This window comes from Tyto alba, unplaced genomic scaffold, assembly GCF_018691265.1.
Source record: "Tyto alba isolate M040663 unplaced genomic scaffold, T.alba_DEE_v4.0 Super-Scaffold_38, whole genome shotgun sequence".
Classification (NCBI taxonomy): domain Eukaryota; kingdom Metazoa; phylum Chordata; class Aves; order Strigiformes; family Tytonidae; genus Tyto; species Tyto alba.
The window spans coordinates 17,498,704-17,787,061 of NW_024881313.1; the positions used below are offsets into that span (position 1 = coordinate 17,498,704).

At 38.2% G+C, this 288,358-nt stretch overlaps 1 protein-coding gene across 2 annotated transcripts; it reads right to left on the reverse strand.

Moving 5' to 3' along the window:
• Window positions 1-2,068: 2,068 nt before the first annotated feature.
• On the reverse strand, window positions 2,069-242,940 carry ZNF804B (zinc finger protein 804B). Of its 2 annotated transcripts, XM_032991697.2 has the most exons (4): window positions 75,816-75,891; window positions 37,423-37,566; window positions 12,069-12,199; window positions 2,069-9,385 (listed from the first exon to the last, which is right to left on the reverse strand). In XM_032991697.2, exons 1-4 carry the CDS (start codon window positions 75,822-75,824, stop codon window positions 5,713-5,715), a joined length of 3,957 nt encoding a protein of 1,318 aa, XP_032847588.1. In that variant the 5' UTR covers window positions 75,825-75,891; the 3' UTR covers window positions 2,069-5,712. The 2 variants fall into 2 exon arrangements, with proteins under 2 accessions (XP_032847588.1, XP_042658017.1); XM_042802083.1 differs by lacking the exons at window positions 37,423-37,566; window positions 75,816-75,891 and adding an exon at window positions 242,221-242,940.
• Between the last annotated feature and the right edge of the window lie 45,418 nt (window positions 242,941-288,358).

Here is a 288,358-nt window from a genome sequence, read left to right on the forward strand (position 1 = left end):
CTCGGTTAAAAACCCACTGGAACAGGCTTCCTAGAGAGTTGGTCGATGCCACAAGACTATCAGTGTTTAAGAGGCATTTGGACAACAGTCTTAATGCCATACTTTAACTTGGTTTACTTTGAACTGCTCAGGCCATTGGACTAGATGATCGTTGTAGGTCTCTTCAGACCAAAACGGTCTAGTTTAGTCTATTTTCCAATCATATTAGTTTTGTATTCTGGCTGGCTTGGTGACAAAGCTGCGTAGCCTGTGCCCAAATGCCAGATATATTTTAGCTTCAGTACTCAGCATTGTGAGGGAAGAAGCCCTAAGAGCTCACCTCAGACTTCCAAGAAGCCTTCAGAGGGCAGGGAGGTTTCCTACGTGAGCAGACACAGGGGGAAACATGATCTCTAAGAACAACCCGGTTCCCCAGTTGAGAACCTGTGGAGTGGAGGAAATGTCTGGGTCTTCCTAAGTCTGGACATTGCATTAAGACAGTATTTGAACTGAGGGAAGCAAAAAGAGTGTCTTGAAGCTAAACTTAGGCAAAAGTAGCTACAAATACATTTTTCTTTTCTTTTAAACTATCTCTAAATATCTGCTTTATTGGACTTTCCATTTTTAATTTAAATAAAATGTATACTTGTTTCCTCCAAAAAGTCTCTCCATCTGGTGATAAGAGACATTTCAAGTCTGGCAAAACATTTGGTTTTCATTCTCAAGGAAGTTATAGTCCTAAATGTAGGTTTGGCCTGAACAGATGAATTGTGGTATAGAAAAAAAAAAAAAAAAATCAGCTTAGATTCAAGTGTTAAACAGATCTGGGATTCAAACTTTAAGAAAAGGTAATTAGTACCTTGCTTTAGCAGGAATAGGAAAGTGTGGACAAGTTAATTTCTTCACTTATTACATCTTAGTCAAAACAGTATCACTGTTTGTTCAGCAACAAACAGGTGAGATCTGATCTCAACTGAATGCCTACTATAATTAACAGTTAATGGTATAGATAATTCACAGGGGATTTCCTTCAGACACATCACACTTTTTATTTAAGTTTGTACAATTATGAATTTTGGTTTTACTATGAAACAATTTGATGAAGAAACACAGTTAAATGGAATTAGATACACTGTGTTGATTATGTCTCTGTCGATTTGCTGTGATTTCAAGATTTTATAGAATGCCGGAGTCAAGAGATGTCACTGCATGGTAGATTAATTTAGTCCCAGAGATTGGCCAAAATATTTCCAGCTGTGCAAACATATCTAATAGAATATGACCAGTGTTACACCAGGCCTCAAAAGATGGAGTTTTATTTATTACCTGCACCTATGTAGACACTTGATTTTTACATTACTTCAGTCTTTGTGATTACCTGGAGACATGAAATTTCAGATACTGTCTACTGAAGGCTATAGCTAGCCTTACAATTACTATTAGTGTAGTAGCAGTGCCTTGGACCTCCAAAGCTGAGTACCTATATGACAAAACCCAAAGCCTTCTGTCAGAAAGCTTACAATATAAATGAAAGATAGATGGAGACGGATACAGTGAACAAACTGGAAAAATAAAAGGTAAAAGGGAAAATATGGGATAAAGAGATTCTTACCATGACTAAGGTAAGTTTTAAAGGATAGTTAAAAAGTGAGTAAATAATACATTTGTGGATCCTACTGTTAGCTTCTTTATCAAAGGAACTTCTACAGAAGCATTAGGAATCATATCTCAGAGACATTTTTTGGGGAATCTGACAAGCAAGTTATAATTCTAAATAAACTGATTAGTTCATAAAAATATCCAGGGGGATGTTGATTCACTAAAAGTACTTGCAAAAACCACATAGATAGGATATTTTTTTTAAGGAATATTTATTTTCAGTTCCATTTAAACAACCCACTTTTGTAACACATACTAAAATCTTTAGGAAACATTCTAAGAAATTTCAGTATTATAGCCACAGGGATGAATTAAATGTATTTCAGTTCTGCAGATTAAAATACAGAATATGTTTGCATCATTCTGCATTTTATTATGTTGCTGCCTTTTGGTATACTTTACATTAAAAATACATGACTGACACTCTTTATACCGGTAAGCCTTTTTATTGAAAAAAAATATTATTGCATTAAACTACATTCCCAGGAATTCCTTGAATAACCTAAAAAAAAAAAGCCGCGCTGCATGTACAATAGTGCAATTCACTTAGCTACTGTATAATATAAAACACTTTATACAGGGAATACAAAACAAAATTACTACTTTACATATTATATTAGCCAGAGTATTATCCAGTTTTAAATACAAACTTAACACTTTTAAAATCAATCTGGACAAATGGTATTTTTATGCAAATCTGCACAACAAATATACATGTTAAATATATTCCAGAAGTGCCTCAGTCACCAAAAAAACCCAAACAAAGAAAAAAAAAATGTATCATTGTGTAACTCAGGAAACTTTTGTTATTGGAATTTTACAGTGTGGGTGACCTGTTTCCTTGGATTATGTATCAGGAATATACTATTAAGGTAAAATAGATTATTAACTTGGAGTGTATATATTGCTGCCACCGAGATACTGTAACTCTTTTAAAAATCATTTTAAATAAAATCAAAATTGTAGCACGGCTCCATATATCAGGCTCAATTATGATTTTAATATTAGTAATAATACATATTTAAAATACATTACTGATGAAAAACAAATATGGCAGCAAGTAGAGCAAGGATTTTATCTCAGATGTGCTCGTAATTTTATTACATTTCTCCAAGAAAATTCCTTCTGCGTGCTAAGAACATCATTGGATATTCCCTTTGTTGGTAGTCAATGATTGCTGTTTTGCTATTGTGCTGTTTCTGTTCCTTCTTAACCTCTTATTTTTCCATCAATACCTATCAAAATCCTAATTCTCATTGTTCCAAGAATTAAATTTAATCTTTATTGTCTACTTATTCCCCTTACCAGATCATCCTTGTTGGTATATACAATGGTGCATGGACATCCTATGATTTGGTTCCTTCTCAAAACCCCATTGTGTTGTGCATGCATTAAGGGAAACATATATAATTGTTTTCCATAAATGATCTATGTAGTAGGATACTGTTAAATTTCAATTGGTCAGGATTCTTGCCATAGGAATTTCTACAATATTAACACTGCCTGTAAGAAGCAGGGATCGAAAATGTGTGTGTACACATTAAAGATGAGATTAACCTGTCATTTCTTCTGTTCCAATTTTTTCTCTTGGTGTTATCTACTTAGGATTCAGAGGAACTTTTATACACAGTGAGAACAGTTGGCTTTTCTTGAATAGGAAGAACTGGGACCATAAATTTAAAAGTTTGTAGGTCTGGAAATGCATCTTTGAGGCTGGTATTAGCCCTGAAGTGGTGGTGATGGCTGTGCAGATCAGTGAGCCTCTTGTAGGGCACAGGTTGACCTGCTCCTTTAAAATATCCAATTCAGAGTGTTTCTACAGAATTATAACTAATGTTTCCAAGTCATCCACTATGTGAGGGATCTCCTTCCAAGCAAGCAAGTATTAATTTTCAGAGGTGTTAAGTCACATTCAGTGAAATATGTTTGATTCTCAGAAAATAAAGTTTCAGAAGCATAGAAATTATATGTAAATTCAGATCTTATTTTGGTAGTATTTTCAGTCAGAAATGAAAGGAAAGTTCCCTACAATTAAAATGAGAAAATTAAATCATAAAGATAAGTAACCTCAAAATGGCACGAATCCATTTTGTTAATGAAATTAATAAATCAGCTGGGAATCCAACCAAAAGATATCCAAGGGTGCTGGCTTCACTAATCTTTTTCAATACAAAAATGTTTCACTTCTGCTCAGTCTCCAGATGTTTTTTTTACAGCTTTTATTTGATGGCTAAAATGTTAAGTATCCAAAACAACTTTAACTTTGAAAACACAAAACATGCAGTCACAACTTATAACGTTGTTTGAAAAGTTTAGCATAATATCAGTTTATGCTGAAGCAGCTGCTTTTAAAAATTGAAATAATTCCATTCTATTGCAATGGATCAATCTGGTTTGATTAAAACTAAGTTAGAAAATTGGCCCTAAGTTCTATTTTAAATGCTCAACTTAATTGCAATTAGATTTCTCAGCTTCTTCAGATAGCCAAATATAATGGAATAAAATCCTCCAAAAGTTTTTTAATATGTTTTACATCGATTCTGAAAGATACATTATTAATTGTGCACTACCGTATTGTAAATTAATTGAAATTATTTCAAATGTTTCTTATCCAAACAAACAGGTAGTGTCTGTTGGACGCTTCACTGTCCAATTATATTGGGAAGCATGCCTTCACTCTAACCACAATTATGAACTTAATTCCATGCTTAATATCCCATGTTGAGTTAGAAACATTATAAAAATAGTCAAAATGTGCCATTCAAAAAGATGCTGAAGCCCTCACCTTTTCCCAGATACACAGTTATTACTAGAAATTTCAACCACGCACTACTCTGAAGGTTGGATACATGCATTCAAACATTGCAGATTCAGAACTTCAATTTGTATGTTGAGAGTTTGGGAAGCCATGCAAGAATCTTGACACATTTGTTTAGATTTGATATACCATGAAATGCTGAGAATTGTGACATGGTTTTCTATGAAACTTGACCTAGAGAGGCAGTTTCGGCGCAGAATTTTACTTCTGCATTTCTATGAATATCAGTTTGATTTTACAGGACCAGCCAATTTTTCGTGAAAGGGATGACACATATTTACACATTCTTTGGGCAAGACTCTCCCACATGGCAGAGCACTGGTAGGAAAGAAATCTTGCAGTCTTTGCCAAGGACCTCAGAGGTTCAAAGCCAGCACTAGCTGCTTGGCAGCTCCGGGATGCTGCAGCCCACCCCTGTCATAGCCCGTGCTACAGCCACAGGCAGGCAATGCCAAAGAACTTGTCTTTATTCCCTTCTTTCCCTTGCCTTCTGGGATGCTTAGCTCAGGGAGAAAAGTAGCAGCCTGCTTGTGCCAGCACAGTGTTCCCTTACACTATGGGCATTTTTTGTTAGGTACCTGTGGCCAGACAGCAGTCCCTTTACAGTGTCCAAGCAACACATCCCAAGGATAAATTCAATAAGGTATCTTTGAGATGTTGCTGTGACCCTATTTTTCCAGTGTTAACTCATCACCCCTCACTCTTAGGCTCACCAGTTTATTTTGGCCAGGAGACAGAACCAGGGACTTGTAGTCCCATGTACCTTCTTTTTTGCTCAGTCTGAAATACCTTAACCACACCAAGTACTATCCTGTTGCATATACACTCTCAGAAAAGCAAACTTCTGAGGTGTGTCAAGATTGCTCTACCTTAAATTGTGCTACTTTAAGTCGCTCGTCAGTGTTGATATTCTTGGTCCTGTTGTGCCTGGGTGCTGTGGTCCCAGTCCTACTGACAGTCACACACTTCACTTCAGGCTGTTCTTTTCAAACCTTCTGTCAAATGACACTAGCTGGACTCCATCCTCCTTGTGATAGTATGATAAAAGGCTTTAAACCAGTTTTTACTCAGTGGTATGAGAACTAAATCAACATTCATATGCTGTCAGCCAGAATGTGGACTTTGAAATATTTGCCATTGTGCTCTCAGCAAAACATTACATTTCCCCTCAGACATGTGATTGAACACTGAATAATTTATTTTATTCAAATTTGGGTTTGGAGCCATGGTGTAATTTTTGGGGCTAGTTTAAATAGCTAGATACACTGAAAACCTCTTTTATTGTAGGTAACTTGAGTCTGGCTAGAGCAAGAATGGTGATGGGGCTCTTGCCCTTGCAATAATGGATGAACTAAGGGATTTGGATATATAGCAGATTGTGTGGCTGCATTCAGGTGTGGTGTAAATAAGGCTGGGATATATGCAGTGTGTGGCACTACAGGGAAGGTCAGTGGGGAAGGCTGGAGGGGGGTGGTGGAGACCAAGTGCAATGGGTGTCCTGTCAGCAAAGCAGGGTGGGTGGGAATGAGGGCAGGCGCTAATGGGGAAAGTGATATGGGGGCAAAATGTGCCTGAGAGAGGGGGTGGAGGTGTGCCAGGGAGAGATGGCTGCCATGGGGATGTATGGATGCCGAGACAGCAAAATGTTGCAGCAGTGTGTGGTGGATGGTGGTGACAGTAGCATGCTGCTGGACAGGGAGGGCAGGAACTGCTGGTGTTGCAGAGAAGGCAGCTGGTCCTGGGGCAGGCAAAACTTTCAGGTGTTTTGCCAGAAGTTGTTTCTGCATATGCTGCTGGGCTTGCAGCTGCAGCAACCTGTATTTGTCTACTTCCTCCGGTGAAAACGTGATAGGCTGCTGCGTTAAAGAAGGGGAGGTGGATTTACTGTACACTTCTAGGTCATTTACTGTGTCATCATACTTCTGCATAGCATTGTCACAAAGAGAGTCTGAACTGCCTTCTGCCCGGTTTGAGTCCACGTTTACATCATGTAGTTCTTCTTTGGTCTCTGTTGAATTAGCAACAACAGAATATCTGTTAGATGGAAAAGCACCAGGGAAATCATTTGGTACTGGGTCACAGCTTTGTATAAAGGGTTGTACTTCACTAAGGAAGAGATTGGACTGTTCCTTTATTGCTGTGTTCCTTTTCATGCTTGGGCTCTGATAGTCTGTTCCTATTTGAATGATGTCTTTAAAAAGACAATGATCATAATCAGTGCCTGTTGAAAGAGCAACATTAGTTATCTCTGATGCTTCAAAGTTGGTTTTCTTCACACTGGTTTCCAACGAACTCCTTTCATTATGGCCTGTGTCATTTTCACCTATGCTTAGCAGTTTCTCTTGCAAAGGTAACACTGCAGTGTCATCTACTGATGATGAAAACTGAAGGGCAAAGTGACTTTGTGAGTGATCCTTTAATTCTACCCCACAACTGTTTGAAAATCTCTCTGAATTGTGAATTTGTTCCTTGGTTTTCTTTGACTGTACTCTTTCTAAAAGTAACTTGGCTGTCAGTGACTTTCTTTTTCCACATATGTCTTTTTCCATGGTTTCAGAAGAGCAGGTGAAAAAGTTTTTTGACTGACCATTCACATTCAGAGAGTCATAACGTGCAGTTTCAGCTTTTCCCGATTCAGTGTTAGAACCTCTTTCTGCATCCTCTTTTGTTTTGTCACAGTTGTCAGTCTCTTTTGAGAAGGATCCTGAGCTGCTACTTCTTGACATTCTGCTACCAGATGATGTTTCACAGCTCCTTGAATCTCTGGTGTAACAACTTTTGGAGCTATGGTAACTTCTATTTCTACTATGCACTTTGGCAAAATGCTGGTGTCTACATCTGCTCTGTTTAGATCTGTCTCTGTGTTGTAAAACTTTATGTCTTGAACATCTTCGGTATTTAATTGCTCCCCTCTGTGTACAGTTTCTAGTTCTGTGACTTCTACTATGGCAAAGATAATCCTTGTCTGTATCATCAGAAGTGAATACACACTTGTGCTTTCTGTGCTTACATTTGTGTTTTTCAGCTGTCTTGCTTTTTCCTTTACAGTAAAAAAGCAAATGATTTCTGCTGTGATTGTTTGATGTGGGACTCACGTAGCTCATGTAACTACTCGTACCGCTAACTGAAGTGTCAGAGTAGATGGAATGTCTGTCAGAGGAGGACTTTTGAGGAGATGGGAATCTCCAGCATCTCGTTAAACTTCCACATCCTTCATTTTCTGAATACGTGCTGTTTGAACTTGATTTATAACTAAGGAAACTTCCACTAGAGTCTTTTCCACTGTCACTTACGTCACTGCTGCAGCTGGCCACATCTCGAATGGATCTGCAGTCATTTTGGTTTTCACATTTTTCCTCAGAATAAACTAAATGATATTTTGCAGCTTTAGACTTTTTAATCCTAGACATAAAAGCAGAAAAGGAAATGCTTTCATTTCTAATGTTCTGTTTTTTTCTTTCACAGCTATGAAAATTATGTTTTAAAGGTCTTCTGAGTGATGTTGTATGAAGACTTCTTTCTCTCACATAATCCTTTTGTGAGACATCAAGGTAAGCAGGCACTTTGGGTATATTTTCATTCAAATAATCTGCAATATATTTCTGACCATTTTCATTCATTTCATTGCCTATGTCTGACTCAGCTTCTTGCTTGGCCTTTCTTGGATTTAGGGAACCTTTCATCTTCTTTGGTTTCAACAACTGATTATCTTGTTCATTTGACATTTGCTTGTGTTTTATTAAACCTGAGGCTTCATTTTCATCTGCAGTCTTATTTATAGAGTGCTCTTTACAGCTTTCTTTGTTTGTTTCGTGCTGTTTACCATCTCTGTGATTTAAAGAGAGTCTGAAGTCAAAATACAATGGATTACAGCCATATGAAATACAGGGCTCAGTTTTTGTAAACAAAAGCAATTCTGTGGGCCACTGCAGAGCAGTGGTGCCATCTTTGCTCACTACATGGAGGAAAGGCAATGCCTGGGATTTAACCTCTTTAACAGTGGTCTCCCCTGGAAGTGTTTCCACATTTCTATTTGTGGTTTCTGAACTCTCCAAAGATCTTTCTCTTTTTACCACCCCAGAACTGTCATTAATGTTGCTTGCGCACGCCAGCTCAGGCACTGGCTGTTGTGGGAGCTGAGGTAACTGGTCAGGCAGGTGGGCACTGCTGTGCTTGTAGGTGTTTGGCTGTGTACAAAAACTGCTAGCTTGACATGAAGGTGAAATGAAAGTTTCTAACAGTTGCTCAGACTCATTCAATTTGTTCTCTTGCTCTGTTTCTCTAAGTGAACCAGAAAAATCTAAATTTGAAAGCTGTATTTTGACTTTGGAAAATGAAGGATGAGCAGTGACCTTTTCTTCTAATTCTCTATCACTACTTTTATCATTTTCCTTTAACATTTTAGCTTTCGCAGCTACATGACTTGATGCACTGTTATCCAAATCCATTTGGTCTTGTGTAATAGGTGGCCCTTTATCCAAGTTTGCTTTCACATCCTCTTCCAAAAGCGTGCCAGAACGACAGCCCTCAGGAGCTTGCTTTGTTTTATGGTTGGGGGACTCACTACAATCATTTCCTTCTTCAGATGTCTCACTGAAGACTGATGCTGAGGACTCGAGCTTCAAAAGGGCTTTTTTAGAAAATGAGAAAGACACTCCTGCCCGTTGAGAATTATTGGTGCTATCTGGGAACACTTGTGAGATCTGATTTCCAAGTGCATGGGGTATTTCAGTAGGGGACTGGTGCCTGCTTATGATAAGTTGACGTTTCTCTAGTACACTGCTGGAGAAACCTTGTCCTTCACTTGGGGTGGTTCTTTGAGAATTGGTTGTGAACTTGCTGCCCCTGTACAGAAAAATGCCATCTGGTGATTCCCGCTTTTCCATGACTAATCTGGGGGCTTTAAGCAATGGTCCACTCCCATTGATACTGTAAGGTAATAAATAAAAAAAAAAAAAAAGGAAAGTTGTGTTAAGTAACCAACTTAAGACAGAACTTGCATTTGATGATGTCTATCTGGTAAAGGGCGTCACTCCTGTTGTTGCAAAGGAAAACTAAGTTTCTGAAGTTTCTAAAGTGTAAGTGTGCAGTCTAGCCCTGAGCTTGGGCTTCTATATGGGCAAGACAGTCTTTACATACAGGAAATTATATGATTTGAAGTCAGCACATGAATGCTTTTTTTTTCAGAGTTACAACCATGTACATCCTGAATAAACAATATTTTCTTTATTCTGAATTTACATCAAGGAGGATCTGTCTGTGGTAAGTCTTAGTTTTCTGAGAGGCCACTTCAAATGAAATTGTGCCTTGTTCAAAATGAGACACTTCCATCTGGAGTATCTGTAGAATCAAACTCTATAAGGGGAAAGAGAGCATTCTTCTTGCTCGTGTGTGTAGGTGGTGTATGAATGATTTTTTTTAAGAGTAGATTTTAATTTTACCTTTATATTATTCTACAATAAATGACTTTTTGAAATATTCAAAGAGATATTAATGCTAAAACTATCACCAATCATTGGTGTGGAAAAGGACACAAGGTGGATTTCCATCAATATTAATGTCAAATTCAGTACTCCCATTATCAACCGCCATTTGACTGACTTTCCCATATTTTCTCTTTCTGTATTCTACTTCATTTGTTACATTTTTCCTCTTCCCCAAACCTGTCATATTTTAAATGTGTGGTTTAGTTTTCTTGTACTTAAAAAAAAAAAATCAATGTATTATAAGAAGGCTTCAACATACATGTTAAATCACTGAGTTTTGCAATAGAGAATTAACTTAGATTGGAATGACTGTTGCCATTTTCCATTAGAGATGAGACATATATAACCACCATACAAATGTTATTACAAGTAATAGTTTAAATATGCATTTCATTAGACCAATTATCTACATTTGCTATCAACGCAGTACTGCAGTATATTTACATGAAAAAAATTTGGAACCAGCTTCAGTTCAGAGTTTGATTAAAAATTAGAAAATATTTTAATTAAATATAAGTAAATTACAACTGCCAGATCTGCATAAGAGCTATCTATAAATAGGCTAGCATGTTTTCTAAATGCTATAAAAATGCATTGATCTTCAGCAGTGGGAACAACATAAAGACTCCCTGGAGTAGGGTCAAATTGGAGTATGATAATATGTATGTATTTCTGAGAATATATTTGCATTTGCCACAAATTTGGTATCAGGAGATACAAATTCACCCTTATTTGTATATCAAGAAGCTGTTATCTCTTGGAGTAGGCATATAAAGAGATCCTCTTCAAAGTCTCCTTCGAACAGCAAAATAAAGCTGCGTTTTCAGTTTTTCTGTGCATGGGATTTAAAGTAATTTTGTTGTCAAATTGTACTAGCCTGTTGTAAGGAACTCTGCTGGAACCTGAGACACAGTACTCAGGGACAATAACAAGTATGTGTGTGTGTGTCGACTTTTGCTTAGAAAGGCCGACTTTCTGTCTTGCCTGAGCAACTGGGAATGCTGCTCCTCCACCAAGATCATGACTTTCAGCCACCCCTGAATATATTAGTCATTACAAACAGGAATAACAAGCACTGTCTTTCCAGGATCTCTGTAAAGGGTTACGGACTCCTGTCTCTTTCAAAAAGCAAACCCGTTTTCTCCCTCCCAGTATCATTCCGGCTTTGCTATTATCACTGACCTTATTGGTCTATCTATCTGAGACTACATCTTCAAGTGTGTGGGCATAAAGGCATCTTCCCACAGGCGCTTACATTTCTTTCAGTAGATTTGTATGAAAATGGAGTTGTAACCATAAAAGTGATACATTAGCACTAAAATGTTATATTTCAGCAGATTACTCAAAAGCAATTACATAGGCCAAAATGAGTGTATAAGAAACTCCAAATGTTATTATTTCTAGGCTACAGTAAGCTTGATACAAATTTTAAAGAATGCCAGTTTAATTATCTACTTAACTCATTATGGTCATAGATTAACATAAACAATTGGTCTGGTGACAGTCTATTCTAGTGAAGCATTAAGTGTCATTAAACAAAGAAGATTTCTCAAATGTAAAGGTTTATTAGTGTAAACTTTGTACTGTATCTTGATATTCATCAATAGAGCTAACAGTATTGGATAAACTTAACTCAGTTAATCACTTGTTTTTCATTCACATAACTCTGCTTCCATTAGTCTACAGAGAAAGTATGAGAATAATCTCAGTATACTAAAAGTAGTGAAAATGATTCACAGACTAAGTACAGATGCTTTAAAAGGTGTTTTTCCTCTCCCGTTCACTTACAATCAAATGATAAGGCAGTTATACTAATCTATCCAGGTTAGTTTGAATACCCAAAAATGGTGATATTATAAAAACATCTTCAGACCATTCAGTTCAGAAGTGATGAGATTAACTAGCTACAGGGAGAAAAACACAGACCTTCAAATAGCAAGTAATTAATTCAGGGGCTTTCAATTTTATGGTTTGCAGAACAGGAACATTTGGAGTTGGGGACAGCTGAAAACTGGCTACAGTATACACAATCTCTGTACATTACAGAGTGTAGGAGTAAAAATATGGAATTTCTTCTGGGACTGAGGAGATGGAATTAAAGAGTAATATAAATTTTAAATACTTGCCATTCTGACTGCTTCCGTAACTCTGCAAGCTGGTGGAGACGCTTGAGTGCTTTTTCCTGTTTCTTCTCATCTTTCCATGACTTTGAAGCCACATTTCGAGCAAATTCCCTTTGTTTTAAATCTTTCAATCTCTGTGTGAAAGGAACAAAAAGAGAAGGGATTAAATATGTACACAGCAGATGCATTTCCTCTTACTCAATTTATTTCCTTTTAGTGAAGTTAGTATGTAAATGGAGAGCAAAAATATACTTAAAATGCTATCATCCTAAGAAGAGATTGAAAATGCTATTTTTGCCTAACAAAACAACATGATTAGGCCATCATTATTTAGCTGATATATACCTACATATGAATGATAGCTTTTTAGTTTCTTATGAATACATGAATCTTCTGTCATGTACAAATGCATACACAAAACTAGACTCCATTTAATGTAGTTGAAATTTTTCTATTTAATTCAGTCAGTTGGAATTTAATTCATAAGTATATACTGGAATAAAGCTGAGTTTGTATGTGTAATATATTTTATAGTTCTCTATATTTGCACATGTATGCATGGATGTATGTGTGCTTCTGTGTTGGTTTTGTAGCTTTTTAAGACTGCATTTCTTTTTCAGAGAACTACTGTCTGAAATATTTGATCAGGAAACTCTTTTATGGTTACTTTCACAATTTTTTTTATCTTCTCAAACATCTATAAATCAGGTAATTCCTGTTGGAGAGAGCAAAATGCTTTGCATTTACTACATCTTTTATTATCTGGTTTTGCAGCGCTGATAGTACAAGGAAAAGTGAAAGAGAAGACGACACAACCCAGAAAGTATCAAAAAATCCTGTGCAAAAAACCTGCTGCTATCTTGTCTTTGAGTTCACTATCCTCTATAGGACTCAGCAGATCATGTCCAACCTTACAACTTCCCAGTTTAGGTCCATGCTTCCACACTCCGTGGCAGAGATGTCCTCCTCCCTTCAGCACCTCTCCAGTGCTGTGGTGTTTGGGGAATGTAGGTTTAGAAGCCAGAGTGGAGCTCTGGTGCATTCAGCCAGATGCCCAGACTAGAAGCCTTGGGGACCAGGACTGAGAACTAAACCGTTGCATTCACTTGCACCTTGGTCTGGAGGTGGCCCAGTGCTCTTCCATGAAATTCAGAAGTATAGGAGATGTTACATTTTTCATGGACCCCAGAGAGCTGGTTTTGCAAGCTAGACTTGAAGAAAGGTTTTGGTATCACAGTCATTTTTAAATAGCTGCTCAGCTGCCATCATCTATGTCTGCTTGCCTGTCCGCCAGCACCTAAAGATCAACATCCTAATCATGGCCATCTTCTCATGCTGTTGTTTCCCTAAAGCATGGCAAAAAGTGCAGCATGCATCAATAGCATAAGTTGGAGGTTGGCCCAGCATTGCAGCAGCAAATATTGCTTTCTGCAGCTCAGGTATGTGGAGCAGTCTAGCCATGGCACAGAGCTCTGCACAGGCCGACAGGCATCTGTGTTTGAAAAACAGGGCTGAGGCAGAGAGTCCTCAACTTTGTGGAGTCAAGAGAATGATGAATGCATGAGAGAAAACTGCTTTCTGGAGAGAGGTCTAGCTTTTCTCAGTAGATGAAGACAAAGCAAATAGATGAAAAGCACTGTGTCATTGTTTTATACAATCTGAAGAGATGACAGATTCTCTTTTCTCCAGCTAAAATTAAGTCATCCAGTTAGTGACAATGACATAATTTGACAGAGAGGCATCTAGGAACCCTTGATGGAAACGGGTCATACAGGGCCCATGATTATGTTCTGTGAAGAGTGCTGGAAAACTGTAGTGGGTATTTCCCACCACTGTCACATCAACTGCCCTTCAAGTATGGAATTTTTTAAAAAGCCAGATAACATCTGTGAGAGAAAAATAACTACATGTTGGGAGACTAAGAGCAGAAGTTTCTTCTTTGGTCTCAGCCTTGTGGACACCAAGACATGTACCTCTGAGCACTCTCCACTACTGGAGGGAGGGAGAGCTGAGCTGTCCACACATCATCTGCTCAGGGACCTTAAGAACTGGCTCTCAACCACCTAATGCCTCTGCACAGGCAAACTCCCTTGGATGAGGATGAGAAGGCAAGAAAGGCAGTTGCTCAGGGAACTGGTGCACCACCAACCATCAAGAACCATCCTGCTGCCTGGTGGCTGTTGAAAGCTTAACTATATTAATCAGAAATATTTGCAGTCTGTCAAATGTGTATGTTTCTCCAGAAGCTGTCAGCACCAACATCTGGTATTTCACCGAACAATATCCTGAAACAGGACAGCTGTAAAGTCCTCTTTAAAGCTCTTAGGCTTCAGTTCATTGGAAATTAGTGGTTGCCCCACCACATTTTTAGTTTTTTTCCTGTCCCCCTATATGTCCTCCCTCAATGTTTACATGCCCCTTGCCAGGACAATCATATAGCGCTCCATTCCCTCTACCTCATGCCCTGCAATTTAGAATAAAATGGATGAATATGTAAGACAACGTTACTTTTGGTCCAAGAAATAAGCTTTTTAAATAACATGTTAAAGCCAAAGTTGTGAAAGAAATCAGACACTCTTCCCAGAATGAATCCACACTTTCTGTCACCTAAGTAATATTTACAAGAGTGTGGAGATATTTAAGCAGTAAAAATCCTATCCTCCATAGAAAAACATAGGTAGTCCTGAGTTTTATTAACATCTTCAATGTGAAGAAAGGGCAAAGAAACACATTTGAGGAATGTCCTTTAGTGCCTCGCTACATTTTAGCTGTCACCATGTGCTGTTCCATATCACACATAAAGCATTCATGAGGAAAAACAGAAACAGTTTCTACCTGTCAAGGAAACAAAGAACAATGTGAAAGCTAGTACTATGGAGCACAGGTACTGCAAAGCAATGCCATTTCACTTCTTTGACAGTTAGGATGATAATCAACAAAGCAAATGGACCAACACTAAAAATAGAAGTTCTAGCAGTATTTTTTGCTCTCTAATGGCATACAACATGTGTCAAGGAAGTAGAAAAAAGAATAAAAAAAACCTTAGGTAAGCATAGTGGAGGACTCATCAACTGGAGATGAAATCCAAGAAAACAAAAGCATCTACAGTCTGAGCAGTGAAAGGGCTGTCCCTGTACACCCTCTCATCAAAACAAAAAAAAGCTGCACTGCCAGAGCTCCAGTTAGGAATTGTAATGAAATTTGTCAGCTATGTTGGATAGACCATGGGACTGCCTTCTGAATCTGCAAAGCAATGGTTTTCTTCACTAATAACCTGTACCAGACTCCTGACAGGCACATAAGTATTTTCTGCAGGTGGTACACAACAGCATGCAACTAAGCAGGTACCTGAATGACAACCCAAAGCTCAGCAGGTGTGTCTGAAAATTAACATCGCTTTACATGGCAATTGCATTTTTCATGTAATTAGGTACTTAACTGGGCATCCAAATACAGGCACATGTAATAAATTATGATTTATTTAATAGCAATCTTGTGTTCTGTCCTTCACTTGCTACAAATATCATTGCCATGGAGTTATATTTAATTTTTAAACTCACGTTCTATTCTTTCTCGGGTTTTTGTGCACATGTGTGTGTGGACATTGCCATATCTGAAAGTAACTCATCCCTTTTTTATAAGCACACACACAGAATATTAAAAGACTAAAAAATTATATTCATTGTTATGGAAAGATTTATTTGTACAACCAGGTCTAACTCATGTTGGCTCCTCTGTCTAAGACCTACTCAAATATTGATGAATCTATTCTTTTCCTCCTGAACTCTGGTATGAATCACCAGAAGATCCAAATGAGTTAATGGAGCTGCATCTTCACTACCTATTTTTGCTGGATTTGAAATATCAGTGACAAATACCTATACTTTAGCAATTTCTGCCCATTCTTAATGTTGTGTTTATTTTTTTTTTTTTTTGTTTAAGTTGCCAATTTATTGTGGCCAGTACTTGTTTTTTACTGACCTATGAGCACCTGTAGGTGCACTAGCTGCATGTGCAGTCCTGAGCATACTTTCTTACCAGAGTTATGATCCTGATTTCTATTACTCCCTGTGCAGGTGAATGTTCCTCTGGATTGCTATTCATCTGATCAAACTTAGATGCCTATAGTAGCTGCCTAGATTGTCGTTACAACCACTGGAAATAAATAAGCACTTTTAGGGACCTAATCAACTCTTAAAGCAGCTGTCTAAAACAAGAGGGATAAAACGAGATGGAAAAGTACCTCTTTCTTTTCATTATGTGCAGAGGGTGTTAAGGGTGGCTATCTTAATTACTAGAGGGGTGTTTCTCTAAGAAGGTGACATGGTCAACAGCCCAGCTGAAGTGCCTCTACACTAAAGCACACAGCATGGGTAATAAACAGGAGGATCTGGAAGCCACCGTGCTGCTAGAAAGCTATGACCTAGTTGCCATTACTGAAACTTGGTGGGACAAATCTTATGACTGGAGTGTGGCTATCGATAGCTACAGGCTGTTCAGATGGGACAAGCAAGGAAAGGGGGATGAAGGGGTTGCCCTCTACATCAGAAAACAGATGGAGCGTGAAGAGCTGTCTCTGAAGAATAGTCACAAGCAGGTAAGAAATAGGGACTGAGACAACAAAGGGAACTTTGTGGTTGGTGTCTACTACAGGCTGCCTGATCAAGATGAGCCTATTGATGAAGCCTTCTTACTCCAGCTACAGGAGGAATCATGCTCGCAGGCTCTCATCCTGCTGGAGGATGTCAACCACCCCAAAATCTCCTGGAAAAGTAGCACAGCAAGCTATAGGCAATTCAGAAGGGATGCAATACTCAACCTCTTGGTCACCAACACAAGTGAGCTAATTAGTGATGTCAAGATTGGAGGCAGCCTGGGCTGCAGTGATCATGCACTGGTGGAGTTTGCAGTCCTGAGGGATATGGGTCAGGCAAAGAGTAAAGTCAGGACCCTGAATTTTAGGAAAGCAAACTTCCAGCTCTTCAAGGAGTAAGTTGACAGGACCCCCTGGGAAACCGCTCTCAGGGACAAGGGAGCAGAACAGAGCTGACAGATCTTTAAGGACACTTTCCAAAGAGTACAAAAGCTCTTGATCCCCAGATGTAAGAAATCAGGAAAGAAAAGCAAGAGATTAACATGACTGTGTTGATACCTGCTGGGCAAACTAAACGCACAAGGAAATGCATGGGCAGTAGAAGCAGGGACAGGTGTCCTGGGAAGAGTATAGGGATGATGCCCAGTTATGTAAGGAAAGGCAAATTGCAGATGGAGCTGAACTTGTCAAGGGATGCAAAGAATAATAAGGGCTTCTTACAGGTACGTCAGACAGAAAAGTAAGGTCAAAGAAAACATGCCCCCCTGATGAACAAGACTGGAAAACTGGTAACAAAGAACAAGAAGGCAGATGGGGTACTCAACAACATTTTTGTCTCAGTCTTCACTGACAACATCTCTTCCCACACCTCTCATGTGGATGGACCACAAGACGGGGACTGGGGAGCAAAGTCCTTCCCAGTATAAGAGAAGATCAGGTTCATGACCACCTGAGGAACCTGAACATACATATGTCTATGGTACCTGACAAGATACATTTCAGAGTCCTGAGGGAATTGGCTGATGTAGTTGCCAAGCCTCTGTCCATATTTGAAAAGTCATGGCAGTCAGGTGAAGCCCCTGGGGACTGGAAAAAGGGAAACATTGCACCCATTTTTAAAAAGGGTAGAAAGGAGGACCCTGGGAACTACCAATCTGTCAGCCTTGCCTCTGTGCCTGGTAAGATCATGGAACAGATCATCCCAGGAGCTGTGCTAAGGCACGTGGAAGACAGGGAGGCGAGTCGAAACAGCCAGCATGGCTTCACCAAAAGCAAATCCTGCCTGACCAACCTAGTGGCCTTCTATGATGGAGTGACTACATCGGTGAAAAAGAGAAGAGCTATGGATGTTGTCTATCTGGGTGTTGTGGTTTAAGCCTACTCAGCAGCTAAATGCCACACAGTCGCTCACCCACCCTGCCCCCACTTGGGAACGGGGAGGGAATTGGAGGGGCAAAGGGAGACTTGTGGGTTGAGATAAAAACAGTTTAATAACAGTAACAGAATACTACACTGACAGCAGTATCAACAGGTAATGTACCATACAGCTGCTCACCACCCACCAACTGACCGATACCCACCTGCTCCCGGCTGGTGATCCCCAACACAAAGGCCCCACAACCACACTCCCAGAAGTGGCAGCCTCACCCAGCCCACTCCTGCCTTGATATAGTGAGCACAGTGTCACATGACATGGACTATCAGCCAATCCAGGCCCAGCCCTCCAGCTGTGCTCCCCCCGCCCCCATGCACAGGTGAGGGCACTGGGACCTGGGGATCCCCTGGGGTCTCAGGGTGCTGCAGCACTCCTCCAGCTGCCGAACCAACGGGAACTCTAGTCCAGCCTCAACCAGGACACTGGGCTTCTGTAAGGTCTTTGACACGGTCCCCTACAACATCCTTCTCTCTAAATTGGAGAGGTACGAATTTGATGGGTGGACTTTTGGTGGATGAGGAATTGGTTGGACATTCACATCCAGAGGGTGGTGAACAGCTCACTGTCCAGATGGAGACTGGTGACAAATGGTGTTCCTCAGAGGTCTTTACTGGGACCAGTGCTGTTTAATGTCTTCATCAATGACATAGACAGTGATATTGAGTACACCCTCAACAAGTTTGCAGATGACACCAAGCTAAGTGGTGTGGTTGACACACCTGAGGGATGGGATAACATCCAGAGGGACCTGGACAAGCTCAAGATGTGGGCTTGTGTGAACCTCATGAGGTTTAACAAGGCCAAATGCAATGTCCTGCACATGGTTTGGGGTAACCCCTGGTATCAAAACAGGCTGGGGGATGAAGGGATTGAGAGCAGTCCTACAGAGAAGGACTTGGGGATACTGGTGGATGAAAAGCTGGACATGAGCTGACTGTGTGCACTTGCAGCCCAGAAAGCCAACCATGTTCTGGGCTGAATCAAGAACAGTGTGGTTGAGGGAGGTGATTTTCCCCATCTACTCTGCTCTGGTGAGACTCCACCTGGAGTGCTGTGTCCAGCTGTGGAGTCCTCCATACAAGAAGGACATGGACTTGCTGGAGCGGGTCCAGAGGAGGCCACAAAGATGGTCAGGGGGCTGGAGCACTTCTATGAAGACAGGCTGAGAAAGTTGGGATTGTTCAGCCTAGAGAAGAGAAGGGTCTGGGGAGAACTTACTGCAGCCTTTCAGTACTTAAGAGGTGCTTATAAGAAAGATGAGGGCAAACTTTTTAGCAGCACCTGTTGCAATAGGACAAGGGGTAACAGTTTTAATCTAAAAGAGGGTAGATTTAGACGAGATATAAGGAAGAAATTTTTTATGATGAGGGTGGTGAAGCACTGAAACTGGTTCCCCAGAAAAGTTGTAGATTCATCATCCCTGGAAACATTCAAGGTCAGGTTGGACAGGGCTCTGAGCAACCTGGTCTAGTTGAAGATGTCCCTGTTCATTGCAGGGGGTGTCGGACTAGATGGCCTTTAAAGGTCTCTTCCAACCCAAACTATTCTATGATTCTATCTCAGACATAGACTTTTGATAGACAGAGGAAATTGGTGCTGTTGGTACATTTTCATTCCTACAGATAATATTCATGTCTACAGGTTCCATAAAGGTGTACTTCTGGCACATGCAAAAGAAAGTTGGGGAAGACATTTGGGCTTTTGTTATAAATCATTGACAAGAACACAGAGAAGGTTTTCATAATCTGCATTTCCCTGCCAGATTTGCCACCCTTCATTCTCCAGGTGATCTCTAGCTTCAGGAACCCTGTCCTTCTATATTGCTCTCTCATTCACAGTCTCTCAATTTAAGGACTGTAGGAATACTGAACTGGGGGACAGCATTATTTCTTCTTTGGGGCATTTTGCCAGGGGCCATGTTTGTCCCATTATATAGCTCTAACAGATCTAACAGGAGTTCTTGGTATAACTACTTCAGATGCTGGGGCAAATAACTGTTGCTGCAAGTATACCAAGAAGCAAATCCTCTTCTTATTCACAGTGTTGTAACTGCACTGATGTAATAGTAGGCAGCTTCAGGAAAAAAAAAAAATCCATGTATTAAGTTAGAAAATGGTAGGTTTGTATGAATTCATTTACTTTTTCCACTTATTTTTTTTTTCCATAATATCATTCACTATGCATCCACCAAAATATTCATCAATCTGTAATGCATTGCAGCCTCAAATAAAAATGTAGTATATATCACTGCTTTCTTCAGTCAGCATAAGGTATATGTCTCACATCATATTTAGAGCGCCATCTCGGAATCTAAGTCCATGAACTACTGTCAGTCTTTGAGAGCCTGATGGGCTTTAAAGATTGATTTCTACTCTGCTGAAAAGCTCCTTAATTAAGTTCTAAACAAATTCTCCATGTAAGGGTTAAATGAGGAAAAAAATGAACATGGACTTCAGTAATTATTCTCTTGCCTGTAACCCTAACATTGGAACCAATTTTATTATTTGTAAAATGAAGACACACTGCAAACCATCAAATGAGAATGATATTTAGTAGAGAACATAATTAGACTTCGTGTCTGAGGCTTACGGATTTAGCTCTCTAAGTGAAAGGGAGGAAACAGCAACAAAGGAATTTACTTATACCATGGTAAATAAAATCCTAAAAATAAACTGGAAGGGCTATTACATACAGGAATTAACCATGAGATACAAAGTTCAAAAACTAGCTCAAAAATATTCCTTTGTTTTACTCATAAATAGCTACAGATCACTTTGAAGTGTGTGATTATAATACTTTTTGGGAGTAGCACATATTATAGAAAATAACAGATTCAATATTGTTAGTGGGAATGAAAGAAAATGTCCTAGTATGACTGTGTTAGGGAATGAGATGATAGCAGGAGGGGGGAAAAGTCAGTCCTCAGACATGCCCTTGAGAATCCATCTATCAGTGAATGAGATCTTTATCACAGATCCAGCTGGAAGGATAAATTATAGATGGCTGTTTGGAGGGCTTGTTTTCACATGTCTTCACAGAAACTATTGTTAAGTCTATATAGAAAGATGGTCTGATCTAGTGCAATGGGTCTTCATGCCAGAAAGCATCGAGACCTATTAGTGCTTACCTGTGATTTTTCAGTGGGAGCTTCTTACTGTTCAATATGATCTGCAAATATTCCTGCTAATTAAACTGATTTTATCCATTGCTGGATGAAAGTATGTCCATTTTTACTACTCACAAGAATCCCCCAAGTAAAGTTAAAACAGATGGGTTTCATGGGGGCCATCTCCATAAGGAAGAGGACAGAACAGGCACTTTGTGATAGCAACTCACTTGTCTGAAGATGGGAGCTGTTTGTGGATTCATCATATGCTCCACTTGACCACCTATTTATATCAGTTCCAATGAACTTATTGTCAACAAGCTGGCTGCACACTGTATAATTCGATTAGACACATTTTGTGCCACTTCAGAATGCAGAGTAATTTACCTAGTAAAAGCAACATATTTGAATGATAAGAAACTTGGGGCAGGGATGTATTTTCACTGCATGTCCATATACTTCCTTGCTTGTTGGGGTGTCAGGCTCTCTTTCTTAGCCAGAGCAAAAACATCATCTCATATATTTTATGTCTTTTTCCTTCTCATTTAAGCAGTTTAAAGTGAAGAAACTGGTATTACAGACCCTGTGCATGACTAGTACCTTTCAAAATTTTCAGTACTTCCTGTAATCTTATTTTAAAAATATTTAAGCCCTTTACACACCTTTTTGAAGCCTGTCTCACTACTTTGTCTTAATTTGTTCTAACTGTAGCAGGAAGAATACAGAATCACCTACATTTTAAGGAAAAAAAGCAGGAGTCTGAATTATCCAAGAATTCAACAGGTGAGACCAAATTCTGGCCTCAAACTTTCTTCAGTGTGGTTATCAGACTTTCAGAGTAAGAAAAATGATACTTGAAATGATTGTACATATATTTTACATAGCACTTTCCATAGACATATCTCAGGCTTCTTATGAAACAGGTATTGTTACCATGATACCATTTTACAAATAAAGAAATGAAAGCAAAGAGAGATGGAGTGACTTCTGAAAAGGGCAAGGGGGAATCTTAATCAACAGTTACAGATACACGTTTAATTACCACGTCTATTTGTAAGCCCATTGAAAGAAGAAAGATGCCGGACATCTGAATTAAGTCGGAATTTGATTTACCTGTATAATCAGTTGATTCTTGATAACTATGGTAGTGCTGAGGGAACAACAATAAAGCATAAAGTATAAACATATTACAAACTGTTGTGCTACATACACAGGTTTACATAAAGGAAAGGTGAGTCAGCAGACCACTACATAGAGCATTTGAAATGCTGTACCAGAGAAAAAGTTCATCAATAAACTCTGTCATTTTAATATGTATTTGAGATAAATATAGTGTTGTTCATAGGTACCACACACTGCACTTTAGATGAAAAGGTATGGTCAGGGCAAATAATGATAACCAATATGTTCATGAAGGATATTAAAGGCAGCTATAAGCAGAAACCTCATCAAATATCTCAAAGAAGTAAAATAATGCTTTTTCTAATAGGATGCAATTTCTATCCATAAAAAAAAAACATTTTAGGTTGGTTTATTTTGTTTTTGTTTTGTTTTGTTTTGTTTTTTTTTTTTTTTGGTTTGGTTTGGTTTGGTTTTTTGTTTGTTTGGTTTTGGTTTTGTTTGTTTGTTTTGTTTTTTATTCAGTCAAACCCAAAATATTCTTTCTTTTGTATTTGCTTAAAGTAGACTGATTTCTTCTGGAGAAGGAGACTTAAAGGTAACCATGAATCTATCAGCAATACTATAACAAAATGCCTGCTCAAAGTAAAGGAGGTTTAATAAATGATATTTCCTTCCATTTTTTGTCAATATGAAAAGGCCACAAAGGACTTTTGAAATCACCTGATCAAAACTTTTCAATAACACAAGACAGGGGACATCCTGATTTGCTATGATTTAACATATAAATTGATAAAATAAAGTTACTTTGAGAAAATCTATTTTGCATAAACCACTTTAAAATAAATTAATTACATTATAATTCTTTAATACTTTATGGAGTCCTGTATCAGTTGTGCCAGTATTTTCCCACTAATGTCAGGATAACAGATTTTCTTGTTTATTCTTTTTAAATCCTAGCATGACATTTATCTGGCTTCTAGCTTGATGTATCTTCCTCTAGTGCTCTGAGACATTAAAAATTAACATTAATGATTAGGAGAGTTTATGGCCTCTTTCCTAATTCTTAAATGTTGGTCACCTGAACCTACTGATACCAAATTATTTAGCCCTAGATTAAGTTGTTTAATATCCATCTTCGCTACTGGTAGAGTAGTACTTCACAATCATCACAAACATCATAGATGTGACTAAATCATCTGGCTTCGCCCCAAGTATAGAATGGAAATCTATGTTGAACAGTCCATTTTTACATCAATGTTGACAAGTAATTCATTTCTATTTGGAGCAGAAAATTCTTTATGTCCTCAATATACTTTCAGAAACCTTGCCCTCACCTCTGATGACTACAGATTTTCCTTTTGCTCTTTTTACTTCCTCCATCACTTTTTTCCAATTTCTTCTTCTGATTTACGATCTTTACCATCCATTTTTCCTTTCTCTCCTTTATTATAAATTTAAGCCACAGAGAATTGACTTTCCTTCTAAATGAGATAAGCTGTTTATAACCTATTTGGTCTTTTTCAGTTGTGGGATTTGGGTTCTTAAACCATCTGCCAAGTGCTCTTTAAAATTTCCTAGGTCTCTCTCACATCTTTCCATTTGAATTCCTCCTCCCAGTCCGTTTGGCAAGCTCACTCACCTTTATGAAACTAGATTCCTTAAAGAAGTGTATGCTACAGTTTGTTATTTATATAAATATATGTAAACATTTTAATTGCATTTACCAAAAGCAATCACTTGGCTTATTAAATTTCCTGTATGCCTGTGTTGATCATCATAATGTTAATAATGTATAGATTAAAGATCATCTTTTTAGAGACCCATAATGCAGATGAAGTATTTCAGTGCTGTTCTTGACAGAAGGGAGGCCCACAGAGGCAGAAAATTCAGAAGGATAATCTGTTAATTTTAATTTCTTCATGCATGGAATGGGATTGGAGTAGCAGTTTATGTTCCAGTCTGTGGTTTATTTATAGGAGGAGATGAACAGATGTCCCATTTTTTTTCCAGAGTAATTCACTCCTGCAAAAGCCCGGTTTAGCCTTAGATTATCTGAGACAATCTTCTGAGAACACATCTCAGTAAATTATACTGATTGAAAAGAGGTTATTTTGATTATATGTTTTTTTCTTTTATTTAATTCTTCCCCAAATTTGTCTCACATTATTATTATGTGTTCTCCTTTAACTTTAATGTCCTTTTCTCCCTCTACTTGACTTATCCATCTCTCTTCCCAGTTCAGCAACATTCCCGTCTGAAATAACAAAAGCAATAAGGTGCTTACTAAGGAAGTTCAGTGTGTCATGGAAAAAGATGACCAAACTGTGCAGAGTGAATCATGTCCTAATTTTCCAGTTTATAAAGGCAAAGATATTTTTGCCTATGTAGCACCCTTTTTATTGCCACGTGCTTAAAATATTATTTATTTGCAATTTGTTCTTTGTATTTGATCCCCTTAAACATACTGGTGTTGCAATCTGCAGTGCCTGAGGCTTTTTGTAAGAGAGGGAGCTAAAAGCAAGCACATGTTCAAGATGTGCAGTTCAGCCCACTGGTATGTTACATATCACAGAGCTGCAACTTGACACCCTTTATTTGTGATTCCATAATTTAAAAATTTTAATACTGTTCTAGAAACTGATCCCTGGAAAGGGGGTGGAAATAAGCATGATGCACTTTTATAACCATAATCCCAAATTACTTCTCTTATCCCCTTGTATGTTGTGGAGCTATGGGAGGTAACATTTAGTGTCCCTCTCCCCCCAACTACCTGTGCTCCACACTATGTCTGTTTGTATTCACTTGTACATCAAATGATGCTATAAACACACATCTAGTTTTTCACGAAGACATGGACATTTTTAATATTATAAAGCTGATCTATCACTCACTCCTTCTGAAATACTTTATGTCACTTCTAAAATCCTTTCCTGTCTGTTGACACAAGCAACCTTTTAAGCAAGCTTTACTCTACTACTCCCTCCCAGGAAACTTTTATTCCTGTAAAACTTGAAGTTGATCTTTTATTTATACCATGGCTTCTTACTTTAGTAATCCATACTTTTCTACACTCCTGAATTTTAATTATTTCTTGTAAAAAAAGAAAGATTGTGAGTTTGTGTACTCAGACAGAACAACAATCCTCTTAAAATATGCACCAACACAGATAAAATATGGTGATAGTGCCTTCAGATTCTTTGGACTATGTGAATTAAAACAATACTTTAAATTATTCTGGACTCAAGGAGAAGTAGGGCAACAGGATCACACGTTATCAATTTAATTTCTGAAAAAATATTCCATTGTTTTTCCAGGTATTATTGGTTTAGCTTTTAGAAAGACCTTGTGTGAAAATAAATAAAGAATTATATAAAAACTTGTGTTAATTTCCTCAAAATAATTGAAAATTGCTGTAACAATTATTGTACATTTCTCACATGCTCCATGTTCAGATTTATTAGGCTATGACTTGCTGCTTTGCAAGGTTCAATTTATAATTATTTTTGAATTGCAGGTGAGATTCTTCACTTTCTTTTTTAACCAAGCAAAGGGACATTATGCTGTGATAAACTGCAAAATGGGAAAGAAATCAGAATATGATATGGGCTATTGAGAGACATAATTACATCAATTATTTGAATGTTTGGTGTAACCCAGGCTCAAAAGTAATGCAGAACTCAGAAAAGATGGTCATTAGGAGCTGATGAGAAGTCTGAATTTTGCTTTGAAGTAAAGAACAAGATGAAGTTAATCTGAATATTCTGTGTTCCTTTTAAAAGTTAAACATTACATTGTACTGTTTAGGCAATATTTTTATAATAAAATATTACTAATTATGTGATATAGTAAATTGTATTGTTTTACCCCTAAACATGATATTACTTTACCCAACAATTTCTCAACTCTGATTTGATATTCACACCATCAGATCCTCAATTAAGACTGGAGATCCAGGGCAGGTTCAGGGTACAAGCAAGAGGTTATACTGCTTCTGCTGGATATGATTTAGTACCTTCCCGAATCCCACAGATCCTAAATGGAAAAAGGTAAATACAGAGCAATGGAATGTGACTGCACTCGCACTTTTAAACATCAGTATTTAAGTGTCTGTTTTGAAGGAAAAAGTGCAAAGAATCTATCAACATGCCAAGGGCTGAAAACAAGCAGAGAAACGTTAACTACAAGCATAAAGTATCCTACAGGGTTCCAGAGGGTTTCTGTCAATTCCTCTGTACTTACAGACTTGTTTAAAGAAACAGATTTTGTGCTCTGCAGGAAATTTTTACGTTTGTGATTTCTTTGCTTTTTAGTCTTACTGTAAGAAGTAAAATTTTGAAAACTTATTAAAAAAATTAAAATCTCAAGTGCTTCCAAGTGACTTGATGTCAATGCATCTAAAGAGCAATGAAACATAATGCCTTACAGTTATAATTTTCATTATTTATTTTTCTCAAGAACAACAAATGGGTGCTTATGTTAGAATGAATATTTTTAAAGTATTTTTAATTTACAAGAAATTTTTTAAAGTAACAATGTTGAAGCAAAATATTTCAATCTTTATGAACCATTTCAGCCTAATTGAAACTAAATGATGTAAACTTTTCAAGTGAAAAATTGTTTTGATCTTCTCACATTCCTGCAAAACTATCGTACTCTAATAATAGCATTTTCTGATAAACAAGTGTTTAGTTGTCAATTTTTTTTGTTCAGGAAACATATGATTTTTATTGTCCTATCACCTGTGATAGTATATTTGTTTGGTGGTATATATGAACATCATCCACATTTCTCTAGGTATTCCCTTGCAATTTAATCTGAGAAGGTGCTTAAAGAGCCCTCATCTTTTTAATGGCTCCTTGTGGAGCCTAATTATTATGAAATTGAAAAAGCTGTGAAATCATAATTAATCTGGGTTACCTCCTTTATTTTCCCCTCAGAGACATGTTAAAAGATGTTAATTAATGCTTTTGACTAAGTAAGGATAGTAAATGTCTAATCTCACCATTTTTATTGTTGTCTGGATGATGCACAGATATGTTTCTGGTTTGCTTTTAAAGATTTGTTTCTGCTATGAATGACCCTTAAAGATGTACAAGCCACCTCATACAGTTCTTCGAACACAAACATAGTTGATTAGCATGACTTTAAAGCTCCACAGGAGTCAATTGCTCAGCTACATTCTTGCACATTAATTACTGCATGGAAGGTGCAGACAGTAAAAAATTAACAGAACTATAACAGATGCAGGTTCTAGAAAGATGTTCATAGGGCCAGATATACTTTGCGGATGTCAGTGGGTCTAGAAGAATTATTTTTCCAGAGGAGAGAAAGATATGAGCAAGAGAGCACTGTTCAAAAGTTATGCAGAATCCAAGAGATATATACCTTTTTCTGTGACCTTTTGAGGATATACCATTTTGCTAACAAAGCTAATTGCCCAGTATTTCCAAAAAGCTGACTATGGCACAGAACTGACCCAGGTAAGATATGTACAGATGTGCTGTAACCTGCACAACAGGTTCCTTAATCTGGCTGAATAGTACCTTATTCTAGAAGTTATTGCACAAATTTAAGTACTTGTGAACAGACAGTAATCAAAGACAATCATATCATCTGGTAGTGCTTTGTCCCTATGACCTCATTATTTGAAGCAAGACGTGTAGACCATGACCTTAAGATGGCACCATTTATTCTAGATCTGCTGATTTAATAAAAAAAATAATGTGCAAAGTACGTGACCTATAAGTAACATTACCTAATGTTTTCCAGTCTTTTGAAGCTGGCACATGAAATATAATATTCATCTGTGTTCAGTCTTGACCAGTTCTTATTGGTTCATGTTAAACAGATATTTTTGCATGAGTGGTAACATTTTACATAAGTAGGTAGAAAACATGCTGTATATTCTGCTTCTTTTGTCATTAATACTGGCATTTAAAAAGTGGAAAAGACATCTGTGTACAGACATTTCAAAAAAGGAAAGCAATGCGCCCATATAATTTACCTTGTTCATTAAACTATACAGGCACAGCTCCAGCCTGAATACCCTAAAGGTTAACTGAAAATGGGAATAATAATTTAAACATAAATATTTAGGTTCTCCATATCTATCCTGTTTTCCTAACTAATATCCTATGTACTTCATGTATTAGCATTTCAGAACTGAGAACCAAAGATGAATATGTTGATTTTAATCCTTTTTACACAGTATGAAAAAGAAGTATTACTGGCTCAAAAACACTTCTTATTTGAATGGAATGTTTCAGAAAATTTTGTTTCAAAATGTATTGAATTTACATTGCAATTGCCATGTTAAATCAATCATAACAGAATGTTTTAATTAATTTCTTTCTGAGAATTTTTTCCTTATCCATACTTGAAATGGAAGCAAAGTTTGAAACAATGAAAAATTATTTGAACCAGAGATGTTGAGTTTCAAACAGATTTATTGCACATATTCTCTAAATATAATTAGATAAGAATATGTTTCTCCACGTTCTGGGTGGGGAATTACTGTACAAAATTAAACCATAAACTGATATTTTGGGGCAGAATTTCATATTTGTCTGGAGTTTGGCATCATAATTTTTTTTTACAAATCTAATCCTTCAGATTCCTTGCTTATTTGAATCCATTACACTGCATCAACAATTCCTCCTGCTTGAAAAATCAGTTGTAAAACTTTAGTAATTAAAAAGTGTACCCTCTGAGAAGAATGGAAAGGACAATAACACAAGCATTAATGAAGAGCACTACCCCTAACTGATATTCTGGTTATTGCTATGTCTTAAATGCCAAAATCTGATAATACACTTCTGTAATACCTTATATAATTAAATGCTTAAGAAATATCTTGCAGTTATTGGACCATCATTAACAACTATGAAATTAGGTGTCTCATGGGTTTTTTTCCAATTTAAAGAGGGTTAAATTGCTAATTTACATGTTAATTAGCATTCATTCTAAAGAACACCAAATGTAATTCCATAGCATCTAGCATTTAACAATTTAGCTTATCAAGACATTAAACTTAAGAGAATCTCTGCATTATTTGCAAGAAGTTTTTCTGAGAGCTAATGATGAAAGGAATCTCATTATTCTAAGCAACATACAATTTAAAAAGGATGAATACAGTCAATTTATTTACTTTATCACTGAATAATAAGAAAGCAGAAAAGCATTGGCAGGACAGCAGGTTCATCAGTTCTTAATAAGGCCCACTGATGTGTACAGACTGGTAAATTTAAAAAAAGAATTGATTCTGGTGACACTTTTTTGAATTTGTTGCCTCAAGTCACGCCCAATCACTGGACCGTGCTCACTAGTATTTGATAATGTTGCTTCTGTTATTCTGGACCTACTCTGGTACATGCATTTGCTGTAGTGTGCAACTGTAGCATCTCTGTGTAGTACAGCTATAAATACAAGCCTCCCCTCATAACATTTAGGAAAATATTGCATAATATTATAAACTAAGCATTCACTTTAAGATCATTTCAAACTCGTAAAATAAAGGTTCTTAGTACAGTGATGTTACAGAAATATTGTATTGTTTACAGCCTGCTTTTGCTCATATGTTGTACACTACTCCTTTGCATAAATGCTGATGTCACCCTGTATTGCTTTATGTTACCTTTATTTACATTAGTTTTTGTGATGTGACACAACCTGATTGTTTCATTTCACTGCTACTTCAGCATTTCAAAGATGCTGGATTGCAGGTACTTTGAAGCACAGCAACTCTGATAAACGTATACTTTTAGAAATGTGGGATTTCTCTATTTCTAAATAACAGAAAGAAGCGTTCAGGCCAAGAAAATTTTGGTCTAACATTATCTATCAGTGGTAAAAGATGGAATTATACATGAGCAACAGCATCACACATTTCATTCTTTGCTTTTTTTCAGACTCCAGCCATTTTTTATGTTGTATAAGTCCTTCATATTATTTTCAATATGACATTTTGTGCCAATATAATATCTGTGTTATTCTTGTTAACAGAATTGAAGTTGTGAAATGTGATTTTCATATAGTTTATCTAGTTGTTCTAGTTGTTCTGTATGCTCAGTTCCTCAGCTTTAAGTGGAATGGCTTAGACACTGGTGGCTCTCAGTGGTTGATATTGACAATCTTCTCCTGTGTTTTATCTTGGCATTTCCCCTTATTTATAGATTATTTATCCACATCCTTCCTCTTGTAACTCCTTTTCTCTGTTTCTTGTACATGCCTTTCATTGTCTTCTAATTTCACAGTGATATTTCATACCATTCTGTTGAAATTTCTGTCTCTGTCCATTACACCTATTCCCATAACTAATTCCTAATCCCAATTCTTATCCTTCTCATTTCACCTTCTTCCTCCTCATTTCACATCATCAGTTCTTTTGTAGCCAACAGCTTCATCCCCTGCACACAATGGATTCATTCCTCAGGTACGCTCCATCTTCAGTACTGAGTCAGGGAGTTTTCCTTAGTGAAAACATGCAACCTGAGAGTAAAGATTTGATTAAAGAGCCCACTCATAAAAGTATCAGATTAGGTTGTCCAAACAGTATTGATTCTGGAGCATTATCACTTCCTTATTCTCTGCAAATACTATTTATTTTCACTGTATTTTATTAAAGCTTGGGATGCAGAATGAAAATTTCAGCCCAATACTTGAAAGCAACAGAAATCCTGGTCTTAAAATACAAAGTGTTTGGAAACCTTAATTATAAGCATCACAGCCAATTCTGTATCTAAAAATCCAGTACAAACCATGGGGTAACCTAGTTTGTAATGAAAAAATAATTTAGACACGAAAGGGATGAATAAAAGGAGTTAATTCACAAGAACAAATTCTGAAAGAATGAGAAAAACTTTTTAGGTTAATTAGGGGAAAGGCAGTGTGAGAAAATGAAAACTATTCAGCAAGGAATTATCAAAAACCTGTTCTTCAGGAACAGTTACAATCAGAGTGGAAGTGATTTTTGGGAGTATGAACAAGAACACACACTGCAAAATCAATGTATGATGAAAACCTAAGAAAGTATGAAGCTATAACAGAAATTAGAGAATGTAATAAATGGCGTAGGTATAAGCAACGATAAGAAAATTACTGGTTTCAGAATGAGCAAGAGAACAGTGTGTCTTTAAAGCAAAAAGATACTGAAATTACAAGATAGACTATAAAAATGTATTCTTTGCTTTCAGCTTTGGTTTTCACATGAAAGAAACCAAGACTTATGCCAGAAATGTGAGAAGTACACTCTTTCCAAGGGAAGAGAAAGATGTGCTGAAAAGGAAAGAGCAAGGAAAATTGAATTGGCATGTATATTGTAGAATAATGAATAAAACAACAGTTAAGAATTCTTCAGCATCAAAACCCCCAAAATTAAAAAGAAAGTAAATATTGTGACGAAGCAGAAGTGTCTAACAAGGGGTATACAGGCACAGATGATCATGCTAAATTATCATCTAATGGTAATAGATAAAACATAAACTGTTAATAGATTTGCCTAAAGCTAAAAATAAGTGGACATTTCATTGAAATTAAATAATAATTTGTGGAAAAATCTGAGAAACTGCCGACTATACTGAATCAGACTTTCAGTATTTATGTGTCAGAAGCATACAATCTGACTAGAGATACTTATGGTAAATGTTCTGAAGATGGAAATAATAAATAATAACCTTCATCTCTAATACCCTCTCTTGTAAAACATCTGAGCATCCTTCATTTTATGCATTTGAATACTTCAATTTATTTTTGTGAAGCTCCTTATAGGCATACATCTTAGGAAGTTCACAATTGTTTTCATGACTGGACCTAATTTTATACACTCCAATTTTTACACACATAACAATTTGTGTATATGATAATTGCTTTTGAGCATAGCAATCTATTGGTAACTAAAAATAGGACAATAACTACCTCACATACAAAATCCCTTTATCATTTCAAGTCCACTTGTAAACCAGCTGTTTGACAGAATCTAACATCATATTACTGTTTCCCCTGCTTGACTCCTTTTCTCTTATCTTTAATACAATTCTGGTTCTGGTTTTCTTACTAGGGATATGATGAATGTGAAAATTTTACTAAAAGTATGCATGTATCTCTTAACAAGCACCAAACCAAAGTGGTTTTTGTGAGGTTACAGGAGCAGAATGCTGATGGCTGCAGACAACACCCCTCACTAACGGAGAGCAAGAAATGCTGAGGTCTTTTTCCATTCCGGTTATTTTCTGAGGAGGCCACAGAGAGTACAGACCTCATGCAAAACCTGACCCTAAAAAAGCATGCCCTTCTGAACAGCCTGTGTCCTGATGCAGAGAAACAGAAGCAGGGGCTGCAGAGAGGGATATTAGCCTTGTCCACGTGGGAGCACAAGAGTAACAGTGGGTCCACCTATATATGAAGGGAAAAAGGCAGAGATTACACAAGTACACATAGTATTGTACCTTCATGCTGGTGTAGCCCTTTCTGTTTGATAAGTGAAGGTTTCTTGGTGTTGCTTTTTTTGCCTAATTTCCTAGATCCCAGTCTCTCAGATATTGCCAAACCAGTTTCCTTTCCTCCAAATGAAAATTATTTTGGTAATAGGAGAGGTGTACTTTAGAGCCAAATACGGGACTTAATTTTCCTCTAATAAACATGCAGATGCTAGAAATAAAAATCCTAAATATGAATGAACAGGATCTCAGCATTACACTCATTCCTGGAGCTTTCTCTGTATTCACTTATCTGTGCAATTTCTAGGTGGTAGAGGCAATGCTAACTAAAATGTAAGCATATTTGCTAGCTTTGATGTGTAACAGGAGCTAAATCTCTGCCTGAATTAGAGTTTAAATCCACAAGCACTGTAAAGGCTTAACAGCAAGTGCCCACAGCTGTACTCACTAAATCAGACTTTCATGAAAAAAATATACCCAAGAGACAGTATGCATGGATTTAAATACTAAGATACAGGTACTTGTATGTGAACTAGTATAGACTGAAAGTTCTGTTCACCTATTTACACAGTGCTGCCTGCTTCAAAAACACTAAAATTGAGATACTTTTTTTTTTTTTTTTAATGTGAGAGAATGTGATGTATTTAACCGTATGGCTAAATTTTAACAACAAAACCAGAAGACCTGTTTTGTCACCAGAAACCCCAAGATGGCAATACAGTCTTGTTTTTCTTTGCTGCTTATTTCTATTATTATTATTATCATCACAATTATTATATTGCAGTACATGGAACAGATTTGTGATTTTCTCCTTTGCTGATATCTAAAAGCCTTGTTGATTGCTAAGGATTATTTATACAAAAACTGAAAGCTCCCACTACTTTGACATTAAGTGAATGGATAAATGCTATGCATGACCTGGAGGTATTAAAAGATTCCATTTAATAATGTTAACCAAATAGACGTCTCTGCTCAAGTTAGGCTTCCTTTTACAGATACACATGACTTAACAACCCTGTTAAAAAAATCTATACTTCCATATTATTTTCAGCTTAGCATGTAACATACATCCACATATATTACATTTTCAGACAGCAGACTATATTGATTTTCTATATACTAGTCACTTTTGAATGAATTCACACCAGGACCCTTATCCTTTTCAGTGTTCAGATAGTTTCGACAGAGCCAAGGTAATCAGTTCTGATGCAGTTAACTTTTGTTGCAGAGAACACGGTGAGCAAGTGATAGCAAACATCATTCACCTTGATGCTTGATGAGAGATACTGCAGATTTATCAAATGTGCTACTGCCTGTGACTGCTGCCCAGGACTTTATAAAGTCATAGATTCCATAGCAAAGGAAAAACACAAAGGAAAAAAGCTGTTGATTTCAAGTGTGCTAGCTGGTATGTGCTGGGCCAGTGAGACATGTATGCACAGGGCTATATGGAGACGAAAGATTAGGTGCTCCCAGGAAAGTCACCCATGCATCAGCCCCATCCTTGTTAAGTATCAGTCTTAACAATAGAGAGCTCAGATAATGCTGGGTTGGGGCACAGCCTTCCACTCAAACAGATTTTCTGAGTTCACTTTATCCAGCCTTGCACTGAAAGAAATTAATTTCCAATAACTGGTAATATCAATGAAAAATTATTATAGAGTTGTGTGTCAGGAGAGGTGTTTGCAACATTAATTAAGACTAATGCTGTCAAGAACACCAAAGAAATAAGAGCTGCTTAATATTCAGACAGTATTACTCAAAAATATATAAATCATATTAGACACCTTCAGGGTCATGACAGTATTGCAAGATAATGAAGATATAGGCAAGGGAGATCTTTGATGTTCTGTCAAAGTTTTCTTTGTATGCTTATGTGTGTATATATGCACACATACATAATATTTTATATATATATAAGTACGAAAGTACGTAGCATGCGTAGAGAGAAAGTCTCTCTGAGTATGCTGCTTTAGAATAACCTAACACAGCAGAAAGACCAGTTATGCAAACAAGGCCAAATTATCATCATAACATTTTTCAGTCCTCTGAGGACAGGGAAGACAGTGACTGGTATGCTGACTGCTAAGTCCAAGACTCAGTACTTTCTGTTTCAACAGTTGGTTGAATTTGTAGATAAGAAAATGGATCACAAAATTAATTTTATAAAACCATAACATTGTGATATTAGAATCATAATTCTTTGAATAAAATCTGTTTCCTCTGGAAGAGAAACAAAAGACATGACAAACACTCAGTGCAATATCCTTTTTTTTGCCTTTATATCTTCTCTAAACAGCATCACCACTTTAATACAAATTTCAAAGTAGTAACATTTAAATGGGGGATCACATGGGAGACTACACTGTATTGTTACTGAGATGTAAAAAGTCCCTCATTTTAATTTACTCTCCATTAGAAGAATGATGCTTAGAACATATCTGTGTGGATGACTAAATGTACCCTCAAATTTCTGTTGGGAAACAGAAAATATACATTAGGAGAAAGAAGCTTTTCTGGTGGCTATTACCCCTCCCAGAACAAACATTTTGAAACTAAGCTTACCAAAACCACAGGAAGCCGTAAATTAACTTGTTTTCTTTGAAGATTACTCTGATAAAAGTAAGAAGAATAAAGGCTTTTCTGTGACCGACTATAAAAGTCAGAGAAAAGGGCGCATACACACTATTCCTAGAGGCAAACTAATGCTGTTCCAAGACCTGGCTGAGCAGTCAAGAAGTGAGAGGGGAGAAAAGACTGAATTACCCTGTCACATCAGGAGGGTAGCTAGCTAATCCTGCTCTAACTGAGCTTCTGAACTACATCTGAAAGGGCAGGATGGGGTGAGTTTGTACTGCCAGTTGATACTCTGTATCTGTCGTGCATTTCCACGCAGACTCTCAGTTCCCACTACTATGTCTGGCAGCTTTTAAAGCACTAAATTTACCTAAAAATTAAAAAGTTTTATTGCTTAAACATTCTCTTCTATAACGAAATGCAGTCAAAACCTCCCCTGCCCAACAACCCAATCATAGGTGGTGCCTCAAGAAGGCTGTTTTATTTTGCATAAGCCACTCTTTGCAGTGCGTGTATGTAAAAAGAGAAGGGCACAAATGGATCCATTTGAGTCCAGATGCATTTCTCTCGAGTTAAAAATTCAGCTGAAGGGTGAAAAAAAATCTTTGTGCAGCAAATGGGGATTTATAGGGATTAGAGTCACATGCTTAGGATCTGGAAAAACATTTGTTTTGTATTATTATAACCATTTTTATGAATTAATTAATGGAACGGTGATGTGAGAAATTGCTTTTGATTTAATACATAAACACATTAGATGAATCTATCTCTGGTTTGGGAGTGATGGGCCAAAAGATACCCATTAATACCAATGGATAGCTGACTCTGTGCTGCTTGAATTCATCAGGATGGTTCAGCATGATGGGTGGACAGATGCTAGGCAGTTTGTTAATGCAGTGTTGTGATAGATGCACACAGAAAATTCCAGGCTGATTTACATCCTCTATAATACAGCAAAAGACAGTAAGATGGCTTGCAGTGAGAGTGACGAGTTCTGCCTTTAGTTTGTTTTACTCAACACTTATTATTTCTAGTCCTCTGTCAGAAATGCCTGTAACTTCTAAATGATCCACGTATTTGTAAGGTATCTCCTGACCCCTGTACACCTAGAAGCCTTATCACCCAGAAGACACAAATACCCTGGCAACTTGAATGCACACAATAAATGAGAACTTGAACTGTATAATGTAAGCACTAGTAGAAACACATGAGAAAATGATACATCTATGGAACCTAATTACATGTTCTAACTTCTTAGACGCTAGATTAGCAGATATGATCTGTCACATCAGAGGTTCAGAAATGTTAATTCTGAAATTTGGAAATAATTTTATTTGAATTCTGAAATGTTTATGTGAATTAATTGCATTTTCATCCCATAATGCCAACTGAAATACAGATTTTGCTAAAATTTGAGGAAAATTAGGGTGCAGGATAGAAGGATAATAGGCATATATGGGTAGTATATACCTACTACATATAGACCTGCTAAAATTGATTCAAAACCAATGACAAAAAATTAGCATTGATTATCTTTTCCTAGGAATCCAATATCTTGTTGTTCAATAGTAGCCATTATTTTATATTATGTTCTGTATGGAAGTCAAAACATATTCTACCCTGAGAAACTTTATGAGACATAGATTTCAACTTCAGGAACATATGCTTTTTAAAAAAACTAAACTGCTTTTCTGTCCTTGACAAAACATCACCAGCTTGAAACAGCATGTTCATATGCCTTCTGCATCCAAAAGAGGGACCTGGATATTTGAGGAAGTGGTCCTTCTCCCTCCTTCTGGTTTATAAGTAATTCCACATTTAAATATATCAAAATAAGTGTGAATATTGGTATTGAGCACCTATTTAAAACTATAGATGGAGATCTTTCAGTCAGAGGGGCTTAAAAGAAATTGTAGTGAAGATTAAAACAATTAATATTTTACATTTTATTTTAATGAAAAATAGCATGTTAAATTTCAAAACATCAAATGATGAATTGTCTTCTACTTGAGCAAATTTAGAAACCTCCCACAGTCAATAAGGAAGGAAGATGGACTGCTGTAGCATGCACAGATATTTGTCAGATATACCTGCTTGTGAGCGTGGTCGTAAGAATTGATGTGGTTGTCAAATTCCTGGTGTTTGTGGTACTGTTTGTCACATAGTTCACAGTAGAAGTTAGCCTTCACATCCTCCAGAGCCTTGGCTGCAGCTTTCTCCTTCTCAGCATAGTCCTGCAAATGCAGAAGCAAAGGGAGACACTTTGCTAGATATCGTGAGCTCATGCTTCAGCATCTGTTTTTGTCATCCACATTAAAAACACTAGACTGACCAGGACTGCTAGATCACCAGGCTCTATCACGTACACACTAAGGAGGTTTTGGTTTTAAATTGGATTTAAAAGAACAGTTGTGTTTCTTGAATAATTATTCTTGCTACTTGTTGTAGGTACTGCAGTAAAAAAAAGTAGAGATGAGTGGGGTGCTAAGGAATACCATCAGGACACTGCCTAGCTCCTGGGCAAGAGAGCAGAGGAGTGAAGAACACATAAACCACCAGGGTTAGCCTGTTAACAGCATTCTCACTTTGCACCAGTCTGCTCTTTCAGGTACTATCCCTCAGAAGAAAGAAACTAGTTTTAGTCTGAAACTAAGGCAGATTTTCTTTTGTGCTCTGCTTTCTACCTTTTATGAAATATTCATTAGGGCCAGGCAGCAGCTTGTCATGGCTGGCTGAGATTTCCCCGGAGCAGAGCCACCTCAGCAAGATCCTTTTCTGTGCCACCCTGTCCCTTCTGCACATCTGCATGAAGGGACACACCATCCAGTCCACCCAAACTGAATGTAACTGTCACCTGCCCAACATAGACCACAACCACTGAGGAGAGCACTAGCTCATGTCCAGGATCAGAAGCATAGCTGAAAACAGGGAAAACACTATTAGTTCCTACATAGTCCTACTTCATGTCTCCCTAGTGACTCAGGTGGGTGCTCAGGAGTCAAGTACTTTGATTTCAATATATAATATTAGGTAAAAAGAGAAAACATAAAACATAGGAGCCAAAAGTTACTGAGCTCCAAATAATGAACTTAAATAAGGGTCCTGATATTCAAAATTGTCAACAGCCTTTGCCAACCTTACTTCTTGCGTAAGTCCTTCATTACATTGTTCTTATTATGACACTTTCTTAAATGTTTTACATTAGAGTTTAAAGAGCAAACTTCTGACATGGAAAACATGAACAAAAAAGTTGGTAAAAGCTTTTCATTTTATACTCATATTGACAAGTTGATATTACTTGAATATATGTAATATATTGTCGGGGATTGCAGTAATTCATCATTTGCTGTAACATTTTACTCACCTAAAGAAATGGGTACTTGCTGCTACTAGGCTTTCCATGCTATGCAGCCAGTGCTGTCTGTCTAAATGCTTTCACCACCCATTGCATGACAAACTCAGAGTACACCAAAACCATGACATGCAGCACATGTGGGACACCCTGCTCTTAGCACATGACACTGCCCAGCAGTGTTCCAGGGACCACACCAGGGTGGAGGCAAGCCTTTGGGCACAGCAGGTCAACAGGAATGCATGTGTTGAGCCTTTCAGGGGGGGAAGCACTTTCTTAATGAGTGTGACGTTTCAAATCTGAGATGACCAACCTGCAGGTGTGCTGGTTGTCAGTGTGACACACTGAGATTTTCACAGCTCTGTGCTGTAAATCTTTCTCCTCTGCCTTGGTCTTTATGCCCTCAGGTCTGTGTGAGCAGATCTTTCTCACACAGCACTTTAGAAACTGTCATTGCTAGTGAGATTGAGTTTACCTAAACTAGGATGTCTAGAAGTTAGATGTATCATCTAAGGCAGTATCCTAAGATTCCTCTGCAAGAAATAGAAAAATGATAGTCACTGCCAAATGGCTATTAATCCCATTTATTTCAAAAACCTATTTTAGGATGAGATGAAAATCTCTGGAGGTGCTTTCTCTCTCTGTCGGCCACTGCAAGGCTCTAAATTACCTGTTTGGTAATGGCCTATATCCTTAATTCTTAGATTGCTGAACTCAGAGATAATGAATTCTATATCATATTTCTTTATATTCAGTCCTAAATCTCTCCATGAAACTTGCATGAACTGACCTGCTTGAGCACAGGAAGTCAAAGAGGAATTTTGTGCCTGGAATTTTGATTTTACATCTTACAGATAATGCCAGTGACCTGTCAGTCCCTCCCACAGGGTAGACATCCAAATAAATATCTTTCCTGCATGCATATGGCTCAGGTGGGTTAGTATACTGTGGTATACTCAGACTGGCCAATTCTGAAAACAAGTAGCCTGTGCTAACATTTCTCTACTTGAGAGGCTGCTCAATAATGGTGGTTAATACTTGATTTTATCAGGGGGATATAATTTTGCAATCAAATCGTTAAATGGCTTTCATTAGTTATTTAAATCTACAAAGTCCATTAAAAAGTGATACTTTTCAGATTATGCTTCAGACCCATTGTTTTGATAGCATTAATTATTCACCAGGTCTTTGGTATAATTAAAATGCATAAATTAGAATGTGGATGCAATAGCATTAATTATGCAGAGATGTCTTCCCTAGAAGTCAAGTGTTGGGGACAACATGTTTTTATTCTAAACTGGTAAAAATATAAATTTTGCACTCACTGGCGGTCAGCCAAAGCATAATTTTTTTTCTGGTAGCTTTTTACGTTTTTCTGGGTCTGAACTGTCAATTAAATGTTTACAGCCTGCTCCATCTTTGCTTCTGCTGAAGGAGAAGCCTCATTGTTTGGTGTGAACACACCACATGACTCCCTGTGAAGCACAACTGAAACTGCTGCTTGTGAGCATACTAAACTGCCAACTTTATCTTTCTCAGCAGAAATTAATACAGTTCCCTTAGAATAAAGATGCTTTAAAATAGCAACAAGGCAGCTCCCAGGTGCATCCTAAGATAATCACAACTACCTCCATTGCCTTATTGCTTAATTATGCTTGTCTACCATGGCAAAAGATATAATTTCCTGCTTGCTTATAGATCAGATGCAGGGAAATTGAATGTTACATCACATATTTTAGAAAGGTCATGGATTTTTCTTTCTCTACAAAGGCATAAGAACTTCTAGCACTACAGTAAATTGTGCATAGTCAAATGAATTTTCACATCCAGACTGCTAATATCACCTCCTTAGGACTATAGAGACTGGTGGTCAGTTCTGGCATAATAAATGTGATCACGTGAAAGAAAATCTGTAGAATTACATCTGTCGAAAACATATGTGATCAGGAATGCCTGACTACACCAGTGCAGAAACAGGAAAGCAGGAAAGATGCACCAATGTATTTTGAATTGGAGACCACCAGTAGTAATAAATCCATGTGTCACAGCCTCATAAACTTTATCATGGATCATATGCCACTTACTAATGACATATAGCCTGGGTAAACATGTGTCTACTTATAACATAACATAAGTTAGCAGTTCTGTCTTTGAGCCATGGAGAACAGTAAGTGCAAGCTGATATCAGGGATGGTGGAGTCAACATAGGTAAAAATAGAAACCATGGGTTAACCACCTTCTATGTTGCTGGATGCAGATAGTATACTGTGTGAGTATAGAATGTACCTAAATGCATTTTTTTTTCCTAGAAGCCTGCAAAATGGTTCCATACTACAGGTTGTAATTACGTTCACATCAGTTTGGCCCACAGAGGCATATAACTGTAATAATTGTCTATATATTGGATTAATTTAAAAAGAATACTTCTATTGCATGTTAAGCTGGAAGTGCTTTCACTTAGCAGCTACTTTTTGCAGCATGCTTCTTATTGTGAAAATGCAATTAATGGTATCTGACATTTCATTTTCTAATATAGGGAAAATCAATGAAAAATCCCATGTAACTGAGTTTTCTAGAATGTTGCCACTGACACCTAGTCAATTAGAAATCATTTATTAAATTCAGAGTCTGTAAGAGATATTTAATAGACTGCATGGCCATTAACGTATGCTGATCTAGACAAAACAATATCACACTGCCTGCCTCAGTAACTGATAGTAAATATATCTGCTATGTTCAAATGGACGAAGGTGAAAAGTAGGTCACTTGATACAGTAAAACTCTCAGAGGCAATTTTCTATAAACCCATGGATTTCTACAAATGTAGTGGAGTAAATGCACAGTGCTTGAAAATAGAACATAAGAAACATATAACATCATTAGCCCCCTTTTGGTCACCTACTTCTAAATTGAAATGAAAAATTAGTGACCGAACAGCTAGCTCTTATTAATGCAGAGCTCAGTAAGTGACAGACTGCTCCCTCTTTGGGGAGGTAAGCAATCAAAGTTGTTAGGGTTTGATAATTTAAAGATAATTCTGTGAACCAGATTAGATATGAGTGCAGTATTAAATACTGATGCAACTACTGAGGTGCCTCTTGGGGATTCTCGAGAGTAGAGGTTAAGGGAATATGACAAATATAGGCACATGAATAAACTACAGAATTATATTCTACATCTAACATTTTTAAGTACATTTTCATTAGTGACCTAGATGACAAACTGAACTGTGATTATGTATGAAATCTATGAATTATACTAATTAACAGCACAGGTCACACAAATACTTTAGGGACCAGGACCAGGATTCCAAATTACTGTAATAATCTTGAGATATGGTCTGCAATCAGCAAGATAAAATTCAATAAGATGTGTATCAAGTGCTGTACTTTGGAGGGGGGAGATCACATACACCAATACTAGATTGTGAATAGCTGAGTAAACACAAATGCAAAGGCAAAGGTCCAGGAGGTTACAGTGGAAAAGAAATTAAATGAAAGTCAACAATGAAAGTCAAAGCAAATCACATTCTGACATGTTAATAGTAGTGTTATATGTAAGATGCTGAGGGTAATGATTCCACTTGATTCAGTATTGGTGAAATGTCAGCTGTAAAATACTATTGGGTGCATCTACACCAGCAAATAACTTGGCTCCTGGAATGTGGCCCTCCATCATCCCCACTCCATGTGTGATAGTGCATTCTCAGGCTTTCATTTCAGAGTAAACTTGCTAGTCCCCTTTGAGATAAAAATGAGTGCAGTTCTAAAATAACATTCAGTTCAGGCACCACACTCTACAGGCAGCAAAGACGAGACTTCACCAGGCTCTCTGTGCCCTGTAGTCTTCCAACAACCATCAAACTTGCATTCCCCCAGGCATCCCCATCTCATGGCCTTCCCGAAGGCAGCAAACACTTGCATACCATAAAAATGCATGCAGCATGCGACAAAAGAAGTATCCAAGTGGTGTTTTAACATAGCCCTCACACTTTTTCAAACTGAAAAAAAAACCCCACATATAACAATTATACCTAAGGGTACCACACAGACCTGAGGAGACTTAAGCCAAGTATGGATATAATGTGTTTGCCCTGGGATGCAGTGTGGCTGACAGTTTTCCTACATCACTAGGGCTGAGAGACTAGGCTTATTTGTTGGGGCAGACCACAATGTAGACGTAGCCTCTGAGGCAGTTTTGGTTCCCATAATTTGAGAAAGATATAGATGTACTTGGGATATTCTTGAGCAGGACAGTAGGGATAAGCATTTTAAAAGTGAGTCACATGCTTAAATTAGGCAAACTAGATTTCAATCTGTTATTCATACTCTTATTGGATCAGTAAATAAAATTTTTTGACCAGCTTTGGCTGGTACTGAACAGGACAGGACCTGCACATGGATGAGTAGAGAGAGAAACTGTACAACTTTCATTTTGAGTGCTCATTCACCACTTCTTCCTCATTCACCAGTTCTTGGGATAACTGCACATAATTTTTATGCCTTTATATCTTTTCTTTTGCGGCTACAGCAAAACATTTTAAAAGATCTCTAAAACTCAGTAGGCAGGTGATAGAATGCAGGAAGTAATCAAACTACTTGTGTGCAGTGTGAAACTTAAGAACCACACAAATGTCCTGATATTAGGATATGCAACTGAATATCAGGATGGTTGAATTAATGAACCTTTCCCTGAATGGTCTCTTTTTTTCTCTGGAGAAGATTCTGCTGTCTTACCCAAAGAATTTTCTAGGGAAGTTTAGCTGTGGAGATAGAATAAAAAGCAAGTAATTTTGCTCAGCTGCAATAGCCAGCAATACAGAACGTTTTCATTTACCTCACACGTATTCTGCCATTCTCCACCTTAAAAACTCTATGCTTAGCTTCCCTTACGGTGACGAATTACAGAGTTATCTATTGCAAAGGAATTTTTTTTTCTTCTTCAAAAGCAGTAAATACTGTCATTCTCAGCTGACTTACAGAGGTCAGCTCCTAACTTCTGCAAATAAATACATCTTCATATTTTTCACACTCAGCCAATTACTGCAACATTTTCAACTATATGCACTTCCATTTGCTACTAGAATGCTGAGACCTGAGAACTGCAATGCTTTTAGCAAGTCCTAAATGCCTTTCAGAGTACAAGCTTGCTGGAACTAATAGGACAGGTAGAGAGCTGTAACTTTAAGGAGTCATAAACCTATTCCTAACTTATTTACTATCAAAATCATAAGTGCTGATTGGAATCAGCCTTATAGAACATATGAGTTCAAAGAAAAACACCAGGAGAGCTATTCAGATCTTCAGAAAATCTTTTATATTCTGACACATTGCTGTTCCTGGTAACTTTATAAGGGACTTGTACTTTGAGATTTTCTAAACACTTTTTCAACTTTATAAATGGAGCATATAACCACTAAAAATCTTTGCTGTGGATATAGAGGGCATTTTTCAAACATCTCAATGTGTTTCAACATTTTTCCCCTCATCTTCAGAAATTAGTGGAATTTAAGCAGCTGCATCTATTAGATTTTCTGAATATGTGATCAAGAGTTAACTTGCAAAGGGAACTGGGTACCTAACTGAATGTTATATACAAAATCGTCTGTGTTCCATTGAATTTTATAAGAAATATATAATAAGGTGAATTTGAGAGCTTAGATCATTTTTCATTGCAAAGGGATATATTTAAAGAGCTTAAAGGAAGTAATTAGCAAAATGTGATTTCTTTAAGTGAACAAAATTGCCTGGACTGACATATAGTAGTGCAGAAACAAGAGTCCTAGGATGAATAACCAGCTCAAAGAAGATATTAGAACTAGAATGAAACTAGCATAAATAGGAAAGAAACCTAATCACAAATTTCATAAAATGAAGGATAAAGGGGAGATCAGTGATAAGTGGTGTCCCTCAGAGGTCTGTACTGGGACCAGTAATGTTTAATATCTTCATCAATGGCAGACTGTGGGAACGAATGCACCCTCAGCAAGTTTGCAGATGACACTAAGCTGAGTGGTGCAGTTGACACACCTGAGGGACAAGATGCCATCCAGAAGGACCCGGGCAAGTTCAAGAAGTGGACTTGTGTGAACCTCGTGAAGTTCAACAAGGCCACGCGCAATGTCCTGCACATGGGTTGGGGTAACCCTCAGCTGAAACAGAAGATGATGAAGTATCTGCTGCCATGTACTAACCAAGTGAGATGCACATGGAAAAAACCTATATATAATATTTGAATGCAGCAAATGAGGAATTTCCACAAGAAACAGGGAAATACACTCAAGCATAAAGACCAAATGGTACATAAAGCCTTCATTATATTTAGGCTGGAATCCAGAGGGTTTCTCATCATCAGCAGAACAGACTTAAGAACAGCCTTCGCACTGATTTTATGATTGAAGTTGGGGGTGTCATTTTAAGGCAGAGCATGATACATTTATGAAGGGCAATATGTGATGTGATTTGGTTGACTATACTAGTGGAAAACTAAATTTAGTTTGAAGATTTAGGAAAACCTATATTATACTAAATCTGCTTAATGATATGTGATGCTGCCTAATTTTTATCTCTAATGTCATTATTAATACATGCTCTATATAAGTACTATGATTAGCATTTGATTTACTATTTGAAAGTATTTTCTAGGCATGAAGTAATTAAATAACAATTTCCAAATGCTAATACTGCCATTAAAAAAAGTAAAAAATAATTGTTGTCATTCTGTAACTAGAGTAACAGCCCCCAAAAGATGAAGGGATGTGACTCAAGGACAACCTGAGAACACGAAGGGCATCTGAACTGTTAGGGTTGCAACATGGTTGTGGAGGCTGAAATGATTTCTGGGATAACAGTGGAAATGAATGTGGTTTTATTACTTACAGGATTATATTCTAGGCATTTAAAAGCAAATTATAAGACACTCATGGGTAAGACTCAAAAGATAGAAAACTATAGAGGATCTCAGAATGTTTCCAGCTACTCTGCAGATATGGTGACTGGTATGACTGCTGTAAATCTAGACTCCCTAATAAGGTTTAAGTGAAATTATATATCAATATGGCTATCTTAAAATATAGCTAGAATAGAAATGTTTTTTCTAAGTTGGACAGAAGAACTCTTGCTGTTAGGCAGAAGAAAAAAACATATATTACTAACTTTTTCCTTATATTCCTGCTTCTCTGTACAAATGTGTGTCCTTCAGTGGATCTGATTGTGTCATTATCGTCTGGTTTCCATTTAAAGTCAATTCTTTCAACTTGTTCACTATTTCATACTACTTTCTCCCTCATTCTCTCAAGTCATCATTTCTTTTAACTCTTTTCTGATGAGTGAGGTATTATCAATTAATCTGAACAGTTAGTCCTCCATTTCTTTCATGCCATTCTCGTTTCTCCAATTGCAATTTCTAGAGTACAATGCATGTTCCAGCACTGCATTTAACAGATTGTGTGATGTTGTATTTCTTTGTCAGACACCTCTTTTCAGATGAAAACTACTTGACATAATTTAAGGTCTTTGTACACTTGGACCTAAAACCTTCTTCTATAGAACACAACAGAATTTAACTTATATGCAGTGTCTTTCATATTTGAGTTAGCTAAAAGCACTTTACAATAATGATATTGATCATGCACTAACTGTGTAGGAAAATACAGCATTTGTTATGAACACAAGAATAGTTATCACACAACTCAACCATGGCTGTTAGAACCCTTTTTTATTAAGTGCCTTTTTCATAAATGCAGGCTAATCATATCAGAAAGCTTTTTATAGCCTTTAATATCAATAACATTAAACATTTACATCCTCTCTCTTTTAATATTGTTTGACTCTTTCTTTGCAGATACCATAATATTAAAGCCAGTTCATGCATACTAATCCAATATAATAAATGATGCAATATGATGTCTAATATTGGTGGGTTTCTATACCTCATAGCAACAGAGAATAATTGTTAATTTTATGATAAAATATTAATAAACTTCTAGTAAATACACACTTGTCAATTTATTTTATTATATTATATATATTTGCAATTTACTTCAGGAAAAAGTCTTCCAGGGTAAGGATTAATCATACATTTGAATTTTATCTGTACTGTCCACCTTCTCTTAAAACTTCTCCATAAAATACTGCCTCATCATTGCATTGTGTAGCATTTGATGATGTTTTTAACCAGAAACCAAGGCGTTTCTGCACTTTACCTTTTCATGCATCTCTTTGCATTTTTTTTCAACAGAAGCCCAAAACACTGATTTATGAAAGCTTTGGCTTTCCTCAGCACTTGAGGTTATCCAAGTGAAAATGAAAGCATTCTGAATTGCTCTCTAAAGTCAAAATGGAAAAAGTAAGGCTGTTTACACACACATATACCCCTCTTCCTCTGACCCTCCCCAAATACACTCATGCAAGTTGCAAAATTCGATATATTTTTTTTATTAACTGTGCAGTTTTATACATTCTACAATTCCACTGACATGATCCAAAGCAAAAAAAATTCCTTTCATTCATCTGCCAAATGAAAGTATAATATTTGCATTCTGATTAAAAAAAAAAAATACGTAGGAGGGATAGAAAGAGGAAGATAGCAAGGAAGGGAGAATAAAAGGAAGTATGGAACATAAAGTGTAAAGAAGGAAGGGTAGAAGGAAGGATGGAAGGAAGGAATAATTTTTATAACATTTTTTTAGCCAAATGCTTATGGCTTGAAGCCCACCCTGCAGCACACCTGGCAATTAAAAGTAATTTAATTTCTAAATACAACTGGGCACTCAACTTGCAGATTAATGGCATCATTATGGCAGTTTTCAAAGTTAAATTCTCTGTCATCTCATGCTCAAAAGTGATCACACAGGAAAAATTGTCTGGTAATATCCCTTTCACCCAAAGGGAAGCAACTACTTTCCAAAATTTCTTCTGTGTGATGATTTAGGAATATATCCATAAGCAAAAGACAGTAGTTACTGACAAATCTAAAGAACAAACATGAATACTTGATTGTTGACTGTAGGAATGATTATTGACCAAAGACATTAATTCAGTCTCTGTCCAGAACCTTCAGACTTAAAATTGAATTAACATTAAGTAATCCAAAAACTCTGTGCAATGTCCATATTCTTGCATCACATCTTCAGTTCCAACCTTCCTCTAGGAGAATCTTTTTGAGATAAAGTGCTAGTTTTTATTCTCGGCATGAGGGGGTCTCCTTGGCAGGGAGGAGTGAATGCATTAGGGAAATGAATGGAGACACACAAGAAATGATGGCTCAGCAGCACTGCTAAGCACTGTTATCGGTGAATGTGACTCAAGTGCCAAGTGGTTTTCTTCACATTTTCCATGCTCAGTGTACATCAACCTTAGGGGCATGCAGCAGAATCTTTTCATCCCATGGTATCTTGCTCAACTTACAGAGGATCCTGCATGACTTTGTGGCTTTGTTTACTTCCCTCGTTTATCCCTTTCTTTCAATTTACAACCCACAGCAGAGACAGAACCCCGGTCCTACCTGCTAGTTTCTGTGTTTACCAGGCAGTACAGTCAATAGTGATGTTAATTAATCATCTGTGAGTCTGCAATGTGTTTGATTACTTATTCATAGAAAAGCAAGAAGTTTTAGTCAGAATATATCATTGGTGCAAGTTCCTGCCTCTTGTGACAATGTGGAGAAACGCCCATGCTCATAATCAGTTGGGACACCTTGGTGCCACTTACCAGCTCCTCTTGCTGTTCTCACAGGGTAAGGACATATTGCAAAAGAGCATGAGGGGCTATCTAAAAATGTTTGCCTAAAATGCTCCACCCAATCCTCCCCATAAACTGGGTAACAATACACCAGAGATGCAGCGACCTCCATCTCCAATCCACGGTCTAGCACAGTCCAGTGTGGCTGGAGTCCATGTGAGTTTTGCTACTGATTCTAATGGGAGCATAAGGTCCAGCTATAACAAGCATAGTATGTGGAAAAACAAAACAAACAAAAAAGAAGATAAAATTTAGATCCATGGGGATCTCCTGAGATTATTAAAATTATTAAAAGGGAGAGTGAGCTTATTCTTGCAGAGGCAGATTTGGAAAAAACAAAACAAAACAAAACAAACAACAACAAACCAAACTAAAAAAACAAACAAACAAACAAACAAAAAACACAAAGATGTGGAAAAGGGAAATAGTACCTGTTTATAATCAAAGACCACATTTTTTTCTGCTGTGATATTTTTGAGTAACAGTCTAATATGGTACCAAATTAACAGCAAACATCTACTGTACTCTTGAATTCACTATACAGGATTGTTGGTATTTGGACTAGCATTGTAGAGTAGAACGTGCTATTTAAAATAAATATGGCAGTGTCTTGGGCACAAAAGATCTTAAATAGATACTTTGTTGAACAAATAAAAGATGATCCATCCTCATCTCCCCTCAAATGAATAAACTGTATAACAGAGCTAATTCTGTCACAAGTACTTGGTTGGAAATACATTACCCAGACTTAACGAGCACTTCTAGTGCTGCTGTGGAGACCTGAGGCTTCCTGAGACAACAACTCAAGTGGCTGATTGCAGCTTGATGTTGTTTCCTAACGCCTCCTGGGGTGTCAATTAATCCCATGAATTTACTGAACACAGTGCAATGTTAGAGGTCCTTGATTTCAGAAAAATGAGCTAGGTGTCTCTCAACCTGAAATAATATTTCTGGCTTCACCATCACCTATTATACATACAAATGGGGAGTTCTCAATTCCAACAGTACCATCATTAAATTTCCTGCCTTACTATGTCACATTTCTTAAGAGTGAGTCTTCTTAAAAACTGACTGAATTTATACCCATTATGGACTGTCTGAATTCTTCTTTATTTTTGAACTGTGATTCTGCATTGAATGTTTAATGATTTTAATGTTACATAAGTGAACTGAAGTAGTTTGTAACTTTGATTTTAGATAACCTGTTAACACAACCACCTATGCTATAAAACTGTGCACAATCTTATTAGATAACAGATTTGATGGTACATTTCCTTAATGGATATAGAAACAAGTGTGTGAGCTCTCTAACTCTTAATCTAATTAAAATAGACAACGAATTAATGATGAGATATTTCCTTCCAGTATTTAAAACCTACATTGTAAATTGCCTGTTCTTGAATAAAATACAACAAACAAAAAACCTGCTTATAATCTCACTGGCTTGCCACTGACTTCACTAGAATAATATTTAGTTATGTAACTGTATGTATGAAATAAAAATAAAAAGAACAGTAATTATTATTTGGACAACGCTCCTAATCATATCGTTTAGTTTTAGGTAGTCCTTCAAGGAGTGAGGAGTTGGACTCAATGATCCTTGTGGTTCCCTTCCAACTTGAGAATGAGAAGTTTAACAAAGAGTTAATGTGGATGGGCAGGGGAAAAAAAGATTTGCATAGCAAGTATATTAATGAGTTTTGGGGAGCTATTCTATATGGTATTCTGTTAATTTCTTCCCTTCTGCACAAACTTTCTACTGCCTCAGTCTCTAAACCTCATTATTTTGTATACATCCAATTGACACTTCACTGCTTACATTTTGTTTTAAAGCAACTTATTCTGGTACATTTCCATCACCAGTGATTTTGGTCTAACTTTCATCCCTGAGCAGCTTTCCGTTACACTGTCAATATGCTGTCAAGAAAACCCGACAGAAAATTGGCTATTATGAGATTTGATGTGTTAATGTGAAACTGGATTCTTCTGAGCTGGCTCACACTATCAATATCAATAGCTGTCTGACGGGATGTGCACTCTCAGTAGTGCAGGCATTCACAGCCATACCCCACACCTGTAAGGAATAACACAAGGGTACCATAGAAATGTCCAGGGAATAGTATTTTTGTCAGATCTCATTGCCTGTATCGAGATATTCCCCTCCCTTTTTAATACAAATACTATGCTGTATGAAATTACTACAGCAGAATCTCTGACTTGATTCATTAGGGCTATGACTAGACCATTTGGGAAGCAAGTCTGTAGTGATTTAAAAACAATCAGGCATTCATTTGCATCATGACAGGGGTGACCAGGTGAGAGTCAAGCTTCATATTAGCAGTTATTGCTGTCCTGCATACTTTCTTTTTCTACATTTGAGAGGAACACAGCTCTTAAATGCTGGACAATCAACCATATTCAGTGACCTCTGTATAGTAAATTCCAGTTATTAATTAAGTACAAGATATTTTTGTATATTCAAAATAACCTATTCTGTTCTTGTAGAATAACTGTGACAAGTTTGCTGGAATTACTGTATATGTTTTATATAGGGAAATAAAAACCAACTATGTCCATATGTGATTTATATGGTCATCTCTGTCTTCATCTCTAAATCTATTTGTCATATGGTTGCATAAGCTTATATTTAAAATTCAAAACATCATTCCGAAGCCTGACTGAATCCCACACTGAATGCAGTACTAGGACTTTGGCCTCACCATACTCAACTTTGCAGCATTGAACCGGTATGTGTCTTGCTGCATCCCAGAACCTTTAGAGCTGAATTAGGCATCACAGCTGTCTATTGTGAGCCCAGCATAAATTCAGCATGTTTAATGTGACAGTCTTAGGAAATACCAAGAGAAAAAATGTAGCTTTATGTGTCTTTCCTTCAGGGATTTGGATGCCTTCCTGAATCTAAATATCTAAGCAATTCCTCACAAAGTTGTTGGCCCCTCTTTCATGTCTTGCCCACACAAGGTGGATTTTCTGATAGAGTTGTGAACATGGTGCTACATTTATTTACATCCCTTTTCTAATCACCAGGAGGACAGAAGATCTCAGTAAAACACTATACACTTCTAGCACTATGGAGAAAGTGAAAGCAAGCAGTGACATGACATGAATAAGATTTGCCTGCAGGTTTCTGGTTGTGTGAGAAATAGCACCCATGTTCCAGCCGTAGCCCAGTGAACTGCGTGACTACATCTTAGATAATTTTAGTGAAGGAGGATATCTAGAAAACATGGAAAAATACAACAAAGAAGATGAAAATGGTTCCAAAAGAAAGCAACAAATGACAGGGCACTGGAGAAAATGAGGTTGGAGAAAACATAACCATGGAAGATGAAAGAAATTAAAACATACTAGTTACCTACATGAAAAAAAAAAACAACAAACAAACAATCAACAAAACAGTGTATTGATATACATGCTTCAACCTTTCTGTTTTGTTTATGTAGTATGTATAGTTTATGTAGTATAGTATATATGGTATAACTATGAAACAATACTATAGTTCCATCTGATATAATATACATATTACATACATCATCTTATTATAGTATTATATTATTAGTACAATAATATAATCAAATATTATGTTATATATAACATCAAGTTAATGCAAATATTAATATAATATCAATAAATTTAATTTTACCAGTATTGGGTTTACTGTAATGTTAATATTTTGAATTGATATATGATATTATATGTAATATAACATAACTGTAATATAATATAGAAATATATTTTTTTAAATGCCTACTGATATTTCAAGTCACAATATTTCATTACACATCCAAGTTTCTGTATTAAAAATTTTATGATTAATTTATATATCAGTATCCTCCATATAGCACCGTGTCACTGAGGATGGGCCACCTGCATTATGAACTAAAACCAGAGTTCAGATATACAAGTGTGACTTTACATTAAACAGAACTGGCATCACTAAATCTAAATAATGTTGCAACATTTTACAATGCCATAAGGAAAAATAGTGTTACTACTTTCTTTGCTACCAACTCAGATCTGCTAATGAGCTGCATTTTCACAAATCACTTCAAGTAAACCTATGGTTCCATCACTTCATGCATAGCATTAGTATCTTGGAATTTACAGCAAAGTGCAGATTTTACGGGAACAAGTATTTTAGATTAGTTGAATGTACAGAATTCTTGTTCTCAAGATTTTTGTTTTTACGGTTAGTGCTGAAAAATATCTTTCTACAGTTCTTTTCACTTTTATTTAAGATGTCATAAAAGAGGAGGCTACTTACAATAATGAGAGTTTCTGACAAGTTACATATTTTAATAATACCCACATTTGTCCCTTGTTTCTCTGTTTCAGATTTTAACTCAGTCTAATAATGAATATTACAATTTGTTGTGCTACTCAAGATAAAACATGCAGAGGCCAATGAACTGAAGTAATTTCTATAGTAGTTACTTTTTAAAAATTTCTATTCATAAAACTCATACTTAAATCCTGGCAATCCTTATCTCAACTGTTCAAGATGTACTGTTCCAAAACAAGTACTTGCATGGTTATGCATGCATAATAAACCCTCTTACTGAATTTGCTTCTCCTTACCACTTCTTCATTTGCAAATGTAATACATGCTTGCATGCAGAATAGGATAATGAAATTAATGTCATGCTTATATTTCCCATAAACAAAAAAGGAGTCAGGATAGATACAATAAAATAATGGAAAACTAAAATGACAAAACAAACAAGATATTCATACAACAGGCACAAACCCACCCCACTTCATATATTACTTTATTCAGTAATTATACGCCTGCCCACAAATTTATCATATATCGAACAAAAAAAATTTTTTTTTTTTTTACACTGATTGCTCACCAAGGCATTTTCTGAAGCTACCTAATTTCTCCTCAGATCCTGCATTTGATAATTAGTTGTATTGCCCTGAAATGTGATGATGTGACACTGACATCTAATTTTGGATGAATTTCAACCCTGTATAGAAAGCTTGCTTACAATTCTCTGCACTCCCTTGGGTAAAAATTAGGAGCTTGACTAGCACTCTGCACTGGAATGAATTCCATTTACAATGAAAGTCAGTGTGCAGATTATGAAGATTTTCAAAGTTACTGGAGGAAGGGCAAGGGCTGCATTATTGTCTGATTGTACCACAGTTTTAAGTGGAATTTAAACTTATTTTTCCCTCTGTTTGTATGCTCTAGCAAAACAAGCAGATAGGAATTCTGAATTAGTTTTCTCATGCACAATAGTGGACCCCCATGTGAGTTCATCTTGTTTTCATTGAAATAAGACTTGTATCTTCTAGTCCCTTGAGTTGTCAAGGGCTTCTGGGGTTGGTTGGACGCTAGGACCCCAAAAGCTGATGACATGCTCTTATCAGATTCTGCAACTTTGTGTTTAAGTAAACATCAATCATTGCTCTGGTATAACAGCATCTGTAGTCAAATAACTTCAGCCAGGGCACCTCATACAAGAGACCTGAGAATCTTAAGGCAAAAGAAAATTAATTACAGCACAGAGATGAGAAACTTGAAATAGCTACATTTAAGGCAGTGTGTTTAATTATTTTTCTTTATTTATACTAGAAATAAAAATCAGGCCTCAAGCAGGGCTTCTTCAGAGAGTGTGGCTGTCTCTGCTTTAGTATTTTGGATCAAAGCAGTAGCAAGATTCTGAAGCAAACCTAAAAGCCTTCTCCACTTCTTGCATGTTGGTTTGGTTCACCAAGCAACTTTGGTTCATGCAGCTGGCTTTCTTTCAAGGGAAGCTACAGGAGATCTGCCCTGGGTGCATGTCAAATGTGTTCCAACCACTACCGGAAACATAAAGGTCTAAACTAATGGCTTATTCTACAAACACCTTTGAGCCACATGTGTGATGGGGACAACTGTTCCAAGTGAGCAGCCTAAATCTTGTCCAAAGCAAAATCTCTGAACAAGATCTATGCCAGTGTCTCAGAACCAACTGTTTCTATTCACAGAACCACTCTTACTATACTGAATTATTTGTTAATGTAGACAAGGCCTGAATACATGCTAATCAGAGCAGACTAGGGTCCCCTTTTTGCAACTTTCCCTATCAGGTTCTCTACCAGGTTCTTCCCTGATTCACCTGAACTCAGTAAAGTACAAAGGTTTTGCTACACCTCAGTAGGCCATTTGTCAGCTTACTGTATTATATATCAATTCCTTGGTTGACAGCTAGTTGTTAGGCTTCTCTATATTTTTCTGGGTCTGAGGGTTTTATGTTAAAAATGGGAACAGTAGTTTTCTGAGCAATGTTAATACAAATTCACTCCACAGCCCACCCATTAGCTTGCAACCAGCATGTCACCAAGGAGATGGTGTCAAACATGAGGGTTGCTCTGTGCAAAAGTGAAGGACAGTCCATTAGCAATCTGTAGCTTTAAAATAGCAGTGAAAATAAGAGCTCCTGAAGTGAATTTGCTCCCTCTTACATTCAAGAAGAGTATAATCTATAATTTATGCAATAAGGTCACTATGTTTAGAGACTGATTTTTCTTTTCCATCAAGGAGACACCAAATATAGCTTAGGTTCTATAAAATGAACATTTTGATAACACTGCAGTCAGGTCAGTTGAAGCAGAACTGGTACAGAAACATTATCAAGCATCATTTCAATAACATGTGGCTGTCTTCCAGGGGTGCAAATATCATTACAATATAACAAAGTAGTCTATGAACTGGATTAGCTGAACAGCCATTATCAGCACTCAGAAAAATAATATCAGTGACAGTGACTTCACCTGCCTGGGTGGTTTAAATGTCCTGCCTTTCCATACTGATAACACTTGGCACCACTTGCAGGATGAAGAAAGCATGACTTTGTTTGATCTAATTATAGAACCATAACAATTTTTGATAGATAAGAAAAGACCTATAATGTAGGTCATCTTGTCCATCTCACTGTAACTGCATGACCATTGCATGCTCATGTTTCTGAAGTGTATTAGAATAATACCCTCTTTTTCACTCTTCCGTGCTTATTTTTATTGGGTGGAATTTCAATCTCAGAGCCGCTGATTTCCAAATAGCAATGCTATTGGAGTCTTTACATACAGCAAGTATTAGGAATTAGTTTTGGCAGAGAAGAATAAGAAAAGAGATGGTATTTTTAGAACTGTTAAAAAGATCATCCTCTGGGGTTTAATCTCCCCAGCACAGGACGTCTGTATGGAGGAGTATGTTTTGGCTTGGTATGGGCAGGTGCCTGCCTGCAGTCCAAAGTTGGCAATCTGACTTGGAAGCAGTCAGGAAATTTATACTGCCAGGTGGATTTTGAAGTGATTCAAGACAAAGAATGGTTTAGAGACAGAATCCTTATTAAACAAATTATGCTTTCTGTCCTCTTAGTTTGCTTTACAGTATACACTATTAGTATATATTAAATACGCTATATACGCTATATACAGCATTAACCTATAGTAAAAGAGAATTTGTTAGGGTTTTTTTTAAGTTTCCTATTCGTCTCTGCAATGCTTTCTTACTTGGGGCAGTGCTGTAGTAGTTATTTGTTAGTATAGCACTAATTTTACCCTAAATATAGGAATAGACTTTCACTATAGTTTTGCACAGGCTGAACTCTGATGTCAATAATTATGTACTATACATACCATGGGGAGGTGATATGGCATAGAATTGATATAGCTATAACACCACCTATCTGTTTGTAAAAAAAAAATATACAAATAAACCACTTTTGAATTGTATCCTCAGATTTGTCTGAGGCCACTGAGAAGCGTACTACAGTACATTATCAGGCTGTAGAGTCACCTGCTACGTGCACGCAGTAATAGGCTTGCACAGTTTCATTAACTTGCTCAGTTTAGGCAGAAAAAGATCTAACTACTGATTCAATACCAAAGCAACAAAAGCTAGAAAACAGATGCTGACCTTCAGCACCCACAGTACATTTCCACACTCTGCTTTCCATTACCGTGGAAGGCGTTCTCATTATCAGCTTCAAGAAAAGTTTTCCTAAGAGCAGTGAGGCAGAAGGTACTATAAGGATGCTCACTCCCATGGACTGCCAAAGCATTACATGCAGCTGAGCAACAGAAGATGACTTTAACAAGATAGTCATACTGGGCACAAACCCATATAGTCATTAGTGCAGGCATTTAAAAAGGTTTCACAACTAAAATACCCAAGGATGGGTGTCTAAATGTGCACTGTCTAGGCTCTCCCATTACAGTCAGTCAAGTGCTGGGTTTGGTTCTGCTGCCCACCCACATCCAGCGCTACCTGATATGTCCTTAGTATTGCTCTGTAACAGCATCAATATGCTTTAGAACCTATCTCCCATCCATGCAGTAGCTTTTAGCTTAGATGCTGACCAGGTCAACTACATCTGATGCCTTCACAGCTGAGCAAGTGGACTGGGAGAGAAGGTTCAGCCAAACCTGCGCTTGGGATCTACTTTGGAGCAACATGAATTGTTCTCTAGACTAAATGGCCTGTGCTGGTCACAGGGTCAATGTGTGATTTTGAGTCCCTTTGGAGATGTCTGTGGCTATCAAGACATCCATGTGTGGCTGTCTGATGCACTGGACCCCATTTGAGACTCACACCTTTCTCAAAGAGGCACCTGGGGAACAGGCGGAATATCCTTGGGCACTGGAAATGTCACTAGGTGAGGAAGCTCAGGCAACTGAAACCTGTCAATAGCCCAGGTCTAGACACCTAAAATCAGATGTTTCATTCTGGAGATGAGTCTCATCTTGGAATGTGGATCAAGTGCTTACAGCTAAGGGAAAAACTGAAACATTTTCATATAATTCCTGCTGACACCTACAGCTGACAAGGGAAAGAGGTAAACCTTATCAGAATAGGGTATGAATTTGGAGATATTTATTTTCCTGACTCTCGAGTTTTAATAACGTCAAAACCTGTTCTGGGTTATGTTGGTGGGAGCTTGTATCCCCAGTAAAGTATGTTAGTAAAAACTTGTTCTTGCACTGTCCTGCTGACTTCATTGACTATCTGCTGAACAGAGGAAAACCTATTTAAAAAAAAAAAATCCTAATTTTCAGGTCATTTATTACTTTGAATTTTCCAGCATCAGTAGAGACCAAGCATCTCTTCACAGGCAGGATGTCCCTTGACAGCCCTTCTCCTTGGGGATGATGGAACTGTCAACTGAACAATCAGTGAGGGATGATGCTTATTCTGCAGCTGGTCCACCACATGTAACTCTCTTTTACATTAGATTAAAAGGAGAGTGACCACTGTGACCCCTATCAGTGTTCAAATAATGTGAAAACCTGTTTCTGCAAGTTATTTTTCACCATAAAGTAAAGAAATCCAGAACTCCTGTTAATACAGGGGGAGTAGGGGTTTGTAATGTGATATCACGGTAAAATAAATGGTATTAGAAAGAGAGTCTTCAGAATTTTTTGCCTCTAAGGATAAATTTGTTTGTGTAGCCACAGTCTAGCCACAGGATATTTTGGTTAAAAGAAGAGAATGGAGTTTTAGCAAATTATAGTTTTTGCTGATATTTCATAAAGGTCTGTTGGACTGTTTGGGGGATGCCAAAGTTCAATGTATGTTACATAATCACACAGCATACCTGTAACTTTTCCCTATGAATACTCGCAAGCATTGCAGAAATTAAAATACTGATTGCACTTTAGGTAGGCAATTTTCAGTTACTATGTACAATAGCCTAGATAAAATCAATTTCATACTCATTACTTCTTAAGAAGTCTACATGGACCACTGAAGTCTTAGCCACCTGGACAGTGAGACTGCTCAAAATGTGCTGGTTTTGGCTGGGGTCGTTAATTTTCTCCATAGTAGCTGGTGTGGGGCTGTGTTTTGGGATTGTGTTGGAAACAGCATTGATAATGCAGGGATGTTTCCCTTACTGCTGAGCAGTGCTTACACAGCGTCAAGGCCTTTTCTGCTCCTCACCCCACCCACAAGCAGGCTGGGGGGGCACAAGGAGTTGGGAGGGGGCACAGCCGGGACAGCTCACCCCAACTGACTCAAGGGATACCCCACACCGTATGGCGTCATGCTCAGCATATAAAGCTGGGGGAAGAAGAAGGAAGGAGTGGATGTTCAGAGTTATGGTGTTTTGCCTTCCCAAGCCACGGTTATACGTGATGGAGCTCAGCTGTCCTGGAGATGGCTGAGTACCTGCCTGCTGATGGTAAGTGGTGAATGAATTCCTTGTTTTGCTTTGCTTGTGTGCATAGCTTTTGCTTTACCTATTTAAACGGTCTTTATCTCACCCCATGAGTTTTCTCACTTTTACTCTTCTGATTCTCTCTCCCATCTCACCAGGGGTCAGTGAGCTAGCACCTGTGTGGTGCTTAGCTGCTGGATGGGGTGAAACCACAACAATGACATTATCAAGTTTGCTTTCATAGTAAGAAGAAAAAAAAAGTGGTTCTTTTTTTTAAATTCTCTTCTTACTCAGACAGTGTTAAATATTTTGTTCAAATAAATTCCAAAAGGGTTTCTGTTTTTCATACACACTGACAGACAACACAAAAACAGGATTCTACTTTTGAAAATACAAAATGTTAAGAGAATAGAGCTCCCTCCAATACTCTAGAGATCAATACTAGACATGCTGTCTATAGTGCTCTCTAACTTTATATGGCTGCAGTATGAATAACAGTAATCTCTCCTTCCTAGAACCTCTGAACAAAAGCAAGCATTTTGTTCCATGGTGTCAGAAACAGTCAGAGAATCTGAAGATGTCTTCATTCTGTGGCATCAGTAGGGGCATACATTAAGAATTCAGGTTTGCAAGCTGTGAGGTAACACTGGCTTCAGCATTTGCAAAATTGTTTCCCCAAAAGGCATTAAACACTGGCAAACCTTTGTCTGAGTCTTTCTGTGGTCTATGACAAATAGAGTTCTAGCTAGCTTTTGCAATTATTCATTAGCTGTGTTAATTTGCTGGGCCTAAGACTCATTTCTAGTAGCTATAGAAATACTAAATATACGCAGTCATAGAACATTAGAAAGATTTTGTAAAACACCACAAATGAATATCAAGAGGCAAGAAAAAATTTTCAATGTAAAAAGCTCTACTGGGGACAAAAAAGGGTAAATCTACATCCTGGGGAAAAAAAGGTACAGTTAGGAAACATAATGTAATTCAATGATAAAATAGCTAGAGAATTACTGAATCTGGAGAGAATACAAATAAACTAATTTTAAAAAGGGAGTGAATGAAATGTGCTGGAAGGACCAAAGAAATGGACTGTTTCCGTCTGACTCAGTCATTTCATTAAACTTCTGAATGTTTTCACGTTTTTTAATTTAATCCTTTGTGATCCTGGCACTTTCAAACACGATTTTTTCTAACTTTCTCATGAGGTTCATTTTTCCCTCAGGATGATGCCAAGACAGAAATATTTTGCCACTACACTGCGAGTGAGGCAGTTCTTCAGAGTCTTCTCTAGAGCACTTCCTTACTCTTATGCCCTAATTTTTATATTTTCTTAATACTTCACAGCTCTTAGTTGAACTGCCCTAACTGTGTAAATGCAAGAATATTTTCAACACTGGACAGCAAGACTGGCATGTAGCTTGGGAGAGCTCTGTGGAGAACCTGTTCCGCTTTCTGGTTCACAAATCCAGTAAAGTAGATTTAATTGTAAAAGCATATGTGAAAGACAAAAGGAGAATTCATCCAGGCAGTGTGTTACCTATCTCCCCTGCATCACTGGATTGAGCATTACACTAGCAGGAGGTTAGTGGGAGGGAAAGACTCACTGGTCTGCTGGTGAAAGACTCTTGTACTTGTAGAACTGTATTTGCTATTGCATAATTACATGAAGATCAGCTTGATCCAAAGATTGCAATGAAAAATGATTTTATTTCAGAAGAAAATAAAAGAAAAAAGACTGGCAATAGCACTTCTGTTGTGTGGGATTTGGTCTTAGTTACTATGAATGTTTCCAGCACTGTGTCTTTATCTGCTTCACTGCTTATGATGCTGAGAAAGAAGACAGATGAGATAGGAACTAATGAAGAGACAGGATCAATAAACCAAATGCTTCTGTGTTGTTATAATTTTGAAAATAGGACTGCCCATGCTGTACACCAGTCTGTCTCTATTGGTTTTAGCATAAAATACATTATAATACATAGTGATTGCTATTGTTTGTTCCTCTACAATCTCAGAAAATACTGAAAATGCTTGAATCAAAGCACATATAAAGGCACTGAAGTACTTGCTCGCTGACATGCAGATTAGACTGTTTGGTTCTGAGCCAATAAAGTTTGCGAAACTTCCAGTATTTCCTAACTGTATTTTTTTTTTTCTGAGCTGCAATATTTGCCTTCAAAAAGATACAATGCCTAATCATATTTTATCCTGTCTGTTCCACAACGCTCACCAAACTCACAGGGCACATATCTGAACCTAGATGAATGACCAAGCATGACAGCATCAAGAAGAAGAAAGTATTTTCCAAGGCCAAAATGTGACCTAACCACCAGTGCTCCATGCAGCTGTTGCTGGTGTACCAGAGGAACCAGCTCTGAATACATTCCTGAATTAAAACTAAGGGTGGATGCACACACACACTCAGAGTACTCCTATCATGCTTCTAACACATCCGTGTTCCACATTTTGTGGGCTGCACAAAGTGAGCCCTATTTTAGTGTTCTTCTCCAGCATCTAACAAAATGTCAAGACTTACCAATGGTATTATAAACATATGCAATACAAGTATATTTTGTCAGAAGTTTTTTGAGATTTAAGGAACCTCAGGTCTGAGTCAATAATAGGGAATATGCTCATTGATAAACATCACTTCACAGTCTGCTTCAGAGGCACTCCTAGTCTACCTGAGGTGCACATTGAACACATCAATACAATCAAAATGGCACAGTGGAAGTTCCTACATGTTAAAACACTGGATGACGTTGTGTGGTGTTACTGCTGTGTAAGTACAAGGTCAAAACAGCAGAAGTTAAAGGCCTGCTTTACAGTCAAATAAAAGATATAAGGCACATAACTGTGGTCAGCAATGGCTGAAGATGTAGACCTAGTGATAATATAGCCATACTGGCTTTTTGATTCTTTTTGTTTTAATGAGTTCAATACTTCCCCATTCAGATGCCTCTATTGTATCCAATATGGAAAATGAAATAGGTCTAGTAAGTCTTATACCTGCTATTACTTCAGAGCTAAATATTGTCCAACTATCTACCAGCAGGAAAAAAAATGCTGCCATAGAAACTGTTTTCTTCTGCTGCCTTAGCAATCCCCCACCCAGCAATTTTCTGTAATACATATTACAAAGAATATGCAGAAGTGTATAGTTTTGGCACAATGTGTGTTTATTTATAACTAGATGAATGCTAAGAACTGCCTGTGAAGACAATGGTGTCAAATCAATAAGTGATACTAAATGGCAAGTAAAGACATTGATCTACAGGACTATATAATCAAATTGTGCCAGCATTTGTTGTTTGTGTAGTTCAATATTTTTAATGAAGTAAAATATGTGAGATTTTAGTCTAGTGTTTTCTTCTGTTATTTAGCCTGTATTTTTTTTTTTTTTTTTTTCCTGGAGATTTAACGTCAAATCTATAAATACAAGGTAAAAGAACAAGTAAATTTTGAGTAACCAATTGAGTTTCCATGCCATTGTGCATGTCCTCTTCTTATCGCCTCAACAGCCACGGAAGAAAGTCACCTCACAGCATAATCTCAAGCCCCACAGCACCATGACTGCTAAACAATGGCAGGCCACAAAGGAGGGCTCCCTGCACAGCTCTCTCGGACTCCAATCTCTACAAGGTGCTAAGAGGGGAGAATCTGAACACGCTGCTCAGTGCAGTGTCCTCATCTTGAAACACATACAGTCTTGAATATGACCTTTCTATGTAGCAGTCCCCTCAGCATCCACTGTTCTGTAATATTGGCTCTACTGACAGCTGTAAACCACAGTGACAGGAATCCTCAGGATGGAGATCACAGGCAGAAATGTCTGCCCATTCTTGTCCAGAAACCTAATTACTGCTTTACTACTTGGATGGGCTGGAGTATGTCTATTGCTGCATCTGTGTTGGCAGGTGGAAACTCCTTAAGATGACTAATTCAATTGCTTGCAATTTCACAATTGTGTGAACATACACCAAATTACACCAGGTCTTCAGAAGGTACATTTTATTCGGCTCTCTGATCAACAGCAAGCCCATACACCTCATCTGCTTTTTCCCAGAAACTCAGATGCAGCAAAACTAGATAAAGTCACGTACTCTGTTCACACCAGAGCCAAGTATATCTTCATTGCCTTTGTTACTCTTCACTGTCTTTGTTAAATTCCTTATTTCACCTTCCTTCCTTGCTCAACTGTGAAAGGTAACTGCACTACCCAACCCAATATTAATTTAATTTGCTTTTCAGTTTAAAATGAGGACAAATACTACCTAAAATAAATTCCAGAACTTTCATTGTTTGAACTACTGTTGATAATGACAGTGAAAAGTAAGTCACATATTAATCTTAAATAACTTGACATTTCAGTTTTATTAATCAAAATCTTGTAAATTAAATCACATTTCATCATACTTTACAGATGTCATCAACACACAGTCCTCTTAAAATAGCTGTGGAAGTTCAGATTGAGAGAATGGCAATCCATAAAATGGACATTGTTATTTCAGCCACTGCTGCTTTATTTACAGGTTTGTTCACAGTTTTAACAATCAGTGAAAAATTTAACAAACAAATAACAAATTTCACTCTCTTTTAACATTTTAAAAACATGTAATCTTATAACTCTGACTATTTCTCTTTGGCCCATATTAATAAAGGCTAAAGCATTTAGAGGAAAATACACAGGAGAAAGACAGTGGAAATAATTTTTGGTTATGATTTTATCAGAGATTAAAGGTCTATCTCAGTTGTACAAAAGTCATTGATAATGGAGCAGGCGATTCCTTATATTCCATCTGATATTAGATATCCTACTGCTTTACTTACAGAGCTAAGATCAGAAGCTCACCCCTCAGGAGCAGTGCTTCATGTTACAGTTTTCTGAAGGGTCTCTAGTGTATTCCCTTTTTTTGGATGTGCATATCTGTGTGTGTCAAAATTGCCCAAGCACATAGGAGAGGCATGTTTTAAAAATTCAGCCCCAAGCTTTTAATGCCTTGGTTCCCCTTATCTAACAGCTTTGAATTACCTTGTGTCACTTGTGTTGCAGGATGTTCATGAGGATATAACAGATTTAATGGCACAAAATCCAGAAGTGATGGAGCAACTTCAAATTCAGGGTCACTAAATGGATTCTCAGACTGTCAGACTTCCTAATAAAAACCCCTGAAGGCCAGAACAGATACTCGTTAAGTTCTGAAACAGCTTTAATATTTTCACTCTTGTTTTGTAATGAAGCTATTGGAGTGGGCCCGGTTAATTATTTTTCAGTTATGTAACTATCCTGCCAAAACAAGTTTCCAAGCATGATAACTAGTGATTGTACAAGTCATAAACAAACTGAATTGCTTTAAAGGTTTTGGGGTTTTATAAACTGATTCCTGTTGTATATTAGCAATTACAAAATATATATAGAGAGAAAATTTCCCTTTTTGTAATTGAAAGACAAGAAATAATTGTAATTAGAATTATGTGACAAGAAACATTTCATTGCATGTTGGCTAACATAGTCTCTGTCTTGTTGAATGAGTCTAATGGAATATCTGTTGTTACTGTCAAAGCTCAACACAGCTTATGCTCATGTTACCTACCATCTCTCAGGAGATCTCATTCTTCCTTGCTTTAAACCCACCACCTGACATCATCAGTGTGTATCTCTTAGTTGCTTGGATTTTAAAATACCTTCACATTTACTTTCAGGATCTTCCATATGTTGAGGGACAGCTACCTATGAACATTCAGCAAAATGCAAGGTCACTCTCTTCCACTTTGCTTGGGAAGCCTCTCCTTTGCTGTAATGCAAAACTAGAAGGTATTTTGGCTACTGATGCTGTATTATCTCACTATTTCCCCCCTCCCCCACGCCCTTTTTTTTTTTTTTTTTTTTCCTTCTTTCTGCCTATATCCATCTGCTGTCCTTTGTATTTTAATTTAAATTATAACAAATCCAGGGCAGATACCTTCTGGCTATTTGCATGCTACTTCCCACAGAAGGCTCCAGCTCCAAGCCTAATAGTCCCAGATGGTACTGTAATATAAGCAATAAAGATAATCTCATAATTCCCCAGGACATCAGCCCTGAACCCCACATGCAGAATACACTCCTCTTCCTTGGCACTGATCAAGCTTTTCTGTCAAGAGAAATGCTCTGAGGTGACAAGGACTTTACATTTTTATGCCCTTCCCTGAGTCTACTCTTTGCATAATGAGTGACAAAGGTCGCTGTCTGCAATTTTACATATACATACAGAGACACACACACAGGTACACATGCATATATTTTCTGAAGCTCAGGTGTTACGTCAATTTACTACTTCAGCCCAGATATTCAGCTTCTGCACCACTGCAGACATTTCTCTATTATAGTATGATATGAATCCCTGAAAAGGTAAACCTATTATGTGTATATCTGAATGGAAACTGCTGAGTCCTGAAGCTAGCCTTCAATGGTACATCTCTACATCCATGGTGAAAATACATTCAACATATTGCTTTTCTACCAGTGAATTGTGATTAATCTTACATGGATAGATTTACTCACTCTGATTCAACCATCTAAAAATTAGATTTGGTCTTAGACAGGACTGCTCACTTTGATTTCCTTTACAGCCAATGGAGAAATAATTCTCACCTTAACAATGACCCTTATAAAATAGGGATCCTAACATAGATGAGATAAAATGTTCATAATGCTGAGGGCCTGGGATGAAAAAATTAGATACCTGATTTCAGATGACTAAAGTTAAATGAGATTGACCATTTCTGCAATTATTGTTTGCCTTGTGTCTCCACCAAAGTTATAAAAGATTTTGTGCCACTACTTCAGTACTGTTCCTGAATGTCATGTTGAGAGGGTGGCCTGTGGGGAGACTATGACTTTTTGTTTACCACACTCTATAGGGAGATTGTGACTTTTTGCTCACCACTCCATGGCTAGGCTTTATAGATGGTTATCAAACCTGCCTTCTGTCAGTTTATTTTATTTTTTAATCCTGGCAGAGTGTTTTAATTATATCTTATCCCTAGAGCTCAGTAAACCTTCATATCCCTAATACTCTTACAACCACTTCCACAATCTAACAAGTTTTTAATTTTGATCCTCTGTAAGGATTATATCACCTTCTTTCTCTATGAAAACAACTGTAAAGATTTTTTTTCTCAAAGTTTTCCACTGATCTTTCTGGATGGTTATTTTGTAAAACATAGGTCACCTCAACATTTCTGCCTACATTTTGATGTCTATAAATGTTGAATATCAGGACTGTTAAAATGCTCATAATGGATAATAATTTAATACTTATTTGTTCAGTAATAACAAATTTAAACACAACATTTGAAAACTTAATGGGCTTTATAAGTAGAGACTGAGACAAAGCACACTGCATGTCCCTGTTCATTCTGGTATATTGCCAGTGTCTTCATAGATGAGTTCACAGGTTGCAGTAGTAAGCAAGGAGGAACAAACAATATAGGAAAGTATGGCTTTGGAGCTGGACATGAAGCAGGGTGTAAATGCACCATCCTGCATTACAGAATTCAACTTTTCTGTGAATTAATTTATTGTAAAATTAATCAGAAAGAATAAGACATATTTTGGAAGGCAGGTCTATAAGCTCTGATTATTTGATTAAATGGTAAACAAAACTGATAAATATGATGAAATTGCAGTTGTCTAGCAAAGATATTCCTTAAACCAGTCTGCATGTTAGGAAGAAGATTATTAATAATTGGAGAGCTATATAGCTTATTGTTTACTTTTCTTGAAGTTGTTCACAACTGGTTGTTTGATCATCCCTTATCGTGCTGGAGTAGATAGATGATGACTGCAGTGGCAAACTAATTTGCAACCTCTAAAATTTCAAGAATGCTTATTTCCACTAATAATGAGCTGGAATGAGCTTGTCATCAGGGTATTGTGCACCAATTACATGTGAATGACCATTTTCCATTGAAAATTCTAATCAATATCTGCATATTTAAGAACAAGGTGCATGAAGCTTAGAAATTAACGAGCAGGTTGGCCAAAACCATAGCTCCAGTATTTTAACAACACAATAAATTCTCTAGTAGAATGAATAGCTTCTCTGAAACCAACTAGAACCCACTGCAACAATTCTGTAATAGTTCACTCTACCCAATGGTTTTAGGAAAATTTAAAAAGAGATTGATTATAAGACACTGTTTTAAATAAACATTTAATCCATGTCAAGAACTGCAGATATTTTTTCTCTGTAGGAATTCTCAATAGAGCAAATTTCTACATTGATTCACTTATTTACCACATGTAGTTTGTCTATTGCCATAGCCCAAAGTTTCAATTTTGTGGTTTTGGTTTTAGTAGTGTCTGAAAAGTAGTGTCATGAAAAGTTTTTACCAAACTGGCAACTCTAACTTTCTATTTCCTTATATCATCTGTACTGTATGCAACTGCCAAATCAAATTAGATGAACAAATATTTTGATTGTAAGTACTAAATGACATACTGGAGAGCAAATCAAATAGCAAACAAAAATATACATTTTTTGCCAGTTTGTGGTGCCAGGCATTAATGACATCATAAACTCATTGCTCATCCTGCATGCAGCTGCCATATTAGAAAAAAATGCAGACTCATAAAGAATATGTATTTTGAGAGATTTTTCCAAATGAGGGCAGGAATAATGAAAAATCACAAACTGTTTTGCCAAAAGAATGACATTGATTTTAGTTATCATTGTACCATTGTCTCCAGAAAGCAGGATTGCTAATCAGATCAACAGTAAGCTGAATACCAATGTTCCCTTCCCTGTGCATTCAAACCTTCTACTATTAGCATAATTACAATTATTAATTAATTATATTACGGTAGTACCCAAGAGTCCTAATCAAAATCTGGCATAAACACAGATGAACAGAGTGTTCTTGCACAGGAAAGCTTAGGTAAGTTTTGTGAAGAAATAGTAATGACCACAGAAACTTGTTTCTAATCAGGAGAATTTGAGAAATACAATGACTTTTTAAATCTTTCTCTAGTCACAAATTTGTGCCCAAATGCAGTCAGCTAAAGTTCAGTCCAGCCTATTATTCCTTCATATTTGTTTTACATGGACTACTTTTGGCACAGCTAGAATTAAAATTATAACAACAAATATCAAAGTTAAGCTGAAAAGCCTTTAAAATTCTGTGGCAGATGAAAAAACTCTATCTTATGTTCATGCAGGCAAAGAACATTTTCAAGGATAACTAAGTGAAGATAAATTCAGTCCATGCAGAGTAAATTTCAGTGAAATTTACCATAAAGACAAATTATGTGATCATTATTTGTCTTCAATGAATTATTCTAAAAGAAAATTAATAGATTTCACTGACTTTTCCAATGCTAATTATATGTCATTTTTTAAAGACATTGTGAAAAAAGAGTTAAAACTTTAACCAAGAAGTTAAGAAGATCCCTTGGAAAAGAGAGCTTCCCATTAATTTTAAACAGTCCTTCCAGTAACTAAGGGACAGACAAATATATTGTTGCAAATTCATAGCCACAGACTAAGATTGCATCTGACAGCCAGTCTGAACTCCATTTTTTGGCATAGAGCATACAAGCATTTCACAAATCACAGTTCCCTATTGCTCACAAAACTTAACACGTGCAACACAGAAATTGTAGGTATATACCTGCATAAAGAAGAATCAAAACAGCATGTAAGAACACAGTATAAAGTTTCTGAAATAGAAAAAAGAAAAAAAATTCTCTATTTAGAAGACTCTTTGGCTCTGTTTCACAATTTTTAGAATAGCCATTTCAGACATGCTCATTATTCCATTTGTTTAACATCAGAGAGGAGCATTACTTCCATTAAAAATATATACCGTGGTGCTGAGTGACTTTGTGTTTGTATCTCTCGTTTGATATTGCCCATGGCTCTGTGAATTCAAGTGCATTCTTTTCTGAGTTGAAGTGAAAAGGATGATCTTGTCTCACCTCTCTAAGAAACTGTACTGTTAGACCACAATCCATGATCTTAACTGATTACCATTTTAGTATAAGGTTAAAGTTCAAGCTTTTTGAAATCAAAGGCTTATTTTTCATTGAGAATAAAAGTTTTGAATGGTTTGAATACTAAGTTTATAACTGTTTTTGCAATTACTGTGACAGACATGGCATAGTGCATATGAAAAAAGGAATTAAGAAGTCTCCCTCCCTCAGAATTATACAAGAAGTGACCAAAATATATTAGCAAAAGATTAAAGCATACAGGGCAAGGAAATAAATATATAAATGGATTCAATAACTCCCTGTCATACTGCTTACTTCCTGTGCAACTTTAATTGATGAAACAACATGTTTAGGTTACATTTCCTGTAAAAGTTAAATTTATTAATTTGCATACTAGGGAATTAATAATAACCAAAAATGTAGTATTACTGTAATTATTTAAAAACTATATATTTACTTAATGATTGAGTGTACACCAAAATATTTAATAGCTGCTTATATCCACAAATACAAAGAATTAATTAAAAAACTAACCAACAAACAAAACCCATAAAAATCCAACTGTATCGAAATAGTAAATAACTCTTATCTAGGGCTTTTTTTTGCATAAAAATTCCGGTATTAAATATGCCACTAGCATATGAAGATGGATTAGTAGACAGAGTAAGCAACCCAGTGTTATTTATACATAGCACTTGTCATAAAAATCTACTATTTAATACACATGTAACCATCACATTTTTCGTGTCTCTTCACAATTCATGAGACCTCTAATGATTTTTTTTAGCTCAAAATATGAACAGAAAATGTCTTCATTTCTTTTCTAGCAATTGCTGAAACCAGTCTAACTTTTCTTTTTGCATGTAATCTCTGTTTTTGAAAGTGAAAAATAAGATCACAGGTAGAACCATCACCCAGTGCATAGGGACTAGAATTGACGAAAAGAAAGAACTGCCAATGTTCTAGAAATATCCTTTTGTAGTAAAGCCAAAGCACCTTGATATGGTGACGTCAGGAACCTCCTGTACTACCTTGGAATTTCAAAAGATTTGCACTACCTTCTTACAAGAGATTTTCTTGTCTGATGAGGTCCTCCAGGATGGTCAAGACAGAGCTCTTGTCCTGTAAGGAGAGGCTGAATGACCATGGCTTAGTCACCCTGGGAAAGGGATAGCTTTGGAGGGACCCAAAAGCAGCTCTTACAAGGGGTTATCAAGAAGATGGAGCTGGGCTCTTAGAGGATGAGAGGCAGTGCACATAAGATGAAAGAAAGGAAGTTCATACTGACTATAGGGAAAAACTTTTTCCCAGTGAGGACAATTAAGCAGCGGCACAGGTTGCCCAGAGACGTTGCATGTTCTGTATCTTTGAGGCTTTCCATACCAGACTGGACAAAACCCTGAACAACGTGGTCTGAGCTCACAGCTGATACTGCTTGAGGAGGAGGTTAGACTAGAGACCTCCTGAGGTCTCTTCCATTCTGAATTACCCTGTGGTCCTATGATTTGGTGCTGTCAGCCTTCATATGCACAAATTAGAAACAATATGAAATTTACCAAGTATAAAACTCCTCAAAAGTCATATAAATATTTGGATCCTATGCATCATGTACTTAACTGCCACTTCGGGTCATCTTGGGCTTTGTTTCTTTGCCTAGCACAGCTGTGGCATTAAGCAGATGCATTACGTAGACTTAATCTGACATTTTTATACATTCAATGAGGCATTATTCTAAATACAAAAGACAATTAAATTTCAAAGAAAATTATTTACAAGAGAGGAACAAATAGAGCTAGATAGGTAGATGAATAAGTAAAAGAAAGTTTGTATCACTTAGAAGCATGAGCTGTATGTAATATTGATCTTTGACTTCTTTATGGCCTACATAAAGTTAAGGGGTTTTGGGTGTCTTAGCTATGTATTTGTATACTGACATTTTATATCTTTTAACTGCTGGTTTCATATACTTGTTTGTATGTATGTAAAACTACATTGTTATACTACTTTTTCTACTAGATTTAAAATATGGATTTTAGCACTTCCATTTAAATTATTCTAAAAGCTAAGAAAGAAGTTATTGTAGTAGGTATTGTTTTAAGCATTTGCTTGTCAACAGAAGGCTGTAAGAGGCCTACATGGATTTGGTACAACTGTGAAATTCTGTGAATTACAGTGCATCTGTCTCAATTATTAACCACAAGAGTTTGGTACAGCAGAGACCACTGAAAGGGAGCATATTGACTGCTTAGCTCTGCTGTCAAAGGAGTACAATGCACAGTATTATAATGAATGCAGATTATAGTGATTGTGGTTGAATAAGAGAGTTTTGAGAGATACTATTTATTTCAAATGCTTTAACAAGAGCAGTCTGAATGAGCCAAACCACAGATATTTTCCACTAAATTGCCTTCCATGTTCCTGTTTTTAATAGATTTTACTTGAGAATGTCCTGACAAGTGGGGCGGTGATGACTTCTGTACAGAACAGTAACTATGTTTTTGTGTGATAAAGCCACAAACAATTTATTCAATTTATCTCAATTGACAATAAAATTCAGTATTCTCTCAATAACTCCTCTTTCATCATCCATCTTCTCAAGAAGATTATGTTGACAGTGGCTTTAAAAATATGTATTTATTTAATGTAAAACTAAATAACATTTTTATGTAATGTAAGAAGTGAAAATGGTAATGTAAAACTAATTATAACAGGTCCAACTTCTTAGGAAACAGGAAAAATCACAGTTCTAAATCCATTTAACATTTGGTTTTGTATTTTCAACACTTCTAGTCTACTGGAATATATTATGAAACATTACTTAATGTATGTCAAGTGCATTACACTGAGGGTTCAGAACTGACAAATAGTTCTACATGAGTTTCCATGCCTATGTAGTAAAGAAAGAAATGTAATTTTTTTTAGGATTGAAGTGAGGAAACTATCAAGAAAGAATAGATAATTTTTTCCTTTGTGTGTTTTCCATGTCCACACATGCAAATAATTGCCTTTAGCTAAGAAATGTTTAGTTGACATGACATGCTTTCCTAAAAATCTTGATAAAAAGTAATTAACTAAGACACTATATTAATTTTACTGTTTTCTCTAACTAGAGCTGTAGCAAGGGAAGCACGAAGGATTCCCACTACAAACATCCTATTGGTAGGAGCACCAAGAGAAAAATACGTCCCACCAGTCCTCCTTCCTTTGCACTGGCAACCACAGAGAAGGGCTGCTGACTGGTAGTGACAGGATAAGCAGGACAAGGTAATGTTTACTCCTGGAAAGAGACCAAGGAAGAAGAGACATCTGTGTAGGCAGGTGTTTTAGGTATTGGCATGTCTTGATACTGTTCTTCCGATAGTGGCTTTTACATTACTTTGCTTAGAAGTGAAGTTGTATTACGGTTTTGTGGAACATCCTACCATCCCTGCTGAATACTGCCATAGTATCAGTACTCCTTCAGCTTTCTGGAATATCCTTCATCATCTCTTCACATTTATTTAAGTATTTCATAGGTCCAGCTAAGACCAAAGACTTTTAGCAATAAGTAGACTAGGCCTGGTGGTTTATAAAAAACACATATTTTTGTAGATTACAGTTTAGGGATTAGATTAATGATTGGTAAAGGAACAGATAGACCTTTCCTATCTCACTACCATTAGCTTCATGCTCATCATATTTGTTTTACGCAAATACTTGCTGATTATATTTGGCTTCTCGGCATCATTATATATATATATATGTATAAATTTCAAATGTATTCAAAATGTGATTTTTGATACTTATAGGATATATAATTGACAAATTTTATTTCATTTATAATGTATTTTTTGAAGCTCATAGGCCTTAGATCAACAGACCGCATTTTACCCTGTTTTTTTAATCTTTAAATACTCTGTATTTTATATACCCATGTTTATTGGTTAATTTTTATTTACTCTTTCTTTCACTTTTTCCCAATTGTTTTTCACTGACAGTTGGTGTCCTTTGTATTGCCACTGAGCTGCAATTGATTTTTTCAGTAAGGCAATGCAGCTTTCTGCCTATTCCATAAATCCTTTCTGATATCCAATTCCACTCAAAATTTTCTGTGTACCTTCTTGCTGTTAGTCAGAATTTTCTCTTAATTTTCTTTGGGTTTTGGAAATTAGCTTTTCTGAATCACTAAATATATATCTAGCTGGTTGGGACTATCTCTATTTTCCTCTTCTGAGCATAATCATATCATTATCACTGATGGGATTACTGATGTGTTCACTACTAAGTTCCAGTGAAGGGATTAGTTTATTTTTACTTATTAGAATACTATACCAAAATGAACTAAAACATTGTAACAGTGAAATGCACTCATATATCCTATCTTGTGAGGCTAGAAAGAAAAGAATTATTTCTTGTTTGCCTCCCCTAAATAGAAAATAAAACAATCTAGTTATGATAAAATGTGGGCCAAGGACCAATCCTGAGTGTGCACAGAATACTGTGAATATTGTACCTATTTTTAGTTGAATATTATTCATTGAATACATTATTTAGAAAATGTTGCTGTTTTTCAATGAATAATTTATTCAATTTTGTTGCTATCTTAGACCAGCTTTAATTATAACTCAGTGCAGTGCTGAAGCGAGAGAGATAAAAAAGATAAACCCCACTATTGCTAGGGTATCTGGAGACAGGACATTAAATATCAGTCTAATCTGAAGCTAAAATCCTGCTGTTTTCAACTTGCACATTTTGGTTTAGTCTCTCTCTCCTTTTTTCCTCTCCCTCACTGCTTTCTCTCAAATTTTATCTCCATTTCTCTACCCAGTATCTTCTAAGTGTCCATTTTGTCTTTCTTGTGTCTTTTGCATTTCACTACTCATCTACCTCTGTCAACGAGCCCTCATTTATTGATAGAGAGTAAGGGAATTTCAGCAGACCTCTTGAGAGTGAATGGATCCTTCATAAAACACTTCTAAATTTCTGAATTTTTCTCAGCTGATTCAGTTCAGTGGAGTAAATCTATATTAAAACATTTCTAGGACTCATTTTACTTCCTTGTAGGTTTCTGGTAAATGTTTATGATTCTATGACCACTGTATTTCAACAGGTCTCACATGAAACCTTCATCTGCTCTTGCCTATCATTTAACTCAGGCTAGAAAAATATTATAATAAATTTGCTGATTTTTTTTGGCAACATCCACAAATGCAAATTCATAGAGCAGAGAAAGAAATATGAATCAATACAGATCTACACACCAGTTTTTAAGCAAGCTATAAAGACAGTTATGCTGAGCTGAGTAAATATAGAAAACAGTAGAGGCTGCTTCCATCCAAGTCAAGCAGTAATGTACATAACGGCTGACATACTGGAACTGGAAAACAGCTCAGACAGTAGGTACAATATTAGAAATCATTACAATTTACAAGAGAATAGGAATGCCCGTGAACCAGTATAATCTCTCCATTCCTAATCATGCCATTATATGGACTTCTCTGCAATATACTAATGCTGATGTGAGCCACTTTGCTGTTGCTACCCAAAAAGGGAAAGCAGATGACTAGAGCCTGAGCACTAAGTACAGTGCCTTGAAAATATTCATATTTGAAAGGTTTTCAAAAAGTTCACAGATAGCTACTATCAAAAAATCTCTGAATATATTGTACTTGGACTTAATGATTTACATGGGACAGAATTTTTAAAGTGAACTTTGTCTGTACTGTGAAGATTTCATACTGGATTGCCCTTATGCAGAAATAGTATAGGAGGACTCAGATGGAGTTCCTTCCCAGCTGGGGTTCCTGGGCAATATAGGAATGCAAGTAATAATAAAACTAGTAATTATATATAATCTAGAGAGTCCAAAGGATATTCGCTGGTAATTCTAGAAGAAAATCATAGAGGTTAGTTATTGTTCTGGAGCCTCTATCTCTGATTAGAACATTTAAATATAGTTGCATCTGGAATCTCAACAAAATACCATTCTTTTCCAGCAGCAGCAGTACATGATACACTGAACTCTAACATCTGCAATTTAGTACAGTGGAGCTGGAAAGAACAAAGGTCACAGTCTGTTGCATGCTTGAGGTCTGCTAATAATGTAGCATATGAAAGTGTGTCTCAAAGAAAGGTTTCATTGACTAAAATAAAATAAATATTTAATTCCCCTTCTCTGATTAAAGTTAGTTGTAAGCACAGTGAGAATAAGCAAACATACGTGTATATATGAATAGATATTGACAGTGTTTTTCTTCTACATTACTTAATATTGTAATAGATTTAAGTAATACAAGATATGTAAGTAGCCCTCTTCAAGAAAATGCTGTTTAACACTAATTCAGACTACTCCATGTAAAACAGATATTTTTCCTTTATAGAAGACAGTTTAAAAAAAGCCTCTGCATTTCTGTTTACAGTCCTGAAAAACTTACTGATATAATACATTATCAGCATGACTCTGCTTCTTCATCAACAATTTTTAGACAATAAATATAAGTACTAATGTTCTTTGAAAACTGCATCCCGTTTTAGCAAATCTCTACAGAAAAGGGATAAAGTAAATTGTTACACTGAAATTGTTTTAAAAATAAAAATGTATTTAAACAGATATTTTCCACATATTTTCATTATTTCCCAGCTCACTGGCAGTGTTACCTCATTGTTATAAACATATAAGTCATGCTCTAGGAAACGTTTTGAAAACACATAATAAAATGTTTCCTATTATAATTATGACATCTGTTCTGCAGCAGAGTATTATATATACCAACAGCATGGCTTGGTGTCACAGCTGGACTTGTATCACAGATATATTCATCAAAACTGTATTAATGGATTCTCTATAATAATTTATTGTATAGTATATTGCTTCTCTAAACCTAAAACCCCAAGTATTCTTTTCTACCCAAGCATCATTCTGTGTGCAACCAGCATAATTTTTAAAGATATAGTTGAAAAAGTAATGATGAGCTGCAAAACACAAGTTCCACAATTATTTAACAAGGTCTTCTTCCATTAAATTTTTCATTATCTTCCATTATCTTTAAAATTATTAGCAATTTATCAGACTCCTCAATAACATGTGGAAAAAATACAGTACCTCCAACACTAGTTATTCCAAAGATAAGTAAATGAGGCATAAAGGCCTAAATATCACACATCCTTCAGATGTACAGCTGTAGTTGAGAACACAAGATAGTAACAAATCCACTTTAATAGCTGTATTATGAGACCTCAGGTAAATTTCTGAATAATATTCAGGTACCTGTATCATCTGTCAGGAAAACTGCAGTGCAGGCATGTAGCGTTTAAACAGAAAATCAAAATCGCAGCTGAAGAGCAGTACAGAAAATTTTATCAGACCTTTTCTACCTCCCTCACCAACTGGCTGTTGAATTTTCTAGGTAGATTAAGTCATGGAAGATTAAGACAGAAGCTTTGCTCAGAGTACCTACCAGGCAAGAGAAAGCAAAATACAGCATTCCATTTACAATAATGTACTATGTAAAACCAGAAAAGCTGATTGGCAAAGCAATCATCTTAAAAATGTCCCTGAAGACTATAAATATAACACTATTATATTTTATACTGGAGCTCTGCGGTATGACGACAACCCATTAACTCAATCAGAATAACGACAGGAGGGCCATCAGAATGATAAAGCCGTTCTAATGAAATGCAGACAAAGATTAAAAAGAATTAAAAGTGACAAGTAAAATCCATTAAAGGACAGCCTTTAGCTACTGTAATCAAAGGATTATTACTTACCTTGTCAATTAACAGCTGTGTGTCTATTTTTTCACACAACACAGAGGACTATGGCAAGTGTCAAAAAATCATTATTAATAAGAGGCCTTTATTTTTAATTTATTTGGCTTGTGCACGTACATTGCAAGACCTCCAAATGAATCATCTACACAGTTTTAGAAGCTGTAACACACACAATTAACCACAGTGTTCTGCGCTATTATTGCCCTTAAAACAGTCTTACTGGAGAAAGAAATTACAAATGGAATCATCTACAAGTGTATTAATCAATGCCTTTAACTTGTGTGTAACATTAGAAACCCACACATGCAGAAATGTTCCATGTGTTTTTCACTCATTGCCACTATTTTACCTATACTTTGCGAAATATTCCACATAACAGGAGATTCCACCAATGCTAGATTCTGGGAACTGCAAAGTCAAACTAATTTTCAGTTCATTAACCTTGAAAATAATTGACAGTAGAAAACAAAACTTAAAAAAGAGAAGGAAAATGAAACTTCTTAAATACAACAGGGAAACTTGTGCCTTTGGAAAAGGAAAAGTGTCCCCCACGGGTAACAAGTTAGCACAGATTACTTTGCACAAGCATGGAAAATTTCATTACAAAGTCTGTTGCAATTCATATTAGACAATTAATATAATTAATAATACCAGTAATGCCACTAGATGAGAGTGGAAGAGGTCACAGTAAAAATGCTTTCCTTCTTTTTAAGTGTTTATAATATGTGACCACCATCTATATTGTTTCCATTATTTGTCTCTACTTCGTGCTGCTTCCAAGCAGCTCTAGGTGCTTTCAGCATGGGAAAAATCATATTATAACTCCATCCTTACACACCCATATCCTTCTCCCAGACAAATTACTCCTATGGGTCATTTCAGTTTTTAGTCATTCATCCAGATTTTTTCAGCACCACAACTATAACTAGATGAACGGCTGAGCTGGTTACACTTCTATTAATGCTGCATTCCTGAAACAAGGAAAATAGTGTGTACTATTCTATAGAGACTGAGAGAAAACCCAGGCACAATAACATGTCAAACACATCCATTTCAATCTATCCAGATAAAAGAAGAGTAATGATCAACAAAACACCACCCAAACCCACATTTGCACTATATAAATAAACATCGGGATACTTTCTTCTCCCGGCACTTATTTTCATACCTTTGACATTCCAGATATATTGAGACAAATCTAAAATATGTCCCAGCAATCCTGGCTGGAACACCAATGACATGTTTCTGATGATTGGTTCCACTCTCCAGTTCTTGAAATTTCAGATGTTGATAGAGAATGTATGTATTTGTGAGATATTTGAAAGTGTGGAAAAGATGGAGGGGCCACCAAAGGCATAAATATAGAATGTAATTAATGAAAGACTGGAGTATTCTGTTAGTGAGAGTGTGCGTTGCCAGTTTCTTTGACAAAGCAGATATTCAACTTTCAGTTGTTAAATATTTCATTGATCACATAAAGCCAGTTCACTAATAAGCACTGTCATTTTGTTTTTTAACACTAACATGAATGGAATTTTCCACTCAACAGGGTCATAACCAATTGAGAAGTCTCCAGATGTACCTAGAAACCTCCTCAAGTCCTTTCTGTTAAGTGTGAAAACACATCAGGCAGGTCCATATGTTGGTGCCCTTAGTCAGACTCCGGGTTAGAAAAAATAATTATGTCATAAAGTGCTATACAAAGTCTTTTTCAGGATCTTTTCAGACAGTCAACAGGTCTGGCATGAAAATACTGAAATGTGAAAGATTTCTGTGCTCTAATGTGAGATATGTGAATAGCGTTTTGAAGGCACTAATACCTCTTAGCTTCAAGAAACTTGTCTATGGGAACAAGCTCATCACTCTAGCATCAATAAATACATGCTTTTATAAAAATCTGTAACCAAAACTAATCAACTAAATCATGATGTCAGGTGATATGGATCTCTGTACCACTGAAAAATGTCAGTATTATTGTGTGATGAATACCATAGCCAAGACGATTCATATGCATTAAGTTTAGCAATCTAAAAGTTTTGGTAACAAGTATCAGACAATATTTAATCAGTGAAGAGCAACAGATACAACCACAAAGCAAATTTTCCTACTGCTTCTTAATCTCTGCTTTGGGCTGGACAACAATGGTGACATGCCACCAAAAGCCCAAGTGATACAGGGCTTTGTAAAATCATAGTCCTTAGGGTTATGAAGCAATACATCTAGAAACCTTCACACAAAAATTCAAATGTTACATCCCTACAGCTCATTAGCTACCAAATACAGACATCATGAAAACAAAGCCCAAGATCAAGTCTATTAAAATTTGTCAAACTGTCAAAATTCTGTATTTAGTTCAGGAGGTGAACAAAGGTCTTGAGCAGATGAAATTATGAAAGATCACTGGACCTGAAGATATCTTTCCAAAATTCCTAACAGTATAGAGAAAGATTCTGACTATCAAATATTTTTACAAATCAAGAAGATACCTAATAGATACAAGACTAAAAGTATTATAGATTTTTTAAACTTGAGACAAAGGTAACAAGAGTTATGCTAATCCTTCATTAGTATTTGTAAGAAGTTAGATGAATGGTTAGTTGGGTGATTTACAATGATATCTGCAAAGCTGTCTGTAAACCTCAAGTATTATTTATCTCTTTCCAAAATTGCTGTGGATGTGTTTATTTTTTTTTTTTATCACCTATGTAAAAGTAAACTATAAGGTATAGAAATAGACATCCAGGAAAAACTATCCCATAAAAACATCTATTAAGAAATTAGTAAGGAGTTTCCATGCATGAATTTTTTAAAATAAATGAGAAATGTTCATTAACCTTGAGCAAATATTATTGGAAAACACCTTAGAATCGAAGGTGGTCATTATACCATCCTTGCAAATTAAATAATGCAAAAATTTGCATTTGTCAGTAAAATAATAATTAGAAATATTTTCATTTGGAAATGATTTACTAATTTGGATTTACCCTTGGAAAAGACAAAGAGTGCAAGTTTCTCAAAGGCTGATAGACTACATTCAGAATAATGCATAATCACATCAGTAGCAAGATTGATAGTTGCTACTGTAAGAGACATCTGAAAGAGCAGATATTTTCATTCGGTGCAAATTGACTTACTGAAGGGAAGATAGCTACACCATTGACACTATACAGAGATTTTTTGTCAAACAGCACTAAGTAATACTGTATTTTCCTTGCGCAAAACTATGCTTCTGAGACTCAGTATAGGCACAAACTCTAATATTTTCTTAATAAATTCTGTGAATATGTTGTAGTTTGCCAGTGAGTCACAACATTAAATTTTACATAAAACATTAGTTCAAGTGCTCCACCTGCCCTGTATATTTGTAATTTAAAGAACTATTGAAAGGAACTGTTTATTGAACTGAAACACATGATGGAATCCTGCTTCTTTATATAGTATTTAAATGCAAGATGGGGACTTGTCAATTGAGAATTTTAGAAAAAGAATCTTAACGATACTATAAATGAATATATTTTTGCTAAAAACCTTAATAAAATGTTTTCTATACCATCATATGGACAAAAAAAAAAACCACAACAACAACAAAAAAACAACAACAACAACAAAACACGTTAATCCTTACCATCACCCAGCAAGCAAAAATATAAAATTAAAAAAAAAAATCTGGCATTTCTCTGAATTATTATTTTCTCCCACTTCACCTAAGGAGCAAAGGGAATGAAGGAATGATATATCTTCAAGACAGATTCCTGAGGGAGTTCTGTCTTTTATTCTCACTTTAATCACATCATCTGTGTCTAATACTATCAGTAGGTAATGTATTTTTTTCTGTTTTCCTATACATTATCTCCCAAATTCTCCATTCCCAGAGTTATTCAAAGTGTTCTGCTTGCTCTTTTCTTGGAGATGAGTTATTTTCTGTGGCTCACTGATTCCACCATATAATGCCATGACCTTTGGAAAGCCTTTTTTTCCCCTTTGAGTCTATTCTCACAGCTGCTTTACAGAAGTCTGTTCATAGTCTTTTCAGACTGCCTAGAGCAGCTTGCTCATCAGCATGCAAATCTCTGGAGACAAACCCAGTCAGCACAGTTCTGGTAAGAAACAAGTCCCTTAGCTGAGGGACATAATGTTTCACAGAAAAATATTACACAGAGTTTTCTATACACTACATAGAGCAAGTAGATAGGACAGTATCAAAGATGTGTCTTCCAGTAGCTTCTGGAGATACTTTTGTAGAATGAAACATTTTTGTAGCTTATCCCCCTCATACCTACCATGTCAACTTTCTCTACCATCTCCCCCTTTCTTTCAGAACAGTGTCAAGGATAAACTTTTCTCAGTGATAAAATAATGTGTAATTGTACTAAACAGGGGGATGTAATGTGGGAATGTGAATTATGTGCATGTGAGTAAAATTTTGCTATGCATACTTGCTGCAAAGTATTTATATATAATATTTATTTTTTTATTTTTTATTTTTTAGCTATGGCCCTGCTACCAGTTACAAAGTTATTCATATCAGAACATTTTACATTACTGCATCTTCAATTTCTCATTTCTAATCCTAAAAGAAAGACTATAAAATATCCTTGTAAGATATACTTGAGGAATTAAAGTACACAACTCCTCTGAACTCTGTATGTCATGGAATCAGTAAGTGACACTGGCTTTCTGGCATACTGCAATTATCTTGTATTCCACTACTTAGTACCATAAGTGATAACTACTTCTCTCTGCCCCAAAAAAGAGATAGTGATCCTCTCTCCTTTCTCCTTAGTCAAATCCCTCATTGCCCCACGTCTTAACATCTTTTTCTCAAACTAATGAATTAAGATCATTTACTTGAACTGTGAGTAACACTTCTAAGGATGTTTTTAGCCTGAAATTTTGAAAAAATATTATATAAGTGAAAATAATCTAATTTCTTAGTCACACATGGAAATTTAGGCACATGACAAGGTTCCTTCAGAGATGAGTTTATGAAGACTTAATTCTAACAAAGAAAGTTTTTTTTCTCTTGTCAATAGCAGAAGTAGTTTAAGTTAAAAAGATAGATGATATATTAAAAGAGATGCAGAGAACAGAAAACCAATGAAATATAAAAGCTGACAACTATTATTAAAGATTGTAACAGTTTTTAAAATTGTTTCAATATATCATTTTATGTTAAGAACACCAAAGGTAAAATTAAGTTATGTTACATTGTTACGTTATTTTATGATATGATGTTATGTTATGTTATAAAAGAGCTGCTGCTTCTTTTTTTCTAATAAACATTGTTGTTTTGTGGTTTTAAACAATTAAAAAGCTGCAAGGAGATAACATTGATAAAAATACTTATGATCAAGAAATGAAGTTTTTAACCAATACTATGCCTCAGAAGTTCATTTAAAAATGCATCTCAAGTCTTTATGCTCTTTGCAAATTACAGTTGATCATATGTATGACTTTAACAGTGATATTTCCATCTGAAATTATAGGAAACTGAATAGCATTGGGACAAAACAAACATCTAACAGCTGATGTCAATGAGGATTTGTAGTTCTAATCCACCAGTGATGGAAGTTATTGGGTCTTTTAACCACAATTTCAATGACAGTAAGATCAGGCCATAGTTGTGAATTATTTTCTATGATTATATTGACAGCAAGATAAGGCTGTACCTTCACACTACCTTCTGTGGTCATGGTGATTTTGATTTCCATGCTAAACCATGGGCCTCATTATGCTGTCATTGCTTCATGTGTTTTAATGTCATTATCAGTATCACTGAACCTCTCCTGATGAGCACCAGGTGAACTGGTCCTAATGACTTGCATTGCTAGCTGAAGCAGCTGGCTCTAAGTAAAGCAGTTCAGGATATGCTTACCTTTGAGACAGTAAATCATCATGCTGCTTTACTCTGCCATGTAGCATTCACATAATCAGATTTTTGGAATTTTCTCTACAGCCTGTAGAGAGAGGGGCATTCTGGAAGGTGATATTCCTCACCTGTTTTAGACTGGGGTGCAGTGTAAACTCCCAGTAACAAAGCAGTACCAAAGTTATTACACATATTAGTGTATTCTGCTCCTCAAAGAGAAGCCAACCATTGTATTAGTGACAGAGACATGGTAAGCATCATAGTTACTGGTGATACACCAGACCTTGCTGAACTGGTTGATGAACAAATTATCCCTCTTCTAATGCCTGAAGTATTGGAATATAGGAATGACTTCAAATGGCACTGGTAAGAGTTCGGTGTCACAAGGACCACAAATTGATTTGGACATCACTGGAAAAGGTCCTGGGTGGTTTTAGTTTTTCCCATTGTGGAGTTTCTGGTTTTGGTTTGTGTTTTCTTTTCTTTTTTTTTTTTTTTTTTTTTTTTTTTTTTTAATCTGTTAAGAGCCATCATCCAATATGGATGGTTTTGTTGAGCTTCAGTCACATCAGTTTTCATGTACCAAAATGTACTCTGTTTTTTTGACATAGAGTTGCAAGTAATTTTTTTCCCCTACAGAGATTTGACTAATGTCAGTGAGAGATCTTTTTAGATTTATTGTGCCAGCTGTTTTTTGACAGACAATTTGCTCCCTGTCTTTGTTTTACCTCAGAAGGATTAAAAGTTTTATTTATACAGGGGCTTTTTTAGATTGTGTTTTTTCTTACTGATTAAGTTTGTGTGCCATCCAATAGGTCAGATGCCCACTCAATCCTAACTGAACTCTTTGAGAAACCTGGGTTCTTAAGGACACATTTGGGCCAACGTAACAAAAAATATCTGCCGACTCTATCACATTATATTTATTGGGTAGCCTTTCTTTGTGTATTTCAACACATTTCCCCTTTCTATAACAGGAAAATTTGAGGGCATCCAATAACAGAGAAGAAAGCTCAACATTTACCTGATTGTAAATCTAAACAAAGGTTTAAATTTAGACTGAAAATCTGGACCAGTACTTATTTATCCATTCTTGACTGTCCATTCCTTAAAGATTTTAAAACTAAACTTAAAAGACTAAAATTGTCCTGCTTCATCAATTCCAATATATTTCGAATACAAAGACGAAACTTCTTATTCTACTCAGTAAGGCAATCTACAGGAGAACAATCTGCATGTAAAGCGTTAAAGTGGGTTCATCTCAAACAACAAAGAATCAGATTGTACCTGGTCTCTGTATATACACATGCAAGAAATATTTTGCATTATGAAGGAGGACTTCTGTGAACAAGAACTTCTCTCTTACTCACTTTCAGTTACCTGCTATTCAGAAAGGAGCTGGGGACTTCATCTGAGCTCACAGGTAGAAGTCAGGCTGTTATGTGATTTCAGCATACTAGACAAGTTTACTGCATGATGCAGTATCTGTTCCCTTCCAACAATGAAGACCCTGCAGGCAGCAGTGCCTCACACAGAGGAAGCTGTTGGTAGATGACTGGACTGCATGGATGTCAGAATGAGATCCTTTACTTGGAGCAACTTTCCTGCCTTCTGCCAAATAATCTGACACAATGCTAATTGTCATCCACAGCTCAGACCTTTTTCTTCTGAAGTGTCACTTTTTTTTTGCACAGGAGAAAGCAAACATATATCTGTCTTCCACAAATTCTAGAATTGTTCAATTTTGCTTGAGGAGAGATTTTTTTCCCGGTGTTTCAATGTAATTCCAAGTGAAACAGATTAGTCTAAACATTTTAAAAACATTCATCAGTGAAATAACGGTCACTTGTGAATCCAAAGTCTTTTTGGAGAGGATGGGATGTCTTTGGTGTCTTTGAAATAGCCTCTGTACCTGTCTGTTAGCTATCTAGGATGAGAAATATCTGTAAGATAGAATTCAACTGGCTGCATTGTCAGAATAACGAGCAAGGCAATTTTCTTAGCAGTAGGCAGCTATGTAAACCTGACAGGAATACCAGTGGAGTTTTATTGTTTATATTACAGAGAAACATTGGAGCTAGCTCCGTATATGTTTGATCAGCAAGACCATGAAATGTTCAAGTGAAGCATTACAAAAACTTGCCTATACTGCTTCCAGGTCCACCTTCCACCCAGAAAGAGTAAGTCTGATTTTCTGCAGCATGGAGTTTGCACTGAGGTGGTTCTATGTAGATTTAGTGAACTCTTCTATACAGGAAATGATGGGAAGCCCATTCACAGAGACATCAAAATAATCAGGTGTGTATTGCACTGAAGTCGAGCAAAGCTTACCAACTCTGGCTCAGTGCTACCATCCTGACAGCATAAACACACAAATCTGTGGAGCTGGATGGGATCCACCCCAGGGTACTGAAGGGGCTGGCAGAAGTGCTCATCAAGCCGCTTTCAGTCATTTATCAGCACTCCCAGCTAACCAGGGAGATCCAAGTTGACTGAAGGTTAACAAATGTGATGCTCATCTACAAGAAGGGCTGGAAGGAGCATCCAGGGAACTACAGGCCTGTCAGTCTGAACTCGCTGCCGAGGAATGTTATGGAGCAGATAATCTTGAGTGCCATCATGCAGCACATACAGGACATCCAGGTGATCAGGCCCAGTCAGCCTGGGTTTACAAAAAACAGGTCCTGCTTGACTAACCTGATCTCTTTTTAGGACAAAGTGACCCGCTTAGTGGTTGAGGGAAAGGCTATGGATGTTGTCTACCTAGACTTTAGTAAAGCCTTTGACACCATTTCCCACAACATTTTCCTGGAGGAGCTTCCTGCTCATGGCTTGGATGGGTGTACTCTTAGCTGGGTAAAAAACTGGCTGGATGGCCAGGCCCAGTTGTGGTGAATAGCAATAAATCTATTTGATGGTCAGTCACAAGTGGTGTTCCCCAGGGCTCAGTAGTGGGGACAGTTCTGTTTTGTATATTTTTCAGTTATCTGGACAAGGGGATCAAGTGCACGCTCAGTAAGTTTGCAGACAATACCAAGTTGGGTGGGAGTGTTGATCTGCTTGAGGGTAAGAAGGCTCTACAGAGAGATCTGGACAGGCTGGATCAATGGGCTGAGGCCAATTGTATGAGTAGGCTGAGTGCTGGGTCCTGCACTTGGGTCAAAATAACCCCGTGCAACACTACAGGCTTGGGGAAGAGTGGCTAGAAAGATGCCTGGGGGAAAAGGACCCAGAGGTGTTGGTCAACAGCCGCTGAATATGAGCCATCAGTGTGCCCGGGTGGCCAAGACAGCCAATAACATCCTGGCTTATATCAGAAATAGTGTGGCCAGCAGGACTAGGGAAATGATCATCCCCCTGTACTCAGCACTGGTGAGGCCACACCTTGAATACTGTGTTCAGTTTTGGGCCCTTCACCAAGAAAAGCAACAAAGATGGTGAAGGGTGTAGAGAACAAGTTTTGTGAGGAATGGCTGAAGGAACTCGGGGTCACTTAGCCTGGAGAAAAGGAGGCCAAGGGCAGAACTTATCACTCTCTACAACTCCCTGAGGGAGGTTGTAGCAAGGTGGGTGTTGGTCTCTTCTCCCCAGTAACAAGCAATAGGCCAAGAGGGAATGGCCTCAAGTTGCACCAAGGGAGGTTTAGACTGGATATTAGGAAAAATTTCTTAACTGAAAGGTTGTCAAGCATTGCAACAGGTTGCCCAGGGAAGTGGTTGAGTCACCACCCCTGGAGGTATTTAAAAGACTTGTAGATGTGGCACTTAGGGACGTGGTTTAGTGGTGGAATTGGTAGTGCTAGATTAACAACTGGACTCAATGATCTTAAAGGTCTTTTTCAATCTAAACAATTCTATGATTCTATGCCTGACTTGATTCCTGTGGAGACATTCCTATTTCTCTGCACTGTGCTCTCTGTGCTCCAGTGGTCAGGCTGCCTGCATAACTCAGCTCTAGAGTTCAGATCATACAACCAGTACCATCTGTTTTTCCTACTGACCAGTGTATCTCATTCAGCTCCCTGTTAATCTGGACAATAGAAAGTCAACCAAACTTTTATTGTAAAGGCCACAGGAACAATAGTTTGTTTTTGTTTTTTTTATTTCCGAATGAAACTTTTCAATTAACTTTTCAGGAGAAAAATGTGGGAGTGTTGGGCATAGGAGAAAAGACAAAGAAACAAACTCAAACAGAACCCAGGCTGATATATTCCACCTGAGTTAGCCATGTAGCATGCACTTTCCTATATTGTTAATGAATCAGATCTCCTAGAGTAAGTGCTCAAGGTACACACATAGCTGACAGTGAAGCAAATGTCTTTAAAGGCTTCGGATCCATCCCATATCTAAGCCAGGTGGCTGAAGTATGCCCATAATGTTTATAAATGTTTTAAACCTCACATCAAGCAGGAAAAACCTGTGAGTGAGAATGGTCCCTATTCTTCTTGGGGAAACTGAATTGTGATTTGCACTTCCTTCCTTTTCTATTTTTTTTAATTTTAATATTCCTGTCTCACTTATGACTTCCCATAAGGTACTAAGAACACACTGCAAGGTAATGTTGAAATGCAGCCCCCATATCCCAAGCACAAGACAGGAACTAATACACAGGCACAGACAAAAAGAGATATTTTAGCTTGCTCTGAGAGTCAGAAATATTGTTTGGCTAAAAGCCTCAATGCAACACATATTAAAACATATATTTAATTTTATCACTCAACTGTACAGAGAAAAATGCTTCAGTTCATTCAAGTTTCTTACTGAAATGTAGCCTTCGTACTGCAGCAGCCTATTGAGGCTGAGATGACTGAAGTCCCAAACACAGTAACATGTTCATCATATATATGGTCCATAACATTCTGTGGTAGCTAAGGCTTTGCAACATATCATTTGGGGTTGTGATTTTTTGCTCTTATAATGCTATTTTTTGTAAAGATGAGTCATTCTCAAGAAAATGAAGTGCTTTGTACCCCATTTCAGTTCTGTCATGCGTTATTAAAGGTCTGCATATCTTCATTTATACATTTTGTATAAATCAGCCATTCTTTATGTTCCTTTCCATAATGCACACTTATACTATTGTCACCATCACAGTTTCAGATAAACTGTGATAGTGATGAAAGGGTCAGCACAGAACAGGCAACAAGGAATGTCTTCATATTCAGCAAGATACATGATTTTTCTGACCTAATGTTATACCACAGAGGTATAGATACCCAGGCTATTATTTATTTGGGCTTCCTCTACAGTTATCAAAAAACATTCACTCAAGTGCTTAGATTGATTTTTAATATGATTGGGAAGAAGAGTCCTGTGAGTGTTTCCTTACCATTAAATATAGTTATGGTAGATGAGATGCTTAAAGAAAACTTTGAGATGGCTAAAGCCAGATTAAATAAATCCTCCCATAAATGGGTGCACGAACATCTCAAGACATGGACCTTGCACTGGAAGCACTTTCACCTCACATTTGAATCTTATCAATAAAATTATGCTGCCTAACACTTTCTGATAGCCCATGAATTACTTTAGGTATACTGATAAGAGAACATATTGGAAAAAGTAATTTTTAAGTTGGCAGAAAGCATGTTATTCCAACTCCAATTTGCTGACCTTTCACAGGTCATTTTTCTATTTAGCTTGACAGTGTTTATTGAACTGTGTGTGTCCGAACTTTCTGGTAACAATTTTATCAACCTTTAAAACAGTGAGTATTTTCTGGCTGGAATAGCCACTATTACATGTGAATAGCCCAACACTGCCTTTTACGTCGTTTCTTGCATTTTTTTAGTTGTGCACATAGAATTGCTGCCAAGTCCCTGGAATGCAGAAACCCTGAATATTGTTGTTGGATATCTCATATCACATGTTATTAGTTCTATCAGCTCCCACCAGGCTCAGTAGTATAATCCAGAATAGAAGGGTGACAAGAAATAACAAAATGTTCAGCAATAGCCTGTCAAATGCCAATCACATCAGCAATTTTGAACTGCACTTCCAAAGACACTCAGGAGTTAAATGCAAGAAGAGCATATTTTTGACTACACATAATGTTGCCTTATTATTTTGTTGACAGGAAAAGATTCTGGCAGATCTTTGGCATAAAAAAACGTTAGTCACAATGTCTTCCTGAAAGTTCATTTGCTTTAGCTCCTTCTCTGTGGTTAATAGCTAGTCAGGGTATAATCAGTGGCTAGGATTTATTCTCTGAGGAGAGAAAGGTGGCATACTGTTTTATACCAAAATAAACATTGAAGCAAACTGCATTATAAAACTCGTACCTTTGCAGACGCTACTAGAAATGATTAGCTAAACCAGAGATGAGTGAGTAGGAAACCAGCCATTATGGTTGTACTGAAAGCAATTACATGGCTAGAGAGAGGGCACTAGGGAAGTGTCGGGATGCCACACGGGCTGGGGACTCCCAGGGGCCAGTGGCCACGGGGGTTTCTCTGAGGGGGCAGAGCAGGGCCTCAGCCTGGGCCCACTACCCCAGCCAGGAGCAGGGCAGCTGTGGGGGCAGCCGGGGCAGCCCCGGCCCAGGCATCAGGCACTGAGCTGGGGTTGGGCCCAAGCTGGGGCTAGACCGGGATGGGGGCCCATGGGTGGGCCCAGGGCAGGGCTCTGGAGAGCTGGAGACTGTCACTGCTGCAGTGTCGCTAGGGCAGGGGCCGACAGCCCCAGCGGTGTGAAATGAGGTACAGGGCTGTGGCCAGGGTGTAAGGACACCCCGAGGGAGGCCAGGCAGGGACACCAGGCCTGTCGGTGCCCTCAGGACCTGGACAAGAAGGACCAGTTGAATACCTGATCCTGTTAGACTTTTTCACTGAAGACTTCGGCACAAAAGGTAACAGTGTGCTAAGGAAATTTGGAAGGTTATCAATCATATGTAACAGGTACAGACATATATGCATATCACATGTAAAATATATCCAAATGGTACAGTTGGACCATCCTGAGGACGGGAAGGCTGGAACCAGAACGAAAAGCAAAAGCTGCTGTGCTACAAAGCATCCTGGGATCAATGGAGAAAAACAAAGGCCTGAGTTTAATAGTAGTCACAAATTATGTTTGAGTCATCACTTTGGGTATGATAACATTAAAAAAATTGAACAGGTGAAAATTTTCAGCCGACCTAGTTAAGAACTATATCACTGTATATTGGTGAGCCCACCTGGATCCTCCTGTGGACCTCTAAAACTAGGTATATCATCTAAGCCATTCATTTAGACTCCTTCTTTATTCCATGGAGGGAAACAGGCTCTCCAAACATTTATTCATCCTGCCTGTCTTAGGCACATATCTTTGGGTGGGATGAATCAGTCTCTAAGTTTCCCTTTCTCTACCATGGACTGTAGAGGGAAACTAGACAAATCATAAACACTGAACACGTATCTTTTAGTGGGGCTGAAGTTAAGATAGATTAACCCCACCCCAAACACAATGAGGTCTATCAACTGGAATTTGAAGTGAGGAAATACATACTGTATCTTTCTTTAAGAAACACTTTAAAGTTGGAACAGTTACGTTGGGTAGGAGTACCTTCACATGCCAATTTCTAAATGAGAGGAAACACCTATGTGAATTTTCCAGGAAGAAATACATTACTTTTGAAAGAAAAAAGTAACAGACAGGTAGATAGTTTGTTCAGCTATGAACCTGTAAGCAGAAAGATGATATATGGCGTTTATGCAACTGAATGCCAGCACAATAACATTTTCATACCTTGAAGTTTTTGTGTATATTTTTAAAACAAACATTAGATGCTCTTTGGAATGTTATAAATATCCACAGATGCTTGCCCACAGATTTCAAGTGGTCTAGCCTAAAAATTGACATAATAGAAAGCAATACCAGAACACAATCTTTTTGCATGTGAGCCTTAGCACTTTTAGGCATTCTCAGATCTCAAATTACTTTGACACAAGTGTTAGCAGAAATACACTTTCACACATGATTTGAAAGATAAAAACTGAGTAACACTGTTGAAGAAATTATGCCTTTTGCAAAAGGGGTCATTAGTAGAATTAAGTCACACTGGAACTTTGTAAAACATTAGATATCATGTCAAAAATCACAGGACATGTACCAGAACAGAATAAAGAATTTATCTTGTCCACCTCTATTTCAAAGACGAGGTCAACTATGCCTGAAATGTTTTTTCTAATGCAATTTAAAAAAATTTAATATTGCTAATTGCACTTCCTTCAATGATCTTATTCCAATGCATACCCATTTTAGAATTCTTTTTCCTCATATTTCAGTTGTGACAATTTAAGCTCATTATTTTTCTTATATACAAACATGAATAACCAAGCTTGTTACTTTACTCTCTAGGGCAAACTTTTCAAGGTTTTAAAAGTATTTAAAATATTTAAAGAATTATATCAGTCTTCTACAGAAAAAAAGAAACGAAACAGCTTTCAGATTTTTCCCCATGTAGACCTCCCACAACTCTTATTCTTATGTGTGTTCTACCATTTTGGTCCAAATGGTCCCTCAACTTACTGTAGACTGAAAGTAACTTACTTGATTTTAATTTAAAGAGCATAAGAATTTTCAGCTGAAGAGCTTGATTAACAGCATTGATCAGAATAACATGGAAAAATATTTCCTTGCCTGTGGGCACCAATACAATTTTGACAGATCCTAGGACAAAACTCCACATTACTGAACTCTACCATATAATCAGAAGTAGCGTAGCCAGCAGGATTAGGGAAGTGATCTCAGCAGTGGTGAGGCCACACCTCAAATACTGTGTTCAGTTTTGGGCCCCTCACTGCAGGAAAAAACACTGAGGTGCTGGAACATGCCCAAAGAAAGGCAACGAAGCTGGTGAAGGGTCTAGAGAACAAGTCTTATGAGGAGTGGCTGAGGCAACTGGGGTTGTTTAGCCTGGAGAAAAGGAGGCCAAGGGCAGAACTTATCACTCTCTACAACTCCCTGAGGGAGGTTGTAGCAAGGTGGGTGTTGGTCTCTTCTCCCCAGTAACAAGCAATAGGCCAAGAGGGAATGGCCTCAAGTTGCACCAAGGGAGGTTTAGACTGGATATTAGGAAAAATTTCTTAACTGAAAGGTTGTCAAGCATTGCAACAGGTTGCCCAGGGAAGTGGTTGAGTCACCACCCCTGGAGGTATTTAAAAGACTTGTAGATGTGGCACTTAGGGGCATCGTTTACTGATGGACTTGGCAGTGTTAGGTTTATGTTTGGACTAGATCTTAATGTTGTTTTTTTTTTTTTTTTTCCAACATAACTGATTCTGTCATTCTATGTTTCTACAACTGTGTATTTGAAAATTACCAACATGAGATTTCCTCTTTCAGGAAACCTTTAAGCAATCTGCACATATTATTTGTTTTAGAGTCACTATATTGACTTACTGAGGCACACATTTTTACTTTGCATTGTTTCTGGTTCTATTTAGTGTCCTCTGTATATCATTTTATTACTGAACTTAAAATTGAAAAGCTGAGGTCATTTAAAATTTGCTCATTTATTGTATTAAGAACTGTAAATGATAATGGATTTTTTTGGGAAGTTAATGTTTCCCAATAGAAATAGACTCACTTTCGGATCTTGAGATCAACTGGAAAAATTATTATGAATATTTCCATTTACAGTAGATACTTCTTTCCATCATTTTAATTTACACTCATCTTAGGAACTGTCTAATTCTAGAGTACAGTAAAATATTTTCATCAGTATAAAGAGAAATGGCTTTTAATAGTGAAGACCTTCAAAGGTGAAAGTACTTCTAAAAAAGCATTCTTAAAAACTCAGGTGCCTTTATCTTGATCTATTATCTTGACGTGAGCTGAGCACAAAAGAATGAATGGTATGATCTGACCAGGGTCAGGGTTTGATCTGGTCAGGGTCAGGCAGTTGTACTTCTTTTCTTTCTCTCTGCAACTTCTCCAAGACTAAATGATCTTTTATTTTGTTAAAAATAGCCCCATCTTTTGGATTTTAGATGTCTGACAATTTCTATTTCTTCCCCTGCCTCATGCTATTATGGTGTTACTGGTTCCTACTACTGTTTGAAATTTAGGAACTATTTCAGTATATTTGACTTTTTCAAGAGTGGATTGCTCACATCAGCGTAACATATTTTCCAGTTTCACATTTAACAAAGGATGTAACACCCAGATTTTCATTTGCCTCAGACCTCTTTTTCTATCTGTCTGTCTATCTCTATTCTTCTACAATTCCCCTGCCCAAAATACAGGTTCATTGCAATAATGCCCTACCTTCTATACTTTCCCCAGTAATTTTCCCTATTAAGGCTCACTTCTTTGATGCTGACTAAAAGAAACTACTGGAAAATAAAAAAAAATTCTGGCATTTTAATGTTTAAGTTTTAATGCATGAATTAATTATATGTCTTTTGATCACAATCACCTCTTTCTGCTTATTTCTTATATTGGTGCAGAGAATAAACACTGCTTTCATCAGAAAACTTGAGATAAATTTGAGCATAGTAATAGAAAGATTATGAGTTTTGAAGACTCAGAAGTATTCCTGACCATATCAAAATTACACAACAATTTACACAAAACCAATTCTATAGTCTCAAGTCAATATTTTCTGGAAACTTGACATTTCGCTTGTTATTTTCAATTTGGAATGTTTTTACTTTTTTTTTTGTACCTTCACCTTTAAAACAGGTTCAGTAGGTTTATTTTAAGCCAAACAGTTTTGTAATACTGATAAAATATAATATTGCATCTTTCTTCTGCTTAAGTTGGTGAGTTTTAGCAAACAATTCAGGATGAAGTTTCTTGTTTTGTTGGCTCATCAATTGGTAAAACATTATTCATTCTTTTAATTGGTTAAAACTCACAGGAAATTCACTCTTGATTAATAAAATCTTCATAAATGCAACAGCAGAATGAAAATATCTATACGTCATTAATTACTTGTTAATTTTAAAAAGGAGTGCTAATAATTTGCTATAATGAAAAAATAATGAAAAAATATTTTCCTGAAGAATAACTGAGCCACCACCACTTCACAGGAAAACACTGCCAGTGAAGTGGTTTGATGGACTAAGCTGCTGAGTGAGTTGCATTCATTCTTCCTGACCCATGTCCAGGATATCTTCTTGACAACTTTGATGGTGGCTTTCCTGTGTATCACCTTAAAGTGGTGACTTGTGTGCTTGCAGTGCCCCACAGTCCCACTGCCTTGCAAGAGTTATGCCTTGTTTAAATTTCTCTCTTGGACTCATAGCAAACTGCAGAGTAGTTTGAGAAAGAACAGTACATGTCTTTTTGTGGCAATTTTAGGAGAGATGAAAATTAGCCAGAGATTTTCATGCAGGAGAAGGATTTAACTTCTGCAGATCCTTTCACAGACATATGGTACTTCATCTTCTTATCAACGTTGGGCTACACAGGCTGCATTTATTAGTGGCTAAGACTCTTCTATGCATATCTTTAAAACGACCCTCATTTTACTTCAAGACATTCAATTGTTCCTTGTTTTCACTATTAGCATGCGCCAGTGAACACCAGCATTCATCACTTGAAATGTCAGACATAACCGAGAATTTCTTCAAAAGCCATTTTATTACACACGTACACACACACACACAAAAAGATTTTATGTAGCTTCAGGGGTTTTCTTCAGTCTGTCCTTGATCTATTGTACAGTTGTCCTTGATTCTTTTGTTTGAGTTTTAAATTAATACCTGTTATTTGAAGAGTGCACAATATTATGTACATGTAGATATGTGCAGATCCTCCCACATGCTACTTAAAAGAGAATTAAAAAACAATGAAAAAATACACTGTTCTTTCACACTGAAAATCTCGCTGTATAATCAAAACTGACTTCATGTATGCAGTGTGCATTTTGTTAATTAGCTTCCTTCTGGCACCTCTGAAGCAAAATCAATTTTTCACAGGATCATTTTTCCCTCCTTGTAATAAGTAACTTTTAATATTTGCTGGTACTGTGATAAAATATATTTTGAGGTATTTTTATGGAGTATCAAATTAAATGTTTCAATTAGAGCTTCAGTGAGCTGTTCAGCAGAGATTTGAATGAACCCCTGTAGGCCAACCTTAAAAAAAAATCTCCAGGCCTATATTTTCATGTACTCTATAAAGATGTGTCAGACTCACAATTAAAATAATTCGTTTTTCTAAATGAGCCGAGAGAGATCACATCTCTTTTGCTCAATTACTCCCATTTCTACTACTTTTTCTTCTATGTTCTTGTGCCCATGTGACTCTGGAGCAAAAAAGTAATGTGAGACTTTGGAAAGTGTAAGACTGGGAGTTGGGATCTGTGAGCTCCAACTGTGAAATATGAAAAAAAATGTTCATTTTCACTGCTTTTCTGAGTTTTCCCAATAGGCAAAATCCCTCAACATCGATCAGCTGAACATCTCTCTAGACTTTCTCTATTACTAAACATCCTCAGTGTCGTGCCATAAGATACTTATCCAAAGACTACTGTTTCTTGACTTCTTTCCTTTGGTGGTCAGGCTTGTCATTACCCCCTTGAAACAGTTTCTACCTGCTGTTACTAGAAATCTACCATGTCTGTCAAACTAGAGCTTTGAACACTGCAAATCTTGTGAGAGAGTATTTCTTACTCTGTCTTTTTTTTAGCAGAGTAGGCAGGAAATATTCCTGACATCTTAATTTCTTAATTCTCTTTTTTTTTTTTTTTTCTTCTTGGAGGCTGAGGATTGTGCTAAAGCAGATGGTTCCTAGAACAGTCCTAATAGATTTGGTAGGAATAAAGCCACAAAAGTGTGAGGATTCTTTTAATACAAGGTGTGCAACCTACTCACAAAAAAAAAAAAAAAAAAAAAAGAAAAAAAAAAAAAAAAAGAAATACAAAACACTTTTGCTTGTCCTAGTCGTGTCTTCCATGACTCAGTCTCATAAATCTTCAGAAACACAAAGCAGAAACATTTTTTCAAGCAACTTTTCCTCTGGAAAAATTATCCCCAAATCAGAAACATTAGCAATGAAAGAAGAAGAAAAATATTGACAGCATTTTTGCCCAAAGTATTATGTAATTTTACTTAGCTTTATTAGCACTTGGTCAAAAAAGAGCCTCCAAATGTGAGATATGTTTCTGAGACAACTCAGTGCCATGAGTTCAGATCTGCTAGCCAGCTATGAGCATCAAGCCCATAATTCTGTTGGTAGGATGTGTATTTGGAAGACTGCAAATGTTGACCATTTATCAATCATTTTTAGAGGTATTTTTTGGTAAGATCAGCTTTAGGTGTTTTGGGGGGTTTGGTTTGTTTTTTTTTTTTTTTTTTTTTTTTAATTATTTTTAACCTGGTTTACATTAATTGTGCTTTAGACAAGCACTTAGGCACATACACAACTCAGATTCCACAGGACCCTGGCATATATTTTTACTCAAATATGTGCTTCATTGCTGTCTTGAAGGGTCAGAGTGGAAGAGCAAAAAAAGGAGGCAAGAGGCAGAGGGAGAGAATTCACTGTTCATTTCCTCTCCACTGAAAAGGGCACTTTTTAAGGTTACTATGAAAAAACCAAAGTTATTGAATAATCATGAAGTCAATAAAAAAAATCAGCAGCTTTTAGAAGACATCCAAGTAACACTGTAGAATAAGAAATTCTTATGAATGAAATGGTATTGATATAAACTGGTAGATTTCGGAATGGTCTTTGAAAGATTCTACCTGAACAGATTATAAAGCAAAACAGTCACGAGGACAAAAAAAAAAAATCATAATAAACACAAAACATAAGCTAAATACAAACACATCCAGAATAAACACCAACATAGTCATTAGACAAATAACATTCTACCATGTAATATTTTCTGACACTGACTAATGTTTTCTTTTTGCATGGGTAGCTCATAGGCACTCTCTAAGAAATTATTCTGTTTAGAGAGACTCAAGCAGCAAATAAACTTCAGTTGAGTGCAGTTAGCTCTCAAGAACTGTACTAGAAATAAAAACAAACATTATTTAAATATCTAATCAGATATCTAGTGTATGTGTTCTCCACTGTTAAATTGACTGCATCATACATGTAATATATACTGTTTACTGTGTATGCAAATATTAATATACTATTTTAGTACACTCATTTAATACACATAGTAGAAAATAGACAGAAGAAACAGTTTTCCACTTTGATGCAATTTTGGGTTCAATTCCATTCTTTTGTGGTCCAGGCAATTATACCAATCTTGAGGATGTTTTAGTCGTTCTCTCTCTCAACCTTAGCATTTAATTACAAAAATAATTACATTTATATTATATCAGTATTACTCTATGTTGATAAAAGAGATGTTATATTTTCCAAGAAAGTACTGTTTTCGTTGGATACTTTATAAATAAAATGCTGCTAGAAATACGGCTGAGATCATAGTTACTTATAAATGTAACTAAAAGGGTGTCACAACGTTAGAAACACCAATAAACTGTGTCACACCAAACATCACACTGAACATGCTTTCAGGATTTAATTCTGAAGATTTATATGTCAATTGACTTATCTCTTCCATTTCAATGTCTGCATATATCTCCCAAGAAATAATCATTATAAAAACTGAATACTGATGCTAAAAACAATAGAGGGGTTTGTTTTGCTAATAGCACAATTGGTTTCCCAAACAGGAAATTAGAAACAGCACCCCTAGGAGTATTTCTGAACTACAGCGAAATGAAATAAAACTCCCTTCATCGCTATTGACAGAACCTAATAAAATGTTTCATCCTAAATTGCCTTTGATGCATCTGTACATAAAATTAATTATGCAAATAATATAATGTCTTATCTCTATGGATAATTACAACAGTAATCATATTTATGCTGGGTTTTTTTCTTCACATCAGTGAGTATTTTCCAAAAGCAGTGTCAAATAAAACTCCCTGATTTTACCTACATGAAGATGAAAAAGCTACTGAAATCCAGGTGGTGAACTTCTCGATGCAAAGAGTAACCCAGAACAGCTGCCAGGCTTCAACTGATAGTAGCCTGGTCCATCACAGAATGGCTGATGCCAGGAGTCTCCAATGGAGATCATCCAGTTTAATGCTCTGCTCTGGGAAAGGTCAGCCGGAGCAGGATGCTCAGGGCTGTGTTCGGTCAAGTTTTCAGTATGTCCAGGGATGGAGAGTCCACAATGTCACTGAGCAACCTGTGCCAGTACTCAGTTACCCTGACAGTAAAAAAAGTGTTTCCTAATGTTCAGACAGAACCTGCTGTGTTTCAGTTGGTGCCCATTGCCTCGGGTCCTGTCACTGGGCACCACTGACAAAAGCCTGGCTCCACCTTCTTTGCACCCTGCCTTCGAGTATTTATATACACTGAGAAGATCGCCCCTTAAGCCTTCTCCAGTCTGAACAGTCCCAGCTCTTGCAGCCTTTCCTCATAGGAGAGATGCTCCAGTTCCTTCATCATCTTCATGCCCCTTTGCTGGACTCTCTCCAATATGTCCGTCTCTTTTGTACTGAGGGGCCCAGAACTGGATACAGCACTCCAGGGGTGGCTTCACCTCTGCTGAGTAGAGGGGAAGGATCATCTCCCTTGACCTGCTGGCAATAATTTGTCTAATGCAGCCCAGGATACCATTAGCCGCTTTTGCTGCAAGGGCACATTGCTGGCTCTTGTTCAGCTTGGTGTCCACCAGGAGCCCCAGGTCCTTTTCTCCTAAGTTGCTTTCCAGATAGGTGGCTCCCAGTATATATTTGTGCTTTGGTTGTTCCTCCCAAGGTGCAGGGCTTTGCACTTTCCTTTGTTGAACTTATTGAGGTCAATGATTTGTGCATGACCAATTTGTTTTAATGTTCCCAAGTCTGGTCCTCTCCCTCCTCCTTCAATTCTCCCTTGCTCCAGACTTTCTCATTGCTCTCAAGGACCTGGGATTCCTGAATGCTGGTCTTACCAGTAAAGACTGATGAAGGAAGCATTAAGGACCTCGGCGTTTTCCATGTCCTTTGTCACTAGGACCCCATTCCCATCCAGCAGAAGACCTGTATTTTCCCTAGCCTTCCTTTCGCTTACAAGATATTTGAAGAAGCTCTTTTTGTTGCCTGTGACATCATTGCCAAGATTCAGCTCCAGCTGGGCATTGCCTTTCCTTACGCCATTCTTGCATGCTTGGACAGGGTCTCTATCTTCCTTCTAGCTGATCTGTCTCTACTGCCACCTTTGTGTGACTCCTTATGTTTCAGTTTAGTCAGGAGCTCCTTATTCAAACCTACAGGCTCCCTGTAACTTTGCTGGACGTCCCGCTTGATCATTCTTGAGCTTGGATGGTCTATCCCTGTCCCTCAGCACCAGAGCAACTCGGCTCTTGAGCATATGATAAGCAGCCTTGTGTGGATGGTGTTGCAAACACACAATCTCATGCAGAACACAACTCTCCACGGAACAGCTCAGGTTATCCAGGACATAAATTATCTGCCCTTTTTTACTGGGAAGACCATCTCACATCTCTTCCTCCAAATCCTCCAACTCAAACACAAATGGCTTCAATATGCTGCCATTACAGATACTGTTCATGCATTTTCCTGTGTCTCATACACTTATTTTAAATGACAGCAAAGCAAAAAAGGAACAAACAGAATATGTATCTAATGAAATGTATTTCTTACAATCATGGAAGTTTTGCCTTCTGCATTCCCCCACCTGCTGTCTTTGTTTATTGTCATCCTTGCTGTGTTATGTGCAATTTGGATTGCATGCTCCTTGAGGTAAGGAGTTGTCACTTTTTATTTGTCTGTACAATGCCATACACACCTATGCACTATAGAAATAATAATAACAATTTATGACAGAATATATTGTTACCAATCATCACATATTGTGTGCACTTGTGTAAGACAAGGAAAGGTTTTCTAACACAAGTGGAATAACACGCCCTGTTTTTTGAAAGTTGACTTCTTAATATATTCCCTGTATATAAACATGAAAGATACCTGAATCTTATGCTTCCAAAAGCTCATCAAAAATTTTTTTCCAACTTCATATTTAAAAAATATTAACATTTCCTACAAAACTTGCGGTTATGTCCTGAGACTATCACAGCTAAACCAATTCTGCTAATCCAAAGATACAACTGTTATCATTGTGGCACATAACATGGATTTTCCACAGAAAACTCTTGACGTAACAGGACAGGAGGAATGCAGTAATCATTTGATGTATGCAGACAGAAACCAGAAAACCAGCAGTCTTAAGTCTCTCTTCTGCTGTGGATTAAATTAATTCCCAACAAAAATTAACAAAGTTTTTCATGTAATTCACCCAAAAGAACAAAGTCACCCTATCCTCTGAGGTGTTTAAAGAAGTTACTTTTTTCTATATAAATCAAAGATACTGAGTTACTCTTGAATCTAGGAAACTTTTATATCTATTCTTTAAAATTTCGAGGAATCTGAAGTCACTACTCTGAAAATGACTGTATTATGAAATATCTGTATTTCCTTTTGCAGTCAATAATTATATTTACCCACTAGTCTAGAAAAATTAAGAGTGTTTAAGAATTTCACTATGAATAACTACAAATATGTTAAAGAAATTTCTAGGCCAAGCAAGACCTGGTTTTCCACTTCTTAGGGGGGGGTTGTGGAATGGAGATTTCCCCAGCACAACAAAAGCTGAGATGTGAGAGAAACTTCCTTTCAGAAACATTATGCAGATATATAAACAGGAAGACCTTTGAACTAAGAGCTCCAAAATTTTCTAGGTGTGCAATAAGCTGTCTATTTTCCTAGAGTACCCGATCAAAAATTCAAAATCCAAAGAATGGTTTGCAAGACTAATGTGGAATTTATGTTCTGTGGACTTACATATTTCTTGTGTTTTCCAATAAAAAAAAAAAAAAAAAAGGGTGTTTTCAGAATCATTCCACAAAGCTTTGCTATCAGGTACTTATAAATCTTACAACCATTCTACATCCCTGAAGAGTTAAAAATATAAAAATGGATCACATGTTTATAATGCTGCAGAGGAAACTCTCTGACAAATCCAGTCTAAGTATCAGTTTTAAACATGTTTAGAAAATTATTTTTGTGTGCATTATTTGTGAACAGTCAGCAGGTTTGCTTTTATAAATGTTTCCATTACATGAAATTCTATAGCTTGTTTTATACAAACATTTTTTGAGCTGCAGGTTCACTGTTTACCAAGAGAGTTCATTACTGATGACACATGGTGCTGTTTTCTTGGTTGAGTCTCTTAGATTTGGCACAAAAATGCCTTCACATATTTCAACGTGCTTTGTAACTCTTTGTAACACCTATAAAAATGAATAATATTGACCTTTATGAAGTACTTTGACTTCTGCAAAGGCATGAAGATTGCTCTCTACAGGAGTCCCATGTATGCTTGTACACCACTAAAGGGAGATTTATTTTAACTCCTTCACATGGACTGAATTTCACACCAAATTAATTTTATTAACTCATAACATTAATTTTATTTCTTGTTCAAATGAAATTTAATGTCTCTCCTTTCTGCGGCACAGACTGTAACAACTTTAGTCACACAAGCAGTATTCTACTCTGTTTTGGTTTGGGCACTAATATATTTGCATTCCAACTACCCAGCAACTGCTTGCAAACCTCTAAACAACAACATACGTAATGTATTGCATGTCAACCTTTGTTTGAGAAAAACCTTATGAAAAAGCTGAAATAAAGCAAGCTCATGTTCACCAGAACATTTTTACATTTTTTTTTGTGCAGCTTTTGTTTTCTGTTTTCTTGTCAAATTCATCACTATACATGTTCCTAGCTTGAGGTGTGGAAGAGAAACAGCAAGAGACTTATATGCAACTTGCAGTCTTCAAGTAGAACCTTAGGAGAAACAGCTATCCTGTTATGCAGAGCAAATAACGCACTTCCCCTTCCCTCTCCTCTCTGCTCCCCTCTTCTCACACTCCCACTCCTGCTTCCTCTCCTCTATCTGTGTGACCTTCCAGGAACCACAGTTTCTTATATTGCAGGAATCTTTCAAATTTACATTTTTCTAAGAGCCTAATTCTGACATTTCCATGCTTTGCAGTCTTGATTGTCACAATGTGATATGCTATTTTCAAATTGAAAGCTTTATTAAAAGTATTTTTTAAAATAGTTTTTTCTACAAGGAAAGCAATCACTAAAACTTCCTTGTCAAATTGTGACTTCTTATACAAAGTTGAAATTCAGAAGAATTCTGTAGGATTTAGTGAAGATACTACAGATTTTACCCATGCAACAGAGCATAAATTGCCACTTACATCTAAACCTACAGACATATTTGTTATGATTTAATACAAAGATCCTTTCCTATCAAATCTCCAATAAAGTCATTAAGAATTAAACTGAATTTAAGAGTTATGAAAACAATTCCCCCGTTTGTACAAATGTTTATCACTTTTTTTTTTTTTTTTTTTTTTTTTTATTTATTTATTATCTACCCAGGGAAAATACGTCACTTTAAGAATGGAGAAAATAGCTCAGGAACAATTTCAGGATCTGAACCTGCAGCCCAAATCTACAAAGACTTTGACACATGTATCCCACTGACTTAAGCTGGAACTGTGTGTGAAAATATCTTTGTATGTACTTTGTGTATTCCCATATAAAAATGTTTTGTCAGCATGCAGGTATTCCCAACAGGTTTAAAGTTTGATGACATACTGTGGAACTGAACAGAGCAGGCAGTTCTCTCCCTGGCCATGGCTGGTATGTCTCTATTAACTTCAGTAGAACTTCAATATTTTTTAATCTTCCCTGGACTTTTCACTTTAAAAAGCATGGAATATTAGAAAAAGCATTTGGATTCTATTAATAAGATAGTAATGCAATTAATAGACAGACAATAATACAGAGATGTTGACTTCTAGGGAAAGAACTGTACCATTTTAATCTTTTCTTTAGCTTTCCAATTTATATGAATAGGTGAGATTAAATGACATGGGCTGATATAAAGACATGCATAATAGTAGCGTTCTGAAACTGATGCCTTTTTAAGCACAGTGCAAAGCACCAAAAAATAGTTAAATAGTTAAGGAATTAGGAAAAATAAGAAAGATGATTACCACTGAGAAATATATTAAGCCTAGGCAATCTGCTGACAAATTCCTCAGGAGCGCCTGCTGTTGTTTGTACGGGTGGTACCTCTCCCATCGCGAGACCGATGTTGACGAGGATGTTTCCAGCAGAACCCTTTCCCCCTCTGAGCTGCCATCACCTCCCATGGGGAAGGACCTGCCACTGTCCCCAGCTCTGCCATTACTTGCCTGCTCACCTTGTCCTTGCCGTCCTAACCTCACCCTGGCCACGCTTTGGTAAGAATGTCAGACTAAGACTTGTGACCTGCCACTGTCATTAAAGCTTAGGGCCTGACCCCTCCTCTTAGTTTACCAAAGGAAACTGCTACCTCCTGAAAATTTTCTGTACCTCAATAGGAACTTGTCTGAGGTAGAGGGGTGGCTTGACCTGAATAAATATCCTCTCTCTTTAAAACAGCTAGTAATCTAGACAGAACTAGTACTTAGCCTGACAGTTTAGGAAATCACTTATTTGCTGTACGTGGGAAGAAGGGTGGCAGGGAAGCGACAGGGAAGAGGATATGCTCTTAAATCATATGGACACGGATTTATTTATGTAGCTGGCAAGTATCTAAATCCACCAGGACTCTGAATGAGTTATGCTTCTCACCAAGGCTTTTGCAGAGACCTGTAGATTAGTCATGCTCTAAATGAATGCCCACTGAACACTACATGCCCTACCTGGCTACTGTCTGGTTAGAAAATGTGTGTGTGGTAGCAGGGATGGAGGGACAGTCGGACACTGTGTTATTAAATCCATGGCAAAGAAACACTTGGCATGAGCTCAAGATCAGCAGGGCTACATTAGTTAGCCAGGATCATCCATAACTGTTTCTACACTGTATCAGCAAACACAGAGTCACATTCAAAAGGCTGGTTTTACTTTGAAATGGTGGGCTGATATTACACCTATCAAACCTCCCCATTTTTTACCTTACTCTGCCTGCATCATCATAAATGGTAATTTATCATGCCATGAACTTACTGCGGTGGTTAGAGCCTCAAGCATGGTTTCTCTCAACAACAATTCTTCCATATTCCTGGGCAGAAACATTTTGCACTTGCACTTAAGGAAACTGAACAGTTTGGTGCTTATTCACAAACGCGTTTACTTCTCTGTCCACTGAGACTGGGCTTGGAAGACGTCTTTCTCAAAATTTATATTACAATCCACCCTCTGATATAACATTTAATAGATTTTCCTTGGATCACAAAGTCTAGCCAGCTTCAAATGGGGAGAAAGCTTTGGGGGAAAAACATCAGATATTGTCTCTGTAGAGACAGAGAAAGCTGAAAGAAAAGTTTGATGGTGGTAAAAATACTGAGAAATACTCTGGGAAGATGGAAGGCTTGAGTACCCGGGAAGTCAAGTATCTTTTCTGAGAAGGAGGGAGAGAAATATGTTTGAGAAAAAAATACGTGGAACATGAGAACAGTTAGGAATGGGATATTTGACATAAAGAAAGGGGGATTATGGTTGAAAGGCACATTATCAGGACTGAATTGGTATGGAAAGTGAGAGCAGAACAAGATGCCTGGATAACATGCATTAAAAAAAATCAGATAAAATAGAAGCTTGGGTGGTGCACCATTGCAGGACTGAAATTAGGCATAAAATGAAAAACTGTTTTGGCTGTGAAGAGTAAGAGGCACAGACCTATGTGTTAGAAGATTACTTGGCTATACCTACACCATTGCTAAAGAGCTCTGTGGGGATAAGGGAAGGGCACACTATGCTCATTTACCTCTATCCCCACAGCTGCTTCATAAACTGCCTCCGACAGCCTCGGAGGATATGATGTGGTGGGGTGTGGGACAGGGTGTGCCAGCCACATCGGGACATTGCCCATTGGGTCCAGGCAGCTGGGCTGCTACCTGAGGTGTCTGTACAGCTGGGGAACGGGGTCTCAGAGCAGGTCCCAAAAGACAGTAGAAGCAAATTCACCATGGATCCAGGGTCTGGAGGTTTGAATGTTGGCTTTAGCTAACCAGCAGTTTCCTCCACACTTCTTCGGAGAATTGATTAAAATACTAATGAGGGTGCCATGAACTGTGAGAAAACAGACTGTGTGAAAAGCAAGTGTGACTTGAGAAAAGTGCATCAAAGCAGAAAGCTGTACTCATAACCAATCACTCAGACAGCAATACTGTCTACACGGACTGTGAGCAGAATATAAAATTCTATATGTAAAGTTAATTCTGGCTTCATGTCATATCACAAACATGCCCATTGTCAGTAGTCATAAGTAGTGATAAGGAGAGCTTACATGGTTCTAGCATATTTAATGTCTCATTTTTGTATTTACCCGAACAGTGAAGTTCTATGCCAGTTACTAATCACTTTGCCAGCAGTCACAGACTCCTTATTCCCTGAAGACTGTTCTCAGTTAATTGCACTCATGAGTATGGCAAATCTAGAATTATTATTCTTCAACAGATCCTTGCAACTCCCTGGCCAGGAAGCTGATATAACAGCTACGCAATATAAGCTACATTATCATCCCATCTCACATAGTGGTCTAATATTTTATTTTTTTTTAAACTGACAGCTACTGACTGACATTTCTGCTGTGAAGAAGAAGGACCAATAAAATATACGTATGTATATATGAATTAAAAAGTAATCCCCTCCAAAAGTAGGATAAAAACTGGTACTACAATTTACTTAGCACTGTGGTCTACTGGATACACTATATGAATTCAGACAAGAAATTCCAGCAGAATCTGTGCCCAAGCAGGGCAGCTAGCGGAAATAACTGATAAACTGAATTTCTTTTGAAGGCAATGTATTAGCTCTACATTTTGGAACTGGCTGCCTCCATCAGCCATTGTTGTCATGGATTGTTCTTAATAGCTAGCCTGAAAAATCAGTTATCAATTTGTTTCAAAATGTGCCTTTGGGGCCAGATTCACAGTTGGAAGAGCTCTTCTGATTTTTGTAAGCTTATACTGCTTTGCTCTGGTGTTTACATGCAGTCTCACTCTGATTTAAATGGTCTAAAAGAAATAGTGGCAGTCATCATACCAGCAGAGTTTTTCTTTAGTGTTTTCAGTATTTTTCTGTCAGAGGTTAGATAGCTTTGCTGCTCTGCTGAGTTGCAAAAACTGGTTTTGCTTAAATTCCTCATTTTTTTTGTGAAGATAAGTGACAGTGTCTTTTACATCTAAGGCAAAAAAACAGGTTTTAAGAAACCAATTTTACCTCTCAGATAGGGTCTCCCAAGTGACATCCCCTCTGAATAGACTGACAGGCCTCACAGCACCGCACTATGTCCCCATACTTCTGCACTACCACAGCTCAGATCCTTCTGCTTGCTGCTTAGCAGTGGAAAAGATTCACTTTACTGTAGGGCCTGAACAATAACACTGAAGTAAATTAAAAGATTCAACTGATGTCAGCAGACTTTGGCTCAGGATCTGCTCCCACTGCGCACTGTGATGAAAAGGTGTGCAGTTTGTGCTTTGGTGGGCTTTATCTGAAGGAAAGATGCTTTCCCTGAAGGCTGTCACAAACATCAGCTCTCACTGTCAACAGCAAACGTGAGCTAGCAGATTTGTCTAGAAGCGATCAGCTTTCAACAGGTTCAGTCAATTTGTAAAGTCTAAGTTGAATGATTTCGCTCTAACCTCTTTTCACAAAGTCGGGAAAACTGGAGACAATAGACAACTCTGTATCAGACAACATTTCTATTTCAAAGGCTCCTGTTCAAAAATGAAACCCAAGTAATGTAACCCCAAAAGTATGACTGCGGCTACATAGAAGGAAAAATGGTAGTAACCATGGTTACCCACACATCATCACAACAGAGGGGTCCTGTAATCCACTGCAATGAAAAGCTCACTTACAGCCCCACGTAATGCAAGTCTCTGAAGCAAAACCAAAAGGCAAATCACTGCAACTCTTAGAATCGACAAAGCACCCATGTCACTTGGAAACCTGTGCTCTCTGAAGAAGATCTGGTGTTCTGCAGGTACACCTGCAATTTTAGAAACACATCTTGGGAAACAAAATGAGTAAATAGGTTGCTTAAGCAAAAAGTTTGCAAACTATCACAGGAATGGTAAAAAACCAAGCAAACTGAGGAAGAAACCCTACAATTGCCTTTTTCATACCAGATAACTCCACTAACGAGTGCTAAGTAATATTATTTGTTTCCACTGATTCACATGAAACTTCTCAAGTACTGCACAGTTCATGCGATAACCACTGTGAGCCAGTGTCCTCAGTCTTTCTTTAATGGACTACATAATGCCTACAAACTGACTCACATCTGATATGACTGGCCCTTTATAGCTTTACATAATGAATGAAGGCATTTACAGAGTATCTGTTTTACGGGACATCTTTCAGAAATGCATGCTGCAACAGCTCAGAGAGTTTGTACAGTTGCAAAGCACTTTTAAAAAAAAATAATTTACAAAAAACAGTCCCTAGACTTTCAGCAAACACACATGGGCACGCTGTCACCTTCCAAAGCACAATGCTTGCCTGAGTCCCACATCCCCCACAGACTGCTCAAGTGGTTGGGAAATCCCAGATAGGCATGCTGCCAACCCAAGGGCAGGCACTCAGCACCTTTCTCTGCCCACATTTTGTCCCTGAGATCCATGACATGGCTGCAGCCTGGCAGCCAGGAAACCAGCCAGCTACCAGCCACATCATCATGGTGTCAGCTGGGCCCGGCTGATGGCTTCCAGATACTTGAAGGCAGCTGTATGGCTTTGGGACAGCACCGGGCATGGGGCTGGGTCTGGAGCAAGGAGGCTGTATATCTGCTTTCACTGTCTAGATAAGCTTTAGCTTTTCTGCGTGCTGTGGTTTAACCCCAGCCAGCAATTAACCACCACACAGCCGCTCACTTACTCCCCACCCAGCGGGATGGGGGGGGAGAGAGTTGGGAAAAAAAAAGTAAAACCCATGGGTTGAGAAAAAGACAGCTTAATAGGACAGAAGAGGAAAAATAATAGTAGAATATACAAAACAGGTGATGCATAATGCGACTGCTCACCACCTGCTGACCAATGCCCAGGCAATCCCTGAGCCATGGTGTCCCCTGGGCAAGTTCCCCCAGTTTATATACTGAGCATGATGTCATATGATATGGAATATCCCTTTGGCTTGTTTGGGTCATCTGCCCTTGCGATGTCTCCTCCCAGCTTCTTGTGCACCCCAGCCTCCTCACTGGCGGGGCAGTATGAGAAGCTGAAAAGTCCTTGACTTAGTGTAACTACTACTTAGCAACAACTAAAACATCAGTGTGTTATCAACATTATTCTCATGCTAAATCCAAAACACACCACTGTAGCAGCTACTAGGAAGAAAACTAACTTTATTCCAGCTGAACCCAGGAGAATATCAGTTCACACTAGTGAAAATACAGATAAAATAAGTTTCTTGCTTTCCCTGGGTGTTCTGAGGCAAAATACATGAAGTCTGGGATGTACTCAGCTTATGAAGCACAGACTGTTGATGGCACGGCTGAGTCAAGAGAATATTTTAGTGGTGTCCTGAAGTAAGTATTCAAACTTCTGCGAGGTATAGAGCTGTGTGGTTTTGCTCATGTGAAAAAGACAGGAGCAACTGTTCTCCATGGACTGAGTCACCGTCACCAGCAGGATACTTTTATTTAAATCAACAGGGCTCAGATCACTCAAGAGTCTTAATAGGGAAAGAAAATAATTGGTAAAAACCCCAAGTTTTGCTGTCTTAGTCTGACCATAGCACTGCATAATGCAGTCTGTGTGCAGAACAGTACAAATCACAAGTTTGCTCCATGCTGTAATACTTTGGAGTATAACATGGCATCAGGGGTCCCAATTATACTCTGAGAAAGCAGTTTTCTGAACAGAGCTAGAGAGGAAATCACAGAACAAGGCTGAGGTTATTTAGTTTTTACAGCTCAAGAAAAATGACATCTATCACATGTGGTTCCTAGGAAGAGAAGAACTGATCAGAAAGAGTGTTTTTCTAAAGCTTAGTCTCCCCATTACTTTGTTTACTTTTTAAAACATAATCCACTTTTAGAGAGCATCCTGCAAGAAGGAAAGCTAACATCCTCACATCTAATCAGGATTCTTTACTCTGTATTAGCTGCAGGTCAGACAATTGATTGGATTTATGTAGTTAGTAGACTGGTGTGGCTGAAGACATTAGGCCAAATTCAGATGTGATGCAAACATGGATTCAGTGTTTTTAGATTTCATAACTTACAAGCCTACAAGAGGAAATCCACAGAAGGAATATAGCAAGGAAACAAACAAAAGAAACCCTACTGGGAAACCATAAAATAGTGTAAATTAAAATAACCATACCTTTCCACCCTTTACTCAAACCTAGCTCATCTCATGGGTTGTGCATTAATTGTAACTATTGAGTCCCTTACTTGCAGTGGTAATAGATAAATTATCTGTGAATTTGGGTCAGTTTTCGATGGAGCTCCTGTCCCGCTAGACATCTAAACTTTTTGCCAAATTCTAAACTAGGTGCCTAAACATGTTTCCCAATCAGTGCAGGGGAATGGGCACCTCTAGCTGATGATTTATCTCAACTCTCTGACACATCTGTTTTAGAACTGGATGAATCACCTTCTGGAGGTGCTTGTTTCTCCTAAATGATAGCTAGCTGCTTCCCCACAGTGTCAGAGTTACAACAGGGTCCATTCTGTAAATGGAGTTTCCTTTCAATTAAAAATTCTTACAAATAAAAATAAGTTTTCATTCTAAATCAGAGAGAAATGTCAAAATGTCACCAATTTTCACAGAATGAAAGCTCCAAGAAATGTAGAAACAGGAATATTGAATCGTTTGTTTTGATAATGTCAAATTGTCACACTTTGTTAATGTGAAAATATGTTGTCTCAGAAAGTTAAAAGTATTTTAATAGCACTGGAAAAATACAAATTATTAAAATAAATTATAATAAAGATTAAAAATACAGTCTGATAATGTGAAAATACCTCCACATATGTGAGTTGTATTCCTGATGTAGCAACTAGAATAAAACTATATTAAGTGAAATAATCATGTCATAGCAAAATTGGTTTTTCTCTACTACACCTTCTGATGAACAGAGAGCAGTAATTTCGACACTTGTCTGAACATTTTATCAAAATCAAAAAAACCTCAAAACTGTACTTTTAAGTGCCAAATTTCCCTATTTTTCCTCTAAAGGTTTTGGTTATTGCTCATAGTAAGCCTCTTTGTTACGTGGATTGCAGCTGCTGTGCCATCTTCCCACCCAGTCTTTGGTGAATGATACTGTCTCAGTAAAACTCCATTTGGTGCATGTTTCAGCTCTAACTACTTCCACAAGCTGTTGCAATACTTTTGCATCTGCCATCCTTGTAAGCAGGAAACCACACTCTGCATATGAAACATCATTATTTTGAGAAGTGAGTAGTGCAAGACTTCCAATGATCTAAAAGTGTTTCCAACTTCAGAAAATGCTAAGTGCAGATCAACAAGTTACTCCTTTACAGCTGTCCTGTAGCAGCAGTGAAAGGGCTCAGTGAAAAATTATGACTTTGTTAATAACACTGCAATGCCAAGAAGAAATACATTCTTTGCTTCTTTGGACGTTGTATAAACATATCTTATCTGACCTGCCCAATCCCTGGAGTTTTTCTTCTGATTTTAATGCTTAGCATTAATGACAAATGTTTGTGTAATAAATATTACTGCACAAATAACAAGAAAATTGAGACCTCCAAGGCTGACTCTTCTTCAAAGTAGATTTAAGCCTTGATGTGATTGAATTTTATGCTTTCTATGTATTACTAAAGGTCTACAATAGGGAATTTCCACCCCTATATCACCTTATGTTTTAACTGAACTTTTGTACCTGATTAACCAAAGAACCTGAATTAGCATTTTTATTTTTTGTCCTAATCCTTTATTCTATTTTATCCCCCACACCCCCATGTCTTCCCTATAGTATTGCTGTTTCTACTTATGACAGGCAAAAGAGGACAGGTCAAGAAGGAAGGGTATAACTGAAATATAACTCAAATTCTCTAGTTAAAAGTGAACCTGAAATATAAAAGAAACCTAGAGAAAATATATAACAAAAATAAAAAATTAATTAGTTGTCTGGTTTTATGCATTTACAAGCTACAGCTGCTGGTACTCAATTCTGCAAGAAAAATTAGAAGAAAATGTTAATTTTTTTAGCATTGTTGACAAGATTGTTAACAGTAAATGAGGAACTGGTGGTCTGGAAAATAGTACAGCTGTACTCTTGGACCTCTGGGATGTTATCCTGGCTAGTGGAGACTGTTTAACTGGCAACATGTATGTAATTGTGAAAAACAATAAAAACACATTCTCCAAACTGCAGCTAATACCTCCTGACTTATTCTCTCATGGAGACCATGTATAGCCTCTGACTTTAGAGGAGAGTTTGTATAATGTTTCTGTGAAAATTAATAATTGAGCTAAAGGGTATGATGAAGGTAAGAGCCATCAATTTGAGCTGAAGTCAGACCAACCAAACTGGGAGACAGGGTCATGATTATCACTCATTGTCCTTGATGGCATGTTGGTGGGCCCCATGTGTGCCCAGTCTGCACATTTCCCTGTGCACAGCTCTGCAGGTGTCCACCATGGTGGGGAGTATCTGGAAAGGCAGGTCCCAGAACACTCTGCCCAGTATGAGAAACTGTTTTCAAACAGCTCTGATGAAAAACAAGTGTTTTCTGCAGGAAGCAGACGCTTGGTGTGAGAAATTTTATGGAAGAGACAGTGTTTCACATAAAATGGAGGTGGGACAGTCTGAAATAATTCACTGAACATGTGTGCAAAAGCTGAGATATTGACTCTGATGAGGACATCTTTCCCAAGCTATCAGGACATAAAGCTGTGTGCACTGACAGGGATGAACAGTATTTAAAAACTGTATTAGAAAAAAGTATGATAGTTTACAACTTCCAGCTGCATGTCCTGTTTGATCCATTTTTACATGGTAAATGGATAAAACAATGGAGCTAGAGCCATCTAACTTATCTACCTAAATGCCATGTCCTCATCCCATAAATAAGTAATGTGTATTAAGTACTCATCTGAGTAGGGATGAAGTCCGCATTCCCAAGTGTCATAATAATTCTCTCTTTTGCCCTACATATTTTACATTAAACGTATTATTGTGAAGTTAAATTTCTACTGTAGATCTGGGGAATGTCTTAGATGACCCTGAGCTTGTCCTTTTCTTTCAGCTACATGAGATGTTCTTATAGGAGACATTACCTTTCCCCACCAAGCTTTTCTTCTCTTATTATTCTTAGACCATTACAGCTACAAGAGCACTACCACTTGTTTCAATTATTTCAAACAGCACGAAACAGCTTTCATGGGACTGGGAAAGCCTTTACTCGGAATAGCCTATAGTCTGGCCATTATGATGCTCTTCTGGGATGTGGAGGGGGATGGGTTGAATCCCATTAAGTAGAGAAGGCAATTGAATCTGCCTTTCCTGTGACCTGGGTGAGTACTTCAATCATGAGTTATTGGATAAAAGGTTAGGGGGAATGATCACCATTGGCTTCTCCAGACATATTTTGTGAGAAATGAATAATAGCACCTTATACAGTAGAGCTTCGGTGTTGCAAGTCCCACTGGGGCTCAAGTTATAAGTACTGGAGGACAGCTTAAGACCACCTCTGTTCCTAACAGTTCCTACTGGGTAGCTTAAGTAGCTCAGCACAGTTTGCAGATCTCATTATGAGACACTTATGTCTTCTGAAGCACTGTACCGAAACTAGGCACCAAACTCAGGGCAATGATCTAAAAATTTAGTCACTGAACGACTAAGTAGAAAGCCTGAAACTCAAGTCTCCAGAAATTTTGAATTATGCATAATTGTCTGATAAGCTGGCAACTTCAGTATCCTACTTCAGTAGTGTAACTGATGTTCTGAAATAAAATATGTACCACAGGCTCTTTGGGATCTAATACTATTTTGCATTCTACACATTTTCCTGAGTGCAGCTAGTGGTTGTGACTCAGATAACTGAAAACAAAGAGAGATTTTCCATCACCATTACAACAAAAGACAACATTTTTGTTCTCAACACTTTTTAGATATCAGTTTTGTGGTAAACAATAATCATCTTCTTTACCCAGAGTAACTGAAAATACATTTTAATTTACTTAATCATCATAACCTAGAGAAGTTTAGATGGACTTATGGGCCATTCATACACATTCAATTGTTATGTATTGCATAAATTGTAACCAGGTAAATAAGCACTCAACGAAAGTGCAAAACTAGCAACACCCGCCATATACATGCTTTTTTTCTATCCAGCCATGTTTTTCACCACACTCATAATCACAGAAATAGACAGAAGTTGCATTCAAAGTCAGTCATAAACGCTAAAGATTCTGTATGCTCCGGTAAGAGACCAAACCCTTACAATAGTCCAATTATGGAGAAATGCTTTAAAATGTTCTGTTCCCAGTTTTGCTCAGAATTTCAGAGAAAACTCTGCAGATGCCAGGGTGTAACCATGGAATTCAGCCTTCTGTTTCTTAAAAGTTATCAAAGACACATTTCCAATGCTGCTCTTGCTGGATGTTTGAAAAATCTCATGTTTTCATGCAGCACTAAAACATATCTGACATGCACTGAAATGTCAGTAGCATTATATGAGATGACTTGATATCACAAGCCATGGTGCCATAATAGTAAACAACCTTGGAAATGGGAATGGGAGCAGCATACATATCTGAAACTAGAGAATGTCCTTCAGCCTCTTGCAGTTAGTTATTTTCTCTGCTGTCGTAAAGATGTTCAGTTCAGATATAACCTCAATTCTAGATTTTAACGATTCTTTTATTTCTCCTACAGTTTTTTATATCAAGTTCCTTTACAGTTTTAGGTTGCATGTTGCTATACATTTCCGCTGGGAGAAAAGACCAAGGAGCTTGCAGTTAGACCATTAGCCTGAAGGTGGGTAGGCTTCAGTACCTGACTCGAGTTCTGTCACAGACCTCTCTCATAAGTTTGGACAAGTCAGTCAGGGGGTCTCCCATTTCCTATTTATATATAAGTGAAGCCCTGGTAAGGGTTGTGAGATTCTCAGATAGTACAGTAAAAGGGCCTTCTAAATACCATAAATAGATTTTTATTTCTAGATAGAATAAGGATTTAATTTGTTTACCAATTTCTTTGATGGATTGTATGCCCAAAGACCTCTATACTGGAAACTAAGAAAGCAAGTGTTTTATGACAACCACACTGGAAACACTGCACAGCCACTTTACATCTGTTTCAGAACCTATTGTCCAATTACTCATTGTCAGGCTTAAACAGATCAATCAGTAATAGTAAATTAGTGTATCTTTCTTTTCATAATATGATAGCCATATTGAGAGACTGAAAAATGTATCTTGCATTTAGATTATTTTATTCTCGGTGTGTGCACTCTTTTGATGAAAAACATTTTGATATACCCAGCTAGGTGTGACTACTGAAAATATTCTTTTTCAACATTGAAAAAAATGTTTTTGTTTTCCTAGCAGAACTGCAGAAAAACTCTGATTTTGATGTTCTGTTTTCTCCGAAACTGTTAGAATGCTACATCATTCACATCTGTGGTTAGCAGACTTCAGATTTCATCTTTACAGAAAAGACAAAGCAAGATATTTGTTATACACAGAATTCTATGAAAACCAGAACTGCTGTTCTCAAGAAATTCCCAGATTTCAAAACTACATCCTTAAAAATAAAAATAATCAATAAGTAAAATTTCTTGCAGAATTGAATTGATCTATATGTATCTGTATATAAGTTAATATATACATATACACAACTATAACTGTAACAATAACTATAAACATACATATGAGTTTGCATGCCATTTTGTGAACGATTCTTTTGTCCCAGCTTTCCTGTCTAAAAGTTTTACACTGAAATCTTATTTAGGCTTTCTGAAGAATGGAAGGAAGCAGGCATTCTCAAAGGATGATCCCATTCAGCTGAAGGAAAGTACCTTAAAAAAGAACGGATGAGACCATGCTCTGGTTTACCCATTTTCTGCAACGACTACAAAGAGTGCTATACATAACCCAGATGTGGCCATCTTTCTTTAGACAACCAAAATAGTTTAAGACCAATCCTATTCTTTGACCTTCTCTAATCACCCACGAGATTCTCTTTGTCAAAGTTTCAGAGCCTTGGGTGTTTGAAGGTGGGATTCTGCGCATCACCAAAGTGGCAGAGGCCAGCATAGGTGCCCAGATGGAGACTGATATGGGCTTCCCACAGGTGCCACACACCATAGGAATGTTTCTTCCTGACAGATCGGGATCTTCAGAAGGCAAAACATTCAGTCAGAAAGTTTCTGATCAGTTCTAGTCTTCGACAAAATTGCTTCTTTACTTCATTAATGTGACTAGCATGCAATGTATCCTAGATTGAGTAGGTTTTTTGACTGAGCCTTATAGATGCCCCAAAGATCACAAACCAGCTACTGACTTGCTCCTGGCACACAATCCTGATATCTCTGGCATCACAGTTAATTGAATTGCAGTATAAATTGCAAGCCCAGCTGACCAATGCTCTCAACAAAAGCAATTCCCCGGGTTAAAATGGCTGTGTTTAAAAAGCTTTGACTGTTCACAGGGTTTTCTAGCTGTGTTTAGACAGAAAAGGAAAGATCTCACATCAGCACTGGTGGGTTTGAGTGAAGATACTAAAAAAGCAAAACTAAATGCAAAGCTAGAGAGGTAGTAAGCAACACCTTAAAATGAAAAATGGGAAGAAACATGTGCTGAGATAAGACATTATGTGAACAAAGGAAGAAAGAAGTGATGCTGAACCAGTACAGAAATTAATCTAGATAATTTGTCCAAAATAACCAGCTATATGATTGTTTTAAGGAAAAGGAAAAAACTGACTCTAAAGAAAGACTGTAAAGGACAGAACTTTCCTCCGAATCAACAGTTCTCTGCTTTCTGGCAACAGCTGTATCTACTGTTAATCACTATTGGTTCTAAGTTTAATAATTTTTAGTCTCCTTGACTGCCCTCTTGTTCCCTTTATTACTGTGCAAAACATATAACTAGCATTCCCAGATGATGGGAAAAAAAAGTGAACTGAAATATTGAATTTTCAGTTTCCTTTTCCTCTAGTAAAAGCTAATGAGCCAAATTCATCACAGGAATAATTAGTAGAAATTATTCCTATTGCATTGTCAAACCAAGTGACATTTTATTGTTTATCTGGAGGCTTAATGATGACTTCTGGTGATAATTACCAAACTTTCAAACTTATTGTAAATATGCACCAGATTTCTCTGTTTATATAAAGCCAGAAAATATGTGAATATATAAACATATTTTAAATAGTTCTCAATTGTTGAGTTGTGCTGAACGGAAAAAGCAGGTTTTGTTGGTGTAATATTTTTTATCTTTCCATTGCTCAAATCCTTCTTTTGAAAACTTGATGTAAGAATTAAAGCTGAGAGTTTACAAATGGGCTTTGATGATGTTCATCGGGAATACTAATAATTAACAAGCACAAGAACAGTAATAACTGAAAGAAAAAAAACAGGATGTACCTATATTCTCACTCGCTTCTAAACTTTTTCTGATTTAGTCACACACACCTGCAGGGACAAATCAGTGACAGGTAAATCTTATTTCATGAGTACCCATGGCATAGATGGTGCAGAAATCCTTGAGACAGGACTGATGAAGCTAACTCTAGAACTCCTGCAGCACGTTTAGGTGCAATGCGACTTCCATATGAATCTAACTGCTTTCAGGGCAGTACTGCACTGCATTCTGTAGATGAACCAGGTTGTAGACCACTACACATTTTAGGCACTTGTAAGGTTAAGTGGTGAGAATTTTAATTATCTAAATGTTGGATTCATGTTCCTAGAGGGACAGTTATGTAGGTGAAAAAGAGCTCATTAAAAATTAAATTGAAGAAATATGTGGAACTGGGTAGCAATCACTAAAGCCGGGTAATAATACCATTCCGCAGATATTTCTTCCATTTTATTTTTAAAACTACATTTTCTTGACCTTTTGCAGATTTTAAGGCCAGAAAGGTGTTATGTTCATCATCTAGTGTCGTCTGCTGCTTAACCTGTGGCAGAGAAACTGGCCAAAGAAATTTCTTAAAGTGGTACCTTGTGCTATCCTTTTCTTATGGGAACTGTAAATAACACTTTCTTGCTGCAGTAAATACTTCTCAACAGCAATAGAGACGTTATTATGCTTGTCACCAGAATATTGTAGGTTCCGGGTCAGCTTTGATCGGTGTTTTGTATTATTCTCATTTTTATTATGATTCTTCTATTTGGTATGCTATTTCTTTCCATGCTTTCAAGATTAGTAGTTACACCCCTTTTTTTTCCATTTGTATCCCTCCAGCTTTTTCTAGGGTCTTAATTAGTAGCTCTATAGTCTGAACTTGGACTGTAAGGCTATTCTGGTGGCAAATCAGGTTATGACAGTAAAAATGAAATGGTTTGCAAAATCTCCCAAAGAATGTCTCATCATCAGTTATGGAACACAAGTCAAAAAATGTTCTATGACGTTGTCCAGAAGTAATAGATTTCGATACTTGGTATATGTCAAGTTAAATTTATTGCAAGAACATCACATTCTTCATTGGTGCCAGAAAATGCATATGTTCTAGGAACAGTATAGACTATTCATCCAAATATTGGGATTCAAGGAAAGTTCTAATCTGCTGCTACACGCTCTTTTGAAATCTGCACCAAGTGGATGTATTTGCTGCCTACACAATGTATGGCAAGTGGTATGATACAGCACACAAGTAGTCAATAAACTGAGGCCAGGCTTTTGAATTTCTGAATAAAATATTTGAATTCTCTTAGTTTGAAGTTAAGAATTTACGACAGCACAAGGACATTTTGATGAACCTAGCTTCACAGACACAGCTAGATGCTCATCATTTGAGTGAAGGCATGCCAGTTTGGGGATCCTGAAATAGCTCTGTGTACGTTTCTGTTTATGCATTATTCAGCTTCCAACCCCATTTTAGCAGAAAATTAACGTTAAGTTGGAAAGCCATTAAAGTGAAGACACCTAGCACAAGGACCTGGAACCTTCACCTGACTTGATCTGAAGAAACACAGGTCTCAGGGTAAAATCAATACCTCTTACATATTCCTGTTTATTTCTGAATTAATTCATCTTTGCATCCATGGACCGCAGACTGTCAGGTGGCCATGCTCATCACAACAAGCATCAACTACTAGCAAGCTTCTTGACTGAGCCAGAAGTGTGATAGCATTGTATCTCACTTTAGACAAGATCCTTGCTTTGAGTCCCCAGCTAGGAGCACACAAGCTGACAGATATGGCTTCAGTAAAAAAACATTAAAATAAGTGAAAAGAAACTCACTCACATAGACATTCAACAGCGCCCTTGCTCTAAACAATCACATGAATTCCCATAAACTGTAATTAAGAAATACAATACAAAGAGGTTAGGTCCTAGCCCTTGCAGTTCATTGACCTCTCAAGATAAGCAATTAAAATGAACTTAACTCACATGCTCAGGAGTTTAATGTTAACTACAATGTTCCCTCTCCCTTGCTCCTTCTAATTTTCATTTGATGTGTCTTAAAAAGGAGATGAAGACAAGAATCACTTTAAAGCCAGTAATTGTTTCTTGATGTTAGACCCGCTGTCAAATTAGCCTCAAACAGAAAACTTTGATGAGATTTGCCCAACTATTAAGGCTATTAGTTGAAACTTGAAATTGATTTATTTTGCCTATTACATTAACCTTCTCTTGCACATTCTGTGGTTTATTACATAGGGCATAATAAAAGCAACTTGATATTTAAACATGTTAAAAATGAACATAAAAGACATCTTGTTATATGCCACATGTTATTGTAATAACAAGTTGACAAAGACTTCATAAGGATGTTCAGTGCTAACAATGAAACAGAATATTTGTAGTAGTGACGCAGTAGAAAATTAATTTGATGGCACTGCAGAGAACAAATGTAATTAGTAATAAGCAGGCTTTACTTTGAAAATTTATGAGATATATGACCTGCAATGCAAAGATATGTGAACTGAAAAGAAATGTTCTTGTGATTGTGAGACAGGGCAGAATGAAATCCATTTGTTTTGCCCATTTATCTAAGACTGTTATAATTAGATTGATATATTAATATCAACTAGGAAAGCTCCGAGCTTGAATGTGAAAGAATTTCCGTAACTAGAGAAGGGACAATTGGCAACCCTGCCATTAATAACAGGGAATTATTTCATAAAAATCGAATGCTAATTTAAATACACGACACTTTTGCACAAGAACGTAAGAGCAGAATATGAGCAATAATTCTATACATACTAAGCTGTAGGTGTTTTGCCAGGAAAAAGCACATGCTCTTCATCAGCAGAAAGTGTATCCTGAATTTCAGCATAGGGTCCATATGTCTGCAGACCTTGTATTTCAATCAGAAAGATATCTCAGTACAAACATACAAATTCATGAATCCAAAATGTATTTATACTCAATTTCTCCTGTGTACAAAAGACATCCTTGAAATGTCATCTTCTCCACTTTCTATTTTCACAAACAACCTCTCAAAAAAACCCACTGATCCAATAACATAGGTCAGAAAATAAAACACCAGCTTAATTTTATTTTTTTTTTTTAAGTGCCTAGAGTCAACTTTTTTTTTCTCCTTAAGAAAAGTCTCTATGGGGAAATACTGTGTGTGAACAAATGTGCTCTAACTTTGGTATCTAGAGGGGCTAGACCCCAATTTTGGGAGGCAGGCAGGCCAGACCCATGCAGGGAGGCAGTTCCCTTGTGATGTTAGGCAGACACATGTGCCTCAAGTTTCTCTGTCCTCTGCACCACACGCAGGCATGCACACGCACATACACACACACACAGATGCAGAGGCATGGTTCAGGCTCTACACACTCTCTGTTTGTGGGTGAGGGCACAAGTGGCAGGAGCAGTTGTTAAAGCAGCTGAAGTGCTGGTCCCTGGGTGCACTGATGGAAAGGGAGACCTGCAGAAGGAGTCCTGCACATCAGACGCAGTCCCTGAGCTGCCAGCTGGACCATGTTTCTCCATGATACCAGCAATGCAGGAGGAAAAACAGAATCACAAAAGTCATCTTCTACTCCACCATCAGCCTATTCATGCAGAAGCTGAGTACCAAGAGGGAGAAGCACTCTGACAAGAAGACAGTTTTTTCTTGATTTCTCAAGCATCACTCACAGACAGTGTTTCTAAGGCTTCTGAGTATGATGAAGGTTATTGGTACTCACTGTACCATTTGCAATTACAAAATGTCACTACTCAGTATTTTTCCCATGTTCCCCTTTCCTTGCTGCAGTCTGTGATTAACACTTGATGTTTCAAGAGAATAACCAGCCTGCACTTACTGTTTTGCTTTCATATTTTTCTCCTTGTTTATCTTGCTGTATTCCTGAAATTGCTTTGCTGTTTGGGGACTTAGAAAAATCTGGTTCCTTGGTGGCATTATAAAACCAGCTTAGCTGGGCTTCCTGGCACTCTGACAGACAGAGTGAACTCAGACACAACGTGCCTTCCAAGTGATTCACTGCAGGTATGCGAGTGGTTATCTTAAATGAATAAGGTTGTGGGGTTGTGTCCTCCCGGCTGACCTGCCAGCAGGCTCATGTTGGGAGCATGCATGCCAGCAAGGCTGCCATCAGGGACATCATGCTGCTCCTTAAAATAAGCTCTAAGAATCTAAAGTAATGTTGTAGTGCTCTGCATGTCCTTAGCACACACCATATACCATCAGTGCGAATAGGTGGATTTTTCCATTTATAAACCCAGGTCAGGATTCACATATATGACACATAAATTAGGGTAAGGAAAGAAGAAAAGTATCCTGTTGACAACTGCACGGCTTAGAATAGCGTCAGAGCTCTGAAACCAGGAAGAAAACAACATGAATATTCAGTCACATTTTCAAACAGTCTGCCTTCGACCTTGTTTAACTTTCCATGAACATTTGGAAAAATCCTAACACCTTATTTTACTATTATCAATATTCATATAAAGCAAGTACTAAGTTTTTATGCTCAAATATTTATAGAAAGTGAATTTTCTGTTTGTTTTTCATAAACATTAGTATCAGACTCTTGGTTGTTAGAATTAGTACCGCACCATCAGGAAACAGAACGCCGTATGCCTTACACAACCAGTCACAGTTAAACGATACAGACAATACACTAAAAGAGATCTGTAGAGCACATGAATCATATAATAATAGAGCAAATCTGCAGAAACAGTCAACTGTATATAGGCTTTCTGTCAATGGAGAAAAGGAGCAAAATTTATCAAATTCAATCTAAGTATGAATTATTCAACCAGCTCTTTTTGCAGACTTGCCTTTCAGCATTATTATTTTTCATGTTAGACTATACTAACTCACTTTATGCAAGTTAGAAAGCATCTGATCTATTATTTTTATAAATTATTTTATCACGGTGATAATACTGAGGGCTTCTATTATTCTGGTACTAATAAATGGTTAAGAAACATACTTGTCCTGTAGAGGCAATAGAGAAAACCAAATAAGAATGAGAAGACGGGAACATTATTGTCTCCATTTTACATAAGATAAAATAAAACCTTTTAAAAATCAAACATTACCAGGTTCTTAGATAACACGGTGATAGATCTAAAGATTCATCATAGATCTCCTAATTACTAATAAGGTGCATGTGCCAGATTCCATTTTCCCATATAGATATATTTTATAGTAAATTTTTATGATCCATTTTATCTTTTCCACACTGTATACCCTAATGGGATTTTGGAGCTCATTTCCAAAGTCAGCTAGATGCATGGGCAGGCCCCTTTTCGGACTGCGGCTGCACATCTTTGCGAGCCCTGCTCATTAGATTTATGCAGACAGAAACAGCCCTGTAACCAGATTCAGCCAACACAGCTGAAGCACCAGGCTCATGCAAAGCGCCAGCTGACTCAGAGAGGCTTCAGAAGGGTGATGCAGAACAGCAAAACCAGTGCTGAATGGGGAAGGAGGCACTGGAACTTGAGTGGCCAAGTCTGTACCCTCATTCAGATCTGGCCTTCAAAAGCAATTTCTGGAGTAATTTCCATGTTGCCTCTTCAGTAGCTTCATTGTGATTCTGTTAAAAATTTCCCTTTGCAAAAATTTCTGTCACAAGTTAAAAACCACCATTGTATGATAGTCTTGGCACATTCACCTTTTTTCAGCTAGATGCTTATGATTTTGGACAGTATTTCCCATAAGATGTTTCTTGATCCACATTTTTACTATCCCCAAATCATGTTCAATTTTGATTCTTCAAAAAAAAAGATATTTTTAAATCTTAACTCTGCACTGATGGGCATACATATTCAATGCAAGATCATAAAATCTTACAATACAGCCCTGTAGACTTTCATTGCTAAGACCATTTTTGTTAAGGTTCAGGAAGAGGCAGTGACTGCCTCCCTGGGTCACAGAATCATAGAATGATAAAATGGTGTCAGTTGGAAAGGACCTTAAAGATCATCTAGTTCCAACCCCCCTGCCACGGGCAGGGACCCCTTCCACCAGCCCAGGTTGCTCAAAGCCCCGACCAACCCGGCCTTGAACCCTTCCAGGGAGGGGGCAGCCACAGCTTCTCTGGGAAACCTGTGCCAGTGCCTCAACACCCTCACAGTACAGGATTTCTTCCTTACATCTAATCTGAATCTACACTCTCTCAGTGTAAAGCCATTACCCCTTGTCCTACCACTACATGCCCTTGTAAGAAGTACCTCTCCAGGATCTATTTGACTTTTACATTATGGGACAGCACTTCTAACCACAGAGGAGAGTTATTTTGGTAGCAGATCAGAATCCCAATTTACAAAGACTGTGCTACAGTCAAACGCCTTCTCATACTGGTGAATTCCATTGTGTTTGCATAGTGCTTATTTTTAGCTGCTGTCACTGAAGTTATTACTAGAGACAACATAGGTTCAAAATGTCCCTTGCACTTAAGCAAAAATAAATGTTCCCTGAGATTCCCTGCATTAGGTTTTTTGCATTTTTTTTTTCTCCAGGCATAAGTGCCTTCCCAATCAGTCATCTGAAATCAGCCTTGTTGATATCACGTGTTTGTAAAAGTCACGATTCTCATTCCAAACTTTTACAGTCTCTACATCTTTGTAAATTCTGACTTTTTTAAGAGTGGGTTTTTTTACATGTAGCCCAAATCTCATTTGGGAGTTCGTTTTATTTTAATGCACTTCACATTTCTCAAATAAGCTTCCTAATTTCCACCCGTAATGAGTATATTATCCAAGTAACAGATCACTCTATTAAAACTGTTATTATGCAGTCTGCCGAAATGCTGAAAGATTGCTAGCCATTGATGAAAGCTGTCTGACAAGAACAGAAATAGGGAGAATTAAATAGTATGTAGATTCAATCAAATATAAAGCATTAAATATTCACTGAGCAAATTGGTCATTATTCAACAAATACTTTATTTATCTGCAATTAAATAAAGTAAGAATAATTTTTCCATTGCGCCTGCGAACACATTTGGAGTGCTATAGCTGGAAGGGACCTAAAGAGGCCATATGACCTGTTCTCTTATCTGAAGGCAGGATCTACCACACTTATATCTGTCCAGTCCAGCCTGATAACGTGTTACTAAAGACTGCCAGTGATGGAGACCCTCACAACTTCTTCATTTTCCAAACCCACTGATCTTTACCATTATAAGGATTTTCCTAGTATTTAATCCCATAATGCAATTTTAGGACATTAGTTCTTGTCTATCCACCATTAACATGGGCACCACATTATTACTTGCCCTGATTATAAAAGCTTTTTCTGTAACTGTTTTTCTGAGCTGTTAACATGTCCATTTTAATTTTCAGACTAAGGCTCCATTTTTTCCATTCTTCCTCCCAAGCCATGCTTTCAAGGTCTCTAGGATGGAAAGAGTCTGTCATAAGTCTAGCAGACTACATTTCTGTCTCTACAGCATGATACCTTCCTATAATGTAATAAACTATAGGATTTTGTGAAACAGAGGGGGTTTTTTCCAGTGTTTTGCTTAATTGGCAGTTTCCTGAATGATCCCTGCATCTCTGCCCATGTAAAGGTTAGACTCAGCACTTTCTCTGATAGCTCTAGAAAATGTTGTCCACCACTAATAAACGAGAAGCTCAGATTACCATGACACTTGGATAAAACAGAAGTGCTGGCTGGGGCAGCGCCAGTGTGGTGGCTGCACCAGCCGCCCAACCTGTGGGGTAGGACGGTGAAATGGAGTGGCTGGGCTCGGCTGGAGGCAGCACCACCTGGCATGTGGGTCTGTGCTCTCCCACAAGCCTGCTGCACAGGGATAGTTATGTGCCATTTCCACTCAGACTTACCAGGACAGTGCTAATCAAACCTTTCAGCACCCCCTTCCCTCTCCTCCCTGGGCACCATCCTGCTCCTCCTGCATACAGCTATGAGGAGCTGTGGCTGAATGTGACCATCAGGGCACAGAGGCACAGGGCGCTTCCACTGCAGCAGCCTACTGCACAGCTGCTGCCAGCCCTGCCAGCTCAGGAGAAAGTTCACCCTCTACTTCCAATCACTTCCCTGTGTCTTTGCCTGTGATCATATGGTGCAATTCTTTTCCTGTTTGCTTTTCCTCTGCAATCTTTTTAGGATTCCAGTGCTAAGCAGTGCCTGCTTTTAGTCACAAAATGCATTAGTGGCTCTGTACGGATCATAGTGGAAATGATTTTGTAGCAAATGACAGTCATGAGGGAAGCATAAGGAATTATTTTGGGGAAATAACTGTCATAAGGGAGTCACTCGTGCTATTGCTCAAGTGTTTTTAGTACCCAAGAGCAGGCAATGTGAGGTAAAAGCTTTTTGTGCATTGGAAGCAGTACTATAAGGAACATAAACAGCTACTGAATATATTAACGGCAGGTCATCTATACTTCTCTCACTATGTAATAACTACTATGTTATAAATGTCAATTAGTGCAATCAGTTCACATGAAGACTGATCTGCTCCATCACTGAAGTCTTTGAGAGGGACATATATAACCTGTAGGGTTACTGCTACCTATGACAGCTGCTGTAAGGCGCGTATTGCCAGCTCTGCCAAAAGATGCAGGAAGCCTCGTGAGAGGGTGAATGTCAGGGAGGAGCAGTGGCTGCTGCCAAACAGTGCTGCTGCTGAAATGTTCCAAATGCAAGATCAGTACTTGCATGTACATTGAGATTTCTCACCCCTGCTTCATTCTCAGAGCTTTAGAAGTGCCCAAACCTGCTCCTCAGTTGTTTTAAAGAAAGGTTTAAATGTGCTGCAGTGCTTGCATGAAGTCACTGATTTCACAGGGCACACAGAGCTGCAGAGCTCTCTGCAAAGGCAGATCCACCCATGCACTGAGGGTCATGGAGATGGAGACCCAGTTCTCCCACCACAGCCGGGCTGTGGGATGGCGAGGGGCATTTCCACCTTGCTGGTGTGGGAGCAGCCTTCAGATAGCCCTCCGCTGCGGCACTCGAGCACAGGGGGGACAGCTCAACCTTTTATCAAAGGGGACAGGCGTTGTTTCGAAGATAAATGGCTTTGAGAAGAAGGACTCTTCTTTGCAGTGAGTAGACATTTAGTGCTACTCTATAAGCTGAAACGCTACTTCCTTCCATGGGGTGCATTTTGAAGCAAAATGTAAAAACAGTTTCCTCCTGAAAAAGGTACCTGTTTGGTATTCCCTAAGCAACTGTGAAGTCCCTTTCACAGGAGATATTGCTCAGAAAAGATTTATGAAATGTGGCAGGGCAACATCAAGGCCTTAGAACCATTAATTTTAAATGCCTTTCCCCTTCATCCTCCTGTGTAAATTGCTGAGCAATCATGATTTCTTCTTACCTTCTGCTCTCAGTGATACAGCTCATGTCATGCCAGGATCACAGTTCCATGACATTAATTATACACAACCAAGATACACTTTTTATTTTGTGCCCAAAATGGAAAATAGTGCAAAGGAGCACAGGAGACGCTGGCTGTGCTTAGGGAATTTCATTTCAGCTCTCTACTTTTATTTTTTAAAAAAACCCCTATGGCTTGAGAGATCTTTCATTTTGAAAGCAGTAAAGGGGTCACTGCTACATTCAGAGCTGCTTATGGTAGAATGACTTAAAATATAGAATAATAACAGTAGAAGAAAATTTCTTAGGCCTGCTTACTTTTGTGTAACTGAGGGTAGACGACATGGCCAAGATAACAATCTGACCCTAACCTAACCCCCTAGATGCAATAAAATTGAGCCATATAACTCAGATGTAAGAGATCTAGAGCATCAGGTCAGCAAGTCTGTCTCTTCCTAGTGCAGGACTGTGGCACCTGGTACATCCTTGCAGCGTGAACAAGTTGCATCGTTTTAACTACAAATTTACATTATCAGGTTTTACCCATATATCAACAGCTGCAAAAAAAAAAAAAAAATATTGTAATGCATTACTCTAAAATAACTATGTTGTAGAGAAAGAGACCTTTGTGGGGCCAAATTCAGATGCTCACCCAGAGCAAGCTGGAAGTGGCACGGAGAGCAGCTGACCAGGCACCACAGGCACAGGGCCATATTTGTGCTTGCTCTCTCCAGCCCAAATGCAGCAGCCCCTGAGCAGTCTTCACTGGATCAGCATGGGAACAGTTTTCAAGATCTAGTGTGTCCCCTGAGACATCTTTGCCTAGGATACAGCTTACACGGAGTATAATCCTACACGGAGTACCAACTCATCCAAATGCCCTGAGGGTACTGGGTGGGGGAAGGCCCCCAGCAAAGCTGAGAAAAGCATCTTAAACATCTGGTACCACAAAGCAGCTACACCCCATCCATAGTCCCACAGGCTCACACAGAGACCAGCACCAGCGAGGTCCCGCTGCTCCCACAGACACAACAGGAACCTGCAAGAAGAAAACAGTAACCTGGGATGTTCCCATAGGATAGGCTATACAGCTCACACAGGTTGGCAGACCCCCAAGCACATACATGTCTGATCATGATTCTCCATGTCTCAGTGCTGGGGATCTACACAGAGGTATATATAGCTCTATAGTATCCTTCACTCTGCGCATGGTATGAATGGAGAATGAAATATTTTTGCTTCAGCAGCCATGGCCATCTAGACAACACCACACTACTTTCTACCTGAACTCCTCTTTCAGTCCTGCCAACCAGTATCCAAGGGTACTCTGTCTGGCAAGTGAAGAGTGGTGCTTGCAAACAGAATTAGATACTTTCCAGATGAGGTTTAAAAAAATAAAAAGAAATTACATACTTCACAGCTTTCTACAAATCTGTTTGGCCTGTTCTGAAGAAATACTGGTGACTTTTAATTGCCTTTCATACAAATATTTTCCAAACAGTTCTTTATTATTTGTGGAGTCTCTAAAGCTTTTGCCTTCCTTTAACACTGTGAGCTTAATGAAACTTTGCAATTGATTTATGAATTCAGGTTTAGCATGGCATTTTATGAATGTGACATTTCCATACACATGAAATCCCAGGCACTGACGATACAGCGATCTATTAGTGATTTATATTCTATAAAAGAATATGAGGAAGGACTATAATGGCATAAAAAGGAATCACACATAGCCAAGACCTGGGCTATTGAAATATCTAATGAAATTTCTTAAAATATGTAAGTAGCCCATGGGAAAAAATAGAGAATGACTAGACCATCCTAATAAACCATTCATTAGAAATGGTTACAAAGTTTTGTTTATTAGGGGTTTTTTCCCCACCTTGCTGATACGTGTCCCATTAAAGTTTTCTGCTAGAAAAAAAAAAGTTATTTTTTTCTCCCCCAAAATTTAGATATGTTTCCTTAGAAAAATTGGTGTGAGACTCCTACGTGTGTGCCCAAAAGTCCCACACGCACTTTGCCAGACAGCTTGGCTGCCACCAATGCTGGCTGTGACCGGTGTCTCCATGCCCCATCACAGCCCGCGCTGGAGCTCAGGGGAGGAACGCGAGGGCAGCCAGCACGGGAGCGCAGGAGCAGGAGGAGAAATCCTGCCAGCAGTGTAGGGGGGACCCAGCCCAGGACCAGGACAAACCGAGCGGTGCAACCTTCCCCCACCCTCAGCAGAGGCAGCAGATCCCAGGCATAGTTCAGGCCTGGAGATAGCAACTGTTCTAGGGAAGGGCAATTATTTATGGTAGAGAAAAAATTCAACTGCAGAGCATTCAACCTCAGTTTTTGTACTTGTGCCTGTGTACTTTATCTCAACAAGGCAATATTTAAGAATCCTTCAACTTTTCAAGAGCAACCAGTTATTCTCTGCAATCACACAAGACTAACCAAATTCAGTATCTAATGAAAACAACAAATGCAACAGTTGCGTTATGCCAGTTTATCTATGTTAAGCTATTACTGCATCCTTTATTCCTTGCTTGTATTTAGGGATTATTTATTAGTGGCTCATTCTTTCTTGTTCTAATGCGCTTGATAAAGTTGTCCATTTCTGAGGAAAAAAATTAAAAGAGCGTAAATGCCATTTACCACCTCGCATACACCATTGGTCACTTCCAAGCTCAAAGCACCCACCACCAGTCCTCTCGCCTTGCTGCTCAGGCTTGGGCACTCCTAATGCAACGAGTCAGGGACATTCTGACTGCCACTGATCACACTAGAGAATGGCATTTAGACTGAAGAAAAACAGCTAGCTGTTCTTCAACTTTGAGTAGACCTATTCCTATGGAATATAAAACCGGAGCTTTGAGTAGTAAAACAAAGAGAAGACCCACTGACTACTGAAAAACAGCTGCCTTGCAATATTCCCCAGGCTGACTATTGCTCTGCTGGGGACACTATACAGTCCACTGAATCCTGGAAAATTCAAAAAGCTTGAGTAAGAACTTTAGAGAGCTCAAACAAAAGAAGAATGCAGAGCAGAACCAAAGAACACAAGGATTTTGTGGTGTTTTGAGTACTCAGAACAAATTAATAGATTTGAATGCAAAAGAAGTAGCCATGGTAATTTGTCACCTGGTCTCTTTCTATAACCATAGGCATAACACTGTAATAATAGAGAATCTCTCCAGTTCCTCCATAATTCCTACATAAAGTCCAACACTTGTAATTACATTTCTTTGTATTGGGATCATATCTTCAGTAGAAAATCTAGCACTACTCTGACAAAACTGCACCAGTACTTATCTTTGTTCTTTAAAAGTGCTAAAAATACTTATTTAAAGTTTGAATTTCACAAGCCACAGCTTCCAGGCATTGGTTTATTTTCTGCTGTTTGCTAAATTAGAAAGCTTTCAATTATCCATTGAAAAGGTGAATCTACCCATGCGCGTATGTTTGTGGGGAAGACAAGGAGATTTTTATCTTCAATCTAAGATAATTGTGTTATTTAACAAAATATAGGTAGTATAGAAAAGGAGAAAAGTATTATATTCAGAGCATTTCTCCAAGATTCCCTTCAGAAATAACTGGTAACATATCACAACTGATTTCATGGACTCGGTATGGTATTATTATGAATTTTTTTTGTGTATGTGTTACCTAAGAGAGAAAAAAAACATCATTTTTCTCATGATAATGCAGAACAAAGTCACTCCTAACCATGATGGGACTCATGAAAATGCTCTCCCCTCATTATCCTATCATGAAACACCGGCTTATTATAATTAAAAAGCATATTCTCATGAGTAAACCTATTGCAATACTGTTAACTCACAGATCTTTCATACAAATTTGTGAAACGTTTATTAATGTACAACACTGACAATTTTTGTTTTGGTGTCAAGGTGCAGTATCAAATACAAACTTCAAAAAAGAAGAATGCAAATCAAAGTCATTAGTGTTTTAATTTTTTGCAGCCAAGTTTTGCAAAAAATAAATCTCATTAATATGCTCAGGCAATTGGAAGCCACGTTATACATGCCATCTCCAAAACAGATTAGTTACTGAACAAAGTAAGAAAATAGACACACATGCATGATACCTAGTGTCTGCTAAAAATATTCTATAGAAGATCACTGCTTATTTCTTGTACACCTGTTGTATTTTTTGTCCATTCATCTCTTGCAAAGTCTAACAGCGTACTGGATTTTCAACCTCCTCAAAGGTTAATTGCAAGGTTGTGCTTTCTAATTATCTTTGCCATGTCTAAGTAAGTAAAGCAAATGCCTAAATCTGCTGCCTTTTTCATGAAACATGCTGCTGTTTTCAAAACCAGCCCTGGAGCAGTGACAGCAGCTTACACCATAGGGGACAGCAGATGAAAGCCATGCATGACCTGACTGCTCCCCATCCCTGCGTGGCCAGAGAGCGGCTGAGAGCAGGTGGCACAGGGGTTCTTTGGTGGCCAGGGCCAGCACACCACTCAAAGGCCCATCAGGTTCCTTCTGCCAGTGACCATGGGCAAGGAAAGGGCAGTTTTCCCTATGCTCTGGCCCCAAGAACACCTGCATGTTTTAGCAGGTTCAATCTTCTCAATATCATGAAGGCAGATGTCACTCCTGAGTTCTGGGACTCCTCACAGGTCTAGGAAGGGAGTAACTTCAGCTGCAAGTGAGGGAAATCTTCAAGGAAAGCACAACTTCAAGGTGATGCTTTTTACTTTGATCTTGCACATCCTTTCCCCAGACTTCAGATAAAACAATTGAATTTGCTTTTTATCCCTCAGCGAGTGGGTGGATGTTTGGGCATTCGGGAACTCTCCCAGGCAAATGCATGGAGGGGGATGCTAGCTGGCACCCACAAGTAGCACCCAGCTCTGCACCATGCCACCAGAGCCCACCTGGCTGAGTGTTAGCAGCAGCACAGCACACATTGGTGACAGTCCAAAGCCATCCCTGGAGCCATCTCCCATCAAACACCTACCAAGCAAGGGAGTTGGGCTGTCTCTGTCTGCCACTGCAGCCTCCTTCTGCAACATCAACATGCACTCATTTCTCTAATGCACTTTGCTTGTAATTAAAACCAGATCTTGAAACTGGTAAATTCACCTATACATTCTGTTTTGGGAGTTAATAAGCTGAAAACCATTTCTACAGCATATGCAGTATACAGACTCAGTTGTCAGGGGTGACCACAGACCTCAAAAGACAAGAAAAAAGACAAATAAACCCCTCTTTTAGGAATATCTGCCGCTTTCCCTTCTTCCAGATGAAACTAGAGGCTCACTTTCATGCCATATTTGACAGCATGGATGGAGTGCTGCAGGGCATGCCACAAAATGCTGCCAACTTCTCCACCCCAACACGTGCAATAAGTATGAATGAGCCACAGCAACTGTCAGCACTTAACAGAAAATAAGGTGCTGCCTGCTTGCTCTGTACTATGGGCTCATTAGCTGATGGTTGTTGCACAGGCTGAGTTTCATCTTTTAATTTTAGCATGTAGATTTTAAATAGACATGATTACAGCAGACATGGGAGAAACTTGTGACTGATGCTTTACTTCAGCTTTCAGATTTAGAGAAAGAGAGCTTTTAAGCAGAGAATTTTCCAGCTGAGAAGAATAGCTTTATGCTCAAACATATAGCCAGGGGTTAAAAACTTGCAAATGGAATTTAGATATGACAATGCACCTATATGAGCTAAGCAAATTAATTCAATATACTCACTTTTATTCCTAGTAATCTCAATTACCTGTCCCTTCTCTGTATCTGAGACAAAGCCATATACTCAGAGCTTCCACTTACACAGAAAACGTCTTTGAGAGCACAGAGGATCATATCCAGATTTCTTATTTGTTGTTTTCCCAAATTACTTGCTTGACCAAAATGGCAACGTACATAACAGCAGCCACACTGCTGCAGTGACTGGCCACTCTCAGCTCGCTTTTTGTAAGTCAGTGCCTTTGGTGGTCAGTAACTCTGACTTGGGGCAGCACCTGCTGACATGACCAAGAAGCACTGAACTATGTAGGCACTTCTATTACACTCAGTACAGATATTTTTGAGAGGGAGTTTGCAGCAGCCCAAAGCCGGATATCATTCTTGTTCTCAAGCTGCTGGATCAGCAGTGCTCTCTGTAGGGAAAGGCACTGGGAGAAGGCTATGAATGAAGTTATTGCAGAGAGGTGGACAGAAAGACTATCACCTCCTACCAGAAAGATCAGCTCTGGAGCAGCACATTCATTCTCCTCCAGACAACAGCCATTTATTTGCACAAGGTGTGTTGTATCCCAGGAGACAGCAAAGAGGGACAAGTTGGGGAACATCTGCCAACACCTTCAACCTGTGAGATTTCCACACTTGGCAGCTGCTGTTAGACCTTCACAACCACCTCTTCTTCCCAATGTAGTCGCAAAGGCTTCTGAAACATAACCTGGAAGACAGCCAGGTTGTTGAAGGGAAGTCCCTCTGTGCAAGTGACAAACTACTTTATTTTAGATTGAAAAGTAGTTTTAATGAAGTTCCATCTGATGTTTTTGAGTTATTGTTCAGGCAGGTATTAAAGATCTAACAAATTGTCAACATTTGTATTAATTGGCATTTACGTTACAGTTAAATGCAGATGCCAAGCACCTGCAGGCTGGTTTCCTTATCTACGTTTGCCATTCCAATATGGCTGTGTAAATCACTGCTTTCAAACAGTTGAAGAAACAAAATATTGAAAATGCGTCTTCTGAATATTGTGCAGTTACTTTCATGAACAAGTTGATTTTGACAAGGACAAAAGCAATACCTTTTAACAAAATCCTGCACGATTTCACCCAAGAGCAGTCAAAGAGAGGAGACCGTATTCAGCAAAAGCAAAGTCTGTAAATTGAATAAGGTGTACCTGTGCAGAACCTGTAGGCAACTACCCATACAGTAGAAACCTTATTACCCCAACTGGCACAAACTGGGAGCAGCAGCATTCCTCAAGTAAGCAGCATAAGGGGAACTGGGTAATCCTGTGTGAGCCTGGAGTCTAGATCCAGAGTGATGCTCCAGCTCCATGGGAAGTCATGGGCTTGCTGAAACAACAATCACATGAATCTCAGAAGCCTGTAGTAGGCAGAAAGTCAGAGGTGATGATCAAAATAACAGGTCTTCCTTGTCTTGTCACAGAGCTTGTACCTGCAGCTGAAGCACAGCAAGAGCCATAAGTTCCCACTGCATCAATTCCCAGTTTTCCATCCCTTTTTCTGTTTCAAATATGCAACAATACTATTTTCAGCTACATGACAGTTTACCTCTACTAGGAGAATAAATATTTTATGATCATCAGTTTAAATAACTAGATATTTAAAGAAGAAATGTGGTCATGCACAGTATCCAAAAGCAGCAAGCTATTAACCACAATGTTAGGTGAAACACGTTGCTATCATCCACATCTCTATCACCTTTGTAACAGCTCCCAGTAAATTAGTTGTGGTACAATGGCAGAACATAAATATTTCAGCTAGGAATGCTTAAACTGCAAAAACCTGTCTGTAAAGCCCCCCATCTGTGGTAGTCACTCCCTCAAAATTTGCAGTTAAAGCTGAGTATGTAGATAGCACAGGTCATGTAATTAGTTGGGTGTAAGTATTCCCAAGAGCCAGATCACTGCTGATAACTGCCAAGTGTTCCTGATGCTTTTAATCCCCTTTGCCACTCACAGGGATGCTACTTCTGTGATCCTCTCATTCCTTCCAGCCTCCCCCAAAGCTCACTTGTGCTGCTCATTCACATGAAGAAGCAGCTGGGAAAATAGGCAGGTTTGAGCAGATAGATAAGACACAACAGCCATCAAAACCTGTCCACTCCTCACTGAGGATCTGCAGGATCTTTATCTTCCCCCATACTTCTTGCCTTGCTTGGTGATTTATTACCCTGAAATCCTCTGTCAGGTTTGATTCAAAGTCCACAGTCCTCCAGAGCTCAATTTGTAATATATTTATGACATTTCTGGAACAGTAGAAGTTATACAGCAAAAAGTTGCATAATTCAGGGTTGATTTTTGTGGGTTTTTTTGTTAGAAAATATAAGAAAAGCTTCTTTGAACAAGACAGAGACAGTATTTTGATTTCCCTTTTTCATTTCTAAGCTCATACACACCTACTATTTTGGAATTACTGTTATTAGAAGAGTGCCTGGCACCCCTCACTGAGCTCAAAGCTTCATTTATTGCTATTAGCCCAGCAAAGGTGCACTGAAAAGTGTTGCACCTGTAGCATTCATCAAATGCAATTTGCCCATCTTAGAGTTTTATTCTTTCCCTTCTAATGCTCTGAGTAGCTCTGATATTTCCCACAATTTTCTCTGAATCACTAATTATTACATTTGATTGCCATTAATATGAAGAGCTAACATTATTTGATACAGTCTGTCAAGAGGGCAGACCATCTAATTTTGTATGGCTTATATTTGTATGTGTTTCCCAAATATAGGTGTAAGTAATTATAGTTAATTACTGTTTAGTGCCAAGTACAAGCCAGACTAAGCTTCCAGCTCTAAATATACATATATATATATATATATGATCCACATATATATGGATTTCCCTGCAAGGACCCATTTCTACAAAGCATTTAAGCACCTGCCTTGGAGCTTGTTGCTTTCATAGCTAAAGCCTAACTCCGTGTATTTTTCCAGACATGGTTTCTAGATACTAATGCAATGTAAATAACATCAAAGTGGGAGAAATTGGTGGCAAAACCACACTGAGTGAAAATGTAATCTGAGTTTCATGGTGTCATCGTTTGAGCCTGTGCTCAGCAGCTAAACACCCCACAGTCGCTCACCCACCCTCCCCCCACTTGGGAATGGGGAGGGAATCGGAGGGGCAAAGGGAGACTCGCGGGTTGAGATAAAAACAGTTTGATAATATTAACAGAACAATACACTGACAGCAGTATCAATGGGTAATGTACCATACAGCTGCTCACCTCCTGCCAACCAACACCCACCTGCTCCCAGCCGGCAATCCCAGACACCAAGCCACCACAGCCACACTCCCAGACATGGCAGCCAGTCCTGACCCACTCCTGCCTTTATATAGTGAGCACAATGTCACATGACATGGACTATCGGCCAATCGGGGCCCAGCCCTCCAGCTGTGCTCCCCCCGCCCCCACGCACAGGTGAGGGCACTGGGCCCTGGGGAGCCCCTGGGGTCTCAGGGTGCTGCAGCACTCCTCCCGCTGCCAGACCCACGGGAACTCTAGTCCAGCACCAACCAGGACAGGTGGAAACCCTCCTGTAAGGTCTCCTCTGTTCCCACAGCCTCAGATCCCACTGCACTAACACTGCACTGAAGCTCTGTTTTCCCACTCTCAGGAAGCATCCATCAGGAAGCTGACTAGCGAACAAAGAAGATGTTTCTATCACTAACTCTGTAGCAAAACAAGATCTAAATGACATTAAAAATAACAAAATGTGCAAAAGTTCTTATGCTTTTGTGAGCAGGCTGGGATGCAAACAGTGTCCTTGGGAACACCAGCTTCACAAGAATGGGTTCTGTAGATCAATGCAATTTATCCTCATCATTCTGAGCTGATGGAAAATTATAGGTGCAAGCATTTCAACCAAGCATGTTTTTCATTAAAAATATCAGAATAAACCCACAAAAGTTTCATATGGAAATGCTGCCTTAACATAATGAAGAGTCGTAGTTTAACTGCCTGGTGATTCTGGTGGAGGCTAGCACAATGACTGCTGTGAGGACCAGCCACAGCAGCTCCACAAGTGAGTCAGTGACACAGGGGTAAGGTGGGCTGGCCAGAAGTCCCACCTGCAGATAAGACTACAGAAGGTAAGACTACAGCTGAAAAACACCTTGCTGTTTCTTAGGTCAGTAATTTCTAAACTGAGTAATTTCACATGATAGTTTACAGCTTGGGGATTAAAAGGTTGGGTTTTTTTCCACCTAAAAATAATCATCCGCTCAAGAAAATTAATTCCAGTGACTGGGGGAGACAGGCATTAGGCTGGAGGTGGTTCTTTCTGCCAGAAATAGCCTGATTAATCAAAGAATCACATTTCATATCCATTTGTCTGTATACCTCTAAAAGCTGTATGAAAATGGAATAATAAATACCATCACAATTTGTTCATGTGTTCTCAGATAATCTTTCCCTATGGAAACAATGACAGTGTTGTACTGTGAAAGGAGAGTCAGACATTAGGGCAAAAGCATTACTTTTCTCATCAAGCATACTACAACACCAGGAATTAAGAAACCTCCTTTTTGCCACTATATTTCCATTACTAAGTACTGATATAGATTATTTCCTTTGATCTCCTTGGGCAGGTGAGAGATACTATCTTGTTTTTTAATTTAAAATAAGTTCTCCATTATGGACTATGTATAGAATGATACTTTAAAACAAACCTTACTAGAAATGTAAAGTGTGGTAAAAAAATGAGCTATTAGAGAAAAAAATAATGTCATTCATCTGGTGACCTGTTTCACAAATTAATTATTCTTTTTAAGAAACTAACACATATCAGTGACTAAATTCAGGTTAATAAAAGCATTGTTTACTCATTCTTTGCTGACAAGGCTTGATTGATGTTCTGAGAGACGCAATTCACCATCTGAATTTTCTGCTTAGGATTATATTGCCAAGACGTCCCTCTAGCAGGAGGCATAGTTTTTGTTTGTTTTCCCCCAAGCTGTTTAAAATTATAAACATATGGTGCAAATATATAACAATATTATGTGAACCCAAACTGGAATGTGAGTTTGTAACAATCTTCTCTAAAATAAACTAAACCAACTTTGTGACTTCAGTCTGTCTACTGGTCCGACATTTTTAAGAAGCTTTTGGACTTGCTTTTTCCTTTTATAAGTGAGATCCAGTGAATAAAAAGGTAATATATGCCAATTTCCCCACACAGACATTGACACGCTGCCAAATGCAGCCCAATGCAAAGTAAGCTGACTTTCATGGAAATTCACCCACACACAACAGAATTACGTTTGTTCTACTTTTCTTTAAATGGCCACATAATCCTTGTTTAATGTGAAAAGACAGGAATAACTCTATAGCATAACCTCTGTAATAAAGAAAACAGCTGTGGTTGAGAGTTCTTCATATTGTAGATATAGCTTACAGAATAAAGGGAGCTGACTTATTGGAAAAAAAAAAAAAAAAAAAAACGCAGGTTAAATCTGGCTGATGTAGATGCTCAGCAGACAGGAGCATAGACTCTACTGAATTATAAATGTCACGGTTGACCTCCCAAGCCATTGACCAGGTTTGGGAAGTAAAGCAGTGGCTAGCACTGTCAGAGCTGCATTATCTATTGATGTATCCTGCCCTACAGTAAAAATACCTGTTCATTAACCCAACCTGCATTCTTCTCCCAGGTACAGTTTGAGAGATGTGCAAATATGACTGAAGTCAGAATAGAGTGCAAAACAAAATGTGTTTTAACTCGTAGTAATTACACCACATTACAAATGCAATTGTGGTAAATCTGCTGGCAGTTGGGATGTTGTGCATCACAACCTGTCTGAACTTTATGGTTGCTGCACCAGCTGAATTCCTGTTCAGAGTGAAGGCTATGGCATGCAGCACGGCTGCAGCAGGGATGCTCTTCGCTGGGGCCGATTCCTTCTTCAGGTCCACTTCACTCAGCACTTACGATTCTGCACCAGGGACAGTGCTGAGACACCAGTCAGTACTTCTTTGCATATTTCTCGCCAGCTCCTTAAGCCATTTTGGAATGAAGCCAATCAGATACCTTTAGGCATTTACCGGGGAGTAGGGATACAAAGATTGGCTGATAGCAGATCTGCTTTACATTCACTGGTGGCTTCTCACATTTTCAGTTAAAGACAGAAATAAGTCTCCTTCTTATTTGAAAATAATCAACAAAGATCTACGCCAAAATATTGGTGCTTTAGAGCTCATTAGACTTTTTCTAATAACACTGAAGAATGCATCCATGTTTCCTGGACTTTTATTAAAATGACCCAAGCTTAAATTAATTGTCTCGGGAAGAAAATACGTAACATAATTTGCTCAACCCACAATAATGTCTTTCTTCCAAGCAGTTTGGAAGAGTCTGATGAAGAATGATGCAGGTAGCTGTTGTGCCAGGAAAACATTTCCACACTGCACCTGCTGTGCCCGAGTCTGCTCCGTGGCGAAGCGGAGCCGGGGACTCAATAACAGCCGCTGCCACCAGCGCCTCTGGAAAACAGTGACTTTCACATATGCCCTCGCTGTTTCCCCCAGAATGGTAAATAATAGGCTTTTCATTTTAGATTGACAACAGGCTATTAGGTTCTTTAAAAAAAAAAAAAAATCTTAGTGGAGAAATTAAGTACTAATTTTTAATGAAAAACCAGACTGGGAGCAGACAAATGGTGTCATAGCCAGTCTGGCTGGCATCACCTTGCTCATGAGAGTGGCCACCAAGCAAGGCAGCCACTTGAGCACCACAGAGCTGGGACCAGGACCAGCTCCAGACCCTGGTGTGGTTTCTTCCATTTGGAGAAGACCTCCAGCAAGGCTTGCCTTAATGTGGGCTCTGTAGCACTGCAAAGAAGCTGAGGGACAAGGGCAGAGGAATGTGGCTTGCAGTAAGGTGAAAGGTCCATTTTCAGCGACTGCTGCCGCATAACCCCACTGTGATATGGGTAGGTTCTTCCAAGGTGTCTCCTGACTTCACTCTCTGCTCCAGCTGCTCCTGAAATGCTGCTCTGGACCCTGTGACAGTGTCAAAAAGGAGAGGGGAAAGGGTCTGTGGCCATGGTGTGCGATGCAGGAGTGTGCACACTACGTATATATGCAAAAGGAGCAAAAAAGCAAAGGAACCCCCTCTGTTCTCCATCCTCCAGTTACTCTGCAGACAGGGGTGAAAAACAAAGGAATTTTTCTAAGATTTGGTCATTCCTATGGAATTTTTGCAAAATGAAGTGCAGAGATTCTCTTGCTGGATTTGCAGGTGGACAGCAAGGACTCTACAGTTTTGCTGGTGGCTTTTTCCTTTATTTTTCTTCAGTTGTATCTGAACACACAGTAACATTAGAGGAGAGGCTGTTGGTCTAACAGCAGAAATTTTTCTGCTTAACCTCTGCCTGCCCCATCTCCACACAGGGAGGCATGCTGGAGACACTGATTACTAAAGCTGCCTGCCTCTTGGCCTCCCCATCCTAAAGCACCATGGAGATCAGGTGCATGGAGGTTACTGAACAGTAGGAAAGATATTTTTGTCATCTAACTTGAATCATTTTGTCACCTTCCTCTTCAAACAGAAATAGCAGCAGGTAAAAGAAGAACATTTGTCAAAATGAGGGTATCGTGTTAAGGACTTGAATGCCTTTTATGCAGAGGGTTCCAAAGTTGTTATCCCATGACAGATGCCAAACACTACAGATTATCATTTTGAATCGAGGAATCACTTTCTATAAAACAGAAAAAACCTTAGTTATACCATACAGTATCTTGCAAGTTCTTTGCTATTTTATTAGGTGTTTTGTAGCAACTTGATATGTTAAAATGTGGCACAGAAGAGCCACGTTCTGCAGAAGGACTCAGATATTACAGATCAATAACCTGCAAATTAGTCTCAATCTGTGAAAGAAAATCTTCAAGACACACCCTCTGTTAATTCAACAAGAAGAAATTCCCTCTTTTCTGCACTGTTTTCTTGAATGATAGTCTGCCCGGTTTTATTTAGTGTGAAGAATTTAACCTATAGGCCAGCTATTTTCCATTATTTCATTGCCATATTTTTCAAAGATTGTCTGGTATGTACCAAAACTGCCAATCATCTGAGATTACTGCGACAAAAGTTTTTCTGTTTTATTGCACAGATCTGAGACCATATTCTTCAAATCCAGTTGCCTAAAATTAGGGTTCTGTTTTTATGTACCTCCATTTTCCAGGGATTCACAACCCCTACAATTAATAGGTTCACAATATCTCAGAAAAGTCAAGCCAGTTTTGTTTAATTTTCTTCATACCCACTCCTGAGTCTAACCTTAGGTATAATCTGTGAACGTGCTGCCTCCCAGAACATGTCTGAGATTCTCAAATGTGCTCAGGTTTAGCCTAAGTCTACACCCACTGTTCACTGAAAACATCAAATGTATATTGATTTCCATAGTTACGGAGAAACCGATACTGAGCACTTGTGAGAATCCCATCTTCATTGGCTGCAGATTGTAACTCTGACATAACCCTAGATTTACAATATCGAAGTGGAAGAAAAACCTTCTTCCAGAAATTATAAGATTGGACATGAACAACTCCGTTTCAAACCAACAGGTTAAGTGACTGAATCAGAAACATGCAGAGCAGCACATGTGGCAGCACATGTGGTGTATGCAGTCACAGGGTGAGTACCTCAAACTGCAGTAGCCTTTCCTGGGGAGCTGGGGGTTGCAGGGAATGAGCCATAGGAAGGGCAGGGGCGTGGGGACCATGGGACCCCCTTTGATTTGAAGCGTGAAGCCACCTCTCTTCTGTTGCTGCTCTTCTGACTGCTGGGCTGCACCTGACTTTCTGGGGTGAAGCTTATAAATTCAGGCTCGTGGAGCCTATTTCGATTGTGCCCCATGGATCATTATTTCCATGATTTATAAGTGGCTGCCACTGCCAGTGGCACAATTTGTGTGCTATGAAAAGGTCTGTTCCGTGGACGGGACCTCATCAGCGAGCGCAATGGTTTCCTCCCAGCAGTTCTGCTTGGAAAAGCTTCCATTTAGCCAGATTTCCGCCACTGTCTACATCCAAAATTAGATTAGACACTTGTTTTGCAAGACTGTTCATTACATCACACCATAGTTCCTAGTGGCTAGGACATTTTATTAGTGCTGCTGAAAATAGGCTTCAAATATGAAAAATGAAACTGGGCCAATTTTATCATTTCCAGTCATTTGATGCCAAACTTTCACACAGTAGAATAAGACACAACAGCAACAAAAAAACAGTGTGAAATAAGATACTAATTGAAATGATACAAATTAGCCTGTATATCTTCCTTTTAGTTCATACCTAGTTTTCCTACCAGAACATAATGATTATGGAAGACCAAGATACAGTGTAATGATATTACATCAAATGATTCAATACAGTAAGTTAAACATTTTCTGGGTTTGGTTTACATTTCAGCTGTAATCATAAGAAGTTTTCTTAATGTTTCTGACATGACTGTTTTAGGCAAATACTTCGTAAAAAAAATCCTTGATGACATGAATGCAATTACAGATCTCCGATGACAGTCACAAGTCATGTTACAGAGCCACACTGACATTTATCTTAATGGATACTTGTTGTATGGAAGAGAAAATTGACTGAATTCTACATTGAGAGTGAGGGAGAAAACCAAAAGCACCTAATCATAGTATAACTGAGTTAAATTGGAAGAAAAAACAGCTTCCAAAACACAGAAATAACTCAATTATTTCATATTTTTTTTCCCTCAGTCCTGTTATACTTTTTTTCCCTAATCTATCCTGTGTTTTTTTCTGACTGGAAACATTTGTAAGCCAGTATCTGGTATACCTGTAGGTGGAAAATATTTATTTTGACCCAATTGCACCTAGCAGGAAAAGTTGATTATATTCACAATGAAGACAAAGAGAGCTGCCCCAATACAACATGGGGCTTATCTGGGTCCTTTGGGCTCCACTCCTCACCATTTCCAGCAGCGCACACAGCCCTGCAGATCCAGCCTCTCCCATGACAGACAGGAATTGCAGAAGAGTTGCTGACAGAGAAATCTTCCAACCAGTGTGTTGGCCAGCGTAACACGTACGAGGTTATCTAAAATACATAAGCTTGTCTACTATAATTTTATGTGTATTTTTACACATCAAAATATCATTGCTCTCTTGACCTCTGTGGCATATTATAAATGTAGGTTTTGCACATTAAGCAACCTTTTACTGTTTTTCTTCTCTTTCCTTTCTGTAGTCCCTTGTCAGTTTAGCAGAGACTTCTTGATTTACCTTCTCTTTTCTGTTCAATATTTGTTTTTCTACACACTTCACAAGTGCCACAGCATCTACAGTTCATTGTATTTGATCAAGTTAGATCACATATACATAGTGAAGTCCCTGAAACACACAGGTACTGCAAGATGAATTAAGGAGGTTGTGCAAGTTCTTAAAATCACATTTTACAAAACCAGCTGAAAAGACAGTGGGTAATAAAAGGCAGTCAAGCCACATATCCTGCAGAAATTGAGTGATACAAGGCAGCAGGTTGACCACTGTTTGTCACCTGCCAGCTAAATTAATTGGTATGCGACTTATTACTTGCTGACTTTTCTGCCAGTTTGATAAGATGTAATTCATGTTTTGGGTAGTGAGGCTGGGATCTCATTTGGCTGTAACATTCCCTTTGCTCTTGCTGAGTCTGCCCCTCTCCGACTTACTCAAAATACTCACATGCTAATGGAAACTGTTGAGGGCCAGTTTCTGTACTAGTATGTAGAGACTTGTTACTGATGTCAAGAATAACACCTTTTCAGCAAATTACTAGTTTCTTCCTACCCCGGACAAAACCTGAAGAGTATTATCCCATCTCTGACTTGTTCTAGTTAGCACCAGAAGGTAAAACCATTTTTTGTTTTCTGAGTTAGGAAAACAGAGAACCAGCAACTGCCCAAGTTTACAACTGTGTCAAACCCAAACACACATTTCTAGGCAGAAAGTGCTGCTCTGGGGGAGGAGGTTGCATCCCATGGTGACTACAGCACCTGCTATGTCTGGAGTATGTAAACAGCAAATGCGAACATTTCCTGAGATTTATTTCAAGCTCCAGACGTCACAAAGTGAATCCAAGTAACTGCACTTTGTGCAGGAATGAAATCTAGGTAGATAACATACAGATGTAAAAGCAGATTGTTAAGAGCAATTTGTACCTGGTGCAAGTATTCCTTATGCAGCAAATGGAAAGATTAGTGGTGTCTGATTGTGTGTACATGGTGCTCGTGTTTGAGAAGTGGGACAAGTGCAGAAAGCTAGACTTGGCTCTTCTCAGCCACAACAGGGCAAAGGATTGGATACCCCAAAATCTGCAAGTCCTTGAAGTAGCAGGGGACCTCACAGGACACAAGACCTCTGAGGCTGGAGAGGCATGTGGTGCATCCCTGTCCCCACAACACCACAGGTCTTCTATGGGAGATGGAGCAGGGCCAGGCTGTCACCAGGCGAGACATAGCACTTACTGATGAATTAGCAGTAAGACAGAGTCATGATAACCAGAAAATGTGATGTTCTGTGCCCAAAAGACCAGAATCTCTTTGAGCAAAAATGCATACTCAGCAACAACAACCACTGTGCTTACACTTAATGGGAAGTTTACCCTACATTCAAAGATCAAACTGTATACCAGAAATCCATACACTCAGAAATGCTTGACAAAACATAGCTGTTCTCACAAATCACAACTCTCAAATATAACAAAATAAGCCAAGATGGAATTGACAGCTACTCATGACAAATTCAATCCTGATCACAAAATTCAACATGGAGAGGAAATTTAGCTCCTAGGAATAGATGCTATTTATCATGTTTGCAGTTCCCCAGCTGATCAACTCCCAGCTGTACACCAACTAAGCATCAGGGGATTAACTTAGCTTTGATACGGAGTAATCACTCTATTTGGTCTTTGAGCTGTGTCTCACATCTTCACATTTCCTTAGAAACACATAATATTATTTCACTACTGCATCAATGAACTCTAAAAATGGTAGTTAAGCCAAATATTGCACGGACTGTGAAAGAAACCTCTTGAATAAGAAACACATAAGCAGCACCTTCTCTATTTTGTAACTAACTGTCTAAAAGCTGTTTAATAGCATCCTAGTAGAGACTACAAGGATCACTAGCATCACTACTTACACACACTATATCTTAATGTGCTGCTCGCAGCACAAATTTCTTAGACTTAATTGTCATAGGCTGTAGTAGTTCACATTGTCAGGAACTTCTTGTATGATGAGGAAATAGCCTAGCTGATGAGAAAATATCCTGATTATTTCCTGGTGTTACTATGCTTTCGCTGAGATACAAATATTTTGGCTGGTTTTCCAGAAAGTCATATGCTTCAGCCAGATTTGTATTATATATATATGTTTCTTAATGTGATAATGTAATGTATTCACAGTGATTCAGAGGAACTGCAAACATGTAACTCCAGTTCTCACCCATTTACAAGCAATTCCAACTTCTACGGGATGGAAATACCAGCTACACATCAGCAGTCAGTGCAGGTTTAAAAAACTCTGGGACACTGCATGTAGGTCCACTCTGGTTGTACACACATACATGCACACACACAGAGACCAGGTACCATATGGCTCCACCATTTGACACATCACAGACACCAATTTTGTCCCTAACACAGCACACTAAACCCACGGCTATCTCAATCATAGTCCACTCAAATTCTAGTGAAAAAAAAAACAACAGAAAACAGAAAGCCACACAATCAGGGGCCCAAGGAGGACAGTCCCATTTGTATTTCTTCCATGTGTACGTACCAGCCACTGCAGCACAGATGCATGAGGATTCTTCTGCAGAAAATTTGCTGCTAAAATATCTCTTGCTTCCCATTCTGGAACTGTACTTGTAAATGCAGGTTGGGGTGCTGTTTGTTTGTTTGCTTTTCTTACACGTGCTGCCACTGTGTCATGCACTGACAATCTTGCCCCAAAAGTTAATTAAATGTTCAATATATATTACAGCTTCCTTCCATTAGTATTCATTTGCAGAAGCTTGGGACACCTCACCCATTAAGTTCAGATACATGTAATTTGTTCTTAATGTATGCTCATTATTTGCTATGAAAATGTGAAAGAGGAATTCTATACAAGCCTTTTATTCAATATCATTCTATGCATAGCCAAATAGGTAGTATAAATAGCACTGGTTCTATTTCTGAATCTTTGCATTATGAGGGTTAGGGTTCCAGGCACTTGCGTTGTTACAGTGCAATCTGAAAATCCATGCTACCAGCAGATGATTCAAAAGCATACATTTAATGGTAAACTGTCAAATCTGTGCCAAGTGTTGCTCTAAAAATATTCTTCTGGCAAGATCCAAATCTATTGAACTCTCACCTTTGAACTTCTCATTTACAACCTCAATTTTCAGTAATACTTTGTTAAGAAATGATAAATACTTTATTAAATATGGTAATTAATATTTTTGCTATAAAATTCCAGACAGTTATTTAAAGATTACAATAATTTAGTAATTATAATAATTTAACAATGGAAGACATATATAATTCCTATTTTGAGAATCAGACAGAAACATTATTCCAGGGAAGACAAATATTTCTTCCCAGCTATCTTATGCTCTATCTGAATTCAGTAATTTCTTAGCAGTGAACATTGGCTAACAGATCTTTGCTAAGAATAAATCAATGAATCTCCTTAATTAACCAGTAATGACCATTGTAAGTTAAGGCTTCTCCATCCACATATTTTACAGAGCAACAGCCAAAAAATTAATGTTCTTGTCCTTACCAGCAGCCTTATTCAGAAAAGGAGCAAGATGCGTGCTAAACTGATTTTCCCTATATCTTAATTCACTTCAGTACCACTAGGTGGTCAAGGAAATCTTGGCAGAACTTTCCAGTTGTGCACTGTTCATGGGCATTCTGCTTTTACAGAATGAACATCAACCACATAATATGAATGATGGACCCAGAATCAGTTTTCTTGTTATATGAATTGCAAGTTTCCATCCTTGCCAAGCAAGTTCAGGACAATCAATACACAAACCTTAGTCTAATTTTAGTTATTACTTTGGGCAGCAGAGATACAAGAATGGAGAGTACATTAGTCAGCATATTTTTTCCACCTTTTTATTTTTTTTTTTTACAAAAGCGAAGGGACTGTTGAGTTTTAATTTATAAGAATATTTTTATGGTCTGAATATACCTACCCTTCCATTTACACCTACCTAAGTATTATTTTCAAAGGAAAATCACTTTGGTAGGTGCAGAAACAACAAAATTTTCAAACTGTCTATTGAAAGGGTTGTAAAAAAAGCTAGAAGTTAACAAGATAGCTACAAATATTTCTTGGAACTTCTTTTCACCTATAAGTTTCTGCTAAGTTCAATGGTCACAGAGATATTCCAACGACAGTCTTGATTTTTATACCCCTCTGTGTCTGAAGACATGCAATGCATATATAACATGCAATGCAGAAATGCAATTCAGAAATAGAGGAAATTATCACCATGAGGAGAATATGCCACCCTTTGCATGAGACAGAAATCATCTGCTGACAGTTCAGAAATGCTAATTGTAAGGATAGTTTTTGAGATACAACTACATTATTTGGAAGAGTAAGATGAATGAACTCCCAGGTTACTGGCACATCATGGCCTGTTTCAAGCTACAGCTGGCATACCACCTAGGGTAAGATGTGGAAGGGTATTTGTGAGACAACCAAGATCTGGCTGAAGAGGAGCAGGATGCTGCATGGTGTCTTCCGTCTGCACTGTAACAACCTTGCTTCCTTCAGCGGGAGCTTTTTTCCAGCTCCTTTATTTGCTCTGTGATTACACATGTGAGCAACCAGAATTTATGAGTTCACACAGGTCAAATGAAAGGCTAAAATTTTTCATACCAAGAAAATGACAGGAGAGGGAGTCAAGTGAAAGGTCAAGTCAAAGGCTGTGAGAAGTTAAATATGGATGAGTCAACAACCCATATGCAGACACATCACAACAACAAAATTCTTCTACACTGTAATATCCTCACTAAATTTTTCAGTTTTGTGACTGAAACATTTTAGGCCCATTAACATGATTTCTCTAATAGTGCAGATATGCTTTTTATGCAGGGATGCCTCTGGAGATACGATAACAGGAGGAATATTCCTCTCTATCATTACTTTAATACATGTGCACAGAGCTCCCCCAGAAGAGGAAGGCTGCTCCCTTATGGGGAGATGAATGGAAGCTCAAGGATGATGTAGGCTTTGGTTATTCCCTTTTGTTTCTTGCTTGAAGCACTTTTAGATTATGTTAAGAGATCTTAAGCACTAGAAGTAAATGAGAGCTTCCATTCACTTTTCTGGTAATTTAATGTGTGGCAAACTGGAAAATATACAGATTAATAGATCTGCCAGCCTCAGAAACATCTGGCTTAGCAAATTAATGAGTCTGCATGAAAAAGAGGGAAAACTACAATGCCATGACAAGCTTTCCTTCCCTGACAGGCTACATAGACATTAGCTGAGTGTCCTGTCCCTTCTCCCCAGGCAACACACGCCTGGAGAAGGGTGGACCAACACCCAGAAAGGCTGCAATGAATCATTTCCTGCTAAAGATTCACAAGTGAACTGTTAGATGGTGGTACAGAGGAGGTTGGGAGGATCCTGGACAATATCATCAGTGTTGTGATGAACTGCAGAACTGATGGGTCTCTTAGACAAATGCATTTTCCTTGCATTGATGAGTTGTCCATTTTCCTCCCACCTCAGGCTCACTAGCTCCTCTGTTTCATATATTTTCAGGGTAGCTACCCCCTCAGTCTGACACTAGATGCAGCAGGCCTGTGACCAGCTATCAGGCATGCAGGTCAGAAGCTGCTCGCTGCACTGAAGCAGGAGTTCCAAGGAGTGACCAGCCCAGACGTGTGTTCCCCCCATGGCCTGCGCCACAGCCCATCTGTAGAGGTGTCTCTGCTGTCACTTAATCCACTGCACACAGTTGGGCACTGAAGAGAAAAAAGGTGAAACGTCTGAGACTGGATTAAACCCAGGATTTTCCCGTTCAAAGCCCCAGGGGTGACAAGAAACAAGCATCTCTGGAAAGGCTGGGTCTGAAATTATGGAGTAGGTGCAGAAGGAGCATTACACAGGCTGGAGACTGGCAGAGGGGACGATTTGCAACCTGTTGTCCTATTCTAAAATACTTAATAAGATTCTTTGGTGTATGATATCAATGTTTTTTACATCATGGTAGTCCATCTCTTTGACCTACTCTTTGGAGATGTTGACACTCTTAAATATTTATTATAAACTAATATGACATTTCAATGAGATAAACACAGCATTTATCTCATCTGACAGACAGGAAGATGGCTACTCAAGTGCCTCCCAGAACTATTAAAAGTACAGGGTCTGGAAAGGGATTCTCCTTGCCTGCTTGTAATCTTGCAGGCCATGGAGAGGCAGCCATTCACCGCTCAGTGAGCAGGAGCAAGTCTACCCTTCTTGCTTCATCCCACCAGTTAAAGTCTCAAACTACCAGAAATATTGGTAAAGATTACTCTGCTTATCACTGGTGACCAAAAATTACTTTTAGAAACAGAGAATGTCTTAAGTGACCTCGCTTAAAAAAAAAAAAAAAAAAAAAAAGAGTGGAAAAAAGGAGATAAAGCTGATGTGTAGGTTAAGTCTGCACTGTGCAGAGATAGCCTAAGGCAGTGTCTGCACTTTATCAGTCTCCACTGACTCAGTATGTTTATTCTTTTTATCTGTTTGTTTTATAGTGGCTAAGGTAGCTGTTTATAACAGCAGCATTTTTGTATCAAAATGTTAATTTCTGTATATAGGAACTGAGCTTTAAATTACATAAATACAAAGAAAGGAAAAGTATTCTGAGAAAGACAAACCTAAGGGATACATGCAGGACAGCAGATTGCATTTGTATAATAATTAACCATCTCCACAGTGCCCAGGAAAACAAAGCAAGACCTCCATGCCTGCACAGACAAGTGATTACAGGGGCAAGGTGAAGGCGTGCTGTCCACATATCATGATCCAAATGGCAATCAAGCCAGACTGAATTTTAGAGATATAAAGGGAGATGAAACAAAATAATTTAAAGCCCAAGAAAAATAAACTTTGCTGGGTCACATAAATATCAAAGCAGATTGATTGCTAGGGAACTAGAATATTAACAAGCCAGGCAAGCAAGTTCACTGTCTGCTCTCAACAGACGCAACTGCAGGTCAGCATGCAAATGCTTTCCGTTATTTATACAGTCCAAGACAGTTATAGGATATTGCACACTGTACAGAAGATTAGCTAAGTCATGGTCATGTAGAAGAAATGAACAAAAAATACCCCCCCTAGATTTTAACTCTGATTGAAACCTTCTGAGTATTCCTGAGAAATTACAATAGACTATTATTAATTTGTCACAATGGGACCACACATGCTCCACATCACCACTCAAGTTAGTTTGTGTTCAAAGTCTTTACACTGGCTAATTATCCCATTAGGAGTCAATGGAGGAGTGAATGACTGAGTAACAACTCCAAGATTTGGGCCTTGCAGAGGGAGAATGGGTAAATGAAAAACAGCAATCAAAACTTCCAACAAATGAACAGAACCATAAGGGGGTTTGTTTTCTTTTGTTTTGTTTTTTCCTTCTGTTATTGGTTATTTCTGGTACCTTGCAATCTTCCCAAAATAGTGGGAAGGTGGAAATTGTAGCAACATTCCTAGAAAGCTCAAAGAGAAATCAGTGCTAGCAGTAATTTCATGTGAGGCCCTGTTTCAGCCTTGGAGTGAATCAATGAATGGATGTGGTTTTTTTCTTGTCTCTTATAAAGATAACTCCATATATCCTAATAGTCTGAGAATTTCCAATGACTAAGAGTTATTAATAAAGGAAGAGCAGCAGAGATTTTTTTGTGCTTATCAAAGCTTCTACCAGCATTGCCATTCTGCAAGGTGAGAAAATGCTGAAAGATAAATAATTAAATGAATACATTAATTTATGTATTCCGTATGGAAGGTAGCATTGTAATGGCATTCACATTTCCCAGCGGGACATCAGCCACACAGCTTACATTGAAAGTACACATTTTTTTCCTTGCAGTCATAATTCATCTCAAGACTTCTGCCTTCTGACTAATGGGGACAGGATCCTTATTCCCTTTCCTGCTGTCACCACTCAGCCTTGGAAGTATTGGGAGTGCTCTGCAATCCTCACTGCCCAATTAATCCACCTGTTACCCAGACATCATGTCCTTATGGTACACACAGGAAAGCCCCTCACGTGAGTCTCCAAGTGCTTTAAACCCTGCTCAGCTTGAACAGTGATGCTGTAGCTCAAGCCAGGTCATAGTAACTTTGAAGCAAAACCAAAAGCAAATTCAACAAAAGCCTGAAAACAAAACAAAACAAATTCCTATGCTTTTTAAATTATTCAGGAAATAAATCTTAATTTTTTCCTTTAATTCATGTAAACTCTGATCCTGTTTTACATCTCTCTAATAATGAGTGACCTAAAAGACACAATGTGCTTACAGGATGATTTCACCATCATTCTTCATTTGCCTTTCACTGTAGCATGGCTGGTGGCACATGATGCCCTGTAGCTCCTTCTAGACCAGAACCCTCTTGCATAGTTACCTGTGACTGACAGGGAATGGACTCACTGGCCTAGCTAATTCCCTCCCTTGCTGTGTTACTAAGTTTAAAGAATTTCTCAATTTTAAGAACTTAAGGAATAATGCAAAATAAAATAGAAAATGGTGAAAGTCTTGTGTTCTTTCCAGTAGCAAAGAAAGCCTGAGAATGACAAATTTAAAGAAGGGGTGATTATGAAAATTAAATCTCCACTCAAATATATGAATTCTCCTTTATTTGGTGAAAGTGGGGAAACACAAGGGCAGGGGGAACAAGAGAACTTTAAAGCTAATAATGTTACTGCCAATGGAAAAATCTAGTTGAAGTGAATGCTGAAACTTTTTTGCACAAGTTTTCAGTTAAAAAAAAAAAATATATTTTACATCAACAGAACATTTTTCAGAATAAGCTTCCAGGTTTAATTAGGAAGACTCTCCTACTCTTCATGCTGGGAAGGGCAGTCAATATCCTGCTGGTAGAGAGCTCCTGAAGTCACAAGGGCAGCAATAACAGCACCAGCATCAGGGTCCCACAAAACAGTAGGGGCCAGCATTCATTGAATTTGGGAGCAGTAAGGCTCATTGATTTTACTGTTTGACACAACTAAAGCCAAAAGAAAAATTCTCTTCAAGGAAGACCTGGCGTGTATTCCCTGGATACATAAACAAAAGAGGCCCTTTGGAAGTATATAATTATTCTACAATAGCCAGAGAAAATATGACATGTTTTGATCACGGTGCTGAAGTATCCAAGACATAACCAGGGATGAGCAGCAGCCTCCCTGGACACTTCTCACCACGATCACAACTTCCATCTACTTCCTTTCTCGTATGGTTTCAGTGCCTCTACCTGGTAAAGGAAAGGAAGGGCAGAAGCGGTGGCCGTGTAGCCATGCAAAAGGGCTAACAGTAGACATCATCACATGGTCTTCTGGATTATCTGTATTTCATCAACCCTCCCTAATAAAAATAGTTCAACTAAGAACAGTATTAGGTCCAGTATGGCTATGAAAGAAAGCACTTGAAAATCTATTCTGAGGAGAAAAATGTAGTTTTCCCACTGCCATTACAAGAATGTCCCAGTGTATTACTGCCATCTTTCTACTCTCTGCATGCCAGTTTGCAAACTCAAGTAGTAATCCTACTGAAAACCAAATAGGCAAATATGTTTTCACTGTTTTCTTTACCTCACTCAAATAGCATAGACTGTAGTTTGCAGAGTAAAGCATTTCTTTGGGTTTTATACACAACTTCTTGAGTTAATAGCTAAGAATCTCAAAATACTAACAATTAACAGATTACTGTGTTCAATATTCTTGGCATTTAGGATTCTTGGCATTTACCCTCTTAAAAAATGGAAGAAAGAAGTGATGGAAAGAAATTATATGTCTTGTTCAACAGCACTCAGGTCTGTTCTTTAGACAGGAATTGAACAACACACTTTTGAATGAGTAGAGGAAATAACAAAAATATTTATTTATGGTTGACCAATGAATAATATTTTGATTAGCTGACAATTTTAAAACACAATCAAGTTAAAGGAAACATTTACTTTATCCAAAACACTGCATTTTCAATGTTTAAATTTTCTAGTGTATGTCAACATTATTCAGCAGTTACTTTTAAAGTATGAATTATTTTTTAACAGTAAAATTCAAGCATTTCATTTAGAAAATACTTTAACAAAATGTTTGGGCTGTTTAAATCAAAACAATTTGCCAAAGCATACATTTCCAAAACATTTCTCCTGACCTAAATCTGAATACCTGAAAAAAAAAAGTCAGCTATGTTCACTCTACACAGTCCCATTCACTTGGTTGTCCTTTTCATTTTCATCAGGACTGAATCTTAAAAGACTGCAAATCAAATGAAACAGAATAGGGTGTTTTTCTCTTTTTACAAGCTAAAGGATCACAATTAGAGACCATCAATTATTATTATTATTTCTCCAAAATAGATTGCAAAGAGCATTGCATTTTCATTGGATAATATGTCCATAAAAGAGCAAATTCTGAGATAATTTTCTTAATAACTTTTCAACATTTTTTGGTTACCTTAGACGCTGAAAATCATTTTTGCCAATAGCACACTGCAAAATAACCTGGCGCTATCTCAGCAGTCACTTTTATGACCAAAGTGAATTACTCTCTCTTACAGATAAAAGGCTTTACTCTAAGAATTTAGACACCTGTGATATCTTCACATACATCTTACCAAGCCTTAATTTGTTTAACATAGCTAAGCAATATAAAAATTAGTAAGCACTATCCATAGAGTAACGTGATATAAACCTAAAGTTTTTTTACTGAAGGCATGTATGAATCAGAATTATTGAGTCCAGTTTCAATTGTTCTGTTTCTGAAGTGGCTGGAAAACCTTAATACTGGTTAAGATATGTGAAAGCAACCAATTAAATACAGGAGACTAAGACACAAATTGGAAACTAAGATGTTAAATCTACATAAAATACTATGACAGTTCACATACAAAGCTGGAAAAACTTCTCAAACTAGGCTGTGTCTTCTACTGTAACAGAGCAGCTCTCGAAATAAACAGTCACACTGATCAATGTAGACAAAACTTCAGAATAGTAGCATGGCCTGAAAAACTTGAAAATGAACCCTCTCCAGAAAACCTTTTCTTAACAGCAGGAAAAATATCCTCAACATCTTTTTGAGCCACAAGGTCACGGCTGGAAAGAAAAACATAACTTCAGAGGTCCAAGGACATGAATATCTAAAGCAATCAAGCTATCATGCAAGTGATTAAATCCCATTATGTCTAAGTTTGAGGTTACTGGGTGGAATTGTGCAACAGTAATGTATTTGACAGAAAAATTTATATTATTATTTTTAGCTATTAATGCAAAAAAAAACCAGAATCCATACAGAACTGGGTAACAGTGTGAGGAAAGACAGAAATTCGAAGTATAAGACAGAATGCATTTTCATCAAAGACAACAAGGCTTAAATATAAAGCACCATAGCTCACTCTGCACTCCAACTGCAAAAGCCCATAACTGAATATGAAACATGGAAGTGGATAGATGAAACCCTCCTCGTCTTATCCTTCTCATAGCAGAGGTTAAAGAGTTCTGGACTGAAAGAAGAGGAATAATTTTGTAATGCTACCAACTCACTGAAGAATAGAGGGAAACATTTCCTAAATTCATCCAAAATTGGAACTACCCAGAAGAGAAATCTTAAAGCCAAAACGGGCTGAAAGACTGCATTAGCAGACAAGTCTCATGCATCTACCATGAGACTAATACATCCCCTGAAAGGATGTTCCATGTCCCTTATCCTCCCCACCCTGCACCATCAATACCTGCAGTGTGGAACCAAAACTGCACCCACCCAGACTCATGCTCACCAGCTTCCCAGAAGGAAAAACATCACGTGATTGATCACAAACATTTAAGGTGAAACACTCCCAGGTGAAAGCTGTTCTCAATACCCAGCACACATGCCCACCACATTTCTTCCATAGCCCTACAAACCTTGTCTCCAGCACTGGGGTTCAAGCTGGTATCTCTGTCTGCTAGCACTGAGCATGGGGCCACAACAGGAAACAATCTCTGTGGCTCCTCAGTGAGCCAACATCCCTTCCATGTGTTTTACGGCTCTGAAAAGCCTCGTGCCCTCCAGGCCTTGCTCCTGACTTTAAATCGTGCAATTCACAGACCTTAGCATGACTGAGTTTGATGACTGACCTCCCACAGTGCCCACTCCATGAACAGGAATAAAAGAAAATCCAAATACTGACTGGAAGAGTGGCTGAGGTGCAAGGGAAGAGAAGTAGTTGCCTGCCAGTTGGCTCGCAGAGGGCTTTGGAAATAAAAGTTACTAGGTATAAACAGGTGAGAGATCACCTGTAAATATAAGACATTTGCACTCTAAACAAGAAAATACTAGAGCTATAATGGTGTTAGTTCCTGTGTTAGCGCAATGAGCTGTACGCCTTCACCTACCAGGGAAGAGAGGGTGGGCACATTTCTGATATGAATATACACACAAATGAGCAGCTTTTCAGATGGCGCTCAGCATTGTGCTTCCTTCTTTCTTCGGCTCAAAAATGCAATATACAACCAGTGAAAATTACAAACAAAATGCACCATTAGGAGTCACAGATTTCCAAACCACTTTGGCAAAGAAAACAGTTTTCTAAATTATAGAGATAAGCAGTGATCTCTATTTGCATAAAAACATGAAAATGTCTACTGTGTGATTCAAATACTACTAGCACTTTAGCATAATTACCCTGCCTCCTTAAAAATCACCCATGGAGAAACGGATGAGGCCTTAAAATATAGCACAACACAAAATGCATCTTATGAACTGTACAGCTTTTAAAGTGCTCTTGAAACACAAGAGGTGGCATGATTTAAGGTATATTCTCCATTTCTTCTATATTATAGACTACACATTCAACTCCAAATCCTGGGATGTCATTAGCCCCCAAACTTTACGAGGCTCACAACCTGGCAGAAGTTTTCATACTGTACATCTGCATTAGTGTTTTCATTCAGATCAGGAGTGCACTTTTGAAACAAATCTCCTGGTCACTTAATAAGCTTTGGTTCATGTTATAGTCTTAAAGCACATGGACCTGAAGACACTCTCTAGGAGTACCTGCACTGTACTCCAGCCTACAGTGGGTGAACACCAGTCTGCTGGTCCAGACTATGGGGGGTTTTGCCATAAAATTCCTGAAATAAATGTAGTGTGGACATTGTGTCCTTAGTACCAATGATTTTACTCTACTGATCCACTCCCATTGGTTTCACTACTTGCTAACATAGACATAGCTGTGCAAAGGTTAGCTTAGACCCTTAAACCCCAAAGGAAACGATCTGTTGGAAAACAGCATTCATCTTCACAGATGGACCATAAAGTAGCCTCAAGCAATATCTGCCCTTGCGTGGTTTGACTTGGCTTTCAAACCATCATGACGTAATGTTCTGTGTTTTTTCTACAACAGTGGCTGTGTTCTACCAAAAGAATAAATGGCCAGAAGAAGAGGTGGTTTTGGAAACCAGGACTGGATGCACTAGTGAAATCAGAGACTCAGAGAGGAATGTAAATTTTAAGATTATGCACTTCCAGTTTCTTTCCCAATATATGGAAACTGGACCACACATTGCATTTCTCATGAATAGATAAAAAAAAAAAAGGCTTTTAACCCAATTCCTCATTTTCATAGTTTTGACAATAGTCATAATTTTAACATTCCACTTCTCTCTCTGTGCTGCAAGGTATAGCGCAGAACCCAAAAGCAGGAAGCCAGGGTCTCATTTCTGCATGCCTTTAGGGAAACCTATATGAAATTGATTTATTCCAGGCTAAGATAATGTACAGTTAGAAAAGAGATTAAATGAAAATAGGTCTGTTTCTGGCTGTGATCTTAACATGCATCTGGAAAGGAACTACTGGGCTGAAATAAAAAAATCATAATTGCAAAGGCATCAGATTTTTTTAACTCTATGTACAGACAGAAAATATGTTATCAAATACATCTCCAATTAGCAACTTCCAGTCCTTCAAATAAAGGGGAGCAAGTTACTTGTTGGTTGAACAGAGACTGCAGAGTTCTAACTTCATATCAAACAAAATCATCCATATACTCTGTGGATGATTCTGTGAAAAAAACAAGTGGTAAAAATAAATTACAGTACAAGTACTGGGACTAAGATGGAAAAGCACCGGTCACTAGCCACAATTAAATGGTGCAAAAAGGATGCTACAGAATGTAGTTTGTAACCACAGGAAGAGATCAACTTCTCTCCTCAGTACAGGTCAGGCAGTTTAGTTAGGCATTAAGAAGCATTGAACCAAATCAGACTAAAATATAAAATTAATGTATTCATATGTGAAAAGGAAAAAAAATCTAAATACTCCCCAGAACATTCTCCCATTGGTCTACTACTGAGACAGAAGAAAAGGCTCGAACCTTTGCCCGTGATGGCTACAAGGAGTAATTTTAAAGTCTTTGAAGATCAGGATCCAATTCCATGTTGTCTTTTTCACACTATAATCCCAGACATGCTCTATCTTTTATAAACCACCTTAATCTTATTTGCCAAGCACCCATAATTCCTGAAATCTCACTGTACTCTTCAGGCCAAAGTAGGAAAATGTAATAAAATAGAAGTAATACCATGCTTCCCAAGTGGTCCCACAGTCCTTACCCTGCTCTGCCTGCAATGGAGGAGAAAAGGTGATTGACAGGAGGCAAGGCTCAGGAGAAGTAAGTAGAGGAGAGGTTGGGGCAGGGAAGAGACACTGCAAGAAAGTGTTTAAACTGCTAGTTCTTGTCCCACAAACTGAGATCTGTGGCCAGGAAATCCAGGCCTCTCTAGAGCAAGTCCCTCTGCCACCTGCTCCACCACCTCAGTCTTCTCACTGGCCAGGACCTGGCATCACACTGTGGGGAGCCTGACCTATCCCCTGGCCAGGCTTCCCTTTCAGCATCCTCAGATTTCCCTCTCCCTGTCATCAGTTTTTTGTGGGTAGTCCGGGAGGTTTAGGCTGCAATCCGTTTTTCAAGTTGCAGGTGGCTGACCTGCACCTGCTTCAGTCAGTGCCACTTGCCATAGGGCAGGATGAGCCAGAGGGAACTTCAGTCAGCTTCAGCTCTTGCTCTTCTCTAAGCTCCCCTAGCTATGGTACCTGGATTAGAAGTTCTGCTCCTAATTCTCTTCTCAATTTGAAAAAAGATAGAGAACTAGCTCACAGAGGTAGATTGACAATATTGTAACCTGGGCAAGTGGATATCAGAAAAAGATCAGATATTTGACCATCTCTCCTTTCTCTGAGATTGAGCACGTATTACTTTCTCGCTGTATCTCTTTCAGGATGTTTTAATTAGTTGTTATATGCAAAAGCAATACATAAGACTGTTTAAAAACAATTATAACAATTAAAATGAATATTTTCTGAACTTTCCTGAAAGAAATGGTCATCTATGGCCTATTTTGCAAGGAACTTTAACTGTTAGGCCTTTCTCACCAGAGTTTACCAAGCAGATGCTATCAAATTGATTGTATTAATCTAAGTAATAACCTCATTTATTTAAGTTTCCATGTCCTTATTTATCTTGTTACTATGGATTTTGTTAGTTTTATCTTGCATCTCTGAAATTACATATTAGCTTCATAAATAGTTTAATATTTAATATAATTAATAATAATTGCCTTGGTAATACTGAAATAATTTTTTTCTCACAAAATAATGTTGTTCATGGCAGTGGCTACTTGCTTGTAGGCAGAAAATGTGCAGCTCAACTGCAACTACCACATGAATGACAGTTCAATCTATTTATAAGGTCTGAGCATTCCCAGACTTTCCCATAAATGCATTTGAGTTAGGGTGGATTAAACTTTCAAGAAACATTTAAAATGCAGTTTGTACTACATTTAAATTCCCATATTTTATTTGCTACTAGACAATCAGTGAGAAATTGAACATAAATAAATAATATGATCCTAAGCACAAAGTAAAAACATAAATTGCTACTTTCATATATGACAGTTGGATATGTGAGCATTATGCAACTTTGGACATAAGGCATTTAAGTGCTGTTCAAATATTTGGTCTGTCAATCAAGCCACTTTGACAAGTGACAAATTCTCAAAACGGTAATCAACCAATATCCCAGGAAGCAATTTTTTACTTTAGCACTTCACCTAGCAAGCTGAATTTGGTTCAGGCAACAAAAGCCTTTCTTGAATGATGCCAGCACAGTTGGTGGAATATTAAGCATTTACTCTTAAAAAGATTCCCCTACTTGAGGAAGGCTTCATCAACAAAGGACAAAAATTTATAAGAGCTGTATGAACTGCTCTATCAAATGCTTGCTTAAAGATACTGCTAAACAGAATGATACAGTAAATGTTTCTTATTTTAGATAGACCAGAAACAAGATGCATGCTTCAGGCAAGAGAATACAGGCTTTTAAATTATGGAAAAATAGGTAAAAAGAGGATCAAGATAATACTATGTGAAATTTTAGCCCCTTTGCAATCCTGAAATTCAGTTTAAACTAGCTTAAAGTAGCTAATGCACAGACTATGTTCTATAATTTAATGTCATTTCATAAATCCTTTTCAGCGGGCTAAATCTCAAGGGTATTGCAGGCAGAAGGATCAACATTCAACCACTAGCAGTTTCTTGCTAAAACATAATGAAATTATGTTAATCAATGAAAATACATTGAAAACTTGCACAGAGCACTGGCAATACTTACAAATCATCTTTAAATAAAAACCATTAAATAATTATTTATATACATTTTTTTATGTTGTTGATGATAGGGCAATGTTTTAACAGAACATGGACATCCTTTTATTTTTTAATACATTTTAAAAAATATTCTTCTCAAATCTGATCCAAGAGCCAAATATGTCTTCAACTTTCAGTGATACCAGGAATACAGAGCCCATATTTGCTGTATTACTAGAATATAAGTAACTTTTGCTCCTGTACTTCAGAATTATTGTGCCTATAGGATTGTCTTAAATGCACAGATTGTGGTTTTCTCTTAATATGTGATGGGTTCAGTTAACAGACATGCAGAAACTATTTGTGCCCTTCACGGCTGCAGAACAGCTCTTTAGTGTATCTGCTGAGCATTACATCATTCCTGCACACATCTCTAATATCTGCATATGTGTAAAAGTACAGAGGATTTAATTAAAGTTGACTTCAATTTCTCTCTCCAACTCAGGCTTTTAGCTATCTATCTTGGAATACATGTGAATCAATCGTTTCAATCAAAATCAAATGCTGTAACATAAGCATGTAAATTGGATCTTTAGGAGGGCAATGGCATGAAAGAGACTCCTTAGGGGGAAAGAGTACAAAATTATATCACAGTATATCCAGTCATTTTAATGAATTTACAGCTGAGATGCAGGAAATAACAAGAGATGAAGGAGAATACAAAAAATAAAACAGAACTGCAGTGCTGTGTTATTGAGGAAAAATATTTAACTATAATACATTGCATAAAAATGAATAAAGAGAGGCTTATGACAAGAACCTTTGATGTTTGACCTTGCTATGTGTTTGTCTAGGGAAAAGTATCTGTTGATGAGGATTAAAACTTCCTACTCTTTAACTGACTCACATGTTTTATGAGGGACAGTGGACAAGTTTCAACTATGAGAAAACAATGGCAGATTGACTTAAGGTAAATAATAGATGGGGTACCAGAGGAACAGTTGTCATGGCCCTAAAGCCTTATGAAGCATAAGAGTGGGGAACATAATCTAAAATTATTATATGGACAGGTAGGAGAAACATTACTGGAAGGTGCAAGGCACTGGCCCATCCCTCAGTCATCCGGGAAGCAGGTCTGTACCCCTTGACATCCTCAGAAATATAACATAATATAGCAAACACAGTAACTTTTTTTTTAAATTTTATTTTATTTAGTTGGCCAAAGCATTTTCCAAGCCATGGACCAGCCTCAGATGAGAGATACTACAGGTGAACAAGCAGAACAGCACATCTGAGCGTCTGCTCCTCTAATCTGAAGCATTGCAGTGCTTGGTGGTAGGGATGACTTCGGAGGCTTCCTGGAGCTTTGTGGGGACTGGAGCCCCCGAAGGAGGTTCCAGAGTGCCAGAGGTGATGAAGTGAACAGCAGGTGGAGAGGCATGAGCATAAGGGCACTCTGGAGCAGCAGGGAGGCTCGCATACCACCAACGGCATGAAATCATGGGACAGAAGAATTCTGGGGGGGCTAAGTGCAAACAGAGTCAGGAAGGATTATGGCAGGTTAGTGAAGGATTAAGGAGGAACATACAATATATGGTGACACAGAAAGAAAAGGAAAGGAACTCATGGTAACTCATGTTGGGCCTGAGGTAATGGGTAAGGCAGAAGAGAAGACTAAAACAAGTTGATGGGCAAACCAGAAGACTTATAATATAGTGTATATATATATATACACACTATAATAAAGTATATATATGATAATATATAGTAATTTGTACTATAGTCTCCTGCAACTTAAGAAAGATTAGTTAGTTAGTAATTATATTAGTAATTAATTAGTCCTTTCTCAATAACCTGCCCTCCACTGCCTCTGCTATATTCAGCCATGCCGAGCAGCATGCTGCCATACAGACTGGACTGGACATACAGTGTGACATAAAATCTCTGGCCAATACTAGCATATTCTACAGCCATTTTTGTGGCGATATGATGAATATCTGTATCTATTTAATGATATATAAAACACCAATCCTTCTATGATGTGAGTGCACTTTGCAGTTTGCCTGAGCTGCATTAATAATTACTCTTCAATTGTGGTTAGTCAGCCATCTGTCTAACAATTTCAAAAGCATTAACCACACTGGTTTTTTTTCTGATGTGGAGTAATGTCAAATGCTTTGCTGAAGTCAAGAGATATGTCCCCTTTATTCCTCTTTTCTATGAAGCTTATTATCTCATCAAAGGCAAAACCCAAGTTAGCTTGACATGATTTATTTTTATGAATCCATACTGCCTTTCTGCATTAAGATCTTAAAAACTTGCAGACTGTCCACCTCATTGTTTGTTATAGTACTTTAACTACGTCTTCTGGCCTGTTCCTTACAAGATTTAATTTTTTATTCCTCTACCATAAAGACAAGTATTTTTAATTTATGTTCTGTTCCACTTTAACTCTAGATAACCAGTTAAACTTCAGATTGAGTGCTGGCCATTTCTCCTACAATCCAGATAAAACAGATAGATCAAGGCCAGTCTTGAGGGATCACTGTCCACACCTCAACTATATCATCATAATGAAAATGTGTGACATTAGTTTGTCCACCACTGCTACAGAAAGATCTGTTCTCTGCTGAATCTTGTGCCACGCCGATAGGGAGGGTATCTTGCTCTTTGACCAATGATTTCTTACTGTTGAAGGATATATTTTTCTCAGTGCTCTCATCCTGACACTGTTTAACATTGTTGAGTGAAGTTCACTATAAAAAGAGAAATATAATCCAGACAAGCATGGCCAGTGAAGCTCTGTTCACCTTGGACAAAGCCTGGAAGCTGTGGAGCAGCTGTAGCCACACTTCAGCATTTCTTTCACAGAGAGCAGTACTGCTCTACTCCAGTTTTCATGAACAAAGTGGCTATCCCACCCATAGGAGCTCAGGTCTTCACTTCCTATGTCCTGGGTAAAGCCAGATGCAATGTTACCATCAAGTTTAGGATTTAGCTTAAGTTGTCAGTAATTCTTGACTCTTGGACTTCAGGGACTGAAGCCAGGCAGAGGCAGATATTGAGGAGACAGTAAATCTGATCTGAATACTGGATAAAATTATCCAAGGAAGTCTAAAGATGAGAAACAACTATATCATCAAAACCTAATGGGAACCCACATTATCCGTCACCCCCGTCATATTATTTGTCAACATGGACAAGAGTATGGAAGGTATTTCTGGTAAGATTTATTTTTACTTTAATGACAACTAATTTGTCATATAAATGGATCTCTACAGCTATATGATGTCCAGTGTATAAAAGAAAAGTGACTCATTTTAGTCAGCTGAAAGGGATGGCACTTTTAGGGATGCCAGTATATTAATAGCAATATTTTTATTATTCAAGCAACATAAGGTAGAAGAAAAATGCATCTAAACTGACATTTCAGCATTACAGAGAAATGAATGTAGAATTTTGTCTGTCTGAGAGACAGGCCATAGCAAATAATGGCAGAATGCTACATATTATATTATTTTCTCACTAGGGGTGGACTCAAGGCTTCAAAAATTAAATAATGCTAAACTAAATCCAGATAAAATTCTGCCATCATTTTTGGGCAGGTTTAATTGCGAAACTCACCATATCATTCTCTAGTCCTCAGCATTAAGGAAAGCAAATAAGAACACATGAGTGAAAACAGTCATCATGAATTTTCTTCATTTTTTTCACCATTATGCTACTGTGTTTATTTAATAAATAAATTAGCACCAATTACTAGTACAATTACAGCAATATCTCCATAACATTTATTACCCAAACCCATTCATTCTATCAATCTCATATGACAATGTTAGATATGGCAAATTAGGGTGACAACTTCCAGACAAGAATTATCTGTCATTTGGAGAATTGTGATGCTTTTCCTTATGACCTGGTCAAAACTTTGACATAAACCACGTCTGATCCTGATTTCCTAAAAGCTGAGCAGTGTCAAAGCATACATCTACTAAATTATACTCACATGCTAGAGAGCCGTAATAATCATCAATAAAGTGTAACCAACACAGTAAGTTTTCAAGAAGTGAGGATTTTCAAAAATCTAGTTCTCTATGTTTGTGTGAGCCATATTTGCAAATACATAAGAGGGTCACATCAGGTTTCACCTTCGCTTCTTTCAACCAAGTATTCAGGCAGCACTACTCGGTCAGCAGAGCAGTGTGAAGCCAGAGGGGGCTTTTGTGTCACACCCCTAGCCCGGTGGTTGGCGCTCTACCACCGTAGGGACCTCTCCTGTACTCACGAAACTGGTGCTCAGTGCTGGAACAGCACAGTCCCAGGGCTTAAGCAGAGGCACACTTTATTTGACCCCCCATAGCACATCTCTCACTGCTACCTGTAGGGATATTGAACATCCTCGAAAAGGGGAGGTTACATGCAGGATCATGTCCTCTTATGATTTGGTATGTTCAACATATCATGTTTATTTTACCATTACAATCATGTAAATACAGCATTCAAGCATGCCAGCAGTGAAAGCTGATCCTGCTTTCCTGCAGCATGCTTTTATTCCAGAGATTTAAAATGTTTCTTGTTGCATATGCATGCTGCCAAGGTAGAACATCCAATGTCATTGTCCACCAAGGAGGTCACGACCTTTTCTGAATTTGTCATGAGCCAAAAAAAGCCCACACAACCACTGTAGTGCAACTCCAAACTCAAGCTAGTAAACTGAGATAAACTCTCCTGGTAGTAATTATTAGATTAATCTTGGCAATTGCACAACCTCAGGTCAGCTCAAAGACAGCTTGCATGTGCCCAGAGTACATTTTATAAATATACTATAAAGACGCACAATAATTAACAGCTACTTTCATGGGAAAGACAAGTACCTTTTCCCTCACTACTCCTTGATGAAAATTGTGTTATGTTTTATTTTTCTAAACTAGCCCAATTTAACAAAAAAAAGCAACTTGATAAATGTTGTCTCTCCCTGTTGAATTCAACTCACAATTTATTTAAATGTACATTAGGCCATTAATTTTGGTGCCACAATTTGGTTTGTTTCCTAATCCACTAAGTATTTTGCTTCAAAAATATTCAGCCAGCATCTGTGTTCCCTCATACACTGAGTCTCAGATACTTAGAACAGATCAAAGGGAAAGCTACAGCTCTAAACCTAAAGCAAACTTTCAGGGTAATCTTGTTTCTCTGAAATTGATTTTTTAAAAATTTCTATTTTGTTCATCTGAAGAGCCATCAGAAACCTCAAACTATTGCAATGTTAGATGAAGCTTTAGAAAATAATTTAGAAAATAATTTCTACATACAGCTGAAAACATAGGAATTTAAGGTACAGCTCTTCTTTCAAGGAATATATCTTCCAAATCTTCTACACAATTGGTAGAGAATGTTTCACACTCAACTAAAAGTTTCAGTATGGGCTACATAAATATTTTGTGAGGAGATTCAAAAGCTCAACAAGAAAACCAAGTTATTCAGTATGCAAAATTAACATTCATTTATAAATTTGGGGTTACAGTCCTGTGAAGAACTGAAGGAGTTTATGCCTCAAACATTCATCGAAGGAATTAACTGTTTGCCTAAGGAAGCACAGAGTGCATCGAAGGGTGCATGGCTCCATTACCTTGCGGCTATATTGCCAAGTTATTGAATGTACTGCACTGATCATCTAAGAAGGGTCACTAAACATTGGCTCTATTATGTTAGCCTGATAATTTGCATAAACAATGCAGGCCTTGCTAGCAACTATACCCTTGAAGAAGAGCTAAAAAATTAATAAAAGGGGAACAGCTGTCCTAGAAGGAGCCAAAGGCTGGATGATTGACTGAGAAGCATTAACTCTGTGGTAACTGGAGAAAAGGTAAAGGCAGCAAAGGGAGATCATGACCACCGACTCAATTGGACAAAAGGGTTAATGCACCCCATCCCCCCTCAACACTTACACAGAACCCATGTTCTACCCTTTCTTCTTCTCTCATGCAAATGAGTTTGTGGAAAACCCTTCTCTTTGTCTAGTATGCAAATCAGCTGATAAAGATGAACTTAAAAGGTGACAGAATGCTGCTGAGTGTGCACCCACCATCCAAGATTACCTGACCTGAGACACCACTGGAACCTGGGGTGGTGATCCAGGTTCTCTGACTCTCTCTAGTTCCTTTTGTTTCCTTTCTTTACATTCTTATAGATCTATCAATGAGAGGCCACATAACTTGCTATCCTTTCCAAGTTGAAGTTGTTTCTACTGCAAGTAAGACATTGTAACTAGCCGTTTGGTGTCATTTCACCTTAATTTAACCCAAGGGGATCCCAAAACTTTTATGATTCCATGGGCTCCCAGTCCAGGTCGTAACAAGTCCCAAAAATGTACATTTCAGTTGAACAGAACATGTGTTTTGTGAATAAAATAGGCAGTTATTCATATAAATTACAATCTGTACTTAGGAATGATGAACAGTTGCAGGTCTGGAGCAGAAAAGGTGCCCTCAGAAAAGGCAAATCTCCAATTGTGCTTTTTTTCCACCTAATTTGAAACCTTTACAAATAGAGAACAATAACATGATTATAGGTTTCAGATACAAAATTCAATTTCTAGGTGAACCAGGGAAAAAAAGCTGGAATTTCTTGCAGCATTTGTAAAGGGCAGTGGGTAAGTGACAGGATAATATCCCACTATCTGCCAAGAAATTATTATGCATGAATATCAATCACATTTTTATAAGTGTGGCAACATGCACACTTTCTCACATCTAGACTTTATAGGAAACATCTGTCTTGGAAAGATATATAAAAACTCTTTCATCCAGCCATCTAAATCACCAAAGTCCTAAAGAAATTTTGGGTATGTCTTTTTTTTTTTTTTTTTTTAACATACATTTTACAGCTTATCTGGTTTCATGGTCTTCTAGCAGTAAAACATTATGGTAAAAAAAAGTGATAGTTGCCTGTGACAGAGCTTTACCTTATTTGCATCAAGTATCCTTCAGAAGCATTTTGCCTGATGAAAACTCAATAGTTTAGACTTCCCTTTGCTGTGCATGCATTTTATACTTCTATTAAGATTATCTCTCCACGTCCATGATTATGAGAGACAGCAACATTACTTAGAGAACGGTGTCAACTATGTGGAAGAAAATGTTGGTTTTTTGTTTTTTTTTTTTTTTTTCCCCAGTGTCAGCCTGTACAAAGAAACATCACATAAATCAAAAGTGTCCAGCCTGTGTTTTCACTTGCCCGAGAGGTTCATGTGTGATTGTTCACTTTCACACAGGTACAGCAATGGCGTTGACTACATGTGGTCTACTTTTCCTCTGTTGAGCTACCTCTTTGCCTACTTCCACTTTCACAAATACACAGGGCTGTGCTGGAGGTGACAGCAGTGCAATGCTGTAAAGATACCCAGCTGGCTCTGCAGACACTAGCTGGGCTAGCAGAGGCCGAGGGGCCACCTGACTGCTGTGCTCAGCAAAGCCTCACCAGCCACATGGAACAGCGAGATCATTCCAGCATGCAGCCTCCTTCATTGACAGCTGCTTCCCATACCTCACAGAGCATGATATTGTGCCATGGACACGGACCATGGGCCTAACATCTAAGTGCAAGGTGCATGATTATATATGTGATACAGAGAGGGAAGCCTTGAATGCCTTGTGGCTGACTAACAAAAATTTGGATTCAGGAAGAATATATCTAGAGAGGAGAGGCCAAATGGGACAGGGGAAACAGTAGTAGTACTGAAAAAAAAAATAATTATGTTTTAAAGAGTAGAGATTTGAAAAAGCCTATTCTGATGATAGAAGAAACACTTCATGAAGAAAATTAAAAGGGCAGGTACAGAGGACAGTCACAATGTAAAGACAACCATGCAATACACAGATCAAACTATCCAATTGATTCAGATTTAAATCTGAAACACGATGTTACCCAAAGAGAGCTATTAAGGCAGGGAAGATGAAACCACAAGGCTGGGAAAGAATATACCCTTGCAAGAAAGTTGTTAAGAAGCATCCAGAAGACTTTACAGGACTAGCAGGATTAATTTATGAAGAAAGACTGAATTAACTAACCTCACAAAGGCTAAGTGACAGCAACAGTGTGAGGTTGAGGGCGAGACATCTCTACACATTTACAAGAGTGTAAATGCCACAGGGTAAATCCCATGCAACCCAACATGAGGCTTGAATTGATGGAAGTGTGAAGTTTTTATTAAAGGGAAATATTTTTTTGACTGACCCAACATTTTCACAGGAGAAAACAAAATGTTTTTTCACTTAATCTAATGTTTTATTTTTCTTGAAAACCATACTATTATTATAGCAGAACATGAAATTCCCACATATTGTGTTATATGCAAATTTTACAAGCTAACATGCCTCAAGCAGGCCACATGGGTGAGCATTTCCCTCTATGGCATTATTCAGTTCTGATCTCATGGCATGTTTCAGAGGACAAGGCTAGCCTCCAGTGGACTGGATCTTTAGAGGTGAAGCATTTTTAGCAGCTTTGCTACTGTGAGAGTGAAAAGAAAAACTGTTCGAAGTATAAGACTGTACAAGAAATCACTTCCTGAAAGCAGCCTGGGAAGGCAGATTGGAACAAATGTGAATAGTCAAAATAAACCCGCTAGGAAGATGTATTTTGACCCTTCCCTACTCCTTCCTTTGTTTTCCTTGTTCAGACTCCTCTTCTGCATCTTTCATCTGTTCCTATTTCCCAGTTTTTCTTATTTTATTTTGCTCATTTTCTTTCTTCTCTTGCTTGTTTTATGATCTTGTTCTCCATGTCTCTCCAGTACCACTTCTCTATTCCGACTCACCTAACTCAGTAGCCATTTTCCTATAGGCCCTATGCTCTGTCACTTAATTTCTACTCATGGAGAAATGTTTTTTTATGAACAAGATATTATGAACCTTTTTTTTTTTTTTTCAAATCAGTACATTTCAAAAGACTGTACCAAGCTGGTCACTACGTATTTCCAGTTTACAAATTGGCAAACAAAAGCACAAGGAGACTTGGTTTGCACAAAGCTTCTGGTACCAAGTAATAATCATGTCTTCTGAGTAAAATTTATATGGTTTTAAGTACTAACCAATATCACCTCTTTACCTTCATTCTATGTATCAAATTCCTCCATCTCATCAATTGCTCTCCTTTTACTCTCCATATTTTATTTCTTCTCAGATTTTTTTCCCTTTCGGCCACTAGAAACAGTTACATATGTACATACGTACAAATATATATATAATACATTTATATCTGATATTGCTATATTCCCACAAGTATCTTAACAACTGGAGAACTGTGATAAAAAGGAGATATGAAGTAACGCATCAGACACATGGAGCAATGATGGCTGTGACACCTTGGAAATCACCAGATGTAAGCATCCAGTGACTTGAACTATTTTTGTTCATTACTTTGTGAGGTGTTCAGGACTAACTCAGGACTTAAGCATTTAGCAATACCATGACACGAATAACTAACCGTTCAATGTGTGGAGTTCTTTTTATGAATCCACTGGGTCCCAGGATATGCTTTTTTCCTAGTTGTCATTTAACCAATTATTTCCATCCTATGTGCCACAATATTGGCTCCTATGTTGAAATTTAAAATGTACTACATCCAGTGCCTTCTCTTTAATTTCTCATTAGGAGTTACACTGAAAAAAGGTGAGAGAGTTATTTTATTTGACCTAGTTTTCATGGGTTTTCTTCCTATTAGAAATTGTTCGCCTGAAATACTAGGTCTCTGCTTTCTATTACAATTTACAAAAATTTTTTGATACATCTTCTGAATTTTAGTTGTTCTCACAAAGAAATTGTGTCACTTAGTGCCTCACTGCCCATGTCTGTCACAGGCCATCCAGTGCCACATATTTTCAAGGGTTGAGATACAGGTAGTCTGTTAAATACTAATGATTATCAATTCAAATGGGAATAGCTCAAGACAATAACATGATCACATTGTAAATAAGACTAGATTTGTCCAACATTGTTCCACATGATTGAATCTGCAAGGTGTAAAATCTCCTCTCAAAAGCAGCTGGGTGTTTGAGCCTGGACTTGGAAAAGCAGAGTCCTTGCAATCTAGAGAACTTGTACAGAAGGAAAGCACGTGCAAGCCAGAAAAGATGGTGCACTCCTTCATTCCTACAGTCCTTTTTAAGACCAGTCAGAAGAAGAAAACAAAGCAGCAAAAGAGCTGTAACAAGGGGCAATGGTTTTGAACTGAAAAGAGTGTAAAATTAGATTGGACATAAGGAAGAAATTCTTTACAATGAATATGGTGAGACACTGGAACAGGTTGCCCACAAAATCTGTAGATTCCCCCTCCCCGAAGGTGTTCAAGATCAGGCTGGATGGGGCTTTGAGCAACCTGATCTAGTGAAAACTGTCCCTGCCCCTGGGGCAGGGGGGTTGGACCAGATGATCTTTAAAGGTCCAGTTATTCCAACCACTCCCTAGAAGCTACACTCCAGGACCATTTTTGAGTCTGTACAGGAAAAACTATCTACAAACATACCTTTAAGTATATTTACGTGCTCTGCTAAATAACTATGAAATTAAACACCTATTAAAGATAAACATGGGCCCACATAGTTTTCTTAACTAGATCCCAAGTATGGTTAATTGCATGTATTTTCTTATACATACCCTTTTAATGGGGAGCTTTTTCATTCTTCTTGCATATGCAGGTTTGAAGGGTTGATTATATTATAAATTACCATGTTCACCACCACTTATTTTCCTTTTGATATTTCATGAATAGCTTATCTTTCTGTGTTGGAAAATTTAACCTTAAACTCTAAGAATTTCTGGCTATAACAGGAGTAAATGGCATTTTTAATTATCTTGGTTAATCAAGTCAAGTCAACCTATTCTAAGATCATCTATAGCTTAAGGTCATTCTTCTTTGAACAGATATTTAATTCAGGAAGGAAAAAGTTTATTTAGCAATAATTTTAATTTCATTAGCTCTACTTCAAAATCTTTTAATCATTAGGGTACATAATGCCTTGTTTTTCAAGTTTTGGACCATTTAGTCATTTCCTGTTGACTACAGATGCATGCCTGCCAAATCACTGTTAAAATAGCTAAGATTTCACAGCAAAAGCCTGATATATCAGATAAAACCCACATAAAAACAAATGTTATTGCTGACTTTTTAAAAAGCATTTCTAATCATGGTTTCATTTTAAAATGCATACATTTATGGCTTCACAGGGGATCTCCTATGCACCTGAGCAATCTTGTCACATAAGGAATCCCACTGCAAACTGGCAAGATAACTTGTTTTTTGTTGTGGCTGGTTAACTTCAGCTGTCACTAGTATGATCAACAATTTCTTAACCTCTAAAAGGAGTTTTCCACTGTCATTTCAGGCAGATCCTAGACCATAAAAACCATAATATGAATGGAAGTACTCTACTGTCAAATGCATTGTTACGAAGTCTTACCTTGCAAAAGGCCCTGTATGTGCTCAGAATTTCAAGGCACAATAAAAAGCCAAGTTATAAACAGATACCGTTGATAAAAACCCAGAGTTATCTGAAAGATATATGCAATAATTCAGCTTAAGAACTACTGCACTGTGACTGAATGGCAAAAGCTCTGGAAAATAGTTTGTATATTGATTTTTTTCCCATTATCTATTCTATAGTTGCATAGACAATTAGAAATTAGAGGATTTTAATAACACAAATTAGCATAAAGTTTTAGCTTTTCAGGGATAAATAATAGAAAACCTATTATTTTAAATACGTTCCATATTACCTGAGGTTGGAGACAATACCCAGGAATCAATAACACCAATTTCTGGACAGTACAGTTCTAATGAAAAATGGTTTATTACAATGAAGGCAATGAATCTTCATGCATTCATTTCCATTCCAGGAAAATACAAATAGATATTAAAATAAAAACCAATTTGATCCTTTCTCCTGGGTATTTTCCTATACCAGTGAGTCATACTGGAGCATACCAAGTTCTGTAGAACACTCCACTGCTGAATACACAGTTAAATCCCACAGTCAGAAAGTGCCTAAATTAAAGTTCAATATAGTCTTAATTCTGTTCTGATGTATGGAAGCATGACAATAACGACCATTTTTTGACCACCTGTTTTATCATGCTTGTAATGATGTTGGCCCTCCATATTATTTTTAATGTACATGGTGCTTTGAGACATAACACATCATATCTTTTAGGCTGCTGTAGACACTTAGGTGATATTCAGAACTCGGCAGTGTGAACTCTCTCACTTGAGGTTATAAGACAAGATTCTGTGAGAAATCCTATGGAAGGGCAGAAAAGCATCCCCCTTTCTGTATGGAATCTGGACAATTCTGTGGTCATATATGCATAAGCCAGCCGAGTAAATCACTTGCTCTAGTCATCTGTGGCTTGAGATTTACGGGAGAGGGATGCCTGGAGGGTACAAGGCCTGTAACATCCCTGCAAGGGGTATGAATGACATCAGCTTCTCTCCTAGGGTTCACCCACATTACACACCCTTCTCTTTCGTGCTGGCACAAACATTTGTGAAGCTGTGCTGTGATCAAGGAGTGAATCTTGGTTGAATTGGACCTGGCTAAAAGAAAAGTTAGGTTTAACCTGAACCAACTCCCTGATCCCTTGAACACAGACATCAATGTCCTTGCAAACAAAGGGATGGGCATGTGAGCTGAAGAAAGGACAGGTGGATTTTCCAGGTGGCAGTGTCCAGGCTATGATGTCCTGACGAGTTCCCAGAACTACTTAATTATAGTGCAGCCACAAGAGATTCAACAGTATCCCATTAGTGCAGTAACAAATCCACATAAGTGTCTACTTATTAGAAAGAAAAAGCTAATCTGGAGTTACTCCTCCATCCAAACCGCACTAGGACTCTGTAGGTAGCCAGTAGAAGTGCTACCAATTACATCAGATAACAAGCTTCCTTGCTATTTGGGGTCTTTTTTTAAGATGTTGAACTTGAGAGTCGCTGTTTCTATAAAAACATCATTCACAGTAGGACTCAAATTTAATCTTGCCACCCAAGCCACAACTTAAGAGGAATTCAGACATTTAAAGAAACTCTGTAATTTAACAACTGTTCCATATACATACCTGTACTCTTGTCAGATTGTTACTCATCACTGTGAGACCATTAGCATTACTTCCCACTCCTTCATTCAAAGGTAGTGCTACATACTACAGAATGCTTTTCCTCTAAATGGATTGTAGTCCCGTTGTAAGCGTATACTCCTAAGATTTGATTTTTGTTAGCCAAAGGACTGCTGAAATTCAAAGGAACCGAAGTGAACTGTCATCATCAACCATGACTGTAGGTGTTGGGTAGGAAACTGGGCTTTCCTACCCAACTCTCCTCTGTCTGCTCCAAATGGCTATCTTCTCCGGCTACATTTATCTTCTCTGCAGCTCCAGTTCTCTACAGTTTCCAACCATGAAATCTGGACACAACTCTGAGTAAATACTAATCTTCCATTTTGCCCATCCATTTATTTGTTGCACAGATATTCTGGATACTTATTCGAAGCACTGTCCAGTCTTCCTGATTTGCAAGACAAACATGAAAACTCTTTTCCCCCTTCTGGTTGCATACTTGACAGTCTACTCATACCTTTAAGGTCACCTAGGGCTGAGCATGTTTTTTAAAAGACTACAATGGTTGTCTTCATTAAATTAGTGGAAATAAATGAAAAAAATGCATTAGTCAAAGTTCCAGAATTTCTTATTAAATTCTCTGCCCTGTTGACATAAAATGAGCATTATTGCAAGAGGTTAGCTTAAAAATCTAACAAGAATTGTTTGACTTCTGGAATACCAATGTAACACATGCAGCATTAATGCATTAGACATGACAGACCACACAGAGAGGGTGGAGACTGAATTACAATTGAGTTATAAAGCAATGAACAGAAGGTCAGATTTCGCTCTCTCAGACTACACCAGCATCTTTCACTGCAGTGGCATTGCAGAAATATAGACTGAAACAGAATGGTTTAAGATACGCCCACAAAAATGTTTTTACATTTCTATAGGACTAGAGGTTACTCCTTTCTTTCATTTTACATGCAGAAGGAATTCTTAGATAATCCAGCTTGACATTCTGATTAATGAAGGCCACTGAATGATCCTCTGGCTGCTATCTTCCATACCATAAGTCACAGAATCCAGCACTGAAATTGTTTCTAAATATACTCAAGGGACAGAGTCTAAAATTAGTCCAATCATCCACCCAGTAAGACTTTCCCCGCCATAAGTCAGAGTGATAAATTTCAGTCTTTCCAAAACTATATGGACTCAAAAACCAATTAAAGAAGAATATAAATAAAGTATGACCAAAGGCTACACATCTTTATGGCAGCTGTCATGCTGGCTGTCAGGGTTGCTGGAGGCCTTCAGGTTAACTGCCACCTTTGGTTACTACAGAACATCTACCCTCTGATGTTTTCTCTGATCCAGAGGGAAAAGCAGGAGATCCCTGAACATCTTGCCTCCAACAAAGACAGGAAGCAATTCTGAGACCAGATGATCAAAACTGGTTTCTCCTGGAGGAAAGGAAGAAGAAAAAAAAATCAGGTCCAAAGTTACTAGGGGGACTTGGGAATGATACAAAAGCATGAAGGGCATGCTGGAGAGATCAAAGAAATCTTCAAAGTCTGGTGAGGGCATCAACCTTTACATCTGCTTATTCATACAAGACCCTCACAATTTTGAGATTTGCTCATAAGGGCACTAAATTCAAATGATTAGTACCAGACAAGCAGCTCAAGCATAAATCTAGGTCCTTATGGACTGGCAAGCAACCAGTCTAAAAGCAGGCTTAAGTAAGGAATCCTATGCAGAGGCAGAAGAAAGGCAGAGCACAGATTTGGATGAAAGAGGCCCTGCGGCATTCACCAAAAGTGCAAGCTGGAGCTGGATTTTCCCACACACAAAGCTCATAGAGATTCAAACGCAAGCAAAGTGTTCTGTAGTCCAGCTTGGCATTAGCAATGTAAAGCAAAGTGAACAGTCATTCTGTTATTTCTTCTAAATGCTGCAGATGCAGAATGGTAACTGAAAGGAATTGGACTATACTTTGAAGCTTGTATTAAAGGGAGCTCAATATAGGGAAGATTTAAATCTCTTCCAAAACAATAAATTCAGAACTGGAACTCATGTAAATATTATTGATAACACCCACTGTAAATCATAAAATACACAAGTGGGTAGGACACTTCACAGCTGCTGCTGAAATTATCTATTGTTATCAACTGACTAGTAAGTGTACCCTGAAACACAGGCAGGTGACTTCTCTATGTTGTCAAAACAACTTTCTGTGGTTAATCATATTAAAAACACAAGGAACCAAATCACCAAAATTATTTATTAAACCGAATCAAAAGCAATATAAAAATCATTTGTGACCCCCAAAAGAGCAGAATCCAAAGGAAGGCCTAGATTTTAAAAATCTAGAACACTCTCAGGCATGAGATGCCTTTTTCTTGCCTGCAAAGGGTCATGGCAAATTAAGTAACAAGAAAGATCTGTGCTTTGTGACAGCCAAAAAAAATCTATCTTTCTTGGCCTCTCAATATGTTGCAAGAGGCAGAGTTCCCTATTGCAGCTGATGATAGCTTCATTTAAATGAGCAACATCAGTCCAAAAAGAAAACGTTTTCAACGTTTTCAGTTTTCAACTTCAGTGGTAACAAACAGAAAGACAAACTAATGGTAGAGTTTAGAGCGTGAATTAGTAGTTTCTGTGCTGAAATACATAGACTGGCTGAATTCGTCACATCAATAACATAAGTTTTTTAATCTTTGCTAATGTGAATGTCAGCCTAGTTTCAATGAAAGGCTAATAATAATGGAAAACTCCCTTTGGAGAGAAGTCAAAATTGCTGTCTTCCTTGGAGGTATACTCAAAGACTTCCAAAATGATGCTATATCTCCAGCAATAAGAATGTAATGCAATCCTTTATGATTGAACAAAACATATTTCTTGGAATGTGGTTATGAGTTGTCTCCAGATAACCTGAGGATCTCTATGTCTACCATAGTCTTTTCTTCCCAGGGTGGGATGGTTAAGCATACTCATTTCCACAGCTGACCATTAAGATGAAACATATCTCTAGTTATGTATTAACAGGATGCAGTCAGAAGTATCAAGGCTAGTGTCAGTATATCAGAAAAAAAAATATGATGCAGAGCACAAAAAAGATATGCAATGCTGTCACATGTCACCATGTGTGTATCTTCAGGCAAGGGCAGAAATCTGTTCCATACTTAAACCTGTATGAGTCCCAAACTCAGCAATATTCCACAGGCACAACTTAGAGCAGGGAACATCTTGGAGAATAGGTCACTTCAAAGGAAATAACATAAAGTACTACAAGATCTATTTGCATTCCTGACACTTCTAACAAATAAGCAAAGCCAGCCATACAAGATGGTGCAGAAGGAACACCGAAAATCCAGGTTCCACACATACAATTTCAATATTGTCAAGGTATCAGTGTTTCTACTGACTTATATTTACTTAAACTAACAATAAGTACACGGAAACTGTCCATTTATCTAGCTTGTACTTCATCAGCTTGTCTATGAGAATGATAAAAGTCTAGCTGAAGTTGAGATAAAAAACATCTACTATTCCTCCCTCATCCATCAAGCCAGTCACCTCATCACAGAAGGCTATCAGGTTGGTTAAGCATGATTTGCCTTTCATAAATCCATGCTCACTACTCCAAATCATTTTCCTGTCTTTCACATGCTTGGAAATGGTTTCCAGGATTATTTGCTCCATCAGCTTCCCAGAGATCAATTGAGGCTGACTGTCTCATAGGTCCCAGATCCTTCTTGTTGTCTGTCTTGAATGAGTGACATTTATTTTCTCTGAAGTCTCCCGCAATCAGTACTGTCTCTTCCTAGCAATGATCCTCAAAGACGGCCCCATGGACATAAACCCTCAACTATTTGTTGTCAAAAGCAGCTGTGCAGCCAGTTGTTAGCTTTCAAGATCTGAAGCCCTTGTCCCTCAACACCAGGATCAAGAAGAGACCACCTGAGCCCCCACGCCCTTAAAAATCACCCCAGAGCCATGTAGTCCACTTTATACACTCCAGGTCTCTTCTGGCAGCATCACTGGTGCCCACATGGAAGATCAGCAGGGGGTAGTATTCCAAAAGCCAGACAAACCTCTGCTGTCTCTCCACAACATCCTGGATCCGAGTCCCAAGCAAGCAGCAAACTTCCCTAGAGAGGCCTCCATTGTGTGCAGCAAGGAATAACCTACAACTATCCCCTGCTGCTTCCTCCCTCCTGATGCCATACAGATCCCAGCCCCTCATCTGCAACCACTGCACCAAATTGGCTCTGTAGACACAGATCCACAGGCAGACAGGAACTGTCCCTCCATTGCCAGAAGTCACAAGCTCCCAGACTTCATCATCAGAGGAGTCCACTTCTCAACTTAAATACAAACTCTGCTTCAGTACGTCTGGGAGGGGCCAAGCATTTGAACTCACAGGGTCTCACAGAAGATCCAGGCAATCTCCTTTTCAGCATTCCCACTGCCGTGCTGGCTGTTGACCTCCTGCAGCTCCATACTTGGCAGCACAGACTCTCCCTGCAGCACACACCTCCTGCAGGCATCTATCTCCCCAGCCCAGCCTGAGGTGCCAGGCACCCCCACAGCCCCAGGGCTGCATTCTCCCTCCAGAGCTCAGTCTGGGTCAAGGCTCTGCTCTGCCAAGGTAGTCGCTCCCATGGGTACTGGGGACCCTGCCCTGTGGTGTATCCTCACCACCACTGAGCACCAGAATAGTGTCTAGCACCCTCCCATACACACTCCTGCATCTGTTAACTGTATGCCAGAATGCGTGCTGGTCCTGGCTCTTATACTGGTGGCTCCCCATCACCAGCTGCAAGCGTGCTCCACCCTCCCTAATCAAGAGGCAGCTGGAACAAGAACCATGAAACTGCTCTGGTCAGGGCCAGCTGACAGAGCTCCTCAGAGCTGAGAGAGCTTTTGCTAGAAGTCAAAGCCTCCTGTAGGTACCTTTTGATACAGAAGTCACTAAAAAGTGCTTCACAGTGTCTCCAGAGCTCTTCCAACAACCCTAGAAGTTCTGAAAGAACATATCATCCCTTTTCTTGGTCACGCTTAATTTCCTTTAAAATTTCCTCTAGGAAACTTAATGTTTAATAACAATAAAGGAACTTGCAACAAAGACTAAATACAATGTGTATAACTTTGTACTGCAGCTACAAAGTTTAATCCCAACATCTTCTTTCTCTGCTTCATATTTTAGTCTTTGAACTCACCGAAACATTAATCAAAGGCAAGGCAAAATGTAGGAACATTTTAGAATTAGACTATTTTCAAAAGATCACTTAGACCCAAAAGTGCAAACAGTCATATGCTTAAGTTTATGTATGCAGGTGGTCTCAGATACATGGGACTAATGTACATGAAATCAAATATGGGTCAAATGTTGGTGATGTTGAGGATCCAGTCTAAGACTGGTAGAAATTCTCTGTCAAAATAAAACCAGTTTCAATGCAACATACTTTTACAGTGGAGCAGAAAAAAACATTCTGCAGCTAACAGGTTAATTTGTAGTTAAAGTCTTTCCTAAAACTGTTATAAATACAATTATTTTTTTTTGCACCATATGTAAAAGACAGAAGGCTGCAGCTAATAAATAGCATTTCTCATGCTATTCTTCAAGTCTCCCTGGGGAAGATCTGGCCTCTTCAAAGGGGGTGAAATCCATGCAAGGCAAAAAGTGAAAAGAAAGTAGTATTTTTCATTTTATGCTTCCCCATTTTCACTTAAGATTTAGCAAAAATAGAACAATCTATTGAATACAGGCAACTAAATACATGATCCCTAACTATGCAGTTGATGTTTTGGCCTTAGCTAAAACGCACATTGAAATTATCCACCAAAGAATAAAATAAATTACCACAAACACATATACTGTCAAGTATATATATTTTCTTTCCCAAATATGGGATTTTTTATTGAAATATTGATATCAGAGAGACAATAATTGAAGGAAAATATAATCATATTTCAGAATCTTTCTACACAGTTGACAAAGTTATGGAAAGGTATCAACAGAAATGATACAGAACTGTATTTGAAAAGGCTTTTCTTATAACATTATCCCTTTGAAGGACTTGCTTTTGGTGAGGCATTCACTTTTATCCAGCCTATTATTACATTAAGAGAAGGTCAGATTTGAATGACTGAAGAAAACATCCAGCTCCTTCTGTGGATTCCCCAACAACATTAGTACCATGGGGTCCTTGCTCCGAGTGCCTCTTCTTACAACCTGAATTTAATTTCAATATAGATTTTTAGTTTGGCTTCCTACAGGAGGCAAACTTACACTGTCATATATAATATCCCTTTTTGTCGGTTAGCAACAAATTTGAACTCAGAGATCAACAAAATCTGACACACTGGTAAACGTGCCAAAGCTATTAACTTCCTACAAGGGTGATGAAAAGAGACATGGAGGTAAAAAAGATCAAAACAGTGTAGCAATAATGTACTGAAATGTATACAATTAAAACCAGCATATGTCAGCAGAGCCCTAATTATTGTAACAACACAGTACTTAGTATATATTTGTATTAATTTAAATCTTAGAGACTGTATATGAAGAAATTAGATCCCTGGTAAATGAAGTTATGAAAAACGACCGTATCAAGACCAGATACACTACAGCAGTTCAAGTCAATAGTTAAGGCGGTTTAAGTAAAGCCATGTGGTGTCAAAGACAACCTCATTCATGCCTCTCCCACAGAAAGGTTCTTCCAACCACTCTCTCCGTTGTGGTACATGAACAGTTTGAAGAAGGCTTGTGCTGTGCTGCAGGGGTCTGGGAGGAGAGCGGGGGCAGGGCTCTGCAGGGCACTGCTCCCCCAGCTCCAGCCTGGCTGGCACGATGGCACCTTGCAAAGTGCAAGAACCACCCTTAGAGGACTGAGGTACCTGGACTTGGGGAGCACGTTTCCTCCATCAGCTCCCTTTTGACAAAATAATGATGCTCAGATACAGCAACACAACTGTAAATGAAAAAAACACCATACACTGGTGTTACTTTGTGGTCCTCTGGCAGTGCAAAGCATCTCCTAACACAGTGCAACAGGCTGCTGTAGTGTAGTGTTTTCTCTTGCTGAGGTGCAGACGGGCTTTTGTTGTGGTTTTAACCTGGTAGGCAACTGAACACCACACAGCCTTTCATTCTCTCCCTGCCCACCCAAGTGGGATGAAGGAAAAAATTGGAAAAAAAAAAGAGTAAGATTTGCGAGTTGAGATAAAGACAGTTTAAGAGGACAGAGAAAGGAAGGAATAATAATAATAATGATGATAATGATAACTTAGAATATACAAAACGAATGATGCACAATGCAATTACTCACCCCCCGCTGACCGATGCCCAGCCAGTTCCCAAGCAGCGGCCCCTGGCCAGCTTTCCCCCTAGTTTATATGCTGAGCATGGCATCATATGGTATGCAATATCCCTTTGGCCAATCTGGGTCAGCTGTCCCGGCTGTCTCCTTCCAGCTTCTTGTGCCTCCCCTGCACCCCAGCCTCCGTGATGGTGAGGCAGTGTGAGAAGCTGAAAAGTCCTTGGCTTAGTGTAAACACTACTTAGCAACAACTAAAACATCAGTGTGTTATCAACATTATTCTCATCCTAAATCCAAACCACAGCACTATACCAGCTACTAGAAAGAAAATTAGATCTAGCACAGCCCAAACCAGGTCAGCTTCAAAATCAACATTTCATAAAAACATCACTGAACTTAGATACCTCACATCTTCAAATCATTACATGTATCACACAACATCATTCTGCTTGCAGTTTTAACATATTATATATGTAAGTCAAACATTCCTGACTCCATGTCAATGCAGTTTTCTATCAGGAAATTTTCTGCCCTTCAGTGGTAGCAGTAGGACAAACAAATAAACTCAGGCTCAGGTATTATATACTTGAGAAAATCGAATATAAACAGCAAACCAACACTAAAAAAAAAAAAAATCGAATACTTAAAATGGAAAAAATACATAGTTCAGATACACAAACAATCATAATTCAATTTAGGATTGATGTCATGATTAGAAAGTATATGAAAAGGCTGTCTTTAATGGCTTGCTTAATATAATCTGGAATTAAAATGTCATAATTGAAACTATATGATTAGTCCATAATTTTCCAATATTGTCGCTGATTTTCTGGGGCTTGTTAAGGCTGGCTTTTGTGCAAATCTTAAATGCTAAATATCAAATTCCTGAAACATTTTCTTATCTTCAAGATTCAGATGAACTGATCACCTCTTGAATGGGATGTCATTTTAAGAACCAGGAACAGACTGTCTTATTTTGGAGGCACTGACATTTTGAGCTAGTTTAATTTGGAGGAATGGAAACACAAGGTGAAAGGGTTGCTCTGTCCCTTTATAGATGGCTTTCAGACCCAAGGACTGAGAGCATATTTTTTTCACATGGCAGTAAAACTTGAAAGCAAAGAGGGTAGACTGAGCCCTGACAGTTGATAGCTTTTCTTTTTCATTCACATTGAAGAAAGAACACTTAGCATTTCACAGCTTATGAACTGATAAATCCTTTTCCTTAACTTTGAAAGGACAACTCTGTAATGTTTGTACTATTACGTTGCAACAATAAAACTACTCTTTCATACGTTCTACAATAATAACAGATTTTGACAGAATTTTAATTATAATATCATAATATTAGCTCTTCTTTGATGGATTTGTTCAGAATGGCTAAATTGTGACTACTGCTTTTTATATTTCTTTCCAATTAACTGAAATATTAGGTAGGTAACTTAAGAACTGGCATAGGAAAAATAATATATACATTCAGTGTTCTGCAGATTGAGCGAAAATACACTGAATATTTGTGTCTGCAACCACTTAAACTACTGAGTACCAAGCAGGTGAGAAACATAGCTTAAAAGATCCAGAAACGGTAATGAAGAATGGGTGACTAGATCACATTTATTTATACATTTAATATACACAACATAAGTAAACAAGGACTGGATAAATTAATAGCAAGAGGAACTATGCCTTAGCGATAAAGATGCTCATGAAAACAGATTTGAAAAAAGAATCAAGGTACTGACAGTGGACGGTGTTAAACTCTTCAAAAGCAAACAAAGCAGAAGCATATCTGAACAGAGGAGCAAATAACAAATTAAAAAGGAGGAAGCATCCTGGGAAACCACATCTAGATTAGAGTATGTAATTACAGGATTTTCAGCTTGATAAAGCAATTGATTATAGCAGTGGATTAATTTTAAGTCACGAGTGAAAACCAAGATCTGAAAAAGAGCCAGCTACTTTCTTTGGCAATCTTATACTACTCAGAAGTTGTAAGTTACAGTTCCACCTACTCGATGTACAATGCAAAATAAAAAGAAAATTGACATATGTGCTTAGTTACTTTCAATGAATATTATAGAAGGGAATTCCCAAATATATCAGACAATGAAGACAATATTTATTATTGCATTATTACTTTTTCAGATCCAATGAACACCTTACATTTAAATTTTTAAATATAGCTTTAACATCCAAATGGTCAATATTATTTTCAGAAATAATACTGATAATTTAAAAATAGCACAAGATAAAAGCTAAGAAGCTATAAAGAAAAGGAAACTGAAGTTATAGGCCAAATTTATTTATGGTGTCTAATTATATATATAAAATATACTCTGCAAAACATGTACAGAATATGAGTTTGATCATCAATGCATCCAAATGCTGATTTCTCCACCACTTCTTTCATTCAACACAACTGTGTTCAATACTTTTTGTGGACAGTAATGCATAAGGAATGGCATCTGAGGACTGATCACGCAGTACTTTCTGAAGATCCAGTTTTCCCTTGACAAGACCATTTGTGAGGACCGAACCAGTGGGAATTATTGTTCAGAGTGGATCAAGACATACACAAGTACCTTTATTATAGAAGAACAATCATAATTTTATTGATCAAAACTGTAAATACAGATAGCTCAGAAGAACTTGACTTAAATGATACAAACCTTTCCGTCATCTGCTATACAAATCTAAGAACTTCATTGTCTTCACCAGCTTGCTCAGGTTAAAATTCTAAGCATACTTCACAAGCATTAAGAAACTAGATTGCTTTCAGGTGCTTATTATTTCTTCTCTTCCTATGGCAAGACTCTGCTCTTCATGTGATCTCATCAACCTTCCCAGTGCTGCTCACCATATGTTCCTACTTCCTGATTTTTCAAAGCAGCTTCAATTGTTCATAGGCCCACAAACAAAAATATTGAAAATTAAGAAGGAAGTGAAAATGCCATATCATGTCAAAACATGCAAAAGTTTTTTATTAGTTTGATGAGGATCAAATGAAACCTACGGTGTTGAGTAAAAGTAGGGAAGTGTATATATCCAATATCAAATACATCAACCAGAAAAAAGGTAATGTGGTTTTCCTATAAGACGTTACATCAAATTTGGTACACAAATTAATATATGAAGTCATCTTTACCAATACGGATAGTTTCAGGCAGACTGATGAAATTTAGTAACTCTAGAGGTATAAAGTTAATTGACTCTACTTCCTTTTTTAACTCAGAATTGATTGATCATTCCTAAAACCAGCTCATAGTTTTAGATAGTCCTGTAAGGAGCTGGGAATTGCACTCAGAATTCCTCCTGGAAACTATGCTAGCGAACATGGAAATTAAGGAGATGATTGGTGACAGCCAGCATGGCTTCACTAAGGGCAAATAGTGCCTGATTAATTTAGTGGCCTTCTATGGCAGGGTTATAGAGCTGGTAGATAAAGAAAGAGCAACTGATGTCATCTACCTGGACTTGTGCAAAGCTTTTGACACTGTCCCACACAACATCTTTATCTCCTAATTGGAGAGACACAGATTTGACAAATGGACCACTCGGTGGATAAGGAATTGGCTGGATGGTCGCACTCAAACAGTTGCAGTCAACAGCTCGATATTCAAGTGGAGGGGAGTGATGAGTGTCATTCAGGGGCTGATGTCAGGACCAGTGCTGTTTAACATCTTTGTCAGTGACAGGGACAGTAGGACTGAGTGCACCCTCAGCAAGTTTGCTGACGACACTGAGCTGTGTGGTGCGACTGACACACTGGAGGGAAATGATGGCATCCAGAGGGACCTGGACAGGCTGGAGAGGTGGGCCTGTGCAAACCTCATGAAATTCAACAAGGCCAAGTGCAGCGTCCTGCACATGGGTCATGGCAATCCCAAGCGCAAACACGGGCTGAGTGAAGAGTAGATTGAGAGCAGCCTTGCAGAGAAGGACTTGGGGATATTAGTGGGTGGAAGACTGAATGTGAGCCAGCAGTGTGCGCTCACAACCCAGACAGCCAACCATATCCTGGACTGCATCAAGGGAATCATGGTCAGCAGGTCGAGGGAGGGGATTCTGCCCTCTGCTCTCGTGAGACCCCACCTGGAGTGATGTGTCCAGTGTTGGAGCCCGCAACATAATAAGGACATGGACCTGCTTGAGTGGGTCCAGAGGAGGCCACGAAGATGATCAGGGAGCTGGAGCACCTCCCTTATGAGGACAGGCTGAAAGAGTTGGATTTGTTCAACCTGGAGAAGAGAAGGCTCCAGGGAGACCTTATAGCACTCTTCCAGTACTTAAAGGGGGCTACAGGAAAGATGGGGAGGGACTCTTTATCAGAGAGTGTAGGGACAGTTTTAAACTGAAAGAGGTTAGATTTAGATTAGCTATAAGGAAGAAATTCTTTCCTGTGATGGCGGTGAGGCACTGGAACAGGTTGCCCAGAGAAGCTGTGGCTGCCCCCTCCCTGGAAGTGTTCAAGGCCAGGCTGGATGGGGCTTTGAGCAACTGGGTCTGGTGGAAGGTGTCCCTGCCCATGGCAGATCCATAAGAACTAGATGATCTTTAAGGTACCTTCCAACCCAAACCATTCTGTGAGTCTGTGATTCTATGATCCTTAATGGGTCCCTTCCAACTCAAGATAGTCTATGGTTCTATGATTCTGTGATATAAATCATACTCAATTTAAATTCCATATCTGAATGCATACTATTATACAAATTTTTTTTTGGCTGGACAAGCAAAAATAGATTATAATTCATGTGATATTTCTGTAATAAAGTATTCAAATTTTTATGCAGTGGACCATCACTGTTTTTCATACGTTTGTCTCGTACATGTTTGTTGAATCAAATTAGACCTGATCACTTTTTCTATGTAAAAATTATCAAAACTAGCAAGGGTGCATTGAAGTATGTAGAGTGGCACATCCTGGCAAGGCAAAGAAATGGAAAAACGGACTTCAGATTGTAAAATTTGGCTAAGAAATTTTTGAGGGCTTTCTAGACTGGTTTATCTGCAATAACCAGAAGAGGATCAGGTTAGAGCTTGGCAAACAATGTTTTTTTCGTTCCCTTGTGGAAGAAAAAAAGTCAGTGAAAAATATTTGTTTGTACTGAATCAATATACATATTTCTCAAGGTTTTTAACTAAAATACTCTATACTTTGCAAAAATTATTTAGGGTTAAACCTGTAAGATATCATTTAACGCAAACTGTCTTGCTTCATGTTTAGACCAATCTAGGTCATTATGTAATTTCTGCTTCTTTACATTTCCTAGTCACCGAAAAAACATCTCCAGTTCTAATCAGACTTTTAAAAAAAATGCAGACATAGGAAAAAAAATTAAGGACTATCCCCTTTGCTTCTTACTGACTTCATTTTACACAGCTGTACAGTATGAAAAATCGTGCCAGATAGCATGACCGAATGTGCCTTGACAAGATGCAAATATATTTAAATATAATGACTATACAAATAATTCCTATATATCAAGAAGTCTAGACATATTCCTACAGGAGCATTAACTACTGGAAGCAATATTTGAGCAAATATATTAGTTCAATTCAGTCTTCAAAAGATACATTAGAACATATACGATGTCTAGAGCTCATTCTATATTATTCTAAAAATTCTTCTACGATCTACATCTGATGTACATCATATCCAACTGATAAAGAAATATGGAATGGGAAAAAGAAGAAACATCTGTAGTCTAACAGAAATACCATTGCTGAGAGATCAACTTTACTTAAACGTGATTTTAAAATAAAAATAATCCTATTGCAACCTACATAATATTAAACTTTGCTCATCTCTTAGTTTGCTTTTATTCACTTACCTGCATTCCTACAAAGGAGAGCTATTTCAGTGAAACCTACACACCGATCTCCAGTCAGAGCTTAACTTCTTGAAAGTAAAAATAAGTAAGATTCAGAACCTATTTCCCATTGTTTAAAGACACATAACAATCTTTGTCCATTTTTAACAGATAATACGAGTAATTCTGTTAATGGTGAAGTAGAAGACATTTGAAAATTCTATTTCATGCCATTCTAATAGTTTTTTTATGCTCTTTAAAATTTTATAGTCTCCTTTAGAAGTGTCTTGAATTGCAAGGAAGAAACAGCTTCAAGACCAGAAATAGAAATCTGAATATAAGAGAAATAAAACTGTCTAGTTTCCATGAGGTTTGACATAAAATGCATGGACAGAAAATGTACGCATATTTACACATTTACTTTGCATACACAGTGACCATGATTGCCCCAACCAACCATTAATTTATCAACTTGATCATTTGTGCAGCAGATCCTTAGTGAAATATCATTAAATTATAAAAGCAAATTTGCATACAACTTTGCATGCACACTTACATGTCTGACCTTTTAAATATCAGGCCCTATTTTTACTGTGATTTATATATCATGTAGATGATCATAAGGTACCAGGGTAGAATCTTAATGACTGAAGCTCTCTCACTGCTAGTTTATATACATTCAATGTTTACCTGGGCAGGATTTGGCCCACACAGGTGCATGTTTTCGCTGGTTCACAAAAGGATTAGGGACAGAGGGATTCAAGAAGTTACAGAAGTGTACATGAACCACATACATTCAAATAACCAGTAGACCAGATGACAAAAATAAGCTTGGAAAAATTTCCAGAAAATACACCTGACTTGGCATGAGTTAAAATCTACCTGGGCAGGAAAATTAATACGTTGACATCTGGCAGTGCTACTCACAGCCAGGTCTAATACAATCTTCATTCAGCTCCTGTTCTCTAGAAAGGTGTGCAAACCTTGAAAAATCGGTATTTTAGGGATTGTACAACCTTGCCCAGGAAGCAGCAGCACAGAAATTGGGCAGAGTACATGGAAGTTAGTCATTGGTTTTGTAGAAATACAAATGTGACTTCAGCAGCAGCAACAGAAAAGTGAAAAGGGATTAGGGAAGTATATTAGTCTTTACAAGAGGTCCACAGCGCAGAGCGAGCAGAACAACCACCTAATCATAAGAACACCTGTGCCACCGCAATGGCTACTCTTTAGGATAAAAACAGCACTGTCAAGAACCAGTTTCTCTGCCTCTTCCAAGACCTAACTATGATGCTGGTATAAATCCCTCACAAGAGCTGTGGAGGGTCAAAGGGGTGAGGAAAGAAAAATGAACTGCAATAAAAATTTCAACCCACAAATATAAAGCTGGCATTGTGGACTGAGTTTAGGATGGGTAGGCTGTTTAAACCTACTGAGGATGGTGGAGAAAGGAGGTGGTTGTGGAAACTGTCTTAAAGACCCCAAACAAAACTCTACAGCTCTTCCAGGAAAACTTTATTTTCCTTCCACCTTGGGAGAAATAACATAGGAAGTCCAAATAAAATCATCAGAATACATCTATTCTTATTTAGTAAGTCTACGCAAAGCATGATATTGAAATACAACATTATACCGAGAGCTAAGAAGTACACTATCACTATCTGTGTACAGGTTGTAAAGAGATACATATTTAGTTATAATACAAACATGTGACGTTCAGCCTTAAAAAGATGCTAGGGCACACAGCAGACTTCTTGGTGAGATTGATGTATAATGTTAGCTTTACGCTGGTTAAAGACTCTACTATTTTTAAGTTGAAACATTTTGTTCTAGTGGGAACTTCCACTTCACAGCCTCTTTCCTCCTACCTTATTCCCAACTCTCCTCCTTCTCTGGGTAACCAAAGTAAATTTAAGATTTGTTAGGGCACCTAAGAAATTAGCAATTATACCCAGTTACTAGCTAGTTTACACCTAATTTGTCCCTCACGTTATCACTTGCACTGGCAATTTTATCATAAAACATGATGTTGCTCAGAGCTTTATCTCTTTCTAAGGTACAAGTAAGTTGACTTCAACAGCTATTTTTATCTCGGAGTGTAAAGACATGAAGTGTACATTTCACAAGTGTCCAACTGTTGCACAGAACAAAATAGGCTCTTCTGTGACATCTGAACTATCAAAACTAGTCAGACCATTTATGCCAGTGCATTACCCCTTCAGTAGAAAGTACTTTTTCTTTTACCAATACAATCAGAAAACAATATAAAGGTTACAAGTAGTCAAAAGGAAGAACATTAAACTTACTTTCTTATTTCTATATAGCCAGTGGAGCAATAATCTCAATGAAAAACTTAATTATTAAAACCACAAGTGACAAAAGTCTAGCTTTCTTGAAAAATGTTACCATTTTAGAAACTACAGTTACTCATTTATGCTGCATTATTATAGGTGATTATTAAAAAAAACCCAAATAAAATATAATGTCAAATACTCCGAGACCAACTGCATACAAGTTCATTTGTGTCATCTGAAATAAGTGGATTTTCTACTGTATGTTAGACAGGGGTAACAGAAAGTGAGCTTCACAGAATAGCTACTAATGAATCTTGTACAACACCACAACAAAATATATCACTAAACCTCAAACATCAACGTGGATTATGACACAGACCTTCAGATATCATGAAGCTGCTTCAGAAGTAATACAGTATTATCTCTCTACAGACCTCAAGAGATACTCAAGTATCAAGGTATTGCAACATTGCCAGTCCCTTGTGTTCAAAATTACTGTGTGTCCTCCCCAGCTCCTAAAAAACATGCCTAAAAGTCATGAGATTTAAAGATAATAATCAACTCTATCCTCTATCTATCTTCTCAAGAAAGCTTAAGATTCTTCCTTCCAAGCCTTTTCCACAATAGCAAGGGTTATTTATTTTCTAGGGAAGTTTGGCTTCTCAGAAAATAACCTGATTTCATAGCTGGGGCTCTAGGAGAAACACTGAATATTGATATACAATATTGTGAGAGCTGGTAACACAGAATGTAGTATACAACTAAATTTTTACCCATCACACACCTACCACACATCCTCAGAAATGTAACCAGACAGGGTCTTTCAAGGAAAAATGCTGCATCTTCCCCAAGAACAAGTATCTTCCCTGCGTCATTTCACTGTGTGATATGACTTGATTATACACATCCTAACTGGAAGGACTCTTGTGGCAGCATGGCCATTAGGAAATATGTCTGTATGCACCTAGTATGCAGCACTAGCAGATATATCGGCTAATAGTTTAGAGTGGTCTGTAGAGCAAGAAGGTCAATGCCACATCTGTAGAATGATCCCCTTTCTTCAGGGGGGATTAGTCCTGGAAGTTCAATGTAGATGTTACTTGGGAGGAAAGACAGCAAGCAGAAATAATTACTCCCGGGGCCGTGCCTTTTGCAGAGTCTGTGTGTTTCACACTTCATAGCCAGGAGAAATACAGATCTGTATATCTGTATCAACAGCTGTGATGCTGGGGATGAAGGAATGGAGGGAGACAGGGAGGAGAAGACAGAAATGGAGTGAAGGAGAAGGAGAGAAATGGAGACAGGAAATCCTGCCTGTTGGGAAAGAGATCTCAAGAAAAGTCAACACTTCTCTTATACCGTCTCAAATTGGGGGTGGACTTGCAATTCTTACACAGATTTGCTGTCTGTCATTTTGTAGGCTTAAGTTTTTCAAGCGGACACTTGTAATATGTCATTCATATGTAAAAGATGGTCTGGGATTTTAGATAAGTGATTTTAGACACAAATATTGTAAGATATTTAACCAAATTTGTAGAAACTGCTATTTAAAGAAGAATCATTTTCGAATCATGAATTTTACTGGTCTTTGAATAAAAAGTTACAAATGTTAGATGTTCAATTTTCATAATTAACTTCAAAACATATTTTAAAAATTCAGGATTAATTTCCCCTATCTAGATTGATCTAGAGCATGCTTACTACAAGCTAACTCTTCCAGGCGTGTTTTTTGAACCACTAAGCCCAAGGGATCTGTACAATTTACCACCCAAAGAACAATATAGCCAGTTCAACAAGTGACCAGCTCAGCTAGCAATATGCAACAGGGCTCAGTTAGATAGAATAGGTGTCTTTTAGTCAATGACCTTTTTCTTTTTTTTCTTGGTTTGCTAATAATTAATTGGGTGTGCATCTTCTGGCCACAACTGATAAGCATGCATATGCATTTCCATTACAATCTCCCATTTCAGCATATTATAACTTAACCATAAAATCTTGCCTTTGGCAGAAACCCAGTGTTCAAGGACTCAAAGTATGTATATAATGCACTTTTTAAATGGGGAAACTAATAAGCTTTTTAAAGATTTTTGAAAGCATATTTAACCAATTTTACACATACATGTGTGCAGACCCCCAAACATAAGCACACTGAAATGCCAACACTAAAGCCTTTTACCTAAAATTGTGACACACTAAATGAAACCATATTGTTTCCCCAAATTTAGAACAGGAAATGGTTAGGGTATCTATAATGCTACTGTGCAATAACAGCACCAAACAAATGTCTACCTTTCAATACTAACCTCAGCACTGTACCATAAAAGACAGAAAAAAAATGTAAAGGATGCCATTTATACTGTCCTTATTCACAGCACTGGGAACTGTTCCTGTAGAAGTCTCAACATACCTGTGCAGCAGGCCAGGGGCTGGGGCTTTACTGAACTCCAGAAGACACATGTTGGGGGAGAAACGAGAAGTTTCAGTGTGACAGTAGTAATGACAAGTGATAGCCCTAGTGAAAACTTTCAGGCTTTATCTCTGACCGCGACAACTGGGGACCAAGAAGGTAGGTCTTAAAATGTTCAAGTTTGGTTTTGCTGGCTTTTCCAAAAAATGTATGATGAGGAATATACACCCTTATTCACAAACACTAGGACTCAAAAGCAGATGATTTCATTAAATTGTTGGAGAATGGTTCAGAGACAAGGGTCCTGAGCCCACCGAGCAATTGTATGATCAGAGCCTGCTCTAGCTGCTGATGCTGGGCCTCACTAGGGTTTGCCTGCAGCTGCTCACAGCTGCTGATACAGGAGGAATGTCAAGGATGCTTCAGCCCTGTGTACCGTGGTGTGTCGAAAACAGGTTAAGGGGAATTAGGAATAGTGGTCTGAGAAACCTAGTGTTATGGTAACGGTGGTCTGAGAAACATTGTGTTACGGTACTGTCGTGTATCGAAAACAAGTCAACAGGAATCAGAAATAGTAGCATGAGAAACTTAGTGTTATGAGAAGCTTGGGCTGTAAGCTAACTGCAAGTAGGTGGACCGTGCGAATACGACCTTTAGAGCTTAAGCCAATCAGCTAGTGACTAGTAGGCATAATAATTATCATTCTCTGTATAAATATATGTACCCTGGACCAATAAACACACACGCTGATTGATGCTCTATCACCCACACTGAACCCGTCTCGGCGTGTCCGCGGCCCCGCATTAAATGATGCATGAGATTCTGCTGATATATTCCACTTTTACATGCCTGTACCTCTTTAGATTTTAACAGCAACTTTTTAGTTACAGATGTAAGATAAATCAGGTTGACTGAAATGTGTTTTACCTCCATCATAGTCTACAATTTATATTGAACATCAGTATTTTAAAATGTATTCTTACTCTAACAGCAAAAGAAAATTACTGTCTGAAGTTTCACGGAGATGTAAATTTTCTAAATTTTATCAGCATGACAAAGCAGACTATTTCTTTGATAAATGGAAAAACACATGCAAATTATAATTCTTAATTCAACAGCAAGACAATCTTACAGGGAAAACATTCAAAAATCACTATACGAAGTGCTTTTATCTTGCACGGGAATTGTCATATATAAAACAACTGATCCATAAGAGAACTTCAAGACAAAATTAGGAATTAATATATTATGTACAGTAATGTTCAGTAATGTATTTTCTTATTACAAAATTATAGAAAAGTGTGACTTTGTTCCCTTTCATTTCATAAAGATAATTCTCAAAGGAAGGTTTTCTTGAGGTTGTCAGACAGCTACGTTCCCCTCCTTAGAAGAAGTTCTATTAACAGAAAAGCAATTGTGAAAAAAATCAAATTAATAGAAAACTGAAAAGTAATGCAAAAAGAAAAAAAATAAAATTGCTCAGCTAAGTCTCATGACTCAAGTCCTGAGCTGTCCAGAAGATTTTAACTCAAACAGCAGATTATCTGCTTGGGGGGGAAAAGTTATCCTACAAATGTGGGGCATTCTGTATTTAAGTTTCATATGTGTACCTTCTGAATAGAGTTACTAGATAAAAATCTCAAATAATACCTTACAGCTCTCTAAGCCAACTTTCAGAGATCCCCAGACAAATCTTGCTCAGATGTACAGATGGTAAGACTGTGGCCAAGTATGAACAGTACTTTATATTGGCTTTGAACAAATTCTATAAATAATATCTAAAGTACAGAGGGTCAGTGAAGAATCAGGTTCCTTGTAGCCTAGGCTCACGGAACTGTGACAGGTAGAGAGACAGATTAGAGAAGCATTAAGGTGATTTTATTTAAAGAAAGAAGGCGGAAAAAAAAAAAAAAAAAGACTGAGATGACTGGGGTGGAATCCATCAAACCAAGAGTAGATTTGTGCAATCCAGATATCTATCTTACTCTGTCACCCCAAGACACCTTTTGTAGTCATCGAAGAAGACCTAGTAAATAAAGTCATGTTATCCAAGATGAAATTAATTTCATGTACAAGTTAAACAAATTTGGTGGATTTAGGAACTTAAAGTTGTTCTTCCTTTCCACGAACTAAAAAGGCAACCCAAGATGATGAGCTCAGCTAGTATGTTTCTACATCAATGATGCCTTGCAATGAACCCTATAAAATGTTTTTGCCTTTCACTTCTCACATGAAGACTTTTCTGGACTGTTTATTTCTACTAATCTATTTCAGAAATTCATGATGAATGTTACAAGTAAAAAGTTTGTATTAAACACAATTAACTCAATTATATTTGAGTGGCTTGTGATTATAATTCTTATGTGCTTTCACATAAATTTAAAAAACACAATAGCACATTCCTTCTATTGCCACAGAACAGTTGTCATCCCAATTCCAATTTCTGCTTTAGCCCACATTCTGAATTTTGTATCTGTAATAAAATATAGACAATGTAGTTAAATTCAGTTTTTCAGAATTAATCAGAGGTCCAGCTTTGCTTAAAAAGAACTGAAGCTCTATCAGCAAACCAGTGCAATTACAAAGTCTTTGTACACAACACATAGCTGCTGGCTCTGAAAAATAGCCAAGAATTACAGAGTGATAGACTGTAAGAGAATAAAATTTTAGAAAAAAAATCTCTTATTGCATTCAAGCTTATAAAACTTTAAACTTGAATCCACTTAGGAAAAGATAGTTCTCTGGAAAACCTGGTTTCCCTCTGTGTATTCTGTTCTCCAAGTCTCTGAAGTTTGACGTTTCCAGTCTTGATCCTTTTGGATGGACAAAAGGAAAGGAATAGCAACTATATGATGATCAGATCTTGTCCATACGACAGGTTCCAGTTGTCACGTGTATCAAAAAATATTCCAGGGATTTTTAATCCTATTGGATTTTACAGGTGCTCAGAGAGGAAGAATAACAGATACGTTTCATTGCCTATATGATTATATAATGACTGTATGACTATAAAAATTCCCTCTCTGCTGACACTAGCCAACTTCAGGTTAGATTACAATACATAGAAAAGGTGCTTGGCTGTTTATTCAGCTGCATATGGTATCTCTGCTTCAAAACTCTGAATTTATCACTTACTCCTCCCAGGTGCTGATGTTGACCTGAAGTTTTGTGGGGAAGGCCTGGGATACTTTATATAGATCTTGAATAGGACTTGATGTGTTTCACCTACTTTGATCTCTTGTTTGGTAATCATCACCAATTGTCTCAGACTTAAATGTGAGATAATAGCAAGTAAAGCAGGAAAATATGAAGTGATTATTGATGTAACTCCTACCAGCATTTACAGTACTAGTGACCACACATTCATATCCAACTAGCATTCTTTTTCTAATACCTAGTTTCCTCTTCTGTTCCCTCATTTCCCTGTGTAGAGGCCAATTAAGCTACAGATCTGCCTCCAAGTGCAATGTTTTTAGGGTTGCTCTCTCCTATTATCTGGACAGAACAATTCTGGCATGCTGGACAACCACCAGCTGGCAACAATCAGACTGTAAACAATACCCTGAAGGCTAGGCTGATTACATATGCCCTTTACTAACTTTTTATAAGCACTTAGATTCAGGTAATACACTGCTATTTTCCCAGCGTAATCTGCCACATATAAAGCATCTGCCATAGCTTATTTATTGTTCCATTAAGCTCAGGCCCATTTACAGACTCTGTGCACTCAAGAGAGCTCCTTCTTCCTCTGTCTCACTAGCAGAGCCTAATCATAGGCTCTACAAAGGACTGCCAGCGTCCTCCTTCCACTGCTGTCAGCAACAGTCCACTCGCTGCAGATCTACCTGGTTTCATGCCCAGCGCTCAGGCTGCCTCTGACCTGCCTATCCTCCAAAGCTTGCCCTACAGCTCATGCCTTCAGCCTGTTACTCACCTTCATACACAGCACTGCTCCGCCATAGCCTGAAGTGCTCTACTTTCCTTTCTTTTCCTCTCCTGGCTCACCAGGGAGATGGCAGCTCTGTGTCAGCCAGGAGTCCCCAGCATCCACTGGACTGCCTGGATGCAGAACAGAATGTGCTCCCTTCTACGGCTCCAGAGCAGGGCAGAGGGAGGCTCTTGCTAACACAGCAAGTGTTGTGCTGGTATATGACTTCTGCTCTCTCAGCAGTCCCTAGTGCAATGTCTCCCTCTTTTCCCAGAGTCAATACAGAGAGCGGGTAAAAATAAACCCAACACAAAGCCCTATGGCACTCTGAACATTTCCTTCAATTCATTAACAATGAACAATGTACTTCCACACCCCTAAGTTTAAATGCAGAAGGCATCCTGAAATGAGGTCTTTTAAAATAAGCTTTTGGGAAAGACACCATCAAATGTTCTATTAAAATGTAAATATATTGCCTCTATTATACTCCTTTCCTCCATTAATTTTATAATTTGATCATGGTTTGTTTGTTCTGTTTTTCTTTCTTTCTTTCTTAAAAACCTATGCCAGTACTGGCTCAGCTATCCTCTAAGTATTTATGTAAATGACAGTGCCCTTAAAGTTAATGGTAGCTATTTTGATAGTTTGTTAGGGACTGAATTAACCATTCACTGAAAACAGTACAGGAAACTGTGTGCAGTAGTAATGTGCCTTGCACTTAAAAAGCTGAAATGAATTCATAGAATCACAGAATGGTTTGGGTTGGAAGGGACTTTAAAGGTCATCTAGTTCCCACACCCCTGCCACAGGCAGGGACACCTTCCACCAGACCAGGCTGCTCAAAGCCCCATCCAACCTGGCCTTGAACACTTCCAGGGAGGGGGCAACCACAGCTCCCCTGGGCAACCTGTGCCAGTGCCTCACCACCCTCACAGGAAAGAATTTCTTCCTTATAGCCAATCTAAATTTACCCTCTTTCAGTTTAAAGCCATTGCCCTTTGTCCTATCACTGCATGCCCTTGTAAAAAGTCCCTCTCCATCTTTCCTGTAGCCCCCTTTAAGTACTTGAAGAGTGCTATAAGGTCTCCCTGGAGCCTTCTCTTCTCCAGGTTGAACAAATACAACTCTTTCAGCCTGTCCTCATAAGGGAGGTGCTCCAGCTCCCTGATAGTCTTTGTGGCCTCCTCTCCATGTGGACTCACTCCAAGAGGTCCATGACTTCCTTATGTTGAGGGCCCCAGGGCTGAACATAATACTCCAACTGAAATACTTGAACTGAAGAGTTGATACAAATTACTTTACATACCTCTGAAAGCCTTAACTTTGAAACTTTTAACTTTGAAACTCTTAGCTTTTAAAGCAAATGGATTCAAAGGAATTAAAAAACTGAAGTTCATTAAACATATTTGCTAGCACAACAGACTCTGAAATTTATAAAATCAATAGTCTTCTCCAACCTTGACAATGCTGTGGAAAGTTTTACAATGAACATTAGTGATGATCACTTATATTGGTGATATACTAAATTTTCTTTTTAGAAAAACAACAAACCAAGAGAAAAAAAACCCTCCAGCAACAAAAAAGAGCTTCTTATGATTAAATTTAGATAGGCTTAAATTTCATAAATAGATGAAAACAACGAAACATTACAGTGTACTGATAGTTTTATCTTTAAAAAATCTTTTGCATTGTATTATTGAAAAATAATAGAAATGCATAGTATAAAATACATTCGGCAGTTCTCACCATGAAACTGCAAAGGTTTTTCTATGTAAGAGAGGAAAGAAAAGAAATTTTTACGGCAGAATTTCCACTCCTCAGTCGTTGCTGTCCCTTGAAAGAACCACAGAAACAGGAAAGCAGAAAAATGGTCTGCTGTACTTTCCATGTCATAGTTCTTTTTTAGAGGTGTAATATAAAATCTGCCTGCTGGACAGCAGAGTATAGATGAGATCTTAGCTGGAATAACTGATCAGAGCTTTGTTCATTGCTAGCTGTCAGTAAATCCTTCCAACAGGACTTTGTCTTAAGACATGCTTCAGATTTCACAGATGGAAGGATAGGAGAAAAAAAGGTCATTTCTGTGTGTTAGTAAATCCATGGGTTTTAAACAAAGATAAAGTTGTGAGTTAACAAAGTATTCTCAGACACAGCTTTTGTAAAAGCTTATAAAGCAAACATGCAAACTCAGGACCTGCCATGCCTTACCATGAGCTGGAAATCTGTTCATACCTAATTATAGTATCAATATTTGCTGAGCTCTAATTAAAGGTCATAAAGTTTCAACTTCTTTCTTCAATTTGTGCTTCTAATTTGATAAGTAGTTTATTATCAACTGAAAACCAAACACACCTTACTAATACTAGATAAACAACATTCTGCCTTAATAGTGTTAAACAAAATGGCTGGCAATCAGGAAATCCTGATTTTCTCTAAACATTCTCTTCTAGGTTGGAATTAAATTGTTAGACCAAGGAGGCCAGCATATTAACCATTCTATGGGAAATATCTGCAGTAAACTTAAGTAACATCAAAATAAAAAATATTGTATCGCTGAAACAGAAATATATTCAGATCCAAAGGAAGCTACAAGTCACCCACAGTTGAGAACTTAATAAAGAAAGACAGAACACAAAATCTAATCCAAAGAAATAAAGCACAGAAAATGTACAGTAGAAAATTATGTATCTCAAGTCTGGGAAGATACACATAAACATATCTAGAAGAAAATGTTAGGACCTTTAGATGAGCACAGAAAATAAAAATAATAAGCAATGGAGAATTGGATTCTACAAGCAGAAGGAGTGAATCAGAAGATATGGTAGTGTTACAGCATAAAATAACAACACAGTATGTCAGGTATACTCCATTCCTTTGATTACCTAATCATAGTGAGATTATTGCAATGTTAGAAATAATGCTGCAGACACCAGGCAGAACACTATTAGGACTCAAGGTTAAGATTCAGAAATTACAGATAGGTTCTCTTTCTACTCTTTAGGTAGCAGTAACTTAGATGAAGTCTATGTTTTATAATCAGTACATGAACTGGTGAGCTCTCTCCACCTTTCTTCAGAGCTTTAATAAAAGCTACCACACTAAAATCTAAACTTCCTAGGAATATTTGAAAAAGTATACTGGCTCACTACCATATAAAGAATTCTTCCAACATTCTGATCAAATGGGTAGGATTTAAGAAACAAGGAAGAAATTACATATTTTTAAAAAGGAAAACAGGGCTGCTGTTGCCCTTTCAACAGGCTGAATGGACTGGATGGAAAAGCTGGACAGGGACTGAACAGAAAGGAGAGAGGGAGAGGCACAATTTACTGTGATAACCACCTGACCAAGAAGCAAGGCTGGCTGGAAGGAAAAGTTGCTCAACATGTAAACAACAAGAGGATGGCTGTGAATGTGGCTTGAGAGCAAGTGGATTGCTCAGGCATGAGACCTGAGGGCTGGGACAGAGACAGGCGGCTCCATCGCCTACTGAAGCTCAGGGCAGTGGAGCTGTTCCCAGGGACAATGCAGCCCTTGTTTTCTGAGATGGAATGGCCCAAACTGAGTTTAAACCTGGTGCTTTGGAAGTTTCCACTGTTTACAGAAGTCATAATACTACCATATTGTCCTGGGTTGAGTGAGTGGTGGAGTTTTTTGGTGGCAGGGGAGGGGGCTGTCGGGGCGGCCCCCTGTGAGAAGCTTCTTGAAGCTCCCCCAGCTCCACGTCAGCTCCACTTCTGTTTGGGAAATTGAGCCAATCGGCTGCACCTCTGCGATAACGTATTTAAGAAGGGACGTGGTGACGGGCAGTCGGACTTGTGAGGAGGAGTTGCTGCAGCTGCGTGAACACCAAGGTCAGTGGAGGAACGGAGGAAGAAAGGAGGGGGGAGGTGTGCCAGAGCAGAGACCCTCCTGTATCCTGTGGTGAGACGGCAGGGCGGCCCCCCCTGCCACCCATGAAGATCTGCGGTGGAGCAGACATTGATTTACAGCCTGTTGTTCCTGCTCAGCATAATCAAGGTTCTGTGCCCGAAGAAGGCCGGGGTCTCATGGAAAAAGGTAGCCCCGCTGCTGTAATTCAGTGCTGGGGGGATTGCAGCATGCGGGGGAGTCCCACGCCGGAGCAGCTCGGGAAGGGCTGCAGCCGTGGGAGGGAATCCAGTCGGAGGAAGTTAGTGACCCATGACGGAGCAGTGTGGGGAACGCTGCGGCCCATGGGAGGAATTCAAGTCAGAGAAAGTTTGTGGAGGACTGTCTCCTGTGAGAGGGGGACCACGATGGAGCAGGGGGTAACAAGTTTTGGACACTCCTCTCACCGAAGATGAAGGAAGTGGCAGCACTGACTGCACCCCCCATTCCCTGCCCCTGCGCCACTGGGGGAGGAGGTAGAGATATCGGGAGCAGAGCTGAGCCCGGGAAGAAGGGAGGGGTGGGGGGAAGGTGTTCTCAAGATGTGGCAATGCTTCTCACTGTCCTACTCTGTTATGTGTTGTTAGTATCTGTAATAAATGTATGTTCTTTTTTTTCTTCCCCTAACGAGTCTGCCTTTTGCTCATGATCATAAAAGGGGGATTTTCCCCCATCCCAGTCCTATCTTGAACCCCAAGCCTGGCTCTCTGTCCCTTCTCATTGCCGGAGGGGAAGGGAGAGAGAGGTGCTGCATTGTGGTTGGCTGTCAATCAGGCCTAAACCACGACACTTATTTTAATTTGTATTAAAAACATCCTTTGATTAAGCAGCGGTTTAAATTGTGTGCATGTATCATTAATACAAGGGGCAATTTCCCCAGAACATTTATTATCCCCCTCCCAAGCCCCTTGCTTCATGCTGCCATTGCCTTTCCTCTGTATTTTCAGTCCTCTGACATTCAAGTTCTTACACCTGCTTCTGGTTTTCTTCATGTTATCTGGACATGAGAATTACCTCGGGATTTATTTTCAATTGTCAGTATCTCCAAAGCAAGGCAAAGTGTCAGGAGTGCATGAAAACACAATAATACCAGATTCAGGATAGAAACTCATTTATTCATTTTCTCAGATCTAGTGGAAATAAACAGAAGTGGTCCCCTCTCATACTTCTCCATAGAATCATGGAATCATTTAGGTTGGGAAAGACCCTCAAGATCATCAGGTCCAACCATTAACCGAACACTACCATAACTCTAAATATTTCAGTTCTTCCTAAGACTATTGTAAATTATTGTCTTTCAGTAAGTGGTAGTTCACACTGACATTTAAACATTACTAACTTACACATAATAGACCCCTACATATAAAAATAAAAAACAAAAAGAAGAAATCAATATGACTGGTTTTCACAGTGCTTGTAAGTGCAAAACTGACAAGCTTACAAAAATAAATACAGCAAGAAATTAAAACAATACATAAACTATAAATTTTATCAAGAAAATACACTGATATAAAACTACGGAAACATACTGTTGTAGTTCCCAAGATAGGGTTCACTTAAGAAGTGTTTATCCAGATGGAGAAAACCCATCATCAATAGGCCATATCACAAAAGGAGTCAGGCTACTCAGAGGACTGAACATAACAGAAAATCATAGAAATTACACATAAATGTCCTGTTTGTCCATCTTGAAGAACCCAAGTATTACAGCAATAGTTGTGGGTGCTTTAGAAAAGAAAGTGAGAGAAAGAGACATCTCCTGTCAAAATATATTTTTTTTCTGATGTTTCCTACTCTAATTTTAAATGGCTTAAAGGATGGAGCTTTTAAAATTTCTTTAAGAAAGCTCTTCCACAATTGTATAGATCTCAGCGTCAGGTAGTTGTCCTGTTATTGATCTAAACCTTCTCTTTACTACATTATATCCCATTACATCCAGTCACATTCCCTTTGGCACATTTCACATGCATTACTGAAACTGTCTTACCCTAATCAATGGAAAGAATTTAACCACATTTTTGTTGCCTCCCAGGTACTCACATCATTCCCGTTTCTCTGGTGGCTATCATATTGCCATTACTCATTAATTAGCCAAACTATACATTTGTAGTTTTTCCTTTTTCCCTTTTACTTCTGTCTGTCCATCCTCTTAATGATACCTGTTGGTGGATAGAGATGCGCATTCCAGCAGTTTTCTCACCAGCTTCTTACAGAAGATCCCAACTTCGTGATCTGGTACCTTCTCTAAGCAGATGGGAAACACTTCTTATGGGATGAAAACAAACATCTTGCCAATCGTTAGATTTGTTGATTTACTGATAATATGGAGGAGGTAAATAAATATAAATAAATGACGAAACTGAGTCTCTACTGTGTGCACGCTTGATGTTCAGGTAAAAAATTCTTCATCTGTATGTATATATAATGACATTCGTTTGGCTCCTTCTCCTTGCAATGCTTATGTTAAGTTGAATTCATCCTCAGCTCAGGGTCTTGACGCATATGCAGTTATATCTTGATACCAATAGTCGTTTTTAAGCATATAGCAGAAAACACAGCACTGTCATGCTCCAGAACAGATATGGGTGTTAAGTTAAGCACCAAGTCTGAGATTAGTCTCACCGAAGTGTAGGTGTTTAGAAGCTTAAGCATTACTGAAGGGAGACAGTCACCTTGACGGATGCAGTCATCCCCTACATCCTCGATGACATCCATTTCCACAGACTGTGGATGGAGCCTGGACAAGAACAGGACGTTAAACACAGACAAGAAACGCTCCCAATGTGACTTTTTCTCCCACAGGATACAAGCAATAAACCTAGTCCTTACTCCTCTAATAAAGCAGGTGTAACTTTCCACTTGTACAGCATTACTCTCATCCATTGAAAATTGAATTTTTGCGCTTTCTGCCTTGCCGACCAAATAAAAATGACAAAAAAATTACACTTCAGAAGAACAAGCCCAAAGCAATATTCCAAGCATGAAATGGCAGAAATTCTCTGTACCTTAAAGGAATAAAGTTTTCCTGACAACCGGGAATCTGCAGGCACTATTCCTGCACTTTATTTTACTTAACTTGGCCAGCCATTTTGAAATCTTCCTCTACAATCTCTTCATCACACTCATACTACATTAGCCGTGGTTCCCCATCTAAATCAGCACCTCAAATAGGTCATCAAATGCTAGATTTTTCTTGAGATGTTAAGTTTAGAAAATCTTCAGCCACCAACATAATGAATAAAGTCACACATTGCACATGCTACATGGTATCTTCTGGGACTTGAAATTGTTAGGCGGTATAGCTACAAGTTCTATGCAAATACATGTAACAATACATTAAATAATGGAAAAAACTGAAAAAGCAGTGATTCCTTTCTGTCAAAACTGAAAAAACACCAGCAACTGAATAATTAACTGAATAAGCTACAGAAGAAGGCAGTTTGTTCAACTATTGAGTCTGGAAGAAACAAAAATAAAAATTAAAAAATAAAATATAAAATCAAATAAAATCAAAATAAAAAATAAGAAGGTCTGTAAATGGGAAAATATTTGACTTCAAATAAGGTCTTCTTATCAATCAGCTGTTACTGCAGTTGCAGTGGCATACAAGGGTTTTCAAAAAGCTGATAAAGAAGTGGATTTTACATATTTTTTAACTCTTCAGTTATTCCTTTGGAAAACAAACCATTCCCTACAAAGGGCTTCTGTGGTTCCTAAGGAAGACTATGGCATAAATACAGTATGGGGCTCAGGAGCATATCTGGTCCATAGAATGAATGTGATTCGTTAAAATGCCTCTGTCATGGATGAAATCCTCCCTTTCCTTTTATTCTCTTGAAGAACAACAAAAAACATTTAATTTCTAAGATTTACCAGGCAGACACAATTTTAACACATACCTGCCCAAATCCTTGACTTGGAAATAGAACTGGAAAGGATAAGGCGTGTGTGGGGAAACAAGAATGAGCCCCTGAGTTTTAGGAAGTTAAGAAGCATGATATTATGAAAAGATGAAGAGGTTGGTTAAAAAAGATAAGGTAAAATAATCATTTTTCTGGTCTGCCTAATTTAGTTTGCCTTGCTTTTACGAGGAGGGATAAGTGGGCCTGTAATTATAACACACCTAGAAGAAAGAAGGATGTGACAAAAACAAGGCCATGAGAGGAGGATGGGAGTCTGAAAGACACCCTCACGAGAGTCAGAAGAACCCACTGACCATCCATCATATCACCAAAGCTGACAACATAAAACTCACACGACAGGGACTATGCATGGTGCCTCTGAAGATCTCAGAGAAAAGGAATCTTGGGTAATTTTCACTGAAATTCTTGTCATTTTTCTTGAAGGAAAGAGCACAGCAAAATAATAAAGATCAAGAATTAGTGCTGTGGGGAAACTATAGAATCGAATAGGAAAGCATTAGAATGACTACTAGTGATCAAATAGGTATCCGCTCTATGGATGGGCCCCAAAGAAGTGTGAATCAAGCTGAGACAAATGCTAGCATGGTTAATGAGATGAGTTTTAAATTAAGAAATACAGATGGAAATTAGAAGGAGATTTCCCTCATTTGCATTAGCTCAGTTGCTCACTGTGGGGGAAAAAAGGGAAACAGATGAAGATCAGGAAGCAGATGAAATTCTGTGCATGGCTGTAGTGTGCAGAGAGAAAAATGAGTAGGTAAAAATATGACAGTAGAAGAATGATTATGAGGGAAAATTTGAAAGTACAATAAGGGAAGTGAAAATATTAATGTTGATAAGAACAGTAAACATGCAATCAACACAGATAATTAAAGGAACATGCCAGTCTAGCCTACATAGTCTAAAAGGCAGCTCGATCCACTAGTTCCTAAAGGAAGTAACTGAACTGCTGAAAGGCAAAAGCAACAAAATGGAAGTGTTAATATTACTGATACAGACCTGAAGGCAGCTAGTATAAGCATAGTAGAAATATTAGGACAATCCTGGCCGGAACAAAAAGCATAGCAGAAAGGTGCTTGTTAGTGAAAGATGAATTTCTCCCATGAAAGAGAGAAATATTATACTGTAAGATAGCATTGCAATTTATTGACATGACAGTACATTAGAAGGCATAACATGAATAAAGGATAATCCCAGATCTTAATGAATACGTCCACTGGGTTTCAATATCAGCAATGCTAATGACCACAGTGCCCAAGGATGAGGGCTAATTGTGGAGAAGGTACAGAAAGGTTTTATCCCACCTGAACTGAAAACAAACCTAAAGCTTATTAATGCTTTCAAGTACTTAACTGATTGTTGGTCTTCCTTACCATGTCAGTGTGAATTCAGAGTGTAATGAGACAAAGTAAGCTAGGAACAATGTCTAACAAACAGGGAGCAGGAAAAGCATCATCCAGAATTTGAACAATTCTTAATTATGATAAGAAGAGTTAAAATGCCAAGAATGTGTTATTTCAACAGCTTTGAATTCTGTCTGTGCTGAAATTTGAAATGAAAGTACAAATGGCCTCAGTGGCTTAATAAGTCTGAAGAGGAAAACCCTTTATTATTATGCTTTTTCCATATTTTAAAGACCTTTCATTAATGCAAGTTTCAAGTGAATGAGCATACGAGCTCTGATCATGACTCTCTGTTATCTACTTCTTAGGAATAGCAAACAACAAATGACTATGGAAGTTCTGCTGAGTGAAGTTAACAGGAGATCAGATTTTATGCTGGGACTTTTTCTAAAAATAATAAATGTTAGCATCTACATGTCATGAGCCTAGCAGATAAGAGTAGATGTGAAAAAAAATATTAATACCTAGTCATTTGAAGGAAAAGATTCTGGCAGACACTTCTTCCAGCATAAACAGTATATGATCCTTGCCATAAATGAAAGATGGTCATACCTGAGTCAGTATCACAGTATAAAATTATGTGATAATTCCATTATAGGGGAAATTCAGTTCCCTAGTTTTGGCAAAATATGTACCACAATTGGTACGATACATACAATATGATCCTTCCCTTGGTGGAAGAATGATGAAAGAACTTGAAAATGTACCCAAACAGTATGTAGTGTTAGACATGAAGCTTGAACGTTTATCAGATCTACTAAAATAGCTAAACATTCTCAAATATAATTACAGATTGGGCGGGGGGAATTTTTGTCATTTTGTGGTAGTGATTTCCAAACCTGTGAAAGATGGCTTTCTTTCTGCAAGTTCAAAAATTGTCAAACAAAAAATAATCTGTTGATACAAAATGCTGGGCAAGTGAAATAAATAATTTTTTGATAAATAATTTTAAATATAATTAATACATAAATACATAAATTTTAAATATAATTCATCATAGATATGAGTAACAGGATCTACCACAGTCATTGATTCTTAATAAACAAATTGAACAGACAGACATTTCAAAGCAAACATATCTGGTATATCAAATACCACCTTTAAAGTAGCCTGGAACAATAACCATCTGAAATTACACTGAAAGCACTTAATATTGATAAAATTGTCCCACCACAACAGTTTATTTAGAGCTATTCTAAGACACTTAGGAAAAAAATGTAATTTTTTGATGTAGCTGGAACTTCCGGGTTTTCTGTTTGGCTTCAAAGATTTTGGCTAGTAGGATGATTCTGACTCACTAGTAAGGGTTTAATATTTCACATATTTTGCCAACACCAAAAATTACAGACTTTCACATATTTCTTATGCAACAAAGTATAGAAAATAATTCAATATTTGCCAGAAGCTTATGCGTTATCTCATTCATTTGACCCTTTAACATTGGGCCTCTTACATAAATTCTTCCCAAAGTGCTCTGGTAAAATCATAGCAAAAACTCGTGTTATTAATCCAGTAAAATCACTTAGTGATCTGATGTTGAATTTACATAATATCAAATGCAGCCATGCTGACAGAGCTAGGTCAGAAAAAGTAAGCTTCCATTTACTCACTTATATTACTAGAAAAAGTTATAACTGAAGTACTTATGTGCAACACGCGCAAAAGGACAAAGCACGTGTATTTTTCCTCTTGCCTCTTAAAGGAAAAAAATAAAGGATGTACTCCAAAATCCACTCGTTTTTATTCCTCAATTTGACAAGAAACATATGATATTCTTATCTTTCATCCAATTCCTTCTATACACACACTTCCATGGGCATTAGCAAAGATATCAAACTAGTGGCTAAATCAGGGCAGCATCTATATAATATCCAGTACAGACAGGACGCATGGTGAGGGTGCATAGGTACTGCCATGACAGCAGCCATACTACCTGTAGAATTAGTAACAAGATCACTGTGCACACTGCTCCGCATATGTAGGTGCTGCACAAAAACAATGTAGAAGCTACAAATGGAATTAGCATGCCACCAGAGACGTGATGTTCAAAAGTATTAGAAAGAGAAAATGAAAAGGTGGATCTGCCTTGAAGCACTCTTCTGCACAATGCATAGAGAAATACTGTCCTGAGGAGGACATTAATTTCATTACTTATTTTGTCAATAAAAGCCACACTGAGAACTACACAGACAGGGCAGGTACCCATACAGCCATTAAATCCAACAGCAGTAAATCGAATTACACTAGTTCTTCTAACCCGCTACCAGAATCATCCCTCACTTCTTGAAATTCATATTATCTCTGTCATATGTGATACACATATAACATTCATATAAATACATGTGATACATGTGTAAGCATATGCCTTTTTCTGTATAAAAAATTCTCATTGATTATTTTTTCTTCATTGCTAAATATTCTTGTCATTATACTTTCATCACATTACAATTGCATCAGGCAAATAAAATCATAAACATAACACTTTTCAGTTTTAGTATTTCAACAAGAAATCAGTTGTATGCATGCAAGCAGATTTCAAGTACTTTTTACATGAATCATAGATTTTGCTTTAACCTGTATTTATTCATGATTTTTAAAATGAAGTTTATTTAAATGTACCGAGGCTTCTGTTTAAGCTTTATATTCCAAAAGTTTAAATGGGTCTTTTATTTCTTCTTTCCTTGTATTAAGAAAAAATACAACTCTTAGACAAAATACTTAATTCTAAACACTTAATTTCCTTTTCACCTTTAGCATTCTCACTAGAAACTGGGTTTCGATACTTTTTACATTAAAGATCCCTATCTAAAGTACCTATGTAATATTTAAAGAGATCTGCGTGAAAAGTGATGGAAAGCCCTGAAAAGCAAGCCCTTCTCTCCTCTTATTACCCTTAGACTGCAGTCCTAGAACCAGAAAGGCCACAAAGCTGTTATGGGCCAGTGAGGACGCATTTCCCAGCTCACAGCGAACCTGATGGGGATGAGCCCCAGCCGTATTTCTCTGCACTGAGAATGCCTTGTGTTTCCTGCATTCCCACTCATTACCTGTCGGAGCATCAGGTACAAACTGAGCAGGATGTACGTAAGCAGACATGTCTTAGAGGGATTTTAAGCTCTGCACAGTCAAATCAGGGCTTTCTCTTGTATGCACACCCTTCTGCTTTTACTTACTGAGCAGCACCATTAATGTCTGGCCAAGTTCCTCTGAACTCTGTTCTGCTCATTATTTTTAATTTCATATCTTTGCCATCCAGGACTGAGTCCTGCAAGATACCAAGTGAATGCTGAATGGAATGTTCTTTAAGAAATTAAGTGTTTTTTAGAAATATCATCACATATATTTTGGCACACAAAGGTATGTTTTGTATTTATTAGTCACAGCTATATTGTATTGCTTTGTAATAGCAAAATGGTATTTTATATGTTGTTTTACAGTGATAGTGTGAAACTCTTTTCATGTAGTTATTTCCACTGTATACTGCCACTGGAGGAAATATTTCCAATGCTTCAGAAAGAGGAGACAAACCAAGCATTAAAAGCGTTCATTTGCTTGAATAACCTTTAAATAATAAAATACAGGACTGGTAAAAAAGATGTATTTGAAAAATTAGACAAATTTGAAAAACATTATCTCCATAATTTTCCCCAGAATTCCTTGAATCCCATCTTGCTTGCCTTTCAATAAGATACTACTCTCTGGCATTACTTGATAACTATGGCAATGTGAAAAAAAGGGGGGAAAAATAAAAAAACACAACAAACTGTGTGCACTGGAAGATATATTTTTTAAAAAATATTAATATTTGGTATACCTTCCTCCCCATTTCAAGCAGGATTTATATCCTGACATAGTATACTTATTTCTCTTATACTGTTATGAGCTTTTAAAACAAAATAAAAGCCTATGACAATCACTCATACAGCTACTATTAAGCACTGGCATATTTAGAACAAAGCTCCTACTTTCCTAACACTTCAGAAATATTTCTGAGACTGGAATTCTGATTTTCTTCTCCCTCTTCCAGAGGTAGGAACACTGAGAAAGTTACAATTTCAATATTTCACTTATCCCACGTGGCTCCCTTTTACAGTGAACTAATACAGAAGATTTACCAGGACTCTCTCTGGCTCCTGATGCCTTGACCCCAGATTTTTCTCACAGATTTTCAGATCTCAACAGGATAGACAAAGTAGCATTTGAGTAGCGCTTTTTTTTCTGAATAAATTTAGATGGTAGTTGAGGTGGTTTTAGGCAATTACTCCCATAGCCTGCTCTTCTGGTTTAACACGTGTGAGAAGCCTTTGCAAGGGACGGTAAGACAAGCACAGCTTTGCTGTCTTCAGCTGGCACATCTCTCTAACTCTGGCACCATCTACTATGTGCTGAGGTTGACATTATGAAAAACACAGGACTTGGTTAAAATGGTTGTGGGGGAAGGTCAACAGCCTCAAAAAAAAGTACAAATCATACCCTATGTTTCAATAAAAAGACTGTATGTGTTATTTGTAAAAAAACATACGATTTTAGAAAAAAAAAAGAAAAAATAAACAAAGATCCCTCCATGACCACTTTGTTCAGGAATATATAAACTAGCATTTAAAACTTTAAATGGACTATTTTACTTCTGACTATCAAAAAGGTTTGGGACATCTCATCCAGTCAGCCAAAACTCAGAAGAGAGGAGGGAAGCCCTAAAAAACAAAACCAAAGTGGTATCTGTTTCATCAAAACATGGTGAAGATCAATTATATTAAGACACATTTGGGCATTGCTTTTCAACACTTCCTCAACCAAAACTCAAATTGATCTCTGTCACCGAGCAGTTACTTAAGTTTTGAGATTACTGCATTTTTTTTATTTCTAGCTTCTTTTGAACCAAACCACATAAGCACATCATGCAGTGCTAGTCAACAGCGTACCACAAAACATCAGCACTGTTCTAAAGTAGATTCAACTTCACAGTCTTTGAAATCAAGAGATAAGTAAGAGAAATTTGGCCACATACAGTAGTTTGCTAAGTAAATCTTATGGACAGCTAGTGCAAAGTTCATGAAATAATCCCTTTTCAAATTGGTTGACACAACAGTTAACATAGAAAAAAATTTTGAGTAGTAATTCTGAAAAATTAATATTTGGCATAACTTTTATTCTAAGACTAATTGCAACATGGGGAAACCTATGAAGTGAAAAGTAACTTTAAAAATTGGAGAGAAAGTGAACTTACATGAAATACAAACTGTTATTAGAAAAAAAATATTTTTTTAATATACTTTCTGAGCCACAGAGCACTAGAAAGGTTTTCTGAAGACCTTTGTAAATCATATCAAATAAAGGAGAAAGGAGATATCCTTATTTATTTCTGAAGGTATCATTCACGATCAATAGGTTTTGAAATGATCCTGTGCTTGTTCTTTCAGAGATTTTTCAGATTTACATCCCCTAATCCTAAATTTAAAGATTTCTTGACCAACAATACAAAGAAGTTGTCAAAATTACGTATCAGAACTTTTCAAGGGAAAAATGATTTTGAATCAGAAAACGAGGCTGCAGGTCTTTTCAAGACCTGAACGACTGAATGATCATGTTATACTGTTCTCTGACAGAAGGAAAATGAATGGGACAAATTATTATATTGGTGCTGATGCTGCTCTATTTTTGACCATTTCATCCTTTGCAATAGTTTACATCAAAACTGAGGACAAGATGGTTCAGAAACTTTGGAGCTACCCTCCTCTGCCAAATAACACCAGCCAAGAATGAGACACATTCAGAAAGATATTTTGTTTAATTACTTTACAGAAAAAAAAAAAAAATCCCTTATTTTTTTAGCATCAATCTAGAAATGTAAGTGCTACAAAGCACTCTAGAAGCAGAAAAGGAACAAGCAAGACCAGACTTGTCATGCAAAAAGCCTCCCTGACAAAATACAACTGGCAACGACCAAGAAGTCAGTTTAAATTTTCTGACAAATTAATGGTTTCAACTTCAGTCTGTACTTGCAGGGATTGGAAAGCCTTTGTGTGTGAGAAATTTGTCATAGTTACGGCTGAATAGGTGTCAGACAAAGAACTTAGGCTGGAAGGTGCATAAGTTATTAATGACTCCTATGCAAACTACAAAATTATCACAAGAGTAGGTTACTTTTAATTTTTAAAAATGTGAAGCAAATTGAACAAGTCCATTGAAAACTTTGTGGGACATTACAAAAGAAAAAAGGCTGTATTTTTTCCCTATGTTTTGCCATGTTTTAGTCTAACAGCAGATTTCAGGATTTCAAGTTCTAAAACAGATGTTGAGCCACATCTTGTAAAAGATCTGCATTCACCTTTCAGAGGACTTCCTGAGCTATTGATCCTCAAAGCCTTATCCATATGAACAGAAAAAACTTTCCTTTGCTGTCAAAAAATCAGTACAAATTTTTTTTGCTTTTAACACTAAACTCAGCAAGCCATTCAAATTAGAAAAAGCCATGCTCACGTTTATGAGGTGAATGTCTTCATCGCAGCACTTCCTACAGCAGCTTTGCTCCTTCCAAAGTCTCTGCTCTTTTCTTCTGCTATTTCTATGTTTCTATGTATTCCTAACATCTTTTTCTCCTGTTTCTTCCTCATGTTGTGATTTTAATGCCTCTTTCCCTGTATTTTTTCTTTTACTTGAAAATGCTTTTTTTCCTGCAAATGATCTATCTTTTCAACCCAATATTTTCTGAGAGTTCACTACTTCTGTGAAGTGGTTTTTAACCCTCTATAGATCTATTATATGTGCCAAAGCTGAATCATTTGTATTTGATTTACACAGTAGGCTCTATGAGTCTATTTATTCTTCTGTGTATTTGCAACAGCAATCATTGTGATCAGAAAACCTGGGACTGAATCAGTGACCTCCAATGAAGAACAAAACTCAAGTCTTTAAACTGAGTTAACTCCACAGCTATGCCTGTGACAAATTTACATTGTTGGTCCTCAGAGTGGATTCAATTAGGCATCTGGAAGACATACTGCATGCTATTGATGTCTGGAAGACATTCCTCTTCAATACTTACTAAAACAACAAGCACATTGCTTATAACTCCATAAAGAATAACAGAAATACATGTATACTGAGTATGTCGTTAGTCTGAGCAAGAAGTAGAAGTGTTAATAGTTGTTAAAGTTCTCTAACTTATGCCAAGAACTCAAACTGGGAAAAAGATAACGCTTTCAGAATAAGTGTATTTTGCTGGCTGACTGGACAATTCAGGCATACACAGCACAGCAGTGAGTTAACTCCCAGCTGTCCCTGTTGCTGTGACCCTTTCATTGTGCCAGCATTAGAATAAACATTCAAATTAAAGGTATTTTGAATGCTAATACTCTGATTAGTGCATCATGGTAGATTTCAACAATAAAATATTTTTTCTTTGAGTACATCCTTGACAAATGTGCCAGCTTCTGAACCATTTGGATATTCCCATGATCTGCCAACAACCTTATAACAAAAATCCACCAAAACACCACTACTAGAGAGGTAAGCACGAAGTACCATCTAACAGTGACCTATTCTGAAAGCAGGAGCTTCTTCACAGTAGAAAACCCTTCTACATCAGCTGGACTCTGAACTTTCAAACTCATATTAGTTAGATTTCACTAGCACTGAGTCAGTGAAGACTGAGGCAAAGACAGCACTAAGCAACTCAGCCATATCTCTGTCTTCACCCACCCCATTTAGCAACAGGCCCACATTGTCCTCATTTAGTCCTTTATTACTAATATAGCAGTTGAAGCTCTGCCCTCCACCCTTGACAAGACTCAATCTCAACTGAGTGTTGTTGCTCTTCCTAAAATCCTCCTACATACCTGGACAATATTTCTAAATTCCTCTTTTGAACACTGTCCCTTTTTCCACCTCCCCTATGCAACCATTTTGTAGTGTACATTAAAATTCCATAAGCAGTATCTGGAAAAAAAAAAAAAAAAAAGAAAAAAAAAAATCCTGGAAAAGCTTTTGACCATCTGGGCAGAGGAATATCATTGGTATGTCCAGATGTAGACCCATTTTATAGAACCAAGCCTTTCTGTGCAGCCATTCATCCTGTAGGCATCACATTGTGCACTGTCAATAACCATTATGCCTCATAAGAATTGACAATTAGGTATCTCAGTTTTATTTCTCTATCTTCTAAGTTAATATTTTTGCCCCATATGGGGCTCTCAGATAATTCAAGCAATTATAAATTGAAATAATATTTTCAAAAAGTGGGATAAATCTGCACGCTTTTTTCTTCTCTATAATTCAGTATTACAACAGATAGTTTAAATGGAGGCAACCTAACCAGAGTCCACAATCCATTATGGCTAACAGTGCAGAACACAGACTGTACCTGAAAAAAATAGCTGCATCTGCCTTCTTTAACCTGCCATCTTAGGCTTTGCATGAACAAATGAATGTTCTTTTATGTAGATCTAGAGTCACAGAGACTCCTAAAGGACTCAATGCCATACACGTATTTACCTACGCAACTATGTGTTACAAGAAAGGACCACTTACTATTTTTTTGAGAACTTACCTAAGACATAACTCTCTGGTAGATTCACTTGACTGGCCAGATGATGAAGGTTTTGGCTTTTCTAGTTGTCCCATTGGTTAAATCTACTGTATGCCTTAAGTTTGTCATCAGAAGAAATTCCAGACAGACCTCCCCCCAAAACCCTAGCCAGCAATATAATCTGCCTTTTCACACCTCAAAAGCTGATTAGTACTATCTTTACCATGTTCCTTTAATTCTCTTAAATTGATGTGAACTGTGATTATGGTTTTGATATTCTTCAGGTTGAACCTTACTCCAGTTTGACAAAAGAAATAATAGTCTGGTATTTACCTTGCCAGAGAAGCTCACAAAGGCTGTGTGTGATCTTTCTCCCTCTCTCCCCAACCCTGCTCATTTTGCCCTAGCACAGGAACTGATTTAATAGAGAATAATTCTTTCTGGTTGTTTTATTCAGTTGTAAGTACAGTGGCTCTTTACTGTTGTACAGGAGTTGTACTATTGTACTGTTGTACAGTTTTTACTTTGTGCAATATTTGCATTATATTCATTACACATTCTCTGCCACAAGCACAGTAACAGCCTCATAACCTGGAATGCATTATGCTCAGTCATATAAATGACAACTGCATTTTCATCTCAGCTCCACTGCTCTTCCCTCTCTAACCTTACCAATTACAATCTACATTTGCGTATATGACAACACATGCATACACATACAAAAACATAGGCATGTATTTCTGGATTCAAGCCTGACGGTAAGTATATGATAAACTGAATGTTTTAAATCGCAAGAGTTTTGCTACAGTGCTTTATGTATAGTGACTGTATCACACATGGAAAGGAAGAAATAAACAGAGAAACTTAACAGAACAAAGTGACTGTTACCATTGCAATGATTATTTGTACAGTGCCAGTGTCCCTGATTCTTTGCAAACCATTTAAGTGTAATACGCTGAATACCCTGAAAACCTTTGAAAAATTTAGTGTAGTGCAGAAACAGTATCAGAAGCAATGGCAGTATTACTGGTGCTGATACCAGCAATGGAAGTATTCTCAAAAGGGGGTCTGAACAGGAGCATGGAGAAGAGGAGGGAACTTGGTGAATGAGACGTGGGAGACTTTCAGTAGAAAAAGGTACCATGTCAAAAGTGCTCATTTGAAAGAAAGAAAGAGAATGGAAAGAGCTATTATTCATTTAATGGAAAAAGTTGTTTTCTGGACAACAGTCAGACAATAGCAGGCTGACAGTATTCCAGCATGAGATAGGGACACATTCACATCATGACATTCAAGTTTCTGTACCAAAGGCTCTGACATACTTGGGATGAAAATTATAATTAGAGAAATGACCACAAAGCCATTATTTCCTATATGGTTTCAAGTAAAGCTGAGCCACTAGACAGGCAAATGTAAATGCCACCCTAGAAGAGCTTTTATGTTCAGTAAAGTCACTGTCAAAGCGAGTCCAAGTAAGCAAACTGGTAAATCCTAATCTTTCAGAAAAAAATACTTTACATGGATTTTGAGAATTCTGCTATTTTTCTTTTCCCCTTAACAGAAGGCAGAGGGTTTAAATAAATGCATGGCTGGCACTGACTTGAGCAGGATGCAGAAGTCAGAACTTCTCATCCTTCTTCAGGGAATCACAACCTTAGGAGAGATGGAGAGCCTGACATCTCCTGAAGCATTTTATACTTTTTGAGGAAAGAGCTTGATCTTCTGGAAAAACCTAGACTATGAAGAAATTACAGGAACAATTATTCATAAAGAATCCCTCCACCCCCTTCTCAATACAAATAACCAACCAACAACAAAAAACACACCATCAGAGGTATCAAATTATGAGAAACGGAAATTGTGAAAATTAGGAAAATGCTCCACTCAGGCATCACAAAGATTTAGTGAAGGAACCTCCATCTACCCTTTCTTGTCCACAGGGGGTGAGAGAGGAAAACATGCATACATATCATGAAATGCTGTTTTGCACACATCAAGGTGAAAGGGAGAACTGTTCTCACCTATGCACCTAACCACTCCGTGCCTCTTCCATAGCTCAGAGAAAGGCTGAGCTGGCTTCACGTATTTTCTTCAGAAACTTCGGCAGCTCTCTGCTTAGTTTAGGATTTTATTAAGCTGTAGAGTACTGCCTTTAATCAGAGCAAGGAATACTGTTGACAGTGGACTTTGTTTTATGAGGAAACATTTAAAAAGCCATCCTGACATTCAAAAGACATAAATGTTAGTACAAATTGAACTGCAGCACTCTGTGCTTCTCATTCATTTTGTCAGGTACTGTGAGACAATTTGCCTGGAGAAATAAAGCAGTAATGTCTGAAGGCCTGATTTTTCAGAGGTGTTAAGACATACAGCTCCAGATGTTATCACAGGAATCTATGGTGTTCACTGGTTCTGAAAATTGGGCTGTGGATGTATAAAGCTTTACCTTGTGCTTATCGAAAAGGTACATAGTAGAGGATAAAAACTAAATATGGTGCTTTCAAAATAAACCTTGTCTTGCTTCCCCTTCAGGTGTAAAATTACAAATGACTGTTACAGCTGAAATGAACACTTGAGGAAGTAAATTTGTGTAAGCTTTCTTTTCATTTCCATCTGTTGATAGAACAGGTCTTCACTTATATTTCAGTGACTCACAAGAAAAAGTCTCCAATTAATACAAGACTTCTGCTACAACTTCATAAGCAGTTGCCCTGGAAATGTTAGACTTGCCTGGGGCCATGCAGTTACTCTAACTTGAGCTACCTAAGCTCCCTAGTCTTGCAGAACTTTTCTTGCTTTGACATACTGCAGTCTTCTATGTACATTATGCTCTGTATGCACCAAACAGCATGTAAGTGTAAAACTTTCATTATATACAGTGAAAATACACACAGAGGCAAGTGTATTCTTACTAGCAAAGAGTACTTCAAAACATTTACCTTTGCTTTCTAAGTGCCAGCAGTAAGTGAGACACATCCAATCTATGTTTCCATCACAAAAAAAAAAAAAAACGAAGTTTGCTCCTAGGCACATGAAAAACTAAGTGATTTTCATTCTACCAATGGATAAGAAATCTCCTTGAGATTAAAAATAAAAGCTTGTTCTTCACATCACTGTTAGCAATAACGTATTGCAGACTTCTGAAATACATTATGTCTTAGTAAGTCCATTCACGACTGCTATAGTTAAGTCTGTCAGCATTTCCATTGTCTCTGTTTTCAAAAGTCTCAAGTTTGGTAAAAAGGATTTCATTATTGCTCTCTTTTGAGCAAGATGATCTTTATAAATCCGACCTTTTGTATCTTAATTTCCCTATAAGTGTACTTAGCCACTGCAATAATAATTTGAGTACATCTACATTTTCTGCTCTGCCACAATCAATTATATGGAGTCTTCACACAGGTAGCAGAAGCAGAGCAGACCAGCCTGAAGATGGGCGCAGTTTGCTACCTTTTCTAACAGTGGTCTCCAACATAAGCACAAGAAATACCACAGTGAGTAGTTACAGAATGACAGGCTTTAATTGGCTTCATGTATTCAGTCCTACTTGTCCTGCCTGTTATCTGGATGGCACAGACCTGTCCCCTTCAAAAGGGTAGCTCCTTTGGCACCTGCTCCTAACAAATGAAAATTTGTACTCTTTTTGTCCACATTCAGTTTATTCAACAATATCCTCTTGATGTAAATCCAGCAGTCAAAATAAAGGCACCTTCCTCATTGGCTTAATTAGGTTTTTCATCAAACTCTAAACAACCTATTTCTTCAACTACTTTGAGGACAGAGTAGTTCCACTTATAGCTTCACTTACTTTCAAACTCTGGATACTTAACATTTTAGAATAGAACACAATTTAATAGAATAGAACAGAACAGAACAGAATATTCTTCAGTTTGAGAAACCCACAACAATCATCTACTTCCAACTGACTGACCACTTTGGGGCTCACCAGAAGTTGAAGTATGTTATTAAGGGCGTTGTTCAAATGCCTCAACCCTCCCCTGGAAGGTTAAAAATCATGTCATTAAATTAAAAGCCTGTCTGCTGATTTAAGAAGGAACCAGGCAGATTTTTAAAAAATGTTGGCCACTACAATGATTAAATTGAAATAATGTTATTGTTTTCTCTGTTTAGGATTGTTCTTGCTATATTTACCTAGCTGCTGGTTCACCATATATAAAGGAAATCACTAAGCATTTGCCCTGTATAACCTGAATTCTGAAAAGAGACAGAACTACCCAAACGTTGCAGCATGAGGGCTTCTCTGTAGACAGGAATCTTCAGGTAGCTCAGAGCAACTACAGTGACCCCACAGCAGTCCTTGGCACTGCTAGCTCTGGGTCTGTGCCTCAGGTGCGCGACAGTGAGCCTCTTCTCATGTATGCCAGAGGCCAGACTGGCACCCCGAACAACTTAAGGTGAGTATAATAGCGATTTAAGATATGACTGCCCACCACATGCATGTTGGCACCCCTCAAAGTTAAGCTAGGGTTACCAATAGGGAATGCACTCTTACCCACACTTCCAATACTCAGGATGTCCATTAGTTTAAAACACCACATCACAGCAGACAAGAAGTCACTTCATAGCCCAGCTTAGAGGTGTGGGGGGGCAAGTCCTTTAGAACTGTTTCAGCATGGTGTGTCTGAAGAGTGGTCAGCATATGAAGACAGTGAACAGTCTGTAACAATTTAGAGTCCAAATGCAAACTTTGCTGTAAAGCTAGTATTTGTATACATACTGCACAATGCTACAGATAAAACAAAGACTGCTGAAAACATTAAAAGCTGAAACAACATTAAAAAGTTGTCATTTAGGATTCCTAAATCCTACCATCTTTTTATTTATTTATTTATTTTTAAAGTAGCTTTCATTTAAAACCAGAAACAAAGAATACTTGGAGAAGGAGGAATAAAAAAACCCTGTAATAATACAGGCATCAATAAAAAATAAATAAAGTAAGATTCCAGTTGCAGTACTTTGGTTGTCAGGCAATTATTGTCAGGTATCATCAATACTTAGGAGAAAAAAACAATGGCTTTAAGAGAAAATTTTGCTTGTTTCATTTCCTGCTTTTTGCATGTTTGACTCTATTCTTGTGTTTAGTTTCTTCTAATTACTACATCTGCAGTAAATTATCCTATTTCATTTGCCCTTATGACATTTGAGGTCAAATCCAACAAAACCTCAGGCTCTGTCCTAAAATGAAACGAAACACTTAAATGCCTTGGAGAATCTGTGCCTCGAAGGCACATCTCTCTTTAGTGCTGCTATCACTGGAATTCCTCTGGTTTTGAATTGAACTGTATGTACCCAAATTGAAACTCAAAAAAGAATAACTTTCCTTCTGTTATTCAATCCAGAGTGTGAGATGCAGACCTGAGCTATCCAATTCTCTGTAAATTCAAAAGCAATCAGAAACAACCTTCATATTTTTGCTTGTCTCCGTATTGGAGAAAATCAGAAATAAAATTAATTGAATTAAAAACCTCAAATAAACTAAAAATATTCTAGCTTGAAATCTACCTGTAGCTTCTTTTTCTTCTCCTGTATTTAAAGTCTTAAAGCCAATTTTTATACTTGTGAAAACTGTAAGAATTTTGTAAGTATATCTGTTTCCAAGTGTCTAATAATTGTAACTATTAGAAGAAAAATTATCAATACAGTTTAATTGCTAACTGAACATACAGGAAAGAGGTACTGTATTTTTAAACATTTACAATCTGTGTAGTGCAATATATTTCAGCCCCTAGAAAAACAGTTCTTTGGTTTAATGTGTGCTGCATGAATGTAAAAAAGATGGCACACAGCACTAGGATATCAACTGCCTACTTGGAGAATGATTAATTTAAGATAAATAGATGCTGGCTTCAGCTGCACTGATTTTATTTCTTATCCCAAGCTGCAGAATCAGTGTTTCCACTCAGATGTTGTAAAACATATGCAGGAATCATTCTCTTCCACTCACAAACCACAGTGCATCACAAATTTAATCTTGCTCTTCTGTACTCTGTGGCTGAATTTAATTTTACTTCTGCCATCAGCCTAATAGACAAAAGTTTCCTATTTATTTTAATACATAAACTTTAAACTCATGTTATTCTGATTTCATCCCACTTCAATTTCTTGGTTTGATAGCAAATAACGAAGAGCTTAACTGTCTACAATTACATAATGGGATCGCTTGGAATAATTCTAAAAAAATATAAAGAAATTACAACATACCTAACTGAAAACATACATGATTTCATGATGATCATGGACTTACCAGACATGAAAAATACATAAAGACACAGAAAGAAGAATCTCACTTTTTTTTTTTTTCAGTGCTACAAAACAAGACTATGAATTTGTTCCATGGTAAAATATGTTTTTTAAAAACACATGTTCTAGAAAAGCTAATGGCTCAGTCTTATGAAGAAGTTGCATATCCTTGAAAACCCTACCCTACTGGGTTTAAAGCAAACAGCATCTCCCATGCTGCAATTAAGCATCCCAGGTGGAGTCTGTATCTGTATTCCTTTGTCTGTAGGAACTTCCCATTCACCATAAATAATGAATTCACTCAGCAAGCCAGGGTGAACATGGAAGAGAAGAGAGGAAATGAAGACAGGATTAGGCAAAGCTAGAACTTCATTCACCACACAGATAAATTTGAGATCTAGCAAAAAAGGGGGGAAATTCTTAAAAAAAAAAAAAAAACAAAAAACAAAAACAAAAAAAAACAATGAAAGCACTGGTTAGTAACTTTGTTCTCAAACACGTAACGAGATAGATTTTGAACAATTAGCGATGACTCACAGAAGAACAAAAGTAAATCAAACTGACCTTAAATTGGAGCAACTTCTAGAGCTTTTCATATCAGTCAATATGCAGTAAGTCAGATAAGCATCCCTTGAGTTGGATGAAAAAAAAAAAAAACAACCTGAATACAAATCTATGTGCATTTTAATATTACACTGCTTTATATTATGCATATGGATTCTTATAACTAACCTCAACATTTTAATTTCCTCTATGTAAGCATTGAAAGCAGCTGTAAATGATACCAGGGAACAGACTGAAAATTTGCCTACGCCATCACAGAAAAGACATCAATAAAGATGTGAATATTAGGAGCCACCTATAGAGATGAGAAATGATTTTACTTCTCGATCCCATTTATTTTCTTCCCAACAGTATTCTAGCCAAGGGACCAATTAGTGCTGACAGTGATCCAGAGTTTTAAGCATTTGTCCACAAGAATCAACCTGCAATTACTATACCATTTTATGTAAACCACTCAGCATCTGGCAGATGATGACAAACTTAGCTGAAACTGCTTCTTCTAATGGAACAACATATTTAATACACAAAGTATTTTTTAATTACGTGCATGATTTTATTGCTCCTAGTGCCTTTTTTTTTTTTTTTTAATAGTGGAAGCTGCATCTTGAAAACACCAATAGGTTATGTCATGTCTTATAAATTCTTGACAATAAATATTGAGGAGGAGCTCTTGCCTCTACCAGGCAAAATTCTCTGGATGAATCACTTGAAAAGATTCCTGGTATGCTACCCTGTCTTAAAAGGTTGAATATTCTTCCTCTATCTCAAGCCTTACAAAGAATCAATATAAGGATATTGTACAGTTCTCAAATTATGTCCACAGGCAGAAGCAGGCTTCTTTCCTGGCTACAGAGCAATTTAAATCCTTTAGAGTATCTCCTTATTGCTCTTCTCCTGCCTGGTACCTACTAACAGTTACAGATAGCATACAGGAGATTTACATGCATCCAGAGTAAATGTATCTACAGTCAGGAGTGCTTTGTGTATATGGATGTAACTAGCTGATATAAAGTCACTACATAATATTTAAATCCTGAGGAGCTCTGTGACTATTGCCACAATTTTAGGGCTCTAAGTATTCTTTGCCATGGGTGAAAAAAAAATTAAGCATCTTGATGGAATTCTTGATTGTCTTTCCAAGCACAGCCACAGCTGTAGGATGGACAAAGCTGCAGTAAAACAGAAACAACACACGTGCTACCCCTCAGGCAAGCCAAATGTAAACCCTGGAAATCACCTATTTTACTCAGTTATGCAATGTACTAGAATTTTTTAAAGATTAAGTTTTAAATACCAATTGCCTTACACAAAGATGTAACATCTCCAAAAAACTTCATTCATGGATTGCAGTATTTTAAATTTCAGATGCTGAAATTCAAGCTACACGAAAATGGAAAAATGCCCACTATGATGGTACAGCAGCACCACCCCATCTTCTTTCACATGCTACACAGGCGTAAGTATGCCAGATTAAAAGACAGATAACAATACCCTGATGTAAGTTGTATCAGTAAGGTACAAGGCACACTCTCCAAACGAAAGAGATAGTCATAATATTATTGAAAAACAGCAGTGACATCAACAGGGCTACATGGGTATAAACCTGGAAAAGCTGAGGTGAGATTCATGTATTTTCTATCTAGACACCTGTTAATTTCTAAGAACACAATAACCACCAAATATCCTATCTGTAAGTGTCTAGGCCATTTGGCACAAAGAATTTTCCTTATTCATAACATTCAATATTCTGTGTCTTCAGCAATTATTTTTTTAAATGATGAGTGATTCCTTGTTTTGAGTCTTGCTGGAAAGGAAAAGGGTACAAAACATCACAGCCACATTTTCTTCTCCTGGAGGCACTCAGACTCCATCAATATAAGGCAGATAAACTGTTGGTTAAGCTACAGAAAAGTGATGAGCTAAGTTAGGAGTTGTATGACAAGCAAAAGAAAAATTATCTTTATTACACAGTAAATTAAAAGCTGCCCCAAAAATCTTACACAACTTAAAAACAAAAATACAAAATTCAACATTTAGATGACTACCAACACTCATATGTTAAAAGTCTTGTCTGCATGAAGTTTCCTTCAAGGTGTACATTTTAAGGCAAATATTTCTGCGTAATTATTTTTAATTTAACTTCCTTAGATAATATGGAAGAAGGGTCATATTAATAAATAAATAATTAAAACCACCACAGAATATAGCCATAGATATATGCCCTGGTGCAGCTAACATTTCACCTAACTCCATAAAATTGGATCTTCCAATGCAGGAAACTGTCCTCAAAAGTTTAAACCTGAAAGAAGGTTTAAGATAATTAAACAAGCTTTAAAACCTCTTTTGTGGCCTCAGGAAAATACTAAACACAGTTTTCTATAGTTTAATGACACACTTGGCATTGTAGGTCCACATATACAGGAAATTTAAAAATCTCTTATTCTACAAGCTTGAAAGTGAAATTTCATTTAAGTTAAAAACCTTGCATGCTATTTTATAACTCAGATAATTTTTATCTATATGCAAAAAAGATGTTTTAAAGTTTGTTTAAAAAACATTTTTACATATAGATGATTTAAAAACAGGGTATAATTTGTTCAAAAAATAAAGTATGGAGAACATTAAAAGTAAAAACAAGGATTATACCAAAACTAATGATTTCTTGCACTGACTGCACGCTTCTAAGTAATGCCTTAACTTTTATTCGTGCAGGTAATCCTTACTGATTCAGTTAATGCTTGCGAGACTGAATCTTATTTTCAAAAGGTACAATAAGATATTGAGATAGTATCCCTAAAACTAGGGATAGACAGTATTTGAAAATCACCTGTTAAATATCCTTTTCTGAAGCAGGAAGTCAAATCCTGTGGCAGTACAAGTGGATGGAGCTGTTCTGCTGGCAAGATAAAGCAAGGAAGCAGGAAGATGGAGAGCACATATGGACCACAAGACAGTCTTGCTGTTTATGCCTATATTATGATTTCTATGGATAGTACTTCATTAATTCTTGGAACCTTCCTTCTGCTGAGGGAGGCAATGGGACCCTGTACCTGCCAGTCTGCAGAAAACAAAAAGTCACTCTCAGTACAGAACCCAAGCCTGCCTGTTGCACATTTAACCAGCTCTGTGATTAGTCATTTTCCAGTTTTTCACCATCACGAGCAACACAGAGGTCTCTAGACAGCTCACCTCTCAGGCAAGCCTGAAGCATGTGCCTGCACTGAATTTCAAATTCAATTTGTTTTTACCCATTACTATTTTCATGAAAAGCATTCTTACCATTTAAGATGACTCCAGCAGCCTACTGCTATTGATAACCATTACTGTCTTGGTCACAAAGAAGAAACATTTACTTACAGATTTCCAAGGCTCTCATTAGTGATGGCCTGGGAATACGACACTTAACAGGACGAGATGTCTCTAGGTACCTGCTTTTCATCATGAAACACTAAGTCACATTTTGCTCTCATTTACACACGTGCTACGTAAATGATTCATTGAGATTGTCTGAATATAAATAACAACTGAATTTCTGTTTTCAAATCCAAGTCTTCTCCACTCCCCAAACCACACATACCCCAAATAGGTGATTCTGAGCTGTAACTGGTCTCCTGGGTGACCATGGCCAATAAGTTTTCTTGACAAATCTGGTTTCAGCTTTTTATTGCACCAAAAAAAAAAAAAAAAAAAAAAACCAACAAATAAAAAACCACAACCAAGCAAAACCAAAAACCCACTAAAACCACCAAAACCCCAAAAGCTGTTTGCAAGGAAAACTATTTACATCTCGTTCTGTTGCAAGTAGAAGTCCACTGGAGGATGTTCATAGCTGGGAAGGCTCAGTGTAGTCCTCAGAGGCAAACCATGGAATAAGGACTTACTATTGCCCATGTAGATCATGCAGCCCGTGATCACACTGCCATGATCACACTGCAGCTCTCATCCTGTGAAGGCTTCTGAACAGCAGATCACACATCCTAATTCTTTCCTTAAAGGGGTCCCTGCACAGACCAGAATGCCGTAGCACCCCATACACTGTGTTAGTATAATCATGCTATATCCACACATAAGCTGAACAGAGTTTATGTCTGATTATAGTTGTATCTTACGTGCATTAAAACTGTGGCTTACTGCTTCAGTCCACACCATGCATTCGTATCATCTCTGCCTATGCGTGCAGTATCAGATACATGTCATTTCCAGTAAGTGATGTTTAGACACATGCTGAACTTGGGAATAATGCCCGAGTTTCGGAGGCCACTGTTGCTGTGACATTTTGCCATCTTGAAAATCAGCTGCTTTTGAAGAGAGCACATCCAGATGTAATGACATTTGTAGCTGTTGAACCCACACCAAAGGCAGCAATGGAACCATGGGTAAATGTTTATTTCTTACCGTGGAATTTGATTTGAAAGATGGATGAGCAACTTAGAGTTTTAGTTTTTCAAGATATCACAGATTAAAGAAATGTGTGCAGTTAGACAGGATAATAAAACAAAACTAAAATATCAGATTATTATTACAAAACAGATTTAGTGAAGTAAAAAAAAAAAAAAAAAACAAAAAAACAAACACACACAAAAAATCCAACCCTTACACAAACTCTTCAGCATCTAAAACAGAATTTAAGAGATTTTAAGCCTTTAAACCAAAATACAACCCAAAACCTCCGATCAATCTAAGGCTGGAGATACCAAAACTGTGTTTGAAAGGAAAGATGGTCTAAGAGGAGCACCAAGAGTTCTGAACATGCCCAGACTCCCTGTTAGCCAGCACTGACCTCTCAGCCAAGCTCCCCAGATTTGTCAAAACCAGGCACAATTGCTTGGAAGTGCCTGAAAGAACAGGCTTGGTCAGAGCGTGATAAACACACAGCAATATCATTAGGCTTTTGCTTTCAGAAACACAGCTAGAGGAGGAAGTCTTTTACAGAGTTCGGTGATAAAAAAACTTGTCCAGAAATTTTGAGCATCATGTTCTGTGTCCTAACTGTGACCAAACTCCAAACCTAATCTACAACCTCCCCCAAGTGCTCTAATCATCACACAGATGTTTGTACTTTGGGATTTTTTTTTCAACTTTTTTTTTTTTTTTTTTTTAATCTTACAACCACCATGAAAATGGAAAAGCTAGACGATTGCTGAATTTCTTCATCTCTAAAACTACACAGGTACCTACTTCATATAGGCATTGCTGGAATGCATTACTTAATGTTAAAGCATTGTGAACAGGCAAGAGCAGTAAAAATGCCAAGTGCTGTTCCTACTAGTAGTAGCAATAATAATAATGCTTGACACTTGTATAGCGCCTTCCATCTGAGAATCACAAAGCACTTTGCAAAAATCAATTATTAAGATACTATGAGGTAGGTATTATCTACCTTTTATAGATGATGAAACACAGGCTCATATCAGTTAATTGAATTGCTAAAGTTATCCAGCAGGCAGGCATACAGCCACAATAGGTAGCACACATAAGACCTCCTCTGTCATCTCTAACCACCAGGAATTCTTCTTCCCAATGGGTCACCTGTTTGTTCTCACTTTGCACTTTTGTGAGCTGTCTTCAACAAGTAGTTTTTGTTACCTTTCCTATTACTATAAATGACAGAACTAAGGGCACCACTCTAGCAAGTATACCCATACCTTATTTTCAGGATAGCTGTCATGCAACATTACCTGAATAATCCATTTACCCATTAATATTTATTCTCCTTATTATTTCTTCACCAAAACAGTAAAAAATAAAGTATATCCTTTCACCAAAAAAAAAAAAAAAAAGTAGATTTTACAAAACTAGAAACTGTAAATAAAATTATCTGTATTCTTTGTGGTCCTAGAAACCAACACTCAGATTTTGTTATTCTTACTTCTGCTTATTAGCACTGTTTCTTGAAAAGTACATCTGATTAGAGGGAGTCTCCTTAATGCAATTTACTCATTTATTCTCACACAAACACTCCACAATCTAATTCCTTCCCGTTTTGCTCATCGATTAAGAGACAGTGGATTATTTGGGTTTTTTTAATAACATAAAAATATGTCTATATGGTCAGGAACAATCAACGCCACCCCCCCATACTATCTCAGCCAGCAAGCTGCCCAGAGATGCTCACAGTTAACCGCACCCATACAAGCAAGGCCACCTGCAACTGATTTCTGAGCTGGAGCACAGGCCCATGTTGCGGGAGGCAGTGTGGCCCCAGCCTGGGGCTGCACCTCACCTTGTAAACTCAAAGCAGCTGGTGTGAGACCAACTGCTCACACTAATTATTTTGAATAATACATAAAGTTATCAGTGGCCTGCCATTTTTAGAAAATCCTGAGCTTGGTGCAGATGACTACTGCCTAACTTCTACTAGAATTTTCTCCTTTGTTAACAAGGTCAATGTATTATTATTTTTCTAAAGTCAGGTACCAGATAGACATTTAGGTGCACAGAGAGATTCACAGATTGGAAAAGGAAGAAATCTCATTAAAATTTTCAGAGCCAAGATGCGTCAAGTGAAGTATATAGATGTGCTGCCACTGGACCCAGGAAAAAATTACTGACACTGTTCTCATATGTTAGTGTGAGAAATTATTAGTCTTGTTAATATTAACATAAAATTAATTTATAGAAATGTAATATACATTTTTAACTTACACATTCATTTCCCCACACACAATCGTTCCCTCTCTAATAACAGTACCACATTTTATTAGGAGAATACTAGAACCCATCTTCTCCAGCTTTAGTGAAAGTGTACTTTCCCTAGCTATATACCTTGTAAAGATGGCAGCAATACTTACATCTTGTGGATAAGAAACTGGATCATGTAAACGATCTACATGTACATATGGATTAATCTCCACTGACCTCAAGGACCATCCCTTACCTTTCTCCAACCAGTTCCTAAGGGGGAAGCAAACTACCCCCTCAATTTGCCTCACTTGCACCACTTCCCCTCAAGATTAACAGAGGAGCTTCGCAACTACTGCTGCTGCTCTGCATCATGCAGCCCTGTCTGCACAGGGAGCTTCTTGGAGGAAGGGGCCACAGTTGTCCTTGCCTCCCTGTACCTTCCTCTCCTCACCTTCTGCTCTTTGCCTTTCTCCATTTACTCACTCACCGTGTGTGTACACTCTGCACTAAGCCATCATACAGCAGTAAGAGCAAAGCACATCATAGCTTTCCAGGAACAACCAGGGAGACATAATGGAAGCAAGAGAAACATTCCTTCATACAGCATTCATCACTACCTTCCTTTTCTTCTGTCCTTCCCTTTCCCAGGCTTGCTGAATGTATTTTTACAAAATTAATGCATAAAACAGAAGGAAAGGGAGGCAGTCAGATGTCCGCAAGACTTCCAATATTCTGTGAAAACACTACATGTTCCTCCTCCTGTCCTCAGGCTGTGGTGATGAAGGCTAAAATCAAATTTAAGTTCAAAGCTCTTTGTGCCATAGAACATTCAGTGACTTTAATTCAAGCTGACTTAGCATGGGAAGTCATTGTGCATGTGAAAAAGACATTGTTTTCCCTTCAAGAAAGAACACAGCAACACTGTATTCCAAAACAGCCAAAAGATGCTGGCCCAGATTTTGAGCCATCTAACACTGCCATTATTTTGATCCTTTCTTCTTTTGAGAGGGAAAAAAAAAAACAAAAAAAAAAAAACAACAAAACAAAACAAAAAAAAACACAACAAACCTAGTTGTGAAATAGAAGGAGAAACTGTCAATTATTTGTCAGAAAAACTCTAAGTAAATTAATTAACCAGCCTCTGCAATGTGTTAAGACTGTTCAGTTTTGAAAAATGACAAAACAAAAGTATGACAGCCTTCAAAAGTGCTATAATGGGTAGTGTTGGGTATTATGTCTTACACACAGTCCTCCACCCTAACAAATTTCTCTACATATTTAATATATAATGATACTAAGTGCTCAAATCCACATTCTTTAACAGCCCCAACACCCGGAGCATGAACTCACATCCCTTACAATATTCAGCATAATCCAAAACTTTCTTTGTTTAAGATCCAGTATCTTCCATGCCCAGATCATTACATGCATATAAATCTTTAAAATCAGTTTATATAAAGTTTTATACATTTCTAAACTTTAAAAAGACACATTTCCACTGTTGATTCTGAACACTGAAATACAACTTCTAACCTTTTTGTAGAAGAAACCTAATTATACATCAGATCACATTCCAAACACAAGAGGTGTTTAGCTTGCTTTAGAGGCATTTCAACCTTAACATCTCAACCTTAAAGATCATTTAAAATTAACTCAGCTATATGACCACTTATGTTAACCTTGTTTGCTGCCAACTCAAACTTGCTAGAAACTCAGTAATTCCAAATTATCACTTTCTAACACAGATGATATAATGATCTGAAAAATCTGACTGACTTTCTGCTTCAGAAAATAACTACAGGATTGTAAATTTATTTTTCATGAATACCAAAATGTTGGTAAAAGTTTTGTATTATATTCCTTATAGAATAACCTAATGTATTCTTCATTTGTTATTGTTTTTTGTTAATATATTATGTCTATATTTAATAACATGCTTTTTTAATACAACTAGAAAAAAATCAAGACCTTTATGTGCCAATCTTAAACCAAAATAACACCAAGAAATCTTCTCAATTTCAGCATATGCAGGATCAAGCCCCAAATTGATATTATCCATCACCCTGTGTATAACACAAAATTAATTTGATATGTTAATTTCGTACTCCGTGGTAGTATTTACTCTTAAATCCCCCTGGGAGTATAAAATGTTCAAAGAATGAGTAAAATGTGCCACTGCATATGGCAGAGTAATTGCATGGGAGACAGGATTTTCTATAAACATTTTTACAAGAGATTTTGTTGAAAATCATGAAAGCTGAGCTCAGTCAAACTCCTTGAAACTACTCTGAGAAGCACAGATTAATTCCTGTACTAGTTAGAGGAAAATAATGTACCTTTCCAACCTCTCGCTGTGTACAAATGCCAGCTCTCGGTGTGGGGATGAAGCAGCGACCCGCTGCTGCATTCCTCTCCCCAGCCTGCCATAAGCACTCAGAGCACCTGTGACACTTTGCCGATATTAACAAATGGCTTGGACATAAATTACTGCACATGCCTACCTAGGAACTACGCTTCCTAGGGATACCTACCATGAAAAGTTGTGCTCCTGCAACTGAAAAAGCTATTGATTCATTCCTTCCTCTACGCAAAATCATTCCCAGCACCATACCTGAAGAGGAGAACTCTGCATTTTTTCCTGACAAAAGCAGCATTTTCTCAGACTCTTAGTTTGTGATAAATACTCTCAGTGTGCTAACAGAGCAACAGTTTCTAGTTTACACACACTAAAAAAAACACTGGAATTACAGTCATGCAAGGGAGACAGTTCTCTTATCTGCATACTGAATCCATTACATTGCCTGTAACCCATACATACATCCAGACTAAGCAGACATAAATTAAGTAAAATCCTATGTAACCTGTATCAGTGTTTCAATTGTTTTGGGGCTGGGATTAAACCAGTGTCAGTATGCTAGATATCACAGTGAGAGAGCTGACTCCATCTCCAGATGCAGTTGCAGACTAGTTCATTAACCAGCCACAGAGAGCAAAAATATCCTCACACACAATTGCCAAAATTCTGATTTCCAAAGCTTTTACTTCTTTGTGTCAATTCTTTTAGATCTACATTGCAGACCTTTGGCCATGGATGAATACCTTTCCTCTATCATGCTATCAGTATGAAAACTAAAACAATGGGAAAAAACGTGTATTTTCCCACTTTTGGCTTCCCATTTTTTCTGTCCCTCTCACCTTCCTGAGGCAGCTCTCCACATCACCCCAAGCCTGCTGAATCATGATGAACTTCAAGCACCTCTCAGAAAGGCAGGATGAACAAGCCAGCCCTTCACAGCTCCATCTTCCATGTTCTCTTGCAAGTTTCCTCCTGAACTTTTGCACAGAGACTGAGAGCAGGGACTAGTAGGTACCACAGATCACATAGCGTAGCACTGCTAGCAGACACACCAAGAGAAGGGCCAGCATAGACTTATCATATACCTCCATCCTAGTTAGAAAAACTGAAGCAGCCTCTGGGAATCCCATAGATGTCATTTTTTCCAGACTAAATTTTCTAGTAGTAATTTTCCAGACTAATCAGATCATTGCTTAGTATCACAATGGAAATATTTACTAGCTCCAGATAATAAAGAAAGATGCCTCCATCTCTCACTTGCCTAATGGTGGCATCAACAACACGAAGGAGTAAGACTACCCAAAGGTAAATCCCTTTTGTCCAGCAAAGCACCAAGCTAAAAAGTTTCCCAACATGCAGTGTCTTGCAGTCACCCAGCTCCTCACAGCATCTCTGGTATGCACTCACCTGCAGAACCAAAACAGCAGAGTAACTCCCTGCTCTTGCAAAGAGAGAATATCTAATGTGGAAATAAATGTCAGCCCTCCTATTTCATCCAAGGGCAGGGTCCCACTGAAGTCATTAAAGGGCAGGTTCCTCCTGGAGCAGCCTTACAGATAATGACTGTTGGCACGTTTCTGGTACATATTATGTTGGAGGAAATTACCAGTGTGGCAACACTGTAACCTAAGAGGAAAAGAAACAAACAGAGATCCCTAACAGGGCAGCTAAACATACAAACCCAGAAAATCCAGCTCATATTGTTAATAAAATATTGTGCATTAGATTCCAAAAGTAACCTGAAAATGACACTTGTCTTCCATAGGAAAAGAATCACTTCATTTTGTCAACAGCTGGTGTTAACTAGCCCAGTCACTCACTCATTTATGCAGAAAAATTGTAACAGCAGAGAACAGGATATTAGCTTAATATTCATATATTAATACTAGGATAGTGATTATTATTAATTAATATCAGGATACTAAATCTGATCACTAATTCACATTCCAAAAGCACACTGCTCTGCATTTCTAATCCAGCAAAAGTTGTAACTGACTTCTGTGCAGACTTTTCTCTCCGGGAAAGATAAAAAGTGCTTTATCTATGTCTTTTACTTAGATCTGATTTATTCCAACCAGAAACGTAGATCCTGAAAGCAAGTGGCATTGATGTTACTATGATGAGCATCTAAAATATATAGTGCAACACTATCCCACAGTGAATTGTCCTTCTTAATGAACATTTATCTGCAGTGAAGATAAGGAATGTAGAAGCAAGTTCTGAGTCCAACTGCGTGCTCTCAGAGAAGTATGCAAATCAAAGAGCAGCTCCATAGCAAGAAAGGTGTTATGCTTACTGTATGAATGTATATACTATAGCAGCACAGTTTGTAATTAACCAGCATTGTTTCTGTTTCAGTAGTATGCAAAAGACAGTCACTGTATAGTGTCCAGCAGAAAAATACAAGGTTTCATTTTTGGGGCATAGTTGCATTTCCCTTCTAATCAAAACTCTGCAACTTAATCACAGCAATGTCTCAACCCTGGAGGTCCTAGCAACTAGCATTCCCTAATTTTAGCCAGATTATTTACTAAATAAAATCTAAATAAAATCTGAATACCAGATCCATGCTGGCATAAATCAGCCTTGCAAAATGCAATCAATTAAATACATTGATTTACACAAGCCAAAAATCTTGCCCTGAAGAGATAGTCACTGGGCATTTCTGCTCCCCGTGAATTTTAAAGATGCTTGAAAGAACTACAGAAAGCACTACAAGAAGCTCATTCTGATTCACCAATATCCCCTCACTTGCTCTTTACCTTTGAAGATCATTACCCATGCGGTGAGGTTGATCTTTCTCTTATTCAGTCTGTGTATACATATCACATTTACCAGGACTCCTCACGTCAAGAGCATAAAACAGATTTGTAATCGTATTTGTGAGGAAATCTAGCCACTCCATGTGCTCCACCCACCCGAGTGCTGCCAGGAGACCCAGCTACTACCCTTCAATCTTCAGATGTCCTAACACGCTCCAAGATACAGTCCTATCTTCTGCATGCCCTTAAAGGAGATGGAGCCCTGGCTACACTCATTCCAGTAATTAAACAGAGCCAGGACACGAGCTCAAGCACTAGCACACAACTGTCAACACTGTTTTGTTTTCACAATGCTCCCCAGCACAATTTTGATTTACAGCACCCACCATTCTCTCAATGCCCAGTTATAGTTTGGGGAACAACAGAGGATGGGCAGTGGTCCCAATAGATGATTTGGAAAAGGCTACCTCGTTTCAAGGTTAGAGAAAGAGCCTCGCTGCATGGGCAAGAACTGTGAGCATCTGTCACGTACCCTCAAGGCTCCACTGCTCCTCCCTTCGCAGGACAGACACAGCTTCACAATCCCACTGGCAGTGCCTGGGGTCCAAAACCAACTCTGCAGGCTCCCACTATTGCCTAAACATCAATTTTATTCTACACAGAAGTTACAGTCAGCAGTAAATTATGAAGTCTTACTGGGCCTTAACAGCTACTTTTAGAAACTGTAGCTGAAGAGGGAGTACAAAGCAGACAGCAGTCCTACACCAGCTCAGACATACAGAAAGCTTATAATTTCAGGGAGAATCCATAGGAGGTCCCCCACCTGGCACTGCATGTAATCACTCATCAGTACCTCGGAGGCCTGTGTTGATGGAGACCATAATATTTACAGATATGTAAACCATAATTTTAGAGCAATTTCTCTTTAGAGAGTACTTTTGTGCCAACAGCCTTTAAACATCATTGCTGAGCAATCCCAAGTCCCAAGATACATTTAATACTCTAATGCCCTCAAAAAACTTCTGCTGCCCCATTCTGGCATGTCTTTGAGTTTGTTTCTTTCCATGGGCGGCTATGCTTTACACAAGCTTTCCTCAGTATTTCCTGTTGTTATCTCAGAGGAAAGATGGCCTGAAACTAAAAAACCTAGGTAAATACATTGCACAGACTTAACTAACAACCGTGGGATGACTCCAATGCATATAGAACCTGAGCAATGTTCAATACCAAGAAACAGAGAAGATCAAGGAACAGTTAGATGGAGCAAATATGCCCAGAGAGAGTGAAGGCTGCTGCCTGAAAAAGAGAAACAGAAGGTACCTGGTGACTACAAGTAAGACAAAGAGGAGCAAAAGAGCCAAAAGTAGGTTGAGGACGTAACGTTCTGAGAATTCCTGATTGCATGGAGTTACTCCAGGTATACACAACAATGATGATAGTTGTTTGGGCCAGATTTCAGTCGGAGTCAGGGATGGTCCATGCACATCAGCATTCAGGACCAGCCATGCAGGGCAGCAGAACCCAAGCAGCAGCAATCCTCTAGCCCACAGAGGGGAGAGACTTCAAAGCCTGATTAAAAAAAAAAAAAAAAAAAAGAGAGCCTTCTACCTTCCTTTACTGAGCAGCCCTTGTCAGTGCTGTTAAACCTTCTTGGAATGAAAACCACATGCTGGCAACTGTCCCTGCCCTATCCTCATTCCCAAACCCTCCCCAGTAAATATCTGGGACAATGCTACTTAGTCCACACCACAAGCGTGCTAGAAACAATGCTCATAATTTCATAGTTTAGCTGATTAAGCTCCAGTGTCTGGCACATTCCCTGGTGTTGTTTACTAATATATACACAGCCTTTGAGGTTCTGAGCCTCAGCGCTTTCTGTAGCAAACTCATTTACTTTGCAATTAACCTCCCTGTTCACATTTACTATCCCCCTTCCTTTTCTTTTTCCAGGCCCTTCTGAAAACCAAGTCCTCTCCACGCCTGGCAGCTGTAATGCCTACATGTCTTTGTTCACCGTCCTTCAGAGCAGAGCCAAGGATTCACGTTTTTATTGTTTGTTCCACTCACTGTGAAGTACAGTGTACAATTGCGGTACTAAATCACCGTACTTGAGGGCTCATTCTTAATATGCAGATCTTATCAAAATATATTAGTACCATCAAGTAGAAAATTGACACCTCTATGTTTCTTCAGATACCACATATCCTTTTTAACTCTGTAAGAGATTTGAACCTTACAATTTATCCTATAGTATGCTGTAATCAAAAGCATCAATCTTTCTAAGTCTGTCTAACATCTAATGCCTACAGTCACCATCCTTATTAGACAGAGGTTAGAAGTATAAACATAGCTAAGTACATAATAATGACAGAAAAGAATAGAGTTTCTTTTATAACATATAACATGAGCAGCCATACCTTTTATTGTAAGGAGACAGATCACAATGCTTTATGTATTTAAAACTCTTCAGTGTGAAGTGCTACATTTACTTAATCAGTTCTTATTCTTAACAGGCAGTCAGGAAGCCAATTAGGATTTCTCTAACAACTCCCAGGCAAGTGGAAGGTCAAGATCTGAACTTTACCTGAGCGGACATACAAAGAAAGGCTGCCAGCGATTCATTCCATCCATGGATATCTCACCTCCTCACTCTGATTATTTTGTTATGTTTGGGAGCATGGTTTGGCGTGGTTTGGGATGTTGGAGGGTTTCTGGGTTTTTTTTGAATCATCCAAGGTTCCAATATTGCTTGGTACAATGATAAATCACAGTAGCAAAAACAGTTTCTAAAAATATGTATGCCACATACTTCTTAAAATCATAATGCTAGTCAGAGCATCAGGAAGACAATATTACTGCAATTAGGCATATTTTGACAAAAGCTTGGTATAAGTAACCATATTTGGGTAGAGGGAAAAGGCATTCAAGGTCTTTATTTACAGATAAACTCAAGATTTAAACAGAAAACCTTTGAAAACTATTTTTCTACTGGAATATTTCTCATTTCCTATAGCTTCAAGAGTGAGTCTTTAAGAATAGACAGTGGAAACAAAACATTTTTGCTGTGGATTTTAAGCATGTTTCTCTGCCTTTTGTTTTACTGACTGTGAAGATCACAGAGGCTCTGTTAAGTCATTCCATAAACTTGCTTAAACCCCTTTCAGGAAACAAACTTTTTAACTTCTTCCAATCTGCTATTTATAATCATCTCTACTGATGAAAGTTGTCATGTAGGCAAACCAACATAAACATTTAAAGGTTGATCCCACAACCCACAGACACAAAATTCAATCACCTATTAAGTCAGTGTTTCTTTAAGACAAAGAAATAATATTATGAATAAATACCCAGACTAGTAGTCAGCTGTCAAAAAATAAATGAAAACTAAAAAACCAACCCAAATCTATTTGCTTTGTTTTCCTTTCCCCATTAGAAATCATAACATGGCATACAGATATAACCCTCTACTTCAGCCATCACATCTGTTTTATATAATAAAAAGCCCAATTCTGTCAATACTAATTTTTTTAAAAAAAATAAACCTTTACAGAATGAAAACCAGTTCCCCAATAAGAAGAGAGTGCTAAACCTGTGGTGCACAGATTTATTAACGTAGCCATAATGAAAGGCATATCTTTCTCCACCAAGTGTTATCATTTTCAAATAAGACATGTCCTCTAGGGAAAAAATTTAAAGACCATTTTTTGTTTATGTTGAGGGGAGGGTTAACTTCTGAGATAAATAACCACAATGTTGCATCTGTATTTTTTGAAGTTTAACTTCTAAAATACGCTTATTATAATGCTAAGCAATAAACCACATATATTGTACAGTATATACCCAATAAAAAACTCCTGTTCCACATAGTATACAATACACTACAGTGATAAACAGGTTTTCAGCAGAAGAAATGAACAAAATATAAAACCAGCATGTTCACATATTCAACACTTATTTCAGTGTAATTTTTGTTTTATGAGATACAAATATAACATCTGCACCAAAGAGCACACATCTGTAATTTTTCTATTGATTATTAGCAACCACAAAAATTTATCACTCCCAGAAACAGAACTTTTTTAAAGTGCTGTTTATTTTGTAAGTCACTGTCTCCAATACTGCTCAGCCTTTCTTACATTGCCTCTTCGCCACACTGAATAGCCAAGGATATATTTAGCATTCCAAAGAATATTTGAGATCTTTGTATATAGCACCAGATGAACTTTTCTTTATTTGGCTCACTAAACTATTTTTTCAGATAGGTTTTGCTATCTTTAAAGTGTGGTAGGAGCATACTGAAACACTGAAGAAGGGAAATGCTAGCGTCCATCCATGTAGATGCATACAATGTAATAACCTCAGACTTCCATCAAGGAAGAGTAGTAGTACAGCTTTATAAGGACTGCAGATAAGCATTCAGATAGCTAGGAGAGGCTGCATATGTATTCAGTGACATTCACGGGATGTGTATTTTTCATTTGGTACACACAAACTGCTTGCACACACATCACGTCGTGAGCTTTTGTCTTTTGCTCTATGGGGACCTACATGACTGTGCTTTTTAATTTTATTTTCTAAACAAGTTCTCAGTAGCTATGTGACAATTTCTGATCTGGTGCTCATCAGACCAGGCAGCTGCTCCCTGTGTTGAGATGATGGGTACACCTCTCGGGCTGCTGTCTGGCACAGACCCATGGCCATGCAGGCTGTGGCCCCCCCAGATATTCTGTTCCTACGCTGTAATGCCTTCCAGCACAGCGGAGCAGTCAGAGCAGCATCTGGAAGTAAGCAGTGCCCTTCCCACACAGAGAATTACTTATTATTATCCAGTCCACTGATGAACCGCCCTACCCAGCATTTGGACCATGATATTCACTAAGCAACCGATGCAAGGATCACTTCAGATTCTTTCCCTGTCAACCTGGAATGCATCACCAGAAGCTACTTGTAATCACAGACAAGGGCTTAAGAACAGGCTCAAAATATTAAGATCGGAACTCAGTTTTCCAGTCTCTAACATAAGGTGATGTGAATATACACCTTTTGCTCCTTCTTAAAATCCCCACCCTCCAAAAAAAAAAAAAAAGAAGAAAAAAAATAAGTGGTCAGAGATTTTCACACCTCACAGAAAGTCATACTTCCAAAGAATATGCAATATTTAGCACAGAAAAAATAAGATTATTATCGACAAATAATTTGGAATTCTGACTTCTGAAACCCAGAAAAAACAACCAAAATTAGAATTTTAAAAATCTGAATATGAAACATTTTCTTTGAAAATAAAAAAATACATTGAACAGCTTAATAACTATAGAGTTTGCATTTCTAGCAGACCCTCTGATCATAGTATTCATACAGATTTGTAATTTTAACCCCAAAATCCTATCTACTGAATATTTTGCTATCAAAGGGTATATTTTAGGAAGTTCTGTCCTTACACTTTCCAGTCTAGTTTCACAAGCTTTCCTAACATGTTACAATCTAAGTTGGAAATGCAGGCTGCAGATTTACAGCCGATTACAACTGAGAATTTTCTCAACAACATCAAATACATCTCTCCAGTTCAGTCTGAGCAGAATATAGATAGAATATTTCTGTTGACATAAATGCACTAAATCTGTTTTAGAATGTGTTCCAGGGAAAACATCAATTGAAAAATTGATATCAACTAGAGTTGATTAATGTATGAATTGTTTCAGAGATGCATGTAATCTTCCAGTAATAGTTCTATTTCTTTACTTGAACCAGCTTGCCAATTATCATTATGCATAACTATGAAACTGGGACAAAATTTTGATGATGATGTTTACATCTTACCCAGTATGCACATAAATTTAGTCTAGTGTAAAAAAAAAAAAAAAAAAAAAAACACACAAAACCCAAAAGCTGTCATTAAAGTGTCTTATGACTGGGTACAGAACAATACGTTCTGAGCAGTGAACAGCATTTTCAAGCATGTGTACGTACCCCATGACAAATCTTGTTATCCATGCGCAGTAGTTGATTGTCCAAGACAAGCAGTGATATGTGCCCACATAAAATACAGAAATGCAGGAGTGAACTCTGGATATCTAGCTCTAATATTACAGGAGCCGCCTCTGGTATCACCTGGGCAGATTATCATCATAAATCAAGTTATTTTAATACTATTCATTCAGAGTGTTGAAGGTTCAAAAGCTAGCAGCAGAGCTGCTTGAATCTTGAAAAAACAGTGTTTGCGACTGCTGGTGTGAATGCTGAAAAGCTCTTTTAAAGGATCTTCTCGTTGTTATTCAAAAATGTTTGCATGCATGGACTTCTGCATGCACATATATTTGCAAAATGCCTGTTTGTCCTGAGTGAAGACCTCTTAATTCCTTGCAGAGACAAACTGGATTTCAGTGGTACTACATGCTATATTGGGAATTTTGGTTCCTTCAGGCCCGTGTATGCACCTGTACTTCTCTTTGACATTGACCTGACCCTGTAATAAACTTAACTTGACCTTTTAAATAAATTATCACTGATCCATGATTATTAGTTCTTTTTACTGTTAAAGGTGTAAAACACTTTCACAGTAAGATCCTAAATCTTGAGCTCTAAAAGGATTACAGCTTCTGCTGTGTGTTGTAACAAATGTGATGTGCTGTCTTCCAGAGTGAAGACCTTGAGGGCATCATGGAAGATATGTCCATATGAGAAGCCAGGCTTGTACAGGCAGATAGACACATAAAGCAGTAAAACTAAATCTCTCACAGTGTACTACAGTGGCATTTAAACATAACAGTATTTCAGCAGGCAGATAAAAACATCTAGAACATCTATTTTTTTTCCACAGAAAAGTCAACATTTTCCCAGGGGAATATTCTTCCACACTCTTCTTAACAGACCCCACAGATTTCCTAATACAAGTGAGAAAAATTACATTTGCAGGTAATGATGACTTCAGTCTTCTAAAATAATCAGTTGAGATGTAATAAAAAGACTTAACAAAGGTTCTTGGTATTAAATGCCAAAAAAAAAAAAAAAGACAGAGAAAAAAAACAACAAACCAAAAGAGCACCAAGCCTTGTAGCCAAACACTATAACAGCCCAACAAGGAAACCCAATCAGGAAAAAAATCCCTACACTCTAGCCAGTCTTTAAAAGCTTTCTTTTCCTTCTCCATTTAGAGACCTTTTCCAGGGAGCTCTTGCAGATCCTTTTTGGCAGGGAATATTTAGATTCAGATTATGAGATTCTTTTGATCACAGTTTTTACGCAAGGAATCTAATTGCAAATCAAAGTATTTGCATAAAAAAAGTTACTCACTTTATTTAGTCATTAAGTGGTCAAAGCAAAACATTCATTTAGCCAGAGGAAGAAGCTGGAGCATCACCCCCACCACAGGCAGGCGAGTGCTCGCCATGGACATCCCGTGTGGGCAGGAGTCCAGAAAGCCGGGGAGGAAGAGGCAGAGGAACAGACTCTAATGCTTAAAGCCTGGTTAACAACTCAACCCACTACCTGAGGGAGCACCTATTTCACAAACAGTAGGTCTCTACATCCATTTTCAAACTTGTACACATGCAGAATTAAAAAACAAACAAACAACAGCAACAACAACAAAAACAAAACCAAAAAAACAGCACAAAACTAAACTGGTACACTCTGGGTAAATAAAATGCGTATGAACTGAAAGCAAGAATGCAAATTGATGTAACAGCAATAACTCTGGGAGTAATGGACAAAAAAGCATTGCCACATGCAAAATAAGAGAGAATTGATCTGGTTTTAAGAAGTTAATTGAGGGACCAATAAAAATATTAGAATGCTGGAAAGGCGCTGTCAAACATAAAGCACCTGTTTAACATTACTGCTAATTGTGGATGAAGGAAATGGCCCCAGCAGAAATTGGTTGAAGATGATTAAATTTAATTGCAATGCTGTATACAAAGTGCTATCCACTGACTGAATTAGAAACAAAATATGCTCAGAAGTGATACATACAACAAAACCAGGTTTAATACAAGGCATGAGCAGCAAGGCTGCATTTGGCTAAAAACACATTGATATTTTCTGAAAGTTCTTTCCGTCTCTCACGTGTTGCAGAAATGAACTGAAAGCACAGTAGTAGGAACCACAAAACCAGGAAGTAAAGTCACCGTAAGGTTGAGTGTGGGCTGCATGAATGTTCATATTCTCCAGCACGGTGGAGGCATTAGGGTTGGTAGGAAACACACTCAGCCCACTCTGAGACATGAAGTGCCGGTAATCAGCGAGATGAGGACGAGTGAAGCAGGAGTGCTTTCCCACAGGCTGAGCACGGCAGATTCCGGGTAAGCCAGCTCCCCGCTTTCAGCAGAGCGTGCAGGATCCCCCCTGGCTGGTGGCCACTTCTGCTGCAGACAGCTGCCAGAGACTTTTGGCACAGAAGAGTGAAAGTACCACTTTCCATTTTCTTTGCTATTTCTCCCTCTTTTTTCTTTCTACATTATTTTGTTAGTACAGTTGGGTTTCCCCCCCCCTCTTTTCCTTCATAGAAACCACCCAAACCAGATTGTTTATTGGAACTGCTGGTTCATTATTGGTCCATTTCTACTGTATTCCTTGATTGGAATTTTACTTCTCATGCATTTTCTCTGGCAATGCCTACAGCATACCCTTCCCCTCCACTTTCACTGCTGCTGAGGGTGCAGCCACAGTGCTGAGGAATGACTTGCTTATGACCAAAGTTATCTGGTCTTCCAGCTAATCACCCAGATATATGGTGGATCCTCCTTTTAACCTGCTGCCACCTAGACTACATTTCACATGATACACATTCACCACATCTAGCCTTCAAATTTCTTTCTCACAACTGTGCTTGGCACACATCTCTCTACTGGTGACAAACACAAAAACTGTCATTCTTTGTGGCAGACTCGGTTGTACTAGCATTTCCCCATTAGGCTCAGGCAAACAGATAGAGCTGCTCATGCCATGGCCCTCCTGTTCTCTATTTATGGTCCTTCAGTCCTCAAACATGCTTAAATTTTCTAAGTTTCCAAGTGCCCAGTGTTGTTACCTGCTACAGAGAGTAACAAGGCGCTACTCAGTCCCGGTTACACTTGCTTTAGTGCTGGAACAGCATGTCTGTGGCTCGGTATCAACTAAACAGTCATTATTCCCAAGTACCTGAGATGTACTTATTTAGAACTACTCGAGTCTCTGGACATAGGGCAAGAGCTGAGCTTTTTAAAAGGTAGCTCTGTGTAACAGAAAAGCATTTCCCACCCCTCATACCCCAATGAAATTAGGCAAGCGCTGAGTGCAACAGAGCAGCTGCTTGACAGCCTTATTAGAAAACAGCTTAGAGAAGTATGTGAAAAATACTGTATTCAGCTGAAGCTGCAGGGAGCAACAGAAGAAGAATAATTAGCCAAGTCAGAAATTGGCTAAGGCAATGGGTCTTCTGAGCCTTCTATTTCCTTCAAAATACAAAGGGATCTTTAAATACCAAGTAGTAAACGAGACTTTGTTTATATCTCACCTTAAAAAGGCACAAGCAGAACCATGCCCCCTAATAACATCTTTGGCTCAGAAATGATTCAGAAGCAAGGGGGCCATCTGCTGAATTCCTAGGACCATTTTCTGCTGTATCCTGGAAGATTTTCTTTGAAAGTTTCACTGCCGAGTCCTTTTCAGTGTCAGCTTTGCTAGGCCTGGGAGGTGTGGCAGCAAACCTCCGAGCAGATTTGGCTGCAGGTGAACATAACAGCACATCTATCATGACTGCAAAAACTGAAACCAGTACACTGATCAATGTAATCTATTCAGGACTCAAAAATCCTGTAGACAATATCATCAGTCTGAAGTATATGCATTATCTCTGTATCATAATGCATTTCATTAAATAGAAACTTTGAGAGGCAGAAAACTTGGTCATAATATGTTCATGAACATAACTTTTCGGATAAAATATAAAATCTTAAAGCACAGAATCAGGTCTCTAAAATAATCAGCTTCCTTCTTCTGCTTACTGTCCATTATCCTCAGTAATGTTGGCACCATGCTCAAACTCAGCATTCCTTTACCCATGCAAGTCACAACTCCATTGATACATGATTCACTAGCGATGACTTCTAATTCCACTCTTTCTGAATTCATTACCACTAACTTCAGACCCCAGTTTCAGCACAACCGTTGCTATCCCTTTACCAACATGTGAAAGCGGGCAATGGAAAGGTAGAAGTTTTATAAGATTTTATGACAGTCACCACACATTCACATGCACAGACAAAGTGCATTACCTTTACAGTCCTCCATATCTTGTTCTTTTTACTACTGCCACAGCTAAAGGTCTCTCTGCATACCAGGAAGAAGGACCAGAATTGTTTCTGACACAATAACAACAAAGTATGCTAACTAAATACTACAGAAACATCCAGACTGAAAAATCCTTGTTCATATAGCCATGAAATTTGATAAAGGTATTTAAAATATTCACCACTGTTCTCATTTCTTAAAGCATAGCCTTAAGTCTACTGACATTTCATGGTCTGTTAATACACAACACTTTAAATATAGAAAGGTACATGTTATCCATTAAAGACTATAGAGACTCATGCATAAGACAGATCATAGTGTACAAATATAAGACTATTTAATGGTAAAAACTATAAAATCAAATCTTCAAGGGTGCTTCCAAGTTCAGCATTTTAAAAATGACAGCAAGACATAACCTGTATCTTTCAAAGTTGTAATCAGGAGGTATTAAATAAAAGCACAAGCACAGCACAGGGAATACAAATAAATGCCACTTGCTTAAAACTTCCTCCTTCGGTATAAGAAGTTGTCCCAAGTTTAACTCATAGCTTATTGAACATGCAAAGAGTTGGAGGGTTTGTTTGCATCATGTGGGGGTTTTTTCATGCTTAAAATAATTTTACTACCACAGTCAGTATGAAATCTCAATATCCAGGACTCCTGCATCCCTAATGCAAAAATGTAACCAGGTGGTGTTGTTTGCTGTTCGCTGTTCCCAGCTTCATGCACACTGATGAGCAAGAAGGATATGGTCTGGAAAGCTGTAAATTCCTAGGCACATGCAGATTATGCTAGAGAATCACTGTTTTCAATACTTAATAGTAAACTATTATTTACTTTGCCAACTAAGCATCCCTTATTTTTCTCCTAAAATCTGTACTTCCATATGAAAACAGCAGATAAGAAACACTAGTAAATGCTAAATATAAAGCACATAGAAGAGTTCTAGAACTACAATTACCCAGAATTAATAAAACATTATCATGTGCCTTTATTCCCATGAGCAAATGTGGTGAAAGTTTCCCCTCAAGAATTAAGAATGAAAGCTAAGGATTGCTCAAATTCAGCCCCTTCTATAGAAGTAGTCCCCAACTATGTAAAGCATCCCAACTCCTGGTCACGTGAATCTCAAAACCAAGAGATTCTATATCTATCTTAGCAAAAAGTAATACAAAGTGCTCTTGCTACTTGTTTCAAACTCACGAAAGCTCACATAAAAGAAAATTTATATGTAGTGAAAGAGACCTGAGGTTATTTTCAACTTTGTAATTTTTTTCCCTTTTCCACTAAAAGCCCTAGATAGTTGGCTTCAGGCAAAGATGCCTCAATTTAAAGCAAAATCTTTGGGGAAAAAAAAAAAAAAAAAGGCAAAACACACCTTTAAGCAATAAGAAACATCAATACAATTATTTGTTGGTCTTTTTCTCAGATATTTGCATTTAAACAAAATTTACTCCCAGCTGGTGGCAGAAGTATATTAAAAATTATGATTTGTTAATGGAGTCGGACAATTACATTTATTTCATTAAGTATTTAGACTGAAAGGAGTGGTGTGCATACTCACTAAGTAGCTAGAAAGAAAGGGAAATAAGTTGGAAAGTGAAGTATTTGGAATATAACACTATTTGGAGGGCAGTATCATCTGATACTCCTTGACTTGAACATCACTTGTTGAAGTTCTACTAAATACGAAGTACTTACAATGAAGCTTCTTCCCACTTTATAGAGATAAAAAGACCTCACAGATCTAATTTATCCCTATGATCCCCTGCTACCCAAAAAGCCCTGCCACTCACACAAATCCAGGACAGACAGCAGTCTCAGTTACTGTCTCCTGCATTTCGGGAGGTTCCACACACAAGGGTGGATCATCTCCACGGGTCAGAGAACACAAACACAGCTCAGCCACCGTCTGACTGACAATACCTACCTAGGGCACAGGTGTGTTCTACTGCGCACGGTGGGTACAGCGGCGCAAGGGGAGAACCTGCAGGGGCTGTATCAGAGTGCTGGCGTAGGACACCGAAGGGATTTTGGAAGTATAATGAAATATCTGTCACTTCCCGTCACTGAAAGTCAATAAACCTAAATCACAAGCCGTTTCCAAAAGGTTTTGGGAGTGCAGGTGTGCTATGGGGCAGCACTGCCGAAGCCGGAGGGAGACCCATCAGAATGGGGGGGGGGGGGGGGTGTCAAGGCGCCTCCTCAAGTCCAGTACGGAGGGTGGCCGGTCCGTACCCCTCCGTAGTTCACAGATTGAGATCCTGCACACTGCCAGGGAAAGTTCAGTCGCGTTACCGAAACGTTTTACAGTACTGCTACCACCACCGGCAGGCGGGGGAGAGGCTGCAACGCCGCAGCCCTTCGCCCGGCGGCCCCCCCCCCGGCCCCCCGCCCGCAGCCCGACACCTGTTCGCCCCTACAAAACGCCTTTAGCGACTCACAGAGACCGTCTACGGTATCTCGACGGGTCTCTGGTTCCCGCAGAACCTCCCCAAAGTTCACGCGTGTTCAGCCTAGATGTCGGTCTCGACAGGTAGTTCACAACACGCCGCAGCCAAACGCGCAAGTTCTCTTTTGTGTAGCCGAAAAGAGAAGGTCGATCGCTCCCCCTCCTCCGCAGCGTCAAAACCTTGAACAAGGTACTAAATCGCGACACCTGGAGCCGACACCGCGCCTTCCCCTCCAGCAGCCTCCAACTTCCCTGCCGAGCGTCAGAAATTAACCTTTCCGCCGGCATGAGCCCGAGACGCGGTCCACGGAGAACCGCAACCGAGGGGCAACCCCTCTGCCCCACCACAGAGGGCCGGCATCGCCTCCCCAGCCCTATCCCTTCGGCCCCACGCAGCTGAGAAACTTTTCCGAGCCGCCCGGCGACGCAGCGCCCACGCCGGCCGCCCCGCGGAGCGGAACCGAGCCGGCGCCCACGCACCGTGCGCCCGGCGGGCCAACGCCGCCCCCCGCGGGCCGCGCCGCGCCGGCAGCCCCGCTGCGTGGGCAACCCACGGCCCCGCGCCCACCCACCCACCCACCCTCCCGCCCGCACCGCTCCTACCGTGCGGGGAGCAAGTGAGGGAGGGAGCGAGGAGGTGGCAGTTACCGGCGAGCGAGCGCCCTTCTTGCAGAGCGGTCCCCTGAAGACGCCTTTGATGCCGCGGTAGTGCCCGTTGCTGAGGTGCCGGGAGCTGATGACCAGGTAGCACGCCATGCGGGCCCCCCGGGCGGGCGGGCGGGCGAGGGGAGCGCCCCAGCCCCGCGGGCGGCGGCGGGGAAGGCAGGCCGGCTCGGCGGCGGCAGCGGCGGTGCTACCCCCGCCGGAGCAGAAGCCCGCATGAAGGAGCGGGCGGAACCGCGGCAGCGATCTCCCCCCTCCCGTCTCATCCAGCGCCCGGGTGAGCGCTGCCAGCAGCAGGATGCACTGAAGGCGGCAGCAGCCAGAGCACAGCCGAGGGAGCGCGGAGGCCAGTCCGCATGCTGCTCCGGGGGTAGGAGACGGCCCGGGAAGAAGAAGGGCAGAGCGCAACTTGCACAGTCCGCCGCGACTACGGCCACTTCCCTCCCTCCCTCCTCCTCCTCAGACCAGGCCACCGGCAGCCGACATCCGGAGGGGAGTTTCTCCGCGGCAGCTCGACCGCCGGCTGCTCCCCATGGCTCTTCCCTCCGCCGGGCCGGGTTGGGCTGGGTGCTGGATGCAGCCGGCCGCCGCGGAGAGCCCTCGCCGCCCCCGTCCTCCCGTGCCGCCGCTGCAGTCGGCGCCGCGCCTCGCCTCACCTCCGCCGGGGGGGGGGGGGGTGGGTGGGGGGAAGGCGGTGCGTGGGGCGAGGGGGGCGGAGGAGGGGTAAGGCCGGAGCGGGGGCGGCAGCTGGCCGGGATGGGGTGAATGTTGTCCCTCGCCGCTGCAGGGAGGGGAGTGGGCCGCGGCCGGGGGCAGGGAGGATGGCGGCGGGGCGCGCTGGACGCCCTTCTCCTCTTCGCCCAACTTTCCCGCCTTCGGTGGCGGGGAGGTAACGTCCCTTCCCCGCCTGCCTCTGGCTGCGCTTCCGCTTCTCCCCCACATCCCATCACCTATCCTTCTCCCCCCCCCCGCGCTGTCCCGCCGGCGGCCCCCCGGCAGGGTCTGCGGCCGCTGCCCACTCTCCGGGCTGCGGGGCGGGGGACACCCTCCCGCGGCCGTCAGCCGGCACTGACCCCCCGCAGCGCCGGGCTAAGGGGAGACATCGCTGCTCCGGTTCCCGCTGCCGGCTGGAAGCGCAGATTCGGCCGGGAGCGCGGCGAGGGCTGCGAGCAGCTGCCCGGGGCGCCCGCACCACCACCACCACCCACCCCCCCAGCCGCGACCGGGCTCGTCTTGATCGTTCCCTGGCGAAAGTTCGTGAATTTCGGTGTGTGGCGGGTGTCATTTGCGACCTAAATGATTTACATAGAATCGCAGGTATGAAATTCTTCCATCCCTAAATAGCTGAAACAGGTTGTTCTTTTCCCCTTCTGCAAGAGACAGGCGCGATGTACCGCGAACCCGCCTGGGCACACTCAGCTTCTTATCATCAGGTCACAAGTATTGTCTCTGCTCTGCTACTTACTAAATCGATAAAAATAAATCAATAAATCACATGGCCATGGTAGTCACCTGAAGATCATTAATTTATTCGAAGTAGATTACTTTAGATAAGAATTATTTCAGATTTTTTCATTTAATCCAGTAAAAGCCTGTTTTCAGGTATTTAGTGAATGCAACTGATAAGTGAAGCTCATTCTAATTTTAGCCTCTCAAGAGCTATCTTCCTATGAACCTAATGTAAATAGAGAATCTCACACAGGCCACAGAACTGTATAGATAAAAATGTCATGACAAATATCATTTTTTCGGCTGTATATATAAAATAGCGTTGTACAGTCTTAGTATACAATGTTTCACGTACAATATAAAATTTGATTATATGTGTGTGTACAGCTATACAAATCGTCAAACCTACTGTTATGTATTTCATTAATAAATATATAAAGTTATAAAGAAAACAAAATGCATCTCAAAATAACCAAAGCTGAAAGTAACATACTAAAAACATTCTTATCTTAACCCTAATACAGTGTTTTGCAGTGTAAAAACTGTGGGGTAGGAGTCAAACTAAGCTGGTAAAACCCAGGTACAAACTAAATAAAAGGACTTGGCTTTTTGCATCATGTGGTGGATCTGTGGGACTCCTTGCCAAAGGGTGTTGTGGTTCACAGATTGAAACAGTCCCATGAATCAGTACAGATCAGGCAGTGGGGCCTGGGAGCAATACAGTGCCCACAAGAGACCTGTGGAGGACTTTTCTGAAGAATTTACATTGGAGAGTGGCTTTAGAGGGATTACCATACTGTAAAAGATTATCCACTGTTAATTTGATGGCCAAAATGAGCTTTTATGATGATTTCCTCCTACAAGTCACAGTTGTGTGAATGACTTGAAATTTATTCTTGTCAGCATATAATTTATATGTGTTGTTAACTACAGGTTCTTTCTGAAATAACTCCTGTGCAATCCTCTTAAAGATAAAAGTATTAAATTCACTTTGAATTTTGGTCTGCTGCTTGACTTTCAGACTGCACTGAATATGCAGCTCTGGAAGTGAAGACAAGCACCTTTTTTCTCTGGAAATGCAATGAACTTTTCAAAACTTTGCTTCCCTGTGATGCAGCTGTTGTTTCTCAGAACAGAAAGAGAATTTACATCTCACTCCAACGACTTGCATAGAGGTCTTCATTCCTTTTCTGTTGTGGCAACATACGGAAAATCCTTTGCTCTGTGAAGCTGATGACCTATTACAAGGTGAGGGAGAGGGTACAGAAGACTTATGCCACATGCATAAAATGGAGATGTGTGTTCCTGTGCTGCAGCTATGTGGACTGACTGGACAGTCTGTGTCACCTGCAGAGGACCTTCAGCACAAGCTGAAACTGTGTAAGAGCTTCACTGTAGACTGAGGGACAGTACTTTCCTCCTTAAATTTACAGTCTTCCACAGTTCATTTACTAAGATTGTATGAAAGGGAAATTATTTGCCCCAGAGTAGACTGCACAGTACTCATTTTATCCTGCTGAGAAGGATGATGTGCTCAATTGACCCTGCTGTGAAAAGTAGAAGTCATTTTAGGCTCACTTCACTTTGCAAACTCGGGGGAATAGTAACTATGACCACCAATCTAATTTATAAACAATCTGTAGGGCGCAAGCCTGAGAAAATGAGATTAAGAGTTGTCAAATGGAACGATCAGATATTAATTATAACCCTCACTGAAAATTCCCCCAAGTCTCTGGAGGTGCTGCACCTTTTTCCCTTTCATAGCCAGTCATGTAGAAATATGAGCCTTAACTATTAGTAGTTTCATCTGGATCCAATCCTTCACTACCTTAGATCTCATAAAGTAATCTTTAGCTGAGCCCAGTGTAGTAAAATACAACTTTTTAGAGCATTATGCTTTCTTTGCAGAAGTATTAGTGACTTTCCAAGATGCAAGGAAATGGAGAAGCAGGTCAGCTGTCACTAAAATATGATTAGAAAAATGAAATGCTTTTCAGTTCATCTATCCTCTCAATTTACATAGTTTTTTATCATTAATAAAGATTACTTGGTGCTTATTCCCCCCCCCCAAAAAAAGTCTGTAAACATTTTTTAATTATTCTTTGTAGAGATAGTCCTCATTGCACAATGTAGTGTCAAATTGAAATACCCAGCCTAGCTCTAAAGTCACTAGTTCTGACATAAATATAATCTGAAAATCAGGCAGCAGAGAACCAAGTTAATGCAGTCCTATTACTATTAATGGTTGAGCTAATTCGTATGCTTCTTTGCAGCATTAGAGAGTACAGTATAGACATACCCTTAAAACCTTGTCTACAGTGTGAATTTTATTTAAATTGTAATTCAAGTATTGTTCCTAACATGACCATTCCTCAGTGTGGATACAGGCTAGATCCTCTCAAGGGACCCAGTCCTAAAATGTTTTCCACAATCCCCTTACTGTGCTCAGAAAGAACAAAGACCGCCTTCCACATGCCTCCAGACATGAAAAAATTCAGGCAGTGCAAAGAATCTTCTGGCACTGAACCTCTAGAAATATTACTTTAGCAATCAAACAAGAACAGAGGGTGTGTAGACACACATCTTGAATAGTTTCACAGTCTGGTTATTCTCACTTGAGCTAGTTTAACATGAGATGTTTTCCAATGCAGAAGAACCCAAGTGAACCCGACAGTATGAACATACCCTAATATTGATGTGATTTTTACAAGTGGTCTTCCTCATGACAGTGAGCGAGATCAACATCCCAGCAAGACAATTCAGGTATAAAAGCATACAATGAGGTTCCTAACATATAACAGAAATGTCTTGGTGTAGCTTTACAGTATATGTTATCTTCAGACATAAAGAAGATTTCAAAGCTGTAAATCAACTCCTGGCAATATATGCAGATCTTTTTATTTTAACTGCATGAACTACATATTCATCCACCCTCAGTTCCTCTAATCCATCCACCCAACCTCTAACTTCTCAGTCCATCCTAGTGGTCCATAACTACAGCTAATTCCTCAGGTTCACAATTAAAAGTGAACTCCTGCCCCACTGGAACCAGTGACAGTTTTTCTAGAAACATTCACCTGTTAAGTATGTTCATCTATGGCAACAAACTCTTACAGAAACCTGGAACATATTATTACAACATTAGTTGTCCTATTTGTCGTGGTTTGTGCTCAGAGAGCAACTGAGCACCACACAGTCACTCACTCCTCCCTTCTCTCCCAGCGATGAGAAGGGAAAAATAAGCCAGGCTCAAGATAGGACCGGGAAGGGCAAATCACCCATTATGATCAAGGGCAAAAGGCAGACTTGTTAGGGGAAGGAAAAAACCCCACAGATTTATTACAAACACTAACAACACTTAACAGAGTAGGACAGTGAGAAGCATTACCACATTGTGAGAACACCTTCCTCCCACCCCTCCCTTCTTCCTGGGCTCAGCTTTGCTCCCAATATCTCTACCTCTTCCCCTCAGCAGCAGTGGGCAGGGAATGGGGGGGTGCAGTCAGTGATGCCGCTTCTTCCATCTTCAGTGCGGGGACCTTCTGGAACAACTTCCCCCTGCTCCAGTGTGGTACCCCTCTCACAGGAGACAGTTCTCCACAAACCCTCTCCTACATGAGCCCCTCCCACAGGCCGCAGCATTTGTCTCGCTGCTCTGGTGTGGGACATCAGCTTTCTCCAACTGGTGTTCCTCCCATGGACTGAAGCCCTTCCCGAGCTGCTCTGGCTTGGGACACCACCGCATGCTACAATCCTCCCAACACTGAACTACAACAGCAGAGGCTACTCTTTCCCACAAGATCCCAGCCTTCTTTGGACACAACCACCTTGGTCAGCTATGCGAAACCCCTCACAGGCCGTAAATCAGTGTCTGCTCCACCGTAGATGACATCTCACCACAGGTTACAGGGGGGTCTCTGCTCCGGCACACCTCCCCCCTCCTTTCTTCCTCCATTCCTCCACTGACCTTGGTGTCCACACAGCTGCTGTAACTCCTCCTCACAAGTCCAACTCCTCCTCACCACGTCCCTTCTTAAATACATTATCGCAGAGACGCAGCTGGTTGGCTCAGTTGCAGAGGTGGGGCTGACTTGGATCTGGGGAAGCTTTGAGAAGTTTCTCACATGGGGCCACCACTGTAGCCCCCTCCTCTGCTACCAAAAAAAAAAAAAAACACCACTCACTCAAACCCAGGACACTATTATTCTACCTGAAGACATTATCTAATATCCCCAGAGAATCCTATATTTTTGTAAATTAGAACCATGTATTAGAAATAGTCAAGATTTCTGACGATCACATGAATAAATTTTAGCCTGAATGCTTTCTTTGTTTTTCTCAGTGCAGCATATATTTTGGGGAACATTTTGTAAAGGTTGATTCTTATTTAGAGTTCCTGGTAAATGTAAAAATACAAGGAGAGCTGGTTTTGCTTTCAGCAAAAAAATGACAACTTCAAATTTCTGCTCTTTATTCCTGAATCTTACAAGACACCAATTACATTTTTTTTTCCTGTAGTAAATATTAATAAAAACATCATTATATCTGTCTTTCTGTCTTTATCTCATTAATTAATTTAGAATATTTTAGTCCTTCCCTATTTTATTCCATTTGAAGTAAACATAATACTGCTTATCCAAACATTTTTAATCCCAGGCTGCTTTTTTTTAATCTAAATAGTAGTTACATTTATCTTGTGAATCACTTGGGTAAGCAGCTTTCTATTACCTAAAACTTGAATCTGTCAAGTTCTATACACTTGAAGCATTGATGGCTAAGTTATTCTACTCTTTAGTCCACGCAGAATCAATGACACCATTTTACATTGGATGGAGCTTTTTGGAATGTCTAAGTGCTGAACAATCACTTTGTAGTCTACAGATTGCTATTAATTGTGTAGCTAGCAAATACAGCAGTCTTCATGATGATCAAACCAAAGTGCGTGTGTATACATCAGCGAAGAGTAGTAAATCATGCCCTGCTTTTCTTATTGACTTTTACTCCAGTGGTTTTAAGAAAGTCATATAGTTGAACAAGAATCTCATTCAAATAATTTATCCTTACTCTAACTTTTCTTTGATATATCTCTTACATGACATTCATCAACCTCTCTGCATTACTTTATCACTAAAAAAAGACAATATAATGTTTCCTTCAGAGTTATTGTGAGAATTACTCAATAGTGTAACCACAGTCATAAAGGAAAATGCTAAGTATTACTAGGTGATATTGGGGAAGACTTCTGGTTTCATAATCCATTAAAAATATGCAAGAAATCTATTTTCAGAAGGTTGCTGGACATGCCATTCACTTAAATTAATAGGTCAGTGATACAAATAGGACTTTAATCCTGTATTAAGAAGAGCTCAATATTTTCAGACTATGTGTCCAATGATGTAAAGAGATCTTCCATTTTCTGTTCAGAAATAATATTCATTGGTTTCTTCTTATTGTTAGCTATATTTTTTACCTAAATTAAGATGGACATAGAAAGAATAATGGCAAGTATCCACTGATATGAAAATTATATAGCAGAGCTCCAATTCTGTTTTAGTAGCAAATCCTTTTTTTTCAGGAAGATGATATATGGAAGAGACGAAGGTGTAGCAGTGTTTTCATACAGTTGCCAATTTATTATGTTTGCATAAATATTTAATACATCAATCCTTTTCTAAAGGAAGAATAAGGTTTACATTTAAAGTCTTGTAGTTTTCTTATATTTTCTAAGTGCTAAATTCCACGAAAACTGTAATTACTTGTTGGACATCCACAAGAGAGGTGATTTACATTTTTCATTGCTCATCAATGGTCATCAGGCTGAATTCCTGGGGTTAGCACTGTATATGCTAGTGGCTTTAATATCTAAAAGGTGAGTAAAGTTATTGCATTTTATTATTAGGAACCAGAATTGAATATTAACTGGAGAACAGCTTTTTTAAAATTACTTTAAAAGAATGTAAAGAGAAAGAAAATATTGCTTAAGGTCTTACTGTCGTTTGACTAGGGGTGGATTGGCTGCAGTGTCTGTCGCCTGAGTTGGAGTGGCTGCAGTGCCTGGTGGGGGTGTCAGAGTGGTTGCAGTGCTGGTTGTTTTGCTCGCAGATGCCGAGACGTCTTCCTTTTGAGGATACTGCATAATGGCAAGCAGGGTTTGGTAGGCATGGGCCAGGCCCCAGCATGTTGCAATGATCTGCGTCTCTCCTGAGGTGTCAGGACAACAGCACACCTTTTCTAAATATTTTACTAATTTCTCAGGATCCTGCACTTGTTCAGGGGTGAAGTTCCAAAACATTGGAAGTCCCCACTGTCCTAGGTACTTGCCCATGCTACCCCACACTCCCAGCCACTCCTAGCTCTGCAACCCTGGGGTAGACCTCTGGGTAGTATTCAGAAACAGTTGCTTAACCCGAAACAGAACCTGAACCACATTCAGGAACACTACAGCTTCCAGAAACAAGACAACAACGTTAATATGAGCATTCCATGGATATTCAGAGATCTCAGCATTCTCAAGTATACTTGCAAGTAGCTTGGAGAAGGGGAAGATGGAAAAAGGCATCTCCTCCTTGGGTGGGCTTTCCGAGGAGAAAAGGTGGAGGGTGTAGTTACTAACCCATTCCAGTAGGTGCCCCACTACTCCCAGGACCGAAGATTTTATCATGCCATAAATTAGTATCACATAATATAGCAAGGCAAAAATCTTAATCCAATTCCCATGGGTAATAAGCAGCAGCATGGGGACTACATATGGTAAGTGATGTATAACACAACTGCAGCAACAAAACCCAATTTTAAGAGCCAAGCAAATGACATTATAACAGGATGGGCAGTCTGAATTATAACAAACTTGATAGTACACACAGATCAAATCTGTTATTATCTCAACCCTTTGTGCCCCACGTTGGGCACCAGAAAGGACTGTTGTCATCTGAGCCTTCTCAGCAGCTAAATGCCACACAGTCGCTCACCCACCCTGCCCCCACTTGGGAATGGGGAGGGAATCGGAGGGGCAAAGGGAGACTCACGGGTTGAGATAAAAACAGTTTAATAACAGTAATGGAACAATATGCTGACAGCAGTATCAATGGGTAACGTACCATACAGCTGCTCACCTCCTGCCAACCAACACCCACCTGCTCCCAGCTGGCAATCCCAAACACCAAGGCCCCACAGCCACACTCCCAGAAGTGGCAGCCCTTCCTGTCCAGCTCCTGCCTTTATATAGTGAGCACAATGTCACATGACATGGACTATCGGCCAATCGGGGCCCAGCCCTCCAGCTGTGCTCCCCCCGCCCCCGCACACAGGTGAGGGCACTGGGACCTGGGGAGCCCCTGGGGTCTCAGGGTGCTGCAGCACTCCTCCCGCTGCCAGACCCACGGGAACTCTAGTCCAGCCCCAGCAAGGACAGGTCTCCATAGACAGCCATGATATCCACAGGTAGCCAGAAAGGCTGTTGGCATATATTTCAGTCACAGATATATTAATTTTATTAACCAACATAACCAGAGCTGTCAATCCCTTTTCCTACTCACACTCATTTGTTTCAAGGAGTGCTCCAAGGACAACCATAATGAAGCAGACCAGGAACAAGAGAGGACTCCCACTGCAACAGAATGATGAAGGCAACTTGTGTCATGTAGATTTTTCCGCTGGGAGAGTAAGGCATCTCCTTTCTCTCGGTATTATCTGCAATGGTAGTTTATCTTACACTGCCTCAAGGAACATACTTCCATGCTTGTACTCACTGTATGCTAACACACACAACAACTACAATGACTTCCATAGACAGTTTCAGCTTGGCAAGTTAGTATCACCCTTTTTGTGTTGCACTAGCATTGCCATAAGACACTCATAGACTGTCAGCACATATATGTTGTGGGTTTTTTTTTTTTTTTCCTCTGGCTACATTTTCATTCTCTGAGTCTATTAATTGGCATAGGATCATAGACAGTTTACAGAGGACTCTCAAGTCACATTTTTCAGAGGAGTCATGTTACTTTTTACAAAGTGAATGAGAATTCAGCTTTGGAAAAGAGAGAGTTGAGGGGGAATTCTTGAGATATCACACAAGTTGGATAGTGATCACTGACCTGGGAACTCTATACATTCAGATCATAAGAAGGAAGTGACAAGTAAGTATAGATAGTTTCTGTATGGGGAGGGCCACTTAGTATGGTAGTTCACAAAGCCCCTCCAGACAAAAATGGTCAAGGAGAAAGCAACTCTTCTGTATAACTTGAGAAGAAATAAATGAATGTAAAGTCTGCTGAAGCGCCAGCAATAAAATGCTTTTTTAATATACATGTGTATATATATCATATAAGTATATATGTATTGCATAGATATTATTTTATATATATATAAATGTGTCACATGTCCATATATTAATGGAATAATATAGAAATACATATTTAAATGCTTAAAATGTCAACACCTATACCAATTTATTTCCTGTGCTGTTTTTCTTTTTCCCCACATCAGTGAAGTGACAATTTATTATATTTTTTTTTAGGAAACTCAATGACAGGGAGGTGATTTAGCAATCTTCAGCAAAGCAGTACTCAGAACTTGAGTCTGAGATGTTCACACTCATTAAACCACTGTCCTACCTAAGCTATCTCAGATCTTCATTTTTCCATGAAAGTATTTATTATGCACTACCACAAGATCACCGTGTTAGTTGTGTGTATCCTGTTGCCAGCATATCATCTGTCCACGTTAACACTTTGGCAGACAACCTTTAAAAAGACTTTATAAAGAAAGATATGAAAGGCACAGGAGAAATTTCAAATTGACAGCAGCATCTGTCAGCTGGTATCCTCTGGAATTCAGATGTTTACTGAACATAGAGTCCTTCACATTATTAGGTGTCTGTGAAACAATAGTTCTTTGAAGACCGACACCTACATACTGTCTCTAAACCAGAGAAGTATACTGAGTTTTTGGATTGCATTATGGTCTAGTTTTGTTCTTTGATAGGTTAAAACATTTCAAGCATTCTGTAAATTCCATTAAAATAATTGCAAAATTGCCTTGTACCTTGAAGAAAATTGATAATACTATTGTAATCACTTAAATTTCAGTGGTAATAATAGAAAAAGGAAATATGCGCTAAAATCGAAAGGTGAAATTCACTCCCAAATAAAAAGCTAGCACAAGAACTGCACAGCTCCTACCTCCCCAGTGGTATCTCCTAAAATGTGCTTAAGTGGTTCATGGGTTTGCTGGCATTTGTACAGGTTTGGATTTCATTTGATTTCATCCAAAGTATGGTATTCTAGCAACTTGCCTATGGCCAAAAATGTCATAGTTTTCTGTGCAGAAATAAAATAGATGTTTGTTTCAAATATAAATTCAATCTCTATTTTTGCAGTCATTTTGTGTTCTAATTATAACCATCTAATTTGTAAACAACACATGCTGAGGTTTTGACAGTGAATTTCTGATGAAACACAGAGTACAAATTTTAATTACATACAGTTCTAATACAGTGAGCACTGCAGCATTTCTGTCATCTTTGAAATGGTAACAAAATGTAAAAAAAAAAAGTTTTTGAAATATGAGCATGAAGGTAATGAGATCAATAAATGTCAACTAGAAAAAGTAATCACAACTCTAGAGACTCACTAACCTTTCTACAAATTCCAGAAATAATAGACTAGCTTGGATGAGGAATCTTTAACAATGAGAAACAGATACAAATATAAGTAGGAAGCAAGCAGAAGACTGCTGAATAATACCAAAAGCATTGCCTTTTTAGGTAAATGAGAGAAAATAATCAATATTTTTGCTTTTCCTCCTGTGATCCTAACCAATTCACTTCCCTTTGCACCTACTGATTTTGAGAGCTAAGTATAATTATAAACACATGTGTAAACCTAAAGTTAAGATATGAAATATGACATAAAATGCAGAAAGAGACAACGGTTTTCCAGACTGATGGCCTGATCCTTATCTCAGGCAGACAGAAATTTTAGAACATTCATTGACCTCCATATAAATTCCAAATACTTAACACTCCCAAGATTTGTTGGTGTATGGTTTTTATATATAACTTATGCAAACCCAGAGCTTAAGCATGAATTAATTCAAGACAAGAAACTGTGTGCTACGTTTTAATGCCTCATGGTAGAATCTAACTTCTGTAAGAGAAAACATATTTCATATGCAGAGTGTCAGATTCAGTAAAATTTGAAATGGTAATGTTGATATTTATTTATTTATTTATAATTAAAAGTGCAAGAATCATTGAACCTGAGGTGAAAATAGAAGGGAATGAAATATTTTGTCAAAACTATGTAGATGGGCAATAATTTTTTTGAAATGAGGCATACAATTTTCCTGAAAACATATTTGCATTTTATGAAGGATATGCAAAATGCACTAGGGTTGCATGTGTATAACAAACTGATTTTAGGGAAATTTACTTTAAAAAAGAAGGGTAGAGATAACATGAAAAATAATTTTTATTTTATCATTAAAGTTTTTTGTTTTGTTTTGTTTTGTTTTTCTCCAGCATTAAATGAGCCTTTCTGGATTCAGACAACAAAAATGAATGGGCAGAGATTGAGATCCAGTCATTAGAGTCCACTTAGTGTTTGAAGGCAGAAGTTTGCAATTTTTTAATTATGAGTTGCAAATCGTAACACAGGCATAAAACTAGCTAGAGATAGCAGTTTACATTTCATGGTTCAAGTGCTAATCTGAAGTAATAAATGTGAAAGGACTCCATATAGCACATACAAAGTATTACAATATCACCATTAACTTTTATGATCAAAATTTTCTACTTTCTATCATTTTGTATGACCTGTTGAAATGAATGGAACTGAAGAACTAAGGTACTATGTTTGAAATTCTCAAAGTGTCCAATTCCACACACATACATTTTTCCCTTTGCTGTGCTTCAAACTATTCTTTTGAGCATGATTGTTTGCATATGTACATGTATGTATTGTATGTATAACATTTTTTATACATAACATTTTACATATATTTTGTAGGACTGGAGCTTCTGGAGGGAAGTAGCTCTGTGGCTAATGTGCAACCCAATATTAAGTAACAGATTCCTGTGATGACACCCATTTGTTTTCAGCACAGAGCTAAAGAAATTAGTATTGTGAAAGCTGGTTGTTGAAGGCCACTCCAGGAGCACAAACTGGATTTCAAGTCAGTTCAATTGACTAGGACTGAGCATAGAAGTGCTGCAGCACCAAGAATGTAGAAGATTTTCAGGAAGGGATGTGAACAGGAGCTTCCCTGCTCCAGCCACCCGTGGCTGTGGGAGCAGTCATGGATATGTGCACGTACATTAGGTGACTCACAATTCTGTGTAGCTTTGGAAGTTGCTGCTATGTTAAGAGAGCATGTGGTGTGTGGTTGACACAGGATCAGCTCAAATCCAGCAGCAGTTGCTGGAAACATGCTAAAACCAGGTAAGGAAGAAGCTTTCAGAAATACAGACAGGGTACGTGCCAGTTAAAATGCTGTGTTTTGTGTTCCATCACCCCACAACCCCAAAACTCAAACAGGAGCTGTGTACGGACATTTAAGAATAAAAATCTTTTGATTCGATGGTTTTGAATGAAGTGAATTTCAGTCAAATCAATTTTTGCCTTCAAAGGCTTTGCTGTGGCACACTGTTCCTCATACAGGATTGGTCAGAGTAATCTAAAGTAAAGCTAAGTGCAGAGATCTGCAAAAGGATCTTGCAAGTGACAAGGCAGTAAAATGGCAGATGAAACTCAATGTCAATAAACACAAAAAAACATGTATGGGAAAAATAACTCAAACTACACATCCAAGATGTTAGTTAATTACCTATTGCCACTCAAGGAAAAAAAGTTAAAGTTCCCGGACAGGGTTATCCAAAAGTGCCAGCTCATTGCACAGCGACAGTCAAAAATGCCAGTCAAATGGTAGAAACTACAAGGAAAGCATTGAAAGACAAACCAGAAAGCATTTCAACACACTCTTCTCTAAAAGTAAAAGTGAAATAGAGTGGGACTAGAGAAGTAGAAATGGTGCATGAGCAGAGCTGCAAATTACTCTTTCCAATTTTTCAATATGCAAGAAGTATAACAAAACATTACTAGGAAACAAGCTTAAAGCAAACAAACAAAGTATTTCTTTGTATAATCCATCATCAGATTATGACTTAATTGCTACAGGAGGTTTGTCAGCAAAAAATATAAATGGACTCAGTTCCTTTCCTCACACTGAAGCAAAAGGTCAAAATGCACATACCAAATTAAGAAGTCCCTAAACTACTGATTTGCTAGAGTCAGTAGTTCATAGGAGAGCAAAGATAATTTGAAATTTTCTTGGTTTATGGTACTTTGTTGGCCATTGTCAGAGAGAAGATATTGGACATCTCAGCACAGATATTTTTATATTCTTAAATTACAATGCAGTTATAATTTCTGGTCCAAATCATGTGTTACTCCTTATTTAAATACTGGGTAGAATTGACATTCAAAGCGGCTTTGACAAACTGGAAAAATGAGCTGACAGAAACCCCCTGAAGTTCAACAATGACAAAAACAACCTCCTGCCGCCAGTACACAGTAGCCCCATGCAACAGCATAGACTGGATGTCAACAGGCTAAATAGGAGCTCTCCAGAAAAAGACCTGCAGGTCCTAGAGAAGAAATCTGAATTGGATCAGCTGTGTTTCCCTGTGGCGATGAAGGCTAATAGCATACTTCTCTCCTAGCAAGATTGTAGGCAACAGGTCAATGGATGTGATCAATTCCTTCTGCTCTGCACTTGTGTGACCACACCCGAGTACTCTGCCCAGTTTTGAACTTCCCAGAATAAGCAAGAATTTAATATACTGGAGTAAATCCAAGACAGCTGTGGAACTGTAGCACACTGGACACAAGGAGTGGGTGACAGAGCTGGGTTTGTTGATGCTAGTTATCCAGACCTGTCCTGTAAAACAAGGCATTGCTGCAGTATCAGGGTAGGAAGTAGGAAGAACTTCATGTTTGGCATCTAGCTGACTTGCCTGCTAAATGTCTCACTTTTTGCATTCACAGCACACAGCAGCTCAGTGGTAGAAAACCAGAAAGGCCAATGGAAACAAAAAAGTAATGTACTTTGAAATTAGACTTTCATCTGGTAGCCCAGTGTAGGTGTCTGAGCTGTTCTTGGTGGCTATCAAAGAGTGCAGATAAAAATCAGACATCAGCTAGGTTTTGGACAGTACCAGTCATGAAGGATCTTTTCTTGGGCTTGAAAAGCATTTCTCTTTTCATCTTAAATTTGTCTAAATTATGAAATTTAACTTTAAACCCAAAGTGCAGACACACACGCGCACACACACACACACACACACACACGTTCATGCTCCTAGTCAACTGTGGCAGTGGAAAACTTCTGCTTTGATGTTTTAGCTTCAAGAAAAAACCTTTACACTTGGAATGGAATAATGGTAATTGAAAGCCTCTTCTGTGACAGGTATTTTTAAACCTTTAAAATTCTCAATGCCTACGTACTGCTATTAATTGATAGCATTAGCTTCCACATTCATAGAAGCACAGTACCTCCCTTACTCTCCTTCGGGGAAGACAAGTTCCTTCTGCTGCCATCCTGTAAGAAACAAAGTTTCTATGTGGTCCAGGAGGACTGTCCCAGCTGACAAAGTGCAAAATGGAGGCAGAGAGAAACCTCACTAAAACAAAGTCGCTGAAGAACCTGGAGCCAAGTTCAAATCTGGATAGATCTATATTTTTGTAATTTTTTCAGAGGTACTTTTTGTCAGACAGCATTAAGGAAGATCTGTTTCTCAAATTTACCACAAGATGGAGGTGCTGTAACTCAGAATCATTCATTAAACAACCAGGAAAATGGTGGGTGTTGTACAACGGGCACTATAAAATTTTATGGACGTATTTAAGAAAGCAATCAAAAATAATTGTATGCAACTGTACCATATTATTTTATTAAATTATTTTAAATAAACTGTGTAATGACATAGCCAACTCTCTCTGAACCAGCATTATTTCAAAATGTAGCAGCTTCAAATTTGCATCTGAATTACTGAGTACTGCAGATACTATTCTGAATTGTGTATTCATTGGAGGTGGAGATGGCTGATAATGTAAGTTCTCCAAAAACATACAAAGTAATGGTTGCCAGAGTCAGATGGGTGCCAGCTTCTTGGACATGCTATCCTGAAATGATCTTTTCCTAAATTGAGGCTTCTGGAGCTTGGTACCAACCAAAAGAGATGATAAAGGATGTTTTTGTCTATAACAAATATAGGTCTGGTTGTTTTCACATACATTCACTCTGACCCCCATCAGAAGATTCAGAATGGAAATAGCTTATTAAGTTACTATTACAGTATAGTTCACTTGCTTGTAGTAAACGTTGCTGAAGCAGGGACAAATAAAGGACCCCTCATTTGGTCTTTCTGCACAAGCCTAGCAGATCATGGACATAAGCTGCTCCTCTCCTCCAAAAGATTTGTCTTATGAGCCTGCATGGATAGGTTCTTTTCCTATGCTTTCTTATTTTTTTTTTTTTTTTTAATTTCAAAGGGAAAAGGTTAAACATTTTTTTCTGCTGCTCCACTTTTTCCCTCACATCTTCTTTGCTACTGGTTATTTTGCTGTTTTAAGGAGAATTTGAAACATAAGTGAAATTTGTTTGCCAAGTTTACATTACAATAACATAGAAATGGAAACAATCAGAAAGGAGAGCACTATGAAGACCTAAATTTTGATAGTTTTGTACCAGTTGGATACTTTTGATGTTCAGTGAAGCTATGCTTGCACCGAACAAGTACAACAATACAGAGAAATGAATCTCTTTAGATATGCTCCTAAGCCGTGGGCAAACTCTCTAAATCCACTATGCAAATATTGCCTTCATCTGCACATCACCCCTTTGCTGCTTGGAGCAACCACACCCCATGACCTACTGGCTGCACAGCTCATGTGACCACAGTTTACTTAATTAATGTGAATTAATGTGAACAGATTAAGATTCAAGATCTGAAAACATGTAGATATCCCCCCTAATGCAAAATAAATTATATTTCCATAACAAAAAAAGCCAAAGGAACAACAAGACTGTGAGGAGAAACTATATAACAGTTGTAGACAGTATCTGAAGGCAAAACAATTATTGTATGTCTTCACAGGTGAGGATGAATTAAATTTGAAGTTCTTAAAATAGTTCTCATTGTACATGAGAAAGTAGTGAATGCTGAAGATCTTTAGAAAACAAGGATACATAGCAGCCTGAAATAATATTTAATATATCATTATAGAGCTGCAATAGGATCCATGTTATCTTTCATTTTCAATTCATTCTTTAAAATGTGAAGTAAATTGCCAGAGATGCCAGCGAACAAAACTCACATGGTTAGGGAATAAAAAAGTAAAAACATATCAGACACCTCAGTTGTAACACATCTAGTGTACACAATGACAGGTTGTTCCTGAGCAAGCTTGTGATTTAACTCATATCATAAATAATTTGGTTTAATTTATCCTAATTCAAAAAACTTCCAAAAAAGACACTAAATCAGAAAAGATCTATATTCAGTGAGTTTCTAAATGGAGTTCTGCAGACTTCATTGCTATCACAACAAAACATTTCACATCCAAATGTGTTCTGACATATTGAATAATTTTGCAATCTACAAATATTCATAAAATAACTTAGTGAGGCTGAATTTGCATTTATTCATTTAAAAAATGTTTCCAAAGAATAACCAGACAAACTTAGCCAGAAAAGTTTACATCCAAGTACTTCTAGTTTCTCTTTAAAATTAAAAACCAGAGTTAACAGCAAAAATAGTATATATTAAAAATACAATAACATTGTAGGATATGTAATTGTCTAATTACAAAAGGACATTATTCATCATAGTTGATTTTTACATACTACATTTTCAACATTGCTGCTTGTTTTTCAGAAAGTAGTTGGCAGAGGAGTTTTTATGGTGGAAAGTACAAAACATAACACTGATTTTGATGTGCAGATGTTTGCTATGGTTCCTTATGGGAAACTGATGGCATATAAATGGATTTATAGTAGTGAAGTGGGACAAGTTCTGGGTCAGAATAAATCTGTGCCAAAGACAAGGATGCTAAGTGTTTAGGTGCTGAATACAACTGCTGTGTCTCCCCAAAACTCTTGTTTTTTACAGATGCCCCCCACCATTGAACTGTTGAATAGGCTCAAGATGTCCACTCATGTGGCAGTTACATAGGAGGAACATGCTTTGTAGTAAAGTAACAGCTTCTTCAGCTAATACTAGGGTCTTCATAGAAAGACCCAGCTGATTTGGAGGAAAATCTTAGATTTTTGTGACCGTGACTCTGTCAGTATCATGACCTGAAGTAATTTAATACTTTTGTGTTCTGCAATTGGATGGTCTACAGAAATACATGGCAAGGAGTTTGTTAATCCATTCACTTGAGAATTATAAATGATTTGATCGTATGCATGGGCACAGTTATATAGTTGAGAAGGAGACTAATATGGGTTTGATTATTCCCATGAAGTAGATACTGTGTATTTTTTACATCAAGATTTTCATGCATTCTAAATTGAGGGTTATATTACCTAAATTCTACTGATAAAGTTAAAATGCTATACAATTAGGGGAAGACAAGCCCTTCAGATTTATTTATATCCTACCTAATGCAAATGTAAATGTTCTTCTATTCCACATAAATATGCAACTGCTTCCTTGAAACTTGCTAAGCTGTCTGCATCAGCACTTTCTCATGAGTTACACAAGTTGCTCATCTTGGAAAAAAAAATGCACAGCCTCCCCTTCACTACCCAAAAAACCCCACACTAATGTAAATTGCAGTTCCTGGCAACCACAGGTGAGCATCAAACAGCACAAGTTACATAATTATGGTTTGAAGTGAGCTAAATCCTAACATTCTTTCCCATTTTTATGCAGTTTTCAGTAGAAGTTCCCGCAAACTTCATCCGAAAGGGTCTTGAGGAACAATGAAGCAGGAGGAATCAACATTGGTGCACTTCAGGAAAGTGAAAAATATTTCATAGTGAATTTGAGCAGCAGCCTATCTATAAATTGATTTTTGATGTGATATTTAAACTTTAATTGTGAACTGAACAAAATTTTTAATTTCTTTGGGGACATTATATCTTTTTAAAATTAATTTTATCCAAAACAAAAGAAATCATTGGGGTGGAGGAATGGTCAAAATTAAATAACATATACTATTTTATGTTTGTTTGTTTGTTTGTTTTAATATATATCCCCCTTTTTGCTGAAAATATTTGTGATGTTCAACACAGATGTTTGTACCATGTTGGCCAACTCAAGTTATTTCACAACCTGTAATCCAAAATTATAGATCCTGTAGATTTCTTTTATCGATTTATTTTTTATTAGTTGTACACATTTGTACTAACTTGAGACAGTTTTAAATATCATGTCAGTGATGGTTTTATCAGTTTTTAAAGGTCAAGAGATTTATGTCTTCATCTGTAGATAGTTTCAGAGTCTTTTCTTTGTCACAGCTCTGAAAGAATAGGATTCAGGTATCATCCCTTTATTCTGACACAACACTAAAAAAGATATAGCATTACTCTTACTTTTTACTTAAATGGGATAAGAAAGATTTGGTACTTTTGTCTAATTTTGGTTCAGTTACAGTAGAGAAATATCACTTAGAATTAACATGGGAATGGATTCAACACGAGACCAACATTTAGCAGAGGTTTCCAGAAAATTCTGTTCATTCCTATGAAATAAATAAAAATATTGCGGATAAGTCCACTTGGGAGATAATTCAGGAAGGATTTTGTTTCAATAAACTCTTTGAAAGTTCATTACTTAGAATTCTATGTCTGAAATCCAAAGACTGAAATTAAAATTACTTATTGAAGATGCAAGATGAGACCCAAAGAGCACAAGATTACAAAAGAAAAATGCAGAACGCAGTTAGAGACCTGTGTGCCCCAGAGCTACAGCAGATAGTGGCTGGAAAAACAGTGTGTAGCCCCCCCAGCACTGCCCCCACAGAAACATATTATGTGTGACTGACTGCTTTGGTAAACTGCACATATGCTCCAAAGGAGGATGCCAAGGGCCTCCTGAGCTCACCTACTGCAAATGAACAAATCCCAAGACACTGTTTGAAGACCAATTGTTGCAAACCATAGTATAATTAGCATCTGTGCAACTCCTTTGACAAGAATATGCTAAATGCCGTTCCAAGAACACAGGGCAGGATTGTTTATAAGGTTTATATAATTTTACTGTTAGTTAAAGAAATATTTTAGCACAAAAGCAACTGTGTATTACTACAGTTTTGTTTTGGCACATATGCTGAGCCTTAATGCTATTATGTTTACTACCAAGATGACCAAAGCCCTTGCCAAGAACAGGCTGCCGCTGTATTAGGCAGCTCAACAACTGTTTGATTGTGAAGATTATATTTCTGCTTTAATCAAATTGACAGTAAAGTATCATTATGCAGTGGATATGGATTTATTTACACTTTATAATAAGCTTTTAAAATTAAGTGGTTGTTCACAGTATGAAGGACTATTTTGAGGATTTAAAAGGCAGTGTACTAATAAAGATGAGAGCTGTAAAGGGTGGTAGGTTTTTTTTCTGAAATGGAAGCAGTTCTGTTGCAGAAACAGTTCTGCCTTATTGAATTATGAGACACCATCCTGGTTTAAATTAGGCAACAATTTTAGGAAGCCTTCTGCCTGAAGAAGTCATGTGCAATATTAGTAGTACCACAGAAGGGGCTTTTTACCCTAAAATTATGGTAGGACTTTAGATTACTGTTTTTTTTCCCACAGTACTCAATCTGAGTTTCTCCACATACTCAATCAGTTGTTAGAAAGGATACATTTATATAAAACGAAGAAGTTGAAATCTCAAAGGTAACCAAATAACTCTTTAGTCTCTCTTCTTCGATTCTGTCAGGTACGAAATATGAATATGAATATTCATGCAATTAAGGTGGCTTTTGTATGTGCTACACAAAACTGGAAAATCAAGGGCAGAAGCATTATGTGTGATTCCTCCTGCACAGAAAAGGAATGACATTAAAGAAAGAAGCTCCAGAATAAAGACATAAAATTTAACAGGGGAATAGCCTGAACTGAAAAATGTCTGAATTTCCTACTGATTTAATGAAAGTCCCTGATGAATTGTCCTAGTGTTGTGTCAGGTAATTGTTGGCACCTTTTCTTAGCAACATGCAGATGATGCTATATAGTATAAGATATTGGATGATGCTTTATAGTAAATATAGTCAGTTAAAATTTTCCATTCATATTACAGTGTCACATACACACCCCAGTCAAGGCTCAGAGCCTGACCAGGACATGCCACACACAAGACATTGTGGTCTTTCCAGAGGGACAACTTCTCAGGCATCTCTTGCTTACATGTGGCCCCTTCCAACTCCAAGCAGAAAAGATATAGCTCAGTGACAAAGCAAGGAAAGGAAGTAAAGCAACAAAATGAAACAAAAAAGTGATTAAGTATAAATGTCAAAGATCCAGGTTTTGTCATCTGCCTTGTACATGCAGGTGTTATGGACCTCCAAGGCTATTTGAGACCTATTATCCACTGCTAAGAGCAGGGAACACATAACAGAAACTGTATGTGTGTGAAGGCAGAGCTGGTGGAGTATGTATTATTTACTCTATATGTCACTGTGAGTAAGTGACAGATCCCGCTCAAATCAAGGAAGCTTCATGGCAGAGACCAAAAGGAACAGCAGCTCTTAAAGTCTCATGGTAAAAGTGTGATAGCTGGAAAATTGGAAAGTAAAGGGACAGAGGAGCGAACAATAGTCTTTAGTTGCTTTACTGTGTAAGAGGGCAATCTGGACTGAAACTGGGAAAATGCTGTTTTATCCGGAGATCAAGTAGTGTACCCAACCCATACTTTGAAAACAGAAGAACCCTGAAAATTTGAACTAGTGAACTGGGCAGTTCAATCTTCTTTAACTGTGGTAAGAAACAATATGGATTAGTACATATCTTAGAGAACCAGCTATACCTTGGAAATTATTTTTCTCCTTTCTCACTCCAAACCCATCTTTATTGGTCTACTCATTTTCATAAACAGAAATAAGGTAGAGCTCATAGAGAGTAACTACTCTCTCCTCTCACATCTGGCAATTTGCAGAGACATGAAAGGTCTTGAGGGAATATATTTATATAATTTTTAAGGAGTTACCATTTTTTTCTTTTTCTGTTTTGATCCTAAAAGAATGAGGATCAGGAGAAAGAATATGATATGTAATTACATTTAGTAAAATAAAGGGAACTGTTCACTATCAGCTTGCTAACAGTTTGCTAACTGCATTAAGCTTCTTTCTTCAGTCCAGACAGGAGCAAATCTAGGTTAGCTATTGTCTCCACCCAAACAGTGTGGACAGATACAGATGGGCCTCATAGGACACTGATGGCATGCACCTGTTCCAAAAGCTGTTCCAGATGCTCTGGGGTGAGTGGGATAAATTGAGAAGCAGGACCATGCCTGCAGCAAGTGATGGGGGATGTGCCTGGTATGCACTCCCAGCAGCCTGGATGGGAGATGTGAGGGTGGCTGGTGGAGAGTCTGGGCCCACCAGCTTGTAAACAAAACAGCACATGTCTCCAGGATAAACACACTAACAGATTTCTTGGAGCATGCATAGCAGGGCATTCTATTGGTACTTGCCACAGGTATATTTTATTTGGTGAAAAATATTTCATTTTCTATATTAATTTGTGTGATTAGTCTTGGAGATAACAAGGATATCTATGTGAGAAAGGAAAATAAGTTGTGTAAATCACTGTCCTACTCTGAAAAAATATAATTCCACAAAAGTCTGGCACTGGAAATAGTATTTTGCTGAGACTATGGGTTCAATAACTGTTGACTTCTGAAGAATTTAGGGCAAGGTTCATTGCTAGGCATTTAACTTAGTCAAGAGATTTCTTGCTTTTATCTCAGAAGGATTTCTTCTGCATCCTAGTAAATATATATTTAGCAACAGCATCTGCCGCATCAAGATACATTTTTACATGTTTACAGTATTTTTACCATTGGAATTTGAATGCATTGCTGTCTGATTGCATAGTACTGTATCATACTTTAAAAAAAAAATTAAAAAGCCTTATTTTTTCATCCTTAACCAATATAATTTATGTCAGCAAAAAGATTACAAGCCACTTAATGATTCATCCCATGTCCCCCTTTTGTGACTAGCAGTCTATGGGAAAGGATCATTCTGTAATAAATGTCAAAAAGCATGTTTTATCTAAATAGCTCAACATACTCTACTGACAAAATTTAGTTAGGGATAATTTATACTCTTCAGTAGCCAAACTAATCTATGGGTTCTTTTAAATTGCTTTTGTCTCCAAAATAAACTCAGTTGGCTGTGCACCATGAAGCAGAATTTAAAGCAATATTTCATACATCTGTCACTGAAGATTAAAGTAATCTTTAATTTACAAATGCTGTTATGAGCTCTGTATGTTTATTTTGCAGATTTGAAAATTCAAGCATCTCTCATGCCTCTAACCAAAGCCACTCACAGCCTTACAGAAAAAGAAAAAACAGGGATAGAAACTGTCAGTGCAGCTTCTGTAAATCTCCACTTACTGGTATTTTTCTGTACAGCTGAACTAAGCATCATGCAAGGGCAACCTATGAACACAGGAAAGGGAAAACAGGCCCCTTCTCTTTTCCGTGCATAACTGGGAGCTTGAAACTTTTCCAATGTTCCTTATACATTGACTGAAGGTAAATCTAGACCACTACTGTTACGTATAATCACTAAGCGCAGCCTTTCTCGTTCACCCATTACACTCATCTCACCCAGATTCTCATTCCTGCAGTGGCCTTTCCTCTGTTTTTCCTTTTGCCTTGCTCATGCCCTCTGGCAACATTGGTATTAAGCCCATTGCTTCTTGCCAAGCTTTAGCTCTTGGTTTCCCTCCACTGCTCCTCCTTCATGTTCAGATGCAAGTTAAATCCTCCTTTCTCGTGCCCTCATGGATTATCACTATCTTGTTTATGTCTCATATGAATGAGAGCCATCATACAGATGTTGACTTCTAAGAAGAGCTGGTTGTTCTGTTCAATGAGAGAAACAAGCAGAAGGGAACTAATAGCAGTTTAGTTTTAATGCAAAGCCATTTAAAGAAAACAAAACACAGTCAACACATTTAAATGTAAGGAAATAATTTTGAATTGAAGAAAGCATGCTCCCAACTAGTAATTTTAATAAAGCAAAAGGCTGATGACATGATGATTTAAACAGCGTTTACAAATCCAGCAGTGAAAGCAGGCTCTGCAGTTCAGTAGCTGTGAATCTTCTGCAGCATATAAGTATCTACCATATACAGAAAATCAGTTTCAGCCTTCCATATCCCATTGCTGGAACAAGCCTTAGCCATTAGCCTATGTAATATTCTGGGTGTGATGTCTTTCAGGTTCTCAATTGCATTTTGATAGAAGAGCTAAATACTGTTTTAGACAAAAAGAAAAGGAAAAAAAAAAAAAAAACAACAACAAAACAAAACAAAACAAAAAACACACAAAAAAAAATCCCCCAAAACCCCAAATGAATTCTTCTGAATCTTATCTAAAAAGTCCAAATGAACCTCTTCAATATTTCTTTAATATTTCTCTCTTTTTCTTCTCTTCCCATAATACCTGTTGAAGTTTCATGCTTACCTTTAAAGATCAATAAATTTTGTAGCTAAAGAAAAAACACCATGCCTACCTGCATTTCCAAAAAAGAATTCTGTGGTTTTATTTTTTAACCACTCATGCCACCATAGAAATTCCCTACAATTTCCAGGGAACTACCTCACTGAATACATCCCAGTCTTTTGTTTAAACTTGGTCACAGCTCATAGGAAAATAACTTCATTTAGATTAAGTTGCTGGTATGACAAGACCATTGCCATTTAGCATGATCTCTTTGTTTGCAGTTTCTCCTGTGTGGCTGTGTTACAGAAATGGATGGAACTTCAGAGCAAGTTTTATTTATTCTGTGCTTGCACATCACCTTACCTAATGTGACATGCTCAAGAATAGGCAATAATGGAATAAACAACTCTACTGAATTTGACAGATGATATTAAGTCATCGTGCACTGCACTTAATTACTAAAAGCCACTGAATACATGCAACAGTTCTGTGGACTAGGTTATAGTTTTATTAAAATTCAAACATAATTTCTAATATTTGTTCAAAAGACTAATCCAATTTTTGCATAGTTTTCACTTAAAGTGCGACTGAAGCAGTTAGTTTATGCACTTGATTCCCATAAATTTCACCATTTATTTGGTGCATGTACAACTTCACAGATGCAGTTACTGGTGCATACAAGCTTTGCATCCTGATAGTTGTGTATTCATAGAATCATCGAATCATTTAGGTTGGAAAAGACCTTTATGATCATCAAGTCCAACTGTTAACCTAACACTGCCAAGTCTACTACAAAACCATGTCCCTAAGTGCCAAAGCTACACATCTTTTAAATACGTTCAGGGATGGTGACTCAACTACTTCCCTGGGCAGCCTGTTCCAATGCTCAACAACCCTTTCAGTGTGGAAATTTTTCATAATATCCAATCTAAATCTCCCCTGGTGCAACTTGAAGTCATTCCCTCTTGTCCTATTGCTTGTTACTTGGAAGAAGAGACCTACACCCACCTCACTACAGCTGCCTCTTGGGCAATTGTAGAGAGTGATAAGGTCTCCTCTCAGCCTCCTTTTTTCCAGGCTAAACAACCCCAGTTTCCTCAGCCACTTCTTATAAGACTTGTTTTCTAGAACCTGCACCACCTTCATTGCCTGTCTCTGGACACGCTCCAGCACCTCAATGTCTTTCTTGTAGTGAGGGTCCCAAAACTGAACACAGTATTCAAGGTGTGACCTCACCATTGCCAAGTACAGGGTGATGATCATTTCCCTAGTCCTGCTGGACACACTGTTTCCGATACAAGCAAGGATGCTATTGGCCTTCTTGGCCACCTGGGCACACTGATGGCTCATATTCAGCCAGATGTCAACCAACATCCACAGGTATTTTTCTGCCAGGCAGGTTTTCAGACACTCTTCCCCAAGTCTGTAGCATTGCATGGGGCTGTTGTGCTCCAAGTGCAGAACCTGGCTCTCAGCCTTGTTGAACCTTATGCAACTGGACTCTGCCCACTGACCCAGCCTTTCCAGATCCCTCTGTAGACCGTCCTTAACCTCAGGCAGATCAACATTCCCACCCAACTTGATGTTGCCTGCAAACTTACTGAGGGTACACTCTCTCCCCTTGTCCAGATTGCTGGTAAAGATAGTAAACAGAACTGTCCCCACTACTGATCCCTGGGGAACACCACTTGTGACTGGCCACAAATGGATTTAATTCCATTCACCATAACTCTTTAGGCCCAGCCATCCAGCCAGTTTTTTTACCCAGCTAAGAGTACACCCATCCAAGATATGAGCAGCAAGCTCCTCCAGGAAAATGCTGTGGGAAATGGTGTCAAAGGCTTTACTGAAGTCTAGGTAGACAACATCCACAGCCTTTCCCTCAACCACTAAGTGGGTCACTTTGTCCTAGCAGGAGAACAGGTTAATCAAGCAAGACCTGTCTTTCATAAACACAGGCTGACTGGGCCTGATCACCTGGTTGTCCTGTACATACCACATGATGGCACTCAGTATGATCTGCTCCATAACCTTCCCTGGCACTGATTTCAGACTGACAGGTCTGTAATTCCCTGGATGCTCCTTCCAACCCTTCTTGTAGATGAGCATCACATTTGTCAACCTTAAATCAACTGGGACCTCCCTGGTTAGATGGGACTGCTGATGAATGACTGAAAGTGTCTTGGTGAGCACTTCTGCCAGCTCCTTCAGTACCCTGGGGTGGATCCCATCCAGCTCCACAGACTTCTGTGCGCCCATGGGGTGTAGGAGGTCGTTAATCACTTCCCCTTGAATTATGGTGGCAAAGAAGGCATTAAGTACCTCATCTTTCTTCTCAGACTTTGTCATTATGTTTCTCCCCACATCCAATAAAGGATGGAGGTTCTTCTTAGCCCTCCTTTTGTTGATAATGTATTTATAGAAACCTTTTTTATGTTTTTTTATGGTAGTGGCTAGATTAATTTCTAGACTGGGCTTTGACTCTTCTAATTTTCTTCCTGCATAACCTTATGATATCCTTGTAGTCCCCTTGTGTTGCCTGCCCCTTCTTCCAGAGGTTATAAACTCTCATTTTTTTCCTGACTTCCAGCCAAACCTCTGTGTTCAGCCAGGATGGACTTCTTCCTCATTAGCCCATTTTTCAGCACATAGGGATGGCCTGCTTCTGTGCCTTTAAGATTTTCTTCCTGAAGAGTGTCCAGCCTTCCTGGACTCCTTTGCCCTTCAGGGCGACCTCCTAAAGGGCTCTGTCTACCACGCCCCTAAACAGGCCAAAGTGTGCCCTCCAGAAGTCCAAGGTGGCAGTTCTGATAATCCCTTCTTTACTTCTCCAAGAATTTAAAACTCTATCATTTCATCATCACTGTGCCCAAGATAGCCTCCAACCATCACATCACCCACAAGCCCTTCTCTGTTCACAAGCAATAGGTCCAGTGAGGCACCTTCCCAAGTTGTCTCACTCAGCAGCTGTTAGGAAGTTGGCTTCTACATACTCCAGGAACCTCCTAGACTGTTTACTCTCTGCTGTATTACTCCAACAGACATTTGGTAAGTTGAAGTCCCCCACGAGAACAAGAACTAGTGATTATGAGACTTCTCCCAGCTGCTTATAGAATATTTCACTTATCTCTCCATCCTGGTTGTGTCATCTATGCATTACTTTCATAAACACAGATTGGTGATAATAACTGCACGGTAGTGACTTAATGGTCAGAATTGTGCATGTGGAAGTGAAGTCTAGGTTTCTAAAAATATGGCCTATTACTAGTCCTGTAATATTTTCTTGTTTAAGACTCTATGGACATTAATTTCCAGTGTCCACATCTTTCATGGTAATCATGAATTAATAATTGCTGATGATAATAAGACACTGAAATCCTCTCTAAAATATCAAACTTTGATGACGTTGAAGAATTACCATCTTCTGTCTTCAAGTCACAAAAGTAGTGTCTATAACATGGGAAAACTGATTCTGTTTGGGTTATCCTGCCTTCAGCTTGCAGTCTTCATAATTAGACAGTAAATAAAAAACTACAGATGTAGATTAGGTGGACTAAATCCCAGGTGAACCAGACTCTATGATGGACTGCCTTTTGATACTGTCATATAAATGACATTTGAAAGAACAAGCAGATAATAACAAGTATAACTTGGATACAGCTTTCTATAGATCCTTGTTCAATGCAAAAGTCTCCTGGAATGAAGGAGCTCAGAGAAGGTTGTTGTAATGATATTTGTCCAGAGAGATAAAGAAATCAACTATGACGACAACAAACAACAAAGTAATTGTCTTCCAAAAAACATTGAAGGATGATGTCACATAACAGATTTACATGTCAAAATTCAGTCTGAAGGTAGGACCTAACAGCATTTGAAGATGATTTCAGTAATTATACCTATATTAAAGAAAATACTTGAATTATGAGTATTATATTTTCCATTCTCACACTCAAAGATGTAGGAAACTTAATTTACAACTTTCTGAAAATACCTCATTATAATAGAACTGCTAGTACAACCTTCACTTTGCTAAGTGTTAATTGTAATACAAATGGGTGTCTTTTACATAAGTAGTTTTCATAATATGAAAGTTAGGTAGCCAGACTTTAAAATGCCAAATTAAAATTTACATGACAGAAACTCACAGGAGTGGTTTGCTTATTTTTAATTTAAATTCAGACAGAGGTCTATTGTTTAAGAAGTGATAAATTGTAGGGCCTTTTCCTTTGGTATAGGAGCTAGAAAGTAGCAATTTATTTTTTTACAAGTGAAAAAAACTCATTCTTCTAGTTTTAGGTAGAATAATGGTCCTGTCAGAGGAAGGATATTCAAGTAGGGACAATACAAGGTACATTAAAAATACATCTCAGCATTATTTTAAGTATCAGAAAACAGATTGTTTTAAAAATGAGTGTGAGTTAAACATTTTCTACTTTACTGTATTAAGCATTTTAGTCAGTACCTTCCTATATTAAATTTTATGAGATAATTACAGGGCACAAAAAGACCTTTTCACAAATACGCTTTTTTTTTTTTTTCTATTTAAAATATAATTTATTAATGAAAACTGCTTCAGATGAAAAAACAAATGTCTCAGTGGCCATGTTATCAGATACAGAATTGTGACTCAGAATACTGTGAAGCAAACTGTAAGTCCTGGTCACATACTCTCTTTCCCTCTCAAAGCAGGTTGCACTGTCACAAATTACAAGACCAAGCAGAGAAATCTAAACATAAGAGGAAGTCAGAAGATTGCCTTATCACCAATGGGAAATTTCAATGAATCACCGATTAACCTAATTCTAACCCCTTTTCCATTATTTTTTTTTCTAAAACAACAGGTGATTTTTTTTTTATTTCTGAAGTATTAGAAAAAAATAGATGTTAGTTGTATTAAAACCAGAGCCATGCCCTAAGCCACAGTGTTCACTTTATTTGTGGAGTTTGAATCTGAAAGCAATGACAGCTAAAAGAAAGGTGATTGCCTTATAATTTATAACATGGGGCAGTGTGAAGGCAAAATTTGGTCCATGTCTTTATAAGTATGAGTCAGTTCATAGCTTATGCCTTTTTGGCATTTGATATCTCTAGAGGTCTTCCTTAATGCCTTGCAGTTACAGGATCCTATATACAGTGTCAACATGATGGTAAGAGTTAGTGGCTTCTAGGCACTGGATCCCAGGAGTCAGCTGTAGTCATGAGTGTGTTTCTGAGGCCCCATATGTATTTAGAAATCCTGGAGTTCATAGTTCCTTGACAATGAACAAGGGTCTGTTATGTACCAAGTGGGCAGATGAATGAGTTAAAGCATAAAAACTAAATAAGATAAAAATACTCCAAATGAATACAAATAAAATAGTCTGAATTAATGAAGAAATGCAAAGAACTTTCAAACTATTATTTCATAAATCATCTTTGAATACTGCTAAAAGTTGACTATTATTTGGTGAAATGGTTCAAGCTGAAGTAAATGGTGCAACACAATTATGAAAAAATCTAAAATGATCATTTATGTGTCAAAAGGATGACTATCAAAGGGAAAGGCAATTTCACAAGTAAAAGACTGTTGCATGCTGATGCTTTACAGACTTATGCAAAGCAATCTTTTTACAAAAAAACCTGTGAGTGCACAAAGGTACACAGAGTATTTTAGGAACATTATTCAGTGTTTGTAATAGAGATGACCTTGGCACATCACAGTACTGGTTGAAAGAAAGCATGCACTAAAAATACTGTTCTCACCTGAAACAGTCACAGCCTTATACAGAAGAAGAAAAAGATATACCTACCCAGTGATATGATGAGCCTGACTATGTATTCAAGCAACACATACAAATTGTGATAAAAGCTTAAGTTTATAGCAATATAGGGAATGACAAAACAAGGTTACCAGACCAAAATCTACTCAGTTGCATCCGTGTACACTGGTATTAGAGCAATACCCAGCATTTGCCTACACAATACAATTGAACAAAAAAGGCCATACCTAGTCATGATGATCAAAGGTTCATCTCATCACATCCTGTCTCTGACAATGGCTGATAAAGAATGACAAGAGAATAAAAAGAGGGAAAGGATATAACAATATTTCCTTCTGTAATCTTCCAGCCCCACATGTCTGCTGTTCTTAAGGCAGTAATAGTATCTTTGCACTTCACAATTCCTGAGATTTCACAGTCTCACAGTATTATTTCTTCAACCCTGTTGGCTTGCCTACACACTTGGAAAACAGAAGAGTGAATAACAACCAAATAAGGAGCTGTTTCTCCCTTGAGTTTTCTGTAGGAACATGATCTTTTAAAATGTATTATAAACTGGGATTCATAAGCTTAGTGTTAGCATGGATTTCCACACCAAAGGTTCCAAGTACAGCAGGATGCAGGTCAGGGCTGATACATCTGCAGAGCTCTGATCTGCACCAAATGTCCCTCAGGACACTGCCACTCAAGTGAGGGGAAACAGCCTCTTAGAGCTTTTATGAGATTTCAGGTTTCGTCTAGCATATTAATATAATGAGCTTTAAAAAGGAAAAATCATAATTAACATTGTCAGACCAAGAATGTGCAGTGTTCTATTTCAGTTAAAAGTGATGTAATATCTGGGCTAAGGACAAGTTATAAAAACAGATAATACGAAACAGGGGAAAACTACAGGACATTAATTAAAACCAGAAAAAAATATTACCCATATTAATATGGGTAATTAATATTAATTTTTATATTAATAGGTGTTAGTTGTACACGTGAGGAGCAAGTTCTCTGCTTTTTTAATAAGCCTAAAATATTGACTTCTCATTCTTAATTTTCCTCCTTTTAATGTTGTATTCCATGTTTTCTTTCATATGAATTGCAAATAGTGTCTTGAATGTTTTAGCTTCAGATTTTAAGTTTTCCTATTTCCTCACCAGTTTAGTAAACAACAAAGTTCTTTGTGTTCTTTTATTCAAAGTTTGAAGTTTGCAAAACAACCAGGTTTTCTGGGGCATGTCAAAAAGAAAACTGAAATAATCCTGTAATTTCTTCTATTTAGGACCAAAATAATATTAAAGTAATAGATTATACAGTATTTGTCTTCAGTTGGATTCAGCAAAACACTCAAGGTAATACCATTCATTTTACTTAAAAAAAAAAAAAAAAAAAAAAAGAAACAAAAAAAAACCACCAGATAACCAGAAGATGCCTATCTCAGGTCCGAGGTACTCTAACAAAATTAACAGTGATATTGAATCTCAACAGAATTAAGTGATCAATTCAGCAGAAATCCAGCCAGCCACATCCAGAAAGGTCTATCCAATGCCTTCACCCTTAACATCCTCTGAAAGCCCTGTCAAACAGATGCCCTTTGCAGCATGCCCAGAAGGTCACCAAATTCAGAGAGCTTTGGAGCAAGCTGTGGAAGAGCTTGTTCCAGAGTCTGAAGCCATCTCAGATGGTGCCCTGCCAGTCACCTTTAAAAAAATAACTAGAGGGATCCAGCTACAATGGCCCTGCTGACTGCAGCTGCTGCCGTCTGGCCTAGAGAAAGAGGTGATTCTTCATTCATTCTCACTAATTTCTGAAAACCACAGGGTCACACAGTTCTATTCAGTGAAACTCATGTTTCTAAACATAAATTAAAAGTGCTGACAAACATCAACTGAACTGCTGTAGACAGCCGGTAATATTATTTTTAACAGTTTAAAAGAGACCTCCCTTTTTGATGACTGTTTTCATTAACATCATTCAATCTAATTGCATGCATTACAGCAGGCAACTTCATTCTGCTCGTGCAGAAGTATGATTAGGCAACCCAAAATGTCTTTTCTCTATTTATAAATATAAGGGCTCTGATAACTTAATTACATGAAATGTGTGTTATGTTTTTCTGAAGGTTTGTGTTTAAGTATCAAGGTGTTCTCCAAGCTAAAATAACATCTTGCTACTACAAACGTCTTCAAATTTAATTATGAATGCAAGCCTCAGCTCAGAAAAGCACTTGAATACTTGCCCAAGTCCTATTGACATTGAGATAAACAATGTATTAAGGAAGAGCAAACTTTCACCTTTTAGTATCTAGAAGTAGCTTTCATGCAGCCTGAGCAGTCCTTATCTGTTTGTTTTAAGCTTTGACCTTTGCACATGGTGACGACAGAAAGGGGAAACTATAATTGTGCCAGTAACAGGGAGATTGATAGGTAGAAAGAGGAGTCTGGAGACCTGTGGAGGGCTGAAGGGAGATTGATGTGGGGGATTTTGTTGGCCAGCACCTAGGCACCATCCAGACGCTTGCTCATTTCCCCTTCCTGTAGGACAGGGAGAAGATAGAAGCAAGGTGAGAAGACTCGTGGACTGAGATAAAGACAAATTAATGGTGAAGCAAAAGCAGCATGTGCAAGCAGTGCAAAGAAGGAATTTACTCATTACTTCCCATCTACAGGCAGATGTCCAGCCACTTCCTAAAAGCAAGAACATCAGCACTCATAAGAGTTACGTGGGAAGACAAATACCAAACCATGGATGTCCGTCCAAATTCCTCCTCCTTTCCTTGAGCTTTTATTTCATGTGGTGAGGTCAGTTCAGGTCCCTTTGGTCAGTTGAGGTCATCTGTCCTGGCTGTGACCCCTCCCAACTTCTTGTGCACCTCCAGCCTACTTGCTGGGGAGGAAGAGTGGGAAAAAGAGAAAGCATCAATGCTGCACAAGCACTGTTCACCAAAACACCGGTGTGTTATCCACAGGTTTTAGTCAGAAATCCAAAGCACAGCACCATACAGGCTGCAATGGAGGAAATTAACTCCATTCCAACCAGACCCTGTACAGGGGTGAAAAGACAAAAGGAAAGATCTATATGGAGAAAAAGGTGATATGATGTAGAATAGAAATAAAAGGCAGAAGTATAATATGCTGTCAGTGTAAAATAATGACAATTTCCCCTGAACTACTAAAAAGTATTTATTAATAGTGGAAGCAAGACCAGTTGTGATCCACTACATCATAAATTATTACATTGGCCAAACTGAAGATAAGATTTACCATGTTATCCTTCTTTATTGCTCTGCACAATCCCCTTATCTCTTCTTGCCTGTGGAATATAAAGGCTGAAGTACAACACTTACACCTTTAATTACAACATTCTTTTTGGTGAGCAATAAAAACATTAATCTTCCAAAGGCAGTGTTTGAATGAAGGATCTGTGCAAGACTTTCCAACAGGAGTTCAGTAACAACCAATGTAACTGGTAACATATTGCTATATTTTTACACAATCTTAGACAACAGTTAGTTGTTTTCTCAGGAAAAAAGGACAAGTGAAAAGAGCTATGAAAAACCTAGTCGTAGATGCTTCCATCACTACTGACTACAAAAGTTGTGTGCCTGCAATGTCTGTGGCCATGTGAAGGCTTCCCAGAGGAGCACTGCAGTTTCCTTGTGCAAATTCTGCTAACCAAATATCAACCCAGATATGATTTCAGCCATCAGCAAAGCTATCTCTACAACTGCAGGAGTCCAGGGGACAAAAAGCTTCCTATTTGTAGGAAAGTGAGACCTTTTAATCAGTTCTTCTGTCTGTGGGAGCGTAATGTAATCAATCTGCCAGGCCTCCCCATATCTGTACTTTAACTACCTCTCCATACCAAAGAGGTTTTAACTGCTTGGCCTGCCTGACTGCAACACATGTTTCACATTCATGGATAACCTGTGATATAATGTCCATAGTTAAGTCCAACCCTCGGTCACGAGCCCATCTATATGTTGCGTCTCTTCCTTGATGGCCCGAGGAGTCATGGGCCCAGCAAGCCATAAATTTTTCGCCCTTATGCTGCCAGTCCAGATCTACTTGGGCCACCTTAATCTTTACAGCTCGATCCACCTGATGGTTGTTCTGATGTTCTTCCGTTGCTTGATTTTTGGGTACATGAGCATCTACGTGGTGTACTTTCACAACCAAGTTCTCTATTCAAACAGAAATATCTTGCCACAAATCAGCAGCCCAGATGGGTTTGCCTCTATGCTGTCAGCCACTCTGTTTCCACTGCCACAACCACCCCTATGAATCAGTGTAGAGGTAAAGGACTGGCCATTTTTCTCACTTGGCAATACTTAAGGCCAGCTGGATGGCTTTCACTTCTGCAAATTGACTGGATTCACCTTCTTCTTCATCAGCTTCTGCGACCTGTTGTGTGGGGCTCCACACAGCAGCCTTCCACTTCTGATGTTTTCCTACAGTGCGACAGGACCCATCGGTAAATAAGGCATATCTCTTCTCATTATCTGGTAGCTCATTATATGGCGGTGCCTCTTCAGCTCGGGTCACCTCTTCCTCTGGTGACATTCCAAAGCCTTTGTTTTCTAGCTAATTTGTGATTACTTCTAGTATTCCAGGGCAGTTGGCATTTCCTATTCCAGCCCGCTGTGTGATGAGCGCGACCCACTTACTTCACATAGCATTAGTTGCATGATGTGTTGAGGGGACCCTCCCTTTGAACATCCAGCCCAGTACTGGCAGTTGGGATGCCAAGAGGAGCTGTGCTTCTGTACAACTCTACAAACACCAAGGTCAGTGAAGAAGAAGGGGGAGGAGGTGCTCTGGGTGCCAGAGCAGAGATTCCCCTGCAGCCTGTGGTGAAGACCATGGTGAGGCAGGCTGTGCCCCTGCAGCCCAGGAAGGTCCATGGTGGAGCAGATACCCACATGCAGCCCGTGAAGGACCCCATGCCATAGCAGGTAGATGTGCCCCAAAGGAAGCGGTGATCCTATGGAGAGCCCACGCTGGAACAGGGTTTCTGTCATGACCTGTGGCCCTGTGGGGGACCTGCACTAGTGCAATCTGTTCCTGAAGGACTGTAGCCTGTGGGAAGGACCCATGCTGGAGAAGTTCATGGAAGACTGTTTCCCATGGGAGGGACCCCATGCTGGAGCAGAGGAAGAGTATGAGGACAAAGGAGCAGTAGAAATCACAGCTCCCATTCCCCATTCCCCTGCGCTGCTTGGGGGGAGGTGGAGGAAGAGTTGGGAGTGAAATTAATCCTGGGAAGAAGGGAATAGTGTGGAGAAGGTGTTTTTAGATTTATTCTTATTTCTTATTATCCTACTCTGTTTAACTGGCAACAAATTAAATTAATCTTATCCAAGTTGATTCTATTTTGCCTGTGACAGTAATTGCTGAGTGATCTCACTATCCTTTTCTTTTGAGCTATTTTTTGTATTTTCTCCCCCATCTTGTTGATGGAGAGGGAGTGAGAGTAGCTTGGTGGGCACCTGGGGGCCAGCCAAGATCAACCCACCACAATCACTGTGAAAACAAAAGAAGAGAGGTGAAATTAATGTCTGTTTATTCATCATATGAAAGTAAAAAATGTGGCTTTGTGAACATAAAATTCAATATAACCCAAAAACTTGCCTAAACCTTTTAAGTGATTCATATTTCTAGAATATTTGCTTTAAGATCCATAGTAGTCTTTTCATTATTATTATGGATTTTAATTACATATGCAAACACTCAGAGAAACACAGGCCATGTGCTAATGCCACCAAACTAAAGCATTTGTTAAGCAGCACTCACTGACTAAATCAGTGAGACTGGTTGTTGCCTATTAACCTAGGACAGCATCCTACTTCAGTACTTTGGTGAGAAACAACATGAGTGATCAGATGAGCCATTTATCATACACAGTAGAATGACGTATTAATCTTAAGGAACATGTCATGTGCTAGGCAAATGCTGGTCAACTACATGCTTCAGAAAGAAAACATCCAAAATGCAGAAACCCCGAAACACATTTGTAACTTAAATGCATCGGTAATATTGTTAATTGTTTCCAGTTACCTCCTGTTCTGCTGCTTTGCCTTTTCGTTTTCCAGAGTCCTTAATATTCTGGAAAACCAGACCATACATTAAAACCTTACTTTCCTTTCTCAGACTGATGAAGAAAAAATAAGCTAGGAAGGAAACTCATTATGCAAGTGAAAACCAGACTTCAGCATATCCTGATCTCATTTGTGCCTTTCCCTGTCAAGCTATAATTTGTCTCTTCCTATCTTCATTGTCAGCAGGGACTAATTTCTATGCTGGAGGGTTTCTCTTCATTGTGGAGCTTGATGCATTCTTTTTCCAGCCTTTGGTATAATTATATTTGGAAGCTGCAAGGGGAACTTCCAAATTAGTTTTAAAATTCTGTCTCATTGGGAAGCCCTGAAAACGTGCCTGCTATTTGCCATACAAAAGACTTCAGATACATTCACTACAAAGAGCACAAAACAGTAGGGAAATATTTGGACATACTGGCTAGCTAAGGTACTAGCAGCAATCCAACAGTGCCTGTAGAGGTTGTCCTGTAAGCTCCCATACACTTCTCATGCTTCCCAGGTCACTTTTATGGTCCTGTGGTAGATCAGCCATTTATGTAACATGATCATCATGTTACATAAGCGAAGATTTTAAATGGCAAGGACAGTCTTACTAAAAAGAACATTTTCTACTTAAGTTGGCTCTTGATCCAAAATTATTTACTAATCTTCTGCTGATCTCTAGCATGACAAAGCATGAGCAGGCATATGATTAACATATCTCACCAGTTATGACAAAATTCTTCATAGCTTGTAAATCTTGTAAAATGCCTTTTTGCATTGGATTTTCTCTTTAACAGAGCATAATCCACAAAATACAAGGCCAACTGCAAGTGCAATGTCTTGAAAAATAGCATGTACTTCTACTCTTTCCCTAAAAGCAGTCCTTCAAAATATAACAATTATAATATTATTTCATCAAAGTGTGTTGAAACAAGAAAAGACTCCTTTTCACATAGTGTAGATGCAGAAATGTAATGTATTATTTGTGTGTATATACATATATGTCTGAACATACACATATATATAAATAATGGCATGTTTCATTAGGTTGTCTATTATTGTCTCTTTTTTCCTTTTAATTCATGTCAGTTTATTTTTAGAGACTGAGCTGTTTGTAGCAATAGTCTGGGGACTAAGTCAAGCAACACTGAGAGATTAAAATGGGTTTGAGACAAAAATGGTATTAAAGTGACATCTTTTTACCTACACTTCAATTAACAGTTGACATCAAAATACTACCACACTTAAGCTGAACAATCATTCAACTATCAATGTTGCTAGAAGATGGGTATTTTTTCCTTTTATAAACATAAGAAATACAAATGTGCAACTTGGAAGTATGGTGAGAGTGTTTTGCTGACCTAGGAAATATGTGACCGACCAAAGTCAAAGAACAGAGGCCAGGGGCAAGGCTGTGAATGGCAATGGTTTTCAATGGACCATCACTCAGACAACTGAATACACTATCAGATAAAAGCAACCAGCAGAATTATACTTTGTCACGTCTAAGATTAAACCTACTTAATACTATTTCTTCTGAAAGCAGATATTACAGTTAAAACCTTTAAGAAACTAGACTGCTTAAATCATTAATCTTTTGTGTGTTTTGCTTATAATAATAGATGCAATTTCTTCAAGTTCCAGTGAGAACTTTGTCAATTTAATTTTAAAAAAATTTGTACTAAACATGTTTGCTTTAATCACACTTTCAGCTCTTTGGGGGAAGTCAGCTGAAGCATTAAAATTACATTTAATTTTTGATAGAGATTAAAGGGGAAAAAATCAGTGACATGACCAGGTTGTATTTTAAGGCACTAGTTATTGCTTATCACCTGTAACAAGTTACAAACCGTTATTTTCATCATAAGATTTTTTCAAAGACAAATATTTATTTGACATTTTTTAATAAAGACAGAAATGCTTCTTCTCATGTAAATTATAAAAAAGCAAACACAATATTTTATATTTTATTAAACAGAAAATAATATGATAAAATTTATTCTGATTAATGAAAATGTGACTCGTGTATGTTCTTGTATACATTATATACATATATTTAAATACAAACACACATATATGTATATGCATGGGTAGAACTGCAGTATTTGAAGTGGAAAAGACCTGTTTGCTCACTCAGTCCAGCCCCTCCAAAAAGTACTTACACTATATAATCTCTTTTGAATTCCTTACAATGTTTCTGGGGTGTGACAAAAAAGGAAAAAAAAAAAAAAAACAGAGGGGAGGATTAAAACAGTTCTAGGAACCTAACAGCTTCTTCTCTACCAGCCCAGTTGGCAAGTTTCAGGATAATACATGAGGCAGGGGGGTCACTCTGAAAACATTTGATAAAGGCGACCTGTGAAAGACAACAAAAACTTGGAATCTTTCACTATTAGCAATGCCTCACATCATACAGTTGAAATCTGGATCCAGAGCCAAATTAAACTTCTAAGAAGTTTATTGTACTTGTAGTTTCACAAAGAAATGAGACACTCACCAGGCACTTCAGTTCCAGCTTGTGATCCAGACACCAGGAGACATTAATGGTAAGTAGTTATAGTCCAGAATGAAATAAATTAATTCACAATAACAAATAATTTCTATTTATTTCTTTTTACACTGAGTGCTTTTGAAACAAATCAGTACTTTTGTCAAAGCCCTAGTATTGTACTAAATATGGAAAATCTTTATTATAAATTACAGTAGATAAGTAATATAACTTTTGTATGTGAAATTTTTTTTCAAAATGTCTTCAGAAAAGTTGGGATTCCTTGTTTTTTTTGGAAAAATATTATGATTTCTGGATGTATATTGGTATTTTTTTTTATCTAAGACAGTAAAGACTGTAAAAAACAATTTTATCTAAGTTTTATCTAAGACAGTAAAGACTGGAAAAAAATATCATTCCAGGGCACACCCAATTTTTTCTACCTCGTAGAGGGATGTGTTCAATGCTAGAAGCATTGTACTAAGAGTACAATCAAAATGATTGATCAACTTGGAATTAACAATAGGGATTATTATCTGGCACTACAGATTTATAGAGGTTTTATTGCTTTTTCTTATTTTAATAAGAATTTATGGGGATTTTCTGATGATGAATAAAATTTTACTCCTGTAAACACCCTTTAAGCAACAGTAAGTAGTTGTGCAAGCTCATGGAGCAAAGCTTTAAACCTAAATTTCACATACCTGTATGAAAGAAATGTAATGTGTGTATATGTGTTCAGAGACCCTTTTTAATCTTATTTATCCCTTTTCCCCCCCTCATACTTCTTCAAAAGTCCATCTGCTCTCTTCTAGCACTTTTTAAAAGCAGAGTTCTTTTTTTCCCCTCAGACTGAAACTGTAGCTTTCCATGAAGTTTCTCTCTAAATTCTTCTGGGAGTCTTGATATGTTAAATTAATATTTGAATGTAAAAATTAGCTACACTGTTTTTATTTACAATTAATTATTCCTTGATAATAGGAAATGAACTCAAGCAGATATCTTTCTTTCATCCTAGTGTTCCTGAAATGAAGGAGATTGGAAACAAACAACAGAAAAGGCTTAAACCACAAAGTTGGAGATACACATGCACGTCAGCAAGAATCAATTATTTATATTCCACTTAAGAAACAATTAACCATTCATTCAACCGGAGAGTACAGGCTAGTGCTGAAAGTCCTTAACTACATTATAGTAGGGGATAGTTTGGATCTCCTCAGGAAGAGAGAACAGAACCACTCAGGGCGCTCCCATCACCAGAAATGCTCAGGGCTCATCCGCAGGGGAGACCATCAAGACTACCAGAGGAGAATTGAATCACAACCTTTCGGTGACTAGTTCTTTACTTCCACAGATTTGGCTTTTTAGAGAAAAATTAATTCCAAAGTTAATTTGGAATTTGACTGCTTGATTTAACCCAAACCAGTTCTGACTTTCCACTTGTTTGGGACAAAGAAATGTTAAATTTTATATTTTCACTGGTTTTAAATACAGATTCACCCTAGCCAGCCAAAAGTGGGAGGGCAGTGAGTTTTGCTTATAATAATATTATAATAATAATAATAATAATAATAATAATAATAATAATAATAATAATAATAATAATAATAATAATAATAAAATAATAAATAATAAATAATAAATAATAAATAATAATAATAGTAATAGTAATAGTAATAGTAATAGTAATAGTAATACAACCCATAATGCCTCCATAGTGACCATCTATACTACAAAGTTACCAGACTGCATTTACAAGGACAGCTCTGCAGATAGATGCAGCTTCTTGTGGCTATTGCACACACAAGCCTGCAAACAGAACATGGTTTTAACTCCACCATGTGGCCTCACACTGGCACGTACGTATCATCAGCAGATTAAACTCTTGAAAACCACTGCACAAACTTCCTGCATTTAAGCCAAGGAAAACATAGTAATTCACTGCAATGCCAGTTTTACAGTTTGTATGTGAACCAGAACTACAGGGAATGATGAATATTTTATTAATTGCAAAGACAGCAAAATTTTTTGCTGAAGATAAAGGAATTGTAGACTAAAATTTCTGTTTCCATTCCAGTCTCTGCAGAAAAATTTGTGCTCTGATACAATTATTTTGCCATCTTTTGATCCCAATTTCTTGACCTTCTTCAGATTATATTATAGCTTTTTTCCTCTGAGATTTCAGTTTGATACTTCAAAATAATGTCATGGTTCCCCATGTAAAATTACCTGACAGTTCAAATATGACCAACAAGAAACCAAGTGGACCAGTTCTGCCCTAATCAACAGCTTCTTCTGGCTTCATTGGGAGATGGAGGTTAAAGCCCACAAATAAAAGAGCAAGAGGTGATGAGGCAAAAGAACACATAGGATGAGATAGTGGGGGGTACAATCACAAGAAGAAAGCAGGATGAACAGAAGTCCATCTCATATACAAGTACACATAACACAGGAAACCAACATCTGTATGTAGATGTAAAGCAGTGACATAAATGGAAATTCAGTGTGAGACAGCACAAAATTGGAGTGCTGATATGGATGGATAGAGCCTCTGTAGGAAGACAAGTTGGGGAAGATGAGTGAGGCAAGCATACTCTGTGCAACAGAGTGGCTCAAATGCTGATTAATACTATGGGATGTGTGACGTGTGTCAATAGTTAATAAGTAAAGGAAATCTGATCCATTAGGTCAACAAACAAAACATCTTGGTGGGCTTCTACTACAGATCACCAAATCAAGAACAAACAATGGACAAGGCCAGTTGTTTTGTTAAATAGAAGTATTCCAACTGTGAGCTTTATTGTTCACGGGAGCATCTAACCACACTGGTATTTTGCTGGGTACAACCAATCCTGGATATTTCTAGTCTGTGCTGGGGACAGTTTTTCAACATAGGTGCAGAACAGGATAATAAAAGGAGGCAGTTTGCAAATAAAGAACTGATCAAGGATGTTACGATAAGTGGCAATGATGGCTGCAATGGCTACCTGTGAGATGGTGGAGTAGTTCTGGATGGAGGATCCTGAGGGTAGCAAGGAAGACAAGTGTTAGTATAAATACCTTTCAGTTCAGGGAAGCAGACTTTTGTTTGTTTAGGATACACATAGGCAGGATCCTGTCAGTGACAATCCCAAAGTGCCAAAAGTACCAGGAGAGTTGGTTGATGCTCAAGGACAATCTCCTCAAAGCATGAAAAAAAATCCTTCCCAATATGTAGGAAGTCAGACAGAAAAATTAGGAGATGAGGTTGCCTCAGTTGGAAACTCTAGACTGAGCTCAAACACAAAAGCAAATGGACTGCAGAAGCAGGGACAGGTACCCAAGATGAATGTAGTGACATTGCCTCAGCGTGCAGGGATGGAGTCAAAGCCAAAGCTCAGCTGGAATTGAAAATGACAAAGAATGTGAAGGGCAACAAGGAGGACTTTGATAGCTGTGTCAGCAACAAAAAGAAGATCAAAGAAAATTTTAACCACTGCTGAATGTGATGGCGGGAACAGTGATGAAGGAGACAGAAAAGGCTGACATAGTAAAAAATTCATCTGCCACAGTCTTTTCTGGCAAGATCTGTTCTTCTAGAGAGGGTCATCTAACTACTAGCAAGATTTCTTTAACAACCCTCTCAAGCTAATCTGTAAGTTCCTAAACTATGCCCTCCTGTCCTAGGAAAGCAGGTTTGTTCAGTTATGGAGATTGCCTCCTCAAAACTTTTAAGAAGTCCATGAGTGATCTGCAGACATTTCTATCTCCAGTGAAATGTTAACTGTATCTGCATTCATACAGCAAAAAGCTGTGAAACTCTAAGCTAACTAGGAAAACTAAACAAGGAAGAATGTGCTGACATTGCAGTTTGGTTTGCTAATGTTCGTGGAAGTTACACAATGCCACCTTGAAGTTTTTATGAAAGTTAAAGGCTTGGGTCCATATGAAGACTTGCATAAAAAAGGAAGATTCTATAATCAGCTTTTTTTTTTTTTTTTGGTGGGGCATGGGTTGTTTTTTAGTGTAGAATCTCAATCTTAACTTTAAAAACCAGCACAAGAAGAGTTATTGCTATCGCCCCCAATAAAGTTTTAGTAGCAGGTGTGATGCTTTCTCTCCCTTTGTGTATGTGGGAACACTTAGTGATAATGATGAAAACCCAACTAACTTAAATTTAATAAATTCAGAGGTATTCTGCTTATTTGAGCTTTAACATCATCAATACTTCATTTCTCTTTGGGAAGATTTAGCCATTCTAAAGCAAACGAATTTTGGCCTTATTATGCCTCAGTAAAAGATATTTTTGTTTTCACATTTTAACAATATCAAGAATACATTGTTTCTTAATTATGTGGGAAGATGCATTCACTGTACTCCTTTCTTTCCCCTACATTTGTGCCATATTTGTACTATGAACATATACCCAATTGTATGGAGGACATGCCTCAAACCAGGTATTTTAAATTTTGAAAAGACTACTTTTAGGAATATCTTAAACCTCTTAAAATAAAAAAGTGAAGGTTATAACTAACAAGTTCTTCTTTTCACTTTGCTCAAATATTTACTTTTTGAGAAAATAATATATGCAGTTACAATGAGAGTACCAAATGGTATTAGTTTTTTCTTTTTCCTTTCTTGCAGCACATATTTAATTTTCTTGTTTTCACTTGTGGTTGTAGCTTTAACATGGTCAGCTAGATTAACTATTAAAACCAAGTTATACTGAGACCAGCTGAACACACGAATAGAAAACAAGTGAAAGCAAATGAGTAATTTAACCACGGACACTGACAAGGAAAGCAACATTTTGATTCCCTATTTTAACTGTTTACAGAAAACACATCATCATTGCTCCCAGCAAAGACCACATGCTATCAGAGATCCCAAACTGTAGGAATATTGTCTCTCTGCTTTAGTTTTAATTTAGCCACTTATAATAAAATTATCCCAACATTTGGGTCTTGGGATGTTTTCCAGACTATTGCTCAGAGCTCTTTTTTGCCTGGTTAATTAGGGCTTAGTCCAGCGCAGGGGGAAGGAGAGGAGGAGACTGGCATTGCCCTCCAGGACAACTAGCAGCACCAGCTGTCACACAAGCTGCTGGCTCTTGGCTCTCCAATTGCTCACACAGAAGGAGAGCGTTTTGTTTTCCTCCACTGCTCTTCTCAATAGGGCACCAAGATCAATTAGTTTTCTTCCCTACCATGATGAACCTTCAGCCTGCGCTGCCACCTGCTCAAGGCCTTCAACACTTACTCTGCTCACACAACATCAAGTGCATTTTTCTGCCACTCCATGTTGGGCTGAGGGCCCGGATTTTGGGCAATTCTTCACAGAAAAGCAATGTTTGCTCAGGAAACCCCAGATGAGTTGCTTCTGCATTCCTGAAGTCGAGTACCTTGAATTCGGCTTAATGCCCCATTTCAAGTCACTTCCAAACCAGCACTGTTATGTGTCCAGGAGCCTGAGGCTCTGTGGGTTGGGTGCCATCACCATGGCCAATCCTGAAGCTTAGGCAGAGGGAAGCTTGCAGAGATTTTTGGAAACTTAATCATCTGAGGAACCTGGCCAATAGCAGAAAACAGGTTCCTATGAAGCAGCTTCTGGAAAGCAGTGCACTGGTATTTTTAAATTAACACTCCAGGCCAGTTCATTAGTGCATTCTCACTTGAGCCTAGGCCACCACAAATCAAAAGTTTTACTTCAATATTATCCATTAAAAATATGAATTCTGTCTTTCCATGTCAACATTTTCCCTAAAGAAGATTTTGATTGTGGTTCAATCACATTTTCCATCAGAAAACTGTTGCACTAGACAATTCCCTGGCTAGAAAGCCATCACAAAGGGACAATGCCACCTACTTAGTAGTTTTGGCTCTTTATATGCTGCAGTTGTTCTTAATATTGCCTTGTCCACTTTGCATGTGATGTTGCGTGTTATTTTATGCAGCTGTTTTTCTTGAGGGTTTGAAGGCAGCCACTCCTGACATAAGTCTTGCCAGACTTAGAAAACACATGCTGACAAATTGATCAAACCTAGTGTATTGGGTAACATAAGCTTTTCAAGTTTTTTATTCTTTCTTGATCTTGCTCTTTACCTATTCCCACCCACCCACCCACACTGACAGAGTACAACTCAAAAATGTCACACAGAGAACTTTCAACAACTTCTCTCACAGCAGTTAAAGATCTGGGCCAAGTACAACATAAATGATTGTCCTTTACCCCCAGAGACTGAGGAACAAACAAAATTGCAATTTTATTAGCAAAATTTTAGATCAGCAGTGGCCACCTTTCCTAAGACCAGGACAAGAGCACTAAAATTCTCCTACAGCAAAGATCCTCAGACACAGGCTGTGCACCCCAGAGAGCCCAGCTGGTGTGATCTCAGGGGCACGTTTCACAGTGAGGAGGCTGTAACAACAACCACCTCTCATTTCCATTGTGACGTGATTCCAGGCTGGCAGTGTCGCTGAATCCTTGCCCCATCCAGCAGCCTTGTTTTGTCTGGCAGCTCTTGTTACCCAAGACATCCCCAAGCAACACGGCTCCACAGGGGCTCCCTCGGCAGCCCCAGCACAGGGGATACACTTGAACCTTCACAAAAGGTTAGACACTTCTGTTTTAAGGGAATGGGCTAGGATACAGAAGATAGCTTTCCTATCTCTTGTCCTTATTCTCCAGCTGGTAGGGGTATTCTTGGGGTTTCTTATAATCAGAGGGGCATAAGTTTTTTCTCCTTCCTGAGGATAGCAAAATTAGATTTAGATGACTACTATCTACAAGACTATGTTCTCTAGATACTGTTACTTGGAGTGATTAAGTGCAACATGTAGGCTGTTCAAAACAAATCAAAATATGGGAGCAGTGTTTTCCCAGTCTCTGTTGGTTAGTGTTCTTCAGTGTTGGTCACTGGAAACACTGAAGTTTCCATAGGACATTAATTATTCTTTTACACTAGTCAGTTACTAAGGTGTTTGGCACTACTGTAGGTAAATATTTCTCTTTTGCAATACCACATACAAAATACAAAATTTATTGTTTTTATTCTGAGGGCCTTTATTTTTGAGCTACAAAAGAACACAGATCAATGGAGTCTGTAAGATAGCATAGAAGTCAACGTGCAATACATTAATATAATGTACACAGGACCAGAGAACCATTTTTATATCTTTTTTTTTTTTTTTTTAAGATCAAAAGTTAACATAAAAACAAGACATGATGGGTCCAATCCTAATCTTCCACTGCCTTATGAAGAGCAAGACTAGTACCTCATATGATGACAATAATGCACTTCCTGTTTTACAGAAACCCAAAATATCTAAACAGCATCTCAGACTGGTAGTCAAACTCACAGTCTTCTCCCTGCAGCAGTTACTTCAGAGATGTTGGTAAGAACAGAAACATCACAGCTTTGTGCAGAATCAGTATGGAAAACAGTTTACATGATGAAAGTTAATTCCTTCAATTCAGAGGTATAAATTCTTCTTTCCAATCAATTTACAGCTCCTATTCAGTGCAGGAGGAGCCCCACTGGGTTAGTCAAGGGCAGCATTTCAATCAGCAGAAGATGGTTAAAGAGTTGTTTACATTTGTTTTTACACAGAAATGATAGTGCCATTCTCATATGACTAAACAGAGCCAGCTGC

Excerpts from the sequence above, each read along its gene's own strand:
- ZNF804B (XM_042802083.1), bottom strand. The coding sequence starts at position 242,373 with ATGGCGTGCTACCTGGTCATCAGCTCCCGGCACCTCAGCAACGGGCAC. Across the intron at positions 12,200-242,220 it reads CCTCACTTGCTCCCCGCACG|AGATTGAAAGATTTAAAACA; the intron begins GTAGGAGCGGTG and ends CCTTTCACACAG. Across the intron at positions 9,386-12,068 it reads TTACGGAAGCAGTCAGAATG|TATCAATGGGAGTGGACCAT; the intron begins GCAAGTATTTAA and ends ATTACCTTACAG.